The sequence below is a fragment of the Aquila chrysaetos genome, chromosome 22, assembly GCF_900496995.4.
Source record: "Aquila chrysaetos chrysaetos chromosome 22, bAquChr1.4, whole genome shotgun sequence".
Classification (NCBI taxonomy): domain Eukaryota; kingdom Metazoa; phylum Chordata; class Aves; order Accipitriformes; family Accipitridae; genus Aquila; species Aquila chrysaetos.
The window spans coordinates 8,414,619-8,702,976 of NC_044025.1; the positions used below are offsets into that span (position 1 = coordinate 8,414,619).

The 288,358-nt window shown below is 37.0% G+C and overlaps 1 protein-coding gene across 3 annotated transcripts; it reads left to right on the forward strand.

Moving 5' to 3' along the window:
- Window positions 1-3,032: 3,032 nt before the first annotated feature.
- On the forward strand, window positions 3,033-181,485 carry GABRB2 (gamma-aminobutyric acid type A receptor subunit beta2). Of its 3 annotated transcripts, none has more exons than XM_029998162.2 (12): window positions 3,033-3,212; window positions 4,086-4,203; window positions 5,051-5,283; window positions 5,408-5,499; window positions 6,483-6,550; window positions 64,373-64,593; window positions 101,912-101,994; window positions 152,939-153,076; window positions 154,286-154,438; window positions 155,540-155,784; window positions 171,538-171,588; window positions 175,218-181,485. In XM_029998162.2, exons 3-12 carry the CDS (start codon window positions 5,207-5,209, stop codon window positions 175,563-175,565), a joined length of 1,476 nt encoding a protein of 491 aa, XP_029854022.1. In that variant the 5' UTR covers window positions 3,033-3,212; window positions 4,086-4,203; window positions 5,051-5,206; the 3' UTR covers window positions 175,566-181,485. The 3 variants fall into 3 exon arrangements, with proteins under 3 accessions (XP_029854022.1, XP_029854021.1, XP_029854024.1); XM_029998161.2 differs by lacking the exon at window positions 3,033-3,212 and adding an exon at window positions 3,622-3,936; XM_029998164.2 differs by lacking the exons at window positions 3,033-3,212; window positions 171,538-171,588 and having other exon boundaries at window positions 3,622-4,203.
- Window positions 181,486-288,358: the final 106,873 nt, after the last annotated feature.

A 288,358-nucleotide genomic window follows, 5' to 3' on the forward strand; every position in this document is an offset into this window, starting at 1 on the left:
GAATATACAAAACAAGTGATGCACGATGCAATTGCTCACCACTCGCTGACTGATGCCCAGTTAGTTCCCAAGCAGCGATCACCCCCCAGGGCAGGTCCCCCCAGTTTATATACTGGGCATGATGTCACATGGTATGGACTATCCCTTTGGCCAGCTTGGGTCAGCTGTCCTGGCTGTGTCCCCTCCCAACTCCTTGTGCCCCTCCAGCCTTCTTGCTGGCTGGGCATGAGAAGCTGAAAAATTCTTGACTTAGTCTAAACACTACTTGGCAACAACTGAAAACATCAGTGTGTTATCAACACTATTCTCATACTAAATCCAAAACATAACACTATACCAACTACTAGAAAGAAAATTAACTCTACCCCAGCTGAAACCAGGACACCATGAAAAGCAGAATCAAGGTACACCTGCATGAATAATTTTTGCTCTGTGTGTGATGTAACAGGGGTCTTCATGCTGACAGGCTGATTGCTAATGGGATGGTGTGTGATGCATGGACTGTGACATACTAGATCTGAAGACCTCAAATGACAAATGAAAGCAAGATAAAGTATCTTGAAACTTTGTTCAGGAAATTTCCACAAGGGTTGACTATATATTTTTTTTAATTTTGCATTAATTTATAGCTTTACAGGAGTTGAAAATGGAAGTCATGTATCAAAATAAATTATTACTAACATTCTTCTGTAATTTAGAGAATAAAATCTTACCTGATACATGGAAGCAACTCTCATCTGAGTGTTTCTAATACTACTGTGTCTTACCGAAATGCTCAAAAGCTCAGGAAACATCACTTTCATAGAACTGTATTCATACCAGCCTGTTGAGGTGCAGTGAAAAGAATTTTTTTTTTAAGTGGGATTTTGCCCTTGTTACTTACATTACTTGTGATACAAGGCTACTGTTCTCGGGCTAGCATAAATCGGCATCTCTTCTGTCTCTATTGACTTGAGTGATTGGATCACTTGAGAACCTATCTTGAAATTCTTACTCCATCTGAAAGCTTATTCTGCATAATCTATACATTTACAGCAAACTATTTGAAAACCACTTTAGAACAGTTCTCAGTACGTGGCCTGGGATATTGCTTGTAGTGACAGGAATATACCGCTACAATCAAGGGCATGACAAGACAAGCAAAGTATGATGTTGCTTATAGCCCATTTCTTGCATAGTGTCACATGCTGGTCAGCAAGGATTGTGGGCCATTAATTTAGAGTGTTTCAATTTGGGGGGGGGGGTATTCTTTTGCACTCCTTAAACTTGAAAGCTAAGAATCAAAATAATCTGCAATTGGCATTTAGAATATGACCATCTTTGCTGTCTTCTCTGCACGATTACAGTACTTATAATCTAATTGAGATATTTTTAGAGCTAGAATTATCATATCCAGCTGGGAACCAGGATGTTTCCCCATTGTAAGACACCCAAAATCTTAGATAGCAATCCTTAAACATGTTACATGAACGGTTCTGCCTCTTGCGAATGCTGCTGTTCACACCAGTTATTTCCTCTCCTTTTCAATCAAACACACAGACACAAGTGAGAAAGAGAGGGGAACGATTCTTTGACAGGTTGCTTAAAATAAATGGAAGATTTTGAAGGTGCAGAGACGTTTTGAATGACAGAGATAGACCAGAACCCTGTGGTCAGAGAAAAAGTGGTACTGTCAAAAGTACATAGCAAAGCATGAAACCATTTGCAAAAGGAAAAGTATTGTATGACTTTCTACTCTATGTCAATATATAATGATGATACCCTTATCACACAGACTTGTTTGGGCACACTGAGCCTGGAATGGTGTTAAGGAAGTGTAACTGGTGTAGACCCGTTTAGACAGTGCTGCATTTACAGCTAGCAAAAATAATGAGTTATGCAGATCATCCCAAGCATGGCTCAATAGAGCTTTTACACTTCCAAAACCCAAGGATATACATTAATTTTCAACACATGATGCACCATGATATCCATTTGTATTGAATTTGTTTGAGATGTGTTCCATTCCTTTTTGCTGGAATAGCCAGACTGAAAGCAGGTTTCACTACACATGCCACAGTGGTACTCTGGGCCCAGAATGAGTGATCCCTGATTATTAGTGCATACACCTGATCAGAGAACAAATGCTAGATATATTGGCGTAGCTTGAATTCTTTGAGTGTACTATTCTAACATTTCCATGGAAATATGGTACTTTTCTGCCCTTGATTTTATGTTGATACGTAAATCATAAATTCCTGTCAGTCCAGCACTGAATATTACCAGCCTTGAGCCTCAGGTTCTTGTTGGTATCTGGTTCGTATTCAGACATGGTGAATGAAACATTTCTGTGGTGTAATCGTAATTAATAGCAGAGACTCAGAAATCAGGAGTGTCAGATGTAGTCCCAAGTTAGCACTTTTCAGGTGAGTTTCACAGTGCAGGATTAAAGTGTTTTACCTTGAGACCTCCTCCTCTTATAATATGATTGCAGAAGAAACAAAAAGTATCTATTATACATCTGTAGTAAAATGATTCACCGCACAGAGCATCCACCATCTTCCTTTCAGGGCTATATTTCAAGAGGTTTGGCAGTGAAGCAGACTAGCTGTGTGAGAACAGAAACCTCCACTGGTGAACAGGGAGAGTGGCTCTGTAACATCAGCCATGGAACAGAAAGCTGGAAAATGGGGGGTGGGGGGAGGTGATTTTAACAAATGCTTAAACGTTCTTTAACTTTAGTTGTTTGGGTTTGGGTTTTTCTCTTTTGAATACACAAATGAGACATTTTATATTTATCACACACGCAAAACCTTGTCTGTTTCATCTGGAAAAGCATATTTTCTTCCTCTGTGTAATTCGAGTTGTTACAAATGGGAGAAGGTGGTGAAAATATGTCTTGGTGAATTCCCCCCAGCCCCCAAAAGAATGTCTTTTTTTTTTTTTTTTTTTTTTTTCCTGGAAGCAAAAACCAAGCTGATACTTACTTGCTCTCAAAGGCACAATGTGGTGTTTTAAGGCATTGACAGTGGGGGGAGAGGGGGGGCAGGACTCGTTCACCCCGCTGGAAACGCTGCCAGCCCGTTTCGTTGGCAGGACAGGGCAGCGGAGGGCGGGGGAGCCGCTCCTCGCCGGCAGGACGCGCCGGGGGCTCCCCTGGACCCGCTTCAGCGGCAGGTGGACGCTGCGGTCCTCGTCGCGGGGCTTCCCCGCTCTTCAGCGCTCCGGCCAAGGTAGATGCCGGTCCATGTTAAATGGCTGCCTGCTTTTCGGGGCTGCCGGCTGTTTTACGGTTTTGCTGTTTATTTTTTTTAGCAGCCCTGCCGTCTCTCGGGGGCAGCGCCGCTCCCCTAGGCGAGGCTTCATCCCGCCGCATCTCTGTGCTCCCCCGCCTCTGCCCTTTCCTCCCTCGCCCTTCCCGGGGAGCCGCCGCCGCCGCCTCTTCTCTCTGGGCAGCCACCCCCCCGGCCCTCCACCCCTCCCGGCGGCTCCTGCTCCCGGGCCAGGGTGCGTCTGTGGGGGGGCTCGGGGCACCCCCTGGCCCCGGCCGTGAGAGGCGGCTACCTCCGCTTTCCGCGAAGTACACGCGGCGGCAGGAGGCGGTGGCCCGACTCGGGGGCGGCGGGGCAGGGCAGGGCAGGGAGCTCCGGAGCGCCTCAGCTCTGTGCGTGCGGGACTGAGCTGTAGCCGGGGAGCGAGCGGGCTCTCTAGCCCGCCTCGCTCTCTGTGCAACACCTTCACCCTTGTCCCTCCCCCCCCCCCCCCCCCTTTTTTTTTTTTTTTTTTTTTTTTTTTTTTCTCCCCCCCTCCACCCTCCTGCAGCGAGTTAAATATTTCTTTTGTTAATTGACGCCCCAAGTGTTCCCAATCCCTTCCCCGCGCAGCCCGGGCCGGCCGAGGACGTGTGCACGCCCAGATCCGCTCGGTGAAGCAGCACAGATCTGCGGGGCCGAGCGGGTATGTGCGTGAGGAGGAGGAGGTGGTGTAAAAGGAGCTGCGAGCACAAAGCAGATTTGCGAGGAATAATTTAACTCCGGTGTTTGTTGTTTTTCGGGGGTTGGGTTTTTCCCTTCTCTCTCTCCTTTCTATCTCTTTTTTCTGCTCAGGATTTAAATGTCACTCAAAGCATCCCCAAATCAGCTTTCTTCTCGTCTCTGGTTTCTTCCGAGGCACTAATTGGATCACACGCTGCATTTGAAGAGCTTGGGTGTTTTACCCACGAAGGTAAGTGGGCTTATGAACCTGCGCCGGGTCTGGATGGTCACTAAAAGCTTGACTGCCTTTCAGGGTGGTGTTTTTGTTCCCCTTCCCCCCCCCCCCCTCCTTCCCCCAGCGCCGTGGCCAGGCTTAGCTCTACCTGAGGAACTTGCATCCCTGGGTTAAACATCGGTCCGTACACGGAAAATGCGCCGGTGGGCCCCGCCGGGGGGCAGTGGGGCCGCGGGGGCTCCGCGCCCACCCCTCAAGCGCCAGCAAATGACCCGTGGGAGCCGGCGGCGGCAGCCGGCGACCCCCTCAGTCCCCAGTGCCTCTGCCCCTGGAACAGCGCCTGGCAGCACAGTAAGGAAGGAAGCAGCCTAATCCCCTCTTACAAGGAACTATTCGTCATCATTTTTTTCCTTTTTTTTTTTTTTTTCCCTGAGAATTACTGTAGGCGCCCATCACCCCTCCTCCCCCACCGCCCGCCCCCGTTGCAAGCGCCGGCTCCTTTGTCCGCACCTCGCCTCGCTTTAGGCGGCTCTTTCCAGGGACCAAAAAGTTAAACTGCCCCTTTCCACCCCCCCCACCTGCCCCTGGCACCATACGTAGGCTGTACATTCCCCTTTTTAACCTGTTCTCCCTCTGTCTAATCCGAGTCCGTCCAGCGCTCCCCCGCCCCCCCCTTTAAACCAGGTTGCAAAGCCACTGTACCCTGCAACTCCTAAAACTTCTCTCCTTGCTGTGATTTATATTCTATACTAACAAAAAGGACAACAAAAATATACTCGATCCTCCTGTGGATGACTTTTTTTTTAAATAATGCATTTCCTTCTTCCCCTTTAATTTTTTTTTTTTTTTTTTTTTTGGCAAGGAAATTTGCTCCATCTCCAGCAGCAACCACTGCTCCTTTTGATGTTGTGGTACGCCGTGCGCATGCGCTTCACATTAGAATTACTGCACTGGCCAGAATAAGTTGGATCTCTTCTTCTCTTCACTGAAATCCTAAATCATATCAAAAGCTAAAGGGATGCTGAGAGTCCGGAAGAAGGGTTACTTTGGGATTTGGTCATTCCCTTTAATAATAGCCGTGGTGTGTGCACAGAGGTAAGTGATGAAGGTATCTCTTTTGCTTTACTTTGAATTGCACTGCATGCTGCTGCTGAAAGGAATGTACAGCTTGGGTCTGAGAAATAAGAAATAATGTAGTATTATTCTTTTTTTTCTTTAGTGTCAATGACCCTAGTAATATGTCACTGGTAAAAGAGACCGTGGATAGACTGCTGAAGGGCTATGACATTCGCTTGAGGCCAGATTTTGGAGGTAATTTGACTGCTTTTGAATAAGAGAGATTACGTATCCGGGCTGTGTACCTTTGGTGTGTGTGGTTTTTAAACGTGTTGTGGGTGCTGTTGCTTTGGGGTGTGTGTGTGTTGCCATTTTCTCAAGCCGATCCAAAGTTAAGCCCATTGATACTCAAATTTCTTAGCACAGGATGCTCTTAATGCGATCACTTAAATTTCTTGCATATTTGTAATCGGTCCCTCATTTTCTGCGCGTGCTGATACTTTGTTAACCTGTAATTAAACCTTTGTTTAACTGGTTTTATCGAGATGCAAATCTCTTAAGTTTACCCAACGTTCGTTCCTCTCAGCCTAACGTGCCTGTGATCACAGTTACTATTTTTGAGTACAAGATGTGCTGTTAACCGATACAAAAATGTCATTTAACCCCCCGCATGCTCCTACTTCAACTAGTTTGTTTATTTCGGACGTGTTCGTCGTGGGCGTCCCCTTGCCCCCACCCCCGGGGCTCACTGGCCGCCGTCCCCTGGGCTGCCCCTTCTGCCAAAGCGTAGGGCTGAGGGTGGCGAGCCGGGTCGCGGCCGCGGAGGCCGGCGCCGGAGCCGCGCTCCCCGGGCGGGGGGGGAGCCCCCCCATCCCGGCTGGCCCCGAGCCGCCCCGCGCCCTGCTCTCCCCGGGTGCGCATCCGTCGGCGGAGCGCGGAGAGCCCCGCTGCGAACACGTGTGTGCGTGTTACATAAAACACCGCTACAGCTGGCGGGGGGCGCGCGGGGTGAATCCGGCGCGAACGCGCGTTCCCCGCGGAGCGGTGGGAGCCCGCTTTTGCTTGCGTTTGGGAGGGCGGGGGAGGGAAGGCGTGGGGAACGCTTCTCGCCTTCCTCCTGACTTTCTGGTTTTGTTGAAACGTCGTTTCGTTTCTACGCCGTCTTAGTCCTGCTAACTCTGCTAAGAATGAGTTAAGTTCGTAGAGATCACATTGCGGACCATCTTGTTGGTTTGCAGGTCCCCCAGTGGCTGTTGGCATGAACATAGACATTGCCAGTATAGATATGGTCTCAGAAGTCAATATGGTGAGTATTTAGGGTTTGGGGCTGGTCGCTCTCCGAGGGGGGTGGCTGTCGCTTCCCCCGCCCCTGCCGAGGCGGAGCGGTGCCCGCGGGCGTGCGGGGACCCGGCGAGGCCTCCCGCCCCGGGGCGCCGCCGGGGAGGAGCACGCCGCCTCCGAGAGGGTCGGCTAGGGGGAGGGGGCGGGACGAGGGTCGCGTTTACCCCCCCCCCGCGCCCCCCCAGCGATGGAGTCGGGGGAGGCGGGAGCCCCGGGGCGGCCGCGCCGGCCGCAAGGCCGGTTCCTGCGGCAGCGCTCCCGAGGCGCTGCCCGCCCGCACGGCCGCGCCGCCTTGCCGCGAGCAACGGCGCCCCCTGCCGGCCGCGCGCCCGCACGGCACCCCGCCGCCGCCTGGCCGCGCTGCCGCTCCGCGGGGCGCCGCGCGGAAGGGGCCGCTCCCGCGCACCCGGCCCGCGGGGCCGCGCCGCCCCTCGCCCCGCCCGGGCGGGCGCGCAGCGTGCCCCTCGCCGGCTCCACCTCGAGCCGAGGTTTTAAGGGCTAACCTGGTTTTATGCCTTTCGCGCTTTACTTTGTTGTTGTGATATTCAAAAAATAACTTGCTGTTTTGTCTTAGCAGTGCGCTTTCGATTAAAAAAAAAAAAAAAAAAAAGGCGGTTTTTACTTCTGTGTGTATCCAAAGCTTACCAGCCTGACACTATTTTGGATGGTCATGACCGAGTCAATGATTTTACAATTTTAATTTTTCAAGACGTTTGCCTCTCTTGTCTAAATAGTTTGAATTGAACGTACTCAAATGCTGAACTTGTTCGTACTATAATAACTCACCGCTTTCTATGTTTTGCTTTCATTACCTGGGAGACTAATGAAGCGTGGAGAAAATTGGAGAAGTCTCAGATTCTTACTGTAGAAGCAGCTGTTCTTGGTTTAGACTAAACTTTTCTAACACTTACTTTCCTTATTTGCAAGTGTCTGGGGCCAAGTTTTGAAGTTTTTATCTTAACTTACACCTTACTTGGTTAAGGGCACAGAATTTGGCCTAGTACTCTTAGGGAGTTTTAGAGAATACGATAAGGACAAAATAAAGACGCTGAAGCATGGTAGCACCAGCTGATACAAAATAAATGTGGTTTTGTGAAATATTTGTTACTAGTGATAGAAGTTTATTGTTTGAAGCAAACTTTCCATTATTCTTGAAGAAGTTGTGAGGAAATATCTTTCTAAATACAAATGTGATTTTAGGGATACTGCTGTAGCTGTAATGATGCATTTGAAAATAATATTTTGAAAACTATCAGTTGTTAATATCATTCTACTACTAAAATATTTTGTTTAATTCCTCAGTGGCATCTTTGGGTTCTCAGATGTGTTGCACTGAATGAATTGGCAAACATTTGTTCTCAAACTGGATGTGTTGTATGATGTACAGGAGTTTTTTCATAATGTAAAATATAGCCCTTGGCCTAATTTGAGGATGACATTACTGGTGGTTGTGCTGTGAGACTGGGAGGTCTGGGTGACAGAGAGCTTGATACTGCTCTTTTTCAAGATACCAGGAAAATTCTGAATAATTTCACCTTGAGCAACATAACTTGTGAAATATTTCTAAGTGGTTAAAATGGGCTTCCACACTTTGTTTCACTAAACTTGTAATTTAGTATTCTACCTTCAGGAGCTTTAAGTGCAAAGAAAGAAGATTGCATTGTATTTTAAACCACTTGCTTTTCATTAAAAGAACTACGGGTAGGGGAGATATGGACATTGAGAGTTATTTCTTAGCCATGAGCAGTGTGGGAATGATGAGGGTTTTCTTGATGGAACTGTGATCTACTAGGTCAGTGTTATGTCCTTGCATCCCTTCAAAACCGGAAGGTAGTGCCAAATGTTTTCTTTTCACATGAAAAGTTTGTGAAGATTCTTGTGAATTGTCTTTTCTTTGTTTCTTTCAATGATTTCTAGAAATTTGGTTTCCAATTAAGGGTGATAGCATATCAGAATACTGTGATCTCACATACACAAACTATAAAACTGAGTATTATTTTTAGTATTCTGTAGTCACTTTATTGTGTTTCTATAACGAAATGTTTGACCTTTGTGGGAAAAGTCTTTTCAGACTCTCAGCAGAACTCTGGGGGGTGGGAGGGGAAATGTATAAGCAATTTTGTCCCACACATTTGCCTAAAGCATTTAAACTCTGGGCTCATTTTACACTGAGAAGCTACCTATTTCTTAAAACCAGGCACTCATTTTACATAATTTTTTTCACTTACAGTTTCAGAAGAGATTCCAAACCAAGATTATTTTCTTAATCTGCTTAACTGCAAAATGTAACGTGTAGCAGTTCATTTTGCAACGATCTGTATAGCATAACAAGTACTAATATACCCCAATAGGCCTGAAGTAAATGAGGACACATGCAAGCAGATGACAAAATACTTGGTGTACAAGGCCTTGACTTTTTCCTTGCAAAGTCACCAGAATTTGGGGTAGAAACCAGGAGGAATACCATTGAATGCTAGCTGATGCAAAGACTTCTGAGATAATGAGAGACACAGAAAGAATCTTTGGGATTTATGGACCTATATTTCTGACCCATGGACTTGCTGTTGCTCTGCCTGTAGTCATGGCAAACGCCACTGACCTGAGAGAAAGGCAAATCATTGCCTGGAGTCATGTATTAACATTAATGGGATCAAACTTTTGCCTTGGGAGGAAGGCTAAATAATCATAGTTATTTAGCTTGAGATCATTTCTGTTAATTCCAATGTTAACTTACTTTAAAATTATCGTCCTCACACTTCTCTTCCAGTCTTGACACATTCCATCTACCATATACATTTGTGCCGCTCTGCAGGCAGAAGGCTTGTCTCCAGTGTCATGAAGTAAATCATAAAGGTTTTACTGTGTTGAACAGGAGAATTTAGAGTCGCTGTTATAGAAAGTGTGTGTTTAGCATGTTCAAGAAAATTATTGTTGACTCTGAATTCTTAAAGAGGTGATAAATACTTCACATCATAACAAACTCGTAGTGTAACAGGCTTTACAGCTGCCTTCCAAATTATTTTATGTATGCAACAGAGTTGAAACTGTAAGCTGTTTAACCTTTTGTAGTCAGAAACTTGAACTGGCATATATCTTGGATTTCAAGAATGGTTTCTAAGTACTGGTACTTGTGAACATAATTCTTTCCAGCTCTGGGGAATGCACTGAATGCACATGACAGAAGTGAGAGCTTCAGGCATATGTGGTTGTTGACAAGTGTCATGACTCTTTGGACCCCCCCCCCCCAAGAAAAAATATACATCAGATAATGATTTTGTGCAGTACAATAATGATTATGGCTAATTCCACTCACTTCTCTGGACGAGGCCCTGCAGTATTGTTGACTGTATGTTTTATGCTAGTTATACTGTAGATTTTCTTAAGGTTTCTCTTATTCAGGTAACAATGGAAAACAAACATGGAGGGGTGTGAAAGCTACTCAGATGGTTTTCCTGGGCTAATGAATTTGATCTTATGTAAGATTAACTGTACTGCAGTGAGTCTAATGTAATGTTCTCAAGGTAGTTTCCAGGTGCTTCTCATTGTACTTGAATTTTCTTCTTAGCTTCCTTTTCCTTAATACTAACTAGTTATTGTAAAAATAGTATCTCTAGAGAGCTTAATAGTCACTTTTTTTTTTTTTAAATAACCAGTGCTAGCTGAGATGTCACATTTCCACATTTTCATCTCCTTAGTTAATTATTGGAGCCCCTGACAACACAGCAACTAAAACTGTTCTCCATTCTAATTTTCTCCCCTTTTCTCCCAACAGTTCCCTCAAACTGTTTTAAAAAATTGGTACAGGTTCATTAAGAAGAACAGAAATAAATTTTCTTCACTAGACACCACTGAAGATTCTGCATAACATGTTGTGCATTTGATCTATCTAGATAAGACATGAGGATTTCTATGGATAATGTCGGTCATGTGGTGGTTTTCAATGTCTTGGCTTATTCTGTATTAAATAGGTCAACATTTATTTTTTTTTTTATTTTTTTTATTCCTTCCTTGGTCTGTGGCTATTCTGGGATTCTAGTACAGGATGTCTTGAAAAGAGAGAGAAATGTTCTACAGATTTTTTTTTTTTTTTTTTTTTTTATCCAGGAAATATACACTCTTTGAGGTAGAGGGTTGTATATTTAATTAAATATAACTGTTCATACTGTGGGTCATTGGGGGTCTGCAGAGAGGAATCTGAACAGTTTATTTAATTTAAAGTATTTGCTTGCTTATCATTGTACAGATTTTGGCACGTGGACTCAGCATGTGTACATGGAGTTAAATAGATACAATAGATTGGTTTGTCTTAGTGGGAGCCATTAGGGTTGATTGAGTGCATAATCCTTCCATCAAGTGCAAGTTGGAGAAACAAAGGAGCTGTTATCATCTATCAGGGAAAGATTTACTTATTAGTGTATGCCAAGTTTTACACAACAGATCCTAATAACTGCGAAGCTCTAAAAAGAAAAATAAGCTTTTTTATATTATATTTCACTTCTATCTTTGAGATATGCCAAAGTTGCATAGGTTAGTAAGTATAATGCTAATAGATCAGAATATTCTCAGTCTAAAAAAGTACAGGCACAGCTGTAGTTTGCTGATAGACCTCTGACTTTCAGTTGCTTTTGATAATAGAGACCCAGTACTGGTTTTCTTAAAATCTCTCACGGTTTTTTGAGGTATTTTCTGTAGGGACATTAACAAAGCTCAAGAGGCATAGGTTTGGATTATGAAAACAACAGGAACCGTGTGACTACCTCTCAAGTAACAGCAATTATCTTTATGTGTGAAAAGGGAAGAGATGGCTTGTGATATAAAAAGAAATGGGGGTTAAGTGGTAAGGAAATAGGGTGGAGCTGTTCCAAACCAGAAAACTCAGGGGGAAAGTCCTAGTAAAGAAAAATGAAGAGAAAGAAAATCGTAAACCAGGAAAAAAAGTGTCCTATATACACTGGTACAGAAAGAGGTGAGAAAAATGGTTCCTGTCAGCGATATCTTCTTTTGTGGATCCATTCTAGTTGTACATGTTGCTGTACATGATCCATACAGAGAATAAGGAGAGGACAGGACTGAAAATGCATTGAAAATGAAATATTAGAAATATTGGGAAGGTGTTGCTTCCCTAATCCTGAATACTTCCTGCTGCTAGAGACTGTTGGTTTTATTATTTCCCCTGTGTCGTAGATGCATATGCTTCTTCACACAAAATTACATTTCTCAGCAGATAGTTTGAATTTGGCTCTCGCCAAATTACTGTGCTTGTACGCTACTGACTCATACTGAAGTGTCTACAAAGACTCCTGTGAATGCAGAGCAGGTGATGTATATCTTAGAAGTGAGAACTTTTTTTATGGAAAGCCCTGTTTCACCTTTTCCTTCAGTTATTGTCTGGGATAACATCACAAGACTTTTATTTTTGCACTGGACTAAATTACATTAGTATGGATTTCCATTTCTTGTTACTACATGTGTCTAATTCAGGTATTTTCCTTTCTTAGCTTTAAGGTATGTAAAAATAAATAAGAGCTCCCACGTTCAAGTAAAATGTTTATTCTTGGGGATGAAAGCGAGTATTTCTACTGGTATACTACATGTGGATTGAAGTTCTCATGTTGGTTTTGCTAGAAGATATATAGCCACAGTATTTAATGATTTCTCTAGAACGTATACGCAAGAATGTAGTGAGTTTGTAACTACTTCTATAAGCTAGTTCAGATGCAACAATATATTATGTATATTTACATATATTGTGTGTATCGATAATGTGTATATATATATAGAAGCATGACATAATTCTTGTTTCTTTTTAAGGTCAATATAAATCGTTTGTTAATTGGATTGCGCTTTTGGTGTGCTACAGTGTTGCAAAACTTTAATCAGTAGAAAATCTTCTTGTTTCATTGGTGGTGGTGATTTTTCAAAGTGATCGCTCGCTTCCGCAGACCAGGGGATGGTTGTCAGTAATTTAAAGAGATTGCCTTGGAGGTGATTTGTACAACTGAATTAATAATTATTGCCTCCTTGTTTTTAGAAAGCCTTGACCTATAAAGATTTAAGTAATTTGGCTCCTGCCATAGAAGAAAAGACATATTTATCTTTAATATAGTTTATGCGCAGTGTCTTGGTGCTAAAGTGTGGGAATGAACATGAAGTGTACTTTGTTAGCTCCTACTGTAGGCTGCTTTATTTCATAACTTCTCTATTGAAAATCACATAAAATCTTTATAGATGAGCCATGTAGTCGAATGAAAGATTTTTATGTTGTGCTCTACAAACTTGTTACAAGTTTAAGCTGTTCCAATGGTCGTATTTGTGCTTCTTAGTGACTCTAAAGTCTGTCAGTGCACCATGACTAAATCCTTATTATTCCTCCTTCCCTTTTTTATCCTCAGACCCCGAGCAGCCCTCTGCAAGGCTTATAGGAGAGCCTTTGGTATTCAACAATGTTGAAGTACAGTCTTGTATAGTAATAATTCTTTTATTTTTCTAGAAGTAATTCAGATTCCTTGTAGGCTTTTAGTGGTTATTGCTGTAGGTCTCTGCAAGTGCTTGTATGAATTAGGTAAGGAAGATTTAGTCCCTTCATTTCAAAGGAGGGTGCTCATCCATGAGGTAATTTTTGAAATGCCTCTTTTAAGTAATGGAAGATAGCATTTTGTTTGTCTTTAGAGTTAAGAACTTTAGAAATAGTCAAATGTCTTGAGTTATTAATACTGAAAAATTGGCTACTATGGGTGGATGCAATCTGTAATTTAAAAATAAATGAATGTGCATAATTACATTAAAATTGTAGGCATACTGTGGGCTGACAAAAAGATAAACAGGACAGAAGCAGCCTTTGTGCTTTATTGTAATTACTCTTACTATGCTTATACAGGGATTCCCACCCTGCTCACATTTCTTGACAGCAATGCTATAGACGATGGATGTATAATGGCTAGTATAACGCAAGCCTTGTAAGAATAGTGATAAAGTGGGCATATTGACAGTTAGAGTCTTACCTGTTTGAAGGCCAGGTTGTGAAGTAGCAGTGCTCTCACTTTATAGGTTTTGCCTATGAAGATCTTGGCATGCAAATTGTCTGGCTAAGTATTTTCAAATCAGCTCATCAATGCAAAGATTCTCCCAGACTTGGAATCACATCTACTGCATATGTCCTTTTTGTACGAGTTTTGCAAATAAATATGTAATTACTTCCCAATCAAAACTAAAATTTCTGTTCTAAATATGAAAAGACATTTAACATTCAGGAGGCTGACATGTATGCAACTGAATATAGAATTTGTAGATCATATTTAAGGTAGGTTATCACAGGCCAGATAAAGCATTTAAAGTGTGAGCTCTTCCCACGTCCACAGACTTAAAGAACAAGGGGACTGTGTCTATCTTGAGCTGCTTTTTGCATATCTCCATCAAGGTTAAATCCTATTAATTTTTATTCTGTAAATACTGACAGAGGGCTTCATTTGTTAGTTTTCAAGTAATAAGAATTTAACTACATGGGGAAAAAAAAGCAACCCTTCTGAGAGATGCATTTTGCATTTCAAGTGTGTGCTGTTGTGGGTATGGCAGTATATTTCCACTGATTTTCCTATAGACAAACCACTGATTCATTGTGATTGTGCTGAAAGACAAATTCAGCTCTATAAATTTTGAACAAGTAGAAGAAAAAAATTACAGGAAATTTGGCCTTGGACAGGGGTAGTATATTAAATTACTCTAATGAATGCATATTAAAACCAATCCAGCTGCTTGAAGTGGAAAGTCCTTGATCCAGTGCCTGTTCTCTGGACTATTTCTTTTCTTCTTTAATGAATAGGCATTTCCATTAACTAAGCAACTCTGTGAAAATGGATTAAAAACCAGAATTTTTTTTTCACAGTTGAGTGCCCTGATTGCTGCTCTTGAATGTCTCCTTCCTGTGGTCATGAGTTTTTAATTCTTTGCTGCATAGTAGCCTGGGTGCAGTGAACTTCTATTCTAAATAGTTTCTTAGCCTATGGTAGTTGTGAGTGGAAGTATTCAGGTTGCAGAGGACTAGGAACAGGTTTTTAATGTTGTGAATTAACCTACACTGCCAACACACCCTTTACCTTCTCTGTTGCTGGAAATGTTTTTGAATTACGGTAGCCATGACTTGCTATTATGTTAGGCATGACTTAACCATACTAGCTTTATCTACTTTTTTCATGAGATTTAAATATTGTAAACCTGTCTGAATGGGCTTAAGTAGGAACAACATGACTGCTCACCTGGAACAGCTCCATCCTGAATAGAACTGAAGTACAGGTCTTCGGGAATTGGGAAACTAAATAGTCAAAATGGCAGAAACTTGTGAGCGAAACCTTTTCCAGAGGTGAGTCATTGCAGACAATTTTCTTGAAAAGTTGTTTTGGACTGACATATGGTGAATCAGGGCCCTGATGTGCAAAATGCCCTAAATGTTTTGGTGTTTTTTTTTTTTTTTTTTTTTTTTAGATACAACCCTTGGAGAAAAATGGGCACAAAGTGTAGAGTTAGGTAAAGGTCATGCTAAACCCATTTGAGATGAGAAGAAGGTCTTCCAGAAAAGTTTGTGAGTTTTCATATATTTGGGATGTCTGAGAACTGTGACTCTTGTGACGTAGATTTTCAGAAGTGTTTCTCATTCAACTTCTTCCATTGCGTACAGCTGTGAAGTAGCCAGAAGTTCCTATTGCTTTCGAGGAACTGAAGGCATTTTTTTCTCAGTGAGAACTACCTTTTAAAACATGTAATAATTAAGTATCTGAATAAGATACTGAAGCCTCTTGAAAAACTATTCACTGCCATGGATGCAGAGCCCTTTTGAAAATCTGGTCCCATTTTCTATTATAGATTTTTTTTTTTTTTTTTAATGGAAGTTTAAATTGCTTTTTAATACTTGGAACAGAGATCCTTTCTGCTCAACTGAGTAAAATTGATGCTCAAACTTATTTGTTCTCTGTATAGGCCTTTAAAAAGGTATTTTGTAAAAAAATTTAAACATACTTTATTGCATCCATTTAGCGAAAGTAGTGAAATATTGTTAATTCCTTATGGTCCGTAAGGGTATATAGGTGTTGTCATTTGCATAACAGTTATTACCCAATAGTCCAGAAGTCGTTAAGGTCCGTTGTGTAATACATATTTGTTTCTTTTATAAAGTGTATTTTTGAGTTAATAGACCTTGCAGCTCCAAAGGAGTTGTAGGGCATTGTGGAAATTTTTTTTTCCTCTTTCAAGGACTGCTGACCCAATAGGCTCTGTTGGCTCCCTCAGGGGTGTGAGAGTAACATGTTAATCCATGTTTCACAAGGTATGCGCTGAAGGAGTCATAAAATTTAAGTAAAAAAAAATTAGTTTGAAGGTCCAGTAGACTGAGTTTCTAAATTAAATAATTTAGGAGTGTAACTGTTTTTTTGATTCCTTATCATTAAATGATTTGCTTTTTTAGATTGTTTCACTAATCATGTAAGTCCAGAAATGACCAAAGAAGCCTTTTAATCAGTCTGAAATCTTCCTAAAATTTATGTGAATGCTCAATCCATTATACTGCCCTGTTGTTCTTTTTCACTAATATTTTGTGATGTGGGATGCTTTTAGGAATTCCATCCTTAATAGAATTAGAGAAGTAATGTTCATATCTTGTAGCATCTGCCACCTTAGGTTGCTCAGGATAAAAGGCTTAACAACCTAAGTAAGTAAATAGAAAAATTACTTGCAAAATTACTTTCTTTTTCCAGTTTTGCAAGAAGCCTTTTCAAAGGTGTAGGAACGTTTACTGATTTAAGCATAGCTGAGACCTTTCTTATCAAGTTTCAGTCAAAAATATATTATTATAGCTGATGTATAAGTCTCCGAAAAATAGATTTGTAATGGAAATGCCAGGAGACCCTTAACTATAATCGTTCTTGTTAGTGTAAATGCCTAGAAATGAATACAGTTTTCATTGATCTACTATTATGTGACACAAGTGACCACTTACAGAGAAATCCATAATAATTCTAGTTAACTGGCTGCATTCAAAAATGCAGTTAAAAGTACCCACCTCTGTGCATAGGCTTTGCAGAACGCTTTTGTGAGCTCAAGTGCCACCTGAGACTTGTTTTTGAAGTCCTAAAATGTGTAAATCTGATGCTGATTTTTCCACTGAGGCTATTTCTGCCCTGTTTTCACAGAAGATTTGTGGGTGCTTAAATGACTTGAAATGCAATACAAGATGGCTCCTATAACGTCTCAGACATTGAGTGTGAATGAGGACAGTCTCTACAATTGTTGCTGTGGGATAGGTGCTCTTTTGAAGTGAGTGGATGTACTTGGTAGTTTTTATTCGCCAGAAAGACGTAAGACCTTGCTGGCAGCTTTAATTTAAGGATATTTAAAAGCTGACGAGCCCAATCATGGGAAGAGAGTGCTTTTTTTATTCTTAGTCTTGAGTCTGTACCATAACCAAATGCATTGGTGAGGCAGCATTAGGAGGCTCGTGTGGTTCCTACCAGGGCCAAACTTTGCCTGTTGATAAACGGAAGACATAAGTTTACATCAAAATCTTTCTGGCATCCTTTTTTACTTTGAGTTAAATGAATAAAAATGAGCCTTTTTGTTCTGTATCGTAAAAACATCTTGGGTAAGGTAGATGGTAATGCAGTCTTAACTGGAGAATCAAATTTTGATTAACTTTTTAATTGAATTGACTTTTTGAGAACACAATGGTGTATGAACTTTTGATATGGCATTTGACATTTTAGAGATAGACATCTATGCCACAAAAATGCTGACTAGATAACAGTTTTGTTAAAGCATGAAGGCAGCAATTATTTAGTAAAGATTCAGAATGAGATATTTCAATCAAACTTGCTGCTCTTGTATACAGAAAGGTTTTGGTTTAATCAGTTTTATGGGGAAACAATTGTTTTTGTAAGGAAGTATTTCATATTTTATGTAACTTAAATTATCTCAAGTTAAACTTTTTGAAAACAAAGAATGTGCATATGTGTTTTCTCATTAAGTAATTCACAATAAAGAACATTTTCAAATGGAGCATGTAGTACTGGTGGCAGGTAAAATTACTCATTTTCCTTTTGTAATTTTAAATAGTTTGCATTTATGCCTTTCAGTGTCCATTAGCAAATTATACTGGAAAAAGCTTTTTTTTTTTTTTTTTTTTTTTTTTTTTTAACTGGATATCATATCATTATAGCTAAATAATATGTTGACTGCAATATACACAATCTTTTTATCTTTGTAGGTGTTAGGAACCAAAATATTATTTAGCTGGAGAGATTAATATTTCCACTTTTCTCAGGTTCTGTCTAATAAGATATCACAGCTCTTGGGGTTTGGGGTTTTTTTTTGCCTTTTCTGTCCATACTATGCTGTGTCTTTCTTGACGAATGACATACAAGCACTGTTCTTACATTACCATCTTCTAAGTGAATCCCTGTATGCTTGTGGCTGTTTGTAACTCAGTAGTAAAATTGCCGTTTGGCTTTTGAAAATTGTTTCTCAGAGTTCTGTGCTTGAGGAGCATTTGCTGTCAAAAGAAACATGTCACTGTGGTGTTTGGCTGATGTGGAGCCTGTGTCTACCTCTGCCACTTTGAAATTTACTGTTCAGAACTGCAGGATGTAATATGAGAAGTAATGTGTTGAAACCACAGCATCAAGATTCAGGTCAAATATTAGTCAAAACTTTTAGTAGTACAAACACTGGAGGGCTGAAATTGATGATTCATGTTACTCATAAAGAACCACTATGATTTTGTTGGAAAGGTTATAGGCCTAGTTGATCCTACCTTGGGAGAAAAGGAAGGAGTGAGAAATGCACAGCAGTTCTACATCATAAATACATTACTTCATTACAGTTAGCATTCTAAACAAAGATTTTTGTTGGTTTATTTTGCATGATATCTTAAATGGGAAGGAACTGTGTTTGGGTAGCCTTATTATGAAATAAAGGGGTGAGGAATATCTGCATTTCATTAGTTAATGGGGAACTGAATAGTAAATAGATTTTTATAGATTAATACTATTAATGCACTGTTAATACATGAATTAATGGTGTTTCGTAGCTCAGATGAGAAATGACAGACTGCTTACTCAAGCTTGAAATCAGACTGTTTTCCACAAATTGAAAAACAATTCTGTATATCTGATGGGCAAATCAGGAAAACAGTGTTGTAACATATCAACAGAATAGCTAAATTGAATTATTTTTGACTCAGATTTTTACCTTAAATTTTGATTTTTTTTTTTTGTTTGTTTGTTTGAAATCTTTCTGCCTCAAAAATGTATCTCTTTACCTTTCCTTACCTTTTTTTATTATCTTTAAGATAAGGAAAACTACACTTGAGCTTCAGTAATGATAGCCATTTAAAAAACAAACAAACAAACAAAAAAACCCCCACCCAGACATCCTTCTCTGCATAAGAGAAGAATGTATAGCAAGATCACATTTCTTTAATCACTGATTTTTATTTCCTTAGGCCTAGTTAGAAAGGAGGTGACAAGGAGGAAAGCTTGGTTTGAGAAGGTAGACAGGCAAAATCTTGAACAAGGGGACCTGAGAGGAATAAGTACATATGGAAGTAGGTCTGGTCCTATAGTATAGCAGCATGGAGTTTTATGCTAGTTTATGAAAACAAACTTTGTTTTACGTTTCTGATAGTTGTGTTAGTCAGGTATGTGAGCTGTACGAAAGCAGTAAGAGCAAAAGTAATTCCAGCAATTAAGTGGCAGTACTTACGGGTATTAAATTGTTTGATTTAGTTACGGTGGTACATATAGTCATATGGTAATGTATCATAAGAAATTATTTTGCATTGCTTAAACATTTTTTGCATTCATGAACCTAGAAGGACTTAATTTTTAAGTTTTTATATGCTGCATTATCAAAGTAATGGTCTTTAGCTGTGTTTCTCTGTGATTGTATTAGATGGCCAGATATGGCCTAGGAGTCAGTTTTTTGACAATAGAGAGCCTATACTGTGGCCTGAAATCAGAGAGAGTAATTTCATTCCTAAAAGTGATTCTTCTCTTTTCTTTCAGATTATAGTTTAACTGATTTTTTTTTTTTTTTTTTTTTTTTTTTTTTTTTAAACTATTGAGGGATGAATGTTGTTTCAGTCTAGTACCTTTACCAGACACTGTGGTCAGTACATTAGGGATGACCACATAAATTTAGCAATTTGCATGTGTTATTAATGTGTAAACTATACCTTACAATTTCAGCCTTACTTTCAGTATGTATTTGAGACCTCTAGCACATCTATTTCCAGCCTATGTCTGTGCCACAGTTAAGTGATTCTGGTGCTTATTGGGCAGATATCACGAATGTGGTGGTTGCATTGTTAAATTGTTAAAATGATTTTACCAATCATCATCTACAAGAATGCTCTTTTCCGAGAAACTTGTTGAAATACCTGTGCTGTGCTTACTTGGAAGCATCACTTCATGGCTCCTTAATTTTACGAAATAATAAAGTGGCTGTACACTTGAGTGGTCATAGTTGGAGTGTCCCATGGATTGGATTCACTGAGATCAGAAATGTAAGAGTGGCTTTCGTTTTGTTGGAGTTGATATTTATATTGCATATATTTTTCTGGGGGAAAGAGGCTTCCTGCCTTGAAATGTATGCTTTTCATGTTGAGTATTTGTGGCTGGAGTTTCTGGGATGGATCGTTATTCCTTTTGCAGACGTGCTGACAGGAAGTTTTTGCTGGTTTGTTGTTGGTTGTGGTGATTTGGTGTGGTTTTGGGTGTTTGTGGTTTTTGGTGGTTTTGGTGTGTGTGTGTGGTTGGTTGGTTTTTTAATGCTAGTGTTGGTGTAAGCAGTTGTCTAAGGTAGATTCCATGGCTAGCATTGAGTGTGTTGAGACTAATAGTTGGGGTGGGGGGAGATGTGTGTGTAAATTTTTTTTTTTTTTTTTTTTAATTGGTTTAAGGAGATGGGCAGTCTGTAAATTGAGACTATTTGTGGAATTGGCAATTTGGTTTCCATCAATGACACTGGGTCTTGTCAGTTACTGAGGTCAGAAGGGCTTCTTTGCTGCTCTTGCAGTTAATTACAGTCTGTAAGTGGTGGCTCGCATAGTGGTATTTTAAAGGCAGTCTTGTTCCTGGAATCTTCTTATCTCATCTAGTTATGGTTCAGGAGAATGTTCATTTGGACCGTCTTCTGAGTTGCTACTGATCTTCAGGTTTTAGTGCAATATATATGTATTTTATTAGGGCTGCCCATTTCTAGATTTTTGAGTTACTCATGTATTCTTCAGTAATAAATTGAGAATATATTCTTTATGGACTCTTTAAATATATTTATGAAACTTTTATTTCAGAACAGGAAGTTAGAACATAATGTATGTGAGAACTCATGGTGAAATCTGAGTGGAAATGAATAGAGTTACTCAGCATCAAGACAAATTTTTGATAGATACTGGAATTTGATACCTCATTTGCAAATACATACATGCAGTGTTCTGAAGAGCTTGAATATTATATAAACAATGACTATTTATATTTGAGATCCTCCATTTTTATATTTTTAGATACTAAACCTTAGCATACAGGAACATACAGTAAGTGATAGAGTGTGTCCGAAGTAACCATGGAAGATGCTTCAACCTACATGCTATGGCTTTGGAAGGCCATGTTCTAAGTTTATTTAGGATCACTTGTATTTGGTAAGCACAACACAGCATCAGTTCTACCAACAGAATAGAATCTTAGGTGAAGTCATAACCAAGTCTTTACAAGATGCACTCTGGTAAAATCTGAGATTGTAGAGAGAATGAGGTATAATCATTGTGAATTAACAGCAGGCAACTTATCAGACTTGTGAAAGAAAGTAAATTATATGAACCAGTTTAACCCACAAATAAACATAAATTGTAATCACAAACCTTGAAAGTTTTTGTTAGTGTCAGTTGATTCAGATATGTGTATGATACCTTTAAAATGCAAGGCTAACCTAGTTTTTAAATGTTTTGTCCTGCTTGGGAGTGAAGTAAATTACTCAAATTGGCTTGCAAAGAGAGATGGTTGGTCTATCTTTGTTAAGTTTTTGAAGAAACACAATACTATAGGAAAAAAAAAGCATTCAAACACAGGGAAAAAATGTTCTGTAAAAGGTGTTTGACTTGCATGAAGTCATTGACAAAGCAGCATGGAAAAAGATCCCAATGCATGTGAAAGACTGGCAGAAGGTTTAAACTACTATTAAGAGTATTGTGGAAGGTCAAGGATCTTCTTTAAGGCTCACTGAAGTCTTTCAATGAGCCATTTATAAATGTTTTATTAAAGATATAACAGAAATTAGAATTTTGTGGCAAATTTTTTCACTCAATACATCACAGAAACATAATAGAAACGGGAAGTGCACAAAAAATTCTGAGGCACCAGATTTGTGTGGTTTCTATCAAGCAGCCTCTTCTGTCCCATGGTGGTGAACTCCTTTGTTTCTTTCTACTTCTCCTGTTGGGTATTTCCAAGATACTGCTTATACAGAAAGAAGCATGGAGGCGAATTCTGACTGTTGTCTGTGAAGGCATTCTGCCTTCCTGCTGTGCAAGAAGCAGGGTTTAGGGGCTAAATCGGCATGTTCAAGGAAGCTCTGTTGGAGAATTAGCTTGAGAAGGACTGATTTCTTATTAGAAAGTCACTTAACAGGGAGTACTTATTTTTGCTATTACTCACTGGGCCTGTGGGTTGGAATTGCTGAGAGTGTTTTTGAATGCAGCTTTCCATCTACTGATTTTTAAAACCAGTGTCTTCTGGGGGAAGGCTGTAAGCCTAGTACCAGGGCAGATCTTCACATAAGGGTTATCGTTTGTGCCAAAAGCTGAACCTACTTTGCAGAAGCTGGTAATAATCAGGACCTTTTCTGTACTTGTTCTCCAAATAAAGTCCATGGTTATTAGATCCGTGGGTCTTTTACTGCTAACTTTGTTAAGACAAGCTTTCCTGTTGAGGAGGATTCTCCCTCAGGAATCCTAAGGTGGGTGAGGAAGAGCAAATTGCACTGTTCTGTGCATAAGGTCTGTGAGAAGGGTAACAAATGGAAGAACAATGTCTATTTATACAAAGGAAAAGACAGAAAAGGTATTAAGAACTAAGCAGGCACATCTCTGAGTGCAGGGAGGCAGAAGAGAAGAACATGTTGGCTTTGAAATTTTCAGCCCTGGGGTGCAGACTGCCACACTAGGAAATTGCTCTCACAATGAGGTGAGAGTGAAAGGAAGCAATTGTCCAGTTTCAGATTTTCTGTTCCTTTTAGAACTTACTCCAAATAACTGTATGGTCATTAAGATAAGTAACAAACCACAATGGTTTAACCTTTTGTAATGGAAGGTGAAGTTAAATGAAGGTTCCTGTCACTTGTCCTGGGATCCAGGGCTAAGTCTGAAAATGAACAACATGGTGCTATTGGGTACTATGGAGAAATAGGGTCTCTTCAATCCCATGGTCATCTCTCCTTGATCACTCAATTCTGGACCGGCTGATACATAAAAGACAAAGTTTTAGAGGCCATGAAAGAGAGCCACAGTAAAAGAAGCAAGAAATTAATAGAGGATGAATACAATAAGTAGTTTTTAATTTCATTTGTTCTGAATGTTGATATATTGATGCATCTTCCAAACACAAAATAGAGAAGAGATAAAGTAGTGTGTATATATAGCTGTATATATTTGTAGGCTGGAGGAACTCATGTCATTTGGAAGATCTAGAAGAGAATGCCAGTGTATATGGCTGTGTGACTAGCTGCTTTTGTAAAGACAGATATATAATATGTCACCTTTTAGTAGGAGTAACCATCTGTTACTGCTGTTGTTTGGGCTACATAAGTAGAATACATACTTGGATTTTCCCTCACCTTCCTTTAAGTAAGAGATAAGTGAAAGCTTAAACGAGAAAGATAGGTAGGTTATTGACGGGGTTTTGTAAATAAGCATTTCTGTGTTTTAACACAGTCCTAGTTGATACAGGTTTTGTAGATCTTTAAAGAGAAAAACATACAGTTGCATTTTAAATATACCACTTCTCACTCACAACTTTCATCTTATGTTAAAGCACACTTAACAGAATCATCAGTCTGCTCTTGAATTGTCAGTAATATCAAATCTATGAAACATAGTTGGTTTTGAATTTGAAACATTCATTTTAATTTGTACATGCTACTCTTCCAGCGTGCTCGTTTTTTGTGAAGACACATGACATTTGCTTGAGAATTCTGTTCTTTAAGAAATATTTTTTTTTTTTCCTTGTGCAATAGTCCAGTTGTAAGCTTCCGCCCCTCGACTGTTTTCAGATGCTACTGTATCCTTTTACTGTAGGATGATTAACCATAATGTAATTTGTTCCTTCCCCCCTCCCCAGTCTCTAATTTAGGTTGGGTCCGCATTATTGCAGGCAGCATGTCTGGGAGCCCATTCTGCATTTTGAAAACAGCTCTTTTTTCTTACTGAGTATAGAACGACTCTAGGGAGGGGTAGTCTCCTGGGATAAAGTCAGCCCTTGTGACTTTTATGCCCTTCATGAATTTTCTTGTCATATTTTTTACTTGCAGTTTGACCACAACAATGTTGGATAATGCAGGCACACAAAAAAATGCATGTATGAAAGCTGAAATGTATTCATGGACTTTGTATTGAACATCAGCTGAAGTGCAAATCTCTCCTCATCGTAGCTGATCTGTTTTCCCACTGTTTCATCTTGTTCTTACTGGTTTTTGTTCATTGATTTCTGTCAGTTTGGCCTGACTCTGCAGTGCTTGTTTCTCTCTCTTCCCCTTGTATGGGTGTGTATCAGTTCCCATCCATCCAGTTCCCTGGGTCTGTTATGTTTCTTCTGGCCAATACAGTAAAATGGTTGAGCATCAATTGTTCTGCGAGTGTAAGCATGTTTACAAACACAAAAATGTGACGCTGAATTTGTAGTGTGTAAATGTCTGACTGTTGGCCTTAATCTAGCTGGGTGCTGCAGTTATATCATGGCACTGACTGCAGCAATAATGGCAACCTGAGTGCTTACCTAGATAGAAAAAGAAATTCTGTACATTCTGTCCTCACATTTTCATTTACTGAGGACACATATACTTTAAGACATAAGCATGTGCTAGAAGTTAAGCTTGTAAGTGTTTTGCTGAACAGCGTCCTTTCAATCATCCTGGCTTCAGTCTGCAAAATTGAGTATAGCTAGGAGATGGGGGAGTTTTCCGTTGTAACTAATGGTAGTGTCATAAACAGGATTATGTCTTCACTTTTAAGTGACAGATTAGACGACCGTCAAGAGAGAAAATCTGTTTTCCAGCAAATATTCTCAGTGATAAAGAACCTTAGGAGAGAAAGATAAAAAGTGATATATAGGCAGAATTGTTTCTATGCAGAATATTTTTTCCAAATTTCCCTTGAGGCATCAGCTGTTCTCTGAACATCGAAGAAGTTCGTTGTGCTTCTGATCAGCTTCCCACACGTTCTCACCCACACCACTTTGCTGTGTCATCTTAATGTCATTTTTAAATACTAACAAAAGAAGCATTTTGTTTATAATGCAGAAATAAAGATCTTGAGAGGGGAAAGAATGTCTTTTGTATGTTGTTTTAGCAGATCAGAGCTGACTCATGAGTAGCAAATATGAAATAAAGTAATTAATGTATTTAAAATTCACAATTCCTGAGTTAAGGATTTGTTTAAGAAGTACTTTGATTATAGTAATCAGATTTCATAGACTTTTTTCATATATGATTGGTATTATTTTTAGAAAGTTTACCTTGCTGCGAAGTATAACATTTAGACTATATAACAGTATAGCAATTTGTAAAACTAGATACAACTGGGGCTTTACATAACTGAGTGTGCTAAATTGAACAGTGGCCAGGTACACTGGAGGCCAAGTGGGAAGGTGGAAAAGCAACTTTTCTCTGGGGAAAAAAACAACCTATGATCTCATTTACTTGATGTGGGAAGTTTTAGTCAACCCTTGTCACTTGCTGCCTTTGTGGTAGCCTGATATAGGAAGTTCCTACAAAAAAAGAGAAATATGTTGCTGCCACCATTGCAGGCAAGCGCTCATGCAAGTTAACATTTGCACCAAAATGAAAAACTTTCAAGATTACTGAACTTAGACCGTGTAGTCTCTTGGAACTGCAAGGTGAAAAAATTACTCCTTGAGAGCTCAGTGAAGCTTGAACCAGTTTTTTCTCAGGAGAAAGGTGTTGATTTGGGGCTGAGAGCTTGATCTTGGTGGCACAACATAACAAATGTCTTAAAAGAAAAAATATTCCAGTTGTATGTGGAAATCACTGGCAGTATATGAATAGCAATGGGAGAAAAATTATTTGTATTAACTATATCACATATTAGCAGTAGAACAAGTGCTCCTTTGCATCTCTCCTGTATATTTCTAGACAAAAATCAGTCTAGTTTTAAATTTGCTATTTGTTATTATTCTGGACAAACAAAATGCTTATCTCCATTTTTTGTTGGCTATTGGGAAACTTGGGATTTTTATTGAACTAGGATGGTCTTGAGATATTTGAAGTTAAATTCTCCATGACTATGTAGAAAAAAATAATGCTTAAATATGAATTAAGATTTAATTCAATTTATGTAGAAGTTGACTTCAGCTTTTAAATTTTGCTTCACAGTATCATGAGTTTCTTCACACACGGGATAATAAGAGCTTCCAAATTGTGGGGTATGTAGTGCTGTAGTTGCTGTTTATTTTGCAGTAGCAGCTACAGGCCCTTGCAATGACTCTGTTGTAACAAGGACAAAGATCTGGTGCTTGAAGGAGATGAACTGCAATTTTTCTCTCAAAGTGGTAACCAACAGGCTAGCTTCCCTGCTACCTGAAAGATTCCCCAAAAGATTCATTTTAAAATGTGTATAAAAGCTTCTACAAAACCCAAAAGAAACATTGCATGGCTGTCACTAAATGTAGCGTTTTATGGCAAACTTTACTTCTGAAGCTCACTGGTGAGGAAAGTGTTTCCAGAATCAGTAATAGTGTAGTGCAAACTTTTAGCAACATGACTATGTTAATCATCTGATAGTAGTAAGCTTATTTGAGAGCAGACTTTTCTTTGATGGCAGAACTCCACTGTCCATTGTGCCTGGGCTCCCAAGATGCTACTTACATATCTTTTAAGTGATGTGGAACAATGGTGCTGTTCACTGTATCACCTCTGTACATCTCTGACACAGTATTTTACACAAGTGGCTACATTATAAATGAGACTTCAATTTCATGGTTGTATACCATTATTACTGACTTTAGAAAATTATCCCTTCCTTCAGTACCTAAGTTACAAGAATTAACAATAATAAATATTTTTTCTTCTAAAAATATTGATTGCTAAGTCATAGTTGGAATTTACATAGATCTTTATACAAGAAGGTAAGAACAGTTGCCATATTGCTTGTCTCAAACAAAGTTGTCACCAGCAGAAAAGAATTGCTATGTTGGGCTGTTTTCTGTCATGTTTTCTAAATATAACTTAACAGCAGTCTGGTTGCTGAGGCCATCTGCATTAATATGTCTAGAGAAAATAAAATACCATATTAGTCATTTATTTTATAAGTGAGCATAACTTGGCAAAAAGGAAAATAATTCTTTGCAAGGAAATACCCTTTTAAGCAAAGACAGAGTTCTTAATGTGCTACAGCATAGAGGTTTTATGAGACTAGCGATTGTGCTTGTCTCCTGTTTATAGGCACCCGACTGTGGAGGCACTTTCAAAATGTTTTTTTAAGATGTGGGTTTGAGAGAGTAGTAATTATTCACCTTTCTCTGAGATTTTTCACTTCCTCTGTTTTCAGCCTAAAGCATTGTCTAATAGGAAAAGGGTAATGATTTCTCTAAAGGTGAACCAGAGTAGCAGAAGGGAAGGAGGTTTAAAGTGAACAAGGTGGAACTCAGGGAAGCCAATTATTCCAGCCTATGAGCAGCATCAGTTTTCTGTAATTACTGTCTTTAAGAAAATAGTCTTTTAAAGTGACACAGGCAAAATAAAATAACCAGCATTTCATCTGCTCTGTAACGTTGCTAATGTTTTTCTTTATACTCGTATTTTTTCTGTCCTTTCTTTGGTTTGTTTCCTTTGTATGTTTGCTTGTAGTGATAAATCATAATCAAACATTTCTCATTGTTCACACCTGCAAAGATACTTACAGAAGGGCAACCATTTAAAAGTGGCATTCCTTGAGTTACCATGGCTTTTTTTATAGGTATACTATTCAGTATTCCTCTCTTCTACTGGAAAAGGCTATGCTGTCATCACATTGCAAACCAAAACTGTGGGCTGCAGTTCTCCCAGGTATCCATCTGCCTGACAGTGACACACTAAATCTTCAGTATGATCTCTTGCCCAGTCCTCCATGCATTGCTGCTGTTATTCTGCATTCCTCGTGTGGTGGTATTTGTTTGATTTTGGGGTCCATCTTACCTATACTCTTTCTTTTCTGAATTAAGGTGTGGCAATAGCAGCAGGTGACTTCATGTGATTTATGGTTAAGCATTGGGAGGAAGCTTTGTTGTTGGTACTTTTTTTGTTTTCTTGTGTGTGGTGTTTGGTTTTTGTGGGGTTTTTTTTTTTAGTTTGTTTTGGGGTTTTTTGTTTGGTTTTATTTAAACCCAAGTATTTTTCTGGAGGTAATTGCAGTATTTATAATCATGGGAAACATTTCCTTATGAACCTGTATGTTCTTTATAGTAAATAATGCTACAGTAGAGGCGGTTTGAGTTACAAAAGTTCAAGACTGTTAATGCCTTCCTCCTTAGGCATCTGTTGGCACTTAGCAGCTTTCTCTGGAGGCTGTGCAGTCTGCCTGCATATGCCCTTTTTTTGATTAAAACTTAAGATTTTCATTCAGACATCAAACTGACAGCTATAACAGTCTTCAGACAGTATATAAGACCTTTAGCTCTATATGGGTTTATCCATAAACTTTGATGTGTTGATTATTTTAAAAGATTTGAAATAACTTCTGCAGTGACTGCCTCTAAAGAATCGTCACTTACTAGTGACATCCAGACAGTGGTAACTGAGCTAGAACTTCTGTATATTTATTTGGAAGTAGCCCCTCTAAAATATCATTGAGTGCCAACTCCATGCTTGGAGCAACTAAATACTGCCTTTTCAATTTATGACACTTCTAATGCATGCATTTCTATATATTCTATGTAGGTAAAGTTTGATAGTGGTTTTATCAAATACACACCATTTATGTTATCAGTATTTCTCTTGCATCCTTATAAACTTTCCTTTAGAAGGATGTCAGTGTGTGGCCTAGAGAAGAAGGAAACATGGCTAGAATACAGTGTGCAATCCTCTGGGTTGACAAAATAATCTGCGCATCATGTATGGGAGCATCTCAGCACTGTTGTGGCATTCCTCTCAGTTCTGTAACAAAAAAAAAAAAAAAAAAAAAATCCTTTGAATATAGTAGCTGAGCCCCAGTTTCCTTTAGCCATATTCCTGCTGTCAATCCTGCGTAGTTTGAATTGCAAGTTAAACGAGTGGTCTAGTTAACTTTAAATGTCTAATTATGAATTTCTGTCCTGGCTCTAGGCTGTCTGTAGCAGAGAGAGAATCAGTAACATACTATTTGTTTTTTTTTAACTAAAAAGTAGTGACAGTAGCACTTAGGTTAGAGGCTACTGTGAGTGTTCTCTGGTCAGTGTTCACAGAAGAAAGGATGATGTACTAAGTACTAATAATACATAATTATTTGTTAACAGTTTCTCCAGGTACCCATTTTTCTTAACAGCTTGCTTTAACTTTTTTTCCTTAACACTTCCCAAACCTTTATTACTGAAGAAAAACAGTGAAACAAAAATGTAGGATAAGAGCATTAAGAAAGAACATGACAAACACTTCTGTATTCCTGTCACTATCCAGTGCTTTGAGAATTTTAACGGAGTAGCCATTCATACTGCCTGTAAGAAAGCAAATCCAGCAGCAAAGAATGTGACAACATCTGGAGTGCAAGCCAAGTATCTAGGTCAACAAATGGCCGTTAAGTTGTTGCTTAAAAATGGTACAAGTTCAGGATAGGGGTTGAGCCTTACTTCTGTGGGATTATCTTAAAGTCGTACTTTTTTGTTGTTGTTCAGTGATTTAATTTATCTTTCCAGTTGCTGGGAGAACATAGTTTTCAGCTTCAGTAGCTTTCCACATGCCATTATCCTATGGCTAAGGTAATTTTGTTGATCTTGTTATTAATGTGCATCAGAAAGCGTGATCGCCAACAAACTTTGTCACATGGGAGTAACATGTCTTGTGAGACACTTGCAATAAAGGCTAAGGTGCCTTTGATGCCCGAATGCTATTTCTCCAGAGAAGAGAGGTTTTATTTAAATTTTCATAAAGCTCTGAATACGATATGTTTAAATCCTTTATACTTGTAATTTACAGTCGTCTTCAGTGCAGTCTGGGGTTATTCTCATGCTAGTAGAGGGCAAGTCAGCGTGGATTAGAAGACGTGTGTGTCTGTGATGGAGTACTTTATTCTATGTGTAAGTGTACTAGGTTGTATGAAAAGAGAAACCGTGAAGTGAATGAGGGAATTCAGTCGAGTAATAATGGACATGTAAAAGTAATTTGACAAACATGGCAGTCTTTTTATACCAATATTCTACAGCTGTACAGTTTAGACAAATGCCAAGTTATTTTTAGGAGGCTGTCTAAGAGTTAATGTACTTTTAAAAATTGAAGTGAATATGGGTAAAATGAATGTAGTTGCCTGCAGTAGAATCTTATCTGCTTTTCTTTAAGTATATTGAAAAGTGCATTGCTATTATCTTAGTCTTATCCCCCAAATAGAAAATATAGCTGTGCTTTTAAAGTAATTCCAGTTTGGGGTTTAGGGCACTTTAATCATATATATACACACTATAAGTAGGCCTTTAGAGTCATTACATTCTGATGGGGAACGAATATGTACAGGAACATAACTACAAAAATTGGAACTACAAAATGTTACTTAGAACTGTGCACTATAGCTGTCCTCACTTTGAGAAGTACCTTACTTTATGTAAAATCCTATTTATGTGAGTAGGCTTTTTTTCAGAAGTAAATGATATTAAATTCTGATTTCAAGGTATAGCATGTATGCCCTATTCCTGTCTTACACATTAATAATCCGTAGCATTTTCACTGGGCTAAGGAATGAATTTCTTTGAATATTTTCTAGCCAACTTGATTGTCTTCATTAACTGGGATGTAAAAAAGATTGCATGGCTGTGCATGAGCACAGGTTTTAATACAGGAAGTAAGTCAGCAGTGGAGCTGTACTCCACCTAACAAGAAAAGATAGCTCATTGTTTAAGCATTCATGAATTATTAGAAAGAAGCCTTCTGAAAAACTTTTTATTATTTTTTCTCACAGTAAATCTGGAAAAAAACAAGAAGAGCTAAAATGAATAGAACAAGCTAAAATTAGTAGTCAGCTAATGGCATGCTTGTTGTTTAGGACAATGTGCAGCTGACAAGTGATGTGGTGACAGACAGCAGATAATTTCCATTAATAGTCCACACAAGGTTGAAAATAAAGGAAATATTATCTGGCTTCTGTATTGTGGAAACCTCAGTATAACATATATAACATAATCTTCAGAAAAGTTCTTGCACTCCAAACCTCTTCTGGCTCTTTAGAGTTGTCAGGTAATTCCAAATTTGTACTGATGATGCTGTCATTCTCACTGGGAACTGACTTGTTTTTGTCAATCTGTGCTTTAAGCCCTGTGTTTTTTCAGGGACCAAGAGCTGTGTGGCATCCTTATGGTATGTGCAGGAGATGAAGGGAATTGGGCTTCCCAGGAATTACTTCTCACCTCTCAGGACTGAACTGCAGATTGAGAGTAAAGAAGAAAGACAGAAGCATGTAGTATGTTAAAATGCTTCACCTGAAAAGCTCAATTTTGGGGCACACAATTCAAACCAGTGTTTGCAATGCAATTAAAAATCACTGTCACTTAAAAGGACCTTAATTATATCGAAAAAGGAAGGTTCAAGAAAGCTTCAGTATCTTAATAACTGCCTTTTGGATTTAAGGCTTTTTAAAAAAAAATTTAAAAATCTGTATAATTGAAGTGGCTCATATAAGAACAGCAGACTCTTAGTAATGGACAGTTCCTCTAGACCACAGCTGCATGCCATAATCCACTTCTCAGCATCAGTGTTGACTGATGAGACCATTTTATAAATAGTCTTCAGGGTAGAAAATCTCGTATTTATTTCCACACTTCATTTTTATAATATCTTAATGGAAATATATTCCAAGAAATAAGAATGAAAACAGATGAGTCTAAAACCTACAGAATACTCATTTTAGAGCAGCAGCCATTATCTTTTATGTCAATTGTCAGTGTTACTTAGCTGATGTTTAGTAGTCAGAAAAGTGCTTTTTTTCTTAATTCTGCTTTTACTTCTATGACTGTCAGTAAGTCAAGTGAACCAAGAGCTGAAGAAGTGAATGAAGTTGAACAAAATAAACTAAAATTAGTAACATCGTTTCCATGCTGTGAGCAATGTATAACTGATTCATGATGTGATGAGAATAAGGAGACAGGTCTCAGTTTTCAGTCTGCAATCTATTTGCTCTATGTATTAATAATTGGTCTTGCTGACCACATCAACTGTGTTACCTTTCTGTCCTCCTGTTTTATTTTATCTGGACATTTGGGGGATGAGGATTTTTTCCAAAGTGTTGAATGTGGAGCTCTTCCCAGTTTGGCAAATTCCACCTTTTCCTCTCTGGCTGTACGTTTTGTTTATAAATTACGAGGTATATAGGAGGAATGAAGTCTTTTTTGGTAGAGTATGAAGAATGTGTGTGATTTGGTTGTACTCTAGAGCAAGGTTCTGGTTTTCCGTTTGGTTTTGCTACCCCTTAGCCAACCTTTCTGAAAAGCAAAGAGTTGGCTTTTTGCTTTAAGCTTCTGACTTAGGCTTCTTCTGCAGCTCACCCCCCCTTTGCTACCCACCCTTCTATATGGGCCTGTTAGCTGATGACTGCCACCTCCTATTTGCAGGTGCTTCTGTTTGCTTTCCTGCATCTTCCCTGTTTCTTACTCATGGCTCCTCACACCTTTGCATAGACAGATTTTCTGATGGGAAATTTTTTCTGAGTTGTGATTTCATGAGCATGTGTGTTTTCAAATTGCAAGGTTTTGCTCAGAAGCAGATGAGTAGGTGTCTGTGTGTCAGAACCACACAGAGCTTGAGGGCTGGGGTTATTCTCTTGTCTACTTGCCATGTTCTGAACCTTGTTGCATAAACTGCATGTTGAGACAGAAGACAAAATGTTTTAAAATGTAAAATATCTCTGCTTTCTGCTGAGGGAAATGGTAATTTCCGGAGCATTCTGTTGTGCACATAATTGCACGTGTTCCTGTATGTGAGTTTACATCTTAATTCAGGTGGACTACGTTAAGTAGAAAGTCATCTGGCCAATTCTGAAAAGTGCAAAATGGCACAGAGGAAGTCAGTTTAAAGAAGTAATTTGAATCAGGAAGTGGGACCTATTTTACAAGATACAAATAAGTACTTAACTGAGGACCACAACATGAGAGAGAGGACAAACAGGTAGCAGGTAGGTATTAGATATTCAAAAAGCGAGTGGACGGAGTACTTCAGGACATGGTTTAGTGGGCATGGTTGATGGTTGGACTCGATGATCTTGAAGGTCTTTTCCAGCCTAAATGATTCTATGATTCTATGTGGGGAATCAGCCAGAACTGATGATTTTGTACAGTGGAGAAAGCCAGCTGTAAGTGAAAAGAGCAGTATTTCTGTTGTTGGAGATGAAAGACTGTGTGAAGATGCAGCTTTGGCAACTCTGAACAGTTGAATGGTGTAATCTTCAACTGAGTTTTGTGAGGCAGAGGCCATTTTTTTGTTATATGTTTGGCCAGTGCCAAACCTATTGGGGCTTTAATTTGTTGCCAGAGCTTTTTAGTGCTAACCATAGGCAATAACTTTTGTGCAGTTATTGCTGTCAGACTGAGATCTGAGGCAAGTGGTCTTCAGGAAGAGGCATAACTGTGTAACTGTATGGATAAACCACTTAATTACAAGCAGATTTATTTTTAGAGCTATCATTATATATCACAATTTAACTTTTTAATATTGAAGTGTTTAAATCTACACAGGAATGTTTAAATGCAGTCATTAGTAATAGCAGCAGGGATGCAGAGAGGCATTAGATTACTAGGAGCTAGGAGGTAATGAATGCAAGTCACCTTGCTGTAAGATTCCCAGTGACACTGGAAATGAGTGGATCTGCACATGGAGGCACTTCAGGAAGTATGAAACAAAAGGAGAGAACTTGAACAAGAAAAACAAGATATTTGATGGAGTCTTTTGGTAAAGAGATAAAGAATTACTATGGGGAAAAGAATAACAATTTTTCCAGAGTTCCTGAAGTAGAGGAAGAACGCAACTATGTCAAATTTGTGTTAAAAGGTTTGGTGCTTTAATGATGTCACCCAAGTGAAATCTATGATGGGTGATTTATACAAGCTTATCTGCGATTTGTTCTCACTTTCTTAATGTCTATGATAGTTTTATATTTCATAATAGGGTTTTTTTTGATGTGTAGAAGTAATTTTTTTTTTTTTTTTTTTGCCTAGCCCAAAGCTGGGTAGTTTGGCAGTGTTAGCTCTGGTCTTTCCATATTTGCTGAGAAAGTAATGCATTTTTGTGCAACTATTTGCATTCTTCTCACTGTAATATTCTTTCTTATGTCAAATCTTCAGGCAGACTAAGTCGCTGGTTGTCTGGAGGAACACTTAGGTTACAGATTTTAAAGGAACCAATATGTTTCTTCCATGCTTTTGGAAGTATTAAGATGCATTGAATAGCAATAGTTACAAATCCAAAGCCTCAGATAAAAGCAAACCAATTTTTCACCTCAGTAGCAATAAAAGTGCCTTTTTTTTTTTTTTTTTTTTTTTTTTTTTCCCCCCTTACCTTCTTTTGGCATCACCCTCCCTTTCTCACACAATCAACAGGGTGAGAAACTCGTAATGACTTTTACCTGCATCCCTGAGAAGGCTCTATGGTAGAAATAATTACAGTTGGGAAAATCTGTTTTATTCCGCTCTGTTTTGTTCATGTGTTTTTTAAAGGATAGTAGTTTATGTAATAAATGCAATGAGATGACTTATGGGAGGTCTTGCTCATAGGGCAGAAAAAGATTCAGGAAGACAAATGTCCTGTCAAGCCAAAGCAACACCTATTAGCCACAGAAGAATGGTCAAGATAGAGAAGTTTGGACCTCAAGAGCTACTTCAGCATCATTTTGAAAGGGTTTGGGTTTGGTTTTTTATTTGTTTGGGTTTTTAAATTGGTCGTATGCTGGGCACTTTGACTGGTTTCAGAGTGCATTTGTAGTTACATTAACTAGGGTAAAAATTAGGTAATCTGTGAGTCCTTTAGCTTCAAGGCAGTATCTGTGTTAGCATCTGGTTTTGGAAAGAACAAAAGCATGTCATTCAGAGACTTGCATCTTCCTGCAAGGCTTCTGTTAGAAGGAAACATTAGCTGAAAGACTGACTTTAATAGGGAAAAGAATTTTTGACCGCTGTTTTTCTATAAATATTTGGGGAGTACACTTGTCTCGACATTTGCTTTGTTTGTGCATTGCTCTAGAGATAATTGGCTTTTGAAGATAGCTTTTAAGGATGTTACAGAAATAATTCTCACATTTTATGAATTACTGGGGACACAAGAGAGCAATTCTCTATTCACCTGCATAGATTCTCAGTGGCCAAATTATCATGTATATGCTATACACCAATTTCACATCTAATCTGAAGCAGGAAGAATATGAAGAGTCTTTCGCACTCTGAAAAACGCATCTGTATCATCATGGGAGTTTGGGGGAATGATCAGAAATTATCAAAACAAAAGAGGGAAATATCTGTGGTTCAGGGCAGTTCTGATATTATACATCTGATATTCAGAGCAGTTTTAGCAGAGGGAAGACATTGGAATTGCTGGTACTGCAACTTCTTTCTGTTAAGGGTCTATTCTGGTTCATTATCCTGCTCTATTTTACACTTGTAATTTCATTGGCATTGAGTTTAAGATTAAATGAGCCTATTTATGACTACATAAATATGGTCACCAATTTAAAGTGTCCTTCTCTGACTTTTTTTTTTTTCCTTCGGTATATGGCAATGCACAAGTTTATACATTTGGAGTTTATGATAATACCTCATTAATATATCTAATCATGTTTTAAAATTAAACACTTGACATTGCCTCTGCACCTTTCTTGACTACTACATACTGTTAATATTGTGGGATTTCTTTCTGTAATATACCAGTAATATCAAACATTTCTGCAGCAATGACAGGTTTTAAGTTGTTTTTATCATAAGGGCTTTGGACTTTAAAATGCATGAGAAAGAAAAATGAAAAAAAGGTGTTTTTTTCCATTTTCGGAAAAATGAGCAAGTATATTCTCATCAACGCGCTCTTTCCATCAGAAGAAACACATGTAAGAAAATAATTCTGGTAAGCTTTCCCTTAGTTGCGGTCGTGCAAGTAATAACATTATGACAGGTCTCTGAACAAAAGAATTTTCTTTTCCTCTCTCAGTAGTATTCATGTATTTAATATCAGCAAAGGTTTCTGTCTGTTTTGGTGTTATATGCACAATGAATTTTTAAAAAAAGAGACAGACCTGCAAGGAGAAGTGCACTTTATGCATAGATTGTGATCTGAACCATCTGAAATGGTTCTGTAAGAACCCTAGAAGGGTGCTTTGTTCTGTAACAACCTTATCAATTGGCAATGGCCAACTGGAATGACCTGATGGTGAGAATGATTCCACTGCTTTCTAATTTTTCATTAGGACGAAAGGGTACAATGAAAAATGCCTTTCTTGCCCCGCTTCCTCCCCTGTTCTTACAGAGGTTTTTAGCGTGCTGAACTATAATACAGTTGTTCAGTTTGTTTACTTACTTCTGGTTTATTCCATTAATATCCAAATATCAAAAATACTAAGGTCACAGAACCTATGAGGATAGTAGGCAGGTTTAAAAAAAACAGTGCCATTACATGTAGGCTGTGGATGCCTCTGTACTGTACCAAGTATGTTTTTGGTTTACAGTAGGATCATGATACCCCTTAATTAAAGGAAACTGTTATTATCTTGTTTAAAGCAACATAAGTTTCTAGTCAGCAAATCAAATTATGGTAAAATATGTTGTCTGCATATTTGTTTTTTTAAAAATATAATTCTTCTAGTTGTGAAAAGCATAGTGGTGTGTTGGAGTTATTGCTGCTGCATACTTTGTAACGTGGAATGGAAAAAGTTCCATATTTTTCAGGACTCATTCTACAAAGTGTGTCAGAAGTTTTCAAATCAAGTATTTGAATAATGATTATGGCTTAAGATGAACATGTTACTCATGATTATACAGAATGTGGCTCTGCTAAATACTGAAGAACCAAAAAGAGTAGATATCCTTAAAATGTAACTTTTTAAAATTAATTGTTGTCTTGCCCTGTAATGATTATTAATAGTGTATGTAATCTGTGCTGGTCAGGCAGGGTTTTTTTAGGTGTGTCATTTGCTGTATAGTTGGCTATGGTTTTATTGTGTCCACAAATTATCACTTTTTATAATTTAGTCATGAGAATGTGGATTGAGTATAGGTATGCAACTCTCTCGCTGCAAGTGTGATGTCTTCAGAAAATTATTACATTTATTGCAGGACTGTTACACCTTTGCTCTGTGTGTGGGTTGTCTGTGGTTTGGAGTTGTTTGGGGATTTTTTTTGTGTTTCTTAGAACAGAATCTGAAGCTTCTCATCCAGGGTGTTAGGGCTATCCTGGATAGCTCTAATCTGTTATGAATAAGTATTACTAATAACTTACAAACTTGTTTACAAAATTTCTTGCTCGCACCATGTGCAAAATTTAATGCAGAATTGGAAATTCTTACTTTTTTTGTAAGAGCATTTAGATTTCACAAAACTGAAAAGAGAATTTTGCACTTCCTTAGTATCTGTTAAGCTCTGACATTAGTAATGCAGTATTTATCTGAAGATAGTCAGGTCAGCTTTTTATGAGGCAGGCAAAAATTAACAAGAAAAATTGCACATAGCACTCTGGAAACAAAAAAGGTAGATAGACAATGGGTTTGCAATTAAAAAAAGACGTTACCAGCTGTGTTATAGATTGGTCGCTGGGGCTTTAGTGTGGGATAATTAACTCTACCTTACATAAGGTAAATCATGCTTTCATTCTTTGGGTGCTACTAATGAAAGGCCCTTTAGGAAAACGTAGAATGAACTGTAGGATCAATTTTTAAGTCTGTCTGGTGCTGTTTACTTTAGCTACCACATTACCGTATGCCACAGGGAGTATAAGGAAGCAAATAACAATCCTTTATTCAGACATAAACAAACACAAACATGCAGCACATGCAGTTTGAGTCTACCGCTAGAACGTTAATGGTTTCGTAGTGTCTGCTGAGATAAGTTTAAGAATCTATAGATTTCTGGTCAAATTGTAGTAAATTTTGGCATGTCCAGGTCTTCTAATAGTATACATAGACACTTCCCCCAGCAGGAAAACATAGCTTAATTTACAGAAAGTCTGAAGTGGTTTGTTCCTGATTACAAAAGAAGTTTGTAGAAGGCAGAGGAACATAACTGAGGTTTAGTGTCCAAATCGCTGGATGATCACTAGACCGTCAAACAAGGAAGGGAGACTGCATAAAGAGAGAGGAGGGTAGAAATGCCCTGGGCCTAGCTTGCCCTCCCAGATTAAAAATGAAAGAAAAATTTAAAATGTCAAGGCTCTATGCTTTCGAGTTCCTTGAGAGGACCGTTTTAAGCTTTTATGTCACGTTGGCTTTACACGCATACGATTTCCTGGTCTGAACTGGACAGGTGCTGATGACATAAGTTACCTCTGGATTACTGATTTATGTGGATGGTTTACTTGTGACAGATCCAGTGCTTTTATTTATTGTGAAAGTTCCCTGAGAAATTACTCGTAATTCAGATAGATACAAATTGAAAGAAAAAATAATACAATAAAGAGAGTTCTGTGAGATACTGCAAAGCTTGAAGTTTCTAAAAGTTACCATGTAAGCTATATAGTAACATCCAGTTTTAAACACAAAATCCATGACAGGTAATTAGAGGTAGCTGGATGACAACTGCACTAAGCAAAAAAAAATATTGGAAGCAAGCTTATAAATATCAACACTTTTATAAAGTTTTTACTGTAGAGCTCCTCTATTAGTTGCTGAAATGAACGTGGTTATTGTTAGAACAGTCTTGTTTCTCCTTCCAGTGATTGTCTGTTTTACTATGGCTATGTGTGTGTTTGAAGCTCCCAGATTTCAAGATATTTTTAGTAGTTAAAATGTGAAATGGATTTTTTGTTGTGCCTTTGTTGTTCTCAAGTGCCTGCTGTCTGAGTTATAGGCAAGTTTAATTTTTTTACTATATTCAGCTGGACCATAGGGGAATCCTTGCTTTAATTAGTAAATTGCTTTTCAGTTATGTTTTTCCATAAACTAATCATGGTTGAGTTTGCATTGCACTGCAGTGCTTATGCTCTCTGTCAAGTTTGTGTTAGGAAGCCAGCTCACCAGCTGTGAAGGAAGGAAACCAGCCAGTGGGTAGTACTTTCTTAAATCTGGAGATGCTTATTCAGCACTGAAATACCAGGCTACGAACTGATGCACGGAAAATTTCAGATTCTTCAGCTTGTATGTCCTGATACTGGAAACTCTGAAAAGCCTCTTGGCCACAGCTGCATCACCAGTGTGCAAGCCATCATGTGTCTCAGGAGAGATGCTCTTGCCCCCTCACTTATGTGCCATGAACCCACCAGTAGCACTGAGCAGACCTTCTTCACCAGCAGTCATGTGTGCAACAAGAGTCAAGTTACCACTGCTGTCGCTGAGGTTCTTAGCCCATATGGCTCTGGACTCCCTGATGGGTTTCCATTTTAATATGAAAAATCTTTGCACTGTCTTCAAATGTGTAAGCACTTCTTTCTTCAACAGCATTATCCAACAGTTAGGGCAACTTCCTTGCTTCTTTATACATTTTGGGGTGGCTGTTGCTGAGCCAGCACTTTGTCTACAGTAGCTCTATCCACTGTTGTTGTATGGTGTTGTGGTTTAGCCCCAGCTGGCAGCTAAGCGCCACAGCGGGATGGGCGAGAGAATCAAGGGGGGGGAAGGGGAAAGAAAAAGTAAAGCTCGTGGGTTGAAATAAAGACAGTTTAATAGGACAGAAAAGGAAGAAAATTATAATAGTGGTAATAATGATTGTGATGATGATCATAAAATATACAAAACCAGTGATGCGCAGTGCAATTGCTCAGCACTTGCCAAACGATGCCCAGCCAGTTCCTCAGCAGTGGCTCCTGGCCAGCTTTCCCCCCCGTTTATATACCGGGCATGATGTCACATGGTATGGAATATCCCTTTGGCCAGTTTGAGTCAGGTGTCCTGGCCGTGTCCCCTCCCAACTTCTTGTACCCCTCCAGCCTTCTTGCTGGCTGGGCATGAGAAGCTGAAAAGTCCTTGACTTAGTTGTTGCTAAGTAGTGTTTCTACTAAAAACATCAGTGTCTTATCAACATTATTCTCATACTAAATCCAAAACACAGCACTATACCATCTACTGGGAAGAAAATTAACTCTGTCCAAGTTGAAACCAGGACATATGGTCTTAGTAAGAGCTATGGACAGACACCAAGGCACTTGCCAACAAGCCCTGCCATCGGAGTTCTCTCTTTTTTTTACACTAGACTGCCCCGCAGGCCATCCCAAAATCTCCATCCACCTAAAGAAAATGGCAAACATGTCTGAAGATGCAGCCAGTCCATGGACATGTGAAACCTTGCTCAAATCATCTGCTTTTCCCTCAGGTGAAGGAGGATTGCAGGGCCTTTTCAAGAAGTTGCTTGTTCATCTCAGTGCAGAAATTCAGAAAACAAACATTTTTAAAGTAACTATTGAGTCATGCTTCTGAGACTTTGAACAAATCTCAGAGTTAAGTTATTACTGCTTTGAGGCCCACACTGTGCAGGAGTGGTACATGAACAATGAGTCAAAGGAAAAGAGCAGTCTACTTTCTTTAGATACCTGAAATCTTTGAAATATGATGCCCCCATGTCCTCCATGCCCTCTTTCTTGGCATACAGCATACCTCATTCCGAAGGTTGAAAGGACACCAACCTTTCATGCTAGTGCTATAAAACACATCCAAGTTTTTGTGTGCTAGTGAATGGTGGCAAATCCAAGTAGAAAAGCATACTTCTCCTTTAAGGTAAGTATTTCTCCATATCTGCTTCTGGTCATTCTGCTAAGCTGTACTGTAAGGTGGGGCAAGTCTCAGTTTCTCTGTCTACAAAATGGCCGTAAAACATATATATCGAATGTTATTTGAGACTTCGCTGAGGTTTATATGCTTGGATTAAAGGTTGCAAATGCTGCAGGGTTCTGTAGGGGGTCAGCTCAAACGCTGCAAGTTCAGAGCAGCGCCTTTGAGCAACTGTTGTTCTGTCGCAATAGCAGGTATCAGATCAAATGATTGAATCAACATACCCTATTCAGGATAATAGAAATGTCATTTGTAGTGGAATATTATCATAGGATTAATGTCCGTTGCTTTGCAAATAAATGGCTTAGCTGTGCCTTGGCATTTAATAGCAGCAGGAGACCATTATCCTCTAACAATGCACTGTTTCATTGACATTATCTCTTAAGTAACACAGTATTACAGAAAGAAATTGTCTAGGCGTGTTTCCTTCTACACAGAAAACAAAATGTAAATGTAAAGTTTATGTTAGTTCATGCAGCTAATTTCTGTTGATCTTCTGTGTCTTCCCTTCATTGAGATGGGATTGTGACCAGGGGCAATTCTCGAGGTGTTAAGATTTTCTTATGGTTTGAACAAAATGAAGAACAATCTTTTTGATGATGCTTTGTGGGGGGAATAATCTTAAAACTTTAATTAGAAAACCTCACAAGCTAACCTTCTACATTTTTGGAAGACAGATAAAGATATGTGGTTGTCTGGTTTTGTTGGCCTTTTTTTGTCAGTGCTTTTTTGTTTTTTGGGGCTTCAGCCTTGGTAACGGACAGGCTTTTGGCAGAGGTGTTGTTCCTTACTACACAAGGTCCTGGATTCTGCCATGTGTTATATGATACCAGCATGCCATTTTCTGCAGTAATTTTCTTGGCTATTTGTCTCTATCTTTCACCAAATTCCTAATGTTCAGTGCAAAATCATCTACTAGATTTAAAAAAAAAAAAAAAAAAAAAAGTCAGGGAATAAATTGCTCAGCCTGTTCCATGGTAGAAATTATATTTGTATCTGGAGACCTCTGTAGCATGACCTATATTCTCAAAAGCCATAATTTGTGTTCTTTTATTCCTGTACTTGCCTCATTGCCATTTTCCTTCCCTGAATTTGCAAATATGTGGTTTTCTTTTGTGGAACTGTTACTTACGTAAGAAACTTACTAACGTCCTGTTACTTTCATATTTTGCCTGGATGTGGGATATCCTTAGCTAGTTGCAGATAAGTTTGCTTGGCATAAGAAAATTACATCTTTAACAGACAGGCATGCAGAACATCTGTTAATAAGTCTGCAATACGGCCACTAAAATCCCTATGTGAAAGGCTGGAGCAGTCTGCCAGAGGGAGGTACCAAACTGATTTCTGAAAGCTTAGTTATGTCCACATTTAAAGCTTGTTGTTCATGTATTGCATGATGGCACCTGTTGCTTTGAGTGGTCTTTTACTGAGTTTTATAGATGATGTATGGTTCTTTTTCATAAGACACATAATATTTTTTTTACAAGGTGTTTTAACTGAAATTTTGAAACTTGCAGTTAAGTTGCCTCAGGTTGTTGCTAGACTCCAGAGTTTCTGTTCTATGTTGTAGTCGGGACATTTTGGTAATTTTGTCATACTGATTTTACATATATGGTGTGGGATGTTGTAAGCTGGGTTTGGATAACCTGTTCAATTAGTTAGAGTAAGATGTAGTCATTGAAACCCCATCTTATGGGAAGAAAGAAGAAAGAGCAAGAGATTACGTAGGCAAACAGATCACTGCAAGAACAAATAAAAATCAAAATAATGAACAACAAATTAAAATGAATATGTAGAAACATCCGAACATCAGCGTGTATGGAGGAATTGCTTAATATCCTTGAACCCCTCTAGGCAGAAAACCAAACTGAGCCATAGTTTGATTTCCTTAGATATTAAAAACTATCCGTTACAGTTGCTTTATCACAAGAAAATTTCAGCAACTTTGATTTGACATGTGCTCCACTTATATACTTTCAATGCATAATAACATTATTCTTGATCTAGAACAGTAGATAGAAAAAGCTGTCTTGCAGAACCAGAAATTCGTGAAATTAGGATGCTTTTACGAACACGCAATTTGCTGTTAGACATATATATCCAGAGGTTTCTTATACAGAATTGAAAAGGCTTTCTGGCTTTATATCAAAAGTTGTGCACTTCATATTGCGGTCTTTTCAATTTACTGAGCCCTTGAGTCTACCTATTGTGAAATTATGGTGCGTTATGGTATTTAGGCTATGCTGTTGCTGTTATCTTTGATATGAAATGCCCGTTGCTTGCATTAAACAAAAAAGATTGAGGTTTTATTGTACACTAATACAGACCATCACAGAAAAGAGGGGAGGAATTTTCAGGGTTTTCCTTAGGGTTGTTACCAGAGGTTTTCCCAGAGGTTAGGTGGTTCTGTATTCATAAGATGATTGTATGCAACATAGAGGCAGAGTAAAAGATTGGAAAAAATTTTAAGCAGCTGACAGGTGAACCTAACTGCTGTGATTAGCATATTGGACTAGGTGTGCAGTAATGTGGAACAAGACCAGAATCAAAGCTCCCCTGCTCAGACAGACCCTCTGCCTGTTTGGCTGCAGAATCTTGCTGGTTTGTACATTTCTATAAGAGATCTTAAAATATCTGTGGTAAAACTAACAATGCTGGGTTTCTGATGGCCATATTAACAGCTAAACAGATGGACACTTTATAAATACTTAGGCTAAGAATAATCCTGTAATCTATAACCCGGTCTGGGAGACAGATAAGTGAATTGGAGAGATCCAAGGGAATCAAAGTCAACATACCTTTTTCTCTGAAATGCCAGATGAGATTGATTCTCAAAACATTGTCAAGGGCTATGGAATAAACACTAGCTACCTTTATGGGAAGAAAGAAAGGTACATTTAGTTAGCATGAGAATATAAACTGAAAGGCTGCATTAACCCCCCAAAATAGGTCTACCATGATCAGGTTGACCAGGTGGACATGAAGGAAATTATATAAATGTTTCAAAACATTGCATGAAGATGGAGAAAAAGTACATAAGAACAAGTCAAAAGTAAAAAATGTTATCTCTTTTTGTCAAGCATCTTTCATAGGTGTGAAGCTATTAGTTCTTTCAGTGCTCAGTTTTTATGTATCAGAGAATACATTGCCAGTACTGGGGGATTTAAACAGGTATATTTTTCTACAGTTAACACTGTTTGGTATAAAAGGATGCAAAAAATTGTTAGTCTTTGAAGAGGCAAAAGAATTCTATTACCATTTCTAAGTGTGAATTTTTGAATGTCATCCGCCACAGTTTTCCTACATCACGGTAGGACCAAGAGGTACTGAAGTCCAATCCTTAGGATAACCTGTCTCATCTAACGGTGTATTCTAACAGGAAGGAAATTATGTTCTTATGCCAGTGTATTTTTTTCAGTTTGAGAATAAAATGAGATAGTTATTTGAGCAAAATAAGACCAGTGTTATCACTTGTACAGGTTAATACAGCTTCATGTCATGGCATGAAATTTCAGTAATAAAACTGAGGGAAATACTAAGGTACTAAAAAAAAAAAAAAAAAAAAAAAATTCTTGGGATTCTCCCTTCTAGTTTTTAACCCCTCCCTTCTAGTTTTTAACCCAAAGTACAACTTGAGTGGCTGGTTATTTTGAAGCAAAACGGTGGCAGACATAATTTTGTCATTTATAGTCTGTCTTCAAACAATACTGAAGAGCAAATTGGTCCTATTGTATTATCAGTAATCAATGTAAATGGCCAGTGTGGAAGAAGCAGCCCAATATGCAGACTACCTTTACAGATCTTTTTAAATACTTATTAATAGTTAATAGAGGTTAGGGACTAATTTATTCAAATTCTCAGCAAACCCTTCCGGATGTGACATGATTAACATATTTAATAAATGCCTAAGAATAATAATATATGGCTATGAGTGATTCAGAATGTGACCTAGAAGTATGTGCTATGAAGAAACAGTAACACAGAGCTGTATATTTTAAACCAAAAGTTTCATAGGAGAATTAAGATGTGCTTTACTGCATTATTAGCTCCAGGTATAATTTGAATTTTACCTCCAAATTAACATAGTGCATTAGTGCACTATGCATAGTGCATCCATTTGCATGCACACAACTCTAGCACAAGTTAAATGATACCTTCAACTCAAGTTGTCTGCTATGTCAAAAGCTCTGGGTTAAAGCATGAATACTGTTGACACCAGAATGGAAAGGCACCTATCGTCTGCTGCTGAAAGACCACAACAAACCGCTTAAGTCTTGTTCTGCACCATCCGCTCCTACTTAAAGCAAGGCTGGCTTCTGCGCTACAGGGAAATAAGGTGTGTTAGAGTGAAGAGAACCCTTGACTGCATAATGAAAGTGCTGGCCTATTTACTAGGAACAAAAAACATTGAAGGATCATCTGTAAGGTAGCTGCATTTTTCATGACATGACATTAGGAAAACTATGAAAAAGAAATTAATCTGTGTATTTTTAATTGTTCCTGATACTTTAAATATTTAGCTATATATGAAAATGTTCACTTAATGTATTAGTCATATGCAACAGTATAAGTGTGGGTAAGATCATTTGCTTTCATTTCAGTTTTTCTCTAGAAGTAGATGGAGACAAAAAAAGCTTTTTCTCAGGGTTGCTTACAACAAAGTGAGGTAACTTCATCACCAGTCTCATGCACTTATGTCCCATTTATCCTTTCCCACATTCTGTTGAGCTGACTTTAGGAAGTGCGTTATCATTTTGTGGCAGTATAAAGTACCCTTAAAACTAGAAATTATTTGAATTATTGTGATTTATTACATTTCTGATAGCGCCCTGAAGTCTTGAGGTTGGAAGCTAAGACACAAGTCACTGAAGTTCAGAAGTGAAAAAGGGTTGCCGTTTTTCTTCTTTCTCATTTTATTTCCTTTTCTCTTTTTGATTAGGGGTCTCAATTCAGATAATTCTCTGCTGGTTGTGTGATGGCACATTGTCCTAAGAAGAACATTTTTCCATAAACATTTGTTCCATAAGTAATTTTAACTAATGTCAAATACTTATGAATCATCCTCTTATCACTTACAAAAAAAGAACTTTTAGTCTTCCATCTGCTTCTCCTTAATTTTCAGCTTTATTACACATGCAATTACAATTTTCCTCTTCTAAATAATTCACTGCACAGTTCATTTCACACAGAAGGTAAATGAATAAAAATTTGTTTTCTTTAGCATTAGCCTGTCTGTTTTCTATGCATGGCTGGCAGCCAGGAATATTAGATTTCAACATCCAATTTTTAGAAGTGTGAGTTTTAGTGTTAATAATAGATAATATGTATGGGTATTGTGTAAATTATCCAATGGTTGGAATCTGAATCTTCTTTTGCCTGATTTTACCCCTTCATTTCGTTGTCTGTTCTGTTCTAAGCAGAAGGGCTAATTATACTGAACTAAGATGAATGTAAAAAGTTGCTATTGTGCTACAAATAAGCACGTCTAGACTAAAGAATACACTGAGGTTTCCTTATCAACTAGAAAGTTCCTGTGTGATTGCACTGTTCTTGAACATAGGAGTTAAAAAAGAAAATATAAATACCAGCTTCTCCACCTGCCCCCCCCCCCCCAAAAAAAAAAACAAAAACAAAAACCAACCCAACCCAACCCAAACAACAAACCCACAACCCAAACAATCTGACACTGATGGGAGCGGAAAGAAGTTTTCTCACAAAATCCAGACTGTGGCACCTGAAAGGGGTTAAGAAAGTATTTAGAAGTTGTCAGCAGATTACTTAACGGTGGTTGATTTAAGGTTCTTTCACTTTGTTTGAAACATCTGACTGAGTATTGGCAGGGGAAGAACTTTTTTGATGGGCTGCTCAGGTTTCCATTATCATGCAGAGGGATAGTTTCTGAATGATGAGGGAGGGGTCATGTCCTCATTTTAAAATTACTGTTGATGGACAGTCTGCCAGGATATTCACAGCACCCTTTAAGACTGCATAACAGATTAAAAATTTGTTCTAAGTAACAGATTAAATCTTAACTCATTGAGTTGGCAATTGATGTACTACCATGTTTCAAAGCAGTGAAAATCCATATATTGTGGTACTAAAGCGTCATGGTGTCCTTAAGAAATATACCTAGTAATTCAGTACTTCTGTCTGTTTTGTTGTAACTTCGTTGGGGTAAAAGAGGAGGGTAAAACTTAACTAAATCAAAGTCTTGTGATTATAGAAGTTGAAGTCTATGGTACAGACTTGTACGTTTCTGATTAAGTCATCCAAATAGTTATTTACAGTTATGAATCTTGATATAGCAGAGTGTAGAAATAAATTCTTAAGAAAAAAATACATTGAGAAGTTTATGGCAGTGTTTTTTGTTGTTTTTTTTTTTCTTTTTAACACCCTTGTGTTCCTTTGACTCGTACTAAAGGAATCACATGTAAGGATTTAGAATAAACTCATACTAGGGAATAAAAAAGATATTACTGTTTATTTAACTGTTTAATGTTTAATTTTTTACACAGTATGACAGCAATGTAAATAAAATGCAAGTGAAATAAAGTTACTAGAAGTAGAATAGGGTACATAGAGGCTTTCCTTGCACCCAGATCTAGAGAAATAAGGATCTAAATAGAAACTCAGAATCAGAAAGAATCTTAAGAAGAGTCCATTTATAAATGGCTCATATGTATCACCAGTTCAGAGAAGTTCAGAATTGTGACTGTCTGTATTAATAGTTGTATTGGGTCTGGCTGAGATGGAGTTAATACTCCCCATAGCAGCCCTCGTAGTGCTGTGCTCTGCATCAGTAGCTAGAGAGGTGTTGATAACACACCAGTGTTCTGGCTACTGCTGAGCAGCACTGGCACAGCATCAAGGCTGTCTCCCCAACATTTTTGCCCCCGCCTCAATGGCAGGCTGGGGCAGGGCAAGATCTTGGGAGGGGACATAACCAGGACAGCTGACCTAAACTAACCAAACAGATATTCCATACCATATGATGTCAGTTCAGATATAAAAGCTAAGTAAAGGGAGACAGAAGGGGGGCATTTTTGTCTTCCGGAGCAACCACTACGCGTACTGAAGCCCTGCTTCCCAGGAAGTGGCCAGACATCGCCTGCTGATGGGAAGTAGAGAATAACATCATTTGTTTTTCTTTGCTTTCGCGCGCGACCTTTGCTTTCGCTTTATTAAACTGTCCTTATCTTGACCCACGAGCCTTTTGTTATATTTTCTCCCCCCTGTCCAGCTGAGAAGGGAGAGTGATAGAGCGGCTTTGGTGGGCACCTGGCACCCAGCCAGGGTCAACCCACCACAATAGTCTATAGAATTCAATTTTTTTTTTTTTCAAAGCCCTATACTGAAGTTCGGCCATGATTTCACTAGGTGTAGGATTACCAGACCTATGTGAAGTTTTGTGCCTAAAAATCTCTGGGCCTTCATGAAAATGCAAAAATGAACTATTTTGTATTTACCTGGTGGGTTGTTTTGTTTGGTTTGTTTTGGGTTTGGTTTTTTTTTTGGGGGGGGGGGGGGGAAATGTGTGTGTGGTGGGGTTTTTGTTTTTTTTTGTTTTTGTTTTTAAGATCTTTCTCAGTATTGATTTACTAAAGTGCTCAAAGCATCTTTGGCAAGCACTGAAGGATATGCTTCAAGCACCTAACACTTTCCTCCGGAGAGGTGCTTTCATGTAGTGTGTATTTGCCTTCCATTCATGCAAACTTTGTTATAATTAATTTTAGATTTTTTTTTTCTATTTCATCTAAAGAGTCTTTAATTCTCACAGGTTCTGAGAGCATCTTCAGTCATAAATGTTCCTTGCTGACTACCTGAAACAAGCAGATACTAAGATTCATATTTCAGTGAGTTCCTATAAATAAGTGTGTCAGAGTGTATGCAGCATAACTGTAATTCGTTAATTATGAACTGCTATAGATAATCATGTTATGCCGTAGGACAGTTGAGGTCTAGCTTGACTTTTTGAACACTGCAGAGATGAGGAGATAATTTAAGACGAGTACTTAATTGTAGTATTTGGTGACACTAATAACAAGTTGTCTAATGCAAGAAATTAAGCAATTAATTTAGGGCGTACTTGTCTCAAAGTGTTCGTAGAACAGCCCAGGTTGGAAGGGACCTTGAAAGATCAAACATTCTTGCCTACATTCCTTGTTCTCCCCCCTTCACCCCCGCTGAAAAAAGCCCTCAAAATTTTGCAGCAGTTTTGTAGATAAGACCATGAGTTAGAATACTAGTCTCTGTGCCTGGGCTATCAGGCACAGTGTTTTCATTAGAGATACCAGTGCAATAACAAGATACTCCAAGCGTCCATAATATATTGTGGTAAAGGGGAGCAGAGCTTTGGTACGGGTAGTAAAGAAGTACTATATCAAGTAACAAAGGAAAAAGCAAACAATAAAGGATTTGTGTTAGTATTATAAATAAAAACTTCAAACCGATTTGTATGTTAGTGGTAAGTGACAATAAATAAACCACTTTGAGTAAAATCAATAAAAGACATTTCCAGGAAGAGTGTGTAAGTGGTGGTTCTGAAATGCTTTTTGAAATTAATAGTTACTGTTTGTTTGTTCAGAAGACTTTTGTTTAACATACTAGGATTGGCTTAGGTACTGGGATAGTAAGGCCCTGAGGCAATATAAATGTTTATAATAGCAAGATCTATTGAGTAGGATTTTCAAAATTCTCTGCGTGTTTATGATTCTAAATTGGTGTTTTAAAACATCTGGTATATTCTTATAATATATTTAAGTAAAAAAAAAATTATTTAGTTCATGGTAATGATATTTAGTGCTTGTGCTGATGTAAGACACACCTATCTACCCTCTATCTGTACTTTAATTGATTTTTAGACATTTGGAAAGAAGGAATATTGTTATGAGGAGGTACACCAGTACTTTTCACTAGCATAATGCCTTTTTCTAAAAGATCTACAACCTTTAATTAATATAATGTAGATGTTATTTATTATAATGATTTTAGATACAGTGATTCTCCCAGGAAGGCACTATAAACAAGAGAGAGAACTGTGGGTAGAATCCGCATATACAAGTCTCATTTGCCTATCCAACTTTCATACCTTAAATTCATACCTTAAATTTAAATAATATAAGGTATGGCACTTTTGTCTCAAAATAATTGTATTGCTAATATCTTCCTAATAATAGGGCAGTGTATATGGGGTACTACTCATGAATTTACTTTTTTTTCTTCTCAGTTTTGATTCCTTTCTTTTGTAATTATTTCATAGCAAAGAAAGTATCAAGCTTCTTAGTGATTGGTTATGGACCAGCTGGAAATAATAATAATAATTTAAACACTGCCTCCCCCCCCCTCCCCGCCCCGTCTGTAATGGAACTCAGGGCTCCTTTTCAGAGGTGCTGGTATCAAATGCTGGTTCTATTGTGTTTCCTTTTCACTGTGACTTCCTTGAAAATATGATGAGCAGAATTCAAGAATAAAGCATTGATAAGCAAAGCCCTGCAGGAACAAATTTGTAGGGTATAAGTAATGCTGAAGGTTTTGTGCTTGCTTGGTTTCTTGCTTACTTATGGGAGGAAGGAAAATGGGGAAGAGAGTGAGATCACTGACACTTTGGTGAAACACCCTTTTTTTACAAGTGCATTGCTTAAGATTTTAAATTGGATAAAATTATTCTTAAAGGGAAGATTTTAGAGAACTTCTATATCATTTGGATGTAGTTGAGAATGCATCTCAAAGAAGAGTTTCTTTAAAAAAAAATCCTGAATTTTAACTAGTGTGTAGCAATATAAGAATATGTTGTAAAGTATTTTTGTGACTCTTGAGGGAGGACCAATGCTGTTATTTTAAAAGAATAGATGTGTCATAAATCAAGCCAGTGAACTGATGTATAAATGCATTTCATGCATGAATTAACCAGCTACTAACTAGTAGATTTCAAATCGATGTGTTCTGCTTGCTGACTAACATGTAGTGTGCTCAAGCAGAAATACTGTATAAAGCACAAGAGGTCATGGCTAGAAATATATAAGCTACTTGAGATTTTGCTTTTCTAACACCTGCTAAAGCCATGCACTTATTGTGATAGCTTAAAGTCTAATAATTTGAGACAAAACCCAAAACACTTCAGCTAATGTCTTTTTGAACCTGTTAAGACTAAAATAGTAAACAAAATCTTTATGGTGAAGGTGCAAAACGAATTCAGAAATCCAGCATTACAAATTCATCAAGACTGAACAAGCTGCCAGGGGATGGGTTATTATTTTCAGGACAATCTCAGTGGAGTCATCACAGACCTTTTTGATTATTTTTGCGTGTGTATGTGTGTGCTTAAGTTGTTCAAAATGGATATTCTTAGTAATGTGTATGCATTCAAATATATATATATATGTTTAGCATGTATTATGGAACTGTATAATTGTATGGATACTGCCAGTGTAACTGTATGGAATTCAATAAGTATTATGGAACTGTAATTTGTACAGTGCAATAGCAGTTTATTTGGCAGGGGAGAAGAGTGAACATACATATGAGCTTTAGTGACCGAGAGCCAATTATGGGTTTTTCTTATCTGGTTTTAAACTTTGAAAAGGGACAGGCAGACACAAACAGAAGTTAAAGAGGAAGTTGTTTTTATTGTGGAAATAAAAATATTTTTGCTGAAAAAATACACTTCTATTATTTTTTTTAATTTGGTGCATTTTGGGGGAAATATCTCATTTCCTGATGAAGGCATTTGGTGTGTTTTTCATTGCAAAGAATCCTGTGGATCAGTCTGATAACTTTCATAAAAACTGCTTTGTGGGGGGCAAATTCTTGGTACTCTCCAGCTCAACCTTGAGGAACTTAAGAATTAGTTTCAAAACGACACTGCATTTGTCTTCAATATTCCAGCAGTTGTGTCCAACCACAAAGGAGACAAATTTTGAAGGTTGATGAGATGAGACATTTAATCTCGTAGGAGACAGGCAAATAAATAAATCCATTCAGTAATGAAGGATGCCATTCCACACACACCACCCCCCACACCCCCCCGGATTCTTGGAGTATGTTTCTGAGAATAGATACTTGCAAGTATAATGACATTAAATTAATAGGTCTTGATGACAAGATAGCTTCAGTCTGACAAAGTACAATCAGGGTTATTTACAAAGTAACTATTAACTATAATGGAAAATGGAAATTAATTATTTAAATGCATAGAAAGTTCTCTGGCATAGGTGGGAAGCCATGAAGATTAAGATTAAAGGAGAGGGAGAACAAAAAAAGTTTGTCAAAACAGATTTACTGTATAGGAACAGAGAAAAGTTTCATGAGAAGTAAAGTTGCTGGTGACAATTGATGAGTACAGGAAATACTGAACCATATATGTGTTCAAAAACTCAATTGTAAATTAATTGGCTTGATTTCTAAGCGGTTCAGATAGTTGTGAGAATAAGGAGTCGAGGGATTACTGAGTAAATGACAGAAAGACTGGAATAATAGTACACTAGACAGAATAGATAGAAGCAGTAGTGTGCGATGGCTCTAAAACTCAGACAACAGTGATTTTAAATCAAACTGAAATTAAATTGCAGTCATTGCTAGGTTAGGGTGACCATCCTGGTTTTTCCATTTTGAAGTATAGGGAGTTTCTTTCTAAATGCAAGTATCAATTTCATTATTATTAAAAAGTTGTTCTAATCCACATAGAAAGAAAGGTAAATCTCCATTTTTCAAGGTCTTTGAGCAGGTTGGATAAAATCTTGAGCAACTCAGTCTGACCTCACAGCTGATCTTGCTTTGAGCAGGAGGTTGGACTAGAGACCTCATGAGGTCTCTTCTAGCCTGAGTTTTCCTATGATCCTGGGAAAATACTAACACAGCATTGTCCCTGCAAATCTTTCCAATATTAATCTCCTGTTGACTTCTTGTGGATAAAATATGCAGACTGATTGTTGAAAACCAGGGGTATTTTGTTGCTGTGGGCATTGCAGTTGCTCTTTGCTATGAAGTTTTCTGTATCTGTCAAGGAAAATACGCCTTTGTGATAGAGGTGCTCGGAATGGAAATTCTTCCCTGTGAGATATTCCAATAGGCTTTGTCTTTGCTGAACCATGAACAATTTCAAGTATAATTAATGCAGGTGTAATGACTGTTAAAGATGCAATGTTTTTCCACCTGAATTTTTTTTCAGATTTTTCTCTCTAGAACATAATAATATTCATTTCTTTTTCATCTGAATACATCACTTATTCTCTTGGAATAAGTCTCTACTAAGTGTGTTCTCTTTGCTGAATTGTTGGGCTGTCATGCAAATTGGACTTTCTATCGGTTTCCACAGGCTTGGCATCACTATGAAAGAAATTATATGTACTTGTTTTAAATGGTCCTTTTACTTTAATGCTGACGGTTCTCTGCAGTGCCTGATATTTTTGAGAGAAGCCGCCTGTTACATCTTGGGTTATGGGGAGGAGAGCTTTTAAAATACAGGAAAAGGCCTACATGACATGATGCTATTTCTTTTTGTCCTCATACTGTTCAAACCCCATGAAGTCTGCACCTAAGGTTACAGGATTCAAGAGATTATTGGCTGGGGAAGGCAGCTAAATCGAGGTGTTTGGTCTATTCCCACAAGATTTATATGTAAACAGGGAAGAAACACATTAGTCTGAAGTGCAGCGTGTAGCCTCTGGTGTATTAGCCCATGATATATAAATGCTTATAGGAATGTATCTGTGGGAGATTTGTACTCTCCAGAGTACATTGCTTCTTTCAAGACATCAGTTTGTCACTAGCAGATTAATGAACCGTTTTAGAGAACTTCTTGGAATCAGCAGGCCGGAGAGACGAAGCGTTGCAGGATCTGTGGTGACAGTGTTTAACAGAAGTGAACTGCGGCGGGTGCTTCATATGGGAGTGGGGAATGGCATTAAAAATAACTGGCAGATTACAGTTGCCTAGAACCCTTTCCGTCTGTGTTTCCAAATGGGTGCATTTGATAAAAGCAAGTGAACTATTTAGGGTTTCCACCTAACCTTTGTTTCTTTTTTATTTAAAAGAAAAAACCCACAGAAAACACCTAGAAAAACAGCATAGAAATCTAGCATGGTTGGTTGTAGTGTGGGAGAAAATGCATACATAGAGACCGAGGGATAAGGACTCTGAGTTCATTTACAAGAAAAATAGAGCAAAAATAAAATCAGGGTATGTCATACACGTACCTGGCCGGTTTTTTCCTGTAAATTTCTGTGAAGTAACAGCAGCTCTTGGAAACTATACTAAGCTAATGTAATCAGTCTAACTTTGAGTTATACAGTACATTATTAAAGGAAATGTTACGCATCTTGTTGTTTTTATAATTCTGAGATGAACTCTAAATCTTAGAGGAAATGTTTTGGGTTTTTTTTATAAAACTTTTCCTCAAACTCACTTTCTTGCTCTCACTCATTGTCTGTCTTTTACGTCAATGTTGTCTGTGAGATTGTTGTTTAATGCTTGCAAACATTGCTTTGTGAGCTGATCTTAAAATTTGTTTTAAAATTTTGATTTATTATTAAATACATCCTTATTTAGTTTTAGAAGTGTTACAAATATAAGATAATGATAACTGCCTTGACAAAACTGTATAATAACTGAACCTGTATCTTGCTAAAGGGTATTCCAAGCCAGAACAGAAAATGTGGCAGTGTTCAGTGTCAAGAAGCACTGAAGAAAGAAATCATTTCATGAATTAATGAGTTATCTGTATTATATTATCAAACACTTTGTTTAGGGCAACATTTAGAAAAGCTCTCTGATTTTGTCCACTTTTCCAATGCTAATATAATGGTGTTTTCTTGACTGTTGACTACCTACAATTTAAGTTAAATTTTGAAAAAATTACAGGGTTGCCCAGCTTGATTAGTAATTTCACTCTGATGCCTCCTAAAATCTATCTGAATATTTTAGTCTGAGCTTCTCTAGCTCTCTCTTTACCTTATTGTCTTTAAAATGGAGGTGATGTTTAGTAGTTGCCTAATGCTGAGACTGCTGACAATATTGCCTTAGTATTGATTAATGTTCATACTTACTCCATCTTTTTTTAAGAATTGTTATATTTACAGTAAGCATATCTGAGATGTTGTCTTTGGCCCTCTCAATCAAAAGGGCATTTTCACATAGGTTAATAAGATTTTATTTATCTTGATCTCACAGTTATTACATCACAAGCAAAGCAAAATTTAATAGTGTTCTCACCTGTGAAAGAATTCATAGGAAAAAAATCTTGAAGGCCGATTTATCTGAAAGCCACCTGAAGTGTTTTGGTATTCTGTGATACAGAGACATTATGATGTAGATTTGACAAACAGAGGGTAGCAGTAATACCAGAACAGCAGAATAGGAAAATCACTTGAGCATATTTAGGAAAATGAAGAATATACATATACATATATATATATGCTTTCTTTAGTGTGTCTGTTGTGGAAGTTATCTTGCAGAAACTTCTCCATTGCGAACTGAGGAGATGGCTAGCTTTTTACCTGAAAAAAAATACTAGCTAAATAATCTGCTTAGTAAAACAAACTAAATATAGCACAGTAAATTCCTTTGCCTATAAAAATGATCCCATAAAATATTCATGTAGTATTTTTCTTTTTCAAGAAGTGCATCCTCAGGCAGCCCAATTAAATGGGATCACAGAAGGGGCATATTTTTGTCAGAATACTGCATTTCTCAACAGCACTTAAGTGTACAAATTCTGTCTGAAGCTCAGATAATCAAATTTTTGTCAGCTATTTCTCGTAACTTTTGAATATTAAAATTAAATTTATACTTTTTCATTGAGATAACTTTGTGACTTGTTTTAGTATTTCTGAAAGGATGATTGTGTCATCACTGATAATGTAGCAATGGGAGTGTTACTACTGCTGTTTTCAATAGTTTTGTAAGCATTTAAAGTGTTCCCATTACTTCATCACTCAAAACAGCTTAGAGGTTCATTGTATCATCCTAAAACGTAAACATGCCACCATTTCTTTGCAGGAATGAAGCAGCAGAAGTGACTGCTTAGTGAGATAAATTTGGGAGTTTGCTTGTGGTTTAGTTTGCACTCTAGGGAATTATTGATCTAGTAACATTTGGAAGTTTAGACCTAGTACTGAGAATGCTCTGCTTACAGCGCTTGAGACTCTCATTCTTGAGGCTGAAATATTTTGTATTGCTGATAGTTGTTAGTAGTTCCAAACAAATGAACACTCCGGTGTGTAAGGTTAAGCGAGGTGATACAGGACTCCTTAAAATGTCAGCAGGCTGTATGTTAAAGGGAAGAACTGTAACCGTTCGTGAGGGTTTAACAGGTTTTGTAATGGGCAGCCAAATTCTCTAGCAGCCTCATCTTTTGGCAAACTGTGAAGGATGTAAATAAACAACCTGTTCTAGCAGTAAAATGCTGAGTGCATCTCAAACTGTTTTATTCTTATTAAGTCTCAGTTTCTGTTGGACCAAAGCCTGCAGTTGGGAATTTAGGGATTGTTACGCACCCTTTTAGATGCGGAAAAGCAGACGGAGCTAGCTAGCGTAATAACAGGCATATTAATGGCACTTTTATCATTGGCATCTCCTTGCCTTGATGGAGTGACATCTTGAGCGAAAAAAGCAAGGCTATATTTTAAAATAAGTAAATAAATTCTGGGAATACTTACTCATTTCAATGTACTCCTTGAAAAATATTGCAAAATACTTATCTTAAAATAAGTATTATATGCTTTAAATGAACACCTATTTGTTTTATTATTAATTTTGTAAGTTGTTCGGAAGGTAATTGCGATGATATGGAGCAGCATTAGCTTGGCAATTCTTTGAGTTTCTAAATGTATTCTTAAGGCTTTGTTTATATGTTAGCAACTCGGGGAAACTATAAAGCATCAGGAAAAAGATCATTCATCCAAACATGCCAGTTTAGTTCTGCACCCAAGCACAACCTGAGCTCTCATGTTTCAGCCAGATTTAATGTCACTATCAATACTATATTCTTATCCCGGATTTTATCCCCCCCCCCCCCCCCCCCCCAAAAAAAAAAAAAAAGTATCAGTAAGATGCACAGGTTTCTGGTAGCTGTTTCTGGTTTTTTGCTTTTGAGTCTCTTCTGCAAAACAATAACTTAGGCTACCATCTGCTCTCATCAAACTTTCCAATTGGATCTCCAGTTCTGCTTAATCACTGGTTTATTTCCACTTTAAGAAGTTACGAGTTTGTTTGTTTGTTCATTAGTATTTTCAATATTTTTTACTCTTTTGCAATACTCTTAGTAATAAGCTACAATAAGGGAAGCCTAGTAATAAAAGCAATATAAATGTGTTTTCTGTTGTAGGTATTTACCTTTCTGAAGAACTGTGGGATTGTACAATTGCATAGGAAATGATCTGTGAACTCAGAATTATTCTCCCTTCTCTGGGAAATGGCTTGTGATACATGAGTCAAGAAAAATTTGAAATTCAAATGTAAATAATTTTTTTTAATATTTCTTGTGGCTTAAAATACTTTATTCTACTTCAAAGACATGAATAAATAATAATAGCACATAATTTTGTCTGAGGCAGAAAAATACTGTTCTATAACTTTTTTTAAAGGGACTATAGTTTGCATTTATTCATCTTACTTTGCATTTGCACTGTTCATCTGAGAATCCTGCAATGCTGTATAAAGAGAACTAGATCCTTTAAAAAGAAAAAAATCTGAAGATGTCAAGATACGTGACTCTCTTAGGCAAGTAGCAGTTAGATTACAGTTTTCAGTCCAAGTTCACTTTAATCAATCTTCCTTTTATTATCAAGAGACAGCAAATCAGAGAGAGTTAAAAGACATACGGCAGATGCTTTTCGATTGGAATGACATGCAGATTGCTGGCTCGGTAAAAGTGCAGTATCATGGTTCAGTCTGGGTGACTTGTCAGAAATTAAAATCGAGTGTCACAGTGTCTTGCTAAACTAATTGACGTTACAGGAAACATATCAGCCATAACTGCTTTATTTCATTTCAGTGCATGAAATATAATGACACTGTATTGCAGTGCAATATATAAATCACTGTGTAGAAACAATATAAATATTGGCTCCTGTCAGTAGTGCTAAGGAGACATAAATTCACGATCTTGTCGTAGAAATGGTAAGCAGTCTCTTACTGCAGATTTCATATGATCAGTAGTAAGAAGTTTTATGTCTGGGAGTCAAGCTCTGCTGACAGTCATTCGGCTTTCATACACAAGTCTCTTGCTTGATTCAATAATACCGTGTTTTTCTGAGAACTGTTGTAGGAGATAAACAGCCCATTTTTGCTTATTTGTTCAGCTGAGAAATGAGAATTGCTGATGAATAATTCTGGGATGGTTGCTGCAGAATAAATGGTAAGCTTACTTCTTGGGATCTTTTCCTTTTTGGAAAGATTGTAGACCTTTAGATCTTTAGATCATACAATTCCTGTCCAGGAGAACTACCTGGTAAGGTTTAGGAGTCACAGTTAACTAGAAGTGTGTCATGGATTTGAAGCCAGCCTGGGAAGTGGGACTCAATGATCAAGAGAGTTCAACTTGAACTGTGTAAGGTTCTCGATGTCATTGTCATTTTTTTTGAAGTGAAGATTTACAGAATGTGCAAAATACTTTTTTGAAAGGACATATGACAGAATTTATTTTGACACTTCTTTGGTATCACCCATTCTTTCAACAGTTCATTCTACTTTTATGTAAGTCACTTTGTGGTGTCTCCAGTGTTAACAGAGCAGAATTTTTATGTTAATTTTCTTGACATGACTGTGAGATAGGTAATTATGAATCGAACATGTAGTGATTGGTTTTAAACAAAATGAGGACTGAAAGGATTGTCAGTCGGCACTCAGGGAAAGACATTGCTTTTGAACTAAATCCACTGAAGCTCCTTTAGGTTGAAGTGCTTAGTTTCGGATTGTTTTATATACCGTTGGAGTAGTGAAACGTGTTGTGTGCTTTCCGCTGTAGAAATTGCACACATCAGTGATAACTTCGTTTGAGTCTGAGGAGGGAGTAGAATTAACATTTGCTCCTTTCTTCTTAAATATATAATAGCTTTTAATATATTAACATACATTTTGCTGTGTAGATGTATACTTTTAATAATTTACTCAATGGCACTTTTAAATATGTCATCAACAGACACTTTTTTAAATGTACGTGGTAAATAAATAAAGCATTCAGGCAAAATCTTCAGCTTTAAGCATTTTCAGAAGGAAATTATTTAGCTTTAAAAATGCCATACTGGGAAATGTAGTAAAGTATTTTTACGAGTTAGGAATAACCAGGAAAATTATGAGAAGTGGACTTAAGCCAAACAACAAATGAGTTCTCCATTCATTACTGATGAGTAGAGAGAAATATCTTCCTCAACTCCATGCTGCTATATGTTGTATTTATAATATACAGAATGTTCCTTCTACTTACTTCTTTTTCTTCTCCAAAGTTTCCCGATTTTATTACTTCCAAAGTGTTTCAGTAGCTGTATTATATCCCTGTTAATACAAGTGCTGGTATATGTTTTTAAGGTGCATGGTGAATCAGTCCTGTTTTGTGGAATGTAGAAGAAAGACCTGTATTTTAAATGTTGGTTTTTTCACATTGGACCTTATCCTCATGCTTTGAAAAAAATCTACATCTGGCACAGTCTTTTGCATTAGATTCCACCATCATTGTGAACATTCATGAATTTTTTTTCCTTTTTTTGCCTCGATTCTTTTTCCAATATAAAAAGAAGACCAGCAATATACAGTTCACAGGTTTTGGCCCATGGGTGGGTTTAGCTAAGGCCTGTATTTTAATCTTTGTAAGCTAATAATAGGCCCAAACTGGCATTTCTTTTTTGGCTTAAGAAAACTTTTATTTGAGAGTATTAACGGAATGAGAGAATATAAATAAGAGTGCCAGTTTTCAGATTTGATGCTTTCCTGTGCAGTATCTTCCCTTGGATCTTTGAAGTTGATGGTCATTAACTGACAACTTGGCCGTGTGTCACAATTCTATTTATCTAAATTTAAGTTTAAATCTCCCAGCATATATACATTTCCAGCAGCTAGAAGTGTTTGCAGACAACCACTGCACAAAGATAACGTTCAGGATAAAAGTTACTCATAAATATGCTAATACCAGTAAAACTGTTTGTTACTTTTTTATTCATATGAGAAAATTTACATGAAGATTAACTTTGTCTCATATTTGCTGCTTTTCTGTTCATTGTGTGAAATAAGAAGAAAACTGGGAAGCTGAACTTCACCTGGTGAGGAAAAGACGAGAGATCTTTTCTTTGATCAGGATAGAATAGGAGTAACCATTCCTTTTCTGTTGCCTAAATTTCTGCATCTGGACAGAATAAAAAAGTTTATTAAGTTTAAATCTATGTGAACAATGGAATAATGATGAAAGTTATACAAATAATATTTGTGTACTTACAGAAAATACACTATATGCCTATTTATATTCTAGGCTTTACTCGTAACTTTGTCTATACTAATAAAATTTAGTACAGCATTTCAAGCTTCACGTGCTCAGGGTAACTGATGTACCTATTTATTTATATTTGTACAATGTGTGTCTGTATGCCTGTGTTTATAAATAGCCTGTACCTTTGTAGTTTGTCTGTGTAATGGTATACACAGACGTAGTCATCATGAGGTTTGGGTTCGTATTTCTTTCAACTCATTGTAATTACTGCCTTGTGCTAGGCTTTTGCAATGAATTGACATGTGTTTCGTCTTCGTACTTACGCTAAGCTTCTAACATTCCCATCCTGTGAATTTAATAGGATGCTAAGGCCTTAAATTAAAATCATCCTTTATTAGCCACTTCTATTCCTCTACTTCTGTGTGCCTGTCTTCCTAAAGAGACAAGATATTTGCATGTTTGTTTTGATATTTATCCTTAGAATAGAGGGGATTTCCCGTATTTAATGCGAGTTTAACAGACTTTTTTCTTGTAGTATTTCTCGGGGACACTTTGTATCTGCATATCTTCTTTTTGAATTACTGTTTCATTTGGGATTTTGAAAACAGATGCCTCCCTCCTTTCTAAGGAGTGAATTGCAGCTTATGTGACAGGTTTTCCTTTTCTTCTAACTAATCACTTCCACTTTGAAATATGTAGCTTGGAACACATTTATTTTTAATAAGAATTAAAAAAACCCAAAACCTACCTAAATTCGAAAGGTTGTGAGGGTTTTATAAAAAATTATTTAGGGTATAAAAAATTATTTAGGTATTTTGGCCATCAGACACTCCAGTCACATCTGAAAACTAGGGCCAACAGATGACAAATAGTTTTTAGTTGGAACATCAGCTCTGTTTCTGGAACGGTGTGTTTGATTCTGAACTCCAGCCTGATGACATGGCTTTTCTTGCAGATATACCAGTGCTCCAAATTTACAGTTTTATGTAACTCATTTTTATGCACTGAACCATGCATGTTTAGTTTTCTTTCTCCTCCTCTTTTCCTCTTTTACTGAGATGTAAAGAGGGAAGCATGTTCTGTACATATGCTATATATTAATACATGTAGATTATTCTTTAGAATAGGAATAAAATGCAACATTCCAAGGATAATAGGGGAGCAATTGCTACAGCTCATCTACTTTTTGTTGTGATATATTAGTATAATGAAGACTAATATATTTTCTTACTGGCAATATATTACTGAACATTTTCTGGTATCTGGTTATGAATCAAATACTGCAGAACAGTGATGAAGCATAACAGTAAAATTCTTCAGATGTAGGTGGAGCATTCTTGAAAGCAGACTCTTATGCTGATCCTGAGGGGTGGGGAGGGGAAAAGATTCCAGATCATTAAAACTGATCAGATTAGAATAGTTACCAGGTAAATATATGTGGTAGTAAAATAATTGGAAAAACTTATTTGGTGTTTACCTTCTTGTAACTGTGCAGTTTTGTTAATGTTCGTGACACCCTACTAAAGCTGAGCAGTGGTTTGCGTCCGGGCTGGGTGTACGGGCTTCCATTAGCAGCTGCAGGGTAGGGCTGAATGCATAGCAAGTGGAGATGATTAACCTTTAACCAGCGCAAGCGGGAAGACTGAAGGGACAGCATCCCCCTTCTGGTTTTGTGTTGACACGGAAGAAAGGCTGTAACTGTTTCTCCCCACTTCAGTGAAAATTGGAGAGGCGTTTTGAAGCTCATGTATGTGGGCTCTTCTGGGGAAAGATGCCTAAGAGTGTTTCCACCATGGAAAACACATCTCTCTAAAAAAACCAGTTTATACTGATTCATCTGAGCGCACGTTGTTCTGCAGAAGAGGTGGGGTCAATTAATTTCTAGGTGCTGTGTCATTGCTTAGAGACCCCTGCTGGAATAGCCAGAGTTGTCACAGGCCCTCCATAATGTGTGTTTTTAAGGGTGGAACATGTACATTTTAAAGTGAATAATTACACCAACCTAACTTATGCATAAAAAGTTTTATTAATAAAGAGAGGAAAAATAGTTTTCTGGATACTTGGACATTGGTAATAAAGGTTATACCTGATTTTGATTTTCAATTTGCCATTGACACTGACTTGAATTCACTTCACTTAACTGGAGGTGCTTCACCAATGTGCATAGGTTAGGACTGACTGCCTTAGATGCTCTAAAATCAGTGGAGAGAGATGTGTCTCCAGGGCTTGAAGTTAAATGGGAGGAATCCCACCTCTATGCATAGCAGTGGAAGAAATTTATTGTGTCTGTTTTCCCATTCACTGAGGAAGGTACCTTTTCCATGTACATTTTGTGAGATTTGGTGTTATCAAGTCCTTGGCTCTCCTGTGAAAAGATAATTTCTAGAAATGTAAAACTTACCTTTTTTTTTTTCTTTTTTTTTTTTTTTTTTTTTTTTTTTAAGTAATTTTCAGTGATTTCTTACAGGGGCGTTTTTGTAGATTTTTTTTTTTTTTTTGAAAGTTTAGTCTGTGAAACTGCAAAATAAGAAAATTTTACTTTTGTATTTTGTGAGAAGTTCTGTATAGTGTTCACATGTCAAATACTTTTTTTTTTTTTTTTTAAATGAAAATGCTTGTAAAATACAATAGTGGCAGGTGCTTTTAAAGTATTTCGGCAGAAAGGTTAATGTTTCTTTGCCAACTGTAATAAAACCAGTTTCAATAGTGGTCTCTAAAATATAAAGTAGCTAATGAGAAATAATATTGCAATTTATGCAATAAAATGTTCGTATCTTGCATGCTTTTTTCTGTTATGCAGTGATAGAAATTAGTTTGTGAGATGTAGTTACCATAGTTAATTATTTGTTCTAAGATAGGTGGGATTTCTTGTTTTAAGTGCTTCGGACTAATGCGTAGAATACAGACGTTCATACTCTGACATGGCTGAATCCTGGGGCTGCTGATAATCACAGCAGCTGTTGTTGACTTTCTGTTGAAAGCAATCTTTTGTAAGCTAACAGTTCTTACTATGTAATGAAGTCCATGTTAAATATGAATTCTAAATCAAAACAGTCTGAGGCCTGATTATGACTTCTGTAGAACAATCAAAACAAAATACTGGTTTTAGAATATTCCTCCCTTTGGTATTCCTTCAGTATTGTTTTACAGCCGTCGACCCAGTGATCCATGATCTGATATACAGCTCCTTTGTGTATTATTTACAATGTTTTTTTAGTATAGGCTAATATATAATGAATATTCGCCTCTGTATAACAGGTCTTACAAAAATGTAATTTTTGTAATTATACTGTTCTCTAAAACATCAAAAGATCAAAACATCTCCAAAGTACTGTACATTAGTTGCCTCCATCAAGACAAAGCAAGTCTTATAATACTGCAAATATTTACCCAGATGCTTAATTGTGCTCTCTGAATTGTTCCATTGAAGTAACCAGAGTTACTTCATCTGTAAAATTAAGTAGAAGAATAAGACTCTGTAGCATAGAAACCTCAGAGACTTCCCATTGACTTCAGTGCCCAGGGGAAGGTTAACAGACTTTGAAGAGATTTTAATTTAGAGAAGTGTTTGGGCGGTAGCTGCAACTTCAGAGATACAAGGCCTGATCCAGTGCTCCACTGAATACAGTGGAGACCATGAGATGAAATTCAGATCTGTGAATGTTCCTGTTTCCTAGAACTCCCAGGCTTGTAAAGTGCTACAGAAATTGCTGACTGTTAAACATCTACAATTTTTTTTCCATTTTATTTTAAATATTGAAATGACAACTCCCAAGTCATTAATAATACGTAAATACGCCATCTTTTCTATATTCTTATTTCTGTTATTAAGTATACACAGGGTGTTCAGTACTGTAAAAATAAATAAATCTACTTATGGAAATTGTGAACAGAAATGTTTGCCTTTAAGAACAGTTGCAATGAATAAACGTGTATTTGCGCTTTTTTTTTTTTAAATATGTGTGCTGTCTGTTTCAATGCAAACTATTTTTTTGTTTTTGTAATCACAGGACTATACCCTGACAATGTACTTTCAGCAAGCGTGGAGGGATAAGAGGCTGTCATATAATGTAATACCTCTAAACCTTACTCTGGACAACAGAGTAGCTGATCAGCTGTGGGTTCCCGATACCTATTTTCTGAATGACAAGAAGTCATTTGTACATGGTGTCACTGTGAAGAACAGAATGATCCGTTTGCATCCAGATGGGACAGTCCTTTATGGACTCAGGTCAGTATGAACCATTTCTAACTCTTCTATCTTTTATTTTTAGCCTTTTAATCATGGCTTCAAATTAAAACCTATTCTTTGCCTTTTTGATGCTATTTTTATTGCTGTATTCTATATAACTGATGATATTCTAGAAACAATTTTTACTTAAGTATTCTAAGAATGGATAACCATTTAAAAAATTTTTTTTATAATAAATCTTGGAGATAAACTGCCATTTTTAGTGCATTTCAGACACTTGTGTTAAGGACAGATAAGACACTAAATATTATTTTAAATACTCATTCTGGATTAAAAGCCAGTTCTAGAACTGCTTTCTCAAAGGAATTGAAATAAGAAATACAAAATGAGGATTAGAGAAAAAGGGGGAAAATGTATATGACAGCTGAATTGATAGTTTAACTAAATGATATATTTTATAAATATTTTTGATTGAATATTAGATTGGTTTGTATGCTACCCAGATGAATCAGTTTTCTGATTTTCACTAAGATGAGGTATGACTAGGAATGTTCTTCAGCCTGATGTTGTTATCGTGTATGACTGTATGGAGAGTGGTGACTGGAGAAATCAAAAGAAGAACTTCACTCTTGAGACATTCTGGAAACTGGGGGAAAATGTCTGTTTTAGCAGTGTTTATAGAAAACAATAATTGCAGAGAAAGTGATTTAAATATATTTCTGCAAAAGATGACTGAATATGGTGTGAGTAGGTAGCAAAATAGAAAAAGTATTGACTGGGTTAAAAAAATGCTGCAGAAAAATCTAGAATGTCTTACATTTTCATATTGAGAATAATATACAATAATAGTTTGGGGGAAGCTAATTCTTAAAACTTTAATTAGTGTATTTCTTCCATTTTCAGTAAGATTTTTCCGTTGTCTATCTATAACTATCACGTCAAGCAGCATGCGCTTTTAACTTGGTTATTTTCTACCCATCTGTAAAGGAAAGCAGCACAGTTTTACATATTTAGAACACGGCTACCTAAATTGGAAGTCAAACGCCTAAAACTAAGTCCTAAGCTGTCCTAGGACTTCAGGCTTAACACTTTTTGCATTTATCTTCAATTTTCACACCCAAACCTGAAAATTTCCAGGGTGATAATGTTTAGCCGGTCACTTTTGCCAGGAAGTGCCTTTCTCAGGACAGACGGCTTCTAGCTCTTAGGTAGAAACCGTTCTCCTTGAGACCGAGAGAGACTAGACCAGTGCTCTCGCCGCTCTGCTGCAGTCAGGCTTCAAATACCTCTTATCTGGATGATCCCTGGACTCTCGCAGTCTGGGCCAGATGGTGATTCACCTCCAGAAATGGGGGGTGAAAAGTGTGAAAATGTTCACTTAGCAGATGCTTCATGGTTTTGAGGCACTCTCCTAATGTGCAAGATGCTGATTTCATCCTTCATTGTGGAACCTAGAACATCTTCCACTTGGTGGAAAAGATCTGGGCTTTTCCTGGCTCCTTAGCTTCCTCTATGTTTAAGGAATAGCACTGCCTCTTATGGCTGATAGATTATTTTTCTACTTGAAAAATAAAGGTAGAAAAATAAAGGGCTATGATAGCCACTAAAAGACATAAAATTAACTAGCTACATCTGGTACACAGCAAAAGTATGCCTACTTGAAGTATGACCACAGTAGGAAAATATGTAAGTGAATTTGAGCAGCAGCATACCAATTTTTATAAAACATGAGACTAGGTAGAGAACTTGTTAAAACCTGCAAAAATTTTTTTTTTTTGGTAGAAACTGAAACAATGTATTTTATTGTTAGATTTGTAACACAGAACAGATATTCTTTTATGAATTGTAGAATAACATTTCGCCATATATAACTTAATGGAATTCATTTTGATTTACAGATTCTGCTCTTTTGTGCTGGTTATTGTATTTACCAATTTGTATTGTATCTGATTGTGTTTTCTGTGTGAAGCAGTTCAGGCTTTGGCACTATGGCTGGGAGCAAGTCTGGAGTTCTTGTTATTGTTCAGTGAAACAACAGATACTTGGTTCCTTAAAATGGTGAAACTTTTTATTTACAGTAAAGTGAAATATAAAACAATTACCTAACACATTTGCATTAATGGAGTGAGAGCAATAAGAGCATAGCAAAGGTTTTGGTATTGTTTTCAATTTAAGACTCTGAAATCATCATGTTTATTATTATTTTTCAGAATGAATTATGATGAAATCATCATGTTTATTATTATTTTTCAGAATGAATTATGATGAAATCATCATGTTTATTATTATTTTTCAGAATGAATTATGATGAAATAACTACCAAGTTTAATGTTTTCAATAATTCTGACTTTTGATTTCTACTTGTGACAAGTCATTTTCATTCTAATTGCTTAACAATCCATAATAATTTCTAGTTTTGAAAGTGTTGGTAAACAGTAAGTAGAGCTCACAGAAAATTGTTCTATAGAAGTATCAAGTCAAAGAAAGATTTTTTTTTTTTTTTTTTTTTTTTTTAGAAACTAAAACCATTCATGAAAAATACTTTTTCTAAGGTTTTCGGGGTTTTTTGTTTGTTTCCCAAAAGAAACAAGGTATTGATGGCTTAAAAAAAATTGGCAACTGAAAGCTTAGGTTTACTTTTTTGTTTTTAACAATCCTGATTTACACAATTTTGAAGACTGTACTTTTTATATACTTACATAAGATAACTTTGTCTGAAATTGCTTTGCATAAAATGTTTTGGACCACCGTGAGAATGAACTTCGTTGTCTTTTTTTAGCTGAATTGGTGTTGGTACTGCTTCATTGTCTTGGGGGAAATCATTCTTCCTTTTCACTGAGCATATATAGTAAATCAATTTTAATATCTTTTATGATACGGTAAAGTGAAATCTTGTATATTTTTTACTTAAAGCTGTTGAATGTAATTAGATGAAACATTATTGATGTTTTGATCCTTTATTTCCCAGAGTTATTTTTTTCAATACTTGCAATCACAATATGGTATCCAAAATGGTTTTAGAATAATTCTGTATGTTGTTCCTATTGTAGAACTTTTGCACAGCCCAAAGTAAAGGTGTTTAGAAGAATTTTTTTCTACATCAAGAATTTCAGATCTGGAAATAATTTTCTAGTATTCCAGTATACCTAGCAATCTTGTATTTGTGATTATCGATTCTTACATCCCTTTTGAGACTCTGCCTGGTACGTTTCAAGTGTTCTCTTTGCCCTGTGAGCTGGTACCAGATGAGTGATGGATGTGAATTCTGCCTTTGTTCCCTTGTTGTGCTGAAATGAATTGTACACTGAGGGCAGTAGCAAGATGACTGTCACCCTGTACTCCCTCTACCCATCACAAAAGACTAGGCGCTGCAATTGCCGTGGGTCCTACTGCAACTATGCACTTGAACAGCAAAGAGAGGGAAGACACCTCTTGTTTCTTGGAGAGGCAGTGTGTTCTGGTATAGAGACTATGCACCATGAACAGAAACCTAATAGATGAGGATGTGGCAAGAAAAGGTCCAGCTTTTCACCATAGGATAGTGCAAGAGTGACTAAATAGCTTCTAGTCTGGTCAGATTAAAGTTATCAGCTATTATTAGAAATAATTATTATTCTTGCTTCCATGGAAATGGGGACTTAGCAATGCCAGTTTAATAATAAAATCTTTCTTTTCATCATTGAGCCTTATGCTATACTAAAACCTGTGGGGGCATGGTCCTTGAGGTTATTTGCTGCATTTAGAAAGATGCACTTCAGAGTGGATACAGTAGATAAGTCATCATATAGCGCTCTCCCTCTTATATAAATTCACACACGCTCTGTCCTGAGTGTTGAAGAACAAATAGGGTTATGTTTCTTCCAAGTGAAGAAAAGAAAATTATGGTTAAGGGTTTTTCTCTAGCTTTTGTGACATATTCAGCTTAAAAAGAAAAAGAAAACATTTAAAGGTGTGGTTTAGATGAAGAGTTTTTCTTTGGTCTCAGTTATTTGGTAAGTAAGCTTGTTTTAGAGAAATCTCGACTGCATCTGTGTACATGTTGTGTTTGTAATATATAAAAAAATGTTACACTGTTCGGGTAAGAACATGTTGCAAAGGCCATATTATTATGATTTTGAAAAGAAGTATGTCCATTTCTAGCTTTATCTTTTCTTTTCCAGTTTGTGAGATTTCTATCTGCCTGTGCTTCTCAGGATGTAGCCTGTTTGAAAGCAGGTCTGCAGAGGGGATTGCCAAGGGCAAGAGGCAAACCTGAATATCAATATAGGTCTGTCATAGTTGGATAATTACCCTCAAAACCCCCTTCTTATATGTCCTTATTATTAGTGATCCATGGACAAATTTTTGCGATGAAATGTAGAAGATCCTTCTCCTTCCTCCTCCTTGGATTCAGCTGAGTAGATCTTGGAAAGGCTTTCTGGCTAAAATGTCTTGCAAACACTGGGGTGGATGGGGCAAATATACATGCTGGTAACACAACAGAATTATGTGATTGGCCATATTCTTCTTTTGCCTTCACTGCACCATGTGGCAATCAATGATATGTTTCTAATGTTAAGGTTTCAGTTTTATAGCTTTAAATATCTTGAACTATCTATTTCATCTAAAATTAATGCAAGTTAATGTGATTTAAAGTGTCCACAGTAGTGATATATTTAATACCTGCTTAGTATTAATTTCCACATATCTTAAAAATGCCTGCTTAATATTACTTTCCACATATCATTAAAAAAAACCTCTGTACACTATTACTGTTCTGAAAATCACTACTATTATTGCTGCATTAACTTACTTTAGCTTACACTTGCAGTGGCATATTCTTACTTTGAAATGCATTCTGCTAAACTGAGATGCCTTTAAATATCAGTCTTAAATTTTTGCTTTTGCCTCCCCATACATCTATATATAAACGTGTGTATAAATGTATACACACGCATACACATATAAACATATGTTTTTGTGAATTCAGTTTCGTTTACCTTGATTTCTGTAACCAAATTCATTGAACTGCAAGTGCTCTTATTAACAAAATGGTAATGTATAAATGTAACCACCCCATTCTTTTATGCCCCTATAGTTTAATTTCTGTTTTGGATAAAGCAAGCAGTGATCCCTTAACATTGTTCTTTTTGTTTTTTCCTAACAGAACCCATACATGGTATGCATGTCAGATCTGATTAGATTTAACATTGTGAAGGTAAATTTCAGGAAGGACTAGGAGGCAGTTTTGTAAGCACCTGGTTTAGGCTGTCACTGAAAGCGGGGGGGAGAGAGAGAAGTGGCTAATAATGAATGTAGACATCTATATGGTAGTTATGATGTCCTCATAGCCTGCCCTATTCACTGCTACAGGGCATTAGTTAAGGGCATAACTGAATTGTGACCAATTTTTTACAGAGAGCATGACATACTGGTTACTTTTAGGTTTAGAAGGATTTTTGTTTCTAAGGGATAGCTGCCAGTTATTTATGTTTTGGGAAAATGCTTTTTTTTCCCCTCATTCCAGTTACAGTATGGTATTTACAAATAAGACTGAACTTTCTTTTTTTCAATTTAAAAAAATGTTTTATTTCGTATTCCATCTGGCAAGAAAATTCTTCTTTGCTGCCAAGACCATGATATTCAATAGATGATAAATCACCAAAATGGTAGAAAATTGCAACATACAGTATTAAATGAAGAATCATTACGGGGAAATTTACTATCTGTTTGTAGTTAAGATGACTTGCAATAGGTTATTAGTGATTTGACAACATATATAGCAAAGTAAACTTAGAGGACCAAGTTTCAAATCTAGGATAGCAATCAGTTTACAGTGGGTTGAGCAAAGCTTGAATAAGATATGCAGCCAGAACTCAGGAAAAGACATGGCTTTAACTAAATTTCTGTATGTTAAAATATCTGGTTTATATAATGCACATACCAGAAATAGTTGCTACAGTAGATAAAATTTGTTGTTTCTTAAATTTATTTTTATATATAAGTATATATATCTATCTATATATCTATATCTATATATAAAATTTCCCCTGACTTTTGACATCAAATCTGTTCTAAAATGCAGACAGAAAATTCAGCTGTCTTCTGGTTTATTCTGTATAATTCCGGGGAAGAATCACTTCTCTGAATTTTGCACCCTGTGGTTGGAATGCAAATTTGAGAAGGGTGAGGAGCAAGACCCTTATGTTTGCCAATTTGGAATTGCTACTTTTTGTGTGTCTTTCTGGAACTCACCTCTTTGCTGGAAGAGAGTATTTGGGTGTTGTGTGTCAGAATAAGGAGGAAATTAAGTTTAGAATACTAGGATTAAATACAGTTGAAGAAGTGGGTGAAGAAACAGATGTTTCATGTGGTTTTGCACCATTGACAGGCTGGTTTTAGAGATATTTACTCTTACATACACTTCTAACAGTCCTTGCAAGTGAGCTCTGTGACAGTGGGTTAGTCACGGAGGACTGATAATTACATGACAAAGAGTATCGTATACTTTTGTATCTCTTCAGTAGTCTGGTTTTATGCTTTTTGTAACTGAAGCTTGTGGGTGTTTTTTGCTGAAAAATAGAATATATACAGAATTTCTGACGGGCCACGTCCTGTGAGGTGATGACGTTTCCATCCTCTTTAGCCAAAACCAAACGGAAGTAGAACAGAGTAGTTTTGTCAGAAATGAAAGACTTGTCCCATTTGAAAGTCCAACAGTTTTACTTGCCGAGATTTATTTAATACATTGCCAACTGTAAGTTTCCAACACAACCAGCAATAATTCCTAACTATTTTACTGATATAATCTAGTAATCTCCCATAAATGACAGAATTGTGTGTATGACGGTCTTGCTTTGTCCTCTCTTTATTTCTTGCTACCAGCATTGAGTTATGTGAGTTCAAAATAGTCCCGGGTGCTTGGATTTTGTGTTGTCTCAGCTGTGCCTTCTGCTGTCTGCTCAGTCAGTTTCAGCTGCCTGGAAATTTTCACTGTTGCAAGTAAAATAGATTCTCCCACACTTTGCTCTATTAAAATAGCCTTGGGCATTTTTGTTGTATTAATAGACTTGTTCAGCAATTTAACTTATATACAGCTTATTATCTACAAAATCTGATGGACAGTTTAAAAAGCAATTGCTTTCTACATGCCTTTAGTCCTCAGAACATACTGTTTGAGAGGTGAATTGTTCACACAAGACATCCTTCCGTAAATCATCTGATCTTTATTTCCCCCCTTTTTCCTCTTCCCCCTTTTTCCTCTTCCCCCTTTTTCCTCTTCCCCCTGACAGGGAAAAGGACCTGGGCTTCTTTTCTAGGGGGGGAGATGTTATTTTGGATACTGTGTTCCTGATCGTGGTAACTGTTCAGGGGGCAGGTGTTTCTGGTTCCATGACATTGATGCCTCTCTTGGCTGTGCAGCCCTCCACTCAAACTGGGGTCTTGTCTAGCCTCAGGAGAAAAGGAAATAAACATTATAAAGAGGTACCCTGTAGCGACATAAAAATCCCTGTAGTGAGATGCTGTTCTATCGCTCTAGTTTATCAGCTTGAGTACCAGCTTCCTCTTTCAGTAGCATCTCAAAGTAGTGTTGCCACTTGTAAAAAAATTATAAATGCTGTGCCTGTCTTCATGAGGGTTTTGAAAGTGTCATGCCAGGGACATCAAATCACCAGTAAAAGTGTCGTATGAATTTGAGGGCCAAAAATTTACACTGTAAGTGCCAATTTGAAAAACATGTTAACCATAGTAGACATTAGGTCCTTTTACTGGCTCTGTCCTAGTGATTTTGGCCCAGTGGAAAGACAATGTGTCATGCAATGACACAGAACTTCAGATCGAAAATATTTTCTTGAATGTAAAGTTTCAGAAGTTTGTCTTAAAATAAAATAAGAAATTAAATGGTGCGATAGCTTTCTGTTGCCCCAGTTAAGCCTATAAGTTTTCTTAATTTTGGATATCACTTCTTGTAATTCTTTTTATCTCGTGTAAACATATAACACTAAATTTCTTGATATGACAATAAGGACATATACAAGCATTGCAAAGAGGAAGTGAAAAGTAGTTTGGTTGAGTAAGACTTGTTTGAACATGAGAATCTCAGTACTGTGAACAAGTGTTTCCGTTATGTTAACTGGATATTTTTTTTGTGCTAGTGCTCATGCTCATAGGTGCAATTACTGAACTTTCAGCTGCCAACACTTGCCGAAGTTAATTCACAGTCTGACATGCAGTTTTTTAGTTTTGTATGAGAAATGAGGTGAATTAGATTTCTGTGTCCAAATTGTCAAGGCTGTTAGAGTATACACACACGTTTGTAAGAACTCTTAAATCTTGCATGCAGGTTTTCAAAGCAGGAACTTTTTGAAAACGGGCAGAAATAAATGCAAATGTAGTAAAACATTGTCTCAAATTGAAGTCATGTAGCTGTTGTGAAGACTTGAAAAACTTTGAATTACCTGTGAAGAATGCTGCACAATTACATAGAATTCTGAGTACAAAGCATCATCCGCATTAACAAGGAAGCGTTACGACCCCAGTCTCATTATTTGGAAATCCTAGGGCAGGACAAGTCAGATCCCAGCTCATGTCTTGCACAGTGCATATAGATCCAGCATAAGGAAAGGAACTTGAATCTCAGCATGTTGCTTAAGTGAATTAACTGTTGTTTTAACCAAACGAGGTATCAGCTCTGGCCCAAGGCAGGGGCCAGATTCTGTTTTCCGTACTCATGCAAATAGTTCTATTGAAGGTCCCAAGGAATTCAGCACAGAAATACTACTACTGTTATTTCTAATGATATATAAACTGAAGACCTGGACTCTCGTTGTGACATGAAACAAATCATACAGCTCCTCTGCCTCAGTTATTCCATTTATTAAATTGGAATACTAAAACCTACCTTCTCGCAGGGGTTTTGTGAAGATTAATTAATTAGTTTGTAAAGTGCTTTGATCCCATAAAACACTATATAAGTGCCAAGCATTATTATGAAGAATTATAAAATGTCAGCCTTCATATGCACCTTGGGATAGCTGTTTTATAGATACAAATCTGTTCCATTCTCCTTAGAATCACATTGTTCCACCTTTCCTACATAGCAGCCCATTCAGAAAATGAACCAGTTTTAGGAAAGATGCAATTTTTGGGAAAAAAAGGAGATCACTGACTGTCATAAATATCTTTTTCAATTAAGGATTCATAGATTAAAGATGCATTTTGCTGTAGGATTTGGAATGGTATAATTTCAGAACACCTCCATCCACAGCAGGAGGGAGGGTAGTTGGATTTGAAATACCTCCCCTATCTGAAAGAAAACAAAGATATCTTTCTACTTTAGTTCCTTTATTAGATCTTAAGTATGGGATAAGTATTCAAGAGGGTCTTTTGCTTTTATTTTATATGATGTGGCTGTTAAATCATTAGTATGCAAATAATTAATTCAATTAAGCTTAATAAGGAAAAAGCTTTAAGTCACACGAATCATTTCCATTAAAAGCCCTATTATCCAAGAATATAACACTGCAATGAAGTGAAAAAAATTCTAAGTTTTATTGCCTAACAGACAGACTGTGGCATTTACTCTATATTAGCAAGAAAAACTCCATCAGCTATAGAACCATGTAATAGTTTAAGTTGCTCCGAGGATATTGTATATTCCAAAAACAAATAGAGGTCATCAAACACTTACTCTTGAATTGAAATTTAAATATTAACATAATTTAGAATTACAGCAATCTATCTTATTTCCTTTCTGTAATGTCTTGTATCATTTTAGCTGGTAGTTGGTGTTCCTGACAATGGAAATTGTCATATAGGAAGGACATACACAAAATCTCAGAATGCTCTGATCAAGACTCAGCTAATGAGATGGATGTTAAACGTGTGTATACACACATAGGCTTAAATACCTGATATATATATTTGATATATATATCACTGCATGTATATATGTGTAAAGTTCTACTTACACATATTTGTTCGTCTAAAATTGGTAAAATCTGAGACGGATGTCATAAGTAGGGGCAGGGTCAGGGAGCTTTATAAGTGAAATTTTAACGCCTTGCATGTGTAAGAAAAATAAATGTTATGACACTGTGTTTAGAACTAATAATACCTCTTATTTTCCCTGTTTGTGTGGGTCACAAATAGTCACTTTCTAGTTGTTCTTGTGATTGTACCAATGAAGTTTATCTTTTACACTTTTATGAATATTACTGTAAGACATTGTTGAATACTGTTACTTAAATGAGAGGAGCATTTTTCTTTTTTTTCCTAGCAAGTGTTTTATCTGAAGGTGCAAGTACTTGGGCTGATTTTTCATTCCAGTTGAATATCTAGTTTTAGTGATTTTTTTTAAAAAAAGTTTTTCTTTATTTTTGAATGCACTTTCTGTGAAGAGACTAGCTGATTTGTTCACCCAACGTTTTATCATATTTTGTTATTGAGATTTACAAAGTGGTAAAATAGTTTCTGAGAAATAAGAATTGCCTAAAGTTCTAAAATCTAAGTATTATCTTTTTCATATTTTTCCCATATCTCCAGGGTCTGTTTTCTATTTCTTTATTCTTCTAAAAATTTAAATTTCTTATGGCCCTCAATGTGCAAAGCAGCTGAGGAGAGCTTTTCTTGGAACAATATTCAGTCCTGCTTTAGAATGAGAGAAACTAGGATAAGTTACAAGAAATTCTGGGGGTTTTGTGCTTCCAAATAAGTTCTCCAGACTCCAGGGATGTGGGTAAACATCTGCAGAAAAGCACTTTTAAGCCATGCTTATCACTGATCTTTAGGCTATAATGCAGGCCTTTGCATTAGCCATTCAGTGAATAGGGTTTTTTCTCCTCTAAATCACTGGTGTAGGAAAGCAATACTTTTTTTTCTTTTTCCTGGTGCTTTTTTCTTTCTGAATAGGCATCCCTAGAACACTCCCTGCTTCTGCTAGTCTAGAACAACATAATTTGAGGAGAGAGAGAACAGAAAAAGTTTGCAAAACATTCTTTTAAATTCACTTGAATGTGCCATCTGTATGAGCAGATGGGAAAAATGTCTCAGGGCCAGAAGGAGACTGCGAGATCAAATCACAAGGAAAAAACTACATGCAGACATGTTCCTAGTGTCAGAACAAAAAGGACCTTAGCAATTACCTCAGTGACGTGACCTGGAGCCTGGTCCGTCAGAAATTGCTGTCCTGTAGCAAATATTTCAAGGAGCTATAATCAATACCTTATAGATCCCCATGCCATGTAGTCTATGGACACTCTCATTTCTGGGCAACTGCCAGAAAAGATCAAATGTTCAGGTCCCTAAATTATTCTCACATATGAACTGTAAATCCACATTCATCATTTGGTGGGAGTGCCAGAGTGCATTATCCTCCTCAGCATCTGAATTTGAGAAATCATTGTTTTCTCCATCTTCATATGGTACAGTACATCATTCTTGAGAACACTCTTTTTTTTAAAAAAATTGCAATAAATGCAGACTATAGAATATACATGATGTCCTTCAACAAGTTACAATTTCTGTTGTATGATGGCTATTGCTGACAGCACATGTCAATTCACAAATGCTGTGAAAATAGAATCATAGAATCATTTAGGTTGGAAAAGACCTTTAAGATCATCGAGTCCAACTGCTAACCTAGCACTGCCAAGTCTACCACTAAACCATGTCCCTAAGTGCCATATCTATGCATCTTTTAAATACCTCCAGGGATGGTGACTCAACCACTTCCCTGGGCAGCCTGTTCCAATGCCTGACAACCCTTTTGGTGAAGAAATTTTTCCTAATATCCAATCTAAACCTCCCCTGGGACAACTTGAGGCCATTTCCTCTCATCCTATCACTTGTCACTTGGGAGAGGACTGACACCCACCTCGCTACAACCTCCTTTCAGGTAGTTGTTTGTAGAGAGCAATGAGGTCTCCCCTCAGCCTCCTTTTCTCCAGGCTAAACAACCCCATTTCCCTCAGCTGCTCTTCATAAGACTGGTGCTCTAGACCCTTCACCAGCTTTGTTGCTCTTCTTTGGGCACGCTCCAGCACCTCCATGTCTTTCTTGTAGCGAGGGGCCCAAAACTGAACACAGGACTCGAGGTGTGGCCTCACCAGTGCCCAGTACAGGGGACGATCACCTCCCTGCTCCTGCTGGCCACACTATTTCTGATACAGGCCAGGATGCTGTTGGCCTTCTTGGCCACCTGGGCACACTGCCGGCTCATATTCAGCCCGCTGTCAAGCAATGCTCCCAGGTCCTTTTCCACCAGGCAGCTTTCCAGCCACTCTTCCCCAAGCCTGCAGTGCTACATGGGGTTGTTGTGACTCAAGTGCAGGACCTGGCACTGAGTGTTGTTGAACCTCATACAATTGGCCTTGGCCCATCGATCCAGCCTGTCCAGATCCCTCTGTAGAGCCTTCCTACCCTCGAGCGGACCAACACTCCTGCCCAACTTGGTGTTGTCTGCAAACTTACTGAGGGTGAACTCGATCGCCTCGTCCAGATCATTGATAAAGATATTATACAGAACTGGCCCCAATACTGAGCCCTGGGGAACACCACTTGTGACCAGCTGCCAACTGGATTTAACTCCATTCACCACCACTCTTTGGGCTCGGCCATCCAGACAGTTTTTACCCAGCGAAGAGTGCACCCATCCAAGCCACAAGCAGCCAGATTCTCCAGGAGAATGCTGTGGGAAAGTGTCAAAGGCTTTACTAAAGTCCAGGTAGACAACTTCCACAGCCTTTCCCACTGAGTGGGTCACCTTGTCGTAGAAAGAGATCAGGTTAGTCAAGCAGGACATGCCTTTCATAAACCCATCCTGACTGGGCCTGATCGCCTGGTTGTCCTGTACGTGCCACATGATGGCCCTCAAGATCATCTGCTCCATAACCTTCCCTGGCACCAAGGTCAGACTGACAGGCCTGCAGTTCCCCGGATCCTCCTTCCAGCCCTTCTTGTAAATGGGCATCACATGTGCTAACCTCCAGTCAACTGGGACCTCCCCATTTATCCAGAACTGCTGATAAATGGTTGAAGGTGGCTTGGTGAGCGCTTCCACCAGCTCCCTCGGTACCCATGAGAGGATCCCATCTGGCCCCACAGGCTTGTGTGTGCCTAAGTGGTGTAGCAGATTGTTAACCATTTCCCCTTGGGTTATGAGGGCTTCATTCTGCTCCCTGCCCCTGTCTCCCAGCTTAGGGGGCTGGGTACCCCAAGAACAACTGGTCTTACTATTCAAGAATGAAGCAAAGGCGGCATTAAGTATCTCAGCCTTTTCCTCATCCTTTGTAACTATGTTTCTCCCTGCATCCAATAAAGGACGGAGATTCTTCTTAGCCCTCCTTTTGTTGTTAATGTATTTATAGAAACATTTTTTATTGTCTTTTACAGCAGTAGCCAGAGTAAGTTCTAGTTGGCCTTTGGCCCTTCTAATTTTCTCCCTGCATAACCTCATGACATCCTAGTAGTGCTCCTGAGTGGCCTGCCCCTTCTTCCAAAGGTCATAAACTCTTTTTTTTTTTTTTTCTCCTGAGTTCCAGCCAAAGCTCTCTCTTCAGCCAGGCTGGTCGTCTTCCCTGCTGGCTCGTCTTTTGGCACATAGGGACAGCCTGCTCCTTGTCTTGAAGATTTCCTTCTTGAACAATGTCCAGCCTTCCCAGACTCCTTTGCCTTTCCAGACTGCCTCCCAAGGGACTCTCTCACCAAGTGTCCTGAGCAGGCCAAGGTCTGCCCTCTGGAAGTCCGAGGTAGCAGTTCTGCTGTCCCCTCCTTACTTCTCCAAGAATCGAAAACTCATCATTTCATGATCACTATGCCCAAGACGGCCTCTGACCATCACATCACCCACAAGTTCTTCTCTTTTTCGGAAACAACAGGTCCGGTGGGGTGCCTTCCCTAGTTGGCTCCCTCACCTACTGTGTCAGGGGAAGTTCTCTTCCACACACTCCAGGAACCTCCTAGACTGTCCCCTCTCTGCTGTATTGTATTTCTAGCAGACAGTTGGTAAGTTGAAGTCCCTCATGAGAACAAGGGCTAGCAATTGTGAGACTTCTCCCAGCTGTTTATAGAATATTTTGTCTACCTCTTCATCCTGGTTGGGTGGTCTGTAACAGACTCCCACTGTGATATCTTCCCTGTCGGCCTTCCCCCTGATTCTTACCCATAAACACTCAACCCTGTCGTCACCATCATTAAGCTCTAGACAATCAAAACATACAGGGTACCCTGCTGCCTCTGCTTCCTTGCCTATCCCTTCTGAAGAGTTTATAGCCGTCCATTGCAGCACTCCAAGTCATCCCACTGTATTTCCATGATGGCAACTATATCACAGTTTTCCTGCTGCACAGTGGCTTCCAGCTCCTCCTGTTTGTTGCCCAAACAAATAGTTACAGCTTATGTTTTCATTTACTGCCAAGGGTCTTTCTCTTGGGACTGTATCTTAAAACACTGATATTTAAAAATACTTGCTCCAACAATTTATCTTGAAAAGTGAAAGGCATATAAAAGCGTATGTATTTTTTACGTGAAAAATCTCCTACTTTTCCCAAAGCCCTGTGCAGGGTTGTAAAGCCACTGGGGATTATAAAGCCAACATTGGTTGCTACTTGGAAAATGTAGAGATAGACCTTAACAACCACTGCAAGACTAGTTAAGTCTTTGCTGTAGCAGGTGTTGCATGCCAGTGCTTTTCCTGTTTGAAGTGCTGATGGAAAATTTGTTCAGTATATATCGAAAAACGTTATGGCACGTTGTCTTCAGTGTCAGAATGGAAAAAAAGGAGGGATGAGTAGCTGTTGGGGAAACACTTCAATATCTCCGTTTCATTTGCATTAGCTGAAACTGGTGCAGTATGGTTAGGACCAAATGTTCTAACATTCATTTTGCAGGCTTCCCTCTCATGGACCATAACTTTTCTAACCTGCTTTACTGTGTTATTTCTATCAGTCTTGACCCTATCCCTATTTGGACATTTCTGGGTAAACATCAGAAATGCTGGAGCTAGAAGAAAAGAGTTCTTTATTACAATATGGCTGTCCACAAATTCTGTCCCCTTTTTTGTCATTTGCTATTTGTGACTTCCTTTGTCATGAAGGTTTTTACAGCAGTTGTTACTGGTGGAAATGCGAACAATAATTGGACTTTGTGTCGTTTGTTTGGTTTGGGGTTTTTTTTGTTTTTTTTTTTAATCTAAAACTAAGATGTGTGTTTTAGAATAACAGCCATGTACCTTAACAAGGCAGTATAGCTGATACTGCATAGGAAGAAACACTCCAACAAAATTCTGAATGCCTTGTGCTTATGTGGGAGAACACCAAAACATTAATTTACCATGATCATAAGGCTTCTCACAATCTACTTCATAGATATTATTACCAAAATATTACAAATTTCAGGCAGTGAAAACCACTTGGAAAGAGCTTAGAAATCCCCTGAACACAGATGACTACAGAATGTTTGTATGTGGTCAGCTGAGGAGGTAAATTATGTTTAGACCTTGCTGATAAGCTCTATCCTTTCAGTGAGATATCATCATCTGTGTTTTTGTCTTATCGTTCTCTCTCTAGAAGATGGCTTATATCTGCTCCATTTGGTTCTGTATCTAAAAAGCAGAGATGACAATCAGTGCACAAGATTGGAAACAAGACAAAGGCAAGGAGGCGCGTACTGAATATTCATTCCTCTCTCCTTTGATTTTTAATTGTACGCATTAGAAGCTTATTTCATAATTAGATTCCATACCACATTTTATTCTTGGCTAACAACTGAGAATAAAGCACTGTACATCTTTAAACATTAGTCTGTGGGCTGTTTCTACAACAGGAGGGTCTCCAAAGCACATGTAATTCTAATGTAGAAATACTACATTATGGTTATCCTGAAATGCTTTTGAATATTTTTTGATGGTGTTAGTGTTGCTGGAGAAATGGCATGTATGACAGAGGAGATGAATTTTGTTGCTGTTGAATTTTTAAAGAGGTGATAGAGTAGCCATAAGAAAGATATGCCATTAGTCATTTTCATATAACTTTGGTATGCCTTCAAGAAAATACATTCAAGAGCTGAAATATTTGTCTGAAAAAGAATTGTGTAAGGGTATTGCTGTGTGTTAAGCAGAGAACAACCCCTTCCCAACCAACCAGAGTAGTTTGTTTCCTTTTGAAGGAAGAGATACTGAAAGATGTAGTCAAGATTAATTACTTTTTCATAGCCTTCCGTGTTCAGCTTCTGATGCAAGATGTTTTTATGTCATAAAGAAGGCAGTATAATTTCAGGGAAATTATTTGCATGTCATTAAGACTGAAGGATACTGATAAAATGTCAGATGCTGATGTCCAGGAATGTGATCTTAAGTTGCAGTTATATGTGTCTTTATTAATACAAATACATAAAACTTAGCCTGCTTCTGCAGAGTCCTGAAGTCTTTTCCAGACCTGCAGGATTCAGAGTTATGATGTCTTAAAAATATTTAGTTAGCTTAAAAAAAACCCCAACCAAACCAAAAAAATGAAAAGTCTGCAGAGGCATGAGTACAAGTTACAGTTCCGGAAGAGATGAAAATCCCCTTGTTTAAGAGTATAAAGATTTTTGTACATTGGGAAGAAACCTTTCCCCTGCATAGGTGGTTCTGTAGGTACCCATTGATGCTGCATGTGGGGTCCCGCTCATATAAATCAACAGCAACTGCAGTTTCCCATTTAAGGCAGTCTTCCTGTCATCATCTCTTTTCTGCTCCTCCTCTGATTTAACTGTACAGACCCAAAGCTTGTAATACATTTTACATATCATGGCACTCTTTCTTTTGTTATATTGAACGCTTGACATTAATTATTTCCAAAACCATTTAAAAACATTATGTGTAGGGATATTTCAGAATCTGATACTGTCGTGTTAATGGGTTTTTTTTTGTTTTTTTTTTTTTTTCTCTGTGTTAATATTTTGTTTCCACAAGTATTGAAGGTATTTTTCATGTTTTGAAGGAGATAGATTCTCATTCCAACTATCTTATCTGGTGACATCTTGTCTGCTTCACCTCATTTAATTTTCTTTAAGCTTCATCTTTTAATTTTATTTCAATACAGCTTTAATTTCAATAGAGTCTATAACTGTGACCTATGGGATTGCTAGGAAAATATGCTGTGTCCTGGTCATAGAAATAATGGTAAGACTGAATAAAGGCACTGAGATTGTTGGCAGTGGCAATACTAACCCATAGAACTGAACACAAGAAAAAGGGCATGGAGAGTAATATTTGTATAATGTCAAGAACGAAAGTAAATATTAAGTGTTACCTCTGCCATTCATTACAGCTATTACAGAATCTTATTAGTAATTTGTTCAGAGGAAGGTATAGATATTAGATCAATATAAGGCAATTAGGAAATACATGACTAACAGATGCAATGGCTGAACTATATATCTTCAAAAAGGGAAAGATAATTATGACTTAACCTTATGAAAGAAAAAAAAGCATTGATAAAGCAGTTTTTCTCACTTAGATTTCTTTTTTTATTAAGTTGCATTTGTCAGTGCAATAAGTAGCAAAAATGGCTTTCAGTTTTGCTTTGTTAAGTAATGGATCTGGATATTGCGTTTTGTCTTATGCTAGATATGTTACTGATGGCCACACTGAGAAACATAGAGAGTTTGTTGCGCCTGAGAAAATATCTCAGAATATCACTACTGTATTCCTGAATTTCCCACCCCTGCAAAATGGGGTGGGAATGTGGCAAACTTAATATGGTGCCCATGGCAGAAAACCAGAAGAATTTATAGAAATAAGGTGTCCTCATACTTTCAGACTTCGAAAGTTTCATTTCAGTTGAGAGAAATGAGCAGAAAATGAGGGTTCATTTGTGTTCATTAGTTTTGATGGGGATGAGTAAATAAAAAGTTTTATTCCTTGCAGTTATTTGTTGTTCAGCAGTTCTTAGCAGTCCTGGAAAATATAACGTTCAAAGTGCTTTTTAAAAGATATTGGTAGTACAGGCCTAGTGTGACCAGTAATCTTTTGTCCTTCGTCCTGCAAGTGTGATATCAATTAAGAGAACAGCGTGTCAGGCCTGCATCAGAAGATTTATCTACTAAAAATGTTTCAGTGAAGCCATTTTGTAGCCAGGAACATGGGAGAGTTTCCATTTAGATAAACAACGCCTCCTAATGTTGGCAAAAAGGGTCAATGTTAGCAAAAACATTCCCCTTCCCTGTTTGAGCATTATGTTTGTATTATTTTCAATATTGAGTAGTAGTGAAAATAAACTGTATAGGTAAGTTGAGTTCTGTGGCTGGCAGCATGAGAGGTTTCCCCACCCAATTTGTAACTGATCAAATATATTCTTAGCACTGACAAAGTTCTCCTGCTTCCTTGTGTTTGCTTTGAAAATGCATTATCCTCTTCCCTTCTGGCTTTGCTTAACTACTATTCTGCCTCATCACTGTGTGCTCATCCAGGCTTTCTGTTCAGCAATTTCCTAATGTAAAGTCTGTACAATCTCTAAATCTTTTGGAAAGCCAGTTGTGTTTTTGTGGTCGGTTTTTCATTCAATTGCAGACCTTGTTTATCCCCTAAGTCATCATTTTCCTCTAAAATTTGTGATGTGCTCTATTTTCTTTTCCTCCTTATTGTAAAAATGGCTTGAATTGGAGGGGAGGGAGGAGGGTTGCCTTGGATTAATAGCATTAGATTGTCAGCTTATCTTGATGTCATGCTTCTGCTTACTAACTACTCCTTCAAAATGCATCATTTTCATTCCAACTCCAGTGGGACCATTTTTAGAGTATTGTTTTGGAGCCACTGTGACAGCTTCAGTAAATGGTGAGTTTTAATTCGTTTGTCTAATGAAGATTAGGATCTTGGCTAATGACTACACGGTCATAAGTGATGATGCTTTTCCCTCCTACTCCCTCGTTGCTTAGAACATATATTAATTGTGCAGATGGTAGTGGCTTAGCTATGTGATAGTTCGCTTTCCATCTCCTCCTCTCATGACATTTAAACCATGCAAAGAGGGTGTACTGCCATCTTCTTATTTATGAAGATTTGTGATTCATCACCTGCCTTTTAAATCAAATACTAAGATTATATCTTGTTGCTAAGAGGCAGAATTTGGATGTGCGCTTTCTTCTTTTAAGCACACCTGTGCCAAGCTTTGCCCGAAACCTTCAAGCAAATCACAGCCAGAAGCACTGAATTTTCATCTTCATTCCTACCGACAACATGTGAAACTTGCCGTGCCTGTTTTATGTGGGTAACTATAAGTCATTCCTTGTGCATTCAAAAGATTCACAGACTTTTTAGTCTGTAACCTAGCCAAAGCTGAAGTCAAGATTTACAGGTATTTAAGTTTTGCTGCAAACATCTTTTTGAATTACTAGAATTCAAGTGTGATTTGTATGTGACAGATGGGAAGTAAATACTTCTACTGCTTTTTTTTATTGTTTTGCTTTTCTTTCTTACTCATTCGTTTATTCATTCTTATGGTGTGCAAGAAACAACAGGAAAAGTAATAATTTAGGCACAACCAATAAAGACAATTCCTTAAAATTTAATTAATTCTTTGCTGTCATCTGTCTGTCATGGCCATCCTACTCAGCAGATTGTCTACTATTGCTTCTTTCACAGAACAGTATTGCCATTTCTGCGTTCAAACATTTTCTGGGTTTGTTCTTCACAAAAGTAACTGATTTTATATATTTTACTCATAATTTAAAGGCTTGTTTACTTTTAAGTCTCACTCCGGGGTTCCTGATCATTATTTGCAAATACTAGGGCAATTGGGTTTGGTCTTCATGCTTTATTTTGCTCTTCATTTGTTTAGGAAAGATCCTGCATTGCAGGTACAGTCAAAGGAAGTTCAGGATTCCTCTTTAAAAGTTATCTTTTGCAAACTGCGAGAACAGTTATTTTCCTGTCAATGAGAGTTCTCCCTCTGGCATCTCCTTATCAAGTATATATATATTGTCTGTGGCAATACAGGGATTAGTACCTCTGTACTTGAAGCTGCTTGCAGGGGGAGGGGGTGAGGGAGTAATGACCCTTTGGGTCACAGAGGAGTGATGCTCAGAGAGAGGGGGAGAGGAGTGGCTTTGAGGACTATGTTTGGCAAGTGTCAAGGTTCCTGAGATACAGACAGTTGGAAATGTGAGTGGGGAAGTGACCTAAAAAGGAGTAGAAAGGACCTGGAACAAACTTGTTTTTCCTACATACAGAGTTGTAGGCTTGCACCCCATGCATGGTTTCTGTTACCTAACACAGACGATGCAAAGGCTTTGCATAATATGTAGTTTGCCCTCTGAATGAGGTGCTGGTATTCTGCATTTAGGAGGCTTTCTGCTATTCCAAGGAGAGAGAAGTTATTAAGACCTTGTTAAGGCACTGCAGTCGTGATTGAACCTGTTGACTAGAAGACAACTTTATTTGAGTGAATGAAAAGCTGCGAAAGAGCCACTGCACCACAAACATACTTGCATGCTTTCAGCATCATAAATTTGAGATTGGTGACTGTTGAAAATTCTGAAAAGTATAGCTGTCTGTCTGTATCTCTGTGAAATGTGGATTACAATACAAGAAGGGTCCATCTAACTTCTGAAGGCCCACTTCCTTAGTGCAATACTGATGTTCATATGATTAGTCTTCTCATTTGTCAGCTTGGAGGAACACCAGGGGGAAAACATTTAACCTTAACAAGAAAGTTGTTAAACTGCTGACACTATTTGCTAAATTTCTGGTCTATGGTTAGAAATGAGATTTACCACCTATAAGAGAGATTTTGCAGAGTCACTAGCTCTAGCTTTAGGTTAAATGAACATATGTAACGCATGACAGTAGTGATGAATTTCTGGTCAGTGCTTGAAATAGCTGAACATAAGTTTGTGTGTGAAATACTGAAATGTTGTGCCAATTTAAAAAAAAAAAAACAAACAACCCCAAACCAAAACCAAACAGGTAGATATTTCTCCCCATGCAGCATTTAACTAGATACTTGGGAATATGTATTGTGAAATTAATATTGTGAAATGAGAAGAATGCTGGGACTGGCTTATACAGAACTATCTTACCCATTCAAGACATGGCAGAGATAATTTTCATGTACCTTCCCATTTCTCACTTGAGAAGCCTGCTTGCCCATAAAAGCGTGGCTCTTTCATTACACAGCATTCTCTCCTATAGTGCCCATATTGCAGGCAGTGAAGTCCACATCCCTGCTAAGACTTTTCTGTTGAGTTGTTTGAAGAGCTTTTTAAAAAAACATCTTTTCCATAAGTATCATGCCTGATGGAGGGAGTGGTGCAAACTCTTCCTTGTACATTAAGAAAATTAAAAGGTGTTCTTGCCAGGTAGTTAATGGAAACCGTCATGTCCTCTTACCATCATTTGGTATCAGACAACAGTGTTGACATGCGGACATTCATAATGTGAAAAATAACATTTAAAAGGGATGCTCGGTGCTCTTCACAGTGAAAATTTCTCTGATAAACACCAGACTTGACATAGGGGAACAAACTCAAACTCTTGTGTTTTGAAATTCTTGCTTTATAAATGTGAATTCTAGGAAATACTTGTTTTGCTGCTGGAAATTCCCTCCTCTAAAGCCTATAAAACAGGCTGATTTTGTGAGAAGTCGTCCACATTTTGCCGAAGGGCTGTGGCTGGATGGCCATTGCTCCCGTGCCTGGGCTCAGGAGTGGGTAAGGATGTGTAAAAGAGGACATGGCAGCCATCAAACTCACTGCTGTGCCTCCGGGCTGGCTCTGTGCTGAACCTGCTATGCAGTGCATAGCATGCGAGTGATGCTTTCACCTTGTGGGTTTATGCCATTGTTTTCAGTCACCTCAAAGTACCTGTATATTTAATCAAGTAAATGCCTTCCTGATGCTCTGAATTTAATTTACTGTGTTTCAGTATGTGTTGTCCTATTGATTATGTATAAAAGACTTTTAAGTAAAGCATGGAAGCAATTTTAGAGATTGTTTAAAAAAAAAAGAAGAAAAAAGATGCACTTTCTACAGCAAAATGATCACTTTAAAAAATCCCTGAATACACGGAATGGCTCCAGGACAGGTCCAACATATCTCAGATAAGCATTTATTTTCTCATCAAATGTATATTTGCTGTATTCAGGGTAGGACTGATGTTTCTTAGCTGACTCTTCATCCACCTCAAATGTGAACTAGTCATAACTTGTTTCTTGGAGAAAAGAAGGTCTCGTGTATAGCTAAGGTAACATGAAAAGCAATGGGGGATGGGTTTTCTAAATTAAATTTTAAAAGTACACATTACGAAGAAATCCTTCATATATAGCCTATGTATTGATTCAACTTTCACTGCAGCATGAATTGTTAAAATGCAGTTCTGGATACGTGAAATGTTAGAAGTGATACCCACTGTCTCCATAAGTATATGGAAAGCAGAGACCTAATTAAACTCTGATTAGAATCAGTTGAACTCTTCTGATTCTCTTTGAGACTCAGGTCATACACTACCTGATAATGTCATTGTGTACAGAATCATCTCAGGCTGTTCGGCAGGTCAAAGTCACTTATCTTCCAAATCTAATAGCTTTATTGATCATAAATGCAAATAAATGACTACAGAAACTGATGGATCTTACTAGCATTAAAATGGAAAAGAAGGGACCTTGGTAAGATTACTGAAGCTTGTCTTAAATGAATACAAATTTTATTTATTAAAAAACATATTCTGCAGGAAAACATGGTAATTAGGAGGAAACTCCCTCTTTTTTTTTTGCAGTGTATGGATTAGTGTTCTAGCCCCTGAGATCTAGTTACTGAGAAGTTTCAAAGGTATTATTTCAGAAATGGGAAAGGACCAACTGAATATCAAAAAGCAGCTTCTATGCAGCTTTTGTATTTAGATTTCCAGTGTTCAGTGTTTTATATAGCTTATCAAGCTTTCAGTTCTTCTTGCCACTATGATGCAGCTAGTGTATCAGAAGTTTTTGGGGTGTTTTTCCTGGTTCTGTTTGGATCAAAGTTATGAATGTTCTGAAATGAAGGTGAGGAAGAGAAAGGTCGTAACTGAACATCCTAACTTTGGCACAGGAGGAGATGTAACCTTTGGAAAATAGTGTGGATTTCAGTAGCATAGTTGGAGTTAACTTAGATGCCTGTTAATTGTAGTCATTAGGTTTGACTCATTGTTAAAGAAAAAAAAAACCAACCACCTGTGTCCTTCTCTCATGCATCCAGTAAACCTTTAACTAAAGTTGAATTGGTCTGAAATGTAGATACTGATTTGGAAATGTTAAAGGAGAACGTGGCTTCCCATTTTCAAAAGAATATTGCTGCTACTTTAATAATATATTTGGGGTCTAAAATGGACCAGATATGAAATGGAGGATTGACAGTATAAGCCTAACACAATAGATGAGAAGAGCACTGAGGCCAGGCGTGACATCTGGAATGTGATAGGAGGCAGTTCTAAGTAATTTATTTTTTCATTGTCAAAAAAAACAAAAACAAAACCAAAAACCTACTGGTTTAAGTATCATGTCAGTAGACCTATCTGTTGGGGAAAGAAAAGAGGGAGTATGATCAGAAATAGCTGCAAAATGGGTTTTCTCCACAGGTGTCTACTTGCAGATTAGCCTGAGTAGGAAGAATATCAATGTTTAAGAATAAAATGTGCAGAATAAACTGTTCATATTTTGTCCAAGTCAGACCTATCTTAAACCATTTATATGAATGAGAAGGATCCTCTTCCTTTCCCAACTCCCCATTGTAGCATTTTATATATAAAATCATCTGTATGTCTTTTTTTTTTTTTGTCTCTGCCCTCCCCCCCAGGAGCCTTATCTAAAGTCAATTGACATTAATAGGAATCTGTTATTTGAAACCTGTATGCTCTGAATTAGGCCTAAAAATATCTGCTAAATCTTTATTCATTGTCCTCAATTAAATACTGTTCACATGGGAATAGTTGTTCAGATGGCGTATGTAACTACAATGCAAACAGGTGATTTATTAAAGACAGCTTAAACAGCCCCAGATCTGGCTGTTAATTGAGGTGGAGAAGCCTCACCGGCACTCTGGACACACAGGGCTCAGGTGAATGGTGAAGTTCTGTAGCTTTATATCCCTAGGGGTTAGTTCTTAGTGTGCACATATAGGGTGCTTTACATAATATGTCTTTTTCATCTATGCTTTATGGACAGTACTTTAATCAAATCATGATTAGCGAAAACTGGAATAAATTGTAGCCAATTTTAAGAATTCTGGTAGTCATTTTAAGTGAGCAATTTCTCTTCTATAATTTCAAAATATTGTTCTGGAATGGAAAAAATGTATACTAGCACAATACATTTTTTTTCATATTTGCATACCCATTATCTGTATTTTTATTATCCATCTTTGTCAGACATGGCATCTTACTTACTCAGTACCGGATTTGATATCCTGTTTGGCATACATACACATCTGCTTAGGTAAATTGGAAGAGTAAATATGAGCACTAAAACATTAATTGATAAATAATACATATTTTTAAAAATATTAAATAAAAATCTGTTCTACAGAATAAATTATGTGATATGCTTAATACAACCAAAACAAATCTTCTGGAAAGAAAAACATCACTGAAACAAAACCAGGCAATTCAAAACCAATCAGCAGCATGGTTGCTTGTCCCTCGTTGTTTGATAATGCTGCCTCCCACCCATTTACAAGTGCAGTGTCAGCCTCTTTCTGTAGAACATGGCAAGCACTTGAGGAGGAGTGGTTCCTATGAAAAGTCAAAAGCCAGAGAAGTAGTTGGAAGTAGTCTATGATTAGCCACATTGGACTAAATTTGTCTGTTCAATCCTGACTGAGGTTGTGCCACTGAAGGCATTCATTCTGCCTTAGAAATATCGTTACCCTATCCTTCTGCCGTTTTGTGAGAGTTCAGTAACTGATACCTGTAATGCACTTAAAGATACTTGGATCTACAGGTCTTGCAGATCTGTATTTGTACAAGTAGACTAGTGTGAAGTACTTGCTATATGGTGCATGATTAACATCAGTATCAAAACTAAATTTTATTATAGGTATATTGTTTGGGGTCTGTGTCCCCCCCCCCCCCCCCCCCCCCCATTTTTGGTATCTAATTTCTTTGAGTGCTTTCAACCCTTTTAGTTTCTCCCTGTCCTTGGGAAAAACTTTCTTACTCATGGATAAACTCTATACTGTTCAGTAATAACTAGTCTACGGACATGACAATTGCTGCAGAAAGAACCGTTAAATCCTTCCCCAAGGACTTATCTGTAATTTCACATTGGCCCTTTTAATGCTACGAGACGTTCCAGGTCATTATGTATTATGTCAGTTGTACCACTCTAATATCTTGAAATAGGCCCTCAGTACTGCTGTGGCTACACTCTTAAGTGCATGACTTAACACGGTTTTGAAAACTGGCCATGGAAACTGCCCAATGATATGTTTGTATGCAGTGTGTATGGTGTGCTGACATCAGAGCTGTCAAAACAAAACAAATCGGACTAATTATCACTTTTTTCTGGTTGTATGATGGTAACTTTTTGCTGTAAAAACTAAAACCTACACAACCTGAGATAGATAGATTTATTGTTAACATATGAGTTACAGGAATTACTAAATCAAATAGTGTAAAGAAATTAGATAAAAATCATGGTAAAAAAAAAAAAGATTCTTAGGAATGAAACTGTATAGATCAGTGCTAGGTAGTAATTGGGATCTCATGGCATTAATATTTTGGTCAGCTTTTGTCTTCTGTCTTTAAGAATTGACTTTGGTGATGCAGCAGTGAAGTACAGTTCATGAATTATTGATGATAAAGATTTGTGTAAAATCAAGGATAACGAACTAGGTGATATGTAATACTTCTCAATCACTGAAACCCAATTCTTGTTAGTCTGTTTGGCAAGGATTGAAAATAGTATTTGGCTGCAAAAAAAGGAAAATATAACTGCAGGGAGAAGCCCTACATATCAGAAACAGGATGCATCAAGGAAGGATGATTAAGGAGCATATATTATTTATGTTGTTATATATATATATGTGTGTGGGAACATATTCATGTTGCTTGTCATTCCTGATGCATATGAATGCAAAATGAAATCAGTAGTGTTTTTTTATATGGCTGCTCAGTTGTGAACTTTATTGAATTGCTCTAAATGTTTCAAAGGTATTTTTATTTTCTTCTTTTTAAATCACACTTTAATATACTTTGAAACCCGTTGTATATAGCAAGATAGGTACTTCCAAGGAGTACTTAAAAACAGGGTTCCTGTTTTCCTTTGTCTTTGGGTTGAATTTAAGTCCTGAAAGATGTGTTTTTGAATACCAAATCACGAAGCTTGCAATCAAAAGCAAGGGGCAGGAAAGAGGGTGGAAAGCAGGATTCTCATTAGAGGTGTAATTTTATTTGTTTATTATCTTTAAAACCTTGTACACAGCCCCTGGAGATGCTGATCAGGTGAGGATACTCAAACATGCTTGCAATTAGTATTGTAGATACAAGATTAATGGCAGTACAGACAGTCTCAACCTCACTGAAATGTAATATCCATTTACATTTTGTTTTACCAGTAGTAGTGATATATGTATTTCTGAGCCCTGCAAAATCTGTCATGGACTTCACACCCTACCCTCCCACCCCCCTTATTGCCACAGGGGGGTGAAACATTACCACCTACTGACTACAAATAATGGTCATTCAGTAAAATTAAAAGTGAAGTGATACATTAGTGTCAATGTGCTTATCTAGCCAATGGTAGTGTTAATATGTTAGCATAGTAGGCATAAAGTCTGCGGGCAGTACTTCAGATGCTTTGGAGCTTTAAGATCATCTGTATTGTTTGTTTGTATTCTCTCTTTATTGACAGTTGATATTACAGTGATATTTGAAAGGATGTCAGCGGAGTAAAATTACGTATTTGGATATGTGTCTCTTACTGTTCCCTAAATACCAGAGCGAAGCTGAAATGTTTATTTGCAAAGCAAGAGATATTGATCTTATGACAATAGTCAATTACAAGGATATTTGGTTTATTGTAGATTACAGTAGATTTAATCAGCTTGTTCAATAGTAGTACAAAAAGGGACAGTTTCTCATTCTCTTTTTTGCTTGTTGCATTGTGTTAAGCTTAGAAGAAGCATGAGGGGACAGGGAAGGTGGGGACAGCAGAGATTTTTAGCTACATCAACACAAAGGCCTTTCTGACGTGCTTAGCTACCGCCTGTGCTTGCAGCTCTCATCAGAAATTAAAAAAAAAAAAATTATACAGCTGTTTGATAGTGGCTGACCTCTCTCTGGTAGAGAATGAAAGAGGTATCTGTTACCAGAGGTAAGGAGATCCATTTTGCAAGAGTACTTTAAGGCGTGCAGAGCGCATTACAGCTGTAGTAGGCGAGGTAACTGTGCTGTAGTGGGTTGAATTGGTCAGGATGAGCTCCCTTGTGACACAGGAGATCTGTGCCTCTTCTTTTGGGGGATCACTCAGCATGCTCTGTTTTCTGAATCTGAGTATCTGGTGAATGGCAGTTTGTTTTTCAGACTTATTCAGGGAGAAACGAATGGGAGAACATCTTCTTTGTCATCAGTAAAAGCAGAACAGGGGGGAAAAAAAAAGAATATAAATTTGTTTGAGAGTTTGTTATAGATAGAGGTGGCCTAGAGTAATGCTGTCTGGGAAGTTTACGTAAATGGGGCACTAGAAATAGCCTGGACAGCAATGGTTGCTCAAAGGCACCAATGTTAGCACACAATGCTGTGGTTGCAGATCTGCTCAGAGGAGGATTTGTTCCCTTGCCCATTCTCTTTCATGGGGAGCAAATCACCCATGGTTGGTTGTACTAGTCACTTTGACATGCTACTGAAAAAGTTTCTGATGTATTTGGGGGAATTTCAGGTTGTCTATAGACAGAAAGTAGAAGAAGAAATGAAGAGAAGCTGATTAAATACTTCATTCCTAGCAGTAGTGAAGTTCTGTTAGGGCTGAGTGAAGAGGAAAGAAATTAGATGTTTGTGAACTTTTTTTGCTAGAATTAGAAAGGTATATAGGAGATTGTTTAATGGGGGGTGAAAAAGCATAGAAAGTAAATGGTCTAATTGAAGACCTACAGTCACATAGGCAGTGCAACTATTATTGCATCCCAGTCTGTGTGGATGAAAATTTCTAATCACAATTGAATTAATAAGTAATAACCTGTGTGTATTATTCTACTGTGCTTTACACAGTTTGCTTTCATTCTGGCTGTTAACTGTCTCCCTGTTTGACTGCTTTTAAGATGTGACTCCTGCTTTAGGACAGGGAGAGTTCATTTTACTTTTGTCTTGGAAGTTTGTGAATGTTAGAATTTTATGGGTTACTGCTTTGTTGCAAAGGTTCTTGAAATAATTCAGGTCTGTGCTAGAGGGTTTTTACTGACTTTTTTTTCCCACCTTTTTGGATCTGAGAGTAATTCAGCTTATGAAGAATCCACTTAAATTTAGTATTTCTATTGACACTTCCCTGTGGAAAATGAGTTGTCTTATTCTGACTCACAAAAGCGAGAGGAATAGGAGCATTGGCTCTTATCTTACTTCTTCTGTAAGAATTACTAAATAAGTTGCAATCTTAAAGCTAAATGTGCCTTTTCTACTGAAGATTGTTTTGACTTTCACATTAATTTTTAACTTAGGTAGAACTTCCTTTCTCCAGAATGGTGAAAATGCCTTCCACTCAGATGTCTCCCTGAATAGGCAAGTAATTGGTAATATTCATGGTGGCATTTTGTGAGACAAAAGGATTTTGCAGGACTGACTTGGTCATAGAAAGTATAGATTAAGAACACAGCAAAGAAGTGAATGCAGTTTCTGCGTGAGCTCATCATCCAGAGCACAAGTTCTTCACTAACAGATAAAGGTGCGGGAGCCGCAAGTTGTGTAGACACTACCGACACCTGCCTTGAAGGTAGTTTCCACGAGCAGCTGTGTCCAGCAGTTGCTGGAGGATGACTACTGCAGACATTTCAGGAGTGGGGAGGAGAAGGTTACACCCTGTTTTTTAAGACCCGCATGATTTAACATTCAGACACAGGCTCCTGAGGGAAACAAGATGGTGTTCTTCCAAAGACAAGTGTTGCACTATAGGGTGGTAGTGCTACTGTAGTTGTTACTCTCTTTATAAGGCATAAAAAGGTAGCCTGTGGGCAAAGTTCATACTGTTTTACCTATGATAACCCGTACTTCCTTATTTCTACATTTTTAGTGACAGTATTGTCTGCACAATTTGTGCATTGAAGCAGTGGGTATTTTGTGGAGATGATCTTCCCTTTTTTCCCTAGTTCTTCAATTATTTAATTAAACATTGTATCTTTATCATCCTGGAATAAAAAATGTTAATGTAGGGTATGTTTACAGTCCAACGTGTTCACTAGAACTAAGCACCAGTTATTTTAGGCGCTGAGAATTGATTAAACAGCTATCAAATCCATGCATCTCCTTAGAAAGTTCTAGCTCTCTTCCATAGTTTAAGAGAGTCTGTATTAAATGTAATGTAATATCAGAATTGTAATTTAGCTATTTTTAAAGAGAATGCAATAAATTTTAATCTTCTTATATTCTCATTGTATTGGGTTTGTGTGGCAAGGTTTTAGTAGCGGGGGGGGTTACAGGGGTGGCTTCAGTGAGAAGCTGCTGGAAGCTTCTCCTATGTCCGACAGAGCCAACACCAGCTGGCTCTAAGACAGACCTGCCGCTGGCCAAGGCCGAGCCAATCAGCGATAGTGGTAACGCCTCTGTGATAACATTTTTAAGGAAAAAAAGTTGCTGGGACATAAAAACGGCAGCCGGAGAGAGGAGTGAGAACATGTAAGAGAAACAACCCTGCAGACCCCCAGGTCAGTGAAGAAGGATGGGGAGGAGATGCTCCAGGCACCGGAGCAGAGATTCCCCTGCAGCCCCTGGGGAAGACCACGGTGAGGCAGGCTGTCCCCCTGCAGCCAAGGGAGGCCACGGTGGAGCAGATCTCCACCTGCAGCCCGGGGAGGACCCCACGCCGGAGCAGGTGGATGCCCAAAGGAGGCTGCGACCCCGTGGGAAGCCCACGCTGGAGCAGGTTCCTGGCAGGACCTGTGGATCTGTGGAGAGAGGAGCCCACGCTGGAGCAGGTTTGCTGTCAGGACTTGTGACCCCATGGGGGACCCACGCTGGAGCAGTCTGTGCCTGAAGGACTGCACGCCGTGGAAAGGACCCACGCTGAAGCAGTTCGTGAAAAACTGCAGCCCGGGGGAAGGGCCCACGTTGGAGCAGTTCGTGGAGGACTGTCTCCCGTGGGAGGGACCCCACGCTGGAGCAGGGGAAGAGTGTGAGGAGTCCTGCCCCTGAAGAGGATGAAGTGGCAGAGACAACGTGTGATGAACTGACTGTAACCCCCATTCCCTGTCCCCCTGCGCCGCTGGGGGGTTAGGTAGAGAATCCGGGAGTGAAGTTGTGCCCGGGAAGAAGGGAGGGGTGGAGGGAAGGTGTTCTGAGATTTGGTTTTATTTCTCATTACCCTACTCTGGTTGATTTGTAACAAATTGAGTTAATTTTCCCCAAGTTGAGTCTGTTTCTCCCGTGATGGTAATTGGTGAGTGATCTCTCCTGTCCTTATCTCGACCCACAAGCCCTTTGTTATATTTTCTCTCCCCTGTCCAGCTGAGGAGGGGGAGTGATAGAACAGCTTTGGTGGGCACCTGGCGTCCAGCCAGGGTCAGCCCACCACACTCATGTATATAAAGTTGAATTACTAGAACAGCCTGCCTCGAAAGGTTGTGAGAAAAATGTTTCATATGTTCTGAAATGCATTGAGTTATACAATTTTCTCCAAGAAATTTATGAATGATAAACTTCATTTTCCTGTTCAAGAGGACACAACTGATTTAAAGATGTTTTGTGTATATGATTTATTTGTAGTATACAACATGTCTTGGGTAGTAGCAATATAAATTTTTAAGAGAAAGAAGCTGAAATAATGTACTTTTTATTTCAATGCTGACATTATCTGAGTGAAATAGTCACGCAGTTTTTGCAACCAGAATAAGGAACGTGTTTTGCAAAATATTTGAAAGTAAAACTTTCAGTGTTCCAGTGATGGTCATAAAGCAAAAGGACTATGAACTCTGTATAAGTGGAGGAGATGTCCTAGCTCTTTATTCCAAGGTTGGTTGTTACATACTGAGTCACTCAGCCATCACACTCGTATTGTTTCATTGTTCTGTAAGTCCTGTAGTGTTTTAGCATTCTCCTTTTTATTTATTTTTATTTCTTTTGAAGGGGAGAAATGAAGTGAATGCTGAAAGATGAGGATACAGTGATAAAATATTAAAATTATGAAGTGCTCCTCTGATCTCTTCTGCCATAGCTGCTGCATTGTATTATATGGGTGTTATCTTCTAGAGGAGCACATATTACTTCAGAGAAAGGCCTGAATAACTTTAGTCTAAAGCAGAGATTATTGTACCAGAAGATTTTACTGCAGTGATGTGTGCTTTTTGCAGGGATTTAAATTATGAACATGATGTCGTGGCCGAGTTTTGGACTCAGTGACAGCATAGTAGGCAATGCTATCTAATTTAAAGAACAATTTAGAGAGCTACATGTGGAAAGATATAGCAGAAAATTGAGCATCACTCCATGGAAATCTGCAGCAAAATTCTGATTCTTCTGAGTTGGAATTCCTTTATCATGGAATAACAGCCAAATTCTCGAGTTTTCCATGACTCTTCCTAGCTGGCATGCAGGTGGCACAACAGGCTATCCTTCAGCAGAGAAATGCAGAGGTTCTTCCTAAGAAAGATCAAAGGCATTTATTTTAGTTTCCTCTTAAAAATCTCGTATACTTCTTTTACCAGCAATGTAAACAACAACAAAACTTAATGAGGTTGAAGTTTCTGTGTGTGTTCTAACTCCCTGTGTTTTATCAACTACAAAAGTTTTTTCCTATCTTGTATTATTTTAGAAAACTCTTTGCATCACATCCTCCTTATCCTTAACTTGTTTTATGGTTGTGCCTTCTAGCTTTAATAAATACACTTAGTGCTTTCAGAGAGTACCTAACTATTCAAGGATTGCACAGAACAGAGGCAAGGGGAAAATATCTACATGTCATTAGATAGCAAGTCCCAAATGGAGTAAGAAAAATGAGCTAAGTTGGAACATAGGTTGGAATACTCATGAAATGTTGAGAATGGTATTAGAAGAGAGCGTATTACAGATTCTGGGTAGCCCAAGCATATCATTTCATCTCAAACTGAGACATCAGCATCAATAAAACAATTGCTATTTTTTTCCTATAAAACTACACTGATAAGCTCTGTATGCAGTTTACAGTTGAAAAATTATAGCAGTCAGTAGCTGAATGTTCAGATTTAATGATGATCTTTTAGAAATATCACTGTTTTTTATCCTTTGCTAAAGCCAGCTCTTAATCTATGATCGTACAAGGGAAGCGTATCTTTTATGTGAATAAGCAGAAGGAGGAAGAATTCTGTGAACTCTACAATTAGCAATAAATCAATTTTAATTTAAAAGTAGATCTGTTAGTATGTCTAACAACCTTGACACATATGTCTAAATCCAATATTATTGTTCAGGAGAGAGATTTATCACATTACAGTTTTGTTCCCAGATTTCCACGTATTTGAAATTGGTTCTGCTGGCTGTTGCTGCCACTGATGTTTCCAACTGTCGCGCAGCCGGACTGTTTCCAAGAAGCAGAAGTGAACAGTGGGTTTAGCTGCAGTACATAGTTTCACTAACTAATTCAGAGAGTTTGTGACTCCCCGTCAGCATGTGCAGAGGATTCTTATGAAGTCCATGATAAAGAGATGCAGTCTGTTAGAGAGCGTGATATCCTTGCAAGCTCTTTGGATTGCTCCCGATATTGTTAATGGGGAGTCTTAGTCTGCCTTCAGATACGCAAATCTGAAGCAGAATCTTACACTGCTTTCAACAGGATGTATGTGGTATGTGCATACATTTAAAGAAAGAATTAGTCTTTGTATTTTCCTGGGCTTCAGCTCTGTCTTTGACTCAATAGGATCAGGATCTGTCAGTGCTACAGTTAAGAGAGTGTTATAGAGTTCTCATACTACCACTCTACTCAGAGGAGCTATCTGAAATTGTCACCTTCTTGCTCATCATTGCTGTTGTGTCTGTAATCCTGTAATTACAGGTCAGGGCTGCTTTCTTCCAGGGCAGTGATAAGTTTCTGTTGCCGCTTATTCCCCATAGCTTTGCAGAGCCACTGCAGCTCCAAGAGGGAATTGGATTCTGTCCATCTCCATGTATCATTAGCGTTGCTCTCCTGTCTTTCAGTGCTGTTTTTTCTTCACTCGTTATGTCAGAACTGTTTAAGTTGCTATTTTGAATTTCAAATCCCACTTGAACTTGTCAGAAGAGCAAAATCTATGGGATTTTGAAAAACTGTCCCCTGCACAGCACTGAAAAATAAGAACAATTAGCACTGCTGGGATAGTATTTGTTACAGGTATTATTTTCTGCATCGCTTGAAGTTTGGAAGTATTATAAACAAGTTCTTTATGGCCTTCAACTTTGAACTGTGAAAGGAGCAATGCCAATTTCCAGCTGTTATTTGAATCATAGAACCTCCCCAAAGTTTATCTGAATTATTCGAATTATTGACAGCAAACTTTACTTTCCCTGCAAGATAGTTGTGGTGCAGGTTTCTTTGCACTGTAGCTGTGCTTGTTTTGACACACAAAGTTTTCTTTAGGTCTGCTTCATAATACTTTATTAGTCAGTTTAGTGCTTCAGGGTTTGTGCTTTTTTGTGTGTGTGTGTTCCATAATCGGTCTACATGCAAAATATAGATCATAAAAGAGGAAGCTAAAGACTGGTTTGCACTGTTAGGAATCATAAAATAAAATATCACAAGGTTTCTCTTTCTTTAAAGGCAGATGAAAAGATTAGTGTATGAGAGTTCTGTAATGTGTTTCATTTCATACGGTGTTTCTCTGAGAGCACTGTTATTCTGTTATCATCCCTAATGACTGTAATGTGTTGAGTCACAGTGTTGTTTTTTAAAAGCTTTCACTTTTTCATTGTTTGTTCTCAAGGTTACGTTATGCAAAATACAATTTTCTATTTTGTGCACTAGTCCAGGCTGTATAAAAATATTTTTAATCCTTTTATGAAAATTGAAATAGCTCTCCTCTGGGGAAGAGGCTTTATGTCTGTTTCAAGTATTCCTAACTGCTGTAATGAACTGCTGTTTCTTCCTCTGTCTGAAAAGGTATAGGTCATGTGTCTTGACTTTAAAAGTATTCTAAGGTGGTAATTCTTGCATGCTTTTGCATTGGTAATTTGGTTTAGCTATTCACCATGAATTGCAAACCACTAAGAATTATCAAAACATAGTGTTGTTGTTTAAATAATTTTGAAGATGAAAGAGAACTTTGTCTACTTTACCATAAATGTGAGAGAAGTCAGAAAAAAAATGAGGGAGATACGAAGAGAGGAAAGGACAGAGTTCTTATTTTATTTCAATGGATTTGCATTATGGATAAGAATGAACAAGCGAGTTGAATTAAATACATTATTCAAAACTGCTGTTTTGGCTTGATTAAAACTCTTCTCTATCAGCCATTTTCATTACTGTGCCACTTTTTTTTTCTTTACTTTCTGATGAGGTAAGGCAATGTGTCTTTTAATGATTTGATAATGTTCCCTACAGAGCTTTTATCCTAGCTGGCTGCAGCTTTTGGCCCCTTTTGCGGTATTTCTTGCACCCACAAATCCTACTGAAGATATGTCAGAATTGTGAGTGCTCAGCTCCAGCATCAGTATGAACAGAGACTTTGCTGAGGATAGCACAGGTGTGGTTTCATTTCTGTGTTGAAGCCCCTGGTCTGGTAGACTTTTGTAGGAAGAATGTGTTTAGTGCAGAGAAAGGTATTAGAAAGCGTAGTAGTCAACCAGGTTAGCATTTACCATGACTCCTTTGTGCACTTAAACCTTGGTTGTAAATCTATGCTCCTGCCTGTTCCTCTGTGAACTACTGAAATTCTTCTAAAACTCCTGACTATAATATACTCATAGATATGGAAATACTGAGGTTATTAATAAAAACAACAAATCTCCCCACCAAAAAACCACAACCAAACAAAAACCATGAGCTGTAATTTTTTTTCTGGTCTCAGTCCACCTTTCCTGAAGTTTTCCCCAAAATAGTCAATCTTACTTTGATACTGGAACAGGGCAATTTCTTTGATTTTCCTCCAAGTTGTAAAATAAGGAACCAAGTATGAACTGGCAAGAGGGGTTTTTTTTAACAATGTATGCTGCTGCTTGCTCCATTTGCATTTGGTATGAACAAACATATTCCTCAGCAATCTGATTTTGTTAAAGGCTGGAAGACTTCCATTGTGGGGAGCCAAAGGATTCTTTTCCCCTGCTTTTGTTCACTCCAGGAAGCTTTCTTTTGAAGCATCTGTTGTGACCCACACTGATTTAAAGCAATATATTTTCGAAAACAATTCTGTGAGTACCCATGTAGTGATTGAAGAAAGAACTTGGTGCCAAAAGGTGCTCCTTTCCTCCGAGAGCCCAGTACACACAAATGGTCAAAATGTAAAATTAAGGGATCTTGTCTGGATTGACAAGAAAGAGGTAGGACTTACTAAGTGTTTATAGGAATAACTTGCCCCTATTTTGGTTCTCTTTTCTTTGAAGAAATTTACAGGGATTTTTTTCTGGAAATGACAGTAAAGCATTGTTAGATAGGACAGAGTAAGGATATTAATGAAAAAATTGTATAGCTTCATTGTTTCTTAAGTGCCTTGTGGAAAGGATTGCTGGAGTCAATTTTGAGTGAATTTTGAGCCTCTGTCAGGCAATTGTAGTTTTCTGCTTCTATCAAACTCTTATTAGGTATTTAAGGAGAAAGAATGAGGTCCATCAAATGAAAGAGTTCTCTGTATTGTCAGATCGAAGAATGTAAAAGAATAATGTCTAAACAGGTTTTTTAAACTGAAGTTTTTTAAACAGTTATTGAACAGTCTAAATATCTACTATGAAAGGCCAGTAACCCTCACACAGCAGACAGGATTTTGAGAATAAAACTGTTGGTCACCCAGTCTCTCATGAATACCCTGGAAAGGTGTAGCTGCTGATCCTGTCGCGTCATGCGGTGTCTACCTGTGCTGTAGACACTCCATCTATCTACTTGGGTCCCATTTTGGAGGCACACCCACATCATCTTGGATTTTATGATTTGAGCTAAATCATTTGGTCAACTTTCAGCTCGACGAAAGCTGGTACAGCTGACTGCTGTGTCAATGCTCTCATTTTTCTACTGGTGTAGAAGCAGGTTCCCCAGATGCAGTTGGCCAGTCAGCTGTACTTAACACGCACGAGAAGATCCTTGTTTCTCTGAGGAGTCTGTATAAATCACCAGGCTCTAGCAGCTGTAGGAGAAGAGCTCTTACCAGGTAGAGGCGGAGAGAAGAAAGGCTAGAAACCTCTCAGCTTATGCACTAAATCCACACCTGGCCCTATGTGGAGTATGTGCAGGACATACTATTTTGACTGTTGGAAGATTCCAAATTGTAATGTTTTTTAATTACTACAGAGTTATATAGCATGCTCTGGGGGTAGGGGATGGAGGGTAAGAATTTATTTTTGTCTACAAATTAAGAAGACTTGATAGGAACACATTAATAAAATGCTGCTGAGAATTGTGCCTTGATTCATGTTCAGCTCGGGGTCATATTCCTCCATGAGGTTTATCAGCAAAAGATTTACTGACAGTACAGATATTTCTCTCAACATCTAAAAGGCACACTTGACACATGTTAATGTTAGTAGGTTTGCTGAAATCTGGAGGCACAAATATGGTCTAAATGTTTTGTGAAAATGGTCCTGAAAATGTTTGCGTTCTAACACGAAGATAAAAAGTACTTCATTTGCAAAGCACTGTAAACCAGAAGAAAGAAGTAGTTAAAGATTAGGGTATTAACCCAGGATATGAAGTATGTGTCTTTTCTGTTCTTCTTTAGATTTCCTCTGCCACCTTTCTTTGAGCCTTTCCTTTTTGGCTTGAAGTCTTCCACTATAAAATGAAAGAAATACTGCTATCCTAATTCATGCTTCATTTTGTCAGGATAAATTGGTGGATGATTATTAAAGCTTACAGTACTGTGATAATGGCATGTAAAGGGGAAACTGTCTGCTCGCCCACCAGACTGGCATAACCTTCTTAGAACAGCATTAGTTACAAGTAAGCAGCAGACATGGTATTTCAGTAAAAATAGGCAAGAGCGTCAGTTAGGTAGAAATATATTTTCTTCTTTCAACTACGTGCCATCAAGGAAAGATTGGAACAAGACACATTAACAAGCTCTTCTGTTTCCCTCCTAGAATTACAACAACAGCTGCTTGTATGATGGACCTACGGAGATATCCGCTGGATGAGCAGAACTGCACGCTGGAGATTGAGAGCTGTAAGTACTTCTGCAAATCCTACTTATTCTGTGGTGAACTGCTTCAGACTTTTTATTTCTGACTTTTTTTTTTTAATTTTTTAACATGCTACTAACCTAGTTGTCTTTCTGTCTGATGACATTTAAATCCTTGTAAACACATGCAAAAAAATAGCTTTCCAGATGGATTAGTAATTTGTAGCACAAGGATTAGCAAAAGTTATTCTGTGTTTTGATGGACAATTTACAGCTTTAAAAGTCTCATTCAAATGCCTTGTTGGAGTTCATGTGAGGAGCATGAGGATTATTATCAGTTCTTCATCCTCCTTTACTGCTGAACTGTGTGACTGCTTGTTTCCATTTATAAATGACAGCAAGAGGTTAGAATTGTCCTTGAAATAGGTGTTTTGTGGTTGTGGGGTTTTTTTCTCACCCCTGTGCTGTAGTTAAACTTTCAACGCGTACAACACAGTCTGTTATATATACTGATCTAATAGCTGGTGTCTCTATCAAACTTTCTATGTCGGTAAGACTTGTGTTCTGAAATAAAATTTCATATCTCTTTTCACTTAAAAATCTTTAGGGAATCTAAGTACATCAGAGAAAAAAACAATTCATGATCACTTTTATAAAGATAGCATGCGGGTTTTGGCACTCTAATTAAGATCGTATCAGCACTTTCAAGATACATTTCCTATTTCAGGAGACCATAGGTAATTCAGCTGGGGTCTGTTATTAAGTTGAATGTGTCAAGCAAAATGGAAATTAATGGCATGTATTAAGATACTGTACACAAAAGTATGTGTATTTTTAAAGTAAATTCTGTATTATAAAAGATTATGTGGGATTTCTGTGTGCACTGAAGTACAAAATGACGGTAGCTTGTGCTACAGTCTGGTAAGAACTTGGTACAGCTGAGCTGCTTTCTCCCTATTCTAGAAAGCATTTAAGAATATGCTTTAAATTTGTGTCCAGGTTTCATTCATTTTAGTGTAATTTAAAGATATGCCAAAATCCTTTCCTGAATTAAACTTGTGATACTGCTGTCTGAAATAATTTACACGCATAAAATAAGCAAAATGAGTATCATTAAAATTCACCCCTTCTGTATGCTGAAATACACAAGCAGCAAATGTGATGATGGACTTCGCTCTTTTGAGAACGTATAAAACCTTGAGAGGTTTTTTTGGTTGGGGGGGGGCAATGTTGCAGTTCATTACAGAATTTGATTCAAAACTTTATACCTGAGCCTTTTACCAGTATAGTAGCTGATATTAATGTGCGAGAAAACTACTGCCATAACTGTATTCAGGTTTACAGAGATTTTTACTGAGAATGTGGCTTGCTATGCAGTGTCTTTTAATTGTTGTTGTAGCAAGGACCTGGAATTGGTCTTTTTCCAATTGTGTGTAAGGCAGAAAGCTGGAGAGGCAGAGGACATCCTTTCTCTCTATTTACAGCATTGTTTAAACAGTCAGCAAAGTCTTGTCATGTCTCTGCATTGCTGAGATGCCTGAATCTTCTTGGGATTCACAAACTAGATATCCCCTGCCTGTCATGCTTGCAGGACCCACTCTGGGAAATATTCCCAGGAAATACCTCCCGGGTCAATCCTTATGCAAACCTGAAAATTAAATTATGTCCCTGCTTTTCAATGAGAGCACTTGTTCTTGTTCAGACTTAGAATGTGGCACCTCTAGGTTGAAATTTCCCTTTCATCTGATTTGGAGTAGAAGTTTGAAGCCAGATCAGTTATCTTTCAAGAAACAATCCTGGAAAACAGGGTATCGAGATCTTGAAATTGTTCTTCTTCTTGGTATGAAGAGCACAGTGCTCGTTCCATCATAGAAAGGGTAGGAGTTTAGTTTACCATAGCAGTCAGGATGCTTGTAGGAGAGCTCCTTTGTGGATCTATTAGCTCTGTTATAGCATCACAAAAGTAAAATGGATTTAAATCAGGATACTGCATGTAGCTAGCCTGTGTTTCTTTAATGGCCTTTGTTACTGCAAAGAATGTGGATAGAAATAATACTTGAACTGTGTTTTGAAACCCTTTTATGCTGCTTTAGAAAATTATTGCTCTTTATAGATGTCATTCTGTTCAGGTAAAAACCAGAGTCTGTCTAATCGCTTCACACAAAAATGCTGGTAGGTAGGTAGATAGGTAGAGTGAATAAGATTGAATGTGACTTTCTGAGTGGTTCAGTGCGGGTACTCAAGTCATAATCACTTCTTTAAACTGGTTAAGCTGCATGCTAAAAGTAGCTTGGTTTCTTGCCCTACTGATCCTGTTGGATGTCTGTTTCACTACTGCTCTCTTGTGATGGTTAGAAATTCTCTAAATTCTACCCCAAGTGTTTTCATGGCTACGAAGGCATGAAATTGTGCTCACTGCTTGTGTCAACAATTTTTTTTAGTTCAGTGTCTTCCGAAGCCCTGCTGGGACCTTCACAATACATTTAAAGAAAGCAGTCATAGTTTCTTACAGGCTTCATTTCATGAAATCAAATATGACAGTCTCTTGTAGCTTTCTCATACAAGAGTGTGTTAAGAGAAATGCAGAACTAGTTAGTGCTAGTTCTTCGTTAGGAATAACTAGGACCATAAACAGTATCCGAGACGAAATCTCTATTAGACTGCGGTGTTAATCCTACCCTTTTTCCAAGAGCCACCTTTGCCTTTCTTCACAACTGTGTAACTTTCACAGATGATAGTCTTTCCTACAACAGTACAGTAAGGTCTTTCCCTTCCTCACTCATTTTCCAGCAGTGGCTTCTAGCTTTTGGTAGAATTTTTTTTTGCATAGTACTAATAACACATGACTTTTCATAATACTGTTCACATAAACCAATGTTCTTAATATTGCTACAGTCCTCAAGGTTATCCAGTTCTTGCTATATTTGTTCTGATCATCCTTTGTCTTAACAGTGCCTGCAGATTTTGTTTCATTAGAAATTTCATTAACACACAAATACTAAAGAATATTAATGCCAAGAAGGAAGAGCTTTGCTTATAATCAGTCTCTGTACAGAGCATGATCTGTTCTTTCAGTGCAGTACAATTTCCTACACATCTTTCATATATCTTTACTAATTGTCTGTTTTACATAGTCCTATATCAAATGTTTTAATAAAGTCCAGGTTAGATATACTTTCTTTAAAAAAGGAGTTATTGTCTAGCCAGATCCTTTGAGTAAGTCATGATGGATTTTTATCCCATTTCCATACATGTTAATGTCTCTAATATCCTTCCATTCTTTCTCTGCTTCCTCCTTCCTCCCCCACCAACCCCTGCCCCGTTATTGATGCCAGAGTTGACTGGCTTCTTAGCTGCCTGGGTTACTTTTTTTTCCATGTGTCATTGTGTTTTCTGAAATTTGTGGCCAATATAAATTTTTTGTTAATCTACATTTGCATAAATCTAGATTAATTTGCAAATTAGAAATTATGGTGGAAAAGTGTTGTATGTAAAATATAAAAAATGAAATGGGGGAGGTAGTATCATCTATTAAGATACAAGAGACAGCATTTTTTGCATTTCAATTTAAGGTTGTATTAGTGAGACTACATGTTGAAAGTGTAAGGACTATGCCTGTTAGTTCGAAGAGTATCAGTTTTGAGAACTGAAATCCTATTTTTTCATGTATAGCTAGTTACATCTCTGTGATCATTTTTTGCTTTGTTCATCCTTAAAGGGCAGAAATATGTTGATGTTCCATTTTTTTATGATGTTTCTAAACCTGTAGGCCATCTTTTCCAAGGGGGGTCTAATCTGAGCTATTCTACTTCTCCCTTTTTTTTTTTTTTTCGTTATTTCCCAACACACTGAATAGCAGAGTTATAATACCAGAAGGAAATCAGTTTTCCTCCGTATTCATTTCTTATTTTCCCAACTTGCAGGCAACAGAGAGCCTTTTCCTTCTTAGTTGAATACTGACTTGACTCGGTAGAATACCTCTCCTTTCTGCTCTCTACCTCTGCCCCTACAGTATGCATTGCTGAGTTTCTGGTGATGCTCTAGAATAATTTTGTTTCTCTGCTGTTTCCTGCCTCTCTGGAGTTGTAACTGTTGAAAGGAATATCTTAGCTAATCAGCCATAAGACTAGTGGGAGCTCAAAGGCAAAAAGAGGTACAAGGGAATTTGAAGAATACTTCATATTCATATAAACAAATAAAATATTATATTGCATATCCTCTAGCATAACAGAGAGAAATTATTGTGATTCTTTTGAATATTTTTAAATGTAATCATTCCTGATTCATCTGGTACATTTGGACCTTTGTCCATTTCAGTTATGTGGTGCCACGTAAAGACAAAAATTTATTTCAATTCCTTCTTACGTCATTTCATAAAGTGTTTGGCATAGCTGTATTTATGTTATACTGAGGTATAATTCAGAAACTGCCTGCCTTGTGACTGATTTTTTTTTTTTTTTCCCATTTCTTTGTTGCTGCGGAACAAACGAGAACACACTGAGGTTCTCATTAGAAGCATATTCTCAGAAACATTTTCCAGAATGTATTAAAGATGTGGCATTAAAAAAAGTGCATTAAAGCCCTGCTGTCTGAAGCCTTAGCAAACAGGGAGCTTGCCACTCAGAGGTACTGACCAGGGAAAAAAAGCAGAGTCAGAACAGGACACGCAGACAGGGAGGAAGAACTTTGCTTTGCTGATGAATGAGAAATAATTATTTTCGGAACATTTCACTTTATATAACAGCCTGAGGTGTTTGGATCAGAAATCATTAGATCTTTTTTCTGTTTCATGACAAAAAGGCCACAGAAACACACTAGGATAAGTTAAAAACTTCCATTCAATAACAGAATCTAGAAAAAGCCAGAAAGAAGAGAGGCAAAAGAATATCATTTTTCCCAGTGGCAGTGCAGCCCAGTATCAAACACTTTCTAGTCAGATCGTCTGAGAGCTCATCAACAAGAGAAACAAAAGTCATCTTTGTGTGCTCAAGGTGACTTTACAAGTACATTTAAGGCACTGAAAAGAAATGAAAGATGCCTTTTGCTAAAGCCTCGAGTACTTTGCAGATGGCTGCTCTGGCCATCGATCAAAGCTATAATCAGGTCACACAGGACAAATGGTCGAACTCCAGGAGCAGACCTGGCACGGGTTTTCTGGGTTAGAGGCGAATGTGCTTGATGCCAGGCAAGAGACTCTGGCGATCCCCGGGAAGTGGGGTATTCGGCAAGGGAGGATGCCATGGGAACGTGTCACTTCCAACTATTACACAGTAAGTGGAAAGCTTATGGGACTTTTACATGACTTTTGGGCCACTGAAGGTTAGAATCTTAGTAGTGGTTCATTTTTTTAATGTTTTTTAATTTCCATTTATCAAGTTTATGTGTCCTGTCCCCTTTGTCCCTTCAGCTAAGTCTGTTTTGCATAGTGGCCCTTGTACAGGGAGGACATTCCTCTATCAGTAGAAGCTGACCTCGTCAGAGTGCCCCTTTTCCCTCCTTGTTCATCATCTATATGTTTGGATGTCTTAATTTGGATTCTATGACAATTCAACCTGTACAGCATTTTGTGGGGGAAAGAAAAATAGACCGTTTAGCAAACAGTGATGAATTCCACCTCTGTACCCACACTGTCCATTTCAGCAACATCAGCTTATAGTGTGGCTTCCTTGGGACAGGTACTTCGTTCTTGATTTGTCCTTAGTAACTTTGTGTCAAGTATGTTGAAAAAAGAAGAGGTGTAATTTCAGTGGCATAACGCACACTGGCAACACAGAACAGGAAATTCTTGACTCCTCTTCAGTGTGTAAATAGGATGATTCAGTAAGAGCTAAAAAAAACCCCAATGGTAGATCATTCTTCTGGGAAGTCTGAAGAAGGGAAGGAAATTTAGACTAACCATCAGTGCATATGATCAGGGTGGGTTGTGTACAAGGGAACCAGTGTTTGCAGTGTTTGTAAGATTTTGATACCACCACCCCCAACTGGGGACTTCGGTCAGGCTTTCAGACTGGAACTCAAGTAACATCCAAGATATATTACCCTACCGGTAGGCAAGAAGGAATTATATTTCTTATTTTCTTTATATCTCAGTGTATCTTTGCAGCAGTCTACATCTTGGAAGCTCTCATAACACAGACGAGATGATGTAGTGTTTTCAAATGAGCCAAGAATTATACAGAAGCTTTGCAACAGCTTCCTAATGCTTTGAAGCAACGTGGAGTTAAATTTAAAAGGGAATCCAAGATACTAATATCCAATCTGTGCTTATCAGCCCCGGACAATATAGGCAACGTAGATTTCCACAGAGAAATTCGTAGCTTGAAACTTGGGTTTTTTGGTTTTTGTTTTGTTTTGTTTTGTTTTTGTTTTTGTTTTTGTTTTTTTTTTTATCATTCTACAGTTGAATATGAAGAATATATAGAATCATAAAGATACAGCGACAAAATGCAAATGGTTTTAAAACTTCTAAAGCATTTTGCCTTTTATATCCAGTCTGAGCTAGAGTACATTTGCCCTTATTGCATATAACCCTGCCTTTTATCAAGGGCTTATTGGAAACAAAAAGGGTCCAGTTCAAAGAGTCTTTGAATATGATTCAAAAAGCACCAGATTAATTTGCTAAAGGTTTGAGGAAAAACTAAATGTCCATGAAGGCATCTCTGATGCTGTAGAAAGATGCCCTCCAAAAGAAAAGAATATATTTCTAACAAATACTCTGATAATCCTACATGCAATAAATTATGTGGAAGTGTGGAAAGCTGATGGGCCAGCACTTTACAGTCCTGTTTCCAGAAGGTATGAATTTTACAAGGTAAATATTAACTTTTTTTTTTTTTTTTTACTAAACTGAGTAGTAGGATCTCTGTTATAACTTCTCATACTTTAGGCAAATGTTTTTCTGTAGGTCTAGCATTCTTCAAAGACCTTGTAACTGGTGACTTCTTCAAGAAAAAGATTTATAAGTGCTATTGGAAAGGACATCTGTGATACTGTTACATATCTTAGGTCTATGCAGTGTGTGATCTGAGATTGTAGTCTATTATTTTCCTTGGAGTACATATATTTTTATTAGAAGTTTGCTGTACTTAAAATGGTTTAAAGCCTTGATTCAGTCAGTAGGCAATTCAGGCAGAATCTCTGGTGTATGTTGAGTCTATCAGTAATATTAATTGTTGTGCCAAGTTCTCCTATTTTGGTTTAGGCACAAAAGCAATTGCTTTTAGTTGAACAGTAGCTTGCTCACCTGTGATTTTTCGCTTGCTGCCTGGTGCTTCTAAGTGTTGGACCTGATCATTATTAACTGTAGAATCACAGTTGAAACCGCGCAGATCTGCCAAAGGTGCAGAAAAAATATGCTCAGTGCTGCCATGCATTGTCTTCCTGCCAACAAGAGGTCGCGTTGCATCAGAGGCTGTTGTTCCTGGTAATAAGTAGCCATTGCTTTGAAGTGGCAATACCAGCAATTTTCTGATCACTGGGTTAAGGTGGAAATGCTTCTTGAGTTTGGCCTAATGACACATTAATTTGTTATACTTTTTTCTATCATTGTGACAGCTGTAGGTTATGTTACAGCTTCTATGCACTCTTGTGAGGTTTATTTGCATTGGGTTCATAACAGCTAACATACCTGACTTTGCAGTGGGATGTGAGAATAATCCTTTCTCTCCCCGTTTCTCTTTTTTAACCAACAAAACCATTATTGATATGTAGTGTTTTGCTTTCCTGTGATGCGTGGCTTACTTGGAGCACAGAGTTTAGTGCTATACAAAGGTTTATTCGGGACTTAGTGAAATGACCTAAATAACAAAGTGCTGTTTGTAAATAAGGCACTTACTCCAACTTCTGTCAAAAACACTTGTATGTGGCAGTCGTGTCTCACTTGCAGATAGAAATGGTAACGTGTAATTACTACATTATTTTTTTGTGGAAGAGTGAAATGTTTTACCATTCATATGCAGTGCTCAAGTCTACTTCCAGTTTTCAAGATTTTTTTTCTTTGGATGTGTCCAGTTCATGATGAACTGAGAATATCCATCAGGCTTGCTGTGAGGAGCAAACTTCAAATATATTTTCGTTTACGCTTTTTAAAAAAACCTAGACCATCTACATTTTTTGGCAGGAGTTTTATTCAACTAAATCCATGTCTCATTACAAAATGAAAACACTTTGTGGCAAATTCACAGTTACTACAATTTATCTAAGTTCCTGTTCATACCAGGAGACTGAATGTGGAAGGTTTTGTATAAATATATAAATAATCCTTGGTGGTTTCTTTCCCCATTCCCATGTAAGTTGTCATTTTACTTTATTCACAGGTTTAGAGAAATGTTCCTTCACTTTGCAATTCCTATACACTAGGGATTTCAGAGGAGAGAAAGTTAAAATTGTTTTTTCCTTTGAGGAGAGAAGACCATACTTTCTTCTCCCAAGGTAAACAAACTTACTGAGTGAAATTACTGTGCCCACATGTTAAGTCTCAAGTTGTCTTTTGAAGGTGAGTCAAAATGAGAGGAGGGATTTAAAACAAAATAAAAACTTCTAAAGGTTAGGTTCTTTTTTTAAAATATTTTTTTTTTTACATCATTGAAAGTGATGGAAGTGGCGCTGAAAGCTAATAATTACTTATCCTCCATAGTATCATTTTACTTAAGTAGTTAATTATCTTTTTCAAAATGAAATCATTTCTTCAGCATGGTACAGCTTTTATGAAATAGTAATATTTATCAGATGCTGGAATCACTTGACCTCAGGTCTTACGCCTTAGAAGGCAATGGAGATTGTGATTATCTCGCAGTGATCACATACCTGTGAAAAGAATTAAAATATGTTTCTACAGTAATTTTATTTCCCAAGATAGTTTGTTTTTTTCCCCAGCATCTCTCGCACTGTTTTACAGGAAATAAGTATCAATTCATTTTCATTGTGAGAAATCAAAATATACTCCTTATTCACCTTTTACCTATTGATCAAATTATATTCAGTTCCTGATGTCTTTCGGAGACAAAGAAGCAGAGAGTAGTCAGTTGAGAAGCTCGTGAAGATGTAGCTAATGGCCAAAACCCCTTTGTCTGATGGTTCTCCCCCAAGGAAATAGTTTCAAAATGTTGAGCCTTTGATCTCAAAAAATAGTTTTATTAGGTATTTATCCCTAATTTTAAGGGCTGACACAAATATCTGTCTGGATACCTTAGCTTTTGGAATTTAAATAATAAGCAGTACTATACATGGCTTCAGATATCCTTTTATTCATCTGGATGTTTCAGCAATGAGAAGTACTTTTCTTGGGTAACTGTAATTGTCCTTCATTCATCAAATTAGATTACATATATTTAAAGAATGAAATTTAATTTTTTTTTTTTTTTTCTTTAGATGAGTGTGCAAAACATCTAGGAACAGGAAGGCAATTGTTTGTTATCAGCCTGATCTGTATTTGCACTTGGCCACTGATAGCAATTCAAATAGTTATGCTAATGCTGTATTACTTCAGTGGGGGAAGGACTAGAAAACGCATGTTTGAGTCATCATAAAAGTGTGGATTCAGATGAAATTTTACAAGCGGCTTTGACCTGTTTACAAAACAACAACAAATAAAATAGGATCAACCCATAGCCTACACTGGGAAACAGTGTCCCTTCTTTCCCCAGCGACAGCCGTCAGAGGCTTGGGTGAGGTGTAGCAATGCTCATTCAGGTTCCTCCTCTGTTTGAAGAGAATTGAATTTACTGCTTGAGGGGCAAGCCAAATGACAAGACTTGCAGTGTGCTCTGTATTGGGTCATTTGCCATTGATGCTGTTCCATTTGGCCTGAGTTCCTAGAGGAGGGATTGGAGCTTCATCTCTCAAATGTGAGTTTAACCCTCCGCAGTGGCTCCTGTTAAAGAGAAGAAATATCTGTATTCTCCAGCAGGGTTGGGTTTTTTTGTTTGGGTGGTTTTTTCTTGTTTTCCCAAACTCTGAATTTCCTTTGCTTTTCTTGCTGATGCTCAAATGCAAAACATTTCATTTTTGGTCAATTTCACTGTTTTTGTTTCAGCAAATAGAAGCCAGAGTGAATAAGCTCATCTTTTTGTTTTGATTATGACATTGGATTTGGGTGGAAGAAGTGTTGACTTTTCAAGTAGACAAGCCCGGGAAACATTATTTTACTTTAGTGGAATAACAGAGAAGAAATTGCATTAGCAGAAGCATTGGCAAAGTTAAACATCACAATCTTTTCGTTCCTTTGATCAGTATATTGTACCTTTCTGATGATGAGAGCTTTGTGAAACAAAGTTAATTTTGTTCAGTTGCTCATGTTATTTGGTAGTGGTAGTTCAGACTGTTCAAATTCCACCTGTGTCTAGAAAGTATAAGCTACTTTCTGTTACTGGATGCAGTCCCATTTTCCTGTGTCTTAGATCTGTATATTGAGTTCAGAGTTAGTATTGCTTACAATAGTAGCAGTTCATTTTAAAATAATTCAGTCATAGTATTAACCAAATTTTGTCAATGCTAGGCGAATTAGTTGTCATCTTCAATCAGTCTAATGCCACTATAATTGATGTGAGAAAATGTGATTGCAGATTTGCTAAGTCATTGCATTGGTGTGCAAGTCATGAAAGGAATACTACCCAAGGAAATTATTCTAGTTTTAGAAATATTCCTGATACATATCCCACTCATAGTATTCAATATGTATTTGACACACTGTCCAAAATTATTTGGATGGAAATTCAAGAGAGTTGTATCTTTTATGTATAAAATTCTAACTCTGAGATAAACTTTCTCATGATATGCATTTGCTCTGAGTCAAAATTAATTGCAAATAATACTGTTATTACTCTAAGTATCCTCAAAAATATGTTTTGTGAAAGAACATTTATAAAGGAAAGGATATCTAAGCAGTTGAGAGAAATCGTAAAGATCATAGTCTCAGTCCTTTATGTTGTATTTATAAAAGGGTTGGGGTTTTTTTGCTTATTTTTTTTCTTATATAATAATTTAGGTGTATTGTTTTCAATGTTGCTTTTTATGTGGGGAAAGAGAAGTCACTAAATAGATTATTAATATGTGCTTATATTTCAAGGCATACTTCAAGAGTAATTCAGGATGGAAGGGACCTCAGGAGGTCTCTAGTGTAACCTGCTCAAAACATGGTCAGCTCTGGGGTCAGACCAAGTTTCTCAGGGCTTTATCCAGTCTGGTCTTGAAAACCTCCAAGGATGGAGAGTGCAAAACCTCTCTAGGCAACCTGTTCCAGTGCCTGACCCTCCTAACAGTGAAGAAGTTTCATTGCAATTGTGGAAAGGGGCCACGTTGTGTATCTGGTTTATCCGGTCCTGGCATTCTGCATCTGCCTCAGAAATAAGTATTTACTGTTACTAATCTGAAATAGAATGTAAGTGCTGTTCAACCTGTATTGTAAAAAAGTAAGTTATAAGTCATGTAACTGAATGACAATATCATAAGAATGCTCTAAATAAATTAATATATCATGCAAGTAGCCCTGTAATTTGACAAAGGCATCTTTGAGTTAATGAGTTAAACTACATAGTTTTCCTTCCTTCTATGATCTTCTGGTGTGGTGTAATCTGATCCCTATTTCTTGACTCAGTTACACAGATACTTTTCCCACCGTATAAATTGAAGTGTCTCTGTATACCTTGTCATTCTCAATCTCTTGTAAAAGTTTAAAAACTCTCAAAATAAGGATTCTTTTCCCCTGGATAATGACCTAAGAATTTTTGTTCCAGCATTCGGCTCAGTAACATGTTTCTTGTTATACACATCTAAAGGGCAATTCTTTGTATTCTGTAACTGCACAACGTGTAAGTTGTCTTTATTGTGTATGGAGCACAGATATGAATAGTCAGCTTTACAGGAATATATTGGAAATGCATTCGTTTAGGTTACAGCTTTGGAACTTGTGGCATGTCATATTTCCACTCTTCAGCTGCAGTCCACTACTTACATTTGCTATCGTACAAGCTTGTCTCATCTTGTGATTGGTGTGTTACTGCAGCCAGAATTTGAGATGTTGCCTCAGCCCAGGCAGTAATCTTACATAACTACGGTGTAACATAACAGAAGAAACAAGGAACTGATGGAAGTCAGTATTCAGCCATATATCTAAGAACACACCTTTCCACTTTGACATTGTGTGTACAGGTACCGTTCTCTAGAGAAGACTGTGCAATACTGGAAATAATAACTTGTAACAGTCGTAGTCTACAATTATCATGAATGTAATCAAGTACTGTGCTGAATCCAGGTACTTTACTGATGTGTGAGAGAGGATTATCCAAATATTTGATGTTTTTTGCATAACCTCATACAACAATTTCCTGGTAAAATCACTGCTTTTATCCTGTTTTCTGAAACAGTTAATTGACAATCAACATATATTAGAAGCGAGTACGTGTTCAATAGCAGACACTGCTTTGTTCAGGGCAAAGACCAGTTGTGGGCTGCTATGAGAACTAGTTTCATAAAAGCAGGGCAGGCACCTGCATCTTACTGTGTGGAAGCTCATCTGTTCACATCAGGTGCTCTTCAAGAAAACAGGAATTTCTTTCTCCTGACCACAGCCTGAAACTGTCAAGTCTCTTCAACAGCTTACTTCTGGAAGACTGATCTGTACCAAAATGTTACACAGACAACCTGAGTGATACTGAAATGCTGGTAAGTTAAGTTTTTGCTTGTGAATTTTGCTTTTATTCCTTTGGTTTTTTGTGTCTGGACCTTTGTAACCTGTTACCTGACGCATGTTCTTTCACTGTTTTGGGGAAATTCTGGAAAGGGGCAAAGAACAAGACAGTAGATTCTTCTTTTCTTTTTACCTATGGACCCTCTCTATCTTCTTTTCTTTGCAGAGCCAAAATGAGTAATATAACCAGTAACATTTGTGACTACTATTCTGTCAGAATTATTGTCCTAGGGATGGTATCCATGCCAAGGAACTTCTTATTCTTCACATACAGATAACATGAATGTGCAGGGGAGCAGAAGAGCATCAAAGTGCTGCAAGTGCAATGCTTTTATACTGTAAGTTGCTTATGTTGCTCTAACATACTTGGTGTTGGTGCTGCTGTATACATGCAGTAACTAGAGACTCAATTTTCCTTTCAGGTTTCAAGAACAGCTTTCTGCAAGTCCAGAATATCCACAGTCTTATTAGGTAAATGCATGATACTTTTCTCCTGTAAAGCCTAAGTTCCTATCAGAGTTTGTTCTCTTGCTGACCAAGAAGAACTAGGTTTTGCTTATCTCTATTTTTATTCATTTATGGGAAGGTGGGATTAAAGAAGTGGGTTTTACATTATGCTCTGAGGGCAGAAAAACCTGTACCTCACTGTGTCCAAAATTTGCATTTTACCCTGTAATGTGCAATGTACAGCATAGCCTTCTCTTTTTCTTTTACAATGACTCTTCATGTGCTGCTGATAATACTGTGGAATTGATTGCATGGGTGTGGGAAGCTTACTTTCATTATAAAATTACAAAGTCTTTGCTAAATATGTTAGCTTTCTTAAAGAAATAAAATTGTTTTTAACTGCTGTATCTGTGTGTGTCATTATGAGTATAAAGGAATTCTGAACACAGTAAAACATGGGAAACTTTTAAAGTCTGCTGAGAGAAGGTGACTGCAAGAGTAGAATCCCTGGCAGCTGATTTTTCTATTTTTACAGTAAAAAAATATGAAAAAAAAAATTTTTGCATGTAAAAAATATTATATATTTTTTAAGAAAATCTTTATTTTGGATGGGAGATCTTGAAAGTGATGCAAATATAAGTAGCATTTGTACTGTGCACATTCCAGTAAATTGTGCTACTGAGTGATGCATGTACAGTCTTTTAGTCACCTTTTTTTTGAAGATACATCTTTTTGCAGCTAAACAGTGGGCTCCTATTTGCACATATTTATATATGTACTAGCTCTTACTTGGCCTTGAAACTGTACTCAGGGACACTTTGTTCTGTGGCTGGATGCCAACTTGCTTTTGATTTTAAGGAATTAAAAAAAAGATATTTGATATATTAGGTCATTATGCCTGTTACAAATGGTATGGCTGTAATTTTACCAAACATCAAATTGTAATTACATTGATGTAATTATCATTTAAGGATCATTTTCATAGTTTTAATGGCCATACATGAACAGGCATCTTAACATGTTCTCATACTTTAAAGCATATCTTAAAATGACTTGCTTTTACAGCGAGCTCTCTAGCCTGATTAAAACTTGAGCTTTGACCTTCTGGGAATGCTGAATCAGAGTTCCAAACTGGAGGCAGAGTGCTTCATCTACACTTCTGCTACAGCCATTGCTGAGCAAGGGGGTCTTTCTACTGTCTTAGGACCAGTGAAAGCCAGCTGATCTCTGCTGCCATTGTATTTTTCACTTGTTCTGGTTTTAAAGTGTCCATAAGCAATCTTTCATATTTTTAATCCACCATTTCCATCATAGTTCTGATATCATATAGCCTTGAGGTAGAGTATTGCAAATGCAAATGGCAGTTTCACATGGATCCTGTACAACAATCTCTCACAGTAGTGTTACAAACTCAAATGAAGGGCTTGTTATTTTGAAGTATTTTCCATGTGATCTTTTCTACTTTTAAAAGACCATTAGTAAGGCTTGTCAACAATTTACTGTGGAGATAGAAGGCAACAAAAGAATTGGACTTTTGATGCTTGAGGATTGTTCGAATTGTTTCTATATACCATATTAGTCAAACAAATTATATGGCACTTGATCCCTTGCTGAGACAAAGCCCCAGCTCAGTCTTTGAAAAATATTCACCTTGTAGACATAGGCAATGCTTACAAATATTAGGACTCCCAGTTTTATTTAGGCTGTTCAGAACATACTCACTCTAGGTTGGTGTACCTATAGGCCAAGAACGTGGTCAAGGTTGGTTGGCTGAGCTTTGGCAGTGGGAGGAAAATAATTTTAACAGATGAGTTCAAAGTTTTAAAACCTAGGTGTTTTCTTTAGGATTCTAACTTTTTAGGAGACATCAGAGAAGTACTTGGAAAACTTGATGTCTGTGGCATTTAACAGTAGGGCAAAGAAAAAAGTTCATCCACCAAAATAGGACAGGAGGAGACTTTTACAGATGCAGTGTTCAAGAGTACTTTGAGATATCCTGACATGATAAACAAATAAATGATATATCACCAACTGATTTCAGTGAAAGCAAGATTAGAGAGCTACTCAAATTCTCTAAAGGGTCTAACCAATGCATAAAAAGTATTCCCTGAAGCATTTTTTAAAAAAATACTCCAATACTGGTTCTGTTTTAAACTCTTTTCTGTGATTCAGAGAAAGATCTTGCTAAATAAAGGATGTAAATAACAGTGAAATAAAGATTTTTAGCTTCATCTAAATAATATTTTAACAACTTAATAAAAAAGATTAGTGACTGTACCCTCTGTTATTGTAGGAAAAAAACTGGAGATGCTCTTTAAGTTAATCTCTCGAATCATAGTCATAGCACTGTCCTTTAGAGGAAAAATTAACTATGCAGAGTCCGGAAACGTGTTGTAGTTTCATCAGCACAGATGAATAGGAATAGTTGTTTAACTTGCACCATTCCCTACAGAAGCACATATAGGAACAGCAGCGTTAATTTTGGGGTTGCACTCAGCAAAACCATGTTTGAGTCACATACTAATTCTGAAGGTGAAATACTGTTGGGGGGAGGGTGAGGGGGATGCGTGGTTCTGAGAATCACTGGTTTCCAAGGTGGAGTACTGAGACAAGGTACGTATCAGATGCAGCCTTTGAAGCATAAAACTCATTTGGTGTTTTGTCTTGGAAGCAAAGGAAATCAGCTGTAATATCTTGGTCAGTATGCTTAATGAAAGCCAAGTCAGCCCAGTATTAAATGACTAGAGAGATATCCTCTCTTGAGACAGACCAGAGAAGAGCTGGGCACATGATGTGGGTATATTTTTTTTTTTCCATGGACTCCAGCATGGTAAACCCAATAATTTAATCTGAATATTCTCAGTTGATTTGAGAATATGTTTATAAGATTAGGAAAATATAACTACTTTCATTGTACAGCAGTACTCAAGGACATCATCAGACGTTAGATAGCTGTATTTCCCTTAAGTAACTCTAGTGTAGTTCTTTTCTCAAATCTGCTTGCAAACATAGGGCAGTGTTAGTATCTGGTTTACTACGTTTAGCATGAAGTGATCTTAGTCTTGAATTCAGGCAAGATTTGATGACTACAGTGGTAAATGTTCCTCTTGACAAGGAGACACATGCTTGAATTTATCATCGTGTTTCTTCTTTTTGAGACACAGTACTAGTTTCAGTAGCCTACATGTGGCAGTCTGACTTCTTTAAGGGAAAATGCCTGCCACCTAGCTTTCTGTGCTGTTAGTGGTCAGGTAGAATCAACCACAGTCTTACTTTTGCTCACTGGTGCATAAACTCACTGGTTTACATATAGAATGAGTATGAAGATGATGCTGAAAAGTCGGCAGTTAGATACAGTAAAAACTTACTTAGCTAATAAAAAAAAGTGCTCTGTTATGTTGCTGTACCTGTGAGATACTATCCAATAAAACGGCTATATTCTAAGAAGCTTTTCTGTCTCTGCTTTATAAAAAGTACTGCACTTTTTTTCTGGGTATGAAATCTGCTGTTGGAAGAAGAACTTTCTTGAAAGGGCTGGTGCACTTGTCTATCTTGCTTGAGCATAAGCCAGCACCTCCCACCAACTCAAGCTCCTGTGACCACTTCTGTAAGTTTGTTTCTTCTTGGAGTAGAAAAGCATTACCTTGAATTAATACTGTGATATTAACATGGCAGCTCTGGAGTTAAGAAGGATCTCAGGTTATACAGAAACAATGTAATTTTGTGATATCGCTTGCTCTTACTGGGAAAATACCATGGTTTTGAATGCAGCGTGTTTTCCTTAAATACAGTGATTTAGGCAACCTAGAGCAGCTGCTTGGTTTGTGTGGTTTTGGTTTGGGGTTTGTTTTTTGCTTTTTTTGTTTTGTTTTGATTTTAAAATAATTTTTCCCTTCAGGGATTTGGATGATTGTGGAAAGTATTTTAGCCAGAAGGTAGAACAAAGCTCACTAGGGAGACTCCAGCTGGGACTGAAAATACAGCATTGTTGGTTCCACATGTTCATGAGTGTTAACACATGAGGCCACTTGACCAGCCAAAAATGAACTCAGTCTGTTAAAAAGGAGATAATACCTTGTTTTAAGTGCTGTTATTAAGGGCTTATCATTCTGTTATGACAAATATATTTCCAAATTTCCTAATTTGCTTATGAATATTGGTGATTTGTGAGTGTCTGACCTTCGAAGAAGTAAGCTCAGCTATCAGCTCGAGCGCTATCATCCCTGGTGAGTTATTCAGAATAGATGACAAACTGCTTCCAAAGGAAGGATAAATGTAAGCCTTAAATAATTATGAGGATGATGACTAGGCAAGCCTTTTAGTCAGATCTTTCCTTATCTAAATTGTTTTTCCAATCATGATAAAAATATCAAAGTATGCAGTAAAAATATCTGAGCAAAATATCAGAATTGGTTGCACAGAGGAAGATAATTACCAGATAGCGTGCATCTGTTCTTACAGACTCAAAGAAGGGCAGATGAGCTGATGTGGTGCTCTGCGTACTTTAACCTGGACTATTTTCAGTCCCTTGGTTATCTTAGTATCTGTCCACTGCATTGCAGCTGTCTGCAAAAAGGTGTATCTAACAGTAATTTGGTGTTTTCTGCAGTGCATCCTGCAGGGTATGTGGAACTTTAAAGTTCTGATTTTGCTTGTGATGGGAACGGCTAATGCTAGTGTAGTTTCCTGGTCAATATGGACAGAGGAGTTCAAGGTAAAAAGACATGCAGAGTCCTTCTCTCTCATAAATGTTGACTAAAAGCTCTTGTCATTTAAAGACATTTGTAGAAGATGAGATGTTCTTATCAAAAGCCATCATTGTTGCAACTGGAACACATATTCTGAAAGTGTGTGTACCTCTTTTGAGCTGAATGTTGGTTGTCTCATAATACCTGTTATTGTTAATGTGTGGTGATACCTAGAGCCTTTAATAAATGCATTTGTATTCCAGGTTACTGTATGAGAATGTGAAAATGCCATCAGCGTACTGAGTTTTAACCGCAGAAGCATTCTGCTGTCATTGGTGTGATATAGTGGCTAAATGAGATTTTTACTGTTCAGAGAGGAACTTGCGCAGTCTCTTCTTGATGGCTAATGTTAGATGTCAAAGTTGTGAGGTCATTCTGCGCTGAATTGCCATCTGGACAAGGCAGGTTTTGGTGGTTTGTATTGTCCTCAAGGGGGACCTGTGACTATCTGAGTAGTGTCCTACCTTTGGCACCAGTGTCTCAATGTACACAGCATGAAATCCTTCTTGACTGACATTTCTAAATTGATCAACATAGTCACATTTGACAATATAGTGTTACGACTAAGGGAAGAAAAGCCAAAATAAATACTAATTTGTAAAACTGTTTTGTCTGTTTTTCAGAATACGTGTAACAATTTAGTTAAAAACATTTAAATATAATTTAAGTTCTCTGTATTTATAACTTTGGTTTTGATGAGGAAATTACTGGGTGTTTTTTCCTGGGTGTCTGCAGCTCAGTTACATATTGTTACATTTTAAGTTGTTAAGCTAGTGCAAAAAGACCTTGGGATGTGTATGATCAGATAGATATCTCAGAAATTTCTGTTTTGCAAGGATAGATATGCTGGCTTATGAAAGCATGATTGTGCTTCCATAAATCTTGCTAATGGTTGAATATTTCATCTATAGGACAGGGTTATTGTTCATTCCTCATCCATTTTTTACCTATCTGTATGCTCTGTATGACTTCTCTGAAAACTGATGATATTAAAGAGTATGAAAAAAAAAGTTCTGTAACTTGGAGGGTATTTTAAGAAAGAAAAGGTGGCCTGTTGGAGTTGATGCCTTACATAGTATTCCCTTTTCTGAACATGAAGAAAAGCTAGCATCTTCCTGAAGACTAGCCCAGCCAGTTCAAATGTTATGTATGCTTGATGTTGATGATGTGAATTTTCAGGTTGTTAGAATCAAATATAAGAAGGTTATTTATATATAAAATAAAATATTTAATTTTTTTTTTTTCAACCTGAGTTAAAAATACAAGTTTTCTGTTTCCCCTTTGGAATATTTGGGGGAAAAAAGGGTCATGAGGCAGGTTGTGTAAACAAGAGGAGAGCCCTGTGTCAGCAGCATTCTGCCGTAATTTGTTTGTAACAAGGAGGAATTTCACTCCGTCAGTTCTTGTCATATACCTAATGCTTCAGTGCTGTGCTCTTTACACACAGAAGATGCTTTTTAGGATCTTACTGCAGATTATGGAGTTTCCCTGCTTCGGTGGCCTGCATGAGTTTCCCCTCGACTGTAGCGGTTGTTTTTTTCCCCTGGTCCCAAGTTTACTTTTTAAATTCAGTTTTCATTCTCATTCTTTTTTATATGGACAGTCTTAATTCTTCCATCTCTTCTGTTAAAGTATTTCCAAAGTACCAGCCTTAGAACCTCAGATTTTCCAAGAATATCAATTCTTGCTTATTAATCTTCAGTCTACAAATGAGGGGGAACAGCTGACTTGACCACTCTTTTATCTTATATAAAAGAAGGCTGGGGTTATCAAAGGCCTCTTGAGCAATGAAAAGTCTTACACTTCTCTGTAAAATTCCACCCATTCTTAAAGCATCTGGATTTTTTCAAAGCTCCCCAAAGTCCACATTCTTGTGAACTCACAGCATAACAATTTGGTAATAAACCCCACAATGTCAGGATGGTAGCCTAGCACCAGCTTAACAGTTTTTATCCCTCTGTTGTAAATCAAATTGACTACTCACACATTCCCATGTTATTTCTAAATATGCTCATTATTTAAATTCCTTGTGATCTGTGTCATAACTCTAGACATGTTAAATGTCCTGTGAAGTATGTCCATACATTTGACGAAACCTGAAACTTTTTCTTGGGTGTTTTCCTAAAAGGAAGTCTGCCTATAGAAAATTCGCAAGTTACCTTTTTGGTCATAAAAGCAATTCTGGGCTGTTTGGACTTTTGATTGTCCTTATCTTTTTCTACCTTGTTTTCTGTCACCATTTTTGTTTGTGGGAGTAAATGCATACATGTGCTTCCATCTATGCATCTATTAAGTGGATTAGTGATGCATGCCTCACTCAGAAAAGATATTTCTAGGTTTTTCCTTACTGCCTTTAACAGTATGTCCTACTCAATGGCACTAGTGCAAATGTTAAGAGTTAATGCAGTCTGTGTGTCTACCCTGCCACATTATGGGGAGTGTAATCTATCTCACTGTTGACGGTTTCATGCTGAACCCATGATTATTTGTTTTCTGAGTTCCTGTGTTAGAATCATCAGCAAGGGATTGCTCTCCTTATTCCAAGCCTTCTTTAATAAAACATGCACCAGAGTATTTGCAAAGCTGGCAGCACAGTGACACCTTGCACCCTTTGCTGCCAACTGAGGAGCCCTCGAGGCTGCTGCCAGCACAATGGCACCATTAGAGGCACAGTCTCCAGAGAAAAATCACCTCTAGGCAGTCACAGTAAGAGTTGGAAATGTTAATGATTTAAAATGAGCAATGGAATTATTTGCCCAATTATTACTATTTTTAAAACTCTAGTCTGCAAAGCTGGTCAGCTGTATATATCTCGCTCCCCAAGTGCAAATATTTCCTATTTATGTGACTGTCTTTTCATTTTGAACCTAACACTCCTTTTCATGAGTGGATCCCATGTGGTGGTGCCTGGACCATTTCTGAACAGCAGAGTAGTTTGCTGGAGGCAGCAGATGTCCTATATTTTGACATTATCATGGTTCCTGACATTGTGTTGAACGACATTCTTATAAACAAGGTGGGGAAACACAGATTAGAGAAAACCACAATTGGAAAATAACATGAAGAACATGATTATTGAGTTTACTGGAAGGAAACAATTTTGAATCAAGTCCATCTTCAGTGTTTTCATTGAATGGTCTCAAAATATGAAACTTGCCTAAACATTTCAGTAGCTTGAAAGGATAGAGTTAGTTTTAAAGGTTCTCATCTAGCTAGAGAGGTGGTCTGAAAAAATGAAATTCCAAATTTTACACTTAAGAATGGCACCTCAGAACTGGGAAATAACTAGGTAGATGGCAGTCCAGGGTAGGGGTGTGGGAATAAAAACAAAATAAAAAAAACAACCCTGGGGAGATATCATGGATGACAATGTGACACTGATTCCTTATCAGCATGTTGTGACAGTGGTAAGGCTGACATCAGGGTCTATAAATGGAACTGCTATTTGTAGAATAACTGAAGTAGTCTTTCTGTTCTATTCCATAGCAGCAAGTACTCAGTGGTCAGGCTGTGTCCTTCCAAGGGCTGCACCTCAAGGAAGATTTATGTCAATTAGAGAATATCTAAGGGATAGCAATGAAGTTAATGCAAGACTGGGAAAACATGACTTAGAAGAAAGATTGAATGGGGGTTGTTCTGGTGAAGAGGAATCTAAGGAAAAGATGGCACCAGTCTTCTCATATACAAAATGTACTGCAAAGAGGAAGAGGGTAATCTGTTCTCTATGATGTTGGTTAGTACAAGAAGTAATGAGCTTAAATTGCAGCAGTGAAAGTTCAAAGTGAAGATGGGACAGTATAATGATAACCATAGTGAGATGTAGGGATAGACTGTGGCTCTTTCACCCACTGTAGCCCACCCACGCAAGGGCTTTCAAGACAAGCAAAAGAACCCTGTTTGACAGGAATTGTGGAGATACAGTTGCCCCTAACCTTGCAGATAAGTAGTTTTTGCATGAATGGCAGATGGATACACCAGCATGAAATTACCATGGTATAAACAGTTGATTAAAAACCAAAAGTAAGGCTTGACAAACAGTTCAAGAACTCAACAGGTCTTACTCAAGGACTATATTTGCATTTCCTTCCTGCCAGTCTGAAGCAGAGCTAAAATAAGTATTTCTGAGTGTAACCTATCGCATTGGTCTCTTTTCCCTTTTCAGATCTCAAGAGAGTAAAGGTTGTTTTGGTTTATTTTCTAGTAGAAGGTTGTCTACACTTTCTGCATGTGATGGTGTACGCTTCCTCTTGAGGTGCGTACAAGAATCGGTAAATAACAAGTATATTGCTGTTCATATTGGGTAGTATTTAAGTATGCATAAGACGACATCTTTTGGTATTTGCAGCTGCAGAACAGGTTGAGCTTTATAGGCCTTGACTTTGTAAATTTGTGTTGGGTCTTCCTCTAGAATAGCCCTGGGAAGTAGGTATCATGTCTCAGTTACCTTGTGTGTGTAATTTCTGTGCTATGAAAATAGCTTAAAATGGATACTAGTGTTTTGGGTTGTTTGGTTTTTTTTCTGAGGGAGAAATTACTACCTGCAGACATGATCCGGCTTCAGTACTGTGTGTGTTTTATTCAACGTTTCTGTTGCTTATGACAGCGAAAGAAAAAGCTCATAAAAACATGTGATGTTATAATCCAGGAAATGTGGACTTGTTGGAAGGCTGTTGTTTAAGGTCCTCTGGAGCTAACAGTGCCATTGCTGGGTTTTGAGCAATTTCAGTTTGTCAGTATTCCTGGCTTTTAGGTGTTCATGAAATTGGCAATGTTCTGGGTTGCTGTTTAGGAACTAATATATTTCTGTTAACCCTGTTTTGCTTCCAGTGTTTTGCTCTGGAAATTCGTTTTCTTCCTTTTATGTTCTTTCAGTTTCTTCTGGTATTATTGCTTAATAGGCATCGTTCTTTTGGGAATCAGGTATTCGTTATAGCTTGTCCTAATATTCTAAAGGAGACCAGCGTGAAGAAGAAATGGTGATGTTGTGGTTCCACTTCTCTTTACAGAACGGACTCAGCAGGGGAGGGAATTTCATGCTGCATCATTTAAAGATGCCATATTGCAGCAGGTATTTCCAGGATTTTTCAGATGAGCATGTAGGAACAAAACAGAAATCCAGCTTTGGATTCTTCATGCTGTGTGGTTTCTCATTATCCGTTGTTTCAAATCTGGGAGTCATCTTTCTCAACCTAAGATTTTTCAAGAAAGAATTTCAACCTTCATCAAGGCAGAATAATACTATTTCTTCAAACGTGGATATACCAGGGATCTCCCCACCAGTGCACTTGTGTAATGTGTGATCTATGGTCTATGCCCAGAAAGCAGAAAGAGGCTGTCCATTTTCTGTCTTCAAACATCAACATTTTATTCCTCTCTGCTATGTGTTGTGCTTTGCTCTGCTCCTTAGCTATAAGGAGTTGTCTTTGCTGTGATAACCCTAGCAGGTTTCTGTTATGATAGGGAAAGGTAGTGATGGCATATTTAAAGTCAATGAGTTTCATATTATTAGCGTGTTCTATCTAAACATTGTGATAAAAGTAAGAAAACACATGGAAGCAAAGTCACACGTGTATAAAGTAAAGTATTATTCAGCTTAGTACTTTTAAAATAATATGCAGTATCAGTGCAAAATATTTTTCTTGTTGAAAGACAGAAATCAAAGAGCAGCGTTTACTGTTTTGTAACATATGCTCATGCTTGGCAAAACTAGTGGCAGAAAGCATGTCAAACGATGGTGCTTAGAGTATTAAAGTTTTAACAAAATGTCAGAGAAAACTGGAAACTGGTTAATCCACAGAAATCTATCATAAAGATTGCATTGCAAGGTGGTTTCAGCATGAATTCTAGTGACATATGGGAGCTTAAAATATAATCTAATGATATATCTGTCGGTGAGATGTTTATGCAACATGATTGCAACAGAGATGTCTTGTCTTGTTAATTTATTAGGATAATGAAAGTTGCAGTCTTTTTAGAACAATACAAAGAACAAGTTTTACTCAGTCAATCTTAGTGCTGGATTCAAAACTTTCTTTTTCTTCTGTATACATTTATGAAAAGAGAAATGATGCATCTAGTTTGGAGTATGCTGAAGACTGGCAGCCTGTTGTATGGAAAACTGTATTGCTGCTGTCTTCTGTTATCATGGATTGCTGCTCTGGGCATTAGTGTGTGTAGCCCAGCAGAGACATGATAGAAATACAGTATAAACCATCTCAACCTGGAGAAGAGAAGGCTCTGGGGACATCTTATAGCAGCCTTCCAGTACCTAAAGGGGGCCTACAAGAAAGGTGGGGAGGGACTTTTTACAAGGGTATGTAGTGATAGGCCAAGGGGTAATGGATTTAAACTGAAAGAGGGTAGATTTAGATTAAATATAATGAAGAAGTTCTTCACTCTGAGGGTGGTGAGGCACTGGAACAGGTTGCCCAGAGAGGCTGTGGGAGCCCCATCCCTGGCAGTGTTGCAGGCCAGGTCAGATGGGGCTTTGAGCAACCTGGTCTAGTGGAAGGTGTCCCTGCCCGTGGCAGGGGGGTTGGAACTAGATGAGCTTTAAGGTGCCTTCCAACCCAAACCATTCTAGGATTCCATGAATTGACTTGCCAAAGTGGAGGACAAAACTTTGTTCAGAAGAAGCTCTGAGGGAAAGAATTTCATACAGGACTAGTCATGTGAAGATCTTGTCCAGTGGAACTGGAATTTAAAAAGCTCTGTCTATAATGCTGAAGAAAAATCCTAAATTATTTCAATGTGTTGCAATTTATAAACTAGGGGTTTGATTACTGTGGTTTTATAGAAATGCTATTACTTGGAAAAAATGTTTGAGTCACAGTGTGTTTCTAGTATTCACATTGGTCCTAAGTGTGAATATTTTTCTGTATTATGGAAGGTTTTTAACTTCAGCTGTTTTTTTGATGAACGTGATTTGTAATGAGACAAGCTGTAATGTATCACTAATGCCCCATAAAAATGTATCTGATTTTGTTAAAATTCCACATGTGATGCAGTTAAAATACTTTCCAGTATACTTTATGTCAATGCTATACTTACACTGATTAATCAAACATGGGGACAGGAAAGCAGAAATCTCTTTACCAGATTTTTTTCTCAAAAGGTAAACTCGTGCTAAATACTGTGATGGAGGACCTTTGCTGCGGTTGCTACCACAGCAAGGCAACATTTGTGCGTGACGGTGAGGAGGCATTTCCCGGCAGGTCTCCTGGTTGACCAGGTATAAAGCATGGCAGAGGGGTGGCATGTCCCAGGCATCGTGGTGCTCTCTGGGGAGGCATGACAGCCTTTTCACTGCACTGTGTTCTCCAGAACCCGGGAAACATCAGTGCCCAAGAGGGAGAGTTGTCATCGGTCTTACGCTGTTAGGGCGAGCAGTTGGAAGGGCTCGGCTCTTCACAAATGATCAGGCACTCTCGATTCTGGCCACTCTTATAGCTATCTAAATGGACGTATTCCAGCCTCTTTTTAAAAGTTAAGGTTTGCATTTCATAATTATTTTAAATACGTTACAGGACTGATAAAATCCTATCTGATACATTGCTATAGAAGAATAGTTCTTTTAAATAAGGATGAAAGTTATTACTGCATATATATATATTCAGATCACATTTGTTCTTAGTGATTTTCTGGATACCCTGGAAGATGTGTGCCCCTGAATATTACACTTCTTTCATGTATTCTTACTTTTCTCTCTCTGACACTTTTTTTTTTTTTTTTTTTTTTTAAAACAAATGATAGTGGGAGAGAAATCAATGCCCAGTTTCATAGATTCTGTAATATGAAAGGACAAGGTTGCAATCCACGTACACAATTACTTTTAGTTGTTGAAATATTTTCTGTATCTGAGAGAATAATGTTTATAAGTCACTGTCAGCTTGCTTTGTGTAGTAGGGAGAGTTGCGTGGGAAAAATGCCATAAGATTGCCTTACTACGGACCCTATCATAATACAAGTATACAGTATAGTGAATTAAGGTAACGGAGTTTGACTAGAAGGATCTACTGTTGGATTTAGGATTCTCCATGTTATATTCTTCATATACATTGGAGAAGAGAGATGTCCGAGGATATTAGTCCTTTTAATGCTGTTCAGGTACGTGCCAGCAGCATACCCCATACATCTGTGATGCTTTACATTTCCTGAGACCATTAGCGTCCACAGTTTATGGTAGATATAAAAATGGCATGGTTTCACAGGCAAATTGAACATATTGTTTCATGACTATGGTTTGTCTGTGGCTGCGTAATATTTTTTGACAATTTTTTCCCTATAGTATGAGACCAATATTAAAAGAAATTACATCCTTCAGTTCAGGAGAGTGTCATTTTGCTTTGTGATTCTGCAGAACTCTCCTAGATGCTGAGACAGATAACAAAACAGCCTCAGAGTAGCATTTGTCTGATGAGTGAGGGTTTAGTTCACCTAAGGATAATGATCTAACAGTCAAGCATCTAGCTAAATAAACTGCTGGGTCTTCCTGTATTGCCAAGGGAAAGTTGTACATCCCCCAGAAATCAGGTCATCACACCTATCTTAAGAGGAGATGAATACTCTTCTGGAGGTTGTTCGTTCTTTCCAGTTTCTGCAGATGGAGTCTAGTTTTCTACTCTGAGTCTCAAGATTAGGAATCTGAAGTTAGGGATGCTAAATCTCTCTGGCCCAAATTGCACTGAAGATATCCCCAGAATTCTCAGTATGTTAATTTTGTGCTTTTGCAGTGTCATGATTTAAGGTATATTCTGTCTTGTTCCTTCTGCTGATGAAACTGGAAATCTCCTCAAATCTTCGTTTTCTGTGTCCATGGAATGTGTGTTTCGTATCCAAACAGCAACTCTATAATCTGGACAATTGACCATGGGTCTTAATGCTTGCCCATGAGTACCTGTCTTTTTAGATAAATATATTTGGATCCTAAGAGGCTTTAATGATGGTTGTTTATTCAAAATGAGAATGGTTTCTGGTTAGGTACAAACATGAGTTGACTGTACTTCTTCAGTCATCTTCTTGTATTGCAGGAAATAAACCCCCTTATATATATAAGTATTTATATCTCTAGATTCTCTCAGAGAAAATTTCTTAATTCCAAAGTTATCTTTAGAATGATGGGTTGTCAGGCTAGAGGAGCTAATACCGTAACATTGGAAGCAAGGCTTAGTGTCTCTAACGCTGCGTGCGCTTTTGTTGTGGATGGAGTGATGCACTTCACTCGTAAGAAAGAAGCAGGAATATGTTTACTGATACAAAACAGCGATTTAACAAAGTTTGGTAGTACAGGCGACAGTGGTTTAACAGGATTCAACGGCAAGGTACACTTGATTATTTACTGCATAGAGGACAGGGTCAGAGAAAACTGTCAGGGAGGCCCTCCAGTTGAGTCAGGAGGTTCAGAAAGGACCCCCTTGTGTTCTGAACTCCTTCTCAGAGGGGAGTTTAGGTGCGTCTGGATCCAGACTTAGTCCCAGACTTGGTCAACGGTTTATGTCTAAAGATTATATGTGCACAATCAATCCTTTATATCACTTAGCTAAGATTTCAAAGTTGCAGCATGCTTATTCCCAATTGACTTATTGACTCTCTGACGCGATAAGGATTCTCTCAACCTTGCAGAGTAACCTTGAGAGGCATCCCTACTGAGAGGCGTCCCCTGGCATGCAGCCCACTGCTATGGGCCCCGGGTTGTCTGCTATTTATGGAGTAAGATGATTGACTTACATTTGCATACCAGCCATATTTTGGTTGGTGCATGCTCAACTAGCCCTTTGCTATTGTGGTGTTATCTGTCTCCCTCAAATCCACTTTGAGCCAGATGCAGCCATCACGACCAGACGCATTCGTTATGACCGCCACTGGTGGTAACCACTTGAGCAGGATTACGGGAAATAAAGGTCAGGCTTGCAGGGGGAGCACACCGTCACAACTTTCCACTTGATATTTTTTTAATTTCCAGGCTATCTAAACACAGCCCCATCATTCAACACTGTTTCTTACGTGTTGAGCAGAGCCTTTGCAGCTCGCTTGTGTGTGGTTCGTAGATTAAAAGCCAACCTGATGACATTGTGCCATACTAGTATGACTGGTATTGCTTTGGCTAAATTTGTAGCTTGTAGACAAAATTGGTGACTAAATGCTAATTGATATGTGAGTACAATTGTTACAAGGAAAAGGAGCAGGAAATGTCAGATATCTCAGGTATGTAACCTGCTTCAAAGTGGTGCACACCTGCACCAGCCCCTGGAGACTGTACCTGATGAAAGTTTCCATTTAACGAGTGCTGCTGTAAGGTGTAAGAGAAGATGTATTTCTTTTTGTGGATCAGGTCACTAATTTTTGCTTCTAGGTTGACAAAATCTTGTACCTCTCAAAGAAAACTGATTTATGAGAGTTGTGTCTCAGTAAGGGTGAGCATCTGGTGTGGGATAGCACCAGACTGGGAAACAGATTTCTGATTCTACATTTACTACTAATTTGGTCACTTCTGTGACCTGCAGTGACATCTGTCTGTGCTATAATTTCTTTTTCTATTATATTAATATTTCTCTGGCTAGCAAACCCACTGTAGGAGTTGAAGCTGTTTTAATCTAGAATGATTTGGTTGTTAGTAGTATAAAATATTACGAAGAAGCTGCTCATAGTAAGAGAAGTACAAGTGAAATACAATGTAGCTTCTAACACAGAATGGTACTACTGTGGAGTAACTGCTGAAGTCCATTGTATTTTCAGGTTATCAGCAATAATTGCTATCAGCATTATGCCCTTTACATCTAATAACCTCTTTATATAAAGCTGTTTTCGTAAAGCTTTTTCTGTTCTTCTGCATAATGTTTTATGATTCAGGCATCTAATGATTCCCCAAGAGAAAGCACACTGTATACAGATTGGCCCTATTAGTGCAAACCACGTAGTGAGAATATATACTCTGTTACACATTAATTTTCCAATGATTTTTTCTTGCCTTTCTTACAGATTCCAAGCAGAAATGGATAGCATTAGGCAGTACATAAGAGTACACTAATCTGATTTTACTCTCCCTGAAGATTCTTTACTCTCCCTGAAGATTACTAGGTATATGCTGTCTGTCCTGCTTGAACACAATTAACAGTTTATGTTATATTTTTGATACATTTACCTAAAAAATATTTTTATATCCTATCAGTATTCACATATAATATTTTAAAAAAAGAGGAATTTGGTATTATTTATCTATGTATTTTCAAGGAAAGTAAATTATTTCAGGTAATCAAGAGATTTTCAATATCAACAAGATTTGAAAAATAGAGCAGGTATCTTGAAATCCAGGGGATTAAATGCACTTCACCTGATTGCATTTATGTAACATATGCATGAATTCCAGATTTAGTCCCCTTTCTCTCTTTCTTTGACTGTATACTTCTTTTTTTTTTCTTTTTTTTTTTTTTTTTTTTCCTCTTCTGCAAAACGCAGAAATACTTTGAATTAGGTAGTTAAGAGAGTGTAATTTTCAGAAACACTCGAGCCAGCCTCCTTCTATCTGGAGTGGTTCAATTGGTGCATTTTATTTTTTACTGTAGAGGAAGTTGACATTGACTAAAACTAAACACTTTGAATATTGAGGGCATTTGCACATAAGAATGTGAGTGCAGTGGGGAGAAAAACATATTGCTTTTGTGTCACAACCAGTCTTCAGCAAGGACACAGAATTTTGTCTTTTCTTCTAAAACTGTAGAGTATCAAGTATGAGAGTAAGTGTCACAGGAAACAGACGGTCTTTTTGTAGAACTTTAAAAAAGCTACAAAAAAACCCCAAAACAGAGAACATGCTGCACATGTTATTAATAGCAGCAGAACTCAAGAAGACATGAGGATCTGGAATATTTTGATGAGGAACCCTCAGGTCAGAGTTTTCAGCAAAACTTGAGAACAAGGACATGCTGGTTCAGATGCTGCAATTATTTTGTCATCTTTGCAACCAGCCAGGGCTTTCATCTGGTTTGTAGGATGGGTTTGAGAGCTGTTTGTTGGGGCTTTGGTTTTTTGTTTGTTTGGTTTTTTGTGTTTGGGTTTTTTGTTTTTTTTTTTTTTCCCTTCTCCTGTAGTGTAAACCCTGACAGCAAAGGTGAGAGGTCAGAAGAATTCAGGATTAAAGATACTGAGGAGATAAGATACTGTGTGAGGTTTTCTGTTCAACAGTGGGTTACAAATTTAAATTATGAGATTATGCTATTACCTACTTTTTTACTGAGTAAAATATAAAATTAATGTGGAATGCACAAAGCATATTTACTTGAAATCACTAATGTTTAAATATAGTTTCAGAGAGAGGCTAAATTTGATATAGCTGGCTTCTTCACTGTGTGAAAGCCAGAGATGTTAAGAGTTGCAAGAGTAAAGCCAAAAGAAATAGAGTGCTGATCAGCACAGTTGCATCATGAATCAATCCATTTTTTTATTGCTTAAATCTGATTGTTTTGATAAGTATGTGATGGATAAAGCCAAAGTAATGTGTGCGAGCATATTTCTTGCACGTTTTTCAACTTTCTTACAGCTGCCTTGCCCCATTTCAGTTATAAACCTTTTCTTACTAAGGGAATTCATTATGAGGAGGAAGAAAGAACAATATTATGTGAAAAAATAACTTGTTAAAGTGACTTCTCAGCATTGCATATTGATCAAAGCTGTCTAAATGCCAACGAGGTGGGACTTCTCCAATCTTCAGTAACAGCTGATCCAGCTTAGTGGTGGTTACTCCTAGACAGAAAAGAAACAGTTGGTATTAGTACTCTTTTCTATTAATTGAGTTTTTGGTCTTTTTCAGGCACATCATTAGGATGGGGAGGGAGAGGTGTGAGTATGGGGGGCTGCTGATTTCTCAATGATTGCAAATTCTTTAATGCATTCCTGTAGTTCATTATATGTCTTAAGAAAACAAGAGGAATTTGTAAATACTCAAAGGGAAAAAAGTGTATATAGAAGTTGAAATCCTTTAAATTGGTCTGTGTTAAAGATATGCAGAGTGTATATATCTACATATATGCACATAAACTAATATGAGGTAACATTTTTGTTTCTTCTAAAGCATCAGTTGCCTATTTAAAGTGCTAGGTGAATGATATGTGTACGAATACAAAAATCTGGGTTTTATAGTTATGAAGGTTAATGTACAGAAAATCAATGGAAGAGGTGGAATGGCTGTCTTTAAAGGCTCGATTATGAAGTGGTGCCTTGTATCTAAGTCAAGTTGAGTGTGATCTCCATGTGTAAGTAACTCAAAATGTTCTTTTGTGTTCCCACAGAAACATTTATTTGCTGTTTAAACTATTGACTAGCCAAAGTGAACTGCTGACAGATTGTTTTATCATTTTGCTATTGTTGCTACATGCAATTAAAAGCATAAGAAGTTCACTGCCAGGTAGCATCAACACCAGCCATCTTCAACAAAGACAGAAAACATGTAAGAAACACGTAATTTATTAATATAAGAAAGATGAACTAGATGAGAGAGAATTTTCCAGGAATTTTCATTTTATATTCATTGAACATAGATGAAAGGAAAGTCAGAGCAAGTATGTTCTTACCTTTCCCCTTGAAGTTACTTTTCAGTTAAAATATATATATATATATAATATGTTTTGCTCTGGTTATGCCTGTATCAATCCGCAGATATGCTTCAATCATTACACAGTGAAATGTGTATATGATTTAATGTGACCGTGAGTCCCAGCCTAAGCACCAGAAGCATGTTTCTTCCATGGCACCTACATATGTTCCTAGTTGCATTAACTCCCAGAACACTGTGGTGTGTTGCACACACTAGAATTTCTCATATCTGTTACCAGTACTAATCGTAGTCTTGTTTTACTACTATAGCACTTGTGACCCAGGTGGCTAGAGTGGGAGCACAGGGAAGAGGATAGCAGTAGTGATCAGCATAACACAGACTTAAATCTTCTGTTGTGGGAGACAAGGCAATAATGGAAAGTGGAGATTCAAGCCTATGCTGTAATTCTGTATTCATTGTGTCTTTTGTCAGACAGATTTGGAGCAAACTTGGACTCAAAACTGCAATTTGCAAAAGAGGGCAACTGCAGTAGACAAATGGAAAATAAGTCTAGAGAGGAGCTTTTCAGAGTAAGGACTGCCAGTGCTAGATACTTGTCTTTACTCAAAACCTGACAGTGCTTCACTCATTCTTCCTTCATTGCTTGTATGTTTTAGATGGAAGATACGTTCTTACTGTGACTGATAGAAAGTGCAAAGGTTTCAGGATGGAAGTATTGTCCTAAGGACTATGCTTCACAGATTATACCCTGCAGAGCTTTTGATATACCATCTCGGACAGCACCTGTTTTTCAGAAGTTCCTTAGCAATAAAGCTTTTAAAACTGAAACTCCCTTTAAGGTATCTTAAGTCACATTTTAGTCTCTTAAAAAATGTTGATTCCTACATAACTGCAGAGATTTAAAAGCAGTGCTGTTGTGGGAAGAATTAAAATACCTGATTTTATAGATGCAGGTTATAATTGGTGCTAGGTGCACACACAGGACTCGAGAAATTTCTTTAATCAACAGCTCACAGCCACTTTACAGTGGATAATTAATGTTACTTGCTGACTGAGAGCTGAGCTAGGGTAACCAAATGGTGTAGGTGAGAAGTGGGCTGGGAAGAAAATCCACAGTGCACAAACAAGTAGCATTCACACAGCACACATCATGCCCTGGAGAATTTCTTGCCAGTGTAAAAACAACTTTACAAAAGCAAACATGTTTACAAAATAAATCAAAGTTTTTAAAGCTGTAAATATTTAATAATAAACCCACTACAGAAAATACAGTAATTTCTATTGGTTTGATGGTTTTGTGAGATACACTTCCAAAACATTCTCGTTTTCAGTCAAGATCATCTATGACAGTGATCCAGCCACACTAGATATGTTACTCTAAACATTTTCCTCTGTTATCGCCTGGTTGTTCACGTTCTTTCTCCCCTCTGCAAGAACCAATTGCATTATTTCTCTGTATTTATGACACCGGGAAAAACGGTTAAGAAAATTATTATTAGTGTCATATTGTAGACAGTAGGGCAAAGATTCGCCATAGACAGACTTGTCTGTGGTCATTCCTACTCCCCTTTGACACTATATCCACCTTTTCTCATTAAAATGTCAGACTATAATGCATTTTGCATAAATTTGTATAAGGCAAAGCCAGATAGTTTGACGTCTTCAGTATCCTTTTGTTTCCTAGAAGAATATCAAGTGCCTCAAGTTTTCTCAGTGCACTGAATAAGTATGAAACTTTTTTCTACAGATATTCACTGAATTTTCAGTCGTAATTAACATGTGGGACTTTGTATGTTTCAGTTGAAGGATTAACTACTTCTGCCCTTCCTCATGATACACAGTAAGATCATCTCCTTCTATTTCAACAGCGCTATTCTGTGCAGTGAGAACATTTTAGTTAAAACAGCAGGTTATCTAGTACCAGATATTTCTCCCTTTCCACTTTTCCAAAAAAGAGAGCTTAGTAACCTGGCAATGCCATGTTCAACCATACACAGCTGAACTGGTCACATAATTTCTCTTTTTTTTTTTTTTCATGTTTCAATATATATTTTTTTATATTAAAGCCTTAAGTTGTAGCAGTTGATTTGAGGAATCAGTAATATATAGACTTAATTCACTATTCCTAAATCACAAGACTTTATTTTCCTTTCAGTAAAAGTAATTGTAAGAAATACAGAGCATACACCTTCATTTTATGATGAAAAGTTATACTTTCAATATTGAAATAAAAATGCTAAATGAGAATTAAAGTAATGGTGTTTCATATTTCTGTTGTTCAAAGGGCAGCCTCGAGGCAAAGATGAACATTTTTGAAACACTCTTTGCATTTCTACTTAAGAAGACATTGCCAGAATTTCTAAGCGAGGTTTTCAAAATTATTTTCTCTCTCATTACTTATGTAATTATCAAAGCTCATAGCTTTAATCTTGATGCTTTATTTGTCCTGCACCGCAGCTACATGTGGATTTACTAACAGTAGGGTTCACTAATGCTGGGTTTCTGATATCTATTCCTTCCCTTTCATCATTAATAGGATAGGATTTTAACTCATAAGTATAATGCTGATGGATATAATGAATGGCTTAATCAGTGACTTCATCTTTTCATCAGTGAGGTAGTCCAGTGACTTGCTGTTAATGCTAATGAAGTTGCCAGTGAATCTAGAGAAAAAAAACATTAACTGCAATCATTTAAGATATTAGAATTGAATTTGGATTTTAATTCACAATGTTGGTAACTCTAACAATTTATCAGATGTAGAAAATGCTCTTATTAGACTTTGCAGTATATCACTTCCAGAATTGTGAATGAAGGGTATGTTTCCGTGGTTGTTTTGCATACATACCAAAGCAAATGCCAACTTTCTCCTAAGCAAGTGAAAAATACCAAAAGAATATGACAGAAAATGGTGATGATTCAGTTCATGACTTGTTTCAGTTCATTGTTAAGATTTCTACCGTTGGGAAAACTTAAAAAAAATTAGCCATCTGTATTTCAGGAGATGTTCTAATACCTTGAAGAAAATCAATATTCTCCTTGCTACTTTGGGCATGCAAAAGATAAATAGTGAGATTTAAGAAATCTCAGATGAAGTCAACTTTAAAAATACAGTGGAACTGAGTTGTCTTGGTTCTGCATACGTTACTGAGATGGTCTTCTTGACCATCCTTTCAGATGGGGTGTTCCAGTTGTGTCCCAGTGAGAAAGCCAATTGCATTCAGTGATCATCCTCCCTGCCTGTTTGACCTTGTCTTCTGCCAAAGGGAACAAGACCTGGGGCTGGTTCACACCACCTCCTTGCCCGCTTGCCATAGGCAAGCGGTAGGCACAACCATTGTATCCCGTGGCTACTCACAACAGCTTACGGGAAGCATTGTAGCTATTCACAGAGAGTAGGTAAAAGATGCTAATAAGGGGAATTTAAACTGTGTGCAGAAATACGAAAATAAGCATATTTCAGTGTTCCAACAGTATTGTTTGGGTTGGATTAGGATTTTGGAATGAGTCAGAGACTTCTGTAAGCAGCACTGGTAACTGAGAAAGCAGTGCTTCTCTCAGTCTAAGAGAAACAAGGATCTAAATGTGACTAGAGGAGCTGTCTAGCAAATGTAACATAAATTATGACCCAAACGTTTGTTACTACATATTTCTTGTCACTTTACACTTCAGAACAGGTGTTAGCCACAGTCTCCTGGCAAAATTGTATCTTTGCTAATTAAATTCTGCCCTGCTAAATTCCCCCTGAAATTTTAATTGGATTTTGTATTCCTCACTGTATGCCATAAATTGTTGTGTGAGGCTGCTTTGTGCTATTAAATGGCTGCATTTAATTGGTAGGTGACATACTCCTTATCCCTTAATACAGTGTCTTATCGTTTATGAAGTGATTTAAAATTTATTAATGCTGATAGCTACAATCCATGAAATCTTCATCAGACAAAACTCATTCTTGGTTTCTCCCAGTCTTCTCAAATGGTTTTATCTGGCTAAAACTTGTGTTAGAAAATTGTCTCAAGGGAATGTACAGGTAGAAGTGTAAAGTGTTTCCTTCAAAAAAACCCACCCCAACTTTATCCATGCTGAGAACTGGTTTAAAAAGAGAGTATAGTATAAAGACAGATTGTAAAATGAACTAAGCTGAAACATTGTTCTCATAAGGCAGACATATTTTGGAAGTATGCTACCAAAAATTGTTTTTCTCTATGCTTTAGACTATTCACAAGTTAGCACTTCATAACACACAATGGATTAATTTACACATACGTTAAATATATACTTGAACTGGATTTAGGTAATAATAGGGCCATAAACACTTCATAGTCTACCAAAGTTGAAGTTAAGGCAGACAGCTTGAAAGCAAAATTGCTTCCCTTGGTTTTTTTCCTAATATGCTTCTAATTAATTTTCCGTTTTAAGAAGGGCCTTTCTGTGTTGCAATACTTCTTTTTTTTCGTTTCCAAATTTGATTTGATTTTTGCCTTCCTGTAATTTAAGTGCTAAAATACTTCTAGTCTTTCTAAACTGGAATTATTTTTGCCTTGATAATGCCATTTTTCATATGATTGAGTTTCTAATGCTGTCTAGTATTGCCATGATGGTAAAAGCAACTGAAAACAAGCACCCAGTGTTAGCCTGACGTTCTTTCCAATCACCTTTCTGGGCTGAAAAACATCTATTGGCAGATCCTCAACGATAATAAACACCCATGACTCTCTTGACAATCAAAACTATCTGAGCATCCTCCACTGTACTGCTGTCTTTTCTCAGAAAAAAATTTCTTACTGCAGTTTCTGAGTTTCCAGTGACTCTGAAATATTGACATATGCTAACTCTGCAGAACACAGATGATATAAGTACAACTTGATATGTCTGCTCATGGTAAAACAGCACACATTTAAAAGATTATTCTCAACAAAGTCAGTGAAAATTCTTTTTCAAAGAAGGTATAATTTCTGAATATGCAGTTCAGATCTATGTCGTCAGGAATTTTGTCATTATCATGTACAAGTATGATGGTTTGGTAATTTCCTATTTTTCTTTTTTCTTGATATTCATCGTTATTTATATGGGATCTTTCTTTATATACTTGATATTCAAGTTATGTAGAGAATGTCTGTAGCTAGGTGTATGTTTATATGCATAGTTTTATGCATTAGACCATGTGTTCATACTCTGCTATTTAGAGTGGTTAAACATTTCAAAATACAGATATTTAAAAAGAAATACAGCATATTTTTACGTATGTTTTCAGAAAAAAAATCTCAATTTCTTTTTTTTCCTGTATTCTGCTGTTTTTTAATGGATTGCTTGCTAGTTTGCCAGTAGGCTCTTTAAATGTTGGTATTATGTTAATTCCATATCTTCAACTATCGACCTTATTCCAAGTGCACTGATGATCCTACAGAAAATGTTAACAATATAGTGCTATTTTCCTTATTTAATGATGCGTCAAATAGTTATAATGAACACAGTCATGAATACATTTGGGTTAGTGAAGAGGATAACAGTTTGATTAGTGCACCATCGATATTTATTTTATTTATTCTAATTAAGCTGGCAGGCTGGCTCCTATGTATACGATTTCATCCAAAACCAAACCAAACAAACAAAAAAAATAACTTGGAAGGAAAGTTATGGTTAAATTACCATCCACTTAGCATTAAATATTACTAGGCCCTTTTCCCCCCTTTGTCCTAGTACGTGTTCTGCAGATGTCGATCTGTTTTATAATTGTGGTTCTGCTATTGGAAGGAGTTTTTTATCAGTGATCTCCAGCTATATGTATGGTAAGGCTGCAGGGAGAATTTGGGGTGTGCCTGAGGAGGTGCAGAGGTTGAGCTTAAAGCTTAGTGGTGCGTCCTCTCAGAGAGCCACTCCTCACCATCCTGCTCCTGGGCTTCGGGTATTTACTGTGCTTGTGACCACAGGAATATGGGTGCTTTGGTTTTTCTGGGGTTGAGGATGACCCTCTACTTTATGTTCACATGCATTTATGTTTATGGTACTTATTAATATAGTGTTTAGTCTTGTTAATGGCCAGACAGTTCCATCAAAATGAAGAGTCTAGCCTGTGTTGTCCTCCAGTAAGGCCTGTTTCACTTCAGCCCTTTTAGTTTTGTTTTTGTGTGTATCTTTACTGAGAATTTTTAAACAGCGCTGCATTGTTACCAGTTTGCAGACCAGATGGGTTTTGGTTTCCTTGAAGAGAAAGTCTCCTATTTCTTCCCCTTTGACTCGGCAACATTTTTTGTTTCAATAACTCTTAGTACTTTACAACGCAAGAATCAGACTCGGTCTGTTTTTGTGTGCGAGTGCTTGGTACAGGGAAGGTAACGAAGTATTTCTTAGCCATTTCACCACCGTACACGCAAGTTGGATGTAATTACAGACCTTGTGCCCAGGAAAACATTGGGTTTGCGGCCTTTCCACTCGTCTGACAGCTCCATGAGATGTTCCAAGTTAAAGAGGCTGTTAAAGCCACTTGGGACCGTTCAGCTCTTCAGTGTTCCCACTTCTAACTTGTGATGAAATGACATGATAAAACTCTAATGAGAGAGATCAGTATCTTCAACTCAGTGCCTGCCAAAGATACATGCTGCGTGTTTCCATTTATTCTTTGCCACAGAAGAGGCCCTTCATTCTAAGCTTTGGACAAATAGTTACCTTATGCAATAGTAGTAATAAAAGATTTCCTAATAAATACTACAGCACATATGTACTTGTAACATAAACAGACTGCAGCAGTAATTCAAATATTATACAAAGTTGGGAGCACCACAGATAGGACAGTGGCTTAATAAACATGTTGACAAGGTGGCTGTTAGATACGTGCCGCACTGATGTGCTCCTGAGCCATGACAGCCTCCTGGAGACTGAGGATGCTACAGAGCAGGGGAGGAATCCAATTTTCAGGTTTATGGTAACAGGGCTCACTGTACTTTCAGCTTCCTGCTTCTGCACAGAAGCAATGTGTTCCCTGCAAATAAGAATTTTCTGATTCATGAATCCCACAGACATATAAGGATCACATTTCAAAGGAAGGACGAAGTTAGAAAATAGGAATATAAATGTAGAGACTGACACGTGTGATGCAAATAAGCCTTGGGTTGTAAGGATACGCTAAGAATCTCACTGTACAAGGACGAAGCCAGTTTAAATAGGGAACACACAAGCACAGGTATGGAATACTTGTAGGCTCATGAAAAATATTGTCAAATTGCTTGATTTTTTTAAATTTTTTTTTTTGGTAGTTTGGAACAGAATTTGAGTCATAATTCCTTCAAGAATGAAGCTGTGCAGTTGTGTCAGAAAAATATAGTGATTATGAGGTACTAATAATAGTATTTTCCATTGCTGCATTGTGTATTATACATTATTGTATTATTCATGTGTTTTTCTCTCAGTTTTTTTGAAGAAGGGTATTTATTTCAAAGGCACGAGAGAGGTGCAGCCCACATGGGCCTCTCACCATAAAGATGTAGTGTTTTAACTTTCGTATTTGAGGCCGATTCCCTTTTATGTATGTTAAAATATTGTACTGGATTCTTTTTAATGAACATTTACATGCAGATATCCTGCTTTTCCAGCCCAAGAGGCAACCTTATGTAATACATATTTGCATATTGACACAGTTACAATACTAGAGCTAGAGGAAAACAGAATAAAAGTCAACAGTGTGTGTTAAAATCTACTTGCGGGAAAAGTTCCTTTACGGGTTGGCATTATCTTGTCTCAGTCACATCTACTTCAAGAAATAGGCATAGCCTCAAGCAATGCCTGGAGTTCCTACTCAGAAGAAAAGTGAATGTTAGGAAGTTATAGACAATTTTGTTAAACTAAAAACTTCTGAAATGTGAAATCTGGTGACGAAGTCTTCTTGGTATGGTACCTGGGAATGTCAATGCAAACCAGAGGGGAATACAGGATACCAAGTAAAACAGGATATTACCTGTTGAGTAGGATTTAACATGGTTTCGTGGTACACAAAGGCCAAAAGTTTAAACTGGACTAGAGTAAGTGAACTCTTCTACTGAGGAAAATGTGAAAGGAGGTTGCTTCTGCCATGGATTTCACAGAAGGCAGCTGCTTAACGGCCTGTTTGGGGCTCTTCAGGTTTACAGTCTTCTGCACCAATTAAATGCAGAGAGCTGAAGTAGATGTCTTTCTCCTTTCGCCTTGTTCCATCTCCTGTTAAAACACTTCCACTTCCTGCTACCTTGTGCATACCTATCCACAACCATTAGCATCTTGTTACCCACCAAATAACTTTTCCTTTGTATACTGTTTCTACAACCTGGAGGGTTGGGTGTCAAAAGAATTTATTCTCGCCTCTTTCAGCATCGTAGGAAAGTAGTTGGGATGCTGCCAACAAACCTGTGCTGTCTTTTCTGATATAGGTGTCACAACAGAGTTTCCTACAGAAAAGTCCTCTGAGCGTTGGGGCACACGGCTCCCACTGAAATATTTTCAGAAGGCAGCAATGTAGTTTCTGATACCAGCCAGGCTGTGTGAAGGACGTCTAGGAATGTTGCAGGTCTATTGCAATTTTTAGGAAATATTGATGTAGTTCTAACATTATCAGGGTCTATAATTAATGTTTCTATAAACTTCATTCACATGGTACTGTATAAATAGTTCTCCACAGCAAAGATACATGTAATTATCCTTGAAAAAGCTTGCAGAAGACAGAGGACTTACCCCAATAGGAAAATAAATTAAGATGTTCCTAAATCTATATATATGGGTGACTTTAGAACGACTATTCATTATAACTTACTCATTATTAAAAGAAAATTAATTTTTGCAAGCTCAGTGAAGTGTCATATGTAAAAAAGTGAGTTTTTTAATGTTCTAATGATGTCTAGCTCTTATCAATAACAGGTTTTAGCATATTGCTGTTGGACAGTCGATGAGAGCAATGTTCTTATTCTTTCATAACAAGACCTTTACTTAAAAGTTGAGGTGGTTTAGATACTATGATGTCCTGAATATTTCAGGTAAAGACAGAATAATATTCCAGAACATTGCCTCACACTGTATTGCAAGCTAACGTATGTTAATGAATAAATATTTTTCTAAATTGAACAAATGGTACAGGCACCAGAAAGCAGGGCTTTCTTCTACAAATTACATTTTTCTCCTTGTGGCCTTGGATTTTTAATACAGCTATGGAATAATTAAGCAGAGTGGAGTATTAATGCAGTTTTATAAATAATGTTAAGGTTGCCAGATGTTGTTCATTTTTCCTCTCTTTTTTTTTTAACGTACATCAGCGTTCAAAATGTAGGCTGATAGTGGATTGTGGGGAACTTAGATATGTAAGACCAAATGTTGTAAGTTATTAAAAATTAAGCTTATATAGATGATACTTTACTGATTCATTCATTTGGATATACCCCTCACTTCTATTTCCAGTTTTGAAAAGACCAACTCTTAAATCAGATAAAAGGGCAAAAGTTCAACCCCTATAGTCTTTCAATGAAGTCTTCTCTTAAGTAAGAAAACTGGGAGATTTATTTACCTGTTAGAAACCAATATTCAATGTCTAAGCCCCTTCATCATTTCCAAAGCATATATTATTGTTTTGGACACCAATTTTGCTCTGCATAAATTTCAAGTTAATGTAGCCAAATGAGATAAAAGTGTAGGGATCAGCTCAAAACATGAGGATGAGTACAGGTTGCAATGATGAAATTGATGGTAGGGTGCAAATGTAAGTATCTGTTTTCCCCACATGATCTTTGCCCTTAATAAAGGCTGGGAGGAGAAAATAATTTGTCATTTACACCCACTCAGTGTGAACGTACATTTTACCATAAAAGTTCTGTTACTGGAAACGTGGCCTATTCAAGCGTAGAAGACAGTTGCTAATAATTGTTTTCAAACATCAGAAATAGTCTTCAGTTTTATGCAAAAAGTTGGGGTTTAGGGCATTTCCATCAATCTGCAAAATTATCTTTTTGGAATACAGTTAAGAAATTCAGTATATATTCGCATCAAAGTACAAAAAAATTGTTCCCTCTGCACTCAAGTTGGATCTTTAATATTATGCGAAAAGATAACAGTACTTTCAAACTGAATCATTACTTATACATATGCCTCATTTGAAAACACATAAGAGATTTCATATTTGATTCTTTGGTTGATGAGACCACCCATGCAAAATCTTCTCCATTTTTAGCTATTTTGCAAGTATGTCCTTATTAATACAGGTATTTCCCCAAATCTGCAAGTTAGATACCACCAAATTAATTTGCTCAGATACACGCAAGCGTGGAAACTTGCCAAGTGAAGACTAAGCAGAGGCTGAAAGAGGCTGATTGGGTTCAAGATACTGGCAGGCCTTCAGAATTGATTATGTTGAGGAAGTGTACTGTCAACAGAACAAGAAGGCCAGGATGATAGCACAGGACCAGAATGACGGTATTTACTGCTTCAGGTGTTTGTGGCTTCCTTCCACTCATTCAGAACAGCTCTGACTGACTTCTCATGGGTGATGCCACCCTCACTATGCTCAATTAGATTTTCCAATTGTTATGGGCTGCTTATGCAAAAAGATGTACCGTGGATCTTTTGAAAGATCTATAAAGTTGATTTTTTTTTAATACTCTACATGTTTAATTATTTAGTCCCTTAGGAAATAAGTTAACAGAACACAGCCCAAATCCACTGGAAGTATCACAGTCAAACAGAGCTCTTGTCCACCTGTTTGTTTATGGATTTTATATAATGATCCAATTAATATTTAAGAGATGCACGATTCATTTCCTGAATTTTGTTCAGGTGAAAATTTTTAGCTTTGTGTATTAAATATGTGCACTTAATTACTGTCCTTTTTACACTGGAGGTTTTCTGGTGTGGTAGAAGGTTCAAGTAGGCCTTGAGTAGTCTGTTGGCATTCTGAGTTAGTCCTTCAACATGTATACCACAGTTCGGCTTCCTGGGGGATGTTCAGTTTCTTATTAAGGTTAAATCCCGTGAGCTGGGTGAAACCAGCGTTGTTTTTCTGTAAGCAGTTTTCAATGCTAAAGCATGGTATTGAAGATATTTATTCTTTTTATTTAATTTGGACTTGATTTCAGTGACTTAAGTGTGGAAGAAAATAGTAATGAATGATGCGGTAACATTTTCTTAAGTCTTGAAACATAGTAAATACTTTATATCTTCACTTTGTAGATTACTCTGAAAAAAAAGCCCATTGCCTGCTTCTACCTGATTGCACTTGTCTTTTTGAAAATAGTTATTTTCACTTGAGTTCTGTTCATTTTGTGATTTAATGGCATTGAAATAGATCACTTAAGAATTGATGTATTCATTTTTATCATATTTACATCAGCTGCAGTTCACATTTAAATAGCAATTTGTTATTTCTGCCTAAATGTTGGTTTCCTCAGCAACAATTGATATCATCCTCATGGTTATATATTGCAATTTCCTACTGCGTCTTTGAAGATCTACTCTTACGAGAAGTGAAAGTAAATTTCTTGGTTCTTCTGTATAGCTGATAATCAAATTGAGCTTCAAGAAAATAGACCTTTATCCTGGACTTCTTAATATTCAGCTTCCCAGTATTCTACCATAGTCTACTTTTAATTACAAAGTAAACTAAGCTGCTTTCCCCACCCCCATGCCCCCCCCCCCCCCCCATTAAAAAGTCCCTTACATATAAGACAGATTTGACATGTTTAGTATGGTTACGTCTGTGTTCAGGAACTCCTTTTTTATGTGATATGTTTAATAGGGAATTAATAAACTTTACTGCAGAATTGTAATGTATACTAATCTGCTTTTTGAAATTTACAGATTGATGGATTTTTTTCTTTATAATTTTACTATTAGTGGAAGTGAGAAATAAGTATGTTTAGTGCTATTTTTATATTGGCAACACTCGCCACCCATGTTTTCTTCACATAACATTTTCTTAATGTCACCCATGCTACACTAAAATCCCCTTCAAAGATGATCCAGCCTTAATCAATGCGCAAACCAGACATATCATTGTCAACCTTATCCTCAGAAGAGGTCCTCTGCTCAATGAAGTAAGTGGGTTAGATAATATAAACATAAACTGTGGCAGAACTATGGGATAGGATGTTTCCAGGTACTGTATAAAATGCTCATGGTTATCTAGCATTACTCGTTCGCCTACAGAAATCAGACATGTAATTTCAATAGCGATAGAAATCCCTGAACTTTAGACATTTAAATAAATGAAACTGGACCAGATATATTAGAGATTATTGTGTTCTGGGATATGCTTGATACATAAACATAGCACTTGGTCTGCAGGGAACACCAAGCGTGAATGAATGGTGGAGATCAGAAGAAAAAGATGAGGAGAATTCTTGCATGTGATTTGTGAATTCCCACAGATCTGGGAAAGAGCTGTACTCCGAGTTACACAGAAAGTGCCAGTGTGTAGCATTGCAGAGACTAGCACTGGACAGTGTGGTGCCCAGCTGTTGCTGGAGTCACAGAAAGAATATAGTTCTGATGACATGGCACGTGCTTCTGGCTAATTAGGCATCGTTGACTTCATATCACCAGGCACCACTGTGCTGCATATACTCGTCTCTCCGTTATGTGGGGAACACTTGGACTTGCAGGATCTCCACGGTGTTGAATCCAATAACTTTTTAGATCATTCATACTGGTGGGAGTAACTGAGCTTATGGAAGCAGAAAGATTGCAAGAAATTGCCAGGTTCTAGGAGCTAGAAGGGTTTTGAATACTATTGCACTGATACAGTTCTCCCTATCTGTTTCTGATCGTTCTTTCTTTTCCTAGAAGTATTGTAACAGTGGAAATTTACTTATGAAAGCATTTTGCAGCAAGTGCCCTAAAGTACAAATGATTTTCACTGAAATCATTAGGAAAAAACCCAGCAATGACATTTAATGGGTTGCACCAGGACACCTATTCTATAAGTTACCCGGCTCACCGTAAGCAAGAATCAGCCTGAAGTGCCTACCTGAAAATTAAACTTGGTTCTGCTAACGCCATGAAAAGCCTACTCTGAGCCCTGGAATCAATTTTGTAATTTCACTTGTCCATCAAAACACCTTTTTTAATAGCTGTATACTGTTCGACAGCAGTTATGGAGTCACATTTCCTTCTTCCCTTCTTTCTTTGCTGCACCCCCCCCCCTCCAAGTAAGGAACCATTTCTACAACTTGAAGATGATTGTTTTTTGAGAATGTTACCAATTTAATCTAAAAATCAATTGAGTTTCACTGTAGTCAGAAAATTGTACATCCTCTTTTGTATCCAAATCCTCAGAGCCTTAGGGGAAAAAGTCTTTGAAGTGAAATGTAAAAAGAATTTTAATGTTTTATGCAGAAAGACAGAATTGGGGGGGGGGGGGAGAAAGAGGGGACAGAAACAAGTACAATGTGCTTTTTCCAGTTTCTCTGATGCCAAATGTGTTCTAGCAGTACACAAACCCTGACTTTCCTTCTCCCCTCTGTATCACCCCATTGATTTCAGTGTATGGTGACTTGTACTCCCCTCAGCTTTGAAGATCCCTGCAAACAAACTCTTCTAACATTCTTTCTGGCTCTGTTTTTGAGTGAACAAGTGGATGGTGAAGAATGAAGTGATGCAGTGAACCAAGTTTGAGTGTTCTGAAGGGGTTTGGAATTTCAAAATTTGGTTTCCCTGTTACTTATGATTTTGTAAGTAATTTTGCAGTTTGTTCTGTGCAAATGCAAAACTGTTGAAGAAATTCTTGAAAAAGGAGAAAGTGGTGGTTCTACGTTTAAATAAATAAAATGCATAGATATTGCTACTAAAGGTGTTCCATGACCTGTTACATAAACAGGATTAACTATTTATTTAATATTTCTGTGTAGCATTCATCACATGGTACAGGGCCTGTAGTGTCGAGTTTCTCAATTAGTCTGATAGCCTATGGCCTGCATTTAAATAAATTAATACGTCTTAAGACTGTCAGCTAAGAATTTTTTGTATATTCTAAATCAAAACATTCAGTCTGGTATAGATATCATCCATCGGTTCTCTCCATTTTATTTTGGGAAGCTACTGTATTGTGAGTGGCTAGGCAAAGAATATCCAATTGATAGCAGCACAGATATGAGAGATTAAATAGCTTAAGTAGCTTGGTACTGATTCCCTACCTAGGAGTCCATAGATGTTTGTATATTTTAAAGTAATTTTGTGATTATTTTTTTTTTCCAAAAATACTATGTGCGTAATGCAACTAAGTTATTCTCCACAATGTATATGATGTTATTCTTGTAAATGGCTGCTTTATAATAGTATTTAATTCCAGAACCTGCTGTAAGCTGAGTTCTCGTGTTTTGTATTGGTGAGCAAAAGACAAATACCTCAGGTGATCAGAAAGATTGTGTAATGCCAGCTTTCACTGAGCCTCCAGACCTGCTGAGCAAAACTGCTGTTGAAGTGGCCAAATCGTGCTTCATCATACTTCTATGCTGACAGTGTCCAGAATCGCTGATCAAAGATGTAACTAGAGGGACGCTCTTTTGGATGAGTTTGAGCAGATGGGCTTAGGATTAAGACAGTTCCCAACAGGATCCTTTTGTGTCATTGTTGATGCTGAAGTAGTTCTCCTTAGCTCAGACGTGATGCTGAATGTATGCATGTATTGCCCACTGCTGTTCCAGCCATGCTCAGACAATTTGATGATGGTTCAGAGAAGAGTAATGTTAACGCATGGCCTCAGAATCCTCTCTATGTTTTAGCCACATTTTCACTGTTTTGCATGTTTATGTCATTTTTTTTGTTTTCCACAAATCAACAAATGTCTTCTCTTTAGTCTCCAGGTGCTACCATAGTATTAGTAATATGGACCACTTGAATTCCTACACAGTGGGCACACTGTAGATGTGTATGTGTATCTATATATCAATCTAAGTATAACCCTGCTGTCGTGTACAAACAAAAGCATTGTGAGGCAGTGAATCCTACTGATAAATCCTGAGTTTTTTTAGAAAAGTTGGCTTCTTTTTTTCCATTGTGTGGTGTTTCTGATAACTATCTTGTATCTAAATACTCTCTGCTCAGCCAGTAGTGCTACAGCTTTCATTTTAGGTTGATTGTATTTAAAGAATTTCTGAATTTTGACTTCTCTTAAATATGCTGGAAAAAAAATAGGAGTTTTGGTAGTTTCTGTATGAAGAGGTTTCTGTTTTATGTTCCACTAGTTGTTTGTTTTTCTTTTACAGTGCTTCATCATCTGTCATTCCTTGAAGTACAAGCAATGATAAATTCCCTGTCCATGTTAATGGGAGTTGAGAATGCTTTGCTTCTCTCGGGATAGGTGCCATATTACTAGGACAATGTATTGATTTGGTTGACTGCTGATGTGTGATGCATGAAAGGAATGAGAAAGTGAACTTTCTGAATGTGAAGTAAATTGTGCTGCTGATGATATATAAGTGATTTAGGAAAAAGCAATCAATCAGATTCTCTGTGCTGGTAGCAGTGCTACATACAATTTAATATATGGAATCATAGAATCCTAGAATGGTTTGGGTTGGAAGGCACCTTTAAAGATCATCTAGTTCCAACCCCCCTGCCATGAGCAGGGACACCTTCCGCTAGACCAGGTTGCTCAAAGCCCCATCCGACCTGGCCTGCAACACTGCCAGGGATGGGGCATCCACAGCCTCTCTGGGCAACCTGTTCTAGTTGCCTCACCATCTCATAGTGAAGAATTTCTTTGTTGTATCTAATCTAAATCTACCCTCTTTCAGTTTAAATCCATTATGCCTTGTCCTATCACTACAAACCCTTGTAAAAAGTCCCTCTCCAGGTTTCCTGCAGGCCCCCTTTAGGTACTGGAAGGCTGCTATAAGGTGTCCCCAGAACCTTCTCTTCTCCAGGCTGAACAACCCCAACTCTCTCAGCCTGTCTTCATAGGAGAGGTGCTCCAGCCCTCTGATCATCTTCATGGCCCTCCTCTGGACTTGCTCCAACAGGTCCCTGTCCTTCTTATGTTGGGGGCACCAAAGCTGAACACAGTATTGCAGGTGGGGTCTCACGAGAGTGGAATAGAGGGGGGGGAATTGCCTCCGTCGACCTGCTGGTCACGCTTCTTTTGGTGCAGCCCAGGCTACGGTTGGCTTTCTGGGCTGCAGACGCACATTGCTGGGTTGTGTTGAGCTTCTCATCAATCAACACCCCCAAGTCCTTCTCCTCAGGGCTGCTTTCAATCCATTCTCCGCCCAGCCTGTATTTGTGCTATAGTAAAACAACAGTTCTTTTACAATCTAAATGAAATAGACAGTGTTCTATGCTAAACTCAGATACTTGCAAAAATGACTTGCAGCATTTTTGGGTTTAGTGTGCTTTACTTTCTACATCACTGACATGTGATCCGATAATTCAGAAATATTAAGCTGGCATTCATTAATTCTGCCTTTTTCTTGTCAAGAGCCACAGATTTTTCGTTCTTGACTGCTTATTACTATTTTAAATTGGTTGGTCTTTAAATAATTTTAACTTGTAAGTAGAGTTGTTTTGAGTCCCAAATACCTGCAGATGGAATTTATTATAGCCACAGGTAATTGGACTTTAATATCTGTAAAACATCCACTAGAAACATGAACTGACCCATTTTCTTTTCTGGCAGATGTTTTGCAGATATTACACTTATACCCAATTATCTTTGGGTACTTTAGCAGTATACATTAGCATTCACGTGCAGATGACTATAATATTATTTTCTCTCCTTCTCCGTGTTATGAGATGAATGGGATAATTTATCCTTCTTGGAAAGAGAGAGAAGTATCTTAATAAAAGCTTGAAGAGACTTCCTGAAATAATTCTTCTCAATACCTGCTAACAAGTCTTGTCATTCCGTGTCAATGTCTCAGCTTAGCAGTTCCCCCGCGTAAGTACCTTAAGCAGCAGGCAGTTCTGCAGCCTCCCCAAAGCAGCCCAGAGCTGCGTATTTTGGAATCTTTGGTCTGAACTTTTGGCTGAGATTTTCAAAGGAGTTCAGCTCTCCTCAGGAAGTAGTTGTCGATATTTGGTTAGTACTAAGGCTGTGAGAATACCGGGAGACGTTTAACCACATCTTCCTGGTATAGGGAGAGCACTGCTCTGTCTGCTGGAACAGAAATCCTGGAGTTCACCTCCGTGAACCCTGGTATGATTAGACGGTTCAAGGCCAAACCGTGTGTAGACAGTTGGGCAGAACTATCAGATGTTCTAAAAAATAAAATAAAATAAAATAAAGACCCATTTGGGTTTTTTAGAAACATATTTTCTTTTACGTAAAAAGTGGGGGGTTTTTTGCTTTAACTTATTTTAGCATTTATTTTCTCAGAAAGAATAATAAAAGATTGATTTATTAGTTATGAAGTTTAAGAGCAACAGTTAAATCACTTCAGAATTAAATAAATTACCTTAATTAATCCCACCAAGTTCAGTAAATGGTATTAGAATCTGGAACTTGCTGTTGGAGGGCAGGGTAGGTTTGAGATACAATATCAGCAAAACTCAGCAATATCACAAAGTAAGAGTGAACCCTCACAACAAGGTATGTAATATTATTCTTTCTAAACTCTCTAAGGCTGTTCTTTTATATCTTTCATAACATATACTTGCTTTTACATCTCAAGATTAGCTAATTTATTAATTTTTCTTTATTTTATTTTAGATTTTATTTTCTTTTTCTCTCTGAAAGCCTAGAGTGAGACTTGACAAATATAAAGTGGTGATAGACAAGGAAACATAAGTAAGTTGTCTGCCTTTCTTCTGAAGATAGACTTGTGAGCAGAGAAGTGAAAGATATTGTGACAACCTGATGAATTTCAGGTCTGCAGAACCTGCACGTACTCCTCATACCATGTAACACTTGGGAAAATGACCAAAGAACTTACTGCACTGAATGAAGGATTTGTGCTTCACACAGATACTGAAACAAATGTGTTCCCTTCAAGTGTCTTACTGAAGTGGGCCTGTCTTGCCATGAACACAATCATTAATGATCTCCATCCATGTACCATTGATCTTCCTGGAAAAGTACCTTTTAAAGCAAATGAAGCAGATCTAGCTGTACTTAAAATCTAGTATCCTGCAGAGAGTAGAAACAACTTGTCAACAGCCAATGCCCCAATGCTAACAGTAATTTCCCTTCCTGTCGAACAACTGCTTCTCCACTGGGAGAAGGTACACCAATATTGCTATCGATATGCTATAAGAATGTAACTACCAAAAGACCTTAAAACTTGCTGTATGTTGCATAGACTTTTATGGTTGCTTCAGTGTTTTTACAGATTATTGGGTTCATATCTTAAAACTCGCTTGCCTTCTGCTGCTGCTGTACACCTGGATTATACTTGGATTATCAAAAATTAATGAAGTGTGGAAACAGTTTTATAGTTTCTAGGTTACCACAAAATGCATAATCTGCATTATTTCTTGAGATTAAGTGCTATTAGAGCACTCTAAAATGGTGTTTAATATATAATTTTGTCCTTTGTCTGTGGGTGAGAACTTAAAATCAAGGTCACATATGTATCATTTTATTATGTCAGCCTCCCTGATGGTCATAGTCACTATTCTATATCTGAGTTGTTCTTTTTATTTACAATTTTTAACAACAAAAACCTTTAAAAGGCTACAAACCTTCATGACTATGTTACTTCCTGGTTTTGTAGTAGATTTATTTCTGATGTCTGCTGATCAGTTCTGTATACCAACTCTGGAGTATGCAAGTTAGCTCAACTGCCATTTGGCGAACCCAGATTAGTATTTCATGCATATATTTTATGACAGTGTGAATATGTGCTGGCTTCTGGGTTTTTTTTTTTGTGGGTGGTGGGATTTCTTTTGTTTGGTTGGTTTTTTGTGGGTGTTTTTTTACCATCCAGAGTGCTTGCTGTTGCATCTGCTACAGCTGCTTCTTACAAAGGCCTTACTGAAAGTGGTAGTCTTTATTGCATTCAAGCCATTTTCAGAAAAAAAAAGATGCTGTTTTTACAAGTAAAATCTAAATGGGTTTGAACTAGAGTTTGTCCTTTTCGTCCATAGTCAGATTATAAACTACATAGCGTACAGAGCAAATGTAATGAGATAACTGTATGCTGGACTTCTCTTTTACCCATATTACTCTCACTGTCCTCTTTCCTATGCTGATCATTTTGCACAAGAGGTGACCTGGTCATGTTTCTGTTACCAGTGCTGGTGTTTCAGCCCAGGGGCTGAAATTACAGCAAACCCACACTGTCTTAGCCAGCCTTGGGATCAGAAGTTACCTTAAGCTGAATGTACAGTTACTATCTATATATGGGATGTGTGTAGTCTTAATTGGTTTTTAAAGGTTTGCTTTATTAATATATTGATACAATATATCTTAAAGAAAACAAAGATTAAAATATACGTAGGATTGCCATTTGAAATTATATTTAGAATTACCTGTGTCTGTCTGTATATTTATATTATTATGTTATTAACAGCTTAGTTTTAGAAATATATTTGAAGTTTTTTTCTGAGTTAATGCTCTGGACTGTTCTCCACGATGTCAGAAGAGATGTGTATCTTAACTGTTTACTCCTGTTTTTATAGATGGCTATACAACAGATGACATTGAATTTTACTGGCGTGGGGGTGATAATGCAGTCACAGGAGTGACAAAGATTGAACTGCCACAGTTCTCCATTGTAGACTACAAGCTTATCACCAAGAATGTTGTTTTCTCTACAGGTTTGTGGAGGGGAAGTTAAAAGGGGAATTCACTGGGAAGACTTTTAGAAATGGGTTAATTTGCAACGTGCAAGTCAAGATCTGACCAAAAATTTTAGAAACAGGAATAAACTAGAGCAGCACCTGTGAATTTTGAAAGGGGCAGTTTTTATTCCAGCTTTCACAGTGTATAAGGCATCACTCATTAACATATGAAGAGGATACAGTAGTGCGCCATGTTAAGGCTCAGTCAAATAAGCTGCATTTTCTGTTTTCCTATGAAAACTGACTAAGCCACTTACACACCTCAGTGCCCTAACCCCAACAAGGAGTAACCCAGCCTGTAGGAAATTTAGGAACCTTTCTCTCACTATTTCTAGTTCCTTGTGCCAAGCTGTGGATGTATTAGACTGATTATTTTGTCTTTCCTGTAAAACCTTTAAAATCCTTGTTCCACAGGATTTGTAGTTTAGCCTAGGCTAGCAAGCATATGACTTTCTGAAGGCTGAAAAGATGGTTTGTGAGGAGGAGTAGAAAATAAGATTGGATTTCATAAAATAAAAAACAACCCAAGAAACAACTAGAATATTTCAATGACATACTAAATCATTCAAAAGAGACAAGGGTTGGGTTGGGCTATTACTACAGGATCCTCTCTACCTACTTGAGAAAGCTGCTAGGTGTGTTAAAAAAAATAATCTTCAAAGCCCACTTTCTAGATATGGATAGAAATAATCTTTGGAGGGAGTATAGAAGAATTGTGCATCCCAAATTCTTCAAAACCAAGCAGAAATGGGACTTGAATAGTGATCTCTAGGCACCCATTTGAACAAGTGTTTCATACACCAAAATATTTCTGGTATCCAGTGACAAAGGGCAAGTGTTGCATTGCTTGGAGAGAAGGTTAGAATAAGTCTTACACTGAAGTAGGCATACTGCAGCTTGTCAGGGAAGAAGCATTTCCATGCTTTGATGCTTTGAAATGTATTTTGGCTGCTGATTGTTGAATATTATGATCCCCAGCACATATGCACCTAGAGCACCCTTGTACCCTTAGAATAAAAGATTATTTAATTTCAATTCTTGCTAGAAATCCTACAGCTGGTTATCCTGGATCTTTCAACTCTGTGTGTACTCTATGTTGCATGAAACAATAAAACCAAAATGACAGAGAAATGTTTTCAGGCTTTATGTAAGTAAATTATGGCCATACCAAATATTCTCTTTTAGGTGCCTACCCAAGGCTGTCTCTCAGCTTTAAACTTAAGAGAAACATTGGTTACTTCATTCTGCAGACCTACATGCCTTCTATTCTGATCACTATCCTGTCCTGGGTTTCCTTCTGGATTAATTATGACGCTTCAGCTGCAAGAGTTGCTTTAGGTAGGCATTTTTACACGTCATGCAGTGTGCATTAGCTGAATGCTTTTTCTTGCTTCTGGCTTAGTGGATAGTGCATGATTTGAAAAATAAATCTGTTACATCTTTTTATGTCTGGCTTGTTAAGCTTTGTATTTTTGAATCAGCATTTAAATCATCACAATTTAAATAAAAATTAAAGTGATTTCATGTCTGAATTAGCTAACTGCATAATCATTGTAACCAGAATTAGCCTAATTGTCTCAACATTTTCTGTTGTTTTACTGCTTGTTCTTTCTCCAAAGAGAATGCATTTAGTTTGCTTTTGCTCATGGCAGTCCAGAATACACATTCAGCACTGTCTTATGGATTATAAATTGCTTTTCCTTTCAGGTATGAATTAAATAAAGTTTTACTAGGGTTGTATAGTTAACTTCTTAAGTTGAGGGCTTTTTTCCTTACTGTTACCTTACATTCTAAAAGCAAAACCATTTCCCTAATTAATCTCTAGAGTACTCATCACCAGTCCCATGTGTGTTTGTTTATATTGTGCCCCTCGTCAGAGGATCCAAGCATGTTACAAAAATAAACATGAGTATCTATTGCCAAATTTTGTATAAATCAGGCTGATTTCTGCCAGTGCAGTTCTCATGTAGATAAATAAGTAAATCACCATAAAAGATACAATTGAGAATTTGGCATTTTAGCTTTACAGAATACTGTCTGAGTTTTACCAGGCCTTTCTGTGTAGCATTTTCCCGTAAGAATTCAAGACTGCAGACATCCTGAAAATGCTGGAGGAAAGCAAGGTAACAGTGACTTTAGGCTGGTAATTTATAACTGAGACTTGTTAGAGAAGGTTACAGTTTAGCTGGTTAAAAACATAAAGAATTCAGCTACTGTTTGCTTAATTGAATGCAATTTATTACAGCTGTAATTTTCTTTGCTGTACAAAAAATTAAAGACAAAGGTAAGGAATATGGACAGAGGTTAGGGGTGGGGTTTTTTCCTCCAGCAAAAAAAAAAATCTAGAATTTTTCAGCTCTAGCATTTGAATATTATGAGCTATTATGCTAGAAAATTAAAATGAATTCGGTCAATAGACTTGTTAATTCTTTTTTCCAGGAATCACAACTGTGCTCACAATGACAACAATTAACACCCACCTTCGAGAGACTCTTCCCAAAATTCCATATGTGAAAGCCATTGACATGTACCTTATGGGATGTTTCGTCTTCGTTTTCATGGCTCTGCTGGAGTATGCATTGGTCAACTACATCTTCTTTGGCAGGGGACCTCAGCGTCAAAAGAAAGCGGCAGAAAAAGCTGCCAGTGCCAACAACGAGAAGTTGCGAATGGATGTCAATAAGGTGAATTGAAACGGGGATATATTTTTAGCATTGCCCCAGGAAGACAGACTTTCACTTCTGCCAGACAGAGCTTTAAAATGTAATTTCTTGTAGAAAATGAGCAGAGTGGGATTATTATGATCTTAGCTCTGCAGAGCAGTGTACTTAGCCACCTCAGCAATGAATGCTGCCCTCTAGCCTGGAAAACTGAATTACTCTTTTCTAAAGCATGCACTCAGTTAAGCTTTCCTGTGAGATGTTTTCTCAGTCAGGATGTAGAGTTAAATATGTCTAATCTGTTTCCAAAGGAACAAATCCAAAATGATGGCTATAGCTGATATTCTAGTAAGAGCTGTATGGAACATTGGAAATAAAACCTAAATTTAACCTACTTTCATAGATCTTTCAGATTACCTGGATAAGAAATATTTGCAACTGAAGTGTTTAAAGCTTGAAAAGTTTGCATATTTTCAACATATAATGGCCCGGGAAACTGTTGACTAAATGAAAAACTGCTCAGAAATAAAGCATCAGCTTGCTGTGTGCTTAATTTTGAATCTAAAAATGGTCCCCTGGAGATGGAGAATTGAGGCAGAAAATACATTTGCCAAGATACACACTTTTGGAAAAAGTATCCATTATGCCTAATGAAAATGGAGCACTTACCATAAAGCACTTGTCAATTTTCACTTTGACCATTTTGGATGAGTTTCACACCGTGGCAAATCTGGGCTGAATGCTAAAATGTACTCAGTGTGAAATGCATAAACTTTCACACACATGCAAAATTGGAAAGTTAAATAAAGTTAAATTTTCTCTTTTTTTCTTTTCTTTTTTTTTTTTTTTTTTTTGGCATGAGAAGCTTTTTGAATTTGTAATTCAGCATGATACTCCAAGGGGAAAAAAATCAAAATCAGAATTTAAAAAAAAAAAATCTAAATCAGAAAGAACCCAACTGATTTTTCGTGAAGTGGAAACATAAGTTTCATACAGCTCTAGTGGTGGAATTTCTCATGTTTGTTTAGAAATGCTATACTACCATAGTGTGCCTGCAGACAGGAGAACATTTTGTTCCATTTTTGCTGGAACAACAAAAATCCATCACACGTTGATAGCATAAAACAGTTTTATAGGTTATAGTTTATTGTCTTTTAAGATGGAGGATTATGTTGTCGTGTCTCAGATCTCACCTGTCCATTAATTTTTTTTTTTTTTTTTTAATTTGAGAGAAACATGTTTTAATGAATGAAGGCAAATGCATAATGATGAGATTAATTTTGATGTTATGGTACCATAGATCATCTTTTCCCATTGTAAAGTTTATGAAGATGCTGTAAAATCTTTTTCTTTCTATTGGTGATTTTTCAGCAATGTGAAAAAATCTGCAAGCTTTTATTTAATTTGTCAAGTTTATTTTTTAAAAAATCACTTTCCCTTTAAACAATCAAAGCTATTAACTAAGAAACCCTGTAGGCAGTTTTATGAGACTAGATCTGTGTTTACCTGAAATCTTTCCTCCAACATCAGTGGAAATTTAAGGTCCATAGGTGTCAGAGTGTCACCACTAGCTGAGGTATGTTTTTGTATACTGTTTCACTTGTGATATTTTCTATATACTTATTCATACAATAGATCTTTCGGCCACATAACAGAATAGCCAAAGTCTAGTGGCAAATTGCTAATCATGAACTAGAATTTGAAAGCAGTAACTAGTGTACTAATCCAATCCAGTAGGCAGAGTAAATTAATTCCAGCAACTGTTGCAGAAATTCACCAGCCTACAGGATTAACACAAAGTATACTGGGAACAACTTTACATTATTTATATTTTTTTATACTGAGCCTTTTGCTTAATATACCAGGCCAGCATGGTTCATAGACTATGGCAGTTTTGCTCTGGTATCCAGGTACACTCTCATCTGATAATCAGGTTTGCAATCCCTTAAGCAACAGACAGAGAACCAAACAGGAGAGGATCAGAGAAGAGTAGTGATCAGAGCGCCCTGTCCTACTGCACCTAGACTGCTCTGGGGAGGGGGAAAGGAGCTGACAGCTGTTCTTGCTGTTTGACCAGCACCGAGAAAACACATTCATATTTAATGGACCTGAATATTTTATCTATGAAAGTGGGCCAAATACATTAGACAATTATTTTCATGTACAAGAACCAGAAATGGGCCTGAACTGCCGAATTTGGTTCAGATGCAGGTTTCCATAAAAATCCAAGTATTTTAGAAATGGGACCAATTGAACACTCCATCTCTAATTAGGGTCCAACGCTGAAGGACTAATATTATAAAGAATGAGTGGGTTTTTGTGATATTACTAGGTTGCTCTTGTATCACTACATGGAATATTATGAATTTATCAGAATCAGATACTATGTGAGAGAAGATTAATGCCATGAGTAATAAACCTTAGAATGTAAGGGTGAAAACTTCTTTACAGCTCTGTTACTGTATTCAGCACAGACATTCTAAAAAAGGTGGAAAAATAGTTATTGGAACTGCTGCTTATAGTGCAGCATCTTTGTTTATACATTATAGACCAGCAAATCTGTAATAGTTTTCTTCAGATTCCAACACCATTTTTTTGTAACAGTCTCTTACAACTTCTCAAACAACAAAAGGTGGTGAGAGGAGAAGTGCTGATTAGTCCTTCCATCCACAGCTACTTGCAGAATCAAGGTAGAAGTTAATACATACTCCATTTGTGCTGTTGAATTCTCTGGTATGGAGAGATTCTAGGACCAGCACAGACACTGACAGTCTCTCTATTTTTGCTCGGTATTATTCAGAAGATACTAGAGAGCCTACAAAACAGTATGGAAGCACAACAGAAGCTGTTCTTCCGTGACTGTGGTATCTGCTGAATCCAATGTTATCCCTTGGAGTTTTGGTGACCCAGGAGGAGAATGTCCTGGTTTTTCCATTTGAGCAAACACCATCAGGCTGGCTGCAGAGCTTCCCCATGGCTATTCCAGATGAAACTGTGGCCAAATCTTTCTTTAAATTTCATACTGTATTCACGTCTTATGCCCAATATGGTGGTTTTGGTTTTGGTTTGGTTTTTTTGAATCATGGAATCATAGAATAGCTTGGGTTGGAAGGGACCTTTAAAGGTCATCTAGTCCAGCTCCCCTCCAATGAGCAGGGACATCTTAAATAGATCAGGTTGCTCAAAGCCCCATCCAACCTGACCTTGAATGTTTCCAGGGATGGGGCATCCACAGGTTCTCTGGGCAACCTGTTCCAGTGTTTCACCACTCTCATCGTAAAAAATTTCTTCCTTATATCTAGTCTGAATCATCACAGAAGATTGTATCTTCATATACTCCCTCATTTTCAAAGATTGTTGGCTCTGTTTGGGGTAAGGGAAAGGAAGAGAAGGGATTGGGCCTATATCTTGATTTGCTTCTTGAATTCTGAAACCTGAGTAATAGAATCATGGAGAAATTTAAAGGACATAAAACTCAAGGAAGATTGAGACTAACAGACCTGTTAAATCGTATTGGACATGCTTAACTTTCTTTGCAGTAACTTCAGGTTAAAATGGCTGTGTGTATGATCGTTCCACTCTTGAAGCCTCTCAAGCTGCATTCAGCATTTTATTGCTTTAGTCTAACTCGTCATCTTTTGCCTTTGTCAAGGCTAGTCATTCTCCCTCTAAACAGTCGTATTGTTGCTTACAGGTAAATCACTGGCTTTCTTCTTACTCTAGACATACTTCAATTATTGGAGATAGCATTTGCATAATTTCCTCACCTCTCTTTTCAAGCCTATTGTCTTATCTTACGTTATTTCTTTAAATGCCTTTATTATCTTTGTAGTCTCAAGTTTTTTTCTCTCTTCTGCTCTGAATGGCATAGTACTGCAAGTGTGTATATAAGGATAGGTAAACTGGGAGTGTTGTATTTCTGCTTGAAGACCTAACAGGCATCATAAAGTATGATATATATACTCTAACTCATTGTTATGCCATTTTATTCTGTGGACTTTTCTATTTTAAATAGACATGTTGACGGTCATCAGCATCCTTTTGATCCTTTGTAGGCACATTTCATGCTATTTTTTCTTTAGGCTCAGGGCACTAATCTAATATATTGCTTGTGCTTCTTCCAGATGAATAGCAGATATGTTAAAAAATAGGGCCAAATTCTAACTTCTGGCTTCACAATATTGTTTCAGCTGACTATCTTCCTTTGGGTAATTGTACATATATCTGGGACATATCATCTCTTCAGCGTTAACATAATATGTCAAAGACTTTACTGAAATCCATAACTTTCATCTCTTAATTCTGTAATTACATAAAAATGGTCTGCAAAGGATTTGGTCTAGAAGCCTCTATGAGGCTTTTTTCTTCTAATTGTAATTTTGGTTTCTGTTTCCTTTTGGGATAGAAGGGAGTGGGGGAGGGAAACAAGCTACTGTGATATAACCCTTCAAGTTTTCTGCTTTATGAAGCCTGGCTCCATCTTCAAGGAGATGATTAGCCTTACCAGAATCTCAGTGTAGAGCCTGATACAACCGCTAGTAATTTCTGAGGTAGACCCCCAGCCATTTTAATATACTTAATTTCTGTTATCACAGTTCAAATAACGAGCTTCTTGGTGCTCTCTCAGTACTGATTTATTCCCCATAAATTTCTTCCAGAATCCAGTAGCCAAGGTATTTTTGATTAATTTTTATATTTTCTCTTACATTGTTGGGTCCAATAATTTTACCTTGGATGTTTCCATCTTGGAACTGTGGCTTAGATGGGCTTTACTGATGCTGATCACTGTGATGTGTCCGATGCATCTTCTAGTCTTTGTGTTGTTCAGGATTTGCAGTCTGATCACCTCCCAAGCTCTGTGTTTTCAGCATAATTTCCTGTATTACTAAATTCCCAGTCAACCTGCTGCTTATGCTGTTGTTACGTCTTTTGGATTCTATTGCTGTTTTTTCCACAGTTGCTCATCTATCTTATTTGATCCAGACTACTGCATGCATTAATTGACTTCTCTGGAGGTATAAGGAAGGTGAAGATGCTTTTCAGTATCAATGATATCTGTGTACTTGTTATTCTGGATAGCTCGGAAAACCTCCATTACAGCTGTGTGGTGGAAACCAGAACTGTCACTGTAAAGACCATGGTAGATGTACGGGGCTGAATGAAAGGCTGATTCTTCTTCATCTGTAAAGAAGTGCTTCTTGCATCTTGCCATCTGTACATTTGACAAGAGGTGATTGTAATGGAAAAGCAGCTGTACGCCATCCTCTTCCAAAGCAACGAAGCTTGGAAGTGTGTCAGGCAGCAGAAACGATACTCGCTGTGAGTATTGTTACCAGTTCCTACATCAAGGCTCTTGTTAAAAGAAGGGCTACAGATCCATCTCTTGACAGTTTTTTCTTAGACATCACTATGGTTTCCTTACCAGGATATTAGCCAGAAACAGGATGTGATACTTGCATTTTTTCGACCCAGATATCAAACCTTATAGAGGCATTACCATATAATGACTTGGTGCATCTTGACATCCATTTCTAGTCCTGTTTTTCTAATTCTTACAGGCATGTCATTCAGCTAGTGTTTATTTCTAAATTAATTTTTTTTTTCTTTATAGTTAGATCTTCTAGGTTTAGAACAGTTAATTATTGCAAATTAACTTTTCTTATATAAAATTTGTTTGTTATATTCTTTCAAAGTAATTTGATTTTGCCACTTCACAGAAGTGGCATTACATTTTGCATAATGGAAATACATCACTGAATGTGGTTTTAGAATGTATTCAGTTGCAGTAATAACCGAATCCTAGATGTGTCCAACCTAGCTCAAAGCACAGACATGCTGTAAGTGTACAGGCTATATACTTGAAGTACATGATAACATAAGTCACATAAATAAAACTACCTCTAATTTTGCAATCATGCTGTTGTTATTGTGAGCATTAATAAAGCAATTTCCCTCTGGAAAACAGGGGGAAAATGTCAGGATATTACGCAACACTTCATAAAACTGTTTATACAGATTTATTCAGTCGGAATTTTTTGTTGTTGTTTTTTTTTTTTTTTCAAATAAATGTGAACTGACATTGTTAACCTCTGCATGTTTAGATAAGGGTTTTTTTCTGGACACAAAGACTTTTTTAAACCATACTGAGTGTATTTTTAAAACAATGAGTAATTCTTTACTCAGTAGTCCTTGTATTACATAAGGTATTCAGTCAGCAAGCCTGAAAGTTACAGTGTGTTGCTGTTACACAGTGCCAAGTCACAAACAAGTGAAATTGTCAGATTAATGACATTTTTCTATCAGAAATTTGGGTACCAAGTAGAGAACATGGAACTTTAATATGATAATGAGATTAAACAGCATATTAATAGATTTGAATCACAATAGAAATGTTCTCTTGAAGAATGAATGTAGGGCTTAGTGAGCTAAGAAGGTTTGAACAAATATAGGTATCTTTGCAAATTCATTGCCCTCCTGACCCACTGTTGTTATATCCAAATTAGCACACAGTTGCTAAATGAGATGAGATGGCAAGGAAAGAACAAACAGAAGCTTAACTTGCCCTCAGCTGCACTCAACATAGTAACTTTCTTCCCCATCAAATTGTCTCAGCTGCTGAATTTTTCCCCTACAACTTTTTGACCAAGGAAAAGAGTCTGACCAAGTTTAATCAGAAAAGTTGAATAGTTCTCTTCAGATCTTTCATTTTCAGAGGACTCCACTGCATTATCAGAGTTTAAGACAAACAAGACCATGCAATTACCTGTTTCACAAGTGATTGCACCTAATTATTTCACCTATGCAACTGGTCAGGCTGAGAATGGACAGTGTCTGGCAAGGAAACAGGGCTCCCACAGCATCCTCCTCATCCAGGTGCCCATTTTCAGATTCACTGGCTCACGTACGTGTGCTGTTCAAACACGAAGACTGAGTACTTTCTGTTTCATTGTGCCAACAATGCCATCCATTACAGTAGCACACTTGGAAACAGCACAGAGTCAGCTCAGGTATTGCTTTGCTACCTGCCATTTCCCATAACAGCTTCCAAACTTCTTTTTACCACTTCACTAGTGAATAAGTGAAAGAGCCTGTGCATTTTTTCACTATCATATCCATAGATGTCTCTTTCGAAAAAGAGGGGTGGAATTAGATGGAGTGTGTTAACCTGAGCCAATGTGAATCCATTGATATATACATGCAGCCCTTTGCAGGCCAACTTGTGATAGCTTCCAGTGCGCTGCAAGCAAAGTCGCTCTCCTCCATTTTCAGACTAAGGTGTAAAGATGAATTAAGAGGGCTGCAGGCCCGAGATAATGTATCTTGCTCCAAAGCAATGCTTATTAGCTTAGGCTTGGCTAATGCCTTTATTTCCCCTCTGATTTACTGCTGGCTTGCCTTCGGCCTTTTCAGTTCACAGCAATATTTGTTTATTTCTATCTGAAGAAATCATATAATGCACGTCTAGGGAGGAGGAGTTATTGCAAAGGTACCTAAAACCAGTCAGTATTTATTACATAGAACTGCACCTTATACCCTATGCAGTAGAGGTACTTCTAGTATAAAACATGAGTAAGCATGTAAAACATGTTTATAACAAGATGTAAAAGCTTTTGTAAAGACGAGGAATTTTAAAATGGCTATATGCACAGTTTTGGTTAATAAAGTGAACAGGATATCAAAACACTAAGGCAACATGAAGCTCTTAAAATTTCAGTCTAAGATCTCAAATCCTCACTGCTCTATATTGCTGGAGCTAATGGTACCACTATCCAGATTTCAGTGAAAGCATTCATCCTCTTTCTTTCCCCTCCAAGGAGAGTTTTCCTGCTGTTTGCAGTACAGGTAAAACTGCACGAGGACTGATTCTTGATCCAGGGTCAGAAGGTATTCCTTACACAGAAGTTTATTGAAGGACATGTAATAAAAGTAGGCATGGATTATAAAAGCTCAGCCTTTCTCCTAAATTTACATTCATGCATTATCAAGGAACAACTTGCATATGAAACAACCAGCAATGCACAGAGTGCTTGGCCAGCCTCTTTGTGTTTTGTTGAAACCAGAGGTTTGACAGGAGTGAAATTTGAGGAAGTTCCAGTTTTAGCCTGCAGCATTTTGCAGAAGCAGTCAGAAGGTGATTTATTTCCACGATCTGTAGTGGTATTCCACATGACATCTGAATAAAGGTCAAGTCAACTGCGTGAGGTTTTCTTTCTGCAGCCGCGCTCCTTTGAATGCCACGTTTAATTAATATAAGACCAGTGCGTGTACACTCCATTTGTTTAAAGCACGTTATCCCTTTTGTAGTGCATCTACAAACCTGCCATCCACCTGTGACCCTGAATTAAGTGCACTTTTGGTTGCAGAAAAGAATCCATTAATGCAGTTTATATCACTATTTCAAATTGTGGGGAAATAAGGTGCAAAAAAGGCAAATGATGTACAGTGAAGTAGAAGAAATGTATGTAGCTGCAGTCCAGAAGGTGTGTCTGGCTAGTGAATTGATTTCCCAAAGCAGATCAGCTCTAAAGAGTTTGCCAAGGTTTAATTGAATGGCCACGAGTCAGCCAATTTCTACCCAAAAAAGAAGTTGTAACTCTATATGTTATGTGCTAGGGGATGTAACCTAGTTGTGCTCATGAATCTTGAGATCACTGGATCATATACACTAGGGTGGCACTAAGTGGTAAAAATATTATAATGTAGAAGATGACTGTTTGTCAACCCCTTTGCTTTATTCATAGTGTCTAAAAATTATCATGTTTGGTTTCTTTTTGCAGATAGTAATGCATTTTTATATCTAATCTAGGGGAAATTGATTTCAGGTGATCCAAAATTCTTATTAGAAGTGTTTACATAATCAGAATGATAGTATCCACACTGTTAAGAAGGAGGATACATATTTCAAATCCCTCTTTTATACTTTTTGCCCATCTTTAGTGTATCAGTAACTATTAATTATGATGCTTTAGCTTTGTTGTTGTTTGCTCTTTAGGCTGTAAGATTACCTAGATTGAAGCAAGTTAATACTTTCAACACTATTAAAAACCCCCAAAATTGCTGTGTTAGGACACATTCTAAAGACATTTTCCCAATATGTCAAAAATATGTTTTTCCTCAAAATCTTCCCCCCCTTGCCCCAACAGCGGAAACATTCTAAGTTCCAGGAGAGACATGGTGCAGTCACTCTGCAGCATACCATGGAGACTGCTTGTCTTGCATAAAGATAAAGATAGATCAAGGTTAATGAGCAGAATAGCCCAGACAACCTAGGAATAACATAACTAGCAGTATTCATAACAAAATATTACTAATGTAGCATATGAACTGGGCATCCATTTAGACATGTACAAGTTGTATAATTTCTTACTTTTTTTTTTTTTTAAAGGGTGTTAGGGTTTGTATTGCATACATGGATGTTAAATTTAATGAAACAGTCATGCCGGGCTATGAAGACCTATGTTTATCAGTAAATTCACTTAGTTACTAATTCTTTTGGATACTAGCTGCTTTCCCGGAATTCTGCATATGGAGAAAGATAGACACCAGAGGTTAGTTTCTCACATAACTGAGGAAAAAGGTTAGGAGGTCAATAGGATTATGCCTAAATTTAAATATGTGTTCATATATATGCAGATATGTATGTCTATATATATGAATATATCTTTTTTACTCCTTAGATACTAGTTTTAAGAATTCCTCTGTAATGATATAAGATTATATTAAAACATAGAAGTCTAAATCTTGTTTATTCTTATGTCTCCATTCCTCTTTTTAGAAGTGTGAGAGACTTGAACTTAATTTTCTCCCCCACCCAAAAAACCTGTTAAGCCTTGTCCCTAAACTTAATGCATCTTAAAGCTCTGTACAAAAGGCCCTGGATACCTGTCCTTGCTCATGTTCTCAAAATGAACTAAACTTTCTGGTAATATAGTTGTCAGAAACTTGTCGCTTTTGGGCTGGCCTGAAGGATGCAACAGTAAAGGTCACACAGCCTAAATCAACATGATTACATGAAAATAATGTTTTCTTTGGGCCACTTTCTGTCTGTGTATCCTTTGAGTATTCAAAGGTTCCTGCAAGTAACTGGAAATGAAGGTCTTCAGAAATGGAAGATTTTAGCTTACGTTTTGCTAGATGGAATTCTGAGCTCTTATACCTTCAAGCTACAGCAGTTTTGGGTGGGAAAAGGGTCTTTACATAAGTTTCAATTGTTGCATGTAAGGTCTTTTGTTTATTAAAGTATATGATAATATAGCCGGAGGAGAAGATCCAAAAGTCAATTCCATGTAGGGATGATTCTTCAGCTTTTATTTCTTCTTCCTTTTTGTATCATGAGGCATATACAATATGTAATAATTTGCAATTTAAAAATAAGCCTATATTTGGTCTCATTAACTCATTAATAGCTTTCTCAGTTGTGAGTGGATCACCCTTCCTGAAATGCATCTTATGAAACTTTTATAACATTGAACATAATCGTGTTTTACGTAAACACCTACCACATTTGCATGTTAGTGAACTATTTTTTCTCGTTTCCATAAAATTATGTGTGTCAAGAACAAACTGCACACTATTGCCAAAAAACCCCAGTCATTTTCCTTCATTTTAAATGTGTTCTGAAATTCTCCTACTATCCATATATTTATATTTTATATGTGTGAATATATATTGCCATAGAACTATATAATACATTGAACTAATCAAACTCAAGTTTGGTTTAAATTTACAAGCACAAAAGGCCACCAAAATGTTAGGAAGAAAACTATAATCCAGTTTTTATTTCTCTATGATTAATGCATACACAAAACCAATATAATACAAAATATGCATAATACATAATATTGGTATATATTTTGCATACACAGAAATTTACTTAGAAACAAATCTGAAATGACTAACCATGTCTTGGCAACAAAGTTTCTTCGTTCTTGTCACTCATTTTTAATGAGTGACAAAATGTTAGACTCTCCCTGAAACAGCAGACTATCAGTGTACAAGTAAATCATGCAGGAATGTTCTAATTCAGTCAACAAATTCAGATCTTTTGATTATTTTAAAGCAGAAGACTTTTAATTTTAACATAGTCCTCTGAGCCTTGCGGTATCTATAGCTGTGGAACTGGCAGTATTTCAGGCTTCTACGTCAGCACTGAACGTGATCATAAGAAGTACATTTCTAGATCTTTTTTAATTCAGAAATTCGTTGTCAAAAGTTAGAAATTCATATTTATTTTCTTTACAATGAAAACTTGTCATTGATTTTCCATAGAAAGATCTCAATGATTTTAATTTTTTTTGTTGAATCAACTGCAGTTTCTCTCCAGTGTTTTATCTGGCCTTTGTCAGTGCTCCCAAAGTTTTTCCTTGGACCTTGTGTTGCCCCTGGCCATGTTAATCTTTGGGCTGGGCCCAAGAATTATATTGTTGGTCTTCCCCAAAAATCATGAGCCTAAATCTGTTGACAAGTGAGTATATTGTGGTCAGATGGATGAAACACTATTAGACTGCCGTACAGTCCACCTACTCTCATGACAAGTATATGCTGTATAGTTCTTTGCATGTTGAATTTGACTTCAAACAAGAAAAATAACATCTATGTATTTTACAGAAGGCTGTTCTAGAGGAGCGGCTTTATCAGCCTTATGTTTACTGTCTATTTCATATGTCAAAACCATAACTATATCCAAATCATACCTTAGAAATTTTGCCAGTTGCAATGATAACCAAATATTTCATGCATTTTTCATCTTTCTTGAAGCTTTCTTATATAAGCAATTTTGCTGTGTTTCCGCAGTAGATATTTGGTGCTAGGTATATCTGTTAAAGTATATTTTGTAAGACAGCATAATAGGAGACAGCTTATGGGCATAACAGAAGTTTGATGAAATTTTGGTCTTATTTATCACAGATGGAAGAGAGCACCTTTTAGGTTGTAGGTTCATGCTGACGTGTTATTCATTTATATTATCTCCAAGAGAATAAAATGTATACACGTAAATGGGTTGTTATTTTAGCAAATAAATAACAAATACTTCATCAGAGCAGTATTAGTAAGAATCTGGGCTGCCTAACACCTTGTTTCTTGGCGGAACGGTAGGAGTTGGAGCTGTTGTTAACTGGTACCCCAGAAGACTTCTATTCCAAATCACCTGCCTTTGCTTCCTCCTAGATGTCTCAGCAGTAAAAAATTGTTGCTGAAAATTGTAACTTAAGTTTCAAAAATTCCAGTTCTACTTACATTGCTTCCTTTATGTTTATTTTCAGGCAAAGATTTTTTTTTTCCCTTTTAGTATTTACAAAATTTGCCTTGTAAAAATAAATTCCTTCAGGAAGTTCAGCTAGATTAATTTTAAAATTTTTCAGCTTTTCTCCTAGGGAAGTTTTTGACGCTTATCTTTAACATAGAAGAGATTTCTTTCATGGAAGGGTTTCATTTTTAAGATAGAATCACTTACCAAGAATTATTTTGTTCTGAGTGATGATTTTGCAGTCTTCTGGAAGAAAAAAGAAATCTGAAATTTCTAGAAGGAAAGGCAACTACCTTTCAGTATCATCAATATGAAGCTTATTCAGATTTGAAGACTTCCCAATTAGAATTCTCCTTAACTAATATTTAGCTCCACCATTGTGATACGTTCTTGCAGGTTAAAAAAAAAAAATAATTGTTTCCTCATGCATATATGCATTGTTCATAGTTTTGGATTAAGAGCGAAAGTCTTATTCACAGGAAATCACTTGAAAACATGACTAAGCTTAAGATTTATTTAAGTCCCATTAAATTAATGTATCTACTTAAGTGAAGTTACAAGCTCATTTCCTGAATCAGGTATCTGTTTTCAGTTTTTGGTCAACTCCGTTTGCTGCACTAGAATCGAAGTAACATGTACAACATCAAGGCCTTACTTAGATAATTTATTCCTTCCACTTTACTAGAGATTGCGTTGGACTGAATTATCTTGGCCAAAAGTGAAATGGAGGAAGATGTGTTTCTACAGAAACACAGTGTACTCTCTATTTTTCTTTCTTGGTTGGCTAAGATGATTTATCCCTCTTTACTCCAAAAACCCCAGGGATGTTTTTAGAATATTTTTAGAATGTTTTTAGATATTTTAGAAGATGTTGGTGTAAGGTTCAAGCTGAGGACAGGACACCCGTAGGCCATTTCCCCATTTTTTCCTATTGTGTGCCATAATTCAAACAGCAGTCCTGATTCTGCCTATTTCACTTGTTGGCTTTTGGGTTTGGAACATTGGATTCTGTGCAGTTTGAACAAGTTCGTATTTCATGATTTTTATTCAAATGTCATCAAGCCAAAGATACTTCAGCCTCTTTCATTTTATGTGGACACTTATTCTGCAGCCTCTTATGTATGGAATCTTTTGTGTAAGTAATGGATGCCAAAAGAAAGTATATGTTTTCAACCATTTCTCCAGAATCCGACAATACTTATGACTGAGTTATTGATGTGTTGCTAAAGATAATGATCAAGAAATCACATATATCAGAGGATAAATCTAGATGCCTAGAAATCAAATTACAAGTAGATAGAGTAGTGTTAAAGCTTCGTGTCCAGATCGTGCATTTTTCCTCTCACTTTCTTTTTTTCTAATTCTTACAGGTTTCTTAGGTTTTTTTTGCTTAGGTTTTTAGGCTTTAAAAAGCTCAAGAACCTAAAGAAAATCCTGATTTAATTTGCAGAGTTTCTCTGGATTTTCTGACCTGAAACCAAACAAAGTAACCTGAAATTATAAGTCAGCCTAATTTCACTGTCCTCTAACTGCATGCTTTACAGCCTGACCTAAATCTTAGGTGTATAATGCAATCTGAGCCAATGCATGCTAATGTGGTTTCATAAACAGTTACTGCAATGCTGGCAATAAATTCAGTTTTGTACAGACAATGGAAATGCAGTGTTTTTTACATTCTTAAGGACATTGTTTCACATATGGATGTTTGGAAATATAGGCATTTGTGCTTTCTGAGTTCATACAGCTTTATCTCAGCAGACTTGCTTTTCATTTAAAAAATGTCTGTATAGCTTTAGGCAGGTGCCATTTGAAAATCATTAATTCTTTTTTCTTCCAGAGTGAACCTAACAGCAGCTTATACAGGACTATCTACCTTCCACACATTACCTTGTGTAGTCAGTGCAATCCCCAGAGATCAGTGGTTCCTAATCAATAAGTCAAACCTTGCTGATGAGGTGGAAGATCCCTATTACACGTAAAGTGCACTTCATACTTTCACCTAATCTTGCCAGAGCTATTGTGACTAGTCAGGAATGGGATGTTACTGGTTTTCCAAGCAAAGCTCAGCGGCTAAGAGGTGGGAAACTATGCTATAGATAGTACTAAGGTCTTTATCTCTAACAAATTAAATTATATGTCTAGGCATGTCATGTTGGTCCTGATTGTGAAAGGGATCTTTATTTCTGTCTTCAGTTCTTAAGAATGTCAGTTCACAGAACCTATAAATGCTGAGACCTAATCTCGGGTGTTAATCTTTGTAATAGACTGGCTACTTCTGTTCTCCCTTCGTGGCTTAGCTCACCATATTTTGCTTTTGGCTAATGGCAGCCCTACTGAACAAAAGGGTATTTCTTTTGAATTTACAACTGGTTTTTTTCACAAGGTTTTTCCATCAGAAATTCCAGCCCTACTGTCTATTTTATCCATGGCTTCTGAGACATTCTGCCATAAAATGAGCGATCAGTAGCTGCTTGTAATTGAAGGTTATAGGTGAAAATGAACAGTATATGAGGAAGGAAAAGTGTCAATATTATATCTTTTCAAGTCATCAGTATAAATTTCCTTCCTACTATGAAGCTGTGTTTGGCATAACAGTAGAGCATAATCACCAAGATGCTCGATGTTAGTAGTTTCAGAGATCTGGTCATCCTTGGAGGATTCCTAATGTACATAGGTGTGTATGTATGCATGTGTGTGGGAGTTGTAATTTCCTTGTATTTTACAGTTGCTAACGTGTTAGTGTAAGAGGAATTCCTCTAGAAAGCCATCATTTTGGAGTTTCTAGGTAGCAGGAAAAATATATAATGGTAACATTTCTACACTTTCCTCTGTATTCCCTTTGTTTGAGGCCATCAAAAAGGTCATGGCCTCTTTCAAGGCTCCAGAGTCAGCTTTTCTTCCAGTTGACTTGGACCTACAAGTGAATATCATTTGCATCATATATTTTGTCATCCACCTTTAAGATTGATTTATAAAAATCCCACCCTCTTGCATGGTTGCTGAGCTCTGCTCATTTCTCCTCCACTTCTGCTTTCACCTTTTATTTCCATAGTACTTGCTGCTACTTTTTCTTCATCTTCATCCTCGCTTCCTTTCTTGTCCCTGGGAATTCCTCCATTAAGTTTGAACTCTCCTGTTCACCATAAAGAGTCTAGTTCTATGGTTGAACAATCCTTCAGCACCAAGAGATCTTTTTAACCTTCTTCCACCTCCTTTTGAAACCACTTTTACACTTACTTTCCCCCCAGAATAATTTTAACAGTTGTTTTCATATCATCATACCTTCCTTGGTCAAGTGACCAGTTGGAAAAAATACATTTACATCACAACGTTATGTTACCTTGAGGAGCAGAGCAAGGCAGTAATAGCACCTCTGAAGCCAGAATATACTTATGCTAATTGTTGGCTTAGAGGTCCCTGTATCTTTTAATTAGTTGTCCTATTATTACCCTAGAGTGCTTTAATTTTAAATGAAAGATAATAGCTGCCTTATCTCTAAGGAAACTGGTCTTGATTTTATTAACTTACAGGACAGAAGAATAATTGGCACATATCATTGTCCAGAAATGTATTCAACAAAGGTATCTTTCAATGTTTTCTAATGTTTTTATCCTCAGAGACTTAAAATTCAGGTCCTGACCACTTACGGTCATTAAAGATCCCATGGCACTTTTTTATAGTGTGGTCATCTCAACCCCAAGCATCTGGCCAAATATCAATTTATGTAACTGTTCTGCTTACCTAACATTCCCCACCACCACTCACCCACCCCATAGTTTCAATTGGCTACAGCATTCTCCATTTCCTCAACTAAAATATAGTGTATTGTTCCGCACTGTCAGTCACCACATTTCGCCTCAGAGGTGATTGCGCTTCACTGGGAAGTGAAGTTGTTCTTCTTTCTAAATGCTTGTAAAGCGCTTTGGGATCCTTTTGAATGGGTGGTGCTGTGTACGATAAACGTAATTCATTATCATTCTATCTCAGGCTTCACTTAGTTACAAAAGCATGTTTTATTTAGAGTTGGGCGAACCTACTTGGTGGAAATAACACTCCCAGCTCTCTCTAATCTGATAAGGAACCTTTTATCAAAGGTTGAAAAGTTAGGTTAATTTCTTTCTGGTTTTTTTGTTGTTGTTTGTTGTTGTTTGTTTCTTTCTTTCTTTTAATTTCACATTCATTTGTACTTCTGGATTGGAACTTTGGGAGTTCTTCAGATTGGGAATTCAAAATACCATGAAAAATGCGGTTCTTGTTATGGTCAATCCACTGTTCCGGTGCAGGAGGGTCAAATTAGTGCTCGAGAAGCATCTGAACTTTGTGGTGCTTACCTGGCTATTCTAACACTTGAAGGTTCGCCCATCACTAATTTTTACTGTATTTTGCATTATTTCTTCTGAAAAATTCTTGAAATATTGAAAAATGCTATGCTCCAACTCTGATATCAGTGTGATCTGTGCAGAAGATACTTTGGCCTAGAAGATCGTTTAGAATATTGCTAAATGTTTTTTCTGCCCAGCATCACTAATCTTAGTAACTACTGCCAAGATTACCAGATATCTGCAGCAGCTTGCTGTGTTAAGAAGTTTACTGAAATGAGAACAGAAGTGACAAAAGAATCAAAGCAAAAAGTTAACTGAAGGAGTGATATCATGTTGCTAAAACATGCCTGACTCTAACTGTAGTAGACTAAAATAACTTTTCTTGCCTTTGTGTTGCGTAGAACGTATAAGAGTGTGTAAAGAGCACTCAAATTTCTAATATCATTGCAGATCAGAAGGATAAAATGCTTAAAGTAGATTCATCCTAAGAAGATTTAAGATGTGAACAAGTTTGTTGGCACTAAAATCTTTCCAAAGATAGTATCTTAGAATGCACAACGTTGAGGTGAAAATAACCCAGGCTCTGGGCTAAGGGGTAAAACCATTGCATTAGTGGATGTTATGTCAAACTTCCTCTGATGTCATTGGAACTAAAATTTCTGTTCTTTTCTTAAGGCTATGTGAAACTATGGAAAATGTGGTTTCCAAGTGGCTTTGCACCCCTCTTGTAAGATGCTTCCCCTGTTTGTTTTTAGACATTCTTGGGATCAATGAATGCCAAGTACCTATAATTGCTTTTATTTTCAGGATACTGAAAGTCTTATTATTTGTCTCAGATCTAATAACAAACAGCTGATTTTGTCTTACCCCAAACATCATGTAAGAATTTTCTAAATAACTACACTCATTATAAGAAAATGTTTGAAAGCTCTCTTGAGAAGTTTCATAGATCTATTTCAAAGCTTTTGTATGTATTTGCTTTTGTTTGTATTACAATAGCAGAATACTCTTTTTGCCTTAGTTTCATCGAATGCAGGTGAGAACTGATTTGATGGCCGTCCTGGCTAGAATACAGTGTTTCCTCACCATGCTCAATATCATGCTACAGAGTTCTTAAAGGAATTTTTCTTCAGTTCCTGCTCAACTTTCCCATTTTTTCAGTGCTGCTCAAAAAAGATTGATTTCCCTAGCACACTAGAAAATTCAAAGATTTCATATGGCTTTGATGGAAAGCAAGCAAAAATAGATGATTTTGGCTGCTTCACATTGAGTCATTACATTTAATCTAAAACTAAAATATAATGAAACTAGAGGGGTGCAAACTCACATAGATTGGAAAAAAAAAAAAAAGAGAGGGGGAAATCTGGCATCTCAGCGATGCCAGTTTTTATGCATCACTTGAACAGATGTAATCACTCAAATGGCAGTGTTTCAGTAGGTCCAAAGCACTTCTGTGAGTGTCTGCCTTCCCAGTTCATAATACTGTGCAGTGGATGCTACTAAAAAGCAACTGTTTTCAACCCAGTTCTCTCACCGTGCCGTGTGAAATATTACACAGGGTTTTTTTAATAATGGCAAATAAAGTGCTATATTGGGTAGTGCAGCAAGGTACCTGCTGCTGACTGCTGGCTTCTAAATATTACAGAATAGATTAATGCCATATTATTGATTAGAAATCCAAAAAAGTCACAGTTTGTGCACTTTCAATAATAATCATAATATACATTATGTACGTGATAATGAATAATGTGGCTGAGTTATTCTTAAAGGAGCTCTGGGACAGTTTCATCTCTTATTGGGCCTGGAGTATATCTGCACTACCATCACTAAGTCAGTGTACTTAATTAGCTGCTCATTAGCTATTATTGCTTTTAAAGTATTTTTATCTAATTATACTCTTTAATCACAGAATTCAAAATATATACTTAGAAGGAAGGCTGAGGAGAATTAGAACTTCCTAAATAACCTTATATTGTTTTCTATAAATGGATTATTTTGAAGTTCTCCTGCCATACTTCAGATCTACTCCAGATTGCCTAAGAGTAGAATTTAGTTCCTCATCATTGAAATCCTCTTGATTGTCTAAGAGGTTTCTCTACAACATTGCATTAATATTTTTTTCACTGAACTGCCTTTAAAAAATATATAGTAGCTAAAACTACCCATTGAAACAACTGTTCAATGTACATTTGATGTGATTACACTCTGTATGTTTTTCCTTGCTTGAAATTGCAGATCTCTGCTATTCCAGCGTTCAGGTCTCCACAGCATGCACTGTATTTATGAAATTCATTAGCACTGGGGAATGGAGTTTCCACATAGGCATAGTTAGACTATGACGGTGCCTTTCCCCAAGTAACCAGCAGTCCTGTTTGGAATATAAGGACTGAAAATTTGCATTCTCTTGTGCCATGCTCTGGGCCTCATTTTATAGAGGCAGAGAGACCTTGTGAATACCTGAAGTTTTTGTCAGAGCAGCAGCTTTCATTTGAAAGAAGAAAAAACAAAACAAAGCAGACCCTTTTCCATTTGATTTCTCTCCAAAACCCCCCAAAAGTTCAATATTTGCCCCAGATATCCTACCCAGTGGCAGAATCCCACTTTCAGGATCTGAGCATGTACTCCATTTCCAGGTATTGCTTCTGCTTACAGAACATGGGGTCTAGGGAAATACCATTTATTCCATTATATTATACTGGCCTTATTGTTCCTTGAATTCACAAATAAATGGCAATAAATATAGTCATGGCTATGCTTAAAGTCTTTCAGACAGGCTGACGTCCAATGAATTAGAATTGTTAGAACTAGCCCTTGTCAGCATGGCTTCAGTTCACAACTGATCGGGCTTCCTTTCTCTCCTGTTAAATCTGCTTTCTTATTTGTTACAGATGGATCCACATGAAAATATTTTGTTGAGCACACTTGAAATTAAAAATGAGATGGCTGCCTCCGAGGCTGTGATGGGGCTTGGGGACCGTAGAAGCACTATGCTGGCGTATGACACTTCAAGCATCCAGTACCGGAAAGCTGGCTTACCCAGACACAGCTTTGGTCGCAATGCCCTGGAGCGACATGTAGCACAGAAGAAAAGTAGGCTACGGAGACGTGCATCTCAACTGAAAATTACCATTCCTGACTTGACTGATGTAAATGCCATAGATCGATGGTCGCGCATATTCTTCCCTGTTGTTTTTTCCTTCTTCAATATTGTCTATTGGCTTTACTATGTGAACTAAGAAACAAAGCCACACAGGAAGCAAGAACTGGATTTCTCTTCAAATCGGTTGTACAGCCAAAAGTGGGACTTAGAAAAATTCTATTCAGGACAAAAAGTTATTTTAAAACACCTTAGTTGCTGGCCCACTCTATGGTCTGTTTTATAATGTTTTGGTTGTATCTGCTAAATCTTAAATACGTTAAGTTGCAGTATGGACATATTCCCTTATCAAAATATAAGTGCATTTGGAGTGTGAAGGCAAATTGGATTTTGACAATCACTTTTGTCTCATTGTCCCTCGTTCCCTCTTTTCTCTCTTTTTTTTCTTTTCTTTTTTTTTTTTTTTAAATGGCCAATTGAGTTTAGTGATACAAATTATAGAGCGGCATTTGAGAAACAAGTTCTAGTTTCAACAGCAGTACATACCATTCCAAGGGAAACTGCATATCTGAGACATGCATCTACACTTAAGAGAGTGTACTAAGTTATTATCATGCTTATGAAACATATACACTTTACCTTTTAAATGTGTAAACTTGAAAACAAGTAGTGCCTATCATCTTTCCAAGATGATGATGGTCAGAGGTTTCCCAACCGTATTCAGGTATTTCCTGTTATTTATTGAAAGAACTAAGCCTTTGACTGATAATATTAGGGTTGGGTGTTTGCACAGAAGTTGAAGCAAAAAGCACTAGTTTTGTCTGGATTTTAAAGAGAGAATATATGCTCACAGTCACAATGACTGTGTTTGTGATCAACAGAGGAATGTAGCAACGGTATAAAAACGCATGAACTGAATGGGTAGATATGCTGCTGGTTTGTGTTGGGGAAAGGAAATCATCTGTCCAAAGTGCCAAAACTGGTTGGCCAAATAGTGATTCTTTAGGTGGCTGAAGGAGACCAATGGTGCCCTGTCTTTCTAGGGTAGGGAGAGCTAGAGAGCAATTACAAAATACAGGGCCAAGGAGAGAGAAGGCTACATATATGTAAAAGTGTGTGTGTGTGTGTGTGTGTGTGTGTGTGTGTGTGTATACACACACACATATATATATACTGTGCAAATGAATGTTGTCAGTTATAGTACATACCTTAGTCTGAAATACTCATGTGGAGTTGTGTGATTTCTTCCAAGTTTGCAATCTTTCCAGCGTTACGCTTGCAACTGTTTTTATGCTTAACACCTTACATCGAGTTTGATTAAAGGTATCGTACCTCTTTCAACAGTAAAGATCCGAGCATATGTATTTCAGTACAAAAAATGCTGACAGGGTATTTTCTCAGTCTGGATTAGGGAATACCATTTCACTTTTTATTTTGTTTTCCTTAATGTACTGTTTTAAAAGGGAAAAAATTGGTAGCCAGTACTGTAAGAGTTTAATTATACTTTTGAATGTTTCCTGCTTTAGGGTGATTTACATTGAAAAAGTAGCAAATTTCAGTTTTGCTTTAGGGAACTTTTTGAAATAAAAGGGTTTTTTTTCATTCCATAGAGCTCGACTCTTATATGCAAAATAGAATAGATGCAAAACAGAATATATGAAAAATAGAATTTTATAGGCAAAGTAGAGTTTGCCATTTAGTCCATTGTGGAACCTTTTTCTGTAATGAAAAAAAAATTGCAAGAACTGTATAAAAGGTATGAATTCCTGATGGCTTTTAGTAAATCCAATCCCCAATATTGTTTGACACAAAATATTTTATGAAGCAAAAGCCACATCTGTTGTCTCTATGCTAAGTCATCTGCGTTCAAATTTCTGAAAGAAACTTGAACTCAAGTATCTTCTAAATAGTAAAGGAATTTTTTCAGGCAGATAGTTTTTCCCCATTTAAGTATTCTTTTGGCAATACTTTAAGATAGTTCTTAAGAATATTTTTCATAAAATTTTTTTTTTTTAATTTTTTGTTCTTGCTTTAAAAGGATAATTTTCTTACAAATTTCTGTTGTTTTTTTCCCCATTTGTCAGTGAATGACAGTGATAGGAGGAAAATGCTAATGATTAGTTCTGGAAACTAATAGGCCAATTTTCTGACTTTGTTTTGAGCATATCATCTGCTTATATCTGCTTCAAACAGGAGAGAATAGTTTTGAGCCTGAAATGGGATTTGCCAGGCATACACACCACCTGTTGTTTTCAAGGGAATTGTGTGTATGTTCACGTACTGCTTCCAGGTTCCGACTCTGCAATATGCAGAGACAGGCTTTCATCATGCAATGAACTTTCCAGGTCTAAATGTTGCTTTTTGTTCACATACTTAATTTCTGACTACATTTCATGCGTAACACAATAGGCTTTGTAGATGCATTTGGAATTTCAAGTGAAAGGTATGAGTGATGTTGGAATTTTTTCCCAGTTCTAAGAAAAGGAGCCACATCAAAATTCAGTATTTCTCTTCAAAGTCTGTTCTTTAAAAATGGTATTAATTATCATAAATAAAAGCAGTCTTATAGTATTCTTCTGTACCTGCTTTTCTTTCATTTCACAAATTGCTGCCAACTCCTTTTGTATTTCACAGAAGCATAGTGTGAATACAGGGAGCTCACAGCCTGTTTGTGGTTGATACACATCAAATATAAAACCTTACAGAGAATATGTTGAGACTCTGCATTGGTTTACTGCATCAGCTATTATGAAAACCACAGAGACTGAATCCTAGAACTGCACATTAATTCATCTGAAGTTACAGTACAAGCCATAATACTCTCTGATGTCGCTATTCAGAGAGTGAAAGAAAATGTCTGGTTTCTGCTCAGGTGTCACTAGGAAAGTTATATTATCTGGGGGGAAGGAGCACTTTCGCTTTTACTATGTCCTTCTGGCTATTAATGTGATGTATAAAACTAGTGAAAGAGAAGGATTCTATCATTTTGTACTAAGGCTTAACACTGTGATATAAAAAGATGGGGGTGAGAAAGACTGGCGAGGCACTGTCAAGGGAAAAGTATAACTCGAGCCCAAGGTGAGCACTTACTACTCTTCGGAGATACTTGAGTGAAAGTGAGAAATTATGCCAACGTATGTGAGATATGGGGTTTGCTATGTGTGCTACCCTCCAGGTAAACTAGAATAAATTTGCTTTTACTTTAGATTTGACCGAAAATGAATATTCTAGATCTTTTTAATCGTGTTAATTGTTGTTAGTTTCAATAAGAAAAGTATCAAAGTTACTAATTTAGATAAACCTTGTAATATAATTATAGTTGCACATTTTATTGTTCTATTAGACATAATAGCCAGCAATTAAGGTGTTTTTCATCTTTGTGAAATTCATGGGCAAATTATGACTATAACATGGCACAGTTTTAATGAAATCTTTGAGATCAATCTGTAAATATATACTGTACATGACTGCTAGTAAGTATGATACACATTTTCAGAACTGAAAATTCATGCAACATATTTCTGTGTTTTGCATAAGGAATGTTATGTTTCTATCCTATCGCAGTTTAATGACTGGGAAGAAAGACTCAAGCAATGACATTGTGACCATTTCTTTTCTCATTCCCAGGGGAGGAAAACAGAGTCTTAGATGACAGCACATCGCAAAGTTCTTCAGAGGGTTTTTACATTCTAATAAAAAAGACATAAGATCTGTAAGGTACAAAAGCACAATGCATAGAGAAAATGAGTGGTGGTCTTACACCTGGGGAAAAAAATACTATTTATTTCAGACAAATATGCATTAAAATGAAAGATCAATTAATTTTCACTATAATTATTAGACTGTGTCCCAATTCTATTCTATAACACAGTACTAAACATAAGTGAACGGATGTTAAACATTATCCAAATATATGTGCATATGGACATACACCTAAATGTCTATATGGACATATGTGTGTATACATACACGTACTGAGTATATATATGCACACACATTCATATGTTGGCGTGTTAAAGGAATAAGCTAATAACAGTTTTGTTTCTACCATCAACCAGTGTATGAATATATTTTTGAGAAAAAAAGATTAATGTATTTAAAAAAAACCAACTTACTATACAGGGTAACTGGGCATTTCTATATCAGCAGATCAATGCTTATAATTCGTATGGAGCATTGCACCGTTTGACATGATGATAGTACTGTACCTCCTAGCATCTGAAATTAGACTAGTCCTCACATTGCTTGCCTATTTCTTCTCTCTCTTTTTATAACAGCATTGTCCACTAGTAAGTTTTCAAAACCAACAAATTCCTTAGGGAACCAACAAAAAAAGGCAAAAATATTAACTATTTCTAGAAAATAATCTAGGCTGGGATGGCCAGGGTACAATACTATATCAGTAGTGATCATAACATTTTGCTATGTGTACATAGAACATACAGTGTGAGCAACCATAACTTAAGCTGAACATGTGTAAATATTATCAGATTTCTTAAACATTTTTAACTTCTAATTTGTACTTTATGGTAAGGCAAAAAGCTAATTCTACTTATGGTTTAGGTTAATGTGTCCTAAAATTATGTAAATAATTAAATAAGCTGTAAATGAGCAGTCGATAGATACAGTAATTGTTTAGTGAATTTTTTTTACTAAGTACAATAATAGCAGTGCTCTAGCAGAGTAATTTAAACACCCTTTTGCATAAACAGATTTGGATTCCAGATATAAAAAAAGTACAGAAAGTACTGTAGTGTAAAATAGCCATTGTGGCAACGTTACTGCTAGCACAATCAATTCTTTTGTACGGTTAAAACGTTCAGGCAACAGAAGATAGTAGCTTGGCACTCGGTACTCAGATTAGCATAAACAAATAGGGCCTGGTTTTCACTTACAATAAGGCACATTTATGTTGCTCCAGTGAGTGGAGGAGATGTAATCCAGGGTAAGTGAGAATTCAGCTGTTGGTGATTTCATTACAGAAAGCCTGCATATTGCGTCTGTCTGTTTCTGAAATCTGTATCTCTTATGGTATCTAATAGTAGACTTTTTTTTTTTTTTTTTTAAAAAAAGGATGTTTGACTGTCGTTAGATAGCATAGTCCCCCTAAAGCCAAAGAATCTTCACTCCAGAAATTGTTTAAAAGGGAAATCTAATAAGTCACTGCTTAACACCAAAGGTAAAACTTAATAAAATGCACTAGGAACTTTGTCTAAATTTTTAAGAAGCAAGTGGAATGTTGATCAAAAATACTGCCCTATTCTACTTTGTAAAAATAGTAATAATTTAAATATCCATTAATATAAAATTGAAATAGATCATCTCTACAAGAATATGCAACACTAACATTTCATAAGTATAAAATTATTTTCTTTGTAAGTGCTTTGACAAAAAATGAAACTTAAATGATGAAAAATCTCACCTCTACTTTCATACTAAGGGTTGTATTTTTTTAATGTTTTTCAGACATGAGGTCATCTATTCCAATTTGATAACATTTTGTATGTTTTCACTGTTACTGTCATTTGACAGATACTCACCAGGCTGTATTGTTCATGGTCTGTCCTGTTACTTTCAGTTGAAGACAAAAAGAGTATTTGAAACATGATTAATTCTAACAAGCTGACTATGATTTGACTTCTATCACGTTTTTATTTGCATGGGTGTTTAAATGGTTCTGTTAGTACTGTCTTTGCACAGTTCTGATTTATCTTTTTTTACTTAGTACTATTTACTTCATAATGTAGTAATCATCAGCCTTACTAATGACCTTGTAGCCTTTCTTATATGCACATAATGCACATTTTCCAATGGCTAGAAAATGCAAAATACTAGTGGATATCATTGCATCAGATCTTCATGTCTTTCTCAAAAGGACTGCTAACCTCTGGGATATATGAGGTAGTAAAATGATGATTGTAAATGAGTAGCACATAAGAGATATTTTCTTGAATTTAAAATTATTGCAGCCAGTTTCAGCATGTAAATATATAATAATGTTGGCTAGTGTGTAATTCTTGAACTAAAAAAATATAAATAAAGAAAACCTAAAAGATGTATATGTAGTTGTGTTATGTTGGGCAGGCTCTTTTCTCCAAGCTGCAGAAGATTACAGTTCTCATCTGAAGTGAGTATCTATGAATTTGGGTCAGAAAGGCACACGAGGAAGTTGGACACTGAGGCATCTGAAGTGTAGGCTTAGTATGCAAAAGGATAGCCTAAAGATGGTGTTAATTTGCCTACGTGGCAGTCAGGGGGAGTTGAGTGTCTGGGGAATATAAACCACGTACACTGAGGTGCTTAGTGCTAGTCAATCAGAAAATGCTGAGAGGAGGGGAACAGCTGAAAAATCTCGGAAGTTCAGTAACTCCTTCTCAGAGTCAACTCTTGTGAATCTGTGACTGACGGTAAGTTGCTGGTGTCCTCCTTATAGAAATATGGTAGCAGCTGTTCGTGGTGGGATGGTATTTTCTTTTACAGAAAAAGTTCTAAACAGTCTTAAGTCTGTCTACGTGGACTCAAGCTATGGAAGACCAAAGTTCCATTCCTTCCTCTTCCTACTTAACATCTAACAGGAGAGATCCTGGAGGACCAAATTATTGATCCTTTCAGGATGGTGGATTTAGCAGATTTTCCTGTTGGACTGGTTCTGTTGCATAAAAAACAATTCAAGATTAACAGACCAGGAGGAGAGTGCAGTCAAGCGCGATCATGGGAGGCATCTGTACTGCGGTACTCTGTCTGCTGACTGTTTGGTACAAACCTTTATTGGCAGTAGCAGGGACCAGAAGCTGGGTCTCTTCTTGTGCTCCCAAGATGCAAAATGTCTACTAACACAGTTTTGTTCTTGCTGCTTCTTTCTGTCCTAGTAGATCTTGAGCATTAGACTTCAGAATTAGACTTGTTTGTTTGCTCTGCTGAGGGAACAGTTCACGTCCATTAGTTTTTCTTGTTCTGTGCCAGCCCAGCTCTGATAAAAGGGAATTCATACTTGGGTTTCCAAACCCCAAGTGTCACTACATGGGGGAGATGGCAGGGTATTTTTTGGTAGCCTTAGCTGTACATACCTGCGGTCTCTGCCACAATTCGGTTCTTTGGTTAATCCGACCAAGGGGAGCAGATGGAGCACCAGAAAAGAGAACAAATGGCCGACAGGCAAAAGGCTGCCAAAGGCTAAAACTGCCCAATCCTCATTTTTGTCTGGAAATGCAGACGGCAGTTGGTAATTCCTTTTGAAGTTACCCACCTGGCTACTCTCTGTTCCCAGCCCCACAACAGCACTGCTTTAATGACTGATCTGTTCTGTCTCGCTTGTCTGTGGATAAAGAGCACCGGTTCTGCAGAGAAAGAGCAAAGACTGAAGACGGGAAGACCCGTGAGTCTTGCGGCTGGGACTGAGGTAAGGAGCTGCTGGTTGCAGGATGCTGGCTCTGTGTCAGGAGACACAGAGCACGAGGAGTAAAATATTCCAGACTGTCACGGAAAACTCAAGTATGATTTCATCTCTTCACTGTTTAAAATATATCACATCTTCCTCTGAGGCTTCTAAACAGTAGATCCAATTTCTGAAAAAAGACTAAAATGTCAGCACAGGTGCTTTGTTACAAGCATGTGATGTACTGTTGGCCCTTATTTTCAGAGATTATTACAAGCTAGAAAGCAAAGTATTTCAACTTTAAGACTGGTTCATGATTTTAGGATCTAAAAATATTTATACTTATTGATTAGTATCATTTCCGAATCAAAATAGAGCAAATTGTCTACCTTTTCACCTGTCTGTATCTATAAATGCATTTAATGTTATCACATCCTAATAGGTGTTATATCAAATCCACTGGCACCAAAAAATAAGACTAGTGCTGCAGAGTATTTGAATAATTTATTCCCTTTATTCTATCCTGAGCTTAAACACTTACTTCGTGACTTGTGTAACATGGCCTCTCCTTCATTCAATTTACTTGACTGCAAATTAGAAACATTCATATCGGCTTCATGTTGGTAAACTGTGCTGTTCAATATATCTTCATAATCTAAAATTAACAGAACATGCCAGAAATTATCTAACATCACAGTTCTCAACTTATAAAAGAAAAATCAATTTTTTAAAAAACGAAATTATGCATCTGTCACATATTGAACAGCTGTGAAAGAATCAAATAATGGGAACTGGCTTCTAACACATGGTAACTGTTACACATTAAATAAATGTAACATTAACAACTACATAACAAGTATGTTCACTAATGCAAATTCTTTGGTTATCAAAATTAATGACCAGCGTGACATTATTAATTCGTAATGCTTGTTATTCTTGAAGGATATGTGGAGTGACTGATTTATTATGAAGTTTGTATGAGTCTAGGTAAGAAATAAATTTAAAGAAATGATGATTATGTACAGAAATGGGGGTTGGTTATTCAGGTGATGTAAATTGCTTATGTAAATGGAGATATGTTTGCCTTGACTGAGATTCTGACCCAGGCAGGTTTTTGTGTGTGTGTGTGGTTTTTTTGTTTTCTGTTTTAATTTCAGGGCAAAACTTTGAATACATCTTATTCTTGGAACAAAAGTATTTTTTCCCTCTTTCTGACAGATTGTCAGAGCTGACATACTGCATTCGTTTTGGCACTCTGATGGCTAAGGGCATGCTTCCAGCTGAGACCACTTTTTTAAAAACTTTCTCTTTTTTAGAAAGAATATAGCCAAGGAAACAAAATCTTCCTGAAGTTCTGGGTCTTGTATTGGCTTACTTATGTTCCCTTACAAATGCTTTAAAAACCAAATCATGTAAACTGTGCACATTTTCAGTTTTGGTGCTATTTATTTTTCAAATGGTACTTGAGTAGAGATATGTGTATATCTATGGATATGTATAGTCACATACATTTCTAAGCTTGCTTGATATGTCTAAAGACTGATGCTTTCTAAGTCCCCATGAAACTGGTCTGTGGCCTTTGAGATCTCCTTGTTAAATGTTTCCAGTGTTTCTTTTCTGAAGAGTCTGGTCAATCATGTCAGTCTTTAATCTTCAACTTTTTGTTGAAATTTTATGGCATTGATGTTTATGAAGGTACTGCAAAGAGAGATCACAGGCAGGCACAGGAATACAATGTCATGCAGGTTACAGGGAATGAAGTCCTGTCACATGCTCTTTGACAGTAGCAAAAAGGGCAAGAGGTGCAGTGATAAACCCACAGCACAAAAGCTAATTTGATCATGGAAGGGTCAGTGCAGTTCTGTTATTGAGGATGATATTTCCTCTTCCATGTTGTGCAAAGACATTGTTTCTTCAGGTGAGAGGACATTGATAGGAGAAGGAACGTGGATAATAAACAGACTGAAACCTACGTGTCAGGACAGCAAGATTTATCTGCAAGATTTGCAGACAAATTGAATTGTTTCTGCTGTTCTTCTGTATTTTATGTTATGAAAGATTGAGGCTTTTTTATTGTTGTTGCTGTTGTTAGTCACCGTTCAAAAGACACCTGAAGTAGAAATACTTGTCAGACAGAAAAAAAAATTTACTGGAAAGAAAAAGGGGGCGAAGTGGGGGAGAAAAAGAAAAAGCAGCCCAGCATGGGGAAATCCAGCTAATACCCTCCCAACCCCCCAAGCAGCAACAAAGGGTAATGTGCATAGCCTAATTTATTTTCTTTTCTCCCACTCATAGCATACTTTAAAATTAGAAGGGTTTAAGACTGTATGAAGGACAAATTTCTTCTTCCTCCTCTCTCCCTTAATTTTAACGTTGTCTTTCTTACACAAGTTTGGAAACTTAACATGAAGACCTTGGCTAATTCCAGTGAATCATACAAGCCTTAATTGGTTTTGGAAGGGTCTCCAGATCTCTCTAAGAAAGGTTAAGCATTATTTATTTGCCTTCATTACTACCCAAAGCGATGTGATTACTGAGCAGGTTTGACATTCAAACTAATTAAGGATGAGAGAAAGAGGAAAAAAAGCCTTTATATGAGATCCAAACAAAAATTTACAAAAGGAAGAAACAAAAAAATGGAAAGGACAGGCAGATGAAGAGTAAAGGATGGTTTCTCACTCATGCTGTAAGATTTTGAAGTAAATACAAGCTGCTTTTCTGGCGTAGCATGTTTCTCTGTCTTTTAACTGCAGCGTAGCCATCCATCACCTGGTTTTGCTATTTTAGATGCTTACAGGAAAGCCATATGAGGTAATATCTCCTGGTGTTGATGAAAGGAAAGGATGTCCAGCGTAAGTCTATACTTCTTCCCTAGGTGTGTATTTTACAACTGACAATGCTTGAAAACAAATGCCAAATCCTGCTCCCTTTACTCTGGTGAGCAGGCTTGGCCCCAAAGGATTTCACAGGGTGTTAAGCACCTTGTTGCAAAACAAGCATTTCCATTCACTGTGCACACCCTGAAAAATCTTTGAGTGATTAAAACAATGGAGGAGAGGAGGGAAGATCTTTCTCCTTTAATAACTGAGATAACAAGACAAATCTGTTGGGCTATAGATGCAAGTGTTTTGCTTAGATTTTGCAAGCACTCGTGCATATTGCTGAATTGGAAACTACCCTGTATGCAATGTCTAAATTTGACCTTTCCAGATACTTCTTTGCTTTTTGAAGACACTAAATGATTTTCTCTTCTGTACTTTATATCCCCATAGATAGTTGGACAGCTCAATTGTGACTGCATGGACAAAACAACAGTGTTCTTTTTACTATTAGATGAGTCTAGTTCTATCAAAAATATGTTTGGAAAAAATATATGCGTTGTGGCTATTTATTCATGAAAACATGGTATTTGTTTTATGTGGATATTTTGTAGTATTGTAAATTCTTGCAATATATTTGGATTTAAATTTATATAAAATATTTATTTAAAGAAAATTTTCAAAACCCAAAATTTTATTTTCCACAATGCAAAAGGGATGTTATCATGTCAGTACATTATTTAACACTTTTTTTCTTTTTTAAATGCTGTTTTAATATCCTAGTGGAAATGGTTTTCTTTTCTGGGAGATTTCATTCTTCCTTTCAACTAAAATATTTTTCATTTTTCATGTCAAAAGTTGGGGGTTGAGTTAAAAATTTGTTTAATTTTTTTTTTCCATCAAGATGTCTGGAAAAATAAAATCTAAACACATCAGCTCAGCAGTAAGCTTACTTCTGAAATACTTATATTAGGCATGATGAGGAATCAGGATAGTAGGAAAGGACAAGAAAACTCTAGGAATAATTTGACATTTTTTAGACTTTCAAAGTTTGCGTGCTTTGAAGATCATACACTTAAAGTTTCTGATTCATTATATATAATTCATAATTGATTTAGCTGATGTTTCATTTAAAAGCTTAAAATTCATACGTGAGATATGCTGAAGGTATAGCTCTGAGACCTGATAAAGCGTGAGTACTAGGTTCGTGCATGGTGATGTCTCTGCAGACTTGGCCTCCTCAGCTCTGCTTGCTACAACAGGTAGGACCGCATGAATATGCATGTCTATGAAACAATCAATTGCTTTGCACTATGTTTGTTGCACTCAGGTCACTTTGAGGAATTAAATTAAGACTACCATAGCTTTTGCATATTGTGAATTTAGAAGGATGCTTTGGGATTTCTAAATACATTTGTCAGATAGACAATAAGCCTGCGGTCAGGTAGGGATTTGCCTCAGGTTTGCATCCCGCATGGCATCCCCCTTCTTCTCTCCTTGGAGAGAGAAGTGCCCATCTGCTCTCCCTGAAGTGGTTGGGTGTTACGTGGCAGAGTGAAGGCAGCGAACTCCCTGCAGTGACACCCTGAGGGCATGACACTGCCTAGGTCACGATACCGGCTAACAATTTGTGACAGAATGGTCCTACAAGAATTACTGTGGCCCTTTACCGCTCAACTATTGTTAAATTAGATGTTAAGTATCATATTGATGGTATTGTAATACCTGTGCCTTAATTGTATCATTAATTGATAACTGAAAACCATGATGTAACTGGAGCACTTTTTTACTGTTATTTCGAAGGACCAAGTAACAGAATGGGAGAATGTTAAATGAAACTTTCTCTTCACAGATCCAAGCTAATAATGTCTTTTAAAGTTTCTCAGGTCAGCAAAGGCCTGTAAGAAGTTAGGAACTAGAAATGAAGTTTCTGAGCCTTAAATAGCAATGGTTTAACCTAATTTTTTCATTAAATGTCGAGTGCGTAGATCTCTGCACTGAGTGGACTTGCTAAATACACCTGTGTTTTGGAAACGAGCACCTTTAATCTGCTTATCATTTCTCATATTTCTGTGCACGTTGTTAGGTATCACTCCTTGGTAGCTATGAACAGAGCAAACAGACACCCACAGTCTACCTGCAAGGACTGTGTGAAATAATGAAGTAACAGACATGTCAAAAATAAAGAGTGCCTTTGCAGACAGCTGGTGCCTAATTAATTTGCAGGAAAGCTGAGGAAGGCTGTGCCTATGGCCCTGCAGGTATCGCTGGATTTTGTTACTGAACCAATTACGATAAAGCATTGCCAGCACAAAAAACCAGTAAGGCATTTGCTGTGCACTTGGAGGAAAGGGTTGCTAGCTATTAGTCAACTGAAGTGTACTGCGATCTTTTGTGTTTTTCTTTCTTTTAATTTCTTACTTTCTGAAATACAAAGGAGAGCTTCCATTCTGGCATATTTTTTTTACCAACTAACCAACTTCCCCATTGTTTCTATCTGATCTCAGATAAGTTAGATCTTTGGGACATTCCTATAAGACAAATAGACCAACATGCCTTATTTCATTGGAACCAGCTCCTTTTCTGACTGCTACAGTTTATTATGGTTAGTCCATTATAAATTACATGGTGTCTCCAGGGACCTGTTCTGTACTTGAAAGATCACAAGACTGCTGTCATGCATAATGCTGCAGAGAGCTGCTAAATTTATATCCACTAAAAATGTGCTTTACATTGCAGAGTGACCCACTTTAACTTTGATGCATAAATGGGTTGCTTTGCTTTTTTTTTTTTTTAAGCATCCTCTGTTATTTTCTGTTTGTCCACAGTTTTATCTTGCTCAGAATAGGCCCTCGGAAAATCTGTTATTTGTGCTTCGTGTATAGTGTGATTATCATTATTTTATAAAACTTGGAGATACTTCCAAATTCCCCTAGAGACAAAGCATGCAAAGGGCAATTTTGCCTGCCAGACCATGTAAATTCTATCAGACTACATAAACAGACAACAGTGGCAGATTGGCTCCTGGAGCTTATGGTTTCTTTTGCTCCTAAGCAGTTTGCACAGCAAGTAGAGAGAAAAGACTGTGAAGCACAAGTTACCCTGACATATAGATAACAGCAGTTTACTTGTATAGTTTCGAAATGTGTGCTATGAGACAGTTTTAAAATTTTTAATTTTTTTTCCTTTGGGGGGGGCAGGTAGGGGGAGGAATAAGAATCCTTCAAATTCCAGCCTGTTTTTAACAAAATTTTAAAAACAAAGCATAACTCTCTGATTCCATGTTAAAGTTTCACCTTCTTAGAGGGGAGAAAGAGAGCAGACTTAGGCTTAAAATGCCTTCAGGATGCTATAAACTATAAATTATTATCTACAAGAAGTACATCCACAGGAATTCTGCCATAAAGCTTTAGTGTATAATAAGAAAAAATATATGGCAAGACTATTATGCTACTAATTGATATGGCTTCCTGACATGGTTAAATAGCTCATAATATATTCCACTGAGTAGACATTTATAAGTGAGCAAAGGGAAGAAGAGAGGCAAGTAGAAATTGAAAAGATTTCATTTTGATTTTTTTCTAAATCATCTTAAGATAGTCAAAAATGGTCACCAGCAGTTATGTTCCTTTCAGGCAAGAAACATCTCCTTGGTTGTAAGTGATTCCACACAATCTAGGCAGTTGGACTAGATGACCGTTGTAGGTCCTTTCCAACTAAAATATTCTATTCTTTCTGTTCTGTTCTATTCTATTCTATTCTATTCTATTCTATTCTATTCTATTCTATTCTATTCTTGCCCTGAGAAAATGGCATGGCATCCATTGATCCTGAAAACTGTGGAACTGATGTACAGTGATAATGGACTCTTCTGGACCATAAGGTCAATTTCCACTCTTGGACAGGCACAGATGGGCGATGAAAGTATGTCCTCTTCCTCCACATGTCTTGGGACCACATGTTATATTTAGCTGAATGTTGGGCTGGTATTACGTTACATTGATGGATGGTCTTTGCAACAGGAAATATCAAACTGCCCCAGCTCCTACCCCTTCTTCTTCCTTTGGAGTCCTTTTAAAGAAAATAATCCTCTCTCTCTCTAGAACAGAAGAGGACTGGGGAGTTACTTAAGAAACCCAAGGGAAGGACTCCTCACTGTCTCTGCATGCTCCTTCTCTTTCACCATTCAAAAGAGTGCAGAGGTGAATCTCAAAAGTCTCAATGTCTTCATTTAAAATTTCAAACTCAGAATGGTTATCCCGATCTTTTTACAACATTGTGTGTCCAGTGTCCTTATTTTTTAAATAGACTTAGGTGTATCTGTTACCAGCAATGCACACAGTTGCATTCCAATTGAACTTAAAACACATTTTCCAAATGTAAGGTCTAAATAAGGTTTGTTCATCTGAAGACTTGAAGGGATACTAAAATACATACTAAACCATATTCTGTAACAAATACTTTCTTTACTTAAGCAATTTGCTAGACATCTTTTCGTTTGCATAAAAAAACCTGTTTATGTGCAGGTGTTTGCAACTTTCTTTTGGCTTTAGAGTGTTGCACTGAGAAGATATACCCAAATGAGACTCAAAGAAATGTACAATATAAATATCACCATTTCAAATGAAGTTAGTGAAAATGTCAAGAAACAGGGGCAAAATGTTTTGAGGATTTAAAATTTGAACCATTCCTTGTAGGCTGTGTGAAGTCTGGGAGCTAATAAGCTCCTCTTGATCAGCTGGACATCAGGAAAGTTCATGCATAACCTGAAGGTTCATAAATAATAAAACCATTTTTTTTTAAGCTGATTTTAATCAAGAACCAGAGCTTCATAGGTTAGCTTTTGAATGGAAAAAGGTTACAGTAAACTGCAATTACTGTGAAGACAACTGGAAATGTAGCATCATTTTGCTTCCTTGTTTGGGCTACTCCTAAGTAGGAAAATAGTTCAAACATTTAATGAAGATCCTAGTCAGACTCAGAAACACAAGCGTTTCTTGGCTAGATCTGATGATTACTTAGGAGGTACTTAACCCAGAAGAATGCTAAAAAGGGCTCTTTTCAGCCTTCATAAATATCAGTACTGTAAAAGGGGATAAGAATATGCAACTCGGGTTTATCAGGATTCTTTTGCTGTGAGTAGTAGTTTTCTACCATTAGAAAGAGACAGATTTTCCGAAGAGCGCCTGGGAGAGCTTGGGGACAACCAGTTGACTGCGGGTCTGTAGTGTGCCCTTGCAGCCAATGAGGCCAACTGTATATTGGGCAGTATTAGCAAGACTATAGCCAGCAGTTAAAGGGGAAAGTCTCTCTTGACATATGATGGCTATGTCTAAATAACACACATTGGTCAAAAAGTCATCTTTTAAAAAAAAGTGATCTGTTCATAGACTATTGCTCCAAAGGCAAATTGTTCATTTTACCTCATTTCTCTTTTTCATTTCATTGATAATAGTATAGGAAATTTAGTGCAACTGAGATTACTTTGAGTGCAATACATCATTAAGTTCATTGTTCATACAAATACTTCCCAAAATTATGGGTGTGTTCTATATTTATGGTGTCAAATCACTGTGGTGTAATTACAGGAATAATTAAAAGGCAAAACTTTTCTTTTTAACCAGACTATCTCTTTACTCATTTTTGTGGAAATCTAAAATGAATGTAATCTTGAAGTTAAGAACATGAACTATCTAGAACAATTCATATTGCTTGAAGCAATAAGCCATATTTAAGGAAAAATTCTGTTCAAGTTCAAGCATTTAGTTCCATTACATGAAACCAGAGCCTACTTGTCTGCAAAAGTGTGATTCAGATCCTTAAGCACAGTACATTTTCTGGGGGGGTTAGGTTTTAAAATTCAAGGTAGCCTTTTTCATACAAGCAATACATTGTCACATGATTTGCCGTTGTTTTGGCAGAAGCTGCATGCAAGAATCAATTTTACTTGTTTTGTCAGGCAGCTGCTGTTCTACATCTTAATAGCTGCTGTCTTAACTACCTCTCAGGTCCCTTGTCCACCAGTATAATATCACACAGTTGTCACTTTTTAAGGATAGTAAAGAAAAGATTTTACTCCTCCCAATTTTCATGCTAAACCCTGTGATTTTAAGATGGAAGGAAAAGGTTTATTTGTATAGTAGCAACCTGTTGTCTCATTTGTGTTTTACCTGGCTTGCTTAGGACTCTTATGCATGTGTCAATAAATGTGTTGATAAATAATGTTACCCAAGAAACAGCATAGAATAGTGCTATCTGATCACCATAGCTACTCATAAGGTAAAGTTAGATAATGCAGTTTGGGTGTAGGTGGTAAAGAACAGGGAGAAGGAGATAAAGCAGGGAGTTACTGGCTTAGATCTGTGTACCTCAATCCTAAAAAGCACTGATACAATCTGAGGTCTTCATTTGCTGTGGGCTCCCCTATCCCAGGATCCTCTGAGGTGGAGTCTAAAGGTGAGGCTTAGCACCCCAAGGAACAGAGTAACTTACTTGTATAACCTTCTTTGGTCAGAAGTAGAGGCAGCTGAGGGCACAAGGACATGACCCCTGCAGGAGCCATCATGGTGGGCTGGCCTAAAGCTGGAGCTGCAGCAGCTGCACAGACCTGACTCTGAGCTCAGGTAGATCAATCAAATTTCTCAGCTGCTTCACCAAAGGTGTTTGGAGGCTGTCTGGAACTGGCACTGCTGTGCCATCAACAGCATCGCTGCCCTGTGCAAGTGTGATGTTAACAAAAGCCGTGTCAGTGGAGGGGTGCTTTCTTGTTGGATACACCAGTCCCGCTTTGGTGCTTGCAAGAGAGCTCACTTTGGTGGAATCATGGTGGCCAGAGCATTAGCTACATAGTTATAGGACTGTAAGAAACTTGAAAGAGGGACATACAGGTATTTAACTACTTCTAGGACTAGGAGTAGATGAGGCTTTCTGTGTTCTCTGTGACATTGATTGTGATCTCCTACATTATGAAAAGCCTGCTCAAACATTCAGCGCAAGACTTGAAGGAATCCTTTCGCTGTGGGTACTATTAGACCCTGATGGTGTTTAAATCCACATAGATAGACTCTTAAATTCTTGGTCCAAGTTACCAGCTGGAACTTTCCCTTTTTGGATGTGCTATAGGCCTGGCCTGCGTTAAGACCATCTAATGCAGTATTCTACCTCTGGTAGATGCCATGAGCAGGTGTCGGGGAAAATATGAGAGGGCAATTGTAGAGTGGTATTTGCTAGCTTCTAGTGAGTTGTGGCTCAAGACTTCCTTGAATCAGAGATGGTATCCTGTGCTTAATATACCTACTGGATTCTCCTTCCATAAATTAGTATATGTACTTTTTGAATCTATATAACCTTCTGAATCTATGCCATGCATTAGCAATAATCTGCATAGTTTAGTTTGTCTGAAGATGTGTCTCCTTTTGGTTTGAATTTGGCTCCTAGTCATTTTATTACAACAAACAATGAATGTTATTCTTAAGCTTTTCCATAGCACTCTGTTGTGGTTTAACCCCAGCCAGCAACCAAGCACCATCCAGCAGCTCACTCACCTCCCTCACAGTGGGATGGGGGAGAGAATCAGAAGGGTAAAAGTGAGAAAACTCATGGGCTGACATAAAGACAGTTTAATAGGTAAAGCAAAAGCCACGCACACAAGCAAAGCAAACCAAGAAATTCATTCACAACTTCCCATTGGCAGGCAGGTGTTCAGCCATCTCCAGGAAAGCAGGGCTCCATCATGCGTAACGGTTACTTGGGAAGACAAAATGCCATCACTCTGAACGTCCCCCCCCTTCCTGCTTCGTCCCCCAGCTTTATATGCTGAGCATGACATCATACCGTCTGGGATATCCTTTGGGTCAGTTTGGGTCAGCTGTCCTGGCTGTGTTCCCTCCCAACTTCTTGTGCCCCTCCAGCCTTCTTGGTGGCTGGGTATGAGAAGCTGAAAAATCCTTGACTTGGTATAAAAACTGCTTGGAAACAACTGAAAACATCAGTGTGTTATCAACATTCTTCTCATACTAAATCCAAAACATAACACTATACCTGCTACTAGAAAGAAAATTAACTCTATCCCAGGCAAAACCAGGGCACACTCATGGTTTTATAGATCTCTGTTGTATCTCCCTTTCATCTCTCTCTTTACCTAACCTGGCTAATGATGCCACTGAAGTTTTAAAATATGAGAGGAAAGATCAATGCCTCTCTGTTGTACATTCAGTACTTGGTTGTGTTAGAAGTGTTAACAGAAGTATCATAAACACTTTCCATTATAGGAGTGCTCTCTAATAGGGTTATTATTTAGGAAGCTGAAAACAAAAAGCAAATAACCTAATGGTAAACATAATATTTAGCAGCAGCCTTATTTGTGTTAGCTTTAAAGTATTTGCTTTAGAAAGTAATTTGATAATATGTGGTGGTCTGAGCCACCATTCATATGAAATTGTGTTGATACAAATATGGACTGAAGAGATCTTTGAGACTATGGTCATGTGAATATACTGGTAATTAAAAAAGAGAAGACAGAAATAGCTAGATGGCTAAGTCCAGGGTGTGCTATGCCAACTGGGGTGACAATTTTTACTCATCAAGGGAGAAACCATTTTGTTTGGAATGCTTTCAGCTAATTTATTATGACTATTTTTTGAAAACCTGCCTCCTATAGGTGCCACCACTTCAATTGCACTTCAGTTAGCAACAGCAGAAAACCTAGTTACTTTTACTTACTAACAGTTACGGAGTTTGTGATAATGAATAGAGGAGCAGATGCAGAACACAAGAGAAAGGGGCAGAACGATAGCAACTACATTTTCCCTGCCTTAAACTTACCAGTGAGGGAAATAAAGCATACACCCTAAGTGGGAAGAAAACTGAAGGAAATCAAGGGACAATAGAGTACAGACAATACAACAATTCATTTTACTGGAGAGACTTGAAAGAAGAAGTTGTGGTATGGTGGTGAGGGGCAAGTGTCAAAAGAGGTGAGGTCATGGGCTGAAGATAATTAATTTCTTATTAAAACTCTGTGGATGTTTCCTGGGAATATCCCTGCTTTATCACTGTAACAGTTGCTCCCGCTGCCCAGTGGTGTTCTCTGGACTTTCCCTGTTACCTTTCTTAATGCCTTAAAGGTGCCACCTGTGGCTCCTTGGCTGGGGTTTAAAAGGGTGTTTGAAAATACAGGGTCTTGGTTTGGCCCAAAAGGTCCAGTGTGCTCCTCTGCAAATCATTCCTTGCCTGGAGCTGATTTTGCTTGAGCTCCCTGTGGCTAGAGGGAAAGGTTTAACTAGTGTTTAGACAAATTGCTTGCTTGTTTATCCTAGTTTGGAGGAAACCTGTACTCCATGGGACTGTGTTTGGGTTTTGTCTATGAGAATGTGACTCCTCTGGCCCATAGGAAAAGTCTTTAGAAATGGTAGGGAAGGCTGCATGAAAAATGGAAGCTCTGTTAAAATTGCCAGCGTTTGACATTTGTTCTTTATTCTGCACTGAAACAAATTAAGACCGTGCAAATTAAGTTTGTGAGAACATCAGAGAGCGCAACAATGGAATAGCTGCTGTGAGCCTGAGGTTCGAGATGTTGTTCTTCCTGATTCGTTAACGTCACGGGCAATGTTCCAAATCACCCTTTGTTAGTTTGATGAATATTTAAAGAACTATGGGAAATGGCACAGAATACCAATATCCCAGCGATTAGGACTTCAACCAAAGGTACAAGACAGATGGATATTAGTCCCTTTTCTGTGTAAATCCTTGCTCTGCCTAGAAGTCTCCACTATTCCAGCGCAGTTTTGCTCTGAATAACCCTTCTTAATTATATGTCTCTGTGCAAAAATGCTTCAGAGGATCTTTGTATATTAAAAATGTTTCTTTTGAAAATTTATCAGTGTATTCTAATATTCAAGAGCAATATAGCTTTCTGTGAATGCTTTGGAATGCTTCACAGACAGGTACTGAACATTTCAACAGAAAGAAAAAATTCTGTAATGAAACTGTATTGGAAACGGGTTTGGTCACACTGTACCTCATCTCAAAAAAATGCAGTGTCTCTTGCACACTGAGGTAACATAAATTAATACCTTAATTTGCAGCATGTTAAAAGATAAATGGTAGTTTATTATTCATTCCATGTTAAAAGAACTCCATCCCTCAGATGGCAAACATATTGTTAAAAAATCACGGAAAACCTGATGTGCCTGCAAATGAATGTTCGGAAGGCATGAATAATGATCTCTGTTCAATTCCATGGACTATAGACATTACGGAATCCTCTGAGAAATTAAATATACAAACACTGACTTTAAAAAAGCTAGATGGATTTGCTTGAATCAAGACAGCAATATGCAAGAAGCAGCAATATTTATCTATTTAAAGGCCGAGTGACAGAGAGAATCTGATCAAGAGTGATTTTTTTGAATAAAGCTTCTGTTTTTCCAAAGTTTTCTTTGTCTAAAGCATTTCTAGTAAGTCCCACCCTGACTAGATGGGCTCCTCTTGAAGTAAGATGTTACTCAATGTGCTGTGAGAAAATCAGAATGTAGTCCAAATGAAATTGGCAGTTTCTCCTTTAGCTGATATTTGAAGACAGGGAAAGTCAAATGTCAGCGTATAGAGACTTCAAAGATACAATCTTGATTTGGTTCATCTTCTATGAATTTTTGCAGTCTGGAGGACATAGATTTTTCATTTTCATTTAAATACCAGAATGAAAGACATTAGGAACTACATACAGAAGCTATGATGAAATACTTCTCTAAACATAGATTTTCAAATCGCTGCAGTTGACATATGCAATCACTTCAGTACCAGTCAGTACAAGGCATGATTATTACGTGGATATGTATCTGTTGTCACTTCATTTCATAACCCATGAAGTCGGCTGTAACAGTGGCTCTCACACAATGATCCTGTGGGACAATGGCTCAGCAAAACCTAGAACCTTGATTTTGTAGTAACCCACAAATCTTTATTATGTGAGTTAAGAAATGATAATGTGAAATACTAAAGTCTCCTTGGATTCTATTGGTTTTACATGGTGCTCACTGAAAAAGGCCAGCTGCAAGGTGCAAGTCTAACATCCTGGGACACTGGATGCTTATTTTCACATGTGCTTAATATTGGCCTTAATTTTTTTTTTTATCATGATTTCAATGGTGAAATATTCAATAAACTCTAGACACAGAAGTAAGTTTTAAATGCTTAGGAAAGTCTATGCCATATATTAGCTGATATATTCATACATTATGGTATTACTCAGGAATATATAATTATTCTACAAGATGCAAATTTATAGATGAAATCACAGTGATAAACTTTTACAAATAAACTTGATAAGCATTTTTCTTTCACCCAACCCCAGGAAGGAATCTGACTGCAGTATTTAGATTCAAACTAGAGTAGTGCTGACAGGAGAGGAATGAAGACTCTATTACATGTGCATTTCTGGAATATTCAATTTAGCCCTCACAAACTTCTTTAAAAAAAACAACCATCAGAAAACCTCAGTTATCCCCATTCTCTTTGTGGTTTTGGTTTTATTTTGGTTTGGTTGGTTTTTTTTTTGTTTTTTTTTACTTGTATGTATCTTCCTGCTTTTCATCAGAGAATAACTTGGTAACAATAATTATACACCAGAAGGCCTACAACTTCACAGTCGAGGCTAGACCTTTCATGGCATCAGTATTTGAATAATGTTGATCCTAATGGCTACTTGGTGCTTTTGGATAGAGTAATTAAACTTCACAGGGAGAGAAAGGAGTACTGCCAAAACATTTTAAGTGCTATCTCAGCAATGTGGAAGACTTGGCATTTCCCACTGTCATATTCATTCTTGAAGTACCATAAACATATGCTGAAGAAGTATTTCAACTACTTGGGAATAGTAGCACAATATATTGTCAGCTCAACTCCTCTGGACATTCTCATTTATTTTTCTAAATTAAGACACTCTACTTCATGAGAAACTAGGGCTGACCTAGGTAGTCATCACAGAAGGAGATACTATTCTTTCCATTACTGTTACACAGATCTATTGCATCCCTCCATCATCTCTTTTCTAGTAATAAGAATACAAGTAGTTCTCCTGCCCTCTCCCCACTAGCCACATATTAGACTGCAGATATCATACAAACTGCTGTATTCCCAGAGAACAAACTTTAAAATCTAGTCTTCTGTTTTCACATTTCTTAATTTGTCCTTGTATTTAATCCAGGAAACAGCAACAGGAAAGGGATGAGTGTATTATTGCTGTTTAGCACCAATGTTTCCATTGACTCAATAACTTACTGAATTCCTGGAAGAGATGTGGTTTACATATATCCTCCACCATTTGGAGTGTGGGTGGAAGGCATGCTTGAACTGAAGGTGTTAAAATGACACTATTAATGGTTTTGGATGATGCTCCTCCTACGAGAACAAAATAACTACAGCCAGTTAATTATTTTGTCTGAAAAAAAGTAACAAAAGGACTTACTACTGTCCTTGAAAAGGCAGGAGTGCGTCTATGTACAGATGCACATCCATATATTCAGACACACATAAAAAGAATAGTTCATTACAGTGACAACAGGGGTGATCTAAATGATTTCTATTTCTATAGTATCCTTATTTATTTTTCCATGCTTGCTTAGAGGCACTCTCAGCCATAAGCTAGTTAATACAAATAAATGGGAGCTGGAGAGAGGTCCTGCTGCCTCCTCTTTGCCATCCTAATGATTTCTATCTGTGTAAAAAGAAACCTCCTTTGCACCCACGTTTATATACTATACAGGCTGTTGAGTCTGCTTTACCTTGTAAGAACAGTGCATAGGACACTTAATGTGGCACTAATTCTCAGTGCTTCCTTTTCTCTCTTTCTCCCCATTAGTTAATTTGGGCTGCTGGGATGACACAATGATTCTGATAGAAGGCCAAGAAAAAGGAAAACTGGAAAAAAAAAAAAAAAAAAAGACTAATACTATCACTAGAGCACTTCTTTCATTTGTTTGGTACAAAAATTGGATTTCCTTTATGTTTTGCATGAACAACAACTATGCCGAGCTGCCTGCATGGCCCTGTTGTCAGAGAGAAATTGGAGGTCCAGGTAAGCAGAAGGCAAGGTTTTGGGTATGAAACGATTTATTAGCCAAGTTTTGCGTTCTATGCAAAGAGCTCAAATAAATATTTCTGAAAAGAAAGATCAATGTGCTTTTAGCAATGATGAAACTGTCACTGATTTAGCAGCAGCATCTCCTGATGACACGACTTCCCAGAGCCACGCTTCTGGAGCAGTCTGTGAAATGACTCTATGGCTTATAATCTCTTCTTTTTATAACAGTTTTCTTTAGAAATTATTTTTAAAATACTAATGAGTTATTTTTAACTAATGTTTTCTGAAGGTGAATTCTAAAGCATAGTGTGGATTCTGCAACAAATGTCCTGACAAACTGGAACAGAGAAGAAAAAATACCAGTGACAGCCAACTTTCTGTACCAGGCTCAGTGCCAGTACTCCAGAGCCACACAAGCACCTATCTCCAACCTCATGCTTATGATTCAAGACACACTTATTGACGTGTATCAACAATTTCTCCTCCAAACAACGTTAAAAACAACTTCCAGGTATACATTCAATTATGTTATTTTTCATTGAGACAGATTTGAAACCACAGCAACAACAAATCTTTTGCTCATTCTCTCCTTTTTCCTTCAGGTTGGTTTTTTTGTTACGGGTTTTTTGTTTTTCTTTTTCTCTCTTCACACCATACTGCAGGTTTGCATGTCTCAGAGCTAGAGAGAAATTGATATTGAGACGTGCTGAGAATGCATTGTAGTTACCAAGGAAGTGGTTTCCCAAGCAACAGTAACCACATGAAAATTGACAGAATTTCTTCCTCCGTACCTATATCATGTTTGCAGCTTTGGAGAAGGCAGAGTGTGGGTAGCATAAGTGATTTTCTCATTGTTAACCTTACTTTTTGAAGCAGATATGGTGATGATTCTGTCTTTGTTAAGGAAAGAGTTAACTTCAGTTAGGGCTGAATGCTTGTTTTTGTGTGTGTGTTGTGGGTTTGGGGTTTTTTTTTATTCTCCTGCTAGCAGACAGATTGTGGATGTGCCAGATAGTCCTGCAGCATGTGGGCAGATGCTAGAGGCAACATTCTCAGCTGTTACACACTCAGTGATGATATTTACCATTCAAGAAAGCCATGCCAGCACCTTGGTTTGCTCCAGCAAATTGGATGAGACAGTCGCCAGCTTGATGATGTCAAAAAGTGTAGGAAATATGCACGTGTTCAGTATTAGTGGAGGGATGTAAACCAAGGGAAATAACAGAGGCAGAAGTCCTCACTCCTCTATGGTGGGGCAAACAAAATGACCATGTGTCAGCTGGGCCTCGGTCAAATAAGACAGTATTATAGTTCCTCTATTTTCATCAAGAAATGACAATAACACAATAAATGTAGCTCTCTGAAGACTAATTTACTTAATCCTTGTTCCTAGAAGGAAATAGAAAAGAACAAGTTCAACAGCTTAACAAGCTGTGCAATTTAGTATATTTTCTTAACAGAAAATATGAATAATTTCTATCTGCTTGTATGTACTGATGTTTGTTAAGTGGCAGGACACTGCAAAGGCACTGTTATGAAGGGCTCAATCCTGCATCACAAAGAAACAGAGGACTTGTTCTTCAGTTGAGTTTTAGGGACTAAGAAAATCTAAATTTCTTTCAATAATTTGTCTTAAATTCAGCAATATCTCTTTATATCCACTTCACATGCATGGTGAAATCTAAAAAAGAAAATGTGATGGTATTTACATGAGCAGAATCCCGAAGGAAGGTGTGTATATGAAGTAGGAAGTATATTACTGTAATACTTATTTAGGTTCATGTTGTGTTAGTTCCCTTACATCTTTTCTGAAAACTTAGATTTCTGCTTTGACTAGGATAAAAAGATTTTTCTTGACTTTCTTAAAAGATTTTTTTTTAAACTCTCGCTTATCTTCTGGATTGGAGGTCACCATGGGTAATGAAACATTTGAGCTACAAAAGCTTTTAAAGTGTATGAAGACACCATTAAGTATATTATGAAGCTGTTGAGCATCATGGATCTGAGCCAGCTCTGTGCACACCCAGCTGTAAGTCTCCAAGCAGAGATACCGGAGTGAATGAGCAAGGACTTTATTGGCTCTGGATCTGTACCAGCCTCACCAGGTACAAGATGGCTCATAAAAAGCCTTATTCTTTTCCATCATTCATTTGTTTCTACCTTCCTGAACTACTGCATACAAAGAACTGCCTTTTTAACCAGTCTCTCAACCCCTTTTCAAATTCCAGAACTAATATACCTCTTAGCTAAATATCATGTTCTTTTCAGAGAAAGCTACCTCTGTCCAAGCAAGCCTCTCAGTTTACCAGGAAATATGCACTGGACACAGACCTGATAAGGTGGTACATTCAGTTTCAAGTTGTGAAAGTATGTAAAAAATCTATTCAGATTTATTGGATTAAAGCTTTGAGATCTAGTATTGTTTATTTAAAAGGTTGGGATTCACTCATAGTATGGTGTTATGTGTGGGATAATACCCCTGTGGATTGAATGTCAAAGAACATGACAGTGCCAATACCTGGAATAAAGTATTTTCTCCATGAAAAAGTCAAGTGATAGAGGTCTGAGACTGCTGCTGTAACTGGAGTGAATGAAAAGCTCCTCCTTCCAGAAAGAGGAGGAGCTCCTCTTTCTCCTCACCTCCTGGAATGGCATTACTATCTCACTGCCTGAGATGTGAGCTGTTAGACAAAGTCTAATGTCTGGAGCAATGAGAGGAAATTAAAGAAAACAGACCAGAAAGGTCCAGCTTTGCAGCTAGAAAACATTCTTCTGAGCTAAATATAAAAGGCTTGTAACTGTCTTTCAGGATATTTTCTTCCAGATGTGAATATATACCTATAGATAACAAAGTCCTGTCAGAGGCCAGATGTGATGGTTGATTTAAAATTTATAATTCAGAGAGCTTTGAAAACTGGCACTCAAGAATTATTTGTCTAACTAACCTGCCTATTCAATCTGCTAGCCATCTATCACTTTACCTTCTCCTTCCCCCTTGACTATGTTCTTTTATACACCACTCATTTGCCTCTTTGTATAAGGTGATTTATCACCTCCTCTTCCTATTCTTATCTATCAATAGACAAGTAGCCTCTTACTTCTCTTTATTCAACGTCATTCACACTCCTTTAACCCTACAAATTATGATCTACATTCCTTCCTCCTCACTGTCCCTTTCTCCCTCCCTGTATCATTCATGCTACAAATACACTTTAGGCATTTCTTCTAAGTCCCTTCTGCTTCACTTCCACCGACTTGCCCTACGATCAAATTTATTCAATATTTTTCCTCCGTTCCTTTCTAGTTATAACCATTTATTTTTTCATGGAAATGAAATAGTACTTAGGTCACATGGTTTAGACTGCTCACCCTAAATGCCTGATGTTGAACTAGTATTTTTATGAACTACCTAATGCAGTGCCAAAACCTGCTGATTTGAGTGCATTATGGGAACAGGTGGTCCAGGCATAAGCAGCAGTGGGAAGCCTTTAACTAGGTATTAAAAAATGGACTCTTGGCTGGAGGACAAAACCCGAGCAGAAGGACAGAATTCATTTCATCCCCTCTTCTTTTTCAAATTCTTCCCTCCCCCTTAATGATTAGCACCTTTTGCATTTGATATGTTACAAGAATATTGATTTAATTACTGTTTTGCTTAGAACAGGGAAACTGCTGTCTCCTAGGAACGATAAATGTAAACATAAATACAGAATCAAATATGGTGCTAAAATGCCACAGATTCAAGTGGCACCCTGCAGTGAAAGACTGACAGATTTGCTTTAAAGTAATTTATGTTTTCTTTTTTGCTTTTGTTATTTAATGGAACCTTATTTACATCATTAGCCCATAATTTAATCTGTTTGATTTCCTTCCACATGATTCTTTTATTTAAAAAAAAAAAAAAAAAAAAAAAAGAAAGAAAAACCCTAACAACAAAAAACACCCAGATTTCTGGTGTTTTTTTTCAAGGCTCACTATGGCCTGATGTAGGTAATAGGCCTTTTGCATACTCTGTTTGTGGTGGAGAGTATAAGTGTTCAATCAGTTTGTGCAGCATTTCTTGAGCAGGTATGGTGCAGCACATGGCCAAAGGACTCAGCTGTGTAGGAGAGAGGAAAGAAGATGATGCTGTGCAGCGTACCCTGGCCATCGTACTATGGATCGTCTGTTCTAGTGAGGAGAAGGTGGAGGTGGCATTTTACTTTAGAGAAACAGAACAGGCTCTGCTTTCTAGACATTTTACAAAGCAAACTGGGAGAGGATGCTGCAAGGGAGGTGACTGCAGGCTTTCTGCCAGCAGGAAGGGGGTGAATACACAACCAGGTCCCCAAGGTGAGCGGGGGACATTGCCAGGGACCAGCAAAGGGACCCCATTGGTGTTCATTCAGCTCTTAAAGCTACTAAACAGTAGAGGAAAGGAGCTGTCCTATTAGGACACAAGGAACAGGGCAGATTGGCTCTCCCAAAGTCAGTTGCACTCAGCTGATCGCAAGGCATCATTATTTCAAGAATTATTTTATTCTGGTTTATTGTGTTCTAATAAAACCTGCATTCAGAGACTGGAATTTGGGGTAGGGGCCATATTTATTTCAAGGAAATGTGGGGCAGACCCACCTTAAGGCTCTGGCTATCTCAAGCTCCTGCCGTGTGGTGTTTAATATTTTATGTTGGGGTTTTTTTCTCTGTCCATCTGCTGCCAGTGTTTAGGAGGATATTGAGATAGGTTGTGCTCTGCCCAGCTTGGCAGTTCCCTAAGTTTTGTTGTAACAATCGAAACATCATACCAGAAAGCAGTGATAGCCAAACACTGGAACATGTGGCTCTTTGCTGTAGTCAGCTGATTTAGAGGTCTGTAATTAAATACAGAGAGTCAAAACCATTTTCTAGACCATGAATCCATTCCATTACATCCTCAACTTTTTCCTGCACCATTCTGTCATATTACCTCTTGAACTCAATATGAGGCAGGTGAACACTTCTAACACCATGACCAGTAGCCTTCCTAGATGTTTTTAGAAGTATCACGTATGTTGCTGGTACATCACAGTATTGTTGAGATCTGTGAAATCTTAATCTGTAAATTCACCCTAAACCCTCTATCATCCCAAATTGCTTCATTCCCTCTATGGCTAGCTGTCATAAGGAGCTACACTGACTGTTTTGTACCTGATTCTCTAGCTGATTGCATACATGTGGTTTTCAGGTTATAAAGAGCAAGGCTGCACACTAAGTGTACAGTTCTGCGAGACTGTAAGTTAGTGTTACTGAAGTTCCACCATATATCCTTGCCTCTGGGCAAGCAGTCCTTTCCTTTCTGTTGCCTGTGCATTGTATCAGATGAGAGTTAAAATTGCCGAGAAATATCCCGCCCCTGTTTAGCTTCTGAATTTCTCCACCTCATAATTCATCAATCATGATTGCTGGCATTCGGGAAGAAGCAGGAATGCACAGCCAGAGCAAGACAGAATTATGGCAGCACTGATTTAGATCAGACTTAAGTGCTGTGGAAAAACATCCTGAGGTTTCATATCAGTACTGTAGAAACACTGGTAAGTTCTGCTTTGCTCAGGAGATGATTGTCTAATCATTCTGAAGGCATGTATTACATTTAAAGCTGGGAAAAGGCAGACAATAGTCCCGTTGCAGTGTTAAAACCTGTATTTTGAATTAAGTTTCAAGTTGAAGAATTTCAGCATCTCCTTGTGGGATCAACTTTGAATATGAGTGAGACGTCTAGAAGAAAGCAGCTATCCACAAATACTTGTGTGTCCTCATCAAGATTTTGGTCAGTGAAAACAACATCCAGGCAGAAGGTCTTTTCACATAAGGTTTGTAATACAGTTCTGAGTGCTCTGTAAACATCCTGAAAATATTTTAACCAGTTGAAATTGATATCTCTTGAGATTGGAAATCCAGGTATTCCCTTCCTAGGGAGCCTGCTCCAGTAAGTGGCAGTAAGTTGAAATCTTGTAATTTTGGGTTACAACATCTGCAGAAATGTTTTGCAGCGACAGGCATTAACCAGAAGATTATCTTTGGGGGACAGGACAGCAGGGAATAATTTAATGGGTTTTCTGCATATTCATAACATAAACCATTTTCTTGTTTTTTAAAATTCCACACTATTTCTTCAGTAGTAATGTAATTAGTCTAGATTTCCTTTTCAGCGGATGCCTTAGATGTGTTCCAGTGTTTTTCCTGATAGAAGTGTAGTTGACTATTGATGAGGATTTTTGTGGCCATGGGTATGGTTCATTACTGGAGATGGGCCTTGGTTTTATAATTTGCTCGGCCTGTACAGGCAGCGAGAATAGTTGAAACTGTATCAAACTGCTTATTTACCAAAATGCCATACAAGTTCTATATGCATGTTGACCCGAATTATTACATCCATCTGCTTCTTTTATTTCATATTGGATTTAAACAGTAACATTGTTTGCTGAATGCCATTATTTCAGAAAAGCCTAAATTCCACCAGCCTACTTTTCAATGAGTCCCTCCTCCCTAGTTGGAAGCACCATCTTTCATCCAGCCTATTAAGTCAATTTTGCTTTTAAATGATGAGGTACTGAAAGGAGACTGCTGATAACGTCTTTACACATTAAAAACCTTGCTTGTTAAAGCTATGGAGGAATAATAAAGCTATAATAATTCATACATAATCTATGACATTTATATTCTTTCAGTGCATCTGAAAAAAAAAATCTTATTAATACACTCAGAGATTTCAGGGCCTAAAAATAGAATTTGTCACTGAAGCCAGAAAGAAAAAATGCTTAGAATTTTGCTGGTTTTTTTTTTAATGGCATAAAAAATGTTACGTGTTTTCTTGTAGAAAATATGAAGCTGCTGTTTCTACTGGAATAGGTTGCAGTACAGTCAGTTAACAGAGTCTTCACTTTATCATCTCAGATGAGAAAAAAAAATCATCTGAGCATTTACAGCTGTGATTTCTGATCTTTCTGGTATGTTTGAATCCTCTTAAGGTACAGTGAGACAACTCCTGTAAACTGTATTTGCACTGAAGTCAGTAGGCTAACTTGATTTATGTAAGGTGAAGATGTAGGGGAGGATGTCTTTTTTAATGTAGTTTTAAAACTATACTGGGAGAATATGTCTCCATTTGCACATTAATGTCTTCATTTTCACTTTGTGAGCAGTCCATTTAAGTTTTAGAAATGGAAAAAAATAACAGAAGAAAATTAGAAATGTCACCATTTCTGCATATATTTTATAACAGTAACCAGCTTTACTAGCTTTCAAGTCCAAATCTCTGGGCAGCTAAAAACTCTTCATGTTTTCTGTAAAGACTTGTCCAAACTTTTCTTCTAGAATCTTTTGGGAAGCACACCATTATGGTATTTTCATAATATGCAAATACTACTTGTTAACTTATTTTCCTCTTACTTTACATAAAGCCAGGAAGCTGAAGAGCATTGCTCTTTCATAGGTATGTACAAATTCTTTACGCAGATCTGCAGGGTATCCTTGACACTTGTGGAGAATAGTATGGTTCTGAAAAAAACTGGTTTGCCAATTTTAGGTCCTTTTGTCCTAGGCACACTAACATATCATCAAAGTGTTTCTAAAAGCCAACTATGATAAACAACTAGTGACTTGGACTATCTATGAACAGCCTGTCATTTTATACAGATGTATCTGTTCACATTTACTTCGCGCATACTGTGTGTCTACACCAAATATTAGCCTGCAACAAATTATGGCCATGAAATATTTTCTGCAAATGTTTCTTCAGGCATTATCATACGCTTTCTGACATGATGTTGCTGCCTGGGTTAACAGGACCATAGTGGAGGTCACGAAAAAAATATTTGCACAGGTATGTTTGGTTTCCAAGCACAAATATTTCATAATTCTGTAAATATTTCAATGGGAGGAAGGAAAAACATTCCCTTCCCTCCCCCTTTTTTTGGGGGGGGAAGTGGTGGTAATACTTGCAAGATGTGTCTAAATCAGATTTTATTTCAGAACAATAAAGTGGATTTAGAGCATTTTGAACCACATACTGGTGGAGACATGGTCCCTGAGGGCCAGACTGAGTCTTGTCTAAAATAAAACTCTCAGACCACGTGTAATGTAAAAGTTGAGGCCTCAGTACCAATCATTTTTTTCTACTGGTCTGTTACTATTGTTCCAAATTATTCATTAATGTGAATACAATCAAAATTCCTTTCAAATTACTGTTTAAGTTTACTAACTTTAGTCACCCTTTCTTAAGAAGGTTTTTTTTTTGTGTATTCCCATCTTATCTCATTGAAGAGACACAACTATATAATGAAAATGCATTTGAGATGGTTTTACCAAAATAATAGCAAAAATTACACTAAATTTGTTAAAAAATTATGTAAGACAAATGATACTGTAGAATTCATGGCCTGACAATCTAAAAAGGTTAACCTAAATTGTACAGGACCACTTTTCTCTTTTTTCTTTGTGTTCTGTTCTTTTCTCCAAGAAGAGAGAGGCTCTCCTGCCATGCCCTGTGACGTATGATTTACTACAGTCAAGTTTTTGTTGAGTTTGCTGCTGGGACAAATACTGAGAATATTGAACAGTACTAAATAATGGTGGGGTAAAGCAGAGAAGTAGGTATGTGTATAAGGACTGGAGAAGGAGTCTACATGTGTGAAATGTACAAGAAGTGGGAGTTACAGGAATTACTGAGATAAAAAGAAAGATTGTGGAGCTGCTTAAGAGGTATTGAAAAAGAAAAATAAACTTTTACTGATCTGTGAAAACAAGAAGATAGATGAAGGAAAATCCTTTATATAATGTTTCTCATAGTTTATTTGAGCCACATTTATTGTAAGGTTAGAAGACAATTATAAAAGATCTTTTTTAGTCACACACTAAAGGTAAAGGCTTGTCACCACATTCACTTACATCTCACTTCAAGCAAAATCATTTCCCAGTTCCTTTTCTTTTAACATTTAGAACCACTTGTCTATTCATGAGGATTTTGACGCCCTTTCCTAGCAAAACCTTTGTTCCACTATGTGTTTTGGCTCAATTGTTCTTTTATAGAAAGTTACAGCTTAATTTTAGAATAATGTCATTTCTAAAGCCAAGGAACAGATAGAATCACAGCTGTTGTCCATCTTTCACTTCCTGATCTTCTCTTGATTCTATTACAAAATGATATCTATAATGTAAAAAGGCCCTTTTGTGTATATGAGGGATGACTCTGCTTTCAAGTAGTGCTAAGTCATGTTCTTTAAATGGTATTAGCTTGTTAATTCCACATGTTTTCTTTGTGAGAAATTAATCTACTTCAAAGTACATTCATTCAAGAATTGTTCAAACAATAATTTATGAATGGAGCTTTTATCTTGAGGATCCAAGAAATAATACAGACACCTTCTGGCAACAGCAACTGCTTTAGTGAATAATTTCTCAGAAGGATTATTCTTGAAGTTTAAATGATAAACTTAACTTTAGACTTAGCCATGTGGCACTGAAATGTTATATCAGTATTTTTACTGGCAATTTTCTACCAAGTGATCTTCTATCTAGTTCATAATGTATCTAAGGATTGATGGGCACATTAGTTAACTTTGTTTTCCATTTAATATATTTGCCTACATTTCATCCTTTATGCTAACTCTGAACTGTCTGCATTATATTTCATACTTATGTTACTTAGTGTCCCTCACAATAATGAAGACACAGGATCTTCCAGAACAAGCACTTATGATTACTGTATTTATTACTCATATTTTAAAATGAGAAAAAGTGATAGAGCTATTGGAAATGCTTTTAGTTGGGATCCATTTCATTAAATAATGCAATGACAATAGATAAAGCAATAAACACAATTCCCAGGAATAACTGCAGTAAGTCTTCAAATAATAAAACACTTTCTTCATAGACTTCCATTGCTTTCATCCTGTATGGATAACACCCTTCCCTCTCAGAAAAAAACACGTAATCTGGTTTTGAGTTATCCAGTGCTGACTGAGAGATCATGAATTTTCATTGGCTGAGATTTGAGATTTTATTTATTTTTAACAGAAACTCACATTTCAAAGTTACTGTAAGTAACTGGTAAATTCAGGCACCAGTTAAGCTACATCTAGTAAAGGATGTAGAAAAGGAAGACAACAGTGTCCTTAAGGTATTAATATGCTCATTCCATGTGCAAGCCAGATATTCTTCCGTGTTACCTCTTCTTGCTGGATCTTCTATTTCTTTGTATTTTTAAGGTGAAACAAAGAAGAAATCTGATCAGGATTTCAACTAATACCCAAAACTAAATCCAGGATTTAGAAACAATTACAAGTAAGCCCAGTAGTAAAATTCAAGTAAATAATTGAACTCATTATATTAATGAAGTCTTAGAGAAGCATAGAGCTGGGACTTTGATTCAGAATTGTCTTTCTAAATAGTTACTTTTTGAAAAATAGATGACCAAATCCTGGGGCTCTTACTCAGCTTTGGCTTATGCCTGGATACTGAACTATAAGAAAGGAAGTACTAATGACTTCTAGTACTACAAAATACTTGACGTTTTCAAGCATATGTAACAAGGTTCTGAAGTAATTTCTCAAATATGAATTGCACAAGGAGAATGAATTATTTTTTTAGAGACTGTCATGTAGCAGTGCACATTCATAACCTTTGCAAAACCATCTTTACTGATTGCAATATCCATTGTAGAATTTCCAAATCCTCCTCTGATTTTCTGCTCTTTCTCAGAATACTAAGACTAATCTTTGACTCTGTACATAAAATTTCAAAATGCAACCTCTTTTTTTTTTTCCGTTCATGATCCTATCAATTTCCAGAGTGTGTTTCTTCACTTCCACAGTTTTTTTTTCCAGTAGATGTTTTTATTTTCTTATGTTATTTTTAGCATTTACCGTTGGATGCTAAAAAAAGAATAATTTTACTTCCACATCTGTTGAATTGTTCTTGTTTTTTCTTTCTTTTTTCCTTACTGAGTTTCATTCTTGACAAAAATTCTAAGAATAGAATTTTACAATTTTGTTGCATTAGTAGGATAACAATAGGATAGGTAATTGTGGAATTTATTTCTGCAAAAGGCAGAATTTTGAAGGAAATATATTGCTACCCAGCCTTGCTCCTCCTGCATTATCTTTCTTGAGAAAAAAAAATTCCAAAAATGTGCATTAGATTGAACAAGCGCGTATATGGCCACATCAATGCAATTTTCTTACCCGGTATTTTGCGTTACTTAATTTTCAGTACCAATATGAAAGGTTAATTGCAAATCGTTAGTATAGCTGGGAGTTGTGTGTTTCCATGTCGAGAATTCACAGGTATTAGCACATAAATTCACAGATACAGCTTTGGAAAGATTTTCTCAAATCTCTGCCTTTTCTTTGTTTCCTGATGTGCCCAATTACTACCCTCATTCTTCAGACTCTTAAAAAATCATCTTTCTATTTCTATGAGGGCAACTGTACCGAATTGATTACAACACTCCTTTCCCATTTCTTATCTTCAACTCTAAAGCACTTTGAGATTCTTTGTATGAAAGACATAAGACAAAGCTAAATTATACAAAACTGAATTCAGCTGAATTTATCTGACTAGCCTAACAACTTTTAAACCTGACAAGAGAAGTTAAGATAGCAAGTTAAAGTGATATATGAGACAGGAAGACACTGTCCCAACCACTATTTCACCTTTTGTCCAAAAGCTTCAAGGGAAAACAGATCATTGAGAAGAATTTCCTGGATTATCTTTGATTTGCTGCTGCTATTATTACTGATACTAAACCCTCAGAAAGAGATTTTGGCAGTTATCATAATGTTCACCAGGAGACTCAGGAGGATCTGCAGAGCGCTAAGATCTCACTTAAACTGACATTAAAGTTAAAAATGACTCAAGTGAACACGAAGAAGTTAGAATGTATTGTAGAGAAAAATGAGACGTTATTTAAATCTGAAGGGAAAAAATGGATTTAGAGAGAGGGAAATTGAGGCCAATTTATTTACACTGATGTATAGTTATCCTATTTATGATTGTACATTGAATTGAAAGATTAGTTTTACACTGAGCTATTTTATTACACCAATAACTTAGTATTGTTGCAAAGAAGAGCAATTATCCTGGTAGATAATTTATAAATCCTGGTAGATAATATATAAACATAATTTATTTTCTGAAATTGAGTAGCCCTGCATTTAAATACACTACAGAACTTTTCCTCTATATCCAGACTACATTAAACACAGCATGATCAAGTAAATTCAGCAATTATGAATCTTTCCTTTTAGGAGCCTGTGACTATACCTGATCAAAAAGATTCAAAACCTTTTCAAGTTAAACATAATATTTTTTTTTTTTTTTTGCTCTACAGAAAGGAAGATGATGTGAAAGGATTAAAATTGGTGAGGATACTAGTAGAGTGCATTCTCCCACACAAGGATAGTCAGGAGAACTTCTCTCAGCCCTCTGAACTCCCCACTACTCTCCTGCTCTCTCTCGTCACTGCCCGATTACCACAGAATCAAAAGTTTTACTCTCTTGAGATGCCTTATCTTTAAGAAGAGAAAACTTTGTCAGCCATGCTTGCCATAACAAAACTAGTAATTAATTGCACATGCACGTACAGAAAGGTCATTTTTCAGTGTAAAGGCTTTATCTTTGTTATTGGCTTACTCCTTTTTGCTTTCTCACAAATAGCTTTCTCTGACTTAGTTCTGGAATTCTAGTTTCTGCTAAGCAGAAAACCCAAGAGCTATGTGGTATTTATAATAAATAGGTATATCACACATTGTTCCTAAAGAAAAATAAGCAAAGGCCACATCTTCAAATGTGTGATAGTGTGATCTCACATCCTGCAGACAAATTACACAAATTTACGGCCATTGGTGTCTTATCTGCTCTTATTGTTTGTAAATTAGGCTAAACTTATTTTATAATTTGGGTTTTATTTTTTTTTAGTAAAGAATATTTTAAGGCACAGGGATTGAGTTCAAATATTAAAATAAGACTTAACTGTTTATTGACATTAAATTTATATTTGATAATAGGAATTAATACAAATTATGTTAAGACATGACAGCACATCCCTTGAAATTTATGTATGACTTGGCATGAAAGTCCATTTTTGTAGTTGCTTTTATATATTGACTTCAAAATCATGTGAAACCGTTGGCATATGCAGCTGTGCTGTTCTTTTTTTTTAAGTTTATACTTCTTAATGAGATTACTTTTAATGGTTTATGAAATGTTTTGTCATAAAGTGGTCATTTAATTCTTGTCTTTTAATTGTAACAGACCATTATTGCTGCTGATTTAAAATATATTATCCTCTTACAAGCAAATTTAATCACAGGAGCTCTATTTCCCTCTAATCTTTATTAGAATAGTGAAGGGAAAACTCTGCCATGTATATTATTTAGCAAATAACTGAGTATTTTCAGAAAAGACAACAATTCCTGAAAATTAACCAAACAAAATTAAGTTTTTCTTAAAGTGGCGAGTAACTTGCAAATATCTGAATGGCTAAAGAAAAACGTCTAGAAAGAGAATATAGCAGTATTCATATATCAACATCAGGTAATAGTTTGAAAACTTAAAGTTGTGCTTCCATTCTAAAAGAATAAATGTAGAAAGTTACCTGAATAACATTATCTCTGGTGTTATATCTAGACAATCTTACCTCACTAATATTTCAATCAGTGTAAGTGATTTTTGTAACTATTTAGAGCTTTTCATAATTTTGGTATACTTCAAAAAGAAAAAATCATAGTTGCTTTATTTTCCTCAGGAAATAGTAAACGATGATGCCAAGAAATTTCTATTTACTTTGCCAGAATTAAAGTGAGGATGTCTCCTCCTCTCCTCCCATGTGCCTCAATTTTCCATTATGCTGGATTTTCTTAAGAAAATTGTATAAATACCAGTTTTTAAAAAGCAAATTGTGTGGAATTGGGGGGGGGGGGGATTTTTAGTTACAAAAATATGTTACATCAGCTGACTTGGTTTTACTTAGGAAAGAGATTTTTAGATCTTTTCCCTAGTATTATGAGCCAATGAAGCAGACACTTGTATATTATGAGACAATTGCCACGGTACTACTGCACAGGCTCTCCCAGTTGCTCTTTGAAATGTAAGAAAATATGAAGCCAGGAAAAAAGGCTTTTTAACAGTATTAGAGGAATCTGCACTGCCATATCATTTACTCGGTAGTAGTTCAAGAAATAACTACTAAAAGCAGAGTTATCTAGCATTTAACACACAGGGAGCAAATAGTAGGTAGTCTTTGTATGCAAGCTTCTCCAAGCCTTTGCAAAACAAATGTATTTGTGTAAATACCGTCCTATGAGCAACAGGGGATCAAGGAAATAAATTTGTTTACATACCATCCTGGTTGATAAGTCTTGATTTCACTTGTCCTAGCAATGAGAGCTTATGTCCTCCGAAGGCCAGAAAATGATGACTTCTTGAGTGCTTCAAAACCTGCCACATTTCAACGGGAGAAAGAAGAAAATGTGGAGTAAAATTAAGTTCTAAGTTTAGAAGAGTTTAGAACAAGGAAAGTCAGCAGATTCAGACAACTCAAATAAAACCTTCAATTTATTCCCTAAAACTTGCTTTTCAGTGAATGACATGGAGATCCAAGCTCTAAAGTACTAAATAAAATGAAGAAAACATCAAGAAATAGCCCAGGAGAGACAATATCTGAACAAAGGGATTATGTGATTGTGTCCTCCTTACATTTCTGCAATTATTCCAATGCACAGAGCTAACCACCCTATTCAATTTTCTTCATATTCCATTACATTCTTGAGTTCTCTTATTGACGGTGATGTGTCTTGCATTTTTCTGAGTAGGGTAACCACCTGTTTTTTTGGTATCATACCACACTTCTAGAGAGCTGCAACAGTGGCTATTAGGCTTTTGTTCCCTGCTCAGAGTTTGATGTAAATACTGTTTTGTGGAATACAATACACAAGGCAGACATTGTGTATACTTTGACCTCTGCTCATAGAATAACATGAGGATTTTAAGAATTTAGCTTCTTTTCAAAGAGTCAAGTATCCATCTTTCATGACCACAGACAAATGCATAAAACAACAACAAAAAAGTTCCTATATTCTTTGTTATCCTATTATGTCAGAAGTGAGTTCTGTCTTAACAGAGTCAGTAAATTCAACAATGTTTCAACCATTTCTAGCCAAATTCTTGACCTTTAATTAAAGTTGCAGGTAAATGTGGATTTAAATTAAAAAGCTGAGCGGTGGGTACACGGTCTGTCCTTCTCACTTTGCAGGGAGAGGACATCCTCTACAGCAGAGGGATAGAGTGAATATCGCGGAGTCTGTACCACCTGAAACCATGATAGTTACTCTCATTAAAGTTCCAGTCAATGCTTTTGATGCAATTGATTCTTGCAAGTTTAGCGACTCAAGGTGTTAAGAGGTGTATATAATTGTGTTCACTTGTCCATGTTTTTACACCTGTTGCTATTCCAACTTGAGGTGGGTGGTAAGGTAAGTTGGATGTCATATCATACCTTGCCACCTGGATTGCTTGTGTTTGATCCAGAGAACTGTGAATTTTGAATTCATGGTCAGAAGGCAGCAAATATTAAAATATAGGTTACATTTGTAGAAATTTTGTTTTATGTGTATGTGAAAGAAATAGTTCAGAAACCGCTTTTTTCAGGATGAGCCTTAAAATAAACAATGTGTCAGGATAGAGCAAATTGATTCTGAATACTGAATCAGGGAAATGAACAAATGCTGAATTCTGAATTGAATTGAGAATCAATGAGTTTCATATAATAACCAAACATTTGAACTACTTATTAAAAGTTCTGTAGATATCTGTACAGTGAAAATCTTATGCCTTCAAAATAAACAGTAGAAAAAAAGTAAATGCTGTGATTTAAGCACTGTGTTTTCAAGATAACATGCAATCAGAATAATTAATAGAAATGCAAATACAATACTAGTTTATAGAAGAGCTTTATCTTGTGAAACAAATAATTTAATTATAGTGACAAAGCTTGCAACTGAAACAAAAGAATGAAGAAAGATTTTTTTTCCTAGAATTGAGTAGGAATTTTCTGATGATATATTTTTTCATTAAGAGAAGTAAGTTTATAAAAGCTGAAACTTTCTACTGGAGTACACCATAATTTTTTTTTGCAAAGTTCTCTTTTCCTGTCCTGAAGGTAATTTCTGATTAGCCAAGAGACTGATTCTGAGCAAAACAAAGGATTTCCCTACCCACAGCTATTATAGTTCCTATGAAAGAAAAAACTTTCTTCAAAGTTCCTGCTCTTACTCTAGCAGACTGAAAACTACAATGCAGGTTCCCTACAGCCTAAGTGAACATCCAAATAGTAGGTACAGATGTAGCTTTGGTCTTTTTCCCTCCTCTCCCCTCTTTCCTTGTCATGAAAAGCTCTGAGAGTACTTTAGTTTGTTGCAATATACATTGGGAATATTCTGAAATATCAAAAGTCTGTAGCAATACAATTGCTGCCCAGCTCCCTTCTGCACAGTGTAATCTTCAGCTGTTCACTTTTCACAGTTCACTCCAATCAGATTGATATTGATACTTGATAATAGTTTTGTTCCTAATGCCCTCGTCATATATGTGGTCCAGAAGACTAATACAGATTAGGATGAAACACTCTGTGATACACTTCAAATGGTTTTAAAGTTTTGAGAGATTAAACATCACTCAATAAGTGAGAAAAAGTAATGACCTGGTTTTGAAGGACTGACCGGTAGTAAGCATTTAACCTGAAGTAGATCTTATACAATTTCTGGCGTTCATATTGTTTCACAATCGCCTTGAACTTAGTTTGAGTGCAGGCTACTTACCCATTCCATTTACTCTTGTGGTATGTGATAGTGGGCTGCCTGTCAGTACGAGGGGATTGCAGTCTTGTGTCTCTGATATCAAATGTAAGATGGCATCACAAAAGCAAGTAAGAATGGCAAAGGCTGCAAGGCCAGACACAGGAAACCTGACTCTTGACTACATTCTAAAATGTAGGGTCTATCTGAGGTTACCCAGGTGTGTTCCTGAATGTGATCTGGGACGTAAGTTCCGTAGCAAAATGATTTCATCAGCTGTAGGCTTAGCATTGAGGGTCCACTGGCAGAGGGGCAATCCTATGGACAACCAGGAAATTTGTGGCAGACTGTTGTAGCTCATTTGCATGGTTATCTGCAAGATTATTGAGTTCTGTCTGTCCTGCTGTGAATGTGTCTTTTTCATTTGAGGTTTCAAATTGATGTTTCATTAAGGAATTAAATACAGTGCTTCCATATCTGCAGCTTTACGTAGGTCTTCCATTAAGTTTCAACACGGAACAGCAGGCTTTTTGGTCAATCCTATGCAACAATTCAAAAGCATGTGTTCAAGCATGTTGCCTTTCACTTTATTTCTAGTAATTTATATTGCTGAAGACAGAAAAAGACATTTACTAAAATCACATATACACTTGTACACACAGAACTTGCACTAAAACTATAAAAATCTATGAATTTTATCTTATAAGATTAGCATGTAGGGAACTCATTAAATTTACCTAATAGATGTCTGACTTATGAACTTGAGTTACTGACAGCAGTAATGGCTATAACTGGTGCTCATTAGCACTAAACTTAATGAAGGAGCAGCATGGTTAATGGTTTTTTCATATCCTAGTTGTCAGAGCCATAAGTGTCAAGAATCTTGGCTTCCCTGTGGACTCCAAAGAAGAGTTTCCTCTCACAGCCAAAGACTTTTCTGTTCGCCCTTGCCAAGCTTAATCCCTTCTTGTTTGTTTTGTCCTATTTATTCCAATGCTAGATTAATATCTTCTCTACCTCAGATTGTCTTGCTTCATTTTCTTTCCCTACCTACTTATGGGCTGTGTTTCTCAGGCTTCTTGACTCCTTTGTAGACTCATTGTTCAGGTTGTGGTCTGGTCAGCCCACCAGTTTGTCTTTCCTTCTTAGTATTTTATTATATTCTCCTTGGTGGCTTATGCACTATGTATCTTTCCTCCTTTCGTGCTGGCTTCAGGTCACAGCACTTCCCTCTCCATCTCCACATTTCACTGTTAGTTCCTTCCCTGCTTTCTCACAGCAGTAACACTGATTCCTTTGGTCCTGTCTTTGACTATTTTATATGTAGGATGCACAATGAGCAGCTGGCCTTGCTTCCTTCAGTACTTGGCTACACTGGATTTTAATTCAGACCAAAATGGAATCGAGACTCAGTGCAAACTTAGTGCAAGATGGGGCACAGGTGTTGGTTAGCACTCAGAACTCAGGGATATGGTGCCTGCTCTGGGAAGATGAATTGTTGGGATTTTAGCTGCTCTGCTGTACTTAGGAAGTTAGGGCAAGGAGAAAAATTTCTTAGCATTTGAAAATGAGAGATTAAGTAGATCTGGTTGATTTGAATTATGGTTTGAACATATTTTGCTTGCTTTCTGATTCAAATCCATAGAAAAATTCATTGTAGTGAAGATCTCTGCTAGAAAATATTAACATTACAGTGAATGAGTGGCAATATAATGCAAACCCAAGTAAATGTCAAAGTTTCATCTTGTATTGAATGATATGCATTTTTAAACTTTGAGCCTCAACAGGACTCAACTTATTTGTCGTTCCTTTTAAGTTGTGTTCTCCATTTCAAAGTCTGTGAGGTACTTAGAACAAGGTCATCAGAACTGAGGCTGAGCTTGTCAAAAAATTTTGTAAGCTTTTTTTTTTTTTTTTTTACTTTCTTCGGTGTTGAAAATATTTTGCTCTATACTTTGATAAAAGAAACATTATAGCCTAGAGTTACTTGGCTATCACTGGGGGAAACCGTGATTTCAAACTTTTTACTTATCATGGAGGAAACTTAAGTGACAGAATCATTTGTCTGCACTTTTTTAAAATCAGATTTCCATTTCTGACTGTATCCTAATTGATTTTATTGTTTGTACTTGACTGAAGTCTACGACTTTCATGGATAGCTTTTATTATTATTAAATGAAAAACTTGTCTCTCAGTTTCTTTCTTCCACTTTTCTGTAAACTACTCAGTTAACCCTGAAACAAATTGATTTCCTTGCCATAGATACACAGGGAAAAACAATCTGCACAGTTCTCCAGAGGCTGTGAAATGTTTAAAATGAGTAATTAAATAAAAAATCTTCTGAAAATGTAAATATCATCCAAGATGTGTAGGGATAGATTTTGGAATATTATGAACTGCAATAAATTATTACAGATTTTCAAGGTTCAGTGTTATTTTTTTCAGAAGCAGATGAAAATGTTTCTGATATATTCCTACTAACTGTACTATTTTCTAAGATTATTGAACCAAGTTATGTTACAAGGCTAAATGCATATCTAATTTTTTATTTCTCTAGATCTGCTCCTGAGGTATCTGACATTTACCTGTGCAGATATAATTCTACAATCTTCCCACTATTGACCATCCCTAGGGCTGCAGTTTCCTGGCTATCAGCCGTCCCTGCACATTTGTCTGTAGGTTTGGTAATTCTTTCCTTTGGGGACCTGTGACCTGTTAAGAAGGAAAGGAATCTCCTTTAAAATTCACATATTTGATTTTTAAAATTAACCTTTGGTTTGATTTCGAAATCAACTGTATGAATAGTAGAAAGAAACTTTCCTGTGTAAGGATGTCAGGAAAGTATTTTGGTAAAGCAGTTTACACGCATATTTAAGTCGCTTAAGGGATTGGCATACCCTGATGGTAACTAAGTCTGACCTAATTTCTTAGATCACTTCTGAAGCTGTCTTTGTCTCAGCCTACTCGCTGCTGTCCTGAGCATTAAACTCTTCCAAAGCAGATTTAGTGCTTTAATATTCTGCATTCTAGGATGTGGGCCTTTCTGTTTATGGAGAAGATCCAATCTTAAATGTAACTGAGGTATTTTCTTACAGCTACACCTGCGCAGAGGAAAGCAATTCTGTAAGGTGCATCCCAGTGCCTGGGGTGTACTGGCACTTTGGTTTCACCTGGAAATAAAAGGCTTTGTGTTGTCGATGAAGGGGGATCTGCCGAAGCCTGAGATATTGGGGCACTCCATAAGCGGGAGGCAGTTTATGGCGGGACGTGGCCCATGGATCAGGCCCCACGACAGGACGAAGACTTGTGCTGGCCCACAGAGGCCTGCGGGGCAGGCAGCCTTCGCCTCCTCCCGCTGCCTTGCGGGGCAGTGAGCCGCAGGAGAGGCGGTGAGGAAAGCCTTGCCGGGGAGCAGCAGCAGGAGGGGCTGCTGCCGGGCGGGTGAGCAGGGCCATTGCTCAGGCTGGGGCTGAGGGCCTGAGGTAAACATCGCTCCGTAGCCTGGGATAAAGGCACCGGGAGGCTTCCCACAGCTCGTCCCCACAGAGTCTCTCCTAGTAGCCTGGTTTTCAAGGCCTACAAGCCTAGCCTCAGCTGTAGGGTTGGGATACAGAGGTGTTCAGGGTTTCAGAGCTTCTAGGCTTGCCCTCAGGTAGTTAAATTAGGTAGGCCTCTGCTTCCTTAACCAAAATACCCTTGCTATTTTGATAGTGCTTTTAGAGTTTGTTTTTTGATGAGGGACACAACAAATGCAGTCTCTGGCACTGTTTCCTTCAAAGTACTTAACTGTTTCTAGTCCACAGTAAGCGATGCTAAACCAGGCAAACTAATGCACAAACAGGCCTTGGTTTTCTACGTCCAGTACTTCTTGTTTTAATTTCTTTTAGGCACATCTTTGTGGTTGCCTTTATGGAGACACGTATGTTAAGGCTGTGTACACTAGATTAGATTCCTAAGAGATCCTGGTCCTATCCATACTCTTGCAACTGTAAGCATGTATAATACTTACTGCAAAGACAGTCTGTGCGTGCATCATTTGATAACAGTTTAGTGTAACCAAAATTTTATTTCATTTTGCTATGAATGAAAAAATTAATTCTCAATCTACTGTTCACTTACGTGTTGAAAGAACGTATACTTACGGTATCAGTGTATGATGCTAGCTCTAGTCATATAGTTCCCATTCATCAGAGAAGTTTAGGAGCTTCTATCACTGGCAGTAGTTGATCGAATATAATATTTTATAATACTGAATCCAGTGTTGGAATAAACATCTCATTTGAAGCAGTAATACCAGACTATTATTCTCAGCAGCCTTAACCTTCCTTAGCTGTAACAAATTATTTAGAATTATTCAGGGTAAAGTATATAGGTGAGATGTTAATAGAGAACCCGTTTGCCCAAAATACTGTTTTAATCAAGAATTTGAAATGCAGACTAGAGTAGGATTTGATACTATAATAACACCTTTCATACTGAAGGCATTCTAAAGCAATTTTCAGTAATGAGCTAGATAGTGTGGGTGCTCTGACTGTGTGGGGAATACAAATACTAATAGCCACAATTTGTTCAACATAAGCTTTCTTACACAGAGATTAGAGTATGGAAATATATTTGACTGGAATGAAGAAAATTGCTTAAGAGGCTGCACACCTGCCCAAAAACCATTTAAAAAGAGTGTCAGCCCTTTCACCTCAGCACAAAGAGGAATTAAACAGCTAAGTTAAATTTTTTTTGCGTTTTCAGCAGTCATTTCCAGAGCTCCATGTCCCTTCCCCCGCAATACCTCAATCTTCAAAAATCACACACACACATACACTCTCACTGCAAACAACCTAGGAAAACAAGCAGTGGTATAGCTAGAAGCCCAACAATATCAAAACAGGGAAAACTGCAGAGAGAGAGTGCGTAAGTGAAATGTGGTGAACTTTAAAGTTCTTTGGTTTCAGTGAGTATTTTACTCCTCCACCAGCCAGCATAAAGGGCTTCCAGAGTCTCACTACCTCCAAGCTAGTGAGTGGATTGTAGCCAAAAACTCTCAGAAGGTGTGTAAAACTGCTTTTTGTTTTAAGAAAAGGAGAAAGAAAAGATTCTGTGTTCTTGTATCTGGAAATCAATAGCCATATGGAAAAGATTTACATAATGAATTGTATTAGGGAATAGGAGAGAGAAACGACAATTTTTTCCTACTTTAATACCTTGTGCATTGGAATGTTTTGTATATTAGTGGCTTGTAGCAACTCTTTGACCATGAAGACTAAACTATTGATTTATGTATTACTAGAAAACATCCTCATAGTTGAGGCAAAAGTCTGTAAAACATGGAGAACAATATCTTCATATACTGTACAAATCTGCATTAGCTTCACTAGAGAAAAAAAAAAGGAGTATCTGAAGGGAGAAGAATCTCTGTTAAATACAAAGTGGAAAGTTAAAGAACAGAAGTGATTCTACTCTGAAAATCTGAACTCAGTTTCAAAAGGCAACTTTAATAAAAGAATATTCAGAAAAGATGACATTATTTGACTAATAGAGGCACAAATATGAAAATGTTTTAAAGTTGTTACTCCTAAGGAAGTAAAAATAAAATCTTTGGCCAGCAGAGCAAAGATTTTGCTATTCCAAGGATCAAAGATTTCATTCTTACTTTCTGAGAAATGCCAGTAACTTAACTATGGATTTGAGCATACCTGTTTCTACGGATAACATAGGATAACGCAGACTGACTTCCAAATAGAAGTATGTGTAACTACAGAAGAACTACAGAAGAAGTGTAACTTCCTCTGTACAAGATGCTGGAAAACTGGTTTCTTGTTTTGACAAATACTTCTCTCATCAGCTCAAGCAAAATTCTGGAGCAATTAGTCTTTAGTGTGTTGGAACACCAGATCCATAATTTCTTTGTTTCCTCAGCTTCCATTTATAAAATGTTCATGTTCAGTCCCTTCCTGCATTTGCAGGGTTAGTGTCATGAGTTTCAGCTAACTGATGTGGATGAGATGTTCAGATGTCACTGTGAAAAGTGTAGCTGACAGACGTAGAAATTCAAATACATGTTTCTTCTGTGACATTTTTATCATGTGAGCGAAGCATCTGAGTTCTGATAGAATTTCTTGGTATGTTTAGTTTTGATGACTCTCCATCTTTGTTCATAACCTATCTGAAATGTATTTTTCTGCATTTTCTACCTTTTAAATTTTTGGTTTAAATTTAATTATTTCTGTTAGCTAGCTCACGCGAAGAAGTGACAAAATAATGTGGTACCTCAACATGTAAGTGTTCTGCAGTGACCTACCTCTCCAGATGAGCAAGGGAGAATAGATAACCTTTTAGATTTTTAAAGTTTAAAGAAAAAAGTGCCCTGTGGGAGCTATATGCTATCTGCAGATTTTTGTAACAGGCAAACCAATGGAAGCTCCAAGTCTTTTTAGAGACTATTCCTTCCTTGCATATCAAAATATTTGAGAGGACAGAGACCATCACACCACAATGAAACAGACAGCTGGAGGCAAAATGAGATCTGATCTTTGAGTAAAAAGATGAAAAATTAGTATTGAGTTCATTATACTGTGTTAATTCCTACTTGCTTAACTTCACTTTAGATGAACTAGAACCCTATTTGTCCATTAGCTACATGAACATCTAGAAAGGTCATGCTACAATCTTGAAGGATCTGAAATGCATTCAGTGGAGCATGAGGAAAGAAAAGAAGTATTCCCTAAGCAAAACCCTAAGCTATTAACCATTCATCTTTTCCCCTTTTAATTTTATAACTTCATAAAATTTATGGAGGATTTTTTGTGAAGCTACTTACCTCTACTTATAATTACCTCATAATTACCTTTCTAATGACTAGAAGAACTACTTTGTAAATATCTTGTCTCGTTTAAACTATGGTTGCAGTAATTCGTACTGAAACATACTTTGAGCTGGCTGTCTTACTCTAAAATTCATCCCATAAGTGTACACTCTTTAAAATAGATAAAATAGTTTATTTCAATTAATTCTGCTTGTTCTTATTAATAATTTTTACAAATGTGTATGTACCTATGGAGGGAGGGAGAGAGGATTGGTAAGCAGTGGTTCATCTCTAAGAATGGCATTTTGGTGTTCACAAAATATATCAAAAGCTGCCATACTAGATATGAAATAATTTCTCCAGTACTTACCTATTATGTAAGTAGTTCTTAAACATGCAGTACAATACTGCCTGCCTTATTTGCATTTGTCATGTTCCAGGGCTATTCCCTTATCAATATAATACCCTCTGTGGTTGTACTGCTTGCAATAAATTACTTCTGCTTTTTCTTTTGTTCTCAAGGTTATCCTAATCTCTCAAGAACACTTAAGGACACTAAGGCTATGAAGAAACAGAGAACGACAACTGGAAGTTCCATTACAAGCTAGTAAGTTCAACATTTTGACACTTGGTATTTACAGTGAAGAGTACAGAAAAGATATGGAGACCTTGCACTATCGTGCAACAAACCATCACTCTCATTGCAGTCTCTCGACTTGCACTGTGAATAAAACACTGCATAATGGTGACATGGAAAATTTTAATAATTTTAAGGCAATCGCATGTCTAGTTTTCAAGGATAATTCCTTTATTTGTAAAGTGTCGGGGGGGGGGGAAGATAGAGAGAGAGATGCATTTTATCTGATCTAATTATAAACATTTAAAGATGCCTGTTCTTCAATTATTAAAGGGATTGGGAGTGACTGGCTCAGACTTATGCATCTAGCATTTAGATATCTGAGTTAAGCCAGATCAGTCCCACACTGTGTGTCTAACTAAGAATTTCTGAGCGTAAAAATTAAATTCCTAGCCCAGTTAACAGAGAAATGTAGCTCAAGCAGCCTACAGAGAATTCAGCCTTTTGTCATATTCTATGCAGAGGCAATAAATTCAATACTACTTAAAAATATCTTGCTTGTATAGGTATAAATAATTTTAAAATCACAAAATATTTATAATTGGTAAAGTATGGACAGAATTAAGCTAACATGACTTTGGATATGGTGCCTACAGGACAGACTAAACATCTTTATTCTTAAAAATACAGGAAATTGCACAAGGAAGTTACTGGAAACAATAATTACGTAATCTTTTATATTATCATTGTTATTTAAATTTCTCTGAATACTTTTGACATACTCCTATATATACTGTAGTTTTCAATGTCATGGCTAAATTTCAGATCAATCATGACATCTGTGTGAGAATTTTCTGAATGTTACAGCTGTTAAAATATCATTATTTCATTATTTTTACCAAGTATATCCATCATAACTTTACTCCCATTGTTTAATTTCTTTGGCTTTCATACTTACCTACTGGGCATTAATTTCAAATAGATTAATATAATTTTTGACAACTTATGAAATTACATTACCGGCATAGCTGACATGTTTAGTCCTCCTTTTTCGTTCATCAAAACTGAGATAATATTGAGGGCCACTTTAAATGTTGTCACTGACATAACCAGTGTTTCTGAGGTATTTTTTAAACAAAAGGATGATTTTTTTTTTTAAACATGATATTACAACATAACTGTTGCTCGCTTTCCTGAGAAACACCTTCTTTCTTCTGCTTCACACTTGAATCCAGTGTTGCTTAACAATCCACATCTAGAAACCAATCTACATCTTGAAGAAAATATTATTACTTCTTCTGCTTTAAGTCCAACTAAACATTTAGACAATTTTTAATTGAGGGAAGGTCGGACAATGTAGTAGCAATTTGGAGTCTGGAGTAAAAGCAAATTAGTTGCTCTGGCGCAAGCCCTTGGCTTGTTATAGAGGAAGATGATTACTATAATTAGTGGCAGTGAAGACGTACAATTCTCTTCATGAAATGGCCATGGATGATCTCCAAAAAATTATTATGCTGGCTGTCTAGCCAGAAAAATATCAAAAGGGGACACCTGTGTTCCAGATATGAACAGCTGTAAATATGTTGTTACATAAGCAGTCACTGCACTCTCATGTACTGTACTTGTTGCTGCTGGAGAGAAAAAGAAAGATGGACAACATTTAAGCAAAGATACCTTTTCCTTCACTTTTCTTCCTTACTGTTTTATATTACAAGACCTTCAGAAAAGTAGGCAGATGAAAGCTTAGGTTTGCCATCTGCAGTGAGGTACTTGATACTTAACTTTTTCCGGACTTAATTGTTTCTCATCATTTAGAGAAACTGAGATTTTTTTTATCTGAATAACTTTTATATTGAAAGTTTATATATTTATATAACCTCTTCGGATTATATGCTACCTAGAGTCCATGTAATAAGCCAAGGGCATCGTTTCAAGGTTGTGTCTTTCAATCTGGGAGTTTAAACTCAATGTAATTTATGTATTAGGCATTTAAGTCCCTTTTTCAAGCTGTGGTATCCTATCTGTTTTGGGGTGATTATACCATTTTAAATGTCCTGTATTTATTTGCTCAAACAACAAGTCTGTGAACAGAGCTGATTTGGTATTTAAGTGCAATTTCATCCAAATTGTATGTTTTCCTGCTACTGTGACATACATTAATAGTCCTATATATCATATATCTTCCAGCTGTAACTTCCCAGCCATTACTAATTTCATATAGATTATTTTTCTCACTCTTACAGTGCTGCCACCTATGGCGTAGAAAGAATGAGGAAAAGCTTGTAACAGTAATGCTACATAAATAGTACTTTCAGACCAGGGAGAGAAATACAGTGTATCCAAATGAAGATTAAAGAGAATTTGTAGGGAAAGAACTACCTGATTTGGAATGAAGTCAGGAACCCTGTGGCTAATGAGCTCATCCTCAAAAAAAACCACAAGGCAAATTATGAACTCAGGCCCAAAAGTACAGGCCATCAAAAGTAGATCATTAATTCCACATATTCATATTCATGAAATATCAGAAAATATTATTCAACAGTATGTGAAAACATGACTTAAATGACAATTAAACATTAAAATCTAAAATAAATTTCTATGAGAAATATGCTAACTGTCTAAGACAAGGACAAAATCTGTCTCAATAGATGACAGCAGAGTCCTTTTGCTTTTTTTTTAAATCTGTTTCAAAGGCCAACAGATATTTTATAATGGTCCCTTTCTTTCCCAAAGCAGGCATCTGAGGAGGCCTTATATTTGATGCTCCATTTCCCAAACTAAAATCCCCTGCCTTGACATTGTTCAAGGTGAGCTTAAATAGAGCAAGACACATGCTGTTCTTACAGCTGTATTTGTTCAGGTGCACAGTTCCCGACTGCATGGGGCTACCCACTCCCAGTACTAAATGCCAGAAGACAGAAAAAGGGAAAATGGTTAGGGAGGAGAATTTTATTTAAAGGTTCTGCTATTGTTAGAACAGGTACAGTATCCAAAAACTTTATAATTAACAGTATCAAACATATGATTTTCTCTTCCTTGCTGTAAAAGAAAACAAATTATATCAGTGTTTCATGGTGATGATGTTCAGGTTTGGCTTTAAGAAACAGAGCAGTGCCCTCCTCTCTCTTTCCAAAGAACTGCAGGCTCTACTTTTTTTTTTTTCCTAATTTCTCATAGAGGCCTTATTAAAGAAAATAAATGTTAATGGGATGCCTCTAGCAGTATAATTAAAACTTTCTGGCTTGATTAAAGTATGCAGACTGTCAACTGCTACACTGTAAGAGATTCTGCCATTGACATTTTGGAATATGCAATGCATTCAGGGGAAAATGTCCCAAAGGGGGATTACTTTCTTCTAAGTAAGCATAATTCATGACAAAATTTAAAGAAGAAAACCATGAAGTGAACTAAAATAAACAAGACACTTGTAAGTCTGCGTGAATCTTACTAATGTTCAACCAAAAATTGATGCTGTATTCCCAAGACAAGGCATTATACATTTATATATAAATAATGAGATGTTATATAAAAATGTATGTGCTACAGACAGCATTGGTATCTGGGCATCTGCCTTGCTTACTAATGAGGCTAAGACACTGGAGTGAGTCATGTTGCCAAGGAATATGTTCTTGTGTGCATTTCTGAGAGAGAGATTTCAAGATCTGTGTGTTTCATTCAAAAGAGGGGGGTTGAGAGGAAGGGGGCAGTATGAGTAGGTGTGTGAAACATGAAGTAAGAGGTGGGGAGGCCAAAGTGATGTGCAAAATGATTGTATGTTCTAATACAAATTATCCTTTCATCAGAGAGTGAAATAAATTCCCTGGTCAGGTCAAGGAAGAGTAAAAATGGTTCATTTAAAATAACTTGCAGAGGCTGAAAATTGTTCACATGATAAGAGAATATGATTCTATCACTCAATTCTCTGTAACAGTCCCACTCTTTTATTTTTCTTTTTTTGTTTTTTGGGGGGGGGGTTTTGTTTTTTTTGTAAGTGACCCTGGAATTTGTCCAATTTTCTTTGATAAGAAAATACCCTTTGATTCACTTTATTTGTTTTCACTGTACACAGACTGAAGCTTGAAATATGCTGTGGAGGATTTCATAAGAAACAAAAAGCAACCCTATAACATTTTGCTTTTTGCTTTTTTAAATTTATTTTTTCAGCTCAGGTCTGCAGCTTGTTTAGGACTAAGATCTGCAGTGTATGAGACTGATTCTGACATAGGTGAAAGTGTGACACTGCACTAAATGAGTAAATTCAAGCATCATGCTGCATCTTTTATCTAGAACTATTCAGGTAGATCTGTCTACGCAAGTGTAACCCATCTCCAACATTTGTATATGTGTGCTTTGGAACATTCTAACTGAGACTCTTAATGAGAAGGTGAAGCGATGATCCACCAAGATATGATGGGGGTTAAGTCTTCTGAATCCCAGATGAACAATTCTCTTCCTACTGTCAACCAGTTATTTTGTTATAGCTCTGCACATACCATTCTGCTACTGGATCTTCTGAATGCTGATCCTAGCATTCTTCTGTATTAACCAACCCTTGTCTCTGTATCCCTAAGTATAGCAGGTTTTAAAGATTTGTCAGACAAATCTAAAACCAAAAAAATCGTTTGCACTAAGCCACTAAGCCAATTGCATGAAAAATCCTTCCTGCTAATAGAGCCTTAACATACAATGGATCTACCGTGACTGTGACATGTAGTGTGGATTGACTCACCTTCTTCCTCTTCTGCTTAGATAATAGCAGTACCCAGGTGCATCAAGATCAAGCCACCTTCATCAGGATGGTGGCCTAATTCATCTGGCTTTGTGCTAGGCCTCATTTGGTTTAAAAATGAGTTGTTTTCCAGCATGAATCATATCAAGCAGAAATAACCCTTTGGAATGCTTAATAGTCTTTCTCTCACTAATTTTATTTAAAGATGTCTCTGGTGATTCAAATATAACTATGGTTCAACTCTGAAACTTTTGCCATATGGGTTTCCCTGAGTTGTTACGTAATTTCTCATAGGCTGAAGAACCTCAGTTAGTAACGTTCTTTACTTGAAGCAAATTTTTTAATGAGGTGGGAAAGATAAAAAACTGAAGGAGAATGAGTGTTGTTTATTTTATATTCTTTGAGAGCCACAAGGTTATGTGCTATCTTGTAAATGGGCTGTGAGTTTATTTTCCCTCAAGAAGCAAAATGTCCCTGGAACACTACAGGGAAAATGGGTTTCAAGACTCAGTTCTAAATTTAGAACCATCATTAATTGTCAGCTTTCGTGAGGATCAGTGTTTTTTAATGATTTCTCATCATGGATTGCTTTCTAACTTATGCTTCCACTTTGAAGATGCTCTTTCGAGTTTTGGGGGACATAATGATCTTGGGAAAACTGAACTGTTTTCTTTGCCCTGTTCTAGGATGGGGATGATATTAATAACTGTTGCTAATAGCATCTGCAACTAAACAAAGCACTGTAATAAGTGAAAGAAAGAACAAGTTAGTAATTTCCAAATTTTTAACAGACATCAGAAACACGTTCAGGCTTTAACACCTTTATGTATTCTTCTGAATTTGTTATGGATGGAACTTTAAAGGTAAGCTACCCTTGTGTAGAGGAAGGATAAAAGGAAGTTGTCAGTATTTGAACTTGAAACAGTTTTGCAGCTTGTAACTGTTACAAATTTTAGGTTTATTATTTCATTCATTTCTCACAATTGCCTTTTCTGTTTTCACTATCTATGATCTTGCAAGGGAGAAAAGTAGTGGAAGTGCAAGATGTAGATCAAAAGATGCAAATATTTACCCAAAATGGTAAATTTTATAGAAAAAACCTGAAACCATTTTTTCTCTCTGTCACAGAGGTGATCAAATTAACAAAAAAAATTTCATCTCCTTTAAAGCAGCTGTGTGACTGAAAGAAATTGTATGTAAACATTTTGTGTATTCAATAAGCTGTTCAGTAGCCTATTTAATACATTTTAATTAATATAATATAATGCCTGAAGAACAACCTGTGTTGTATAGAAGGAATTGTCAGATAATAGTAAATTGGTACCGACCACTTTTTGAACAATGAAGTGAAACAAAAATTTGCTCCCTTTGGTTATGATTTTTGCAAAATTGTATGTACGAGCTCAGTCACGAAATTTTTGTTTTACCATCTTTATATCCCTCCTCGTTTGCTTTTTTCCGGCGGTGAAATGTCATGGTCTAGTTAGTCTGTTGTTTTGCAAACATTTAAAGCCAGCATTGTCCCTGAAAGGTGTAATCACAGTATCCCCCCATTCACTTAATCCCTGTTCCCATGCTGCCTTATCACTTGTTTTGGCACAAGTGCTTGTATGACCATATGGTGCATCTGATGGTGGAACTGATTCAATTTATTACTATTGTTTTTAACCAGATTTTTTTCCAACAAGAGTAGTTTCCAACTCATTTACTGTTCGGCTATATGGTTTCCTAGGGCATCTTACATAAGTATTCTATACCTCCTTGTCAGCCTGGTCTTTATTTTTTTTTTTTTTCCTATATGATTTTTTTAGTTTGGGTGACTGGAAGTTATAAACATGCCTTCTGTTTTGCGGTCAGTTCTTTTATTTATTTCTCTAATGTTCTAAACTTTTCCTTGCTGCTGAGGAAAGAGCTTATATTCCCACAGAATCCAGTTTTTATTTTTCATTAGTTGTAAGTATTTTAGAGCCCATGCCCATGTATGTATTCTTAGGGATTTTTCCCCCTCTGTGCATTAATTTGTATTTATTCAAACTGGATATCAGCCACAATTTTAATGCCAAGTCATATTTTCTTGTGAGAACTTTCTGCAGCCCTATGTAGTAAGTTTTACTTTTGCTTATTATGAAACATTTAGCACAGACGTTTTAGTATTCAACTGTATTTTCAGATCATATATGTATGTATATATATATATATATAAACAGCTGCAACACAGGTCCAGGATACCTACCTTTGAGACTTCACTGCTAAACTCCTTCTTTGTGTAACCTTATAATTAATTTCTGCCTTCACTTTCTTGTTCAACACTTTAACAAAAGGACCTTCCTTTTGCTTTGAAGACAAAACAATTTTCTTGCAAATGAAGGCAAAGTCTTTTTTGGCCTTTGGTCTGAAGTGTTTGGAAGTCCATGTATACTATATCATGAAGATTTCTCTTCAGATATTTATTGATTCCTTTAAAAAACACTAATATTGTGTGTGGACCATGACTTCCGTCTGTCAGAGCCAGTTCTTCCTGTCTTCTTTCGCAAACAATCTGAAGCATGAAAAGTACATTGATTACTGCTGTACAAAAGCATTTTCTGTAAAATTGTTTCATTTTGTTGAAATGAAAAAGCTGGCTTTTTATTTGACTGAAAACCTGGGCTGCACTGCACACTTGTGCTGAGTGGATGGAAGGGATGATTCTTTTAAGGAATATCAGTCCTTATTCTGACTTGTAGTGATATTGGGCATGCAGAGATGCACCTTTCATTATTCTAAAACATAAATCCCTCTAGTTTTTCTTTACAAAGAAATAGAGAGCAGAGATACTACTATGGGTTAGTGCAGTAAATCGAATCCCAGAATAAGGTACTATTAAGCAAGCTAGTGACTGTCATTCAGTTTCTCAAAACAAACTATAGCTTTGCGATTCAGGCAAGAAATCGGGAAATAAGGTCTAGTAGTGAAAATGTTTTGTACCATGAATTGTATATATCTGGGAAGATTGAGTCATATTGTCACCAGTGTTTAAATACTACCTCCTTATCTTCCATCTGGTATGTTGAGGAGATGGGTGGGGGTGTGCATGTGTGCATCCTTTAACATGTCCAAGTTAAGCTTGGTAGATCCAAAGGTTTCCTGTGACAAAAAGAGAAGCAAGATGTTGAGAGAAGAAAGATATGGAGGGGAGCATCCTTTCAGACAGCCAAGAAACAGAAGTAGTTTCCTTTTATGTTCTTCAGACCACACTGTAAGGATGGGATTGATTAATAGGGTAAGAGATTTCCCTGAGAGAGTGTTCCCAGTTGATTAGAATGGGATTGATTAATAGGGTAAGAGATTTCCCTGGGAGAGTGTTCCCAGCTGATTAGAATTTTCTTCCAACTTTCATTGAGTCTTAGATGATGGTAGTTTACCAGAGAGGTCGGGCTGGTTTTTAGTGGTTTAAGGAACTTTTTTTCCTTGCAAAACAAAGGAAAATTATGTGAAGGAGAGGAGAGAAAGATAGGCTGAAAGTAAAGACAGATTAATCAAGAGGAACAGAATAAGAGACAAAAAAACCTCACTGAGAGCAACAGACCTAGGTATCACATTCTGTAGGTGCTTTTGTTCAAATGCAGTCTTTTAAGGCTCAAGAGACCGTGATAAAAAAAAAAAAAAAAAACAAGTGCAGCAAGGAAACTGAGTTGAAGATACAGATTGAAAAAAGTGTACATGAAGAATGAGGATGTAACAACCACTACAATTTGGAGAATAGCAGAATTTTCTGATATCCTTTGTATGCTTAGTCCTGGAGAACTTTATTATGAAAGCCTTAAATTCTGGTTTTATTTATACTTTTTACAGTGGATTTAATGTCATTTATTTTAGTAGTGCTATGTAATATTTCTATCAGTGCAACAAAAATTAGCATTTTGCTTTGTTTATTGAAACTATAATATTAAGGTGGCGTTATTTGGGGTTAAATATTCACTGCCTGGCATGCCTTTGAGAATTTATTCTGCTACAATTGCTTCATGTGAAATCTCTTCAAAGACATTGTCCACACCTAGCTCGTTAAATGACCCCAATCAGTCTGACCAAAGAGTAAGATTCAGAATTTCGAACCCGGTCTTCTATCCATATATATGCAAGTTGTCTTAAATATGCATTTCCTGCTTTGACTATATAGCTGGAGCATCCATTTAAACCATACAAAAACATCAATATTCCATATGGAAGTGCATTTTATATACGCATTTAAGTTTCACTTAAGTACTGCACCATAAATATACTTAAGATGCATTTAATCAAATAAAAAAGAATTTACAAATACAGGGAAAAAGCCTTTCATGATTAAGCTGGACTACCTCTGTTCTTAAATTTCTTTACTTCAAAGCAAGTCCCACAGAAGAAACTTTGAAGAAATTTTCTCCCTGTAGTTTCTAAATTGGGCTTTTCTGTGATTACAGTCAAAATCCAAATAGCCCACAGTGGAAATAAACCTCCCTATTAACCTTCTTCCAATTAGGGCCAACAAGATTTCTTTTTTCTTTAATAAAAGAGGATCTAGTATCTCTTTGAGTTTGCTGAAAGCAGATAGCTGCTTTATGGGCCTTATCTTTTAATTGCTGTGATGTGTACAGGTTAGATCGAGTACCTGCAATAGAGAAAGATTATAAGATATCATGATTGCTGACACAGTCAGCAAATTCAGAATCTGTTGACCTTCAAGTGTATTGGAAAGCCCATCTGTTTGGACAGGCTTTTGCCTGATAGGGGGCTTTCTTTGTCTAATTGCAGTGTTATCCCTTTTGCCATGTTAACTAAAGTAAATTTCATATGCATGCACATAGTGCTGTTCAGAGGGTAAGACAGACTGTTTTCCTCAAGTCCTTTCCCCAAAACCTCATGCACATTTGAATGTAATTTAAGACTGTCTCTGCCACTGACTGGAGACCCATGTAGCTGAAATTGTCTTCCTAAATGCAGGCTAAGGGAGAAATTTTGACAATTCCACCGCCATTTCATTCTTTTAATAGCTTTACTATTGGCTGTCCCAGTGCATTAATTTACAAGGAAGCTAAACTGAATTAGTCATATCTATAAAAGCTCTTCAGGGTTGCACTTGTTACACTAAACTGAAGTATTTCCAGCTGGTATGGCAGCTTGTGAGGCTTTTTTTTCACAGAAATGTCATGTAATTTACCAATAGGTACAAAATAAGAGTTACTTCCAACTTGTTTTACAGGTCTTACTACATCAGTGATAAGTGCAGTTGCTCAGGGAGGTTGGGAAAGTTCATCAGATGCTGCTAATACAGTTCACACAAAAGACCACGTTCAGCACCTTGCTGTACCAATTTGACATGGCAAATGGAATGTTTCTCACACAACCTTTTATGTAATAGGGTCCAGTAACTGTTCAGGCATATTATTATTTCAACAAAGTGAAAATAAGTGACCATCATCTCTCCTTACACTCAGTCTTGACCTGTCTTGAAAGCCAGAAAATTCAGTCATTGAGGCTGTATTTTCCTGTTTTGACTATTGACTATTAGCATGTATTTTCCCCTTCTTATCTTTATTGATTACGAGGATATTAAGAGCATACTTGTACATGAAGAGCTTCTCTTGTGAATCAGTTACAATGGTGTTTAGAGTTAATTTTTTCTAGGTTCTTAACAAATTGTGGCTTTGCTTTCAAAGTATTCTGTTTCAGGTGCTTAGACCATAACTTTAAAGGTAAAAGCAGGGGATTTTTGTTAACTGAGCTAAGCTAATGTCTATTTAGGGGAAGGTAAAACTGTTGTTGGGGGTAAAGGGTACTTGAAGTGTGAAAAATCAGGTTAGTGAGAGCAGCTATTTCAAGCAGTGTGTTTTTACTTCTCACAAGGTTACATATTAGTACTCCTGATTCCCATCAGACCTACCAAAATCAGCATTTGATAGTTCTTCCAGGTATTAACCTCTGTGAAAGTGGATGCTACAGTTTGAACTAAGGATTAGAATTAAAATTACTCTTACTTAAATACCACATTTTGTATCATGTTTACCAAAATGTCTCTTAGAAATTATTATTGGCTTGCGTATCCCAATATCAAAGACAACATTTGGGTTTACATTCACCACTTGATAAGGCATTTCTTCATATCACCATCCATCCATTTTTGCTCTTATTCTACTATGATTTTACCTTCTGTTAATTCATCCACTGGCTTCAGAATTATTAACAATGATATGTTATTTTTGATGTCCAATGTTGTCCTAATTCTAAAGTGTAAATTTAATGAGTCTTCAGCAACTAATGAGCTGTCATTAGCCACAACAATAGAGTCTGAAATTTTTGTTCTGAAACAAAAAGTCTGCATTCTTTTCTGAGCTATGTTAACATGAGTTTGTTTAGGGTTTTTTTTTCATACATTTTGGTAAACAATTAAACATACTTAGGCCCTAGTGATGTGAGTGATTTCTTACAGATGAGCTTTTCTATCCTTAAAGCTGCATATAGAAATCAGTGAATCCAGGCATCCATGTCTATAACCTCAGATGCTGAACGGGAGCTACTGGTTTGAACCATCACCCTTTAAACTGAGATGTATAAACTGAGAGTCTTTTGATTCAGCAGGGTCAATGAATAAAGTCTGCATTGGTCAACACTGTAAAGAGTGATCTTGGGAGCTGTATGTTCTCAGGCCAGGCTTTATTTTTTTTGATGAAAGTCCTTGAATTCATTTTGTTAAAGTATATTTATTTGCACAATGTTGGGCTAAGGATATTAGAAGTCACAAGCTTTGATAAAGAACAGAGCCTTGCACAGTCTCAAACAGACTAGAAGGTTTACATTCCTTAAATTTTCATGAAGAGGGATATTTAAAAGTCAGTAATTATTTTCCTCAACAAAATTTTTCACTGAATCAAAATTGGATAAAATAAGTTTTTCCCTTCAAAAAATTTTTAAGTCAACTAAAAAATAGCAAAAATACCTATTTTAAAAGAAAAAAATTTCTACTTTAAAATTTGCTTCAAAAAATTAAAAGTAAATCTACTGTAAGTGAACTACATTCTACTAAAAAGCTGAATTAACTATCTTCATTTAGGAAAAAAAAAAAAAAAATACCTGGAGGCAATGGAGCACTAGGGCCTATGTTATGATGCAACCTAATGGGAAACACAATAAAAAATTGTGTTTAAGTGCAAATTTGCTCTAGAGATCCAGTGAACCATATTCGCTACAGAAGTACAATCTTTTTCCCTTAGGATTCTTAAGCAAGAGGTGTTCCCCCCACCTCTTTCCTTTATGTGTGGTAAAACCTTAGTTATTATACTGACTGGATTATATATTTTAATAGTGTGCCGTTATCAAATACGATTTGAATTATATCAAAAGTATGTATTCTTTTATAGTCTAATAAAAAGTCCTTAAGTATCTGTATAGAAATCTGGATTTTCCTGGCTTTCCAGGTACTTAAATCATAATTCCTAATTTGTTATAAATATTTAATTCATCATATATTATTTAATTTATCATCTTTGATTATTGCAGTAGGCGAACCCACAGATTGTAAATTTGTTCAGTTCTTGGCATTGGCTTTGTTTTTACTAAGAAATGTTGGCATTGTTCAGGGTTCTTGATCAAAACCCTCCCCTTTTCTAATTTCCAGAGTCCTTCACTTTTCATGTTAATAGTGTGGCTTTTAAAAAGCACAGCTGCTGTGATAAGCACTACAGTATAAAGATGAAGGAGCCAACGCAGAGTGTAGAAAAATACTGTAGTGAAAGTCAAAGATTACTGCCTTTTCTTACAAAGAAAGTGAACAGTGAGACTCTGCAGAAATTGTTATTTCTGTTTGAGATATATCCTTCCAAATAATAAATGACAAAATATGTCTGTCCAACTGAATCTTAATCCAGTTGAGCACAGATCTCTCTAATGAAATCTGAAATTAAAGAATACAGTGTCCTGATAAGTTGGAAGTGACAGAATGCAGGTCCTACTGTTGTTGCTGCCAATTACTCAGGGTTAGTGATGACTACATTACACCCCCATATGACTTTCTCAAAAATAGATCAAAATAGTGAAAGGAATAATTTAATTCCTTGACTTGATTCTGAAGACTTTTCTCCTCCCTCAACCCCAGGGTATGCTTGTGTGCAGTTTAATCCTAGCAACTCAGGTGTACTTCAGTATGCTAGTAGCTGAAATGCTGGCATCTGAAAACAATATCCAAGTCTGTGTGTTTGGATTTTTTTACACTGTTATCCTCTCAATTTATGTGCATATGTCAAGTCACAACTCGGTCCTGAGGCTAAATGTATTATTGCTCACAAAGCCATGCGTTATATCCTAATTTCTTAGAGATCTCCGGTATCGAGAAGATTGTACTGTTGGTGCTTATGGCATTTTACAAATTAGGAAATGTATGGCATAAGAAAAAGCTCATTGTAAGACATTTCCATTGACTTAGACTCTTTTCAAGCACTTGAGGATGAAAAGAAGCTGCCATCACCAATCACTTTCCTTGTTGGATGGAATGATTTATACCTTATCAGTGCTTTCATTGTTTCCGGGTAGTTTCTCTAAAGCAGATGAACATGGTGAGCTATAATAAAGGCTTTGAGAGGTATATGTATGAAAGTGAAAAGGTATCTTTACTTCCAGCTAAATGACAACCATTACACGCAGCTTAGGTTGTTTCAGTGAACGTGTCAAAAGAAAGTATCCACTTTGGCAAAGGGAATATTTCTGTAGTTGTAAAATAGTTTGATCCTTTTTTATGCAGAAGTCTGTTGTTGGGTCTAGTGAAAATACTGAACATGATACTGAACAAAAAGTGAGGTTATTAACCTTTTTCATCCTCCTTAATGGTTTGAAAATATTTCAAATATTTCAAACATTCAGTGAAAGATAAGAACACGTGGTGCTACATGCATTTCTGGCTAATGTGAAATGAAAATTTTCCACTTGAAGTGTAGCTAACTCATAAGCGAGAACTGCTAGGATTTTCCCTATTCTTCCTTAGTATCTGACAAAATTGCCTATTTGATGTCAGCCTCTCCTACTCCTTTTTTTACTGCATCATCAATATTCTCCAAAAATTCACAGGCTTTGTATTATAACCACAGGATCTTCAGCATGCTGATTTAGTTCACATGCAGTGGTAGTCAAGATACCCTTATAACTGTCGCTAACTCAAAGCAATTGTAATATTTGAATCTTTGTCTGTGTCCATCTTTGAGAACAAATAATAGGTATATAAAAAGATAAGGGCCTTTTTAAATCATGCGCCATGTTAGTCATCAGGAATGATTTTGTAGTTAAGACATTGCACAGGGATTCATCAGGCCCAAGTTCATTTCTTGGCTCTTCCAGATGCTTGCTGTGCTTTATTCAATTTTTTGTATTGGCATTTTAAAGACAGCTAATGATGGTTCACGTTGCCTAAATCATGTTGACATTTACTACTTCAATCTATACTACTTGTCTTTCCAGTTGTCCTTATCAGCACATTTTATGGCAAGAGGCAAAATTACTAAGGTAATGATTTATCATTGTAATAGAGAAGTAGTCCAGATGTAAACTATGTTCTCAAAAGGTTATTGATTAAAAATGTGTTTAGCAAATACATAATCTGAATTTATACACTTAACTTCTCTAACTTACTTGGTAAACCTTGGCAATTATGGCTGTGTAAAATACGGAACAGCAATGTTTATTGTCTCATTGACACATTCAATCAAACGATAGTGGAAGAATTTAAAGAGGCAAATCTCAGATTTTATTGTTATTACAGACATTATGTAAGAAAAAATACCTAGATTTGCTGTTTCTTAAGTATTCTATACATGCTTAAAACTATAATCACAAGTATATATTCTGAAACATCATTTATTAAAATAGTTCACATCAAAATCAAATCATAGCCCAGAAAAAGGTTTTATATGCAAAATGAAAGGCACATTTCTTGTATTTACCTGGGATCCCCTCCATGAAGAGAAAGTACAAGAACCTCTGAAACTAGTGTTAATTTTCAGAAATAGACATCTGTGACCACTAATGCAAGAGCTGGACCCTAGAATTCTTGGACCATGTGCTTTGTTTTACCTTCATTTTTACAGATGTGTGGATAATAACACCACTGATATTTGTTCAAATATTAGAAAGTCACCAAGAAGAAAGTCAGCACTTAAAAAACATTTTACAATAGTATTTAGATTGATGTCCACTAATATATATTTCAGAATTTTCAGAATTATTTTTCTGAACTTACTTCAAGGTTCAGTCTTCCAGTGTTAGACTGACTTACGTTATCTTTTCCTGCACTCTGTCTTCACTGTTGTCTCTTTTATTTCCATACGTTTTATTATCTTGCTATATATCGTTAAATCTAAGTAGGAATGTTAAGTCCAAAACTTTTCCTATCAGTAAATGTTTTCTTTCCTATAAGATGGATTCATAGCCTAAATTTAACATAGCTACATCTTTTCAAGGTATTGAGGAGGCTTTTGTGTACATATAACAGATCCAGCATTCCATCATGCCTAAATATTTTAAATACTTTTTAATAGGTTGATCTTGCAAATGTAAGGACAGAGATGAAATCCTGGCCTCATTAAATTCCGTGGAAGCAGGATTTCATTCTGCTGTTTTAACCCTATGGAATTCCTTTTCTTTCCCATTCGTATGTATTAATCAAGTTACTGTCATGAAATCAGACCTACATAAAGAAAGCACATTATGACCAGCCAATATTATAATTTATGTATACAATATTGAATTCTTGCTCTTTAGTTTGGCCACAAGCTCATTTTCTACCAGATGATCTGAAGTCAAAATGGGTCAGTTGGCATAATAAAGATATAATAAGGCACAGTTAAAAATACCTGAAAATTTCAGTGCTGAACAGAGCTGTAGGCTTCTTTCTTCCACTTTCACAACATAAATCATTTATGTTATCCAGGTGTGATGAATATTAAATGATCTATGGAGGAAATCATATTAACAGACTTCTTTTATTATTAGAATGACTGCAGGGAATTATGGTCAGTGACTTGAGTGAAAGATGTGTAAGGCAAAATAATAAAATATGGAGATTGAATAATAAATCATTTCAATCAGGTTTGAAAGTAATAAACATACAGAAGCTAAAAAGCTAGCACTTTGACTAATGGAGCCATGAATTCCCTACTCCTTGAGGGCTTAATTCTTCCTTCTGCTGGACACGTACAATTGCAAACATCATGTTGTTCTATGAAAATATATCTACACATTGAGAAATACTTCTACTTTATTTTTTACCTTTGGCATTCACCTTGTATTGCAACAGGATGTCAAATTAGGGTGTTCTCAGATTCTTGTGACAAAAATCTTATCCTGTCCAGTTATTTCCTTAAAGAAATAACTCAGTCAATGTTGTTTTGACTTGATGGCTACTGAGCAGATTTACTTTCCAAGGAAAGATAGTACCTCTGTCTGATCTCTGCTACATAAAAGCTAACATTCTGGTTTTTCTCCTCATTGTGATAAATTCCTAGATCAGGATGAGAAACTATTTTCAGAAGATGCTTAATCCTCTGACCCTATTCTTTTGATGTGCCTTATATAAATACTGTATAATACATAATTGAAATGATATGGTTATTTGGCACAGTAGGGGCAAACTTTAAAATCATTGGCATGTCATCTACTCTGATCCTTGTCTCTGAAAGTGCTGGGCATTTCCTGTATGACAGTATTTTAACTATACAAGTGGTTAAAAACAACTTTAGCCTGCTTTGTAACTGCTTTAAAATCTATGACACAAAAAGTTTACTAGGTTTAATTACTGTTATTAAATACTAAATGTACCTAAACTACCATTAATTTCCTATTTTTGCTTGGTTTGTGGGTTGCGATCTCTGCCTTGTGCCGTTTTATTTAACAGTTTCTCTATCTTCCTTCTACTGAAATGATTTTATTTTCTTTTTTAATTTGTTTTTTCCACAGCCTGAAGAAAACTCAAAATAAAATGGGAAAATATTTTTAGAATTGTCACTTTGAATCAAAGTTTCCATTCCCCAAAAGCATTTTTAAGGTGAGCTTAATTTTTGTTTTTCTTACTGAGCTCAGTTAGTCCAGATAACACAGGAAAAGGGGTTGTTGGCTGCTTTTTCAGTTCAGAATAATAATGGATTAAAAGAAGCCCAAAGCTAAGTACCAAACTATTGTATACAAACTTGACCTATACTGATGGCAGGTCAAGAATGGCAAATCCCACCACATCAGTGACCTTGAACAATTAAGTTTTACCCAACTTACTGGAAAGTCCTTAAGGATGTCATATGTTAGAACAAGATGCTTATTGCCTGGTAATCATCAATGGGCTGAAACTGCTTGTAAGCCTTAATTTTTTTTTTTTTTTTTGAGGGAACAACAGTGCTAAAAGCACTAAAGTACTAAAAGCATGTTCTTAATGTGTTTTCTTAAAAGGATTGACTTGTCCTCTGTCCAGTCAGGAGGCCTAATCCAATGAGCTAAGCATACGTCTTGGAACTGAAGGGGGTGTATTTTACTACTCTTACTCTGACTTGCATTACAGTTCTAGAAAGAATTTCTTTAAGTCTCATTTTTTTCCTGTTTGAGAGACTATTATCTTGCAGGCTGTTTAATGTTTTGTCTGATGTTAGCAAACAAGTTTTCTCAGTGGCGTAAGTATACGAAATACAAGACATTATATACTTACCCGTTTTCTGTCCTAGCCCTTTATAGATTGGACCTGAGATGGCCCATTTTGTTTCCTCTGCCTTTCCTATGCCTTTATTTCTACACCTATGCCTTTATTTCCTACTACCTTATATTAAGGCAGCAGTTGGGTTTATAAATGGAAATAAAGTATCCTTGTTGAATGAAAAAGCTATAAAATGTCTGGGAGAGAAAGCCTACGACAATGTATGAGCCTATTCTGAGGATACACATCAATGCCCTCATATTACTGAAGGCCTCTAACAGTTGCATCTTTGGCATGAAAATAGAGTCTATCCTTCCTGAATAATTATGATGGGAATATCATCATGTATAAGGCAATTTCTTTCAATTCACTTGCTCTTGTAGAAAGATTTTTGAGATCTCCAGTCATTCATAGTTCTACTTCCTTCATAATTTTTCTTACCTTTACATTTTTATTTACAGCACAAAATGATTGTGATTTTTTCAGACAACTGCCTGTGGCTCTTTCGCAAGTAAGTGACCTGTAATGTGTTATTACTATTTAGTCAATTTATTGTATAACAGCCAAGTATAATTTGTGTTTACATCTCAAGAAAATACAAAACTTGTTACCCCAGAAGAACTAAGAGACCAAAAATAGACGAGTGTCTTTGTGTTTCACTAATGGAAGACAGTAAGAATATGATTTTTAAATAGTTGTTTCATATGCTTTTTGATTCTTCATTAGTCATTACCTTTGTGTGCTTTGTACTAACCACTACAAGAAGTACATAACTTATGCACAGAAACTGTTGCCTTTTACTAGATAGAATATTTGAGACATCACATCTAATAATGTTCCCATCAGCTAAGGTGTAAATTACCATTTCCTGCATCTTGGAGGCAGAATTCAACAGGTGGTCAAGTAAAAGCCACCTAGAAATTCCTGACCAATACTGAAAACATTAACTGATACCTAAAAGAGAAGAAGTAGCTCTTCTAGAAAGTGTCAGAAGGAGGGAAGTGCAGAAGTGCCATTTGATGGAGAGAAAGAAGGGGTAGATAGACAGACATAATAGCAGAACTGAAATATGGGTCATATTTGGTATTTTATCATATTTATGGTCATTTCTTTTAGAAAAGAATTCCTGTGATATAGTAAAGTAAATGACTCTCTGAAAGCTGGTGCAAACCAATTGCAGCTAAAGGTGTCTGGGGTGAGCAGTCACCCTCATATAATTCCATAGCAAGCAGCCTCAAGGTGCATGTTCTGAAAAGGACATGCCTCTTAGAAAAGTCTAAATCAGTTAAACTCTATTTAACAAGTCTTTCTTGGACAACAAAACATAATGTGGGATGTTGTATGCTCTGGTACTCTTGCTGAAGAAGAGAGATGACTTTAGAGCTGGAAGAGTAGCTGGTGGGCAATATACACTGGAAGGTCAACTGCAGCTTGGTTGAGGCCTTACTACAAAACAGGATAAAACTTCAGACTTTACAAGCTTAACGTGTTACCATAGCAAGAGGAGAGAACTCCAGTGTCACTATTTTTGCACTTTGGGAAAGAGGAAGCTGGTTATTGACTGTTATCCTCTTTTTCTTTCCTTGGGCATTTTCTTCTTTTCTTTAAGTAGTGTTTTGTTAAGCCATTTTAGACTACAACAGTATAGCTCACTGAGCCATGAGACAGTTCAGTTTAATTTTGGGTAAGTTTTTCAATTGGACATTCATTTTTGATCCTCAGAATTGAACTTTGCCTTTTCTGCTTCCAGTTACGAGTTGGAAGAAGGGTGTGCTGAAAAGAAGTCTAAATCTTCTCATTGTTTGTGTTCTCTTGCCTTCAGACATGCACCAGTAAAAAGTTTGGGATTTATAGCCTTAATTATAAAGGGTTATACTTTGTTTTCTTTTCTCCAGTGAGTTTTTCTATCTACTATTAAGAAATACTTGTTATTTCTCCTTGTTTGTTAACAGGTCTATACTAGCACTAGCAGCTAACATCCCTGACTTACCTTCAGTGTTAAGTTCGTACAATAATTTCCCACCAGGGAGCAAAGGAGAAGTCATATAACCAAATCGTAGTCTTGTAAGGTTGTGCCACATGAGTCAGAACTAATTGCGGCTGATGACTACTTTAAAGGAAACTGTGTGAAATGTAAATGCACTGTGAACTGAATGAAACAGAGAACAGCAACAAAACAGCTTCAGGTGGGGCTGGAAGTCTGCTGAGGGAGTTTTGTTTGAGTCATCCCAGCTCCATACATGGTTAATATCTTTTGTGATCTTGTCTCAGTTCACCTTTTGCAAACAAATAATTTTCTCAGGTATCTGTTAAACTGTTCTTGTTTCTGTTTCCTTTTTCAAACCTGTTCAGAAGTTATTTTTCTTTTTTACTACTTCTTCGTTTTCCTCCCTCAAAACAGTGTTCGGTTCCAGGAGCTGTTCACAATTTTTGTCTTTTGCTTTGCTCTTCTTCAGTCTTTTCTTGTGCATTTGATTTGTAGTTTTCACTTTTCCTGTCAAATCACAGTTCTCTGTTGCAGCACTCACCACTGCAGATACTGGACACAAGTCCCCCTCTGTAAGAAAGGAAGTAATATAAACATTTTCATAACTATCCAAGTCATGTGATGAGGGCCTGGAAATGAAGTTACACTCTTTATAACACTCCTGTATATGACACATTCACTACTTTTATAATACCTTCTTTTCCCTTTGCCAAAGAAGTAGTTTTCAGAACTTGAGAAATCACTGGTACTGAGGCATCTAACTATTGCATTTGTAGCATTCCATAGCAGTCAGAAACATACACTGCTCTCCTCTGGTTAAGGGCATCCATTTAAAATGCCATCACTATGCCAATATTCTATTTCCCTGTAGTCTCCTTCATCAATAATAATCTATTTCCTTGTAATTTGTAACAACAGAGTAACTGTTGATCCAACTTCTTGGTGAGACAAACTTAGCTCTTCTGGCACTTGATTCTCCCCCTCTGGTGACAGCAAGATTCAGTAACTTACAAGATCAAACCTTTACTGAGGGAGTCTAGGCATTTCTTGTCTAGTGAGCTGAGTATGTAAAACTAACATTTGCTTTCACATACTTCATGTTTGCAGGACATGTTCAAATGCTAGGAAGATTAATTTTCTCAAAAGAAATTGATCTTAAGTTAATCTCTTTAGCTCAAATATATGTATAAAACACATATATATGTTTAAGCAAATATAATTTTTATATATGTATATACTCTAACATATATACATACATATATATACACACTCTAACAAATGCCCCATAGCCTTGTCTTACAGGAATATAAATGAAAAACAGCAACCTGTAAAGGGTTGTTTCATAGGACAGAAATAAAATGTGTAGTTCATGAATACATCATTAATATACTGTTGCAAAATTTCTCTTGAAAAACTGAAGTTAATCAGATATTTGACTATTTATTTTTCAATGTAAGGAAAAAGTGTGGGGGTTTTTAAGTGCCATCTGGGGGTCTCTTTATGTTCTCTAGCTATATCATAATACTGAATCTATAGAAAAAGGTGGTAATTTCATCAATGTACAAAGGGTCTTGGAGGACATCACACAGGAAAAAGGCAATAAAAAAGATAAAGAAATAGAAAACCACATAAACATAGATAGCTATTTAGTCACTTCAGTCCAGCTTGGCTATTCTGTTAATATTTACCCATTCACAATAAATACCAACGAAACTTTTTCTGTATTTTGCTTTCTGGCTATAAATTTATGTGATCTTTTCATTTGTTATGAATGTTTCCTTTTTAGAACTACTAGGTGGAGACTCCAAAGCTCTGGAGTCACAATGGAAAACTTGTGAAGCTGCTGCCCCATATTTCTGAGTGGAATGACACCTACACACACACTGGCATCATCTTCTACTGTCAGAACATACTATAACAGTGTCATTTCTAGTGTTATTTTTGCTTCACTTAATACCAAGAACTGTCCTTTTGTTCATTAGTTTTACTTTGAAAACCCAAACAGGCTAGTTGGGTGTCATGATTTCATAGTCTGTCTGGGTCATCTCTTTCAGTGCTTTGCAATCCCAGCTGTCTTCCCTGTCCAACTAGACACCTTTTTTTTTTTTATTTTATCCTGTGTTGATAGGAGAAACAGTTTATTTTCTTCTTCTTTACAGGTATTTGCTGTGTATATGAAGTTTTATACTGCACCTTTTCTCCCTAGGTTAAACAAATATAGTTCCTTCAAACCATTCATATATTTTATGTTTGCAGGTTACTTATTATTCTTATTCCATTCCTTGGATTTTCTCCAGTCGGTCCACCTATTGCTTAAGTTGGACACAGTCTGCAGCTGAGAGCTTACAAGTGCCAAATACAGTGAATTGATTACTTTCCTTTTCCTATATCCCACAATGTTTGCCTTTCTGTCAGAAGTGCAATATTCTTGACTTTTCTTAGTTGTGATCAAATACCTGTTTTGAAGAGATTGCCTATTGAAAAAGAGAACTTGCCTTTAACCATACCAGATTGCTTCCAATAATCCCATAATAATTTATTCTAATTGTGTCTTCTGATATGTTTTTCAGCCTTCAAAGAATGGTATTGTCTAGGAACTTAATAAATATATGCATTCATCATTCAAGCTGACATCATCTCTTAAGATAAGCTGAGGAAAACAGCTCTGGCTCAAAGTCACCCCATCTTTGCAAGTAAATAGTCCAATTTTGCAAATGCCTAAGTGCAACAGTAATTAAAATCATTAATGGAATTTAATAACAATCCCCAGGTGATTAGATATTTGTAGGATACAGTTCATAAGGACTGATGATAGAATGACAATAATAGGTTTTTTTATTAAGATACATTCTTTTACATATTTGATAAGTTTACCACTAACACATTTCTAAGAGTCATATTAAACAGACCCAAATAAAGAGTACATTAATAGTAGTCCAGCAAAAACAAGATTGGCTTAAAAGATTTGTGCATCATCACATAGGCAATATTCAGATTCTGTTCACAGTGGAAGAAAAGGCAGTACTACAGTAGGTCATTCAGCTGCCTGATCTATCTATAACAATGTTATACTTAAGAACAAAGTATCAAAGGTCTCTTAAAACTGTGTCTCCTTAATTCATAAACATTTGGAAGTATACCCAGTAAAATCTGTTCTACTAAACTAAGCAGTTTGCAAAGCTGTTTTAAAATCATTCACTAGATGCTCATAATAATAGTCATACATGATCAGTCATTGTGTGTATTGCATTGCCATCTGTTATGGTTTTTCTTATTCACCTGCAGTTATTCGGTAAATTCTTTGGATTAGATTCACCTGCAGCACCAACTGCAGTGGGATTCTGCTCCTTCTTGGGTATCTAGTTGACAATAAATAAACCAGCAAACAATTATATGATTGAGTAGTTATTCAAAGTCACGGGGAGAAGAAAGAACAAAAAAGTGCAACGGTGCTAGAAAGAAGTATGTCAAACATAGGTTTGAGAGGACTTCTTAGCAGCCTGCAGTAAATGATAGACTTGAAATTTGTTGTGGTCATGGACTATGATGTCTAGCATCTACAGGGCTGAACGTGTTAATGAGACAGAATTTATTGAGACCTTTAAATCTGACTTCCTGAAACTTATCTATTTGGCTTATAAAATATCATAAGATAAAAGAAGCTTCTGTTGAATTGTACAGATCAATAGACAGTTGGCTGTTATAAAAAAATGAAAGAATAATTCAGTATTATATTTCAAAAATTCTGTTCAATGAAATTAGAACATAATTAACCTGAAAGTGTGTTTAACTGAGTCATGGTAGCTCAAATAAATTATTTTGTTACATGATGCTTCTGTGGCATAATATGTGTTAAGCAAATACCCATCGGTTAACAAATACAGCAGATTTTCAGGTAAGATATTAGATGATGAGATGCTATAAAGTATTTCAGACAGTATGGTCCCATTCCTTGTGTGGAGGCTCATTTTGTTTGTTTTTTAAAAAGGTCGGCTTCATTACTTTTATAATACCTTAATTCTGAGAAGCAATTCTGGATTTAAAAAAATCATCTTAATAGGGGATATTAGGTTAACCCAGCACTGATCCCAGATTGTGGGGGTTTTGGGGGTGGGGAGGTGGACAGGGGCTGAGTGGTCATTTAAGTCTATTTTAATGTACATGCATACTCCTTACCACCCTCATGGAAATTTCTCAGTGTCATCTATGTGCTGCACAAATACAGTAAAAATTGTCTTCTGCATCAGACCAGTCTTTTATTTGGCTGCCATTCTCTTGTTGACTGGCATTCTCCTTCTAGCAGTTCCAAATCCAGCTTCTTCAGAGAAAGACTTAAAATCTCAGTACTGAATAAATACACAGTACCAGCCACCTTTTGGTTTGATTCCAAAATCTGTTGAAGTCATCTGGCAATCAGGACTGTTTATGCATAGTTGCTTTGTGTTCAACACAGTGTTGCTGCTGTTATAGACCCTCTATTGTCCAAGCTTGGCTGCCTTATTATCACCAACCTAAACCTATATCAAAATCAACCTATGGCAAGAATCAACCCATTTATTTGTACTTCAGACAGAAGCAATGACCATACCATCCTAGGTGTTAGGTGAGCCTCAACCATAATCTGAAATTATTTTTCTATAGTGATTTATTTTTTCATTTTTTTAACTGCTGAGACCACAAATAAAGGTATCAATTAAAGCCACGAGGTAGAGGTAGCTGGACATTTTATAGACAGCTGAAATTACAAAACCAAACTCACTTCATGTTGACCTGTCATTTACAGGTAACAAATTAATTACAACCAAAGGTAAACAATTAAGCTGCATTTGAATCTACAGTGGACAAATAAAAAACTTTTTGCCACTTTCAGTGGTTAAATATTACCTACCTATGCATAAGCATATAGAATTTATCTACTCATATATGAACTTGTTGAAGAACAGCATTTTGAACTGATTAAAAAAAGTAACTATCCTAATTTTATGCTACTATAGGCACAGTCAATTTGTTCAGCCATGTTCCTCTTCACCTCTTTAATCTTTAAAATGTTTGAATTTTATTAAATGCTGAGAACTCTTTCTCTTATCCCACAAGTTGAAATTAGGATCACCCATATTAAAATCTGTCCAAACTTCTCTTAGTGGATTATGAATATCTGAAACCGCATCCTGTGAATAAAAGTGTGATGGGAAAAAAAAGGACAGTTGAAAATTGGTCAAAGTACTTATCTGAAGGTAACAAATTTCTGAACAATTTATTCAGACACATTTAGATACATTTTTTCCCCTTCTGAAAATCTCAGGTATAGAGGTAGATAGAGATTTAGCTTTAAACGTGAGCATAGAGATAGGGATGTCCATTGGATTTTGAACTGTTAGCAAAGAAATTACGATTTTTCTAAGTCTCATCTGGAAAACTTCCTTGTCAACAGAGAAAAGCTTACTGAATATTTACCAGGGCTGATGATTTCACTGTCCCAGCCTTGATTCACATGAAACCATCGCATAGCAGAAATGCCTTTATCTGCGAAAGCATTCTAAGGATCATGTCTTGTATTTCACAAGAATTTGCTAGGCTCCCAGTCACATAGCAATTATAAAATCTTATGCAATAAACTAGGTCTATATCAGCTTCAGAAATGCCTGACAAATGCAGTGAATTACCGGTAATGGCTTCATGGAACATAAATTGAATAGCCACATACTTTCAGTTACTTAAGTGTAATGCTGTATTCTGTAGTCAGTTGTCCATTTATTGTATCTTAACTCATTTATGGTTATTTAGTAATATAGAGATAAACACAAGACAGTTAGTAAGCTACCATTTCAGTAAAACTTTTAATATTCTTGTAAATGGATAGAAGGGAACAAACCCAGGCAGAGTGCCAATTTTCCTGCTACATATTAATTAAATTTACCTTAGCTCTTTCATCAGTGAACTATAATATCAGTATGTTAGTCCATTACTTTCATGGAATCTGCTTTTCTGTTTGTGTAATGGCTAGGAACAAAATTCAACCCTTTGGAAACCACCAGGGATGAACTTGGACCTGCTGACAATTCTCTTAGTCCTAAAGTATAAGCAGTTTCAGCATAAATTAAGCAGGGTTTTCATTTATACAATCAGGAAAACAATAAATGTATTGTGCTAAATCTGTATTTTCTAAGAGCTTTCAGGTTGCACAGCTTTTCATGGGGCTATAAGGAAGTTCTCAGTGTTCTCTCTGTAAATTTCTCCTTGTTCGCTCTCTTTTCTTTCACTCTAGTTTCAAATATCCAGGAGGAAAAAGGTGGAGCACAGCTTATACCTAGAGACATGAATGAAAGGAGTGGAAACCAGTTGAAAGTAAATAGAGCTTGGTTTTTATAATTTTACTGGAACTGAATACAAATACTCAGTATTTACCTTCAGGAGAGCACAGTTTATAGTTCTTGGAAATGTCTGGAAAGATTTTCCATGAGATTTTGGGCCCTGTAGGCTGTATAGTGGCTGTCCTTACTTTCCCCATGACCAAAGGAAGAACAGGACTATGATTGTATATACTTGACAGAGTTACACTTTCTCTGAATGAAGGATGGGCCTGGCATGCACATGTAAAGCACTATTATGTAAAAGCTAAATTATATTAATACCATCCTGCTGCTTAGAATGGCATTATTATAAATGAAAAGTAGGAGTGTCAGTATGAACTTCTGGATATTTTTTCTTTGGTTTTGTATATGGAAATGTGAGATAACAGCCACCAAAACTGAACTATAAATAGAAAATGAAGTGTTCCTAAAATCATGAATCAATCAAAACAATGTTCATAAGTGATTTGAGAAGTCCAGTAACCAAGAGCTCTCAAACTCAAAGGGGTTTTAAAACACCCAGTGTTTTAAACAGAAAGATTTAGTTCTGTTATTTAAACAGTATTTGGGATATGGATTAAGAAGAACTGAGAGATTAGATATAGATGAAGACATTCAAAACTTGGTTGGCAGAGAGAGGGACTGAAGACTAATTCTTGCAAAGTGGAATAAACCAGCAAAGTTTAAGCAGGCAATACGGCTACTGGAGTTTGCACTGTCAAAATATTCTTCAGGAACACAGAATCCTTGCAACTCAGTCCCTTCAATTATAAGGAAAGCTCCAGAATTATTTAAGGCAACTGTTTCCAAATTTTAGAAAGCAACCACATCAGAACATCAAATATGTGGGTGTTATCTGGCAATGGCTAGAACAGCTACGTAAAAATACCATTCTTAGGAAAGAGTATGACAGTCAGTCTGAGTGCTTCTCTTGATATTTGTTAACCTGTTAGCTTGAAAATCCAGATTTAACCATTTCATCAAAAACTTGCTATTTTATTACTTTGTTGTGGTTTAACCCCATGATAACACTAATAAAATGACAACAGTAGTAATAAAAGGATTGGAATATACAAGTGATGCACAATGCAATTGCTCACCTCCCACCAATCAATGCCCAGTTAGTCCCCGAGCCACAATCCTCCCGCCCCCACTCGCCCCAGTTCCTATACTAGATGTGACATCACATGGTCTGGAATACCCCGTTGGCCAGTTTGGGTCAGCTGCCCTGGCTGTGTCCCCTCCCAACTTCTTGTGCCCCTCCAGCCTTCTTGTTGGCTGGGCATCAGGAGCTGAAAAGTCCTTGACTTTAGACTAAACATTACTTAGCAACAACTGAAAACATCAGTGTTGTCAACATTCTTCTCATACTGAACTCAAAACATAGCACTGTACCAGCTACTAGGAAGACAATTAACTCTATTCCAGCTGAAACCAGGACGTACTTGTATTTTGCTTCTCTCTCCATATTTCTTTAACTATTACTATGCTTAAGAGTATATAAATTTTAATAAGCCATATTATTACTAACAAAAAAATAAGTAATGTATGATAATGAATGATGCAATCTGCAAAGTTAAGTCATAGGCAAAAAAATAATGTGAATTTGGGGAAAAAAAGTCTTTTTCCCATAGAAAGAGAATCTTTGCTACAAACCCAAATCTGTTTCACATTTGACCATATCAGCAATCACCCCACTTCTCCTATCAATATTTTTTTATTGGAACTTTGGATGCACAGACTCGAAGTAATATGCAGAAGAGGAAGAAGATGGGAGGAGGTACATTTGAATATTCATTCTGTTGCTGACTTGCAGTACCACTCACTTGTAATGGTAGTGAAATTTTTAAAAGAATATTTTTGTCATCAAAATAGTCAGACAGTTTGCACAGTCAAACACCATGATTGCAAATTAAAGCACTAAAATTTAGAATCCCATGAGGTGCTGTGATGCTTTTGAACAGCATCTGACATCTAGCTGTCCAAAATTATGAATTTTGAGGATATTCAAATCAGTAAAATGTAGAGCACTCCTTCATTTTGATTAACCATTTTAGCAAACCAAACTATACTTAAAAACAGAATACTTACAGAGTTAAAAGTTACAATAGCTTTTCATGTTTCTCAACTGATCATCTAGTTGAAATCCATCAGGAAGAGCACTATATTGTGTAAGAGATATTGCCTCCTTTAACGTTCATAGCAATATAGTGTACTGTCATATGTGAGCTTTGCAAATACTTAAAGAAATAATTGTCATAAATTTTTCAGGTTTGGGGTTTTTTTTCATTTTATGGCTATCCAGTAAATGAGAATTTTAAGAAACTTTTGAATGGGTACAGTATGTTTTGTTTCACAGTCTCATTTACTTCTTTTTACCCTAGAAAATATCCATGAAAGAGTGAAAACCCCAGAACAGATAATAAGACTGAAAGCATTTTCTTAGAAAATGAAGACACTGGATCAATTTTATGATCATGTTTATTTACATAGGTAGGTTAAAACCACTTGTTATTGGATTAATCCCTGCCAGACTTCTGGATATTCAAAAGTGGGTTTCCATCTCTTTAACTTGACAACTTTTTTGCTGAAACATTGTTTCCTGTGCATAATTCTGCATTCATTTTCTGAGGAGAGTTTTACAAGTGTGTATAATGTTAAGGAGTGCAGGGACCTTGCCAACAGTAGATGGATTTGTAAAAATTGTAGCCGTAATTTAAATTATAATGTATGAGGAAACACTTGAAAATGCATATGTAAATAGCTCCTTGGTGAATGTTCACGTCTTCCTTATGAAAATATTATTTGAAAAAAATTTTTTTTAAATGCATTTAACATTCTGGAGACTTATTAGGCAACAAAATCACCTTCTCACCAAATGGATCTGGTGTGCATGAAAGATTAAATTCAGGATTCCATAGAAGTAACAAAATTGTTTAGCTTTTTCTTATTTTTCAAATTCATCAGAAATTTGAGAAAAAAAAAAAAAAAGCTTTTGATTTGATTTTGAATGAGTTACTCCATGCTTTTGTTTAGTTAATTGGTGAAATAAAAAAACAAACCTTATTAACACATCCATCATTGTGATATCATTTCTGTAATTTTGCATGGAAAAATTTTCAAATGCCCAAGACCTCAGAAATTTTGTTTGATAGAAAAGCATCAGCCAGAAAGCCTGAAAAAGAGACAGTTATTGCTACCAATGCCCATAAATCTATATAGAATGAATAGATGATAAACAGCTTACTGGTTTGACTAATATCACTTAAAGACAAGTAAAATCAATTGAACAGAGTGTCACTTAATGTCTTATCTCCCAAGATAGAAACTCTATTTGTTCTTCTGGATAGCCCAGCATGCCTTAAGATGATACACTTTTAATTCAAATGATCCTAGTCACAGCCCTTCAGTCAAAACAGACATTGAGAGTAGAAATGTAAAGTGGTTAGCCATGGGTCACTTTTCAAGCAACTGGTAAGAGGAGCTGAAACTAGCAAAATGAAAAGAAAATATTAAAATGGAGCAAACTGCAAATGCGGAATATGATGAATTATATGTCAGCTGAAGTAATAAAGCAAAAGAGGTCATAGTAAAAACTAAGATTACAGCTACTGGTACTGAATGCAGCACCAACTAAACAGCTCAAACTTCTAAGCTGTAGAATGCAGGAGGTGTGATTCAGGTAAAACAAAAGTAGCAGAAAAACTTGCTAACTCACCTCAATCAACTCAGCTCTTAATGGATAGTGGCAAAAGATGTCCCAAAGGAAAAGCTTATCCACTGGGACAGGTATGGTCTTCACATTCTTAAATTAGCATTGAATTAAATACCAGGAACATTTCTAGAGGATCAGAAAAGTGGAAGGAAAAGGTCTACTCTAAAGTTTACATGAGATTGTCACCAGTGGAGATTGCTATTTCATGAATTGTTAATCTCAAGTGAATGTTGAGACTAATTTGGGGGCAGACTTGATTAGCTAACACTTCACAACTATAACATTCACAGGAAAATCCCAAGACATATCTCTGAGCTTCCTGACTTCCTGTAATGGGCTCAAGCCAAAGAATCTGTCTCTCTCCCCCGCACTTCCTCTCTCACACACAAAGGTACACAGATATGTACACACGCAGGTCAAGTCCTTCACTTCAGTGCATGTGACTGATTATAATTCTGTGAATTCTGTGTTATGACTCATAGCATGTCTTGTTTGCCTTAAAACTCAAGTATGGGTACTGTTAGCTATTTAAAAGTATCAGCTTTCTAAAATCAAATAAAAATGAAAAATAAGTAAGGTCTTAGACATCATAGTTGCTAGTGAACCTTTGAAAATGTGACCTATAGCCCTATGACTCAGGATTCAAAAGACAAACAGATCACTTGTAGTCTTTAATAAATACTCAGAAATCTTTGGGGTGTGACTCATGATTATTCAGTATGGATATAGGTGATACTGCTATATCAATTCATGCATATTTATTTTATTTTCATTCCCAGAAACTAATTGTGGACCAGGGCACCTCATGCTTGGCCCTCTAAAGTCCGTGGCCAAACAGATGCAGTCTAACAAAGGAGTTGCTGACCCTCTGGACTAGCCTGGGAGTCATCTTCAATGACTCAAGCCATGTAAATTATAATTCCTCTCTCTTCATTATACTAGTTCACACTGAAATGTTTAGACTGTGATTCAGATTTATCCTCTCTGGTACTGAAAAGTAGAGTACATCCCTTTGTACCATTGCAAGCAAGGCAATGCAGAAATAAATCTGAAACCCACTTTTTTTTGTTCTGATTTGTTTCTAATCGCAGATGGGCCAAACCTGCCTATCAGCAAGATAGGACTACATGCCCAGTGCTGGCAGCAGTTAGTTCTGGATGTACCTCAAAACGGGGCAGACTTAAGATGGATGGTTCAAGCTATGGGTGGATCACCAGCACCAAGCTCAGCAGCAGACTGTGCTGATGATCTATGATTCAGTGAAGGATGAACTCAAGGGCAGATCTCATTAGTAATGTAGGCAACGTAACTTTTGGTTGTTTCTGCTGCTTCCTGACAGGCAATTTCTTCCTTGGGGAAGAGGACATGGAACCGCATAAAGTATTTACTCTTACATTATTTGTTAACATATTCTTGCTGCTTTAACGAATACACAAACTGTTCTGATAGTTTTGTAAATATTGCATTGCAGGCACAAAAACAGATTTTAAGGTTTTGCTCTGTATCTCTAATCTCTGTCCCTGCAGGGTGTCTTACTAATGATGATTTGTTGTTTGGAGTTTAATTAAGAAAAAAGTTAAGCTTTACTTACTTGTGTTCTTACAATTAAATGCAAATAGGTTTAGAAGAATCTGCTTGGATATGCAAAGCTGAATAATACTGACAATCCAATAAAAACCAGTAAGTATAAAAAGGCAGCTTAACTCCTAAATAAGGCAGAGGAGACAAGCTACACAACAGGCTGTTTTGTATTGACTTGCAGGGGGTGAACTGGTGGTTAATAATTAACTGTAAGTCTCATTCAAAATAATAGATACTAAAAAGTTTTCTGTTTCAATCAACTGTTCTCCTGGCCACATGAACAGATAACTGATCATATTGCCACAGGTCTTTTTTTAGCGCTTTCACTGACTCTGGTATGTTTGTACATTTCCTTTAGTTAAGTTTTTCTTGAGCAATTCTTGGTTTGTTTTCCATTGCTTCCTTCCTTGTTGGACTTGCTCCTACATCCAGACCATCATATTTGACCTGATCCTGGGCAAGTGCAGTACGAAGACACATTCTATCTTTTTATCTGTCCTTAAGGCATGATATCTAGCATATTATCCTACTTGCAAATGCATATACATGCAAATTTCTCATGATGAAAGTAATGAGAACTAGATGAAAATAAAGCATAGTTTTAATATTCATTAAATTAATCATATAAAAGCTTTTGCATTAGCAATTCTATCACATGGACAAGTGTTATCTTAAGAAGTTTCTTTAAGGGAACATCAAGGTTTCCAGTACAATTTTGTATCCCTTTTAAGCTTGGTACATTTAGCATTTGCATATTCTCATCAAGATAAATCAGACTGTCCATGTGACTAAAGTTGGGCACTTACTAAATCACAGATTTAAAATGGAATTTTCAAAAGTACCAAAGGAGTTTTGGAAATCCAATAAAAGGCACTATTTCCATCACACCTAATTCCTGGCTATCCATTTAGAACAAAGCAAAGTTTACTTCTAACAGCAATTTCAAAACTTAAGATTAATAAAACTTATGATATTCTGTACTAAGTTCAGCCACTTATGGTATTTCATGGTTTTGTAAGCTAAAACAATATTATACTAATCTGATCTCATATTTCAGAATTAAAGTGATTGCTTGGGAGATTCAGAAAAGATCTTTCCTTCCTATTAATGATTTTCCACGTTATGTCTATTGACTGGTTTTCTTTTGTTTGCTGAACAGTATACAAGCCAGTAATCAGATATAGGGTGGCTAATTCTGTCATCTTCTATACGGAAGAGGCACTTTTTAGCAAGCTTAGAAAAATGCAGAGCACTTAGAAGGGCCATGCAAGTTTTCTATACTTCCTTATAATAGCTACACCCATGTACATGTCACCTTTCAAAAACAGATTTCTGTTTACAGCATCACATCCATCCATTCTTCCTTTCTTAATATTGTATTTAATGATAAGCCTCAGTGACTTCCTCTACGCATATCAGCTACCTCCTTGCCATCATTCAAAAGACTAATTTTGTTTAGAACTCCATGCTGGCCATCAGAATTGGTTATTACTTCCTATGAAATGGAGATTTAGATAATTATATTTTTTTCCTTGGAGTGAATACCATACAAGCTTAAGTTATACAGTAAGATCTGAAGTCCTTGCTTCTTTCAAGAAAGACCAAATTAAATAGTAAGAATAAATATTCACATTGAAGAAAAGGAGATGAACAGCTACTATATCTGAGCAAGCACTGAGATGTCAAATCGAAAGAATGAAAGGGTTGCTAATTTTCATATTACAAGTACGTGTTTCACAGATTTTCCAAGCAGCAGCAGACAAACTTTATTCTCGAACTCTTGGCCTGTGCTCTCTGAAGTAGCTTATTATCCACGTTTTCCAGGGAGACTTTAATCCATGAATATTTGCATATATGATACTACAGGAGCAAAAATTCATGTAATAAAATAATTTTTTAATAATTTGAAATGCAGTTTTAAAAGAAAATTTACAATATACTTTAGAAAGTAAAACACTATCTGAATAGTCATGAAAGAGAGTTACATCTAATGAAATTAGTCCAGATGAATTACTCTGCTTCTGTAAAGGAGGTCTATACAGACAACATTAGGTAGCTCACCAAAATTCTTCAAACAGAGAGCAAGATACATTAAAAAATAAGACATCTTTATGGCCCTCGTGGAATACTTACAGTGGTGACCAAGGAAAGATAGACTTTCATGCTAAAAGCTTAAGAGAAAGATCCAATTTACTTTAGTAAGAATAGGATTTCCTCTTATTTCACCACAAGAATGTATAACTGCTTATCATTTGGTAACTTGTGGTGGGTTGACCCTGGCTGGATGCCGAGTGCCCACCAAAGCCAGTCTATCACTCCCCTCCTCAGCTGGACAGGGGAGAGAAAATATAACTCGTGGGTTGAGATAAGGACAGGAGAGATCACTCAGTGGTTACTGTCACAGGCAAAACAGACTCAACTCGGGGAAATTAGTTTAATTTATTACCAATCAAAACCAGAGTAGGGTAATGAGAAATAAAACCAAATCTTCAGACACCTTCCCCCCACCCCTCCCTTCTTCCCAGGCACAACTTCACTCCCCATTTTCTCTACCTACCCCACCTAGCAGCACAGTGGGACAGGGAATGGGGGTTACGGTCAGTTCATCACACGTTGTCTCTGCCGCTCCTTCCTCCTCAGGGGCAGGACTCATCACACTCTTCCCCTGCTCCAGCAAGGGGTCCCTCCCATGGAAGACAGTCCTCCATGAACTTCTCCAACGTGGGTCCTTCCCATGGGCTGCAGTTCTTCACAAACTGCTCCAGCATGGGTCCCTTCCATGGGCTGCAGTCCTTCAGGAACAGACTGCTCCAGCATTGGTCCCCCGCAGGGTCACAAGTCCTGCCAGAAAACCTGCTCCAGCATGGGCTCCTCCCTCCATGGGTCCGCAGGTCCTGCCAGGAGCCTGCTCCAGCGTGGGCTTCCCACGGGGTCGCAGCCTCCTTTGGGCACCCACCTGCTCCGGCGTGGGGTCCTGCATGGGCTGCAGGTGGAGATCTGCTCCACCGTGGACCTCCGTGGGCTGCAGGGGGACAGCCTGCCTCACCATGGTCTTCCCCAGGGGCTGCAGGGGAATCTCTGCTCCGGTGCCTGGAGCATCTCCTCCCCATCCTTCTTCACTGACCTGGGGGTCTGCAGGGTTGTTTCTCTTACATGTTGTCACTCCTCTCTCCAGCTGCAGTTGTCATTGCACAGGGTGTTTTCCCCTTCTTAAATCTGTTATCCCAGAGGCACTACCGCTGTCACTGATGGCCTCGGCCTTGGCCAGTGGCAGGCCCATCTTGGAGCCGGCTGGTGGTGGCTCTGTTGGACATAGGGGAATTTTCTAGCAGCTTCTCACAGAAGCCAGCCCTGTAGCCCTTCTGCTGCCAAAACCTGGCCATGCAAACCCCATACATAACTGCAATCATGTAATGACTTTTAACTGTCTACCTTTATTACAAAGTGGGTTGAGACTAAAATCCCAAACAATTCCAAATTATACAGTAAGGTTCACATAATCAGCTGCTTCTGTGAAAATTCAGCCTGTTGCTGTGTAAACACAGACTTAATAAATACTCCTTGCTTTACAAAGGAAATGAAATTCCCTTCATTAACGGTGAAATCACAATTAATTCTGTAATGGTGAATGTGTGAGTATTATAAAATTCTGGTAAAATGTGAATGAAATAAGAAAAAAATTCTGTAAAATATATTGAAGTAATCTGCCCCAGTAATGTTCTGACATTAAAAAAACTGTTAGATAATGGATATATTAGGTCATCTTTAGCAAAGTGTAAATATTTTTTTAATGGGAAATCAAGGTCATTCTAACATCCTTATGGCAGTGATTCCACTTGCTTCCTTACAGTCACTTGGGAATTTTTAGAATTCTTCCCTGGGAGTGTTCAGACACCTCATTAAGACAGTCTCAGAGAAACTAAGAAAAATCACCTGTGCCCATTCAAACACAAACACTTTAAAAACATAGGACACAGCTTCGTGCTCAGTAGTTAGAACTGGATATTGTACAGTGTTGTTAATAGTCCTTGGTTTTGCTCTGTATGAATTTGACGTGCTTTCAAGACTGCTGGTAGGTGTTGTAAGATGTTTGGGGATTTTTGTGTCCCTTAGTTTCACTTCTTTTTCTTTTCCCAAGCATGAAAATATTAAGCCCTAGCAAGGTTATTTATTTTGGTTTAACCCTGATATTCTTCTGATGCTTTTTTTCCATCTCTACAGACCCTTTTTCACAAAAGATAAACTGCAAGTGGCTGAGTGCTAAATGACAACCTTAACATATAAAAGGTCAATAGACAAGGTACAAGACAATGTAAATGTTTGAGTAAATCTGAAAGCCCTTTTTGGATTTCATTAAATAGGCTTAGAAATGTTCATACCTCTCATGTTAAACCCATGTAAAACCAACATGGTAGATAAACAAATACAAAGGAAGCTTTACCACGGCTAGCTGTTACTGTTGTGGTGTACACAAGGTATTTATCCTGTGTAATAAGAGAATGCTTAACTAAGCACCTGTATTTTGAGCTGATACCTAGTTTTTCAAACTTCCTAGGGTTAGACTTACTAGTTATAAAGAATAACTGTCCATTAAAGAATTAAACTGAGCTTGAGATTTGAATACTTCAACTCCCCTCTTTAGAGGCTCCTCCCACCATCCTGATGTACCGGTTAGAGCTAATACATTGCACCTGCCACTGCAGGTGAGTAGAGTTTCCTTCCAGAAACAGAGGGAGTTACCTGGTGGATTTGTTTGCCAGTGACTACACAGGGAGCGTGTGAAAGAAGAGGCCTATATGCATGATCAATGGTGTGTTAATATTTATGTAAACATATGAAATGTTATGACTGTGTTGATGAGCAAGAAAAATAAGAGAGTGTAATACTTGCCTTAGCACGTTGTATGGAAGTGCTGGGGAGAAAGAGTAAAGCAATGTTGTGTGACTGTGTGTTAGTGATGGTACTTTATTGCTACCAAATCTTTGGAAGTTTTTCTGAAATATCAAGAGATCATTTTGGTCCAGAGGAATCAAATACAATAGGCTAGTGTGTGCGAGTCTGAAAGTTTCCCCTGAATGCGATAGGAAAAAAAGTATCTGGTCCGCATGGAGAGCAATTTTGTTCATTTCCTAGATGAAATATAGTGAAAATAGTTCAGAGACATGTAGTACTCTTGCTGATTTGCCTGCTGTATTCTTACAAATTCACAGTAAGGGTTAAGGGACTTGTGACTTTAAATGACAGACATGCATGTTACTCCAGTATCATGGAAAGTTGTTCTCCTTTATTCTCTGCAGAGGAAGGAAAATTGTATTTCTTGTTCTAAAATGTTTGGATGCAATGTGCCATCTTTTTGTAACTGAGAATTTTTCCCATTGTCTCGCTTCATTAATCCTCACTGTTGACTTGGATTCATTAATTCTTGACTGTTGATTTACATGTCAAAAGTTCATCATTTGCTAAATTGCTAGGTTATATGCTATGCCTTGCGTAATTGGTATAAAAGCACATTGGTAATGATGAGAGATCCTGCCAGACCCGTGGAAACTACTGCTAGTAGTGAGAGACAGTCTTAAGAACTAAGGAAACACAGCTCCTTAGCTGCTAGCAAAGCTGCAGAAACACTGATACACCTGGTTACATTTTTTTGTCCTTAATAGTATATACCTTGTCATATGCAGAAAGGCTGTTATCTTTGTTCTCTCTCTGTTTCTCATTCTGCTTATTGAATTATGATTTACTTAAACTGAATTTCAAATGAAAGATTTTTGTTTTAGTATGAGTGTTCACTTAAACACAGTGAAAGGCATCACTGATGCGAATGGGAGATTCCATGTTCTTGCTTCGGTGACAGTCAATTACCAGTTGTTCCTGAATATTTTGCCTTTAGTATGTGACTTGGAAGTCACAACAGGTACACACCAGACCACAACGTCTGAATGCATTTTATCCCTTTAACTATAAATGAGCTAATGCAACAACAACAAGAAGTCCCACAGGTACATTTTGCTTAGTGTATTTTGTGACCAATAATACTCATGACCGTTTCACTCACTTTGTCACTAAATACACTGAGGTGTAGGTTGACTCTGAAAGACTGAACCCTCAAGCTCAGATTTACTGTAAAATATGATTCTGAGATACGCTATAGGCTTTCTGTTGAGATATTTCCACTATAAAATGCCAGGACCAGGTTTTGGTTATGGATTTAATATTAGTAGAAACAAATGATGATTCTGAGCACAGCTGTTTCACTGAGAGACACTTCATTTTCCTCTATATAGCTTGGAGATGAAATACTACTAGTATTGGGTAGGCCTATGAATTTCTAGCTATGCCAGATGACAGACCTTTTACTAGCCATTGAACCAAAAGCAGGCTGTATAATTTTGCAGCCTGAATGGTAAGAGATAACTTACTGAGAAGAGTTGATCATAGGAAATAATTCTGGATTGAGTGACCCCGATTTAATTCAGTTTAAATTTAATAGAAACATAAACCAAATGGGTTAGTAATTACATTTTTTAGTTATTTCAGAAGGACAAGCTTTGAGAAATTAAGGGAGCTTGTTAGAGAATTCAGCTGTGCTGAAGAGCTCAAGCTCTTCAGTGTCAATGAGGCTTGATGTTTTTAAGTTTTTTGTTATTAATTAAAAATGCATAGCTTTCCAGAGTTGTCTTTACAAACTTTTGAATTTCTTGCAGGAATGGTTTCAAACCTGCTGGGTGAATGGCTGCTCAAGAGAAGAATATTACAAATATGCAGAGAGCCTGTAGGGAATGGAGACACAGACTGATCAACAAATAAATCTGCTTCAGAAGTCAGAAAGCTCAGAAAAAGGTAAGAACTGGCAAAAAAATGTGCTGGTAAAATTAAAACAATTAAATCTGGTAAAATGAAAACAAATAATGAAAGATTCATGCAGTAAAAATTAAAGATAATGTCTAGCTTCAATGGAAGGTATATTGCTTGTTTTTCAATGGAGGCAATGTTGAACTGGAAGAGGAGACAGGTCATTCCATGATAACAAATAGTCAGAAGAGCCATGAAAAGTTGCTATACTGGGGCAAAAATTAAGGTTCTTTTTTAAAGACTAAAAGACTTATTGCATGACATGGCATGTGCTGTGGTAGGAATTTCTAATAGGTATACTGCTTTAAAAACAGATCTCTAGTTTCCTTTAATATTGTGATCCACGGCACAGATCTGTGCAGTGGCCATCTTAATTGAACAATCAGTGTGATTTATTCCTCATACTGTTTTGAACTGTTTAATTCCCTTCTAATCTAATGATCATAGGTTTTGCAGAGCGTGCTACTTCCTCAGCATTCTTGCAGCATGTCTTATCACTTCTGGGGAGACCTGTTTCAAAGGCATTGTAACATTACAGCTGTGTCGGGCAGGGAAAGACTAATTAGGCTCTGACTCATCACATTTGTGCTCTGTGCTGCATGTTTGTTTGTGTGCTCCAGTCAAGTGTTCCACATGTACCTGTTAATTACTTCGATTCCTGATGTTCACGGATTACATTTAACCTTCTCTCATAACTCACTCTGTGGAAAATGGGTACAGAATGTTACAATTCTAATTTGATATCATTTTACAATAATCTTAAATTCTTAGGTTTTTATATGTTGTGTATATGAAAACTTGCCCTCGTTTTCTTCTGCCATAAAAAGGCACTAGTAATTGGTTTGTGAAATGAAAAAGTCCCATGCCCCTGTCAAAATAGAATGTAAGTTTAACAAAGACTCTTGGTTGGTCTTCTTTCTGAGCGTGATTTTTATCTGTGAAGTTTAATGGAGTCCTTCATGCTGGAAACATCTTTAGAGACAAGTGAAAATAATCTGTCAGTTGCCATGGACACATCTATGTGAAAACCCTATATTCCTCTTTTACCGTGTGACTGCATACTGATATGTGCTATACAGAACAGACTGAATGTCCCCAACTTAATTCCTAACATGCATTGTGACTTTTATGCAACTCCCTACACAGCTAATTTACACAGCTTGCTTTCATTGCAGTCTGTATCAATTTTGGCAATTTCTTGCTAGAGACGTGGCACAAGCTCAGCGATAGCTCGTAATAAGCCAGTATCTTTGCTGTAAAGATAATTGTGAACATCATTAAATGAATGCTATGCCAGGGGGAATGGGTATCCTTCCAAGAAAGCTTTTCATTTATCCTGTGGTGTCAAGCACAACAAACAAACTGTAATCAGCCTGAGCTTCTTGGGATTTCTGGGATTGGAAATTTCTCCTACAGTGAAAATTCAGTACGTTCATGTATGAGGAGAGCAGTTCATCCTCCACCTTCTGGTAACACCCTAGAAGTCCTAGGCTAAACCTAGTTTGCTATTTGCTTCAAAAAATCTATGCAGCCAGACGCTTCTGGATGAAGAGTTACTTATTGTTTTATCATTATAATAGTGTTAAAAATTGAGATGAAGGGAATTGGGGAATACTGATAGATAGGGGTAATGTAGAGAATGCATTTTACCTCCTTAAAATTTTGCTATTATAAAGGATACAGGTTATGTATGGGTTATATATGTTATAAATCTAGAAAATGAAATGGGAATAAACTGAGAAAATATTGCTGAATGTATTTCTAATAAATTCATTAACTATAAAAATGATTTTATGAGGACATAATAACAGTGTTTTGATGAAATGTCCAGCTGATAGGTCTGCAACCCTGTTCATCAGATACAGTGTATATGGTGCAATTTGGGAAAAGACTCTGTTTAATTCACATTCATCCTACTCACTCTGGGCTAAAGTGAGCCCCGAGCTCATAAAAACACTCAGAGCTCTTCTGAGGCCCTTGGAGGGAATGACAGGTTACATTGGTATAATAGTGGTTCCTTGAGATTTTGTACGAGCCAGGACTTTAAAGAGAAGGAAGTAACAAACTTGTCAGCCGCATACATGTACAGAAATGCACTAGCCACCCCATTATTTAAGTCACTGACTGTTCACATACAGCTAATGGTAGTAATATTCCCCCATTGAAGCACACAAAAGAACAATATTGTTGATATATTCTACTCTATGAAAACAGCTTTTGCAATATTCTCTAAAAATTTTCATATAATTGTATTTTAAAGAAGGAAAATTCAGCTTACGTACTGGATTTATTTAGCTAACAGCAGAGAGGAATAAAGAAACTCTCATTTGAAAAAATATAAAACCACAGTAGTTATGTGGGAGACAATACACCATCCTCTAGCTGATACTATGCGAATCCTAGAAAACTGTGTGACAGTGAAGGAGAGTCTGCAGACCAAGAGGAATGTGTTTGTACTTTCCTAATTGTAGATGACGGGATATTGCAGCCAGCTGGGCTGCCCTATGTTGATGTTGTTGCAATGGCCTCATTAGGAAAATTGAATTGCCATAATGTAAGTATATTTGCCTCCATCTGCCTGGAAATTTCCCGAACCTTTAGTGAAAGCACTGGGGTACTTGTCCAGAATCCATTCTGCTTTTTTGCTTTGATCTACCTGTTAAAGCTACTTTGCTTTGATCTATGTAATACTGACAAGACTGAGACTGACACTAAGCAGCCAGTTCTGCAGAAGATACAGTGAAAGGCTTGTGCCAAAGCTGTGTAGCTGCATTACAATGAGACAACATCAGCACTAGCGACCCTGAAGAAGGAGTGATAGCATCATGAAGGCAGTAATTCACTTATACGGTTACAGTACTATAGTAATGTATGGAAAAGTTTTGTGACTAGATGCAGTTCAGCATAAAAATCTCTGCTCCTGACTGTGTACACTTGTCTGCTTTTGGCTTTGTACACTTGCAGCTAGAGGTGCTTTCCTCCCTTTTCCCTTTTGGAGGCATATAAAAGACTAAGATGCCTGCTGTGATATATTAGAAAAGAGAATGTTCTAGACATGATGTCGTGACTAACCAGATAAACTGTTGTTAAACTAAAGCAGAACTGAAATCATTGTCATAATTCTAAGGCTATGGTATGTAAGAAGTGTTCTGGATTTGTTGGTGCTTCTCTTAGCTGCAGTTCAAAAGTAGAAGAGATTTGCATAGGCATTTGGGGAGTTGGTTGCTCCTGCAGTAGAGCTGGTGTATGGAGCATCCCTGTCCATACAGCTCTCCTGCAGGCCTCCTAAAATGGTAATTCCAGTTAATCGGGTTGGGTTTGGAATGCAGAGGGCCAGGAAGAGCAAAGTTTTTTTGTCCTGTGTATCAGGAAAGGTGGGAACAGGAAAATGCAGTAGTATGTATGCATCTCTGCTCTGAAGGCAGTAAAGGCAACTGTTAAATGATATAATGCCCTCCAAAAGTACAAAAGTAGTAGGCAGATCTTTAAGGCACTTCTTGCTTCCTCTGAGTGATCCTGAAAGCTTCCGTAAACTCAGTGGGATTCATCACATCCTTCTTCTGCCAAAGCAAAAGACTCCCATCAGTTTATGTAATAACATGATAATATTGTGCCCGTTAAAAATAGATTGTTACCAAAAACATCTCTTACAAATCAGTCTTTACATCCTGAGTTCTTTTCATTATGTTATTGAAGAATTTTTGTAAACTCAGATTATATTTTTTTAAAACAATTAGGATTGTTTCACACCAAAAATGAACCAACCTTATAAGTCAAAAGAAAAAGCCATCTTAGAATTAGTATTTCATAATGTGAAACTTTTCTGGGAAAATATTTTTAATTTAGCATTTTTGATATACAGCTGATATTTCTTGGTCAATTAACCATCACTGATGAACAGAAGAGGATTTCCTTGAACAAATTCATATGTAACATTTTGGCATTTAATTCACTGCAGCCCTAAGGCATACCAGAGAATGGATGGAGCCATCTGGAAAAGCCGGGGGGGAGAGGGCAGGGGCAGGGCGTGTCTCCTGAGGGAATTCCATAGTCATCTGTATCAGTCTCTAGCAGATAAGAAGCTTGTCAGCATCATGTAATCCTACCACTTCCACACATTTTGGCACTGCACTACTTATTTCTAAACAACTGGTCTTTGAAAAGGAAAGTCAACTTTACCTCCCTGCTACGTGATTAATACAGAAGCAGGACCAGCTTTCTAGTTCTTTTGTCACTATGATGTGGAACTGGAGGAGAGCTGTGAGGTCCAAACTAGATCATTACTATCCTTTTCCTTTCCCTACTTTAACTACCACTCTTCTCACAGGAAAAAGGACAGAAGTGTGTTTCATACTGTCTAGGCAATGGAAGGTGCTGTCTCCCTGCCTGGATTGTCTCAACCTTCTGACAGAACTAAAAGTTGGTTTACAACTGAAATTAAGTACCCAGATACAGAAACACTTCAGAATTAGGTGGGAATGGAAGGGCCTAGTAGCTATGAAATAATTGGTCCAATCAAGTCAAGGTCAAAAGGTATATTTGAAAATAAACCATGCCAATTTTACATAATTCAAAGGAAATGAAAGAAAATTTTGGATTCAAGAAATTGAAATCTAATTCAGTAGTAGTTTTGGTGCCTTTTCCTTACACAAACTGGCTAACTGGAGACTGCTTAAATTCAAAATGAAGTAGCCAGAACCTCAGAAGACAGTGATTAAGACATTAAAAGGAAATGTTTTGCCATTAATATTCTGAAGTGTGCTCAATCTCGCATGTCTTGCTGCAGCATCTGCTTCCAAAATGAGTAACGATGCAAAAGAAAGGGAAAGGAAAAAAAAGCTTAGACAACTTTTTTATAAATAGTGAAGTTTAAAGAAAGAGACATTCCTGAGGAAGTTTAGAGGCTAAACCAAATATTAGTCCTTAGGAGCAAGCAAGAAGCCCAAAGATGGGCTGAGTGGCAAGACTAATGGCTAAAATTAGTTATCTGTATTTTATAATTCTGAGGAGAGTGAAGGACAGGTAAAGACTTCTTTGGTAATGGTGATAAGAAACGCGCAACCATCTTTCTTTTCAAAGATGCTTTTATTTTCTGACTTCAGCTAGTTATTACTGGACTGGCATTGATATTAGTGTTGAGAAGTAAACTCTGCAGCTGTATTCAGTAGTAGAAGAATACATCCCTAGTGCTTTCACAGGCTTAGATTACTACATTTCAGTATATATACAAAAAAGAGAATAAAAACATACGTGGCTTATTGGGCGTTGACTGAGAAACTTGTCCAACTGACATAAATGAAAATATTTGGGGTGGGCTTTTTTTTTTTTTTGCACTACCTTTTACTGCAAAAATTACTATGGTATCTGTACTGTGCTGCAAGAAAAATTAAAAAGAAATCCAAAATTGAACAACTATTCAAAGCTATATTGATAGCTTTTTCTAAAAAAAAAAAAAGAAATATTTCCTCCAGATTTCTGAAATAACCTGAAACAAAGCTAAATCTTTCACCATAGATCAGTGCTGTGGCATATGAAGATTCTGGTAAAGAAAGGATATTTTTTGTTATTTTGTGTGTTCTGTTCTGCTTGGGTTTTAGTATTCCAGTTTTAAAGCACTCAGAACAGCAGCACTTTAACAGTACTGAGATTTACAGCTGCACAGTGACCCTTTTGTAAATTCATGATGATGATTATTGGTTAAGCCACGTTATTGAGTTCCATTCTGATGCAATTATATATAGAAGAAAGTATTTGTTAATTTACCTAAGTGCTTTAAAATTTGAGTAAATTTTAAAAAAATCAAATAAATTTGATCTTTTGGTAATTCTTTTACTGTTACTTTTAAACTAATATATACCTTATTTTCATCTTCATTCACAAAATCATCTTCTGAAACTGTAAAATGTGTAACAAAGCACATGTTTTCAAGTAGAAAATCCATAACTCTAGTTATGTTAGTGCCCAAAAGTAGAGAATAGAGCTGAATGTATAGCTCACATTTTTTTCTAGTTGTTACAGTGAATTCTAAAAAAAAAAGTGTAAAATCAAAATTACCGAAGAATCTAAAATATCTATTCAACTGCACTAATTACTGTTGAGCAAAATCTGAATTTTTATGAAAGTATGGACAAGTAACAGATGCTAGAATAAATTAATAACTTGCCATAAATATCATATGAATTTTTTCAAATTCTGCTTCTACAATTTTAGTACAACAATTTTTAAGCACTCTGAGAATATTCCTAATTCAGGTTCAGCTCCACAGCTTTCACATCAGAAGTTTAAATTCTCCTCTTATCATTTCTGCAACTTCTAGGTCAGAAGATTACTAAAACTCAATTCCTTTCTGATTTTATAATTATTTCCTTGCTTGCAAACAGGAATGATTTGTGTTTCTTTACATTGCAGTGATAGTCCTTGTTTGAAATTTAAGTGTATCTTGTAAACCTCCTTATCTGCACACGAATGTTAGAATTCCAATATAGTGGGAGTTTTTTCAGAAATTATCTCAAAATCTTCTTGTAGTGACTAAGTTTACCAAAGGAATAAACTTTTCTTCTGCTTCATACCAAATTTTATTGGTAATGTCCAGATGGCGAACCTGTCCCAGAGAAGGTCTTCATCAGATACTGTCTTAAATTAACAGCTGTGAAACTGATGGGTATAAATCTCACTTATTTCTCTCTCCTAGATTAGGAGAGCTGTATAAGTTCCTGGAGCAGTTACTCTGCTATCAGCATGAACTTGCTGTCTATATAGTGTATTAAAAATATCTTAACAATTGAAAAGATTACTCAGAATATCAGAAGCTGACTGAAAATTATCATGGAGCCATTTTTATCTGCAGTATTATTTCACTAATACAGACCTATTGTACCTTGTATTATACAAGCACAGAATAAAAAGATGTTTTTTCTGTACTCCAGCAGCATTATAAAGCATGAATTCAAGACGACTGAAGTTATGTGTGTATTCTTTAGACTTGGTCAACAGAGCTCTGATATCTCAAATTCTTCAACTACAGTTCATATATAGTTATCTTCCAATTTTGACCTTAAATATAAAAAATAACTGAGCACTATGAAAATCTTCAAAGTTTCCTTTTTTGCCTTGCTAGTTTATCTCGCTTCATTGCAAGTCATTCTTCAGAATTTGGACTTGCAATATCCAGATGTTGGTTTAGGTACAAATTCCATTTTATCTGACTCCCCAGAATATGTTCTCATTTGCTCTCATTCCACGTAAAATTGTAGATTTTTAATTAAAAACATATATTTCCAAAGTTGTCTTTCAGACGTTGCTAAAGGTATAGATAGGTAAATACCCATGCAAGCTTTCTGGATTCAAATTTTTCAAACTATGTCTTTCATGTGAGCTTTCAGTAAAGTGAAAAAGATAGCACAGTTCAGTAATCTATCCTTTGTGTTTATCCCCTAAGACTCTAAATTTTTCAAAGAAAAAGTGCAATTATATGCTAATGTCATATTAACTTAACTTCATTATGCAGTTTGCTTCATTCTTTATTATTAATAGGAATATTCTTAGAAAGAGGGAAAAAACAACCTGTGACTGTGTGCTCAGGCAGAGAAAGCAATGTTTCAAGAGATACCACACATTTGTCCTATTTACATTTGTTATTTCTCCTCAAGATGTTGTGTATAATGAATGGGAGCTACTGAAATCAATAAGCATCCAATGACTACCCTTTAAAAAGGCAGTGAAGGTATACTGACCATAAAAAAACGTTATGAGGAAAAAATGAGTTGCAAGACTCTTGGAACTGCTGTGTCATAGCTTCCATAAATAGGCAGAGATTGGCTGTAGACAACTATGAAATGCTTCTTTTCCAGTTCTTTAACGCAACCATGGGACTCAGGGCTCTGGAAAACAATGCCTCCATGAGATGCAAATGCAAAAACTTAAGTAGCCATGAGTACAGTGTAAGTTCATCACAATCCTTTATTTAATTTGTTATCTAATTAGGAGTTCAACTAAGGAAGATACAAAATTGTACAACTGAAGTTCCAATGAATGAAATATATTAAGCTTTTGTCCTTGTAATCGTAGGGGAATGGAAACCCTGCAGACAGGAGGATTCCTCTGTGAAAAAAAGAGTTGTTTGTTTAAACTGCTGTTGTGATTTGTTACCCATATAAGAATAATGGGAAGAATTGTCTTCCAAATGGCTAAAAAACTTTTGTAATAAAATTATTAGAAAATTCAAGAACTACCAAAATACTTCTTTTTCTGATTGTCCATGTCATTTTTTTTAAACAGACATTACACGGACAGTTTCCCCTACTGCAATGGAAATGCTGGTATTGAAGTTTCAGATTAAAGAATGCCAACTTCCATATCTGTTATTGCTTTAAGGCAATATGGAACAAATTTCATGATAGCTAGCTAGTGAATTTATAGCTGATAAGGATGATGGGTTTCCTGGCAGTGACCAACCTATTGAAGAGGATGGGCAGATTTTAATATCCAAGTCAAAGGTTAATTGTTTCTCAATATTTCTTTTTCAGCTTGGACCATATGTTCTCCATTACATATAGCTCAGGACTTATTGTGAAATACTAAAGGCCTTTCTTTCTCGCTCTTAATGCCTTGCCACAGTTTGCAATACCACATCATTCATGGGTTATAGTTTAAGGAAGCACACACATTTGGTCTGTGAACTATTCAAGGCTTTCAGTGGATAAAATCTGACGGTTTCAAAAGTCACAAAAAATACAGCACTTGGCCTTTTTTTTTTCACAGAAGTTGTCAGGTTCTGCAAAAATTCCCAGTTCTTTCAGTGGTAAAGAATTTGTGTCAGCATAATTTTTTAAGGGGTTTTTTGCATACATATGTAAGCTTAAAACTGTCTCTCTGCTTAAATGTTTATTTGGTTCTCTTAATTGGGACAGTTTTATTGCCATTTCCTTGACAAAGTTTTTATTATTTTAAAGTTACAAGAGGCACAAGTATAAACGTTGTCATGTTTCCAAAACAGCAGGCACTGTTACTCTTACAGTGGTTTTTTTTGTTTTGGTTTGTGTTTTTCGTGTTTTACGTTTTGTTGGTTTTAACAACATTTAGGTGAACTCATATCCATTGCTATCAATCAGACATAATATATCCCATAAATATTAGATGTATCCCCATACCAAGGATTGCCAATAACCACAACTAGTCCTTAAACCTTCTCTAATATGTTATTATAATATATTTTGCAATATTGGATTATTCCAGAACAGGCTGAGTTTTAGTAATCAATTACTCATTAAAATTGCCATGCTTAGCATGGATGGGAGCAAGTTACAGCATCTTACATTTCCATTGACTCTGAGTCTACGCCACCAATGAGAATCAATTTAATATTAGCAGACTAGTTCAATACTCCATAAATATCTGTGCCCATCTTCACTAGATATGTTGGGAATGGTGAAGCATACCATAGCCATAGAAAGAGCATTTGCATTGTACCCCAACTCTTTTGGATGCCTGCAGCACTACAGGTGCATGTCTTGCCTCTATTTATTTAGACCATTATTATACACTTGCCTGCACCAAACTAGTTAGCCATACACCTGTAGCAGTTCAGGTTCCCATTTTCAAAATAACACTTGTAGTTGTCCTCTGTGCCTGTTTGGGTCCTTCCTTCATGTACTGTGGCACCAAGGAGTTGGGATAAGTCTCTCACCCAGCACTCTAAACCTTTTTTCTCCTGTGGAAGCTTCTGGATCACTACCTGTCATTGCTGATCTGTAAAGCAATGTGCTCCCAATTCTGTTTAATTCTTGTATTCTAGTGCACATATGGGGATAGAGCAACAATTGCAGTATTCATCACGACTTCTATAACTTATGCTTCCTTTGCAACTCTGTAATGAGATAAGTCAAAGAGAAACAAAATACTTTACCTTTTTTAGTTCCTTTTGTGATGTAATATTTTATTTTAACAATAGTATTAGAAGGTAATAATGCCATTTCTACATGGAAAATTCTGGTTTTCCTACTACCTAGCAGCATCTAGGAGTTGCAGGTACACATTTTATATTTTATTTTCACTGTTTTTTCTTCTCTTTAAAAAAGTCTCAACATCTTTTTTGTCAGCTCTCTCTGACTTTTATATTTGCTGCATCTATCACATCAGGTTGCCATGGCATTGCTATGAAAATATTCAGAATCACAAGATGTTCATGAATCATTCTAGCCAGGTTTCTGAAATTAAAGTTAAAACTAGTAACTTAAAAGTGACCCTGATGTCTGTGTATGTCTTCAGACTTTACCACAAAAGTCCTGAGATCACTTCCTGGGACTAACAATGATGTCCATTTACAGATGTATGTATATACTGTGCTTGTTGGTATACTAGTAGGGCTCGTGCACCAATTATACTTCAGGGTTTTTCTTCCCTTCTCCCACACCAGTCTCCACTATTAAAAAGCACCAGGTTTAACCACATATGTATCTTCAGTCACAATTCAGTTTCTGTACAAAAGACAAGCCCAGAAAGGTCACCTCATCTCCTCTGTTTCCCTATCTTCAGGCACCATCAACTGCGCTGTGCTGTTCTTTACAGACGCTTGCACAAGCTGCTTATCATCTCCATTAATGGATGGAGGTTCAGCCTTACAGGTGGTTCCACTGTCCCACTAAAGAGATCTTTAGACTGCCCTTACTGCTAAAAAAGTTTTTCTTAATGTCTTACCCGAGTCTTTCTTCCTGAAATTTATTGCTATTATTTCTTGTTCTGTTCCTACCAAATGGCAAGAAGAGATTGCTCCTTTGCGCTTCCCAGCACTCTTCTATATAGTGAAGACTCTCACCATATTTTCTTAGTATCTCTTCAATGCCCTGTGTAAGAAATTTTGCATATTTAGGACCTGTTTCTAGATCTTGTGTTATTCTCATTGTTCTCTTCTGGGTATTCCAACTGACACTTTGTGCCTAAAATCAGACCTACAGCACCAGCTAGGATGATGCACCACAAGAGCAGAAAACCAGCTTCATGTCTCTTACAGGACTAACTGTTTCTATATCATAATACAACGACTGATTTTGCCCATTATCATGACATAAGCTCAGCCAAGGCTCCATAATAGTCCCTAGAACCTCTTTTGCAGAACTGTTGCCCATGCTGGTTTTTACGTACCTTAAAATTCTTGCTAGGCATAGCAAATTTATCTTGCTCTTTTGAATAACATCTTTTTTTTTTCCAGACCAAATCTCCCATTTGTCAAGATCAGTATGAGTTCTGAGCATATCTTCCTAACTACTGGCAATATCTACTAGTCTGCAAATTTACTAAACCTAATGTTTATTTTGTCTTCCAGGACAATATGAAATTATGGACTAAGAACATACACTTGTGGAACCCTATTCAGTACATCCTTCTGCTTTGATAATGCTTCTTATCTGTTCTTTTTAAAAATTAAATGGAGAAAACCTCAAAATTACCAAAATTATGGAGAACTGCCTCAAGTGCCTAGGAATCTTGTGTCACTGTAAGTCTGCTGGCCTTAACTTATACTGAAAATAGGATACAATATGCCTGCATTGCACTGAAATATTTAAAGTAACTGAAGCAAATATCAGGTATCAGAACTACTCCAGGTGTGGTAGTGTGGAGCTCCAAGGGCGACGGTGTGGATAGCCAGACAGCTTTTCATGGTACCTGCACTGCCCTGATTAGACTGTTCTGGGAATCTGAACTGTACTGTAAAGTGTGGTTATTCAGGCTGCTAAGAAAATAAGGAGCTTTTGAAAATTTTGCTTCATGACTATAAGAAGTCCTACAATGTCAGTAAAGTAAAATAAAATTAAATAAAGTGCAACACAGACATTGCCAAGCTGGCTCCAGGAGAAAATTTAACACTTTCACAAGCATCTCTGTCTCAGGTATCATGCTACAGTAGCTAATTGGTTTTGTGACCTAGTCAGCGTTTCTTTCCTCATCCTAGGTTGTATAAACCTGTCATTTACTCACACCATGGAATGTGCATTCCCCTTCAGTGCAGTATCACATGACAATATTAAGTTTGTCTTAACAGAAGGAGAAACACGATTTATTCCTACTGAAATTAGGACTCCCAAAAATTATTCCTGGCAGAGCTGTGGAATGTCTATGGCAGTAGTACATACAGACTACATCCCAGTGTGCTGCAGGTGTCTGCAGCATTTATAGCAGAAAATTCTGGAAACCAGAAGTTTTGAATAAACATTGCTGTCTTTGAAGTGCAGCATTCTTTCTAAACTAAGGTCAAAACCAGCACTTTAAACAGAAATGAAAATTTGTGTGAAGTTAGAAAGGAAGAAATCATAGGAGACAACCAGGGAACATCATCCAGTAGGTTCTAATTCGCAAATCTTTAGTGCAGTTCCTGTGATACTTCTTCTCCAAACCAGGTTTCCACTGAGGTTGGCTTTGCCACTTTTCCTAACGTGTATCTTAGTGATATTGTTATTAAGAAATCTTTTATGTAATCCAGCAGAAAAGACTTCAGCTGAACTAATGAGTTGTTACAGAGCTCTGTTATTTCAGAGGAGCCTTTCCCAGCATGCTCGTTTGAAAAAGTCCTTTAAACTTGTGCTAGAGAAGTAACTGTAGCTTCAATATGGTTGTTTTGCCCATAGCTATTGCAAGTGGTACTTCTCCACTACTCTTTTAGCTAGTACATTTTCTTTTTGTGTGTGTGTTGTGTTTGTCTGGAACTCTCCTCCTGGTGTGACTCAGGATCACATGCATATTGAAATGTTGCTGCTTTTTTATAAGGTTATTAGCTCTGGTTTTGACTTTTGTTAAAGCTGCTCTACTGACTTTTCTTGTAGACATATTGCCAATATTCCTCATGTTGATCATCCAATGGAATGCCAAGAAAATTAACTATAGAGCAAAGGATATCAAAGCAGATGAAAAGCAGTAATTAGTAGCAAAATTATATTAATGTGTAATTTTGAACCTGACTCATGACTGCTCAAATGTGTTTATTTAAACTCTAGAATGCAGCTTTATTTCTTCTTTTTTATTCAACTTTTTACGCTGATTTTGCAATTTTTGAACTATGTTACAATTGGTAGTTTCTAAACAATATTTCACAGGAGCCTTAACTGGAATTACAAGTTTATTAAAAGTGGCAGGGTCCACGTAGAGGAAAAAGCTGCTCAAAAGGAAAAAAATCATGTTAGAGGACATTACCATCTTGTAAGATCTATATCTCCTCATGTGTTAATTATGTTTTAGAAAAAATACCTGATTTAGAAACAATTTAAGGAAATAAAAATCTAGAAATAAAGTTTTAGTGTAGGCTTTGCTTATCCCACTCCTTCATAAAGAGAAACCTCAGTTGAAGCCTCCAGTGGAACAATCATTACCGATACTGGGTTTTCTTGTTTGTTAACATATAGACTAATCACTACAGCTGTAAAATATGGGGACAGATAGTTGATCTAAAATTCATTGTTTCTCAACAGTTTAAGAACATAAACTTATTTTGAGAATGTATTAATAAATGTTTCAGCTGAATGCAAGTCTTCATAATAACTTATGTTATTAATTGAATGAATTATTGAATCAACATATTGCATCAGGGTGTCTGATGCTAAAACTGGTTCCTTTAGGGAAATAAACCATTAGAGAAATAAACCACTAGGGAAATAAATCATTACTTTCTTTAACAGTTTGAGTAGAAATCCTTATTTTAAGATAAGCCTAAGTTTAAAAAGTCTAATTTGAAAGATCAACAGAGTTACTATACAACAGAGGTCTATTTGAAATTAAAGGTATTTTATCAGGAGACAGCAAGCCTTTGCTCTCAGACTTGTGTTCTGCAAAAGTTTTGATGTGACATTCCCGTGTATGTCTTTTGCAGTGTACACTGTAAGATATATGCAGTGTATCTGCAGACATTTATGATATATCTTCAAAGCATAGTCTTCGGTTTAAAAAGGAGCATTTCTAAAGCCCATCAAGTCTGTTTTGAAAACTTGCGAAGCATTTTCAGTTATTAAAAAAATAACTTTTTCAAGTCCACCTTTTACATTCTCCTCTCCCTTTGTCTCAAATATATTACTTGTGTCTTTCCAGAAAGATGTAATTTAGGTCTTTGAATTGCTAAGATTATGTCAAAGTTTTTAGTTTATTTCAGTCATTTTAAATATGGAAATTTTCTAGAATAAAAAATGTTATCCTTAAAAGACATTATTGTAATCCAATAGGCCATTCTAGTAAAATCTTTCTGGTTTTCCATGAAATCAGTTATCATTATAATTTGTTGATGTCTTGTCTTTCAAGGAATGATGTTTGTAAAGTTGCCTTAGGAGGAATAAGAAGGGGAATAAAATAGTTAATAAGATGGTGACAAAGCAACAGAAAAAAAATACATAATATATTACTTACTGCAGAAAGGTTGGTAGACTTAAGAGGCACAAATTATAGACCATGTATTTCTACTGATATATATTTAGCAAACAAGGGAGAATAAATATAATGTTCTGCATGTGCTGGTTTTGCAAAACACTATTTTTTATTTTCTTTTTTTTTTTAATAGTGGACAAGAGGAAAGATACGAAATAGAGTTCTACTCAATTTTGTAAACCTAGCAGATAAAAATCTAAAATTAAGAAACCTAATGATTCTATCTTAAAAATGTAGTATTTTCTTGTTTAAAATGTTCACTATTAAAGTTTTCCAGTTAAAGAAATGGCTTTTGATACATATGTAAAAGCTGGACTTTAAACAAAACTAAGTATGACAGGAAATACGCAAAATTATTCAGAATCTTGGTCAACACACATCATCTCTTACCCAAGACAAACACTTCTACTCCAACTGATTATGAGTATATGCAAAACAGATTATAAGTTCCAGAAAATTATCAGTTGGACTGCTTATAGCTTCCAGAAGCGTGCAGTCCCTACAGAGCTTTCACCTTCTTTAAGGAGTAACAGAAATGACATGATCAATATGACAGAACTCAAAATTTATTTATTCTGTGTTCTACAAAGACTACAACTAGTTATCTTTTCATTGAACTTCCTAAAAGATGTCTGCTGCTCAAAATGTTTTGACTATCCCCAGTGAAAAAAAAGGATATGAGAAAATATTGGTAGATTCAGCAGGTTTTACACAAGTGTGTTCTTACACAAATCATGTCCTTTGAAAGAAGAAAAATAGAGGGAATTTAGGATTTCCTATAACCTCCAAAGATAATGTACCTGCTTCACTTCACCCAATTTTAATTTTCTTTCACCAGATAAGATGAATTGTATTTTTCTTTGCAGGACTGAGTAGGTAGAAAGCAAGTCCCACATTTTAGAAAGGCCAATCTAAAATATCTAGATTAAAGATTATTGTTTCTATGGTACATGCAAATATAGTACATGTGTGTGTATTTTAAATATATAGATTCATACTTTTTAACTCATTTTTAGCTATGTTGTTTTTTGATGCTGAAAACATTTTTGCCTAGGCACAGCAATATACACATAGGTTTGTAAATCTATAAATGTAAAAATGGAGTATATTTATGCTCTGTATCATTAGAACAATCTCCCTTGCATCATAACATTTGTCTCTTATTTACTCTATTATTTGTGTTCTTTGTTATAACCACGGTACTTGTTCTGCTACCATATAAAATTCTCCCTACTTCCATTCAACATGAAGCTCTTTTTTCATACAAAATAAATAATGATGTCTTACTACCAAACAGCTAAAATTAGTAACAGATGTCTACAGGTCATCCAGGTCTCCTGGTTCAGTCTTTTTCTTGACCAGATACAATTAAGAATACAAAGGTAATTACTAAAGAATTCCATAGTTCTACTAACAATATTGTGTCATTAATAACCACAGAAAGTCAAAACACAGATATCGCTGAATGATGTCTGTAGAGATATCCCAATATCTGGAGACTTCAGTATTGTCTGTGTTCATTCTATTCATCAAGTGTCTATGCTTACGCTCCAGTACAACCAGCAGGGTTGAGTCATCAACATAACCTATGATTCATGATGCTGGCAAAGAACTTAAACAATTCTGAACTGTCTTCAGGTTAAATGAGCTTCTTTGCCCAAATTTTAATAGCTAGATAGAAACACACAGGTACAAACTGCAATAGCAGTGTTCTTAACTCTGGCGACAGTTAAGAGAGACCTCAGCTTTTCCAATAGTTTTGTTTCTCCGGGTGGAGTGTCTGGTTTGGTTTTTGTTTTCTCTGTTATTCCAAAATGCTTGGTTATGTTTAATTCCCTTATACAAACGTTTAAGGGATTTGTGTACATATACCTGTGTGATAAACAGAGGAAAAGGAGGTGGAAAGGGTTAGCACTGAAGGTAAGAAGTATTTATATAATGCCTCAAAAGGCAGGGGAAAGAGCAAATTGAGATTTTGTGGATTTTTGAGTGCTAAATAGCAGGCAGTGTTGTTTTGGTGGAGTTTTATAATTTGTAAATTAGTTTTGTAGTTAATATTATGCATAACATGCATTTGGTTTGTAAGTTTTACCACAGTTGCTTCATCCATGGAAATTTTCATCGTTAAGTCTAGCTTCTGTTTCTCCAGGTGTTGCTTCATCTGCTACTCAGCCAGCAGTACAGGCATCATCATTTCTCAGCCCTAGATATGCTTGTATCTGAAATGTCTTTCTTGCTTTCATAGTCCTTCATGAATTTAATTTACTGCCCTTTAGAATGTCCTCCAAATGGTACCTATTTATTCAGGCTACTGTAAATTTCTTGTTATTTAATAGGTAAGTTTGGGATCTCTGATATTTGCCATGTTATAGGCTTTTCTTTTTCTGTTCTGTATATTCTGATTTCTACTGTTAAAATTTATTAATATGTCACAAACCTGAAGAAAGCTAACTGAAAAAGGGTGAAAGAATACCTTATGCTGTGGTCCAAATATTGCTGCATGCATGTATATGAAGAAAAATTGTACTACTCATTTTTAAATTTTACATACAAAATGCACATAGAACCTCAATTGAAATATTTTGTCAGGACAGGCCCATGAAAAGAGGCAAAAACATAAGATGTGAAAACTCCAACAGGCAGTAGCTCAAAGGCTGAGCTCTGCCTGCTAGGCATTTTTATTAGCTCTCCTGACAACAACAGAAACAACAGCCACCAAAGACATAATATTTACAGAATATTATCTCCTTGAAGGGATATAAGCATAACCCTGATATATTTGGCCAAGTATTTAGCTAAAATTGTCAAGAGCAGCTGTAGATGTCTTCAATTTCAGTGATTGTTAGTCTTTAAATGCATTGCTATTTTGTCTCTTCAGTGGAAATGGTTTGGTTTTTCAGTTCCCCAGAGCTGCTGGAGCTGATGTTTTAAAATCAGGCAAATTTTTTATTATCATCTTTAAAAACAGTTTCAAGACCCCACCTGTATGAAAACTTATGCTGAAGTACTAAATTCTGATAATGCCATAACCCCAACATATTTAATGTTACTTTTCTTATTTGGTCCATTTTGGTGGATAAAGAGATGTTGTATTGTACATCAGTATTCTTGCATATCACCTGAAGCTGACCTGTATTTGCAGCGGTTTATTTGATTTGTTCTTTCACTTAAAAGTTTCTCTTGATTCAGTAATCTCATGTATTTCAATTAGACCCCACATAACATTTTTACATACTCTGACATAGCAAGGCATAGTTATAGTTATGTCATTTTGTATGTTTGCTTGTGTAACATGGCTTCAATAATTTATTCATATATTCTGGAATTGAGATAACACAGAATTGAGTTTGACCCACTAGGTATCTTCCAAAAAATTTCTGAATATTTCAGTGGAAACAAACAGAAATGGAAAATCCATCTCTTGATGATTTATTCTTATAATCAACTATTCTCAATGGAAAAAGTATGCACATTATTTCTGACTTACATTAGTTTGTTTGAAACTTCTACATTGCTCTGATTTTAATTTTTTATTTAAATTCTCTGGGGTTTTTTTATGTTAAGGTTTGTGACCCTAGAAACCAGAGTTATGGTTACCTTGTGGGGGAATGAAGTGGATGAGCATACTATGGAAAACATAACTGTTAATTGGCCCTAGATTTGGGGGGGGATGTTATGTCGGAAGCATTTGTATATATTTAATCTATTTTTATTCTATGAGGTATTGTAGAAAAGGAAAGTCAAAAACTCAAAAACAATTTAAAGAAATTCAGTACATTTTATTGTAAAAATATTTGGATTTTGCTAATCTGCTCTATGTGGAGAGACACTTCCATTGATTTTCTTTATTTCTGCACAATATTGTGTAGAATAATTAACTGTAGAAGGTGTTACCTCTGGTTCTGACACTCTCCTTTTTGACTGCAGAGAGTAACTGATGGAAGAAGCTTTAATGTTTACTGTTTAATAATTACGCTACTAATGTTACTGAGTTACAGTTCTATCACTCTTTACCCATCTGCACCAAGTCTTTCGGATATAGACCTAGCGGAGAGTCTGAGAGTTTGTCAGGTGGGTTCCCTCTAGCATCCCAGTGCAGTGGGTCAGCTTTGCTGTAATCTGCTGGTGTTGGCATGCCTGCTATTGCAAAGATCTCATCTTCTCTTGTTCAATGAATGAATGAGGTTCAGTGGTGAATAAGGTTAGTTTTGACCTTATTCTAATTTTTTTTCTGTTTCTTCACCATCCTATTTGCCACCCTAGCATCTTCCTTTCTCTGCCCCAGTCTGCTCTAAGTGTCCTGACATATTTGTTCCTGTTAATCCCAGTTTTGCTAAATCCATACCCAAATTTAATATTTCTCATGCTGTTTACCTAGGTAATCTTGGTGTTTCATGGTGTTATTCTGTGGCTGCCTAAGTACTATTTGCGTTGTAAGGCTCTGCTCCCCAAAATCCCTTTTCAACTTTCTGATTCATACTGGTTACATATTGTTTACTTTGCAAGCATTCTAATACATTTGATTCTACATTAGCTTTGGTTTCCCTGCCTTCTATCTTATATAGAAACAGTCTGCATACCAGAGCAAACTCATCATGTTATATGCTTTTTTGATTTGTGTGATCACAGAGTATCCTATGATGCTTAGGGATGCATTGGGTTTGTGTGGCAAGGTTTTCATAGCAGGGGGAGGGCTACAGGGCTGGCTTCTGTGAGAAGCTGCTAGAAAATTCCCCTATGTCCAACAGAGCCACCACCAGCCGGCTCCAAGATGGGCCTGCCACTGGCCAAGGCCGAGGCCATCAGTGACAGCGGTAGTGCCTCTGGGATAACAGATTTAAGAAGGGGAAAACACCCTGTGCAATGACAACTGCAGCTGGAGAGAGGAGTGAGAACATGTAAGAGAAACAACCCTGCAGACCCCCAGGTCAGTAAAGAAGGATGGGGAGGAGATGCTCCAGGCACCGGAGCAGAGATTCCCTTGCAGCCCCTGGGGAAGACCATGGTGAGGCAGGCTGTCCCCCTGCAGCCCAGGGAGGTCCACGGTGGAGCAGATCTCCACCTGCAGCCCGGGGAGGACCCCACGCCAGAGCTGGTGGATGCCCAAAGGAGGCTGTGACCCCGTGGGAAGCCCACGCTGGAGCAGGCTCCTGGCAGGACCTGCGGATCTGTGGAGAGAGGAGTCCACGCTGGAGCAGGTTTTCTGGCAGGACTTGTGACCCTGCGGGGGACCAATGCTGGAGCAGTCTGTTCCTGAAGGACTGCAGCCCATGGAAGGGACCCATGCTGGAGCAGTTCATGAAGAACTGTAGCCCATGGGAAGGACCCATGTTGGAGAAGTTCGTGAAGAACTGCAGCCCATGAAAGGGACCCCTTGCTGGAGCAGGGGAAGAGTGTGATGAGTCCTGCCCCTGAGGAGGAAGGAGCGGCAGAGACAACGTGTGATGAACTGACCGTAACCCCCATTCCCCGTCCCACTGTGCCACTGGCGGTTGAGGAGGTAGAGAAAATGGGGAGTGAAGTTGTGCCTGGGAAGAAGGGAGAGGTGGGGGAAAGGTGTTTTAAGATTTAGTTTTTATTTCTCATTACCATACACTGGTTTGATTGGCAATAAATTAAATTAATTTTCCCCAAGTCGACTCTGTTTTGGCGTGACAGTAATTGGTGAATGATCTCTCCTTGTCCTTATCTCGATCCACGAGCTTTTTGTTATATTTTCTCTCCCCTGTCCAGCTGAGGAGGGGAGTGATAGAGCGGCTTTGGTGGGCACTTGGCATCCAGCCAGGATCAACCTACCACAAGGATGCATTAATTAAGGAATTAATCACATATTAAGCAAGATACCGTAATCTCAACTGTGAACCACCATGAAGCTATCTAAAGTGTGATTCTACTCTCAAGGAACTTTGAGTGAATTCAGAAGTTGTATATTAGGCAAATAATTTTACCTTTTATAGTTTTTTTTTATGTATATGCTTTGCTTTACTTTTTTTAAATACATATTGTAGATTTAAAGCCATGATTGTTAGATTTGTGTACAGAAATAGTAGATCTAGTCCAACTGTCCATATCAATACTGGGGTGCAGGTACACTCTGCAGGACACTGTTCACCAACTGTGTGCCCTGATGTCTATGAGCATATGGATAAAGAAAATAACATGAGTATTTTTGAGTAATAAAATAGGATTTTGACCATTCAGTCGCACTTCAGTAGGCTATATGTACTGACATAACATATATTTGTTATCAAAGCCAAAACCTTTACAAGATTTGCATTTCCTGTGTTTCACTGGTGTTTTGTACCTAGATATCTGGTTTATAACCTATTTTTGTATTCTTAAACCTTTACTTTTTTCAGTGGAGGAGTATTAGAGAATATGATCCTTCTTTAGTTAATTTTCATGGTCCTAGTTACAGATTGAAAGCCATTCACTTTTTCCATGATTTTTTTCTTGATGTACTTTCCTAGATCTTAAGGAACTTTTTCCCCTTTGAAGTATTTTTCTGTCCTGCACCAATCTTTCAGCATTTCAATTATTTCCTTCTTCATTACGATCTTCCAGTGTTCATGTTTGCCTCTTCCCTTTAACTGAAGCTCTGAATGTGTCTGTAGATCTTTTTCAACTTCAGTCTTCCCACAGCCATTTGGAATGTATTTCTTACATTCTTCTGGTTATTTTTTTAAATTTCAACAGACTTTTCAAAATGATGAAAAAATTAACTTTTAGAAATATATAACACTTACTACTCTCTCCCTGCTTCTTCAGATTTCATTATTTTCCATATTCTAATCCTCTCCTGGTTTAGAACAGATTCTTCCTTCTCATCAAATCTTTAAGGCTTTGGCAGAAGTTTGCAGAACTCCGCAAGAAGTGTTTCCATATGTTTTCCCTTTTCTTTTTCTCTTCATTAATATTGTGTCCAGCATACTTCTCTCTTACCTGAGCTGATGCAGCACCCTACCTCTGCAGCGCTGAAATATGTTCCAGTATTAATTTGCGCTAATGTACAGAACTAGTACTAAATTTGGGCACAATGAATAATGGTATAGTAAGTGTTAATTTAAAAAAAAATATTAGAATACTTTGACTCCTTCAATACTTCACAAGAAAAGAGCCGAGGAACAAAACTGTAGATGCAGCATTATCTAGAGAGCTATAAAGAAGTTAGCTGAGCATACAACAGTCAGAAATATGAAAAAATCTGGGGAGCAGGAAATGTACATTTTCCATTTTATTTTATCATAACAAAATGTAAATGCTTCAAATGAGCTGCTTAGATTTATATTTTCATTAAAAGTCTATGGTAAGCCTCTTGCCGCTTTACAATTAAGTTGCATTTAGTAATGTACAATTAAGAAAATGGTTTTCTAGTTTGTAAGTACCTTTTACTAATAATTCCCATGGTAAAGAAAAAAATCATTTTTCAGCCTAAATTTCACCTAATTTTCAGATACAAGTTATCTAGCAGGCTGTGTGCGTATTTCTCATTATTGAGAAACAAGATGCTAAAAATGACAGGCAATCAATTTTGCCTGCCTGACTTGGAATCTTTCCAAGGTGGGAGGATCTAACTTTATTCAGAATGTGCTGAGTACCAACCCACAGAAGTTTGGCTTGAAAACAAAGGTTGCTTTTAAAAAAAAAATAAATAAACCTACCATGAATATGTCTTTCTGTTTGTATTTATAAGATTTAACAATATAGACAGTGATCTCTTTTTATTTCAGCTGAGAAAAAGGAATAAAGGTCAAAACAGTAATATCGCTCAAAAGTTTTGCTAGCTGCATCGTAGAGCATTAATTATCTGACAAGGCTTTAAGAGTCTGATCCAAGTCCATTGAAGTGAATAAAAAAGATACTTTAATGTTCTTATGTGATTCAAAAATCACAGGATCAATTCACAGTAAAGATCAAAGATTCTTTTGGATGTTTCAAGCATCCTCCTCCCCATCCCCATGCCCCCCTTTCTCTCTATGCCTTAAACTCTCTGCTGGTTTTTCTTCCTTTTTTTTTTTTTTTTTTTTTTTTTTTTAAATGCAAACTGATGATTCATAGTGAGGACTAAGAATATACTTTATTCCTTTTTAAAATGACAGCACTAGATTCTGAAATCTAGCATAGCTGAGAAGGATGTACTTGAACAGAATTTAAAAGATACTGCAGATCTTTGTACTATGCAGTGGTAGTTTAGTTTTGGATTTTGGTTTGGTGGTTTGGTTTTTTGGGTTTGTTTTTTTTTGGTTGGGTTTTTTGGGTTTTTTTTGAATCCCACTACCTTAAATGGTCCACACTTCTTATATTCAGATATGATTAAATTCACTTTCTTATTGTTAGAAAATGAGGATAATGCAGAAATGCAAAAGGACTGTGGTCTATCCTTTTTACTTTAATTCTGAATTGAAATTAAGTGGGGATAGCCTTGATAAGTAAAAGTGCCTTGGTGTTTTGTTTTGTTGGGATTTTTTCCTTTCTAATCTTGATGAGGAGCTGTATTATAGAGCTACACTGACTTTCACCATATCATTAGAGTGTACACTTTGTGGAATCAGTATTTTAAAATGAAGGCCATGAGATTTCCAGGAGATTGAAGTGTTAATTCATCATACTCTATGTCCATCTGTTGGAAAATGAGACCATAAGGAGCTCTAGAAAGAAGTGACACTTCTTCAACTGTACATTTTTTTCTCAAGGGTCTTGAGTTCAAGCATCTGTGATGCTGGTTCACCCAGTCACTGTATTCCTATTAAGACTGTCTGTTTATCTTTCTTTCAAACATGTGATATAATGGCATAACCCTTAGGCTCCTGAAGACTACCATGGCCTGTTGGACTGTGTGTCTCGTATTACTCTCCCTATTCTGTCATAATGACTTTGTTGTATAGTACCCAGAGTAAAAAAAAACATGAGTAATAGAATTGCTGGGACATACTAAGTACTTGGCAGGAAGAAAGAGTTCAAGAGGAGATAAGCAGATCTTCATAAACAATCAAGTTTTTTCCCCCTCAGATTAGGGTTATTTTTATTCCACTGCTTCTAGCGAAGGGTAAATAATACAATGACCATATTGTACTGTTCCAGGGAGATGCTGTGTTGCCTTAGCATATCTTTAGTACTCTTTCAAATGCCAGTGTGTCTGAATGTCACAGGCAGAATCCTCTTATGAAATGCCACTTCAGCAATTATCATTTGCAAAGAAGGAAGTGCAGAGAAGGAGATGAGAACTGCAAATCAGTTTGGCTTTATGTTCTAATTAGGATTTTGATCAAACATCCAGCTATCTTTCCTGATCCCTGCTGCCAGATATAGATGTGGAGAAAGCCTTGATGTGATTGTGGGGAAAGGATCTTCCCTTGTAGGTTATAGGAAGGAGCAGGCCCTCTGTTCCTGAAGAGCTATGCCTCCTGAAATGCAAGGCTGCTGCAACCCAGGGCAACAGGCTGTCCCTGGTGCAGACCACCATCTTCAGGCCTGGATTTAGGGCTGTCTGCCATGTTCTGAACAGAACAGCACTGCCCCATTCTGCTGTGGTTTAAAACCTCCTGCCTTCATTATCCCTTGTATTCTCTTTTCCTGCTGTGACACTGCCTGAGAAAACAAGCTCTTGTGAGATAGTGGTTAATGAGGGGGGGGTACTAAAACACTCTGACTTTCTTTCCCTCCCACCTGGACAACCTGACATGATTACAAATGTGCAATTTGCCCTATACTTTTATTAGTAGTAGTACATGATCTTAGAAGACTTGAGATTGAATTTTGGATGGTCTTCTAGTTAGTTTTAGATTCTTTTATGTTCCTCAATCCAGATGTTCAAGCATGATATCTTCAATATCTCTCCTCACAAAAAGCTATAAGATTCAGTAATGATGTTATTGTCAGCTTCTAAAATGAGGTACAGGGAGGTTAAAGCCAAAAATCACTTTGCTCAGATTAATTATATGCCTTTAAAACTAGCCAGCAGTAGAACAGTAATAGGTGCAAGGACTGTGACAGAATTCTAAGGGTCAGAATCTCAACCTTACGTGTTCAGTCCAAGGTCAGATGGAAAGTCTGTGATTTACATACATACTCTAATCTCTGGACAGTCCTTTCCAATTCAGTCATTCCAGCAGGCAACTGGAACTAAGCCACAAACATACCTGGTGACTAAGGTTAGTTGCTTTGACTGGAACTGATGCAAAGAACATCCCATATTGCAAGGCAAGTGCTCTCAGTTAGCAAAAATAAGCAAATTTTCATGTTCTGCTGCCTAGAATTTGTGCACGAGTTGAATGCATAGTTTTATGGTAGTTATTCCTGATACCTGGTGTTTCTAAAATCTTTTGAAAATGGATTATACTGCCTGTGTAGTTCCCCTCCCAGTTTATTCCAGCTATGTTAACAATTCTGGGACAAAAATGAAACATCTGAATAAGCTTCTGTTTTGCAGATAATAATAATAGGACATGCTAAAGAAAATCCAGTAGAGGAAATCATCATTGAGGGAAAATTCATTGGACTAAAATGCTATTTACTTTCTTTTCTCACAATTTAAATTCACATTTTGAAAAGGAAATCATTATCCAAAATTATACAGAGGAAACTTTAAGGTGAAAGAGAGACCATAAGTCTTTCCCAAAGGAAAATAAAGATGTTGCAAATGCTTGTCTTAGTGGAAGAAAGAGAATAGAATTAGAGGAGATTCATTTCAATATAGCAGTTACAGAATGTGTGCTAGTCAACTTAGATGTGAAAGAAGAGGTTCATGGGCTTTACACCAATTAAAAAGAATTGGAATCACAATTAAGCCATTGATAACATTTTTTTTTGTAATATAAAAATAATCAAATGTTTGGTTGTACAACCAGATGCTAGCCATTTGTAGGCTCTGAACTAATTCTGCCCATGATTGTGCAGAGTAAAAAATGGCTGCTCTGTTCTAGTAGCACACACTAACAAGCTATGCTAAAAGCAAATGCTCATTTTATTGTGCTGGCTCACTGAAAAGTTACAGCTGTGGTCAGAACATCCTGTCCTGTTAGTTTAGAGAGTTATTGTGATACTAGATACTGTAGGCTGAAGTCATCAAACCTCCAAAATCTTTAAACTGAAGCTTCAAGACTTTCAGTGGCAGAAGGACTACCTTCAGCTACCATCAGGATATGCAACAATCTCACTGTGGTGTGCTTGTATATGAAGACCAGAATGTGTGCTCATGGCTGTTGTATCCGGGGGATGGAGGAGGGAGAGAGCTCTCTGTCTCAGGACCCCTTTTTGTAATAAGACCAAAAACAAAGATCCCAAGTCTGGTATCTGAGGCACAGCTTCAAACTTCTGTATTCAGGCTGTGGTAGGTAAGGGATGCTTAGTGTATTTGACTCCTGTAAGTTTTGAACACAACCATTTCTGAAGATCATGGCTCACATATCAATGTTGTGTTTTAAGTCCATTTTATAGCAGTTCAGAAAAAAGTGGAGAACTTTAGTTCTTGTTTACCCAGAGATGAAAGCAGGAGCACTATTGATGTTGGCAGTTCCACAAATTGATTAGAAAAGGACGGATCCATTTGTCATTTCTTAGAAGAGGCACAGGGCAGATTTATCTTAGTCACAAGCTGGTTGGGTAATGTGACTAAAAACACAGCACATCAGAATATTCACCCCCTTAGAGATTTGATATTTTCTGGACTGTTTTTATTGTTGAGCTATATTTAGGATGTATTTTACTGTGTCTTCACAAGTATCTGTCGATGTGCATGAGTGTTTTCACCCACATGCTATGTTTGAATTGGTTAAGAAATGATTGACTATCACTTTGAAAGCTATGAACAAACAACAGAAATATAAAAACTCCTTAAAACTTATTCATAAGTCAAATGCAATGAATGCTAGAGGTGAAACCACAATAAAAGGGTTGTTTACATGACTTATGAGGTAGGGTATTAATTTGCAAATACAAGTGCTTCCACTGTGAGGAATTATTGTCTATTAGTGTGCTATGTAATAAATAGGAGTGATATTAAGCTAAAAAGATTTGAAGTTAATACAGGCTTGTTGCTTCTTGTAGAGTATTTATAGCAAATAACATGTCATTTATTAAAAACTTTAAATAACCTGAATGCTTTTGTACTGTGAATATTCAAATTATTTCTAATGTTTAAACCATATTACTATCAATTAATATGAATAATTCCAAAAACCATGGGGAACAACCGTCACTAAGTGAGACAAGCAATCACCATCGTTATAAAAATATTTCATTCCACTTTATATGCAGATTGTAACACATTATTTGATGATCTGCTATTATCTGGCTTCTGAAGGGGAGATGTTATTTCTTCAATACTAGATAAATTAAGCTTTTCCTTGAAATGGTCATTTTTCAGCAACAAGCTGTCAGTTAGACTTAGCTGAGTTTTTCTAAGCAAGATAATGCTTAAAAATTAATGATATGATGAAGAGTCTCTGGAATTGCATATCTAATGTACATTGGAGTACAGAGACATGAGTATTCTCACACCATAGCTGACTGGGCTTGCAGATTCAGTGTATGTGCAGTAAGTTACTCCTGTATCTATCAAGTACACAAAGACGGTTCTCTTAAAACTCTGAAAATACCCTCTTTTTGGCTATACAGCTGATTTAGTAAGGGATTCATTGAAAATTGAAACAGATGTAAAAAATAATCCCTATTTTAAAACATTGGTCTTCAGAGAGTCAAAAACCTGAAATATCAGTTTTGCTCCTTGGGTTCTAGCAAATAATATCCTTACCTAGAAAAGTAATTCCACTGCATTAAACTAGAGATACAGGCATTTTATTCTTGCAACTAGTTTCTACCCACTTATGGCAGAACTTCATGAATAATAAGCCAGATTTGCTTAAAATTTCAGACTACTGAGTACACAAAGCAATTATTTCACTTCTTTATTGCACTATAAGCTGTAGTGATAGCAAAGTCACCTTAACACAATATGAATATGAAATATGTTTCAGTCCTACAGTTGAAAAGTTTTGTATGGGAACTAGGATACTTTATGTAGTTGCTTGTTTTGTTTTGGTTTTTTTTTTATGTTAAGTGAATAATTTCCCTTGGGACTGACAAAAGTCCCCTGATAACATTTCAGACATTACATGAAGTATGTTCTATCCTGACTCACCGTAAAGCTTGGATATAGTCTCTCTGTCATGCTTGTTTAGGTTCTTGG

Bases quoted from the DNA above. Each gene is read 5' to 3' on its own strand.
- GABRB2 (XM_029998162.2), top strand. From the start codon at position 5,207: ATGCTGAGAGTCCGGAAGAAGGGTTACTTTGGGATTTGGTCATTCCCT. The intron at 6,551-64,372 runs GTGAGTATTTAG...TTGTAATCACAG, and splicing joins TGGTCTCAGAAGTCAATATG to GACTATACCCTGACAATGTA. The intron at 101,995-152,938 runs GTAAGTACTTCT...CTGTTTTTATAG, and splicing joins CACGCTGGAGATTGAGAGCT to ATGGCTATACAACAGATGAC.